The sequence below is a fragment of the Canis aureus genome, chromosome X (genome assembly GCF_053574225.1).
Source record: "Canis aureus isolate CA01 chromosome X, VMU_Caureus_v.1.0, whole genome shotgun sequence".
Classification (NCBI taxonomy): Eukaryota; Metazoa; Chordata; class Mammalia; order Carnivora; family Canidae; genus Canis; species Canis aureus.
In genome coordinates this window covers 40000001-40247739 of record NC_135649.1, presented here as the reverse complement: position 1 = coordinate 40247739, position 247739 = coordinate 40000001, and the positions used below count along the sequence as shown (strand labels likewise).

At 41.8% G+C, this 247739-nt stretch overlaps 1 protein-coding gene, 1 long non-coding RNA gene, 1 other non-coding gene and 2 pseudogenes across 3 annotated transcripts; 3 read left to right on the top strand and 2 right to left on the bottom strand.

The window, feature by feature from the left end:
- The first annotated feature begins 5266 nt into the window (after window positions 1–5266).
- Window positions 5267–5369, top strand: LOC144309247 (U6 spliceosomal RNA). Its single transcript, XR_013375307.1, has one exon. It is a non-coding gene; the product is annotated as a U6 spliceosomal RNA (small nuclear RNA).
- Window positions 5370–7282: 1913 nt separating this feature from the next.
- Window positions 7283–7748, top strand: LOC144307533 (large ribosomal subunit protein eL32 pseudogene; annotated as a pseudogene).
- A 25426-nt stretch (window positions 7749–33174) lies between these two features.
- LOC144308844 (NHP2-like protein 1 pseudogene) lies at window positions 33175–33560 on the bottom strand (annotated as a pseudogene).
- Window positions 33561–66528: 32968 nt separating this feature from the next.
- CHRDL1 (chordin like 1) lies at window positions 66529–194472 on the bottom strand. Its single transcript, XM_077889426.1, is given in 13 exon segments — window positions 66529–68941; window positions 71956–72045; window positions 74075–74242; window positions 86590–86784; window positions 90240–90408; window positions 97173–97240; window positions 111387–111480; window positions 113142–113284; window positions 155903–155996; window positions 158575–158687; window positions 190522–190670; window positions 194305–194420; window positions 194422–194472. Coding segments are annotated over 13 exon segments (1566 nt in total). The 5' UTR covers window positions 194458–194472; the 3' UTR covers window positions 66529–68810.
- Window positions 127566–133190, top strand: LOC144308638 (uncharacterized). Its single transcript, XR_013375037.1, has 3 exons — window positions 127566–128174; window positions 131388–131471; window positions 131918–133190. It is a non-coding gene; the product is annotated as an uncharacterized LOC144308638 (long non-coding RNA).
- Window positions 194473–247739: the final 53267 nt, after the last annotated feature.

Genomic DNA, 247739 nt, shown 5'->3' with positions numbered 1-247739 from the left:
ATGCCTTCTGTTTCTTTCTTTTTTCCCGTCTTCCTACCTTGGTAGAAGCGCGAACTCTTCTCATTGTAGCATTCCAGGTGTTCTCTCTTTAATTCTCAGGCTGAATTCATAGATTTTCAGGAAAATTTGAAGGTTTTCTAGGTAATTTGGTGGGGACAGGTGATTTGGAGACCCTACTCTTCAGCCATCTTGCCCCTCACCCCTCTTTTTTTAATCTTAAAGATTTTATTTATTCATGAGAGACACAGAGAGACAGATTGGCAGAGACATAGGCAGATGGAGAAGCAGGCTCCCTGCAGGGATCCTGATGAGGGTACTATCTCTGGACCCAAGGATCACACCCTGAGCCAAAGACAGATACTCTATAGCTTAGCCACCCAGGTGTCTCTAGAACTTCAAATCTTAAGGTTGATTTTTACTTTATCAAACTGACTAAGTCTGTGTGGTGGATAAGGACCTTGCTGCTTACTAGCTTCAATCAAGCTACTTAATTTTTCTCTATCTCAGTTCCCCTCTCTGTAAATGGGCATCATAATACCTATTACATGGACTTGTACAGAGGATTGAAATGGATGAATATGTATAAAATGCTTAGAACACTTTCTGGCATATAGTAGATCTAAATAAGTGTTTGCTGCTTATATAATAGTAGTTGTAGTAATAATAATTATTGTCATACAAAAATACTGAATGTCGCCAGGGAAGAGACAGGAGCATAAATTTTAAAATGTACCTACCCTGAAATCCCACTTTTAGATAATTTTCTTAAATAATTACATGCTCAATTACAAGTATGTTCATTGCAACTATGTTTATGTAACAAAAAACTGGAGGTCCTAAATAATGTAGACCTGCATGTCTTGACAAGGAATAATCTTTACAATGTATGGCTCAGGGAAAAAATTCAGGCCATAAAATAGTACATTATGATCCCTTGTTTTGAAAAATATGTGTATTTTTGGGGATCCCTGGGTGGCGCAGCGGTTTGGCGCCTGCCTTTGGCCCAGGGCGCGATCCTGGAGACCCGGGATCGAATCCCACATCGGGCTCCCGGTGCATGGAGCCTGCTTCTCCCTCTGCCTGTGTCTGCCTCTCTCTCTCTCACTGTGTGCCTATCATAAAATAAAAATAATAAAAAAATAATTTTTGAAAAATATGTGTATTTTCATGCTTGAAGAAAGGTCTGGAATATCAATATATGAACATTAGCTTTCCCTGGGCTGTTGATCATTTTGATGCCCTCCCAGTTATTTATATTCTACTCATTTTGTTCTCAATGAGCAGGTATTATTTGTGTAATTTTAAACAGTCATTTCAAAACGTTGAAGCCTGCCAGTGTCTGATTGGCCTCACCTGGCAGCGAGTTTGGTCACTAATGGATGTTGCCCAGATTGTATATGAGGCACTTTACATTCTCTACAGCCATCCAGGGACAGAATCTCAATTAGAGCATCAAGGTCTGCCTTCTGTGGCCCCTTGAGGTGTGGAGTCCACCTATGATCTGCTGTGGATTTGCATAAATTAAATGTCCACTGGATAGCTGCCTTTGTCTTGAAAAATAGAATGTGATCAGCATGGGGGAGGAAAGGAAAGGGAAAATTTGCTTTTGTTTCATGGCACCCTCTTCCTGTTAATGCTGATTCAAGACTGCTTTGACCACAGCTCTGTTGTGGTTTGGTAATTTCCATGGCTGCTGCTTCTTCTTTTTTATGATGGGGAAAACAATTTGAGCAGGAGTTTCTTCCATGAGTGGCACTCCTTAGTAAAAGAGATGTCCTACAGCTGGTCATGTGCTGTCGGAGGTGCACAGGCTCAGAATCACAGAATTTTCAAGAGAGGGGGGCTTTAGGGACTCAGCCCCATGCTGCTGCGACCATTATAAATCCATGCCAACCTTTCCAGTGTCAGGGAGACCTTCCTTTGCCCTTCCAGGTCCTTATAGATGGACTAAGAATCAAATTGATAGGAGACAGATTAACAAGAGGAAATCAGATTTAATGGCGTACTTACAGGGAATCCAGACAGACAAGGAAAGTCTGAAGGCAATGAGGCAAGGAAGCTTTATATGAGCTAAGGGGAGGAGTAAGGCAAAAGGTGATATTTTGAAAAACAAAGGTTGCCCTATTATGCAGATAATTTTCTTAGGTCAAAGGGAGAGCATAGGCTTTCCTTTCTGAGGTGAATTTGGGCTGTTGAGGACCTGGAAGAGAGCTTTTCTAGCATATGCTGGGTTTTGATTACTTTTAACTCAAAATAGTGTTCCTGCCAAAGTGGCCCATCCTGGGGCAACCTGCCTTCAGCTCCTCCTACATAAGAAACAAAAAGTTTGGGGCACTTGAGTGGCTCAGTGGTTGAGTGTCTGCTTTTGGATCAGGTCCTGATGCTGGGGGTAGTGGAGGGGGTTGTTCCTGGGATCAAGCCTCTCGCATGGGGCTCCCTGCAGGGAGACTTCTTGTACCTCTGCCTATGTCTCTGCCTCTCTTTCTGTGTCTCCCATGAATAAATAAATAAAAATCTTTTTTAAAAAATAGTGAGCTGGAGCTTACATTCTAGCGGAGAGAAAGGCAATATATAAGTAATATAAAGCCAGGCACTAGTAAGTGCTATGAAGAAAACAGAGCAGGGTATGGGATGCTTCTTTAGATGGGATAGTCAAGGAAGGCTTTTCTCCTTGTTGCTGGGTGCACTGGGGAGACCCCAGGTCCTGGAGCCTGTCCTAAAGATGTTACTGAAGGTTTTTGTTCTCCTCAGGAGAAAGAATTCAAGGACAGACGCAACAACAAGTGGGGAAATTTGTTAAAATGAAAGTATACTCTAGAGATAGAGAGAGAACGAGAGCTGCTTGCCCTGAGGTTGGGTTTCTTCCTTTTCCATCATGGCACCTGCCATCTTGATTTGCTCTGGGTTCTTGTGAAGTGTGCCCAAAAGAGGCCTCTGACTTCTGATACCTGGCCATGACTTCCTCTTTGCTGATCTCCAGGTATTCTGTTAGAACCTAACTAACTATCTAACATCAGTTGACACTTGAGCAGGTAGCTGAATGGAAGAGACTAGAGCATGATCAGAGGCAATCCTGGGGCTGAAATGTATTTTAAATAGTTACCTCATATCAATTTCCAGAATTTGTTGCCACTCATGGCAGAAAGGTTCCCCTGATTCCAGAAGGAGAGATGACCAGGTTCAGGCAAGTAGCAGGAAGCATTTCACAGCCCATATCAGAAAGTAAGAGTCAGAGCATCACTCAGGCCACAGCAGACAAAGACTTAGAATGCCCATACCAGGATGGCCTGGGTCAGGAACAAAACTCAGCATTGAGACTCAATTCCTCAGCCTCTCAGGCTTTCTGCTGGAGAAGTTATTTGCCCCTGCTAATCTCCTCTACTCTTCCTTTGTACCCTTACCCTACTCACCCAATACAGTGACAGAAAGATCTGGATGAGCTCCACATTACACAGAGCAACATTTTAAAACCATGGAACTAGATACTTTAAAGCCTGCCCCAGGAAGGCACAAGCCCTGGTTGTCAGGGAATTGAGGGAGCATCTAACTGAAAGGATGAGAGGAGCAAACCAGAAGGCCACTTCTACTCATTAGAGCCAGAGCACAAGCCAGTGGTGGGGAGATAGGGAGAGAAACCAGGTAAACCCAAAGAGGCCTCAGGGAAGATAGTACCTAAATAGAACTAACTCTGAGCAAACATGGAGGTCAACAGTGGCTGTGTTTGTCCCCCTTTTAGGACCCCTAAATGAGAGGTGTTTCTAGCACCCCTCATTTAGCTTCCATCCCGATGCTGAGTTTGTTCTCAATCAATGGTCTCCTAATCTCACCAAAAAGAGTAACCCATAACATCCCTAAGCACTGGGTTGTAAACTGAGTTCCCCAGGGTCCCAGGGTTCTGAGATGATGCTTTAGGAGCTGCTGTGGCAGACAAGTAGGGAAGGCTGAGCAGGTGGGCTCTGGGATCCCCAGTTTTGCTAAACAGATAAATTATATTTGTGTCTGTTATACATACAGGTTGCTAGGCAAAGGTCCAGCTTCTTTATTTTTTTTTAAAGATTTACTTATTTATTTTAGAGAGGGACAGAGAGAGCGCACGAGAGTGAGGGCAGGAAGGGGCAGAGGGAGATGGAGAGAGAAACTTTAGCAGACTCCTGGCTGAGCAACCAGCACCACATGGGGCTCTATCTCAAGACCCTGATATCAAGATCTGAGCTGAAACTGAGAGTCAGATGCTTCACCACCTGAGCCATCCAGGGCCCCCCGTCCAGCTTCTTTAAACACACACACACACACACACACACACACACACACACACACATACACACAAAACTAAAATTGTTATCTTAAGGTGTTACTCCTTCTGGGAGGGAATGGAGTCTGGGAGCTACAAGTTAGGGTCCAGGATGAGGCAGCCTGCATATGATTCCGGTTTCATCATGGCAGTGGCCTTGGGAAAATGACTGAGAATTCTCTGAAATTGAGATTTTGGTCATTTTCAAATTACAAAAAATTCTTGGTTCCCTTATATGTTGCCATGAGTATCAGATGCACTGATAGTATATGAAGGGCTTTTATAATGCCTGCCATATCAAAAGGACAAAGTAAATGTTAGCTATTATCAGCTACATTTCTCTTTTTTTAATAGAGATGTAGTGAAATGATGGGACACCTGCACCCCAACGTTCATAGCAGCAATGTCCACAATAGCCAAACCGTGGAAGGAACCACGATTCATCCATTCATCCTTTAACAGATTAATGAGTAAAGAAGATGTGGTATATGTATACAATGGAATATTCTTGAGCTATCAGAAAGGATGAATACCTACCATTTGCTTCAACATGGATGGAACTAGAGGGCACTATGCTGAGTGATACTTCAGTGATAAGTCAATGGAGAAAGACAATTATTATATTGTTTCAGTCATATGTGGAATATAATAAATAGTGAAAGGGACTATAACGGAAAGGAAGGAAACCGAGTGGGGAAAAATTAGAGAGGAAGACAAACCATGAGAGACTCCTAACTCTGGGAAACAAACAAAGGGTGGCAGAAGGGGAGGTGGGTGGGGGCATGGGGTAACTGTGTGATGGGTACTTAAGAGGGCACTGGATGGGATGAGCACTGGATGTTATACTATATGTGGCAAATTAAATTTAAATAAAATATTAAAAAATAAAAAATAAAAATAAATTGAATTTAAATTTTAAAAATTAGCTACATTTCTTAAAGTATTCTAGAACCTTACTATTCAAAGCATGGTCCAGTGCTCACCTTGGCAGCACATATACTAAAATTGGAACAAGACAGGATTAGCATGGCCCCTGCTTAAGGATGATATGCAAACTTGTGAAGCATTCCATATTTAAAAACAAAACAAAACACAAAGTGTGGTCCATAGACCAACATCACCAGCATCCCCTAGGAGCATGTTAGAAATGCAGAGTCTCAGGCTGAAATACAGACCTACAGCATCAGACTCTGTACCTTAACAATATCCACAGGTGATTCATATGCACATGACAGTTCGAGAAACACTAGTTTAGAAGACATTCAAGACCAAAAGAATAGATATTTAATAGTGGTATTCTAGAGGCTATTTGCGGGGCATTACATGTGTTTCCTGGTACCCCTGGTGTGGAAAATTTGCTCATCTTTCAAGGCACAGTTCAAGCATTCCTTCCTCAGTGCAACCTTTCCTGACCCACCTATCCCACCACCCCACCCTCCTGGAACTGAACACTTCTCCCTTTGTCCTCTTCTTGACTTTGAACTGACTTCTATATCATAGTGCCAAAACACATACAGCAGAGTTGGAAAGTATACCCAGCAACTCAGATGTGCAAAAATGTTCTCTAGAGCTGAGCTAAACTACCCCCAGGAGCTTCCCATCCTGCTGGGCAGAGAGGAGAGGAAATGCACACACACAATTCATTGTGTCAGTTGAGAGAATCTGCTAGAAAGAATCTGGATAAATGCTGAGTCTTGCATATTTTAACTTCATTTTTCCTCCCTTACAAAACACTGGGTGTGGAAGCAGTGGGTTGAAGACAAGAGGGCCTTGGATCCACGCTCCTTCTTCTGGGTACTCACTATTTTTGGCTATGGAATTTCTGGTCTGGAACAGCCACTACACCCCTGTGCTAATATGTCTACTGAAGTGCAGTGGATCCCTTCTGGCCTTTTAGGGACTTCATTGGTTGTACCTGTTGTTAAATCCATAGCCCTAGCTATTGGTTTCTGTTTGCAAAGCCCCCTGATTTTGTAACCTCTTCATCCCAAACATAGGCCTCTGGTGGCCCACTAGGGGCTCCCTACTCCTTCGAACCTTGGATGTTCTACATGCCACAAGGCCAGCTATGAAGAAACAAGTGTTACATCAGGCCCATGAACTTAGAGACTTGCCACACCTGTTGCTGTCCTACCATCTGGATGCCAGATTGCTCCAGCACCAAGGTAAATGCAGGTTGTCTCCAAGGGGGATTCACATCTTCCCAGTTTGTTCTGGCTGAGGAACTCCCCTCACTGCTTTGGGGGTTTCTACCCGGTCCCTCTGGCATCTGTCCACTTGCTACTCTCCTTCTCTACTGTCTTTTACAGCTCCACATCTCTTCACTTCCTAAGCAGGCGGAACCTTCCTTTGCATCACAGACTGAGTTAATCACGTCTTACATAATCACATCTTATATATAGTAAAACCCCATGCTTTGCTTTGAATATGTAAAGGGAGCTGTTGGTGTTTGCAAATTCTTTTTTTCCCTGATGAAACCTCACTCCTAAAATTATTATCCAACTGAGGTTCTTCGCCAGAACACAGTGACCTCCTTCATCACTCTGATGACCCCTTATGGGTCCCTTCTCTCAATAATATGCTTAAATAGGTAAAATAAAGTGCATAGGATTACAAAGAAAGCCAATGATACTAAAACACAATTATCAAAATATATTTTTAAAAATCGTGATAGAATAGAACCTGTGCCTCTTTGTGAATGGCTTAAATGATAAGATCTAGTGTCAGATCGAGTAACCACCACAATTTCAAACTAATAATGAGGGTCATTAATATTTTGAAAGAACTATTACATTATTAATATGACAGGAAAGTGTCTGTGATAGCTACTGATGGCCAAGTCACAGGTATGGCTAATATAACTGTGGTCTGTTGCCTACATCTATAATGAAAGTCAAAGCTAATTTTTGGCAAGAGATTAATAAACATTAAGATGAACTTTGTCCTTTGTCTACTTTATTTAGCTGGGGATCTCAAGTTTAAAAACAATGTGGTTCTCTTCCTTGGCGCTGCCTGCGGAGGTGGCAGCCATTGATTGCTGGGCATCATGGCTGCCCTCAGACCTCTGGTGAAGCCCAAGATCGTTAAAAAGAGGACCAAGAAGTTCATCCGGCACCAGTCAGACCGATATGTCAAAATTAAGCGCAACTGGCGGAAACCCAGAGGCATTGACAATAGGATACTCAGAAGATTCAAGGGCCAGATCTTGATGCCCAACATTGGTTACAGGAGCAACAAGAAAACAAAGCACATGCTGCCCAGTGGCTTCTGGAAGTTCCTAGTCCACAATGTCAAGGAGCTTGAAGTGCTGCTGATGTGCAACAAATCTTATTGTGCAGAGATTGCTCACAATGTACCCTTTAAGAACCGCTGTGGAAAGAGCAGCCCAGCTGGCCATCAGAGTCACCAATCCCAATGCCAGGCTGTGTACCGAAGAAAATGAATAGACAGCTTATGTGCATGTCATATTTGCGTTAATAAAACCATAAAAGTACAAAAAATAAAAATAATAAAAATAAAAACAATGTGGCTATAGGCTAAAAACCCAAAGCCTAAGTCAGAGCTAAGTAATGACTTCTTGTTCTAGCTGAAATCCACTCTCACTCACAGATTTGGTGACTCTTGGGGCATCAAGATTTGCAGAGAATGAAAGATATATCAGTGTAACACTTTTCAAATGGCTATAGTCATTACACTATTTTGTCAGCACTGATTTGTTTCCATATATCCTTCACCAGGACTGTAAGCCCTGGGAGGGGAGGGACTGTGTTTTAGTCAGTGTTGTCTCTGAGGAACTAACCCAACACATGGCAGGAGATCACTAACACATGAAGGAGCAAACCGACAAGCATTGCTGGCAAATATGCAGGACATAGTAGCCTGCTTAGCCATTCATCACTCACTATGCAGCTCCTCTTCACACTGCAACTGTTGCAAGCTCATCATCAAAGACTTGGTCATTCATTTCAATTCCAGTGCATTCCAACACTCAGCTCTTCTGTCTTCCCTTCATTGTACAGGCACAGGCACACACACACATCATAGGAGGCGGAGTCACTTGCTAACTGACAATGATCCCCACAAGACACAAGTACCTCCTGTTCATATTCCATATCTGATTATGATGCTATTACTATGCTCCAGGTATGGATCACATAGCTGGGGATAGAGAGGCTAGTAAGCCAGATGTGGTCCACACTCCTCTGCCATGGAGCTTACAGTTAAGGGCAGTAACCTTTGAATTGTGTTCTACACCCTCTTGGTTTCATGGGTAGTCCTCAGAGCCTGATGCAGGGGGAGACAAAGCTGTCAGAGGTCTAAGGCCCCTTCCCTATGTTGTCCAGAGTAACTACACTTTGGGTCTATTTCATACATTGAGGTTCACTTTTAGAAGCCATTTCATAGCCAAGAAATATTTGAAAACCACTGCCCCAGTCAATCGAAATGCCTCTCACCCTTAAAGTCTTCAGGAAAGGAGATTCTAGATCTCTGTCCCCTTGACTATCTGGGCCTCGGCACCTTTCTGCCTTTGATAAGGGTAGGGAAAGGGGATAAAAGTAGAGCAGCTGTGTGGCCTCTGTCCCAAGTTGTGGGCCCTAGCCACAAGATGAACAGGAAGGAGATGTGGATTTTGCAGAGAATGGAATTTCTGGAGTGTTCATGCCACAGACACCAGGCTGATGCCTTCTGCCTGGCATCCCACTTCCCTTCTCTGCCTTTATAAGTGAGATGGCAGAGAGTATCAGAAATGAAACTTTTTCAAGTTCAAAATGTGGTTCATTCCACTGATGGCTGAAAATCAAGACCAAAAATTTTAATACATAATGGTGCCCTTTTTAGACTGCCTTGTTTGGATGGGAAGTGCAAATTGCATTAGAAAAAATGTATGGGGCCTGTGGAGACTGTGTTTGGAAATATTTGAGGCAAAACACTTTCCCAAGAGCTACCTCCTTCAGGATTGCATTAGCTTGTTTGGTCTTCAAGGCAAATGTGGGAACAAAGAATTTGAATGTGATTGGCTAAGCAACCTCTTCCTTCCACTGCCATCCCACCTCTAGCCTTGGAAAAGGTCAGACAGTGATGGTGGCCCCATCTAAGTGGTGAAGGATGAGAAAGGTGACTATGCGACCGGGGTGAATCACAATGGCTTACATGTACAAAGAGGCTATTGCTCGCTCCGTTTTTCATTCATTCAACTACTTTCTCAGCACCCACTGCACATCAGGTACTGTGTAAGGTGCTGGAAATGCAGAGACACAGACAAATTCTGCCTTATTGGAGCACGAACAAGTTACCATAGCTTAGCAAGTATTGGTTCACTCATTTATAAAGTCCAGTTCATTGGAGTAGCTGCCTCATGGGGATGTTACAAGGACAAAATGAATTAAAGCTCAGACATGCTCCACTGAAATACTTTGCAGATTTAAATTAAGACCAGATATTTCTCTGTTCGCTTACCTGCTTAAAAGTTTATAAATGTTCTAGGAAAACACATGAATATGGAATCCATCCATAGGAATTTACCTGTGAATTTGGTGAGACTGTGACCAGTAATTTATTGCCCTGGTTGGTTAGGGAATTTCACAGTTTCACAACTCCAGCTACCTTTTCCCTCTTAGTTGTTTGTTTCCTGATCGACTAGGGTCTTTGGGGGCATCCTATCTAATAAAAACTCAGGTCCTGGCCCTCTCCAGAAGCTGCAATATTAGTGGTATTGTTCCAAAAAGTATGGATCTTTTGATCCTAAGACCCATGGAGCCTTCTTTCATTAGAGTTTAGTTCTAGGGTCTTCCTGGTGAGCATCCTTGATTTTGGGGTCCCCTTTCTTTTGAGTTTAAATAGAACACACCCTGAAGGCAGGCTTAGGTGACCCCAGGTAATTGGTGGCTCATTTCTATCCTAGGAAAGGGGAAAAGTAGATTAAGCACATGCTTAATTCCAAGACTGGCAGTGATCTTTATAAATACACAGAGGTATGTATATGTATGTATATATATATATTTGGTTACAAAACCTGAGTGGCAATGAACTATCATTATTTTGAATGTGTTTGACTTTTATGTTGAAATATGACCGGAACTGTTGTTTTTGTGGAATTCATACATTAGTGCATTGGAATTGGTTTTTTTTTTTAAGATTTTATTTATTTATTCATGAGAGACACACAGAGACAGGCAGAGACATAGGCAGAGGGAGAAGCAGGCTCCTTGCAGGGAGCGTGATGTGGGACACAATCCCAGGACCCCAGGATCATGACATGAGCTGAAGGCAGATGCTCAACCACTGAGCCACCCAGGTGTCCCAATACATTGGAATTATACTGAAGTCTCCTCTGGAGTCATAGCATTTGGCATAACCAATTTTTTCATGACTTATTTAAAATACCCATTTGGGGCTAGGGTTAAAGTGTAGTACCTAGGGTTTGATGAGAAGCCCAACGTAAATGGCAATAGTATGGTGTTTAAGAGCACAAGCTCTGGAGTCACACTGGTTGGGTTCTAAATCGCAGCTTGGCTACTTTTCAACTGTGACTTTCAAGAAAGTCATGAATCTCTGAGTCTCCATTTCTTCATCTCTAAAATGGGGTAATTACAGCACCAGTCCTATAAGATTGTTGTAAATATAGATGAAGAGAGCCTTGTGTATAATACGAATGGTAGATTATAGTACTGTTTGTCTATATTTCTTAATCCTTTTTGAAGGGCCTCTCTTTGTTGAATGATTTATATGTATATCTCTGTCCTGTTGAATTCAGGCTTCGCTTGAATTAATTATTTGCTTTGGTCAATAAAATATGAGCAAAAATGGCATGAGTAACATACAGGCAGAGGTTTTAAGAGCCAGGGTATGCTTTATCATATTTCCTTTCCCCTATGCTATGTTAACTGCAATGCTCCAGGTAGAGGCTAATCTATTTGACTGGGTCCTAGAGTGAAAATAATATGGAACAGAGGCTCAACCAAGCCATGATGGACACATAGTATGAATGAGAAATAACCCTTTGTGGTTCACAACTAAGATTTTGGAATTATTTGTTACTGTAGCAAATCTCCTCTATTCTGGATGATATAAAAGGTGCTAAATAAATATTAACTCATTATTAAGCAGAATCTTCCTCTCTCTCATTTTATTTTATTTTTATTTTATTTTATTGTTTTTATTTTTTTCCTCTCTCTCATTTTATATAAAATCTTAGTACATTGTGATATTGACAAATTTAGTAATTCAACTGACTGCTTCATCTTCAATAGTTTTCAAGCCTGTTTATTAATGAAGCTGCCCTTCTGAAACTAATAATACAATATATGTTAATTAAATTAATTTAAATAACAAATTTTTAAAAAATAAAGCAGCCTTTACAAATAAAGTTCTATACAGTCTATAATACATTAAAACAGCTAAAAGCAGTATTTTATTCATATAAAGGTATTTGATAACCCGAACACATAATTACTTATTAAAAGGAACAACTAATCAAACTAAAACTGTTCTGATAAACACAAACACTTGAAATTGGGAGTTATAATGCAGTGGTATCAATCCATATCTGTAATTGATTTTGGTTGCACAGTAGTAAGAATATTCTGACCCACAAAGATAAGTATTTGCAAAAAGTGATAGTATTTTTTAAAGATTTTATTTTTAGGTAATCTCTACACCTAACGTGAGGCTCAAACTCAACGACCCAGAGATCAAGAGTTTGATACTCCATGGATTGAGCCAGCCGGGTGCCCACAAATGGTAATTGCTTTTATTCTCTTAACCAACTGCATGTTGTTGAGTTACATTATATTCTTCGATTAAACTGAATGGCAAATGAAGTTTATCTTGACTTCTGCATGATAAATGAATCTACAGAGCAGCTTAAGCTTAATGCATTGTTTGCCTTCAATATGTAAAAATTTGGCATATATAACATTCTTTAGTGTATGCACTGCTTTTAGTTACTTTTTCTAGTTATAAACTTTGAGCTATTTCCAAATATCTTTAAATAATACTCTAATTAGCTTTAGAACTCCTGGGTCATTTATCAAGAAATGACCTTGGAAGGAAACAAAAACATCTGCTTGCATCAGTATTGTTCAAGTAGTGCTCATTTACATATGACTTCACTATTTTTGCTGTAGCTACACACTACCTGCCCTATTCACTTCGTGTTTTTCACTTAATATTTTTCATCAAATTGACTCACTTAAAAAAAAGTGTCCTCATCCTAAGCAATAATATTTCTGAAATCATGAATCTGATGTAATAGTTATGTTTTTCTAACATGTGTTAAAATAAATACATTTTTAAAATAAAAAACCCAAAGTGAGTCTGTTTACCGGCTTTCATTTTGCATTTGCTATTGGTAATAAATATCACACTTACCAAAATTGTTGACCACAATCCAAAGAAATCCTTTGAACCATGAGTTTTCTTTTGTTTTGGTTTGGTTTTGTATGATTACATGACAGTTTTTACAAGCAATACTGAGCTACTCTGATTTACATCTTGATTTTGTATCACGTAGAAACATCTTAACTTTTTTGGAGAAAGAATTGGAATGTGGAGTGGGAAAAAGATTTTGCATGTGGAATGGGGCACATAAGTCCTTAGGATCACTGAAGTTGCCGACTTGGCTTCAGGCTACGTAGCTAGAAAGAATTCACAGAGAAAGTAGGTGGTAGCAGTGAAAGACTTAATCTAAGAAAGTAAACATGTCTGTAAGTGTTTAAACTACTTTTCCCAGGAACATCTGGGTGGCTCAGTGGCTGAGCATTTGCCTTTGGCTCAGGTCGTGATCCTGGGGTCCTGGGTTCGAGTTCCCCGTTGGGCTCCCTGTGGGGAGCCTGCTTCTTCCTCTGCCTATGTCTCTGCCTCTTTCTGTGTGTCTCTCATGAATAAATAAATAAAATCTTTTTTTTAAACTAGTTTTTCCAGACCAACCTCAATGCAGGGATGCTATGTAGATAAAAGAATTGCGGTGATTCTTTGGGTCTTTAAGGACAGTGGCATCAGATACTTATAAAATAATGGATGTAATGAACAGAGACAAAAAGGTAGAAAGTATTTCTATTATAACCTGATAATATAATGATAATATCCGTTGATTCTAAGTGATATGCTAAATGATGTCAAATGATATCTCCATTGATGCTTCAAAATTTTTTTTCCTGTTTCTGTCAGATCCTGACAATTGACAATCTCTACGGGCAGCTCTATAAAGGGGGTAAATGTGAACACAGTGAGGAACAAAAAATCTTCAGGAACTCTTCTATGGAAAAAAAAAAACAACAACAGTTCACATTAATGTCCAAACTGTTGAGTCTCTCACTGACTTATAATGTGAGTCTTCTTGGTAGAAATCCATAAACTTCAGATACTTTTTGTCCAGCTCTACAGAGCAATAGCAGGAAACACCTGGAGAACAATTTGGAAATTCTGGGGGTGGCTGGCTATTTGGTTACCTTTTGCCTTTGTGCCATAAGACATTCTGGGTTTGACTCCACAATCTGGAAGCCTTCCACTACATGTGATACTTGACAGAATGACTTTGCAACCTGATTCTTACTGACCACTAAAATCTCCCTCCATGGGGCACCTGGGTGGCTCAGTGGTTGAATGTCTGCTTTCATCTCAGGGTGTGATCCTGGATCAAGTCTTGCACTGGGCTCCCCATGGAGAGCCTGCTTCTCCCTCTGCCGGTGTCTCTGCCTCTCTCTGTGTGTCTCTCATGAATAAATAAATAAAATCTTAAAAAAAATTTCCCTCCATCATGGATACATGTGAATCCAGGCCAGAAGAGTCTTTGGCCAAACAAAAATATTTTGCTTTGATTCTCAGGAACCAAGATACCGAATTGAGAATCAAGGGAGAAGGTGACCGTGACCTTGTCACTTTAGCTTCTCCTGGCTTGGTCATTTTGGTTTAGATTGAAACTCTTTACCCAACTACAGTGAGTTAAGAGGTTCTGAAGGCCTTTTAGTGTTTTGGTTCAAGAGGGGACTTTATCTTTCTACATAGGCTGCTGTTATATAGAGTAAGTCTCCAAGGACATTGGGAGGAGAGCTCAGAAAAATAGCAGCACTTCATTCCTCAAATATGGTACCAGGAGATTAAACCAAAATGTTTACTGCGGCATTTTTTGAAATAGTATAAAATTGTAATCAGCCTAAGATATCATTGATGGGGGACGCCTGGGTGGCTCAGTGGTTGAGCATCTGCCTTTGACTCAGGGTGTGAACCTGGGGTCCTGGGATCGGGTCCCACACGGGTTCCCCGCAGGGAGTCTGTTTCTCCCTCTGCCTATGTCTCTGCCTCTCTGTGTCTCTCATGAATAAATAAATAAAATCTTTTAAAAAAAGAAATCATTGATTGGTGAATGGTATATTCTTACAATAGAAGTAGTGCAAATGAATGAACTAGAAGTGTATTATCAATTATGGATCCAACTTGAAAACACCTTTATGGTATTATATCACTAATACAAAGGTTACTAGCATTCAAAGCAATACTATATATTGTTTAGGGATGTTTTCACATGTATCCCTTCATATGTAGTAAAAGTACAAAGAAAGGACACAACCGTCTTCAAGATAGAGGTTACTTTGGGAAAAAAAGGGAAGAAAATGACACCAAGGAGGTGTATACAAAGGGTTTTGACTAGATCTATAATATTTTATTTATTAAGCTGGGTGTTGAGTATATACATGTATTCATTACATTTTTTCTTTACTTCTTTTAAATATATCCAAAATTTTTTCATAAATAAAAAGCTTCTTCCAAATATGCTCATTGCTATAGCCCATCTGACAGAGGTCCACTAAATTCCAAAGATCATGCATATGTGAGCTGAACTGTTCTATAGACTGAAAATTGTACCAGGACCCTTGTACAGACCTCAGAAAAAGCAGGCCATTTGGTGCCCCATCCTCAAAAGTAAGCTTTGGATTAAATTGTCTGGGAGGTGGAAGCCATTAATAATTTATAACTGGATTAGATTGTCACCCGGCAAGACCCTGAGAAGGATAGGGCCTGGGATATGTTGGCTGGCTTGGGGAGAACAGAGACAGTTTTAGAGCAGTGGCCAGCAACTTTGCTTTTTAAATGTAATAAGGGTAAATTCAGGAAAAATTAAAATGCTTACCAGCCACCTTTGTTTCTCCTTATTCCAAATGAAGGGAGTTTTGAGTTCCAACTTGGATTAGTCACTTTATAGAGTAAAAGAATGTCAGTGAGGGGCACCTGGGTGGCTCAGTGGTTGAGCATCTGCCTTTGGCTCAGGTTGTGATTCTGGGGTCCTGGGATTGAGTCCCACATTGGGCTCCCTTCAGGAAGCCTGCTTCTCCCTCTGCCTATGTCTCTGCCTTTCTCTGTGTGTCTCTCATGAATAAATAAATAAAATTTAAAATAAATTTTATTCTTTTAAAAGAATAAAGAATAAATTCTTTTAAAAAAAGAATGCCAATGAGACCACTTGTTCAGCCACTAAAATATTAATATATAGCTGTATTTGAGAGATAGCTACCCAGAGATACCTCTCTAACATTTCATATTGGAGTTTGATTATAAGTGTGTTACAAGGTCCATTGGCCATGTGAGACTTGCCTTTCTGTGGATAGCTCTTCACACATCTAGAGCAGGAAATGACAAACTACAACCCATGCACGGGCCAAATCAGGTCATGGTCTGCTTTTAAAAATAGGATTTTTATTGGACCACAGCCATACTCATTTTACCTATTGTCAATGACTGCTTTTGCACTACATGGCAGAGTTGAGTAACTACAACAGTGCCCAACTGGCCCACAAAGCTTAAAATCTTTAAGCTTTGGATCTAAAATCTTTAAGCTTTAATTTGGATCTTTAGAAAACTTATCATCCCCAAAACAGGACATGAGGGATTGACCAAGCAGGATGGAGTTCAGCAAGGCTGTAGAGGCACTGGATTCCAGGCAGGAGAAAGGAGAGGCAGAGGAAGAGCAGCTCGTGTCCAACTGGGTCCAGTTCCCCAAACCACCACCAACTAGCTTCATCTGCAGTTATACCGAGGTTTGTTTCAATCCATTTTCCATCATGACCCATCCAGTGTGGCCACCAGCTACTATCTTTTTTTCTAGTGCCTCCAGATTTGGGCAAACCCAAGTCCATTAATTATCAAACTCTGATGCTCTTTCACCTCTCACAGCTATTCCTCTACTTGTCCTTCCCAACTTGCTGCCGGCAATCTGATCCTTCCAATTGCTGAGGCCAAAGCCTTGCAGTCATTCTTGACCTCATCTTTCTGTCTTTACATCACCCATATCCAATCCATCAGCAAATTCAATCAGTTCTACTTTTCAAGTATACCAGAGCTTAACCACTTCTTATCTTTCTATAACTGCCTCACTGGCCCAAATACTCTTTTGCCCAGATTACTACAGCTCCTTCCTAAAGGTCTTCCCACTTCCACCCATTCTTCCTTATAGTCTATCCTCCAAACAGCAGCCAAAATGATTTTTAACCATAAATAAGATTATGTTACTCCTCCTTTCCTGAAAACCTGCCAGAGGCCTCCCATTTTATAATAAAATTAAAATCCATAATATATAAGGCACTCCACTATTTGGCTTTGTTATCTCTTCAACCTCAGCTCTTATCATTTCACACCACTCTTCTATCAGTTCAGCCACACTAGCTTCCTTGTTCTCTTCAATTATGCCAGACCCCTTAGCCCATGATCTTCCCTCTGCCTGGGACAATCTTCCCACAGATATTCACATGAGTGTCTTCTTCACTTCCTTTTTTTAAAAAAATTTTTTATTTAAATTCAATTAACTGAATTGAACATTTAGTGTATTAGTTTTAGCCTTTGAATTTAGTGATTCATCAGTTACATATAAGACTCAGTGCTCATTACATCAAGGTCCCTCCTTAATGTCCATCACCCAGTTTCACCATCCCCCACACCTCCCCTCCAGCAACCCTGTTTGTTTCCTAGAGTTAAGAGTCTGTTATGGTTTGCCTCTCTCTCTGTTTTTATCTTATTTTATTTTTCCTTCCCTTTCCCTATGTTCATTTGTTTTGTTCCTTAAAGTCATATTTGAGACATTTAAAGACATATATTTGTCTTTCTCTGACTGATTTATTTTTGCTTAGCATAATACCCTCTAGTTCTATCCATGTCGTTACTATTGACAAGATTCCATTTTTTAATGGCTGAGTGATATTCTATTGTATATACATATAACCACTTCTTCTTTATCCATTCATCTGTTGATGGACATCTGAGTTCTTTCCATAGTTTGGCTATTGTGGACATTGCTGCTATAAACATTGGGGTACATGTGCCTCTTCAAATTACTGTGTTTGTATCTTTTGCATAAATACCTAGTAGTGCAATTGCGGGGTTGTAGGGTAGCTCTATTTTTAACTTTTTGAGGAACCTCCATATTGTTTTCTAGAGCAGGTGAATCAGTTTGCAAACAGTGTAAGAGGATTCCGTTTCTTTTTTTTTAATAATAAATTTATTTTTTATTGGTGTTCAATTTGCCAACATACAGAATAACACCCAGTGCTCATCCCGTCAAGTGCCCCCCTCAGTGCCTGTCACCCATTCACCCCCACCCCCGCCCTCCTCCCCTTCCACCACCCTTAGTTCGTTTCCCAGAGTTAGGAGTCTTTATGTTCTGTCTCCCTTTCTGATATTTCCTACCCATTTCTTCTCCCTTCCCTTCTATTCCCTTTCGCTATTATTTATATTCCCCAAATGAATGAGGACATATAAAGTTTGTCCTTCTCCGATTGACTTATTTCACTCAGCGTAATACCCTCCAGTTCCATCCACGTTGAAGCAAATGGTGGGTATTTGTCATTTCTAATGGCTGAGTAATATTCCATTGTATACATAGACGACATCTTCTTTATCCATTCATCTTTCGATGGACACCGAGGCTCCTTCCACAGTTTGGCTATTGTGGACATTGCTGCTATAAACATCGGGGTGCAGGTGTCCCGGCGTTTCATTGCATCTGTATCTTTGGGGTAAATCCCCAACAGTGCAATTGCTGGGTCGTAGGGCAGGTCTATTTTTAACTCTTTGAGGAACCTCCACACAGTTTTCCAGAGTGGCTGCACCAGTTCACATTCCCACCAACAGTGTAAGAGGGTTCCCTTTTCTCCGCATCTTCCTTTCTCTGCAATCTCACCAACATCTGTTGTTTCCCAAGTTGTTAATTTTTAACCATCTGGCTGGTGTGAAGTAGTATCTCATTGTGGTTTTGATTTGTATTTCCCTGATGCTGAGTGATGAGCATTTTTTCATGTGTCTGTTGGCCATTTGTATGTCTTCTTTGGAGAAATGTCTGTTCATGTCTTCTGCCCTCTTCTTGACTGGATTTTTTGTTTTTTGGGTGTTGAGTTTTATAAGTCCCTTATAGATTTTGGATATTAGCCCTTTATCTGAAATGTCATTTGTGAATATCTTCTCCTATCCCATAGGTTCCCTTTTAGTTTTGTTCATTGTTTCCTTTGCCATGCAGAAGCTTTTTATCCTGATCCTTCGTTTCCATTAAATCTCTGTTCAAATATCCCCATCTCTATGAGATCATCCCTGACCTATCTAAAGTTGTGAACCCTCACTGCCAGCCTGTACTTCCCATCCTTTCCAACTCTGGTTTTCTTTTCTTCATAACATTCATCATCATTTGACACCACATTTATTTAATTATCTTGCTTATGGCCTGTCACCCTCTATTAGGAGATAAGCTCTGTGAGAGTAAAGATGTTTGTCTGCTTTGTTCACCATTATATTCAATTGATCTAGGACAGTTCCTGGCATATAGTATGAATTTAAAAATTTTTTTGTTGAGTGACTTATTGGAAGCTAGGTTTTAGTGGGGATTCATGGATCTTGAAAATCTCTGGGAAATCTCACTAACGTAATTACCATGGTTTTTTTCCCCCAAGATAGCTACTTGTTCTACACACCTTGAAAAGGGAGCATCCAAACAAAAAAGCCTAGAACTTGAGGTCTCTGAGCATAAGGCACAATGGTCTCCTATTAGATACCTCAGGTCAAATGTGACACTTTGCTTCTGGAATGACCAATTAGCCCCTGGAGAGGCCTTATCTTTCTCATTCTCCACTCATCTTCCCTCCAAACAAGGAGGTTAGGACATAGATTTTTTATTTTGCCTTCCTCAGAGTAGTGAGGGCTCTTGTTGTCTTTGATTCTATGTGAGCACGCCCTATCCAGTCAGCTGCTTGAGAACGGGAACAGCATAGGAGCAGCTGTGGTAGCCGCAGCAGGGACAGCAGCACCACAGGCAGCTCATTAGGCCCAACAAGCCCATCTCTTGGCCCCATGCCCTCCTCCCTCCAAAGGAGCAGCCTCTCTTTTGTTTAGCCCCAGCCACAGTTCCTGGGGGATAAAAGAGTCTGTAGCAGCTTGAATTCGAGGCCAGCATCAAGCAATGGAACAGGCTTAAAATAGCTCCATGAAGCCATAAACTCTTAATGATCCCATCTCTCAGCAGCCCTGGGACGCTGGAGGAAATCCAACTCCAAGTCCCTGCTTGATGGTTGCCAACCCCACTGACAGTAGTCTCTTTGTTCCTTATCAGCCTGGATAATTATGCTGTGGCGAGTGGGCCCTTTCACCATTTCCTCCCTTTACAAGGCCCCTCAGAGAATGAGTAGGCCATATGGACACAAAGGGTGCACTTGCCTTTTTCCACCTCAGAGCTGGCCTTGCCCTTTGGGAATGATCGATTTCAACATTTAGAGGCTCTGCTGAGGAGATGCTCCAGAGGAACTGGTTTCTGTCCACTGAGCTCTTCTCACCCCAACTTCATTGCTGCTACTTGTCCTAGAGATAGGTTAGGAAGACTGATATTTTAGAAACCTGGGAACCAAAAGAGACACCAAGATGCCATGCTGACCATTCTCTCACTCTAGCCTAGGCAAGCCAGAGGGGTTAGAATGTCTGCTATTTAGTATCATTAAAGAGAAAATGGTTTGAGAGTAGTGATTGTACAACCTACACCTGTGTTCAGCATCAGAGTGACACTTCTCTCCAAGAACAAGAATTTCAAGTTCATTCCATAAGGTTGCCAATTCCACTGTCCATGCTTCACAGAGTCAGATGTGAGGTCACTTTTCGGGCATGAGAACATATTTTTTCAATATAATTATTTCTTTATTTCTCCCCAGTTTAATTGACATAGAATTGACATGTAACATTGTACAAATTGAAGGTATACACCATAATTATTTGATATACATATATATTACAAAATGATCACCACCATAAGTTTATTTAATATCCATCACCTCACACGGCTATACACTTTTTTCCTGTGATGAAAACTTTTAAAGATCTACTCTCTCAGCAACTTTACAGTATTTGTTTACCATAATCACCATGTTGCACATTATATCCCAAGAACTTATTTATCTTCTAACTGGAAGTTTTTACCCTTTGACCAACTTCGCCTATTTTCCCCATCCTCCTTCTGCCACCTCTGCCAACCACTAATCTCTTCTCTGTTTCTATGAGTCTGTTTTTTAAGATTCTACATGTAAGTGATATAATACACTGTCTTTTTCTGACTTGTTTTATTTAGCACGATGCTCTTAGAGTTCATCCATGTTATTACAAATGGCAAGATTCCTTTCTTTTTATGACTGAATAATATTCATATTTATATAATGTATACATCCCATTTTGTTTATCCATTCATCTGTTGATGGACATTTAGGTTGTTTCCATGTCTTGGCTATCATACATAATGCCTCTATGAACACAAAGGTGCAGATATCTTTAAGGCAGTGATTTAGTTTCCTTTGGATGTATACCCAGAAATGGAATTGCCAGATCACACGGTAGTTCTCTTTTTTTTTTTCTTTATTGTTTTTTTTTTATTTTTTATTTTTTATTGGTGTTCAATTTACTAACATACATAATAACACCCAGTGCCCGTCACCCATTCACTCCCACCCCCCGCCCTCCTCCCCTTCTACCACCCCTAGTTCGTTTCCCAGAGTTAGCAGTCTTTACGTTCTGTCTCCCTTTCTGATATTTCCCACACATTTCTTCTCCCTTCCCTTATTTTCCCTTTCACTATTATTTATATTCCCCAAATGAATGAGAACATATAATGTTTGTCCTTCTCCGACTGACTTACTTCACTCAGCATAATACCCTCCAGTTCCATCCACGTTGAAGCAAATGGTGGGTATTTGTCATTTCTAATAGCTGAGTAATATTCCATTGTATACATAAACCACATCTTCTTTATCCATTCATCTTTCGTTGGACACCGAGGCTCCTTCCACAGTTTGGCTATCGTGGCCATTGCTGCTAGAAACATCGGGGTGCAGGTGTCCCGGCGTATCATTGCATTTGTATCTTTGGGGTAAATCCCCAACAGTGCAATTGCTGGGTCGTAGGGCAGGTATATTTTTAACTGTTTGAGGAACCTCCACACAGTTTTCCAGAGTGGCTGCACCAGTTCACATCCCCACCAACAGTGTAAGAGGGTTCCCTTTTCTCCGCATCCTCTCCAACATTTGTTGTTTCCTGCCTTGTTAATTTTCCCCATTCTCACTGGTGTGAGGTGGTATCTCATTGTAGTTTTGATTTGTATTTCCCTGATGGCAAGTGATGCAGAGCATTTTATCATATGCATGTTGGCCATGTCTATGTCTTCCTCTGTGAGATTTCTGTTCATGTCTTTTGCCCATTTCATGACTGGATTGTTTGTTTCTTTGGTGTTGAGTTTAAGAAGTTCTTTATAGATCTTGGAAACTAGCCCTTTATCTGATATGTCATTTGCAAATATCTTCTCCCATTCTGTAGGTTGTCTTTGAGTTTTGTTGACTGTATCCTTTGCTGTGCAAAAGCTTCTTATCTTGATGAAGTCCCAATAGTTCATTTTTGCTTTTGTTTCTTTTGCCTTCGTGGATGTATCTTGCAAGAAGTTACTGTGGCCGAGTTCAAAAAGGGTGTTGCCTGTGTTCTTCTCTAGGATTTTGATGGAATCTTGTCTCACATTTAGATCTTTCATCCATTTTGAGTTTATCTTTGTGTATGGTGAAAGAGAGTGGTCTAGTTTCATTCTTCTGCATGTGGATGTCCAATTTTCCCAGCACCATTTATTGAAGAGACTGTCTTTCTTCCAAAGGGTAGTCTTTCCTCCTTTATCGAATATTAGTTGCCCATAAAGTTCAGGGTCCACTTCTGGATTCTCTATTCTGTTCCACTGATCTATGTGTCTGTTTTTGTGCCAGTACCACACTGTCTTGATGACCACAGCTTTGTAGTACAACCTGAAATCTGGCATTGTGATGCCCCCAGATATGGTTTTCTTTTTTAAAATTCCCCTGGCTATTCGGGGTCTTTTCTGATTCCACACAAATCTTAAAATAATTTGTTCTAACTCTCTGAAGAAAGTCCATGGCATTTTGATAGGGATTGCATTAAACGTGTATATTGCCCTGGGTAACATTGACATTTTCACAATATTAATTCTGCCAATCCATGAGCATGGAATATTTTTCCATCTCTTTGTGTCTTCCTCAATTTCTTTCAGAAGTGTTCTATAGTTTTGAGGGTATAGATCCTTTACATCTTTGGTGAGGTTTATTCCTAGGTATCTTATGCTTTTGGGTGCAATTGTAAATGGGATTGACTCCTTAATTTCTCTTTCTTCAGTCTCATTGTTAGTGTATAGAAATGCCACTGACTTCTGGGCATTGATTTTGTATCCTGCCACGCTACCAAATTGCTGTATGAGTTCTAGCAATCTTGGGGTGGAGACTTTTGGGTTTTCTATGTAGAGTATCATGTCATCGGCGAAGAGGGAGAGTTTGACTTCTTCTTTGCCAATTTGAATGCCTTTAATGTCTTTTTGTTGTCTGATTGCTGAGGCTAGGACTTCCAGTACTATGTTGAATAGTAGTGGTGAGAGTGGACATCCCTGTCTTGTTCCTGATCTTAGGGGAAAGGCTCCCAGTGCTTCCCCATTGAGAATGATATTTGCTGTGGGCTTTTCATAGATGGCTTTTACGATGTTGAGGAATGTTCCCTCTATCCCTACACTCTGAAGAGTTTTGATCAGGAATGGATGCTGTATTTTGTCAAATGCTTTCTCTGCATCCAATGAGAGGATCATATGGTTCTTGGTTTTTCTCTTGCTGATATGATGAATCACATTGATTGTTTTACGGGTGTTGAACCAGCCTTGTGTCCCAGGGATAAATCCTACTTGGTCATGGTGAATAATTTTCTTAATGTATTGTTGGATCCTATTGGCCAGTATCTTGTTGAGAATTTTTGCATCCATGTTCATCAGGGATATTGGTCTGTAACTCTCCTTTTTGGCGGGGTCTTTGTCTGGCTTTGGAATTAAGGTGATGCTGGCTTCATAGGACGAATTTGGAAGTACTGCATCTCTTTCTATCTTTCCAAACAGCTTTAGGAGAATAGGTATGATTTCTTCTTTAAACGTTTGATAAAATTCTCCTGGGAAGCCATCTGGCCCTGGACTCTTGTGTCTTGGGAGGTTTTTGATGACTGCTTCAATTTCCTCCCTGGTTATTGGCCTGTTCAGGTTTTCTATTTCTTCCTGTTCCAGTTTTGGTAGTTTGTGGCTTTCCAGGAATGCGTCCATTTCTTCTAGATTGCCTAATTTATTGGCGTATAGCTGTTCATAATATGTTTTTAAAATCGTTTGTATTTCCTTGGTGTTGGTAGTGATCTCTCCTTTCTCATTTATGATTTTATTAATTTGAGTCTTCTCTCTCTTCTTTTTAATAAGGCTGGCTAATGGTTTATCTATCTTATTAATTCTTTCAAAGAACCAACTCCTGGTTCTGTTGATCTGTTCCACAGTTCTTCTGGTCTCGATTTCGTTGAGTTCTGCTCGAATCTTTATTAACTCCCTTCTTCTCTTGGGTGTAGGATCTATTTGCTGTTTTTTCTCTAGCTCCTTTAGGTGTAAGGTTAGCTTTTGTATTTGAGTTCTTTCCAGTTTTTGAATGGATGCTTGTATTGCGATGTATTTCCCCCTTAGGACTGCTTTTGCTGCATCCCAAAGATTTTGAACGGTTGTATCTTCATTCTCATTAGTTTCCATGAATCTTTTTAATTCTTCCTTAATTTCCTGGTTGACGCTTTTATCTTTTAGCAGGATGGTCCTTAACCTCCATGTGTTTGAGGTCCTTCCAAACTTCTTGTTGTGATTTAGTTCTAATTTCAAGGCATTATGGTCCGAGAATATGCAGGGGACAATCCCAATCTTTTGGTATCGGTTCAGACCCGATTTGTGACCCAATATGTGGTCTATTCTGGAGAATGTTCCATGTGCGCTTGAGAAGAATGTGTATTCAGTTGAGTTTGGATGTAAAGTTCTGTAGATATCTGTGAAATCCATCTGGTCCAGTGTATCATTTAAAGCTCTCGTTTCTTTGGAGATGTTTTGCTTAGAAGACCTATCGAGTATAGAAAGAGCTAGATTGAAGTCACCAAGTATAAGTGTATTATTATCTAAGTATTTCTTCACTTTGGTTAATAATTGATTTATATATTTGGCAGCTCCCACATTCGGAGCATATATATTGAGGATTGTTAAGTCCTCTTGTTGAATAGATCCTTTAAGTATGATATAGTGTCCCTCTTCATCTCTCACTACAGTCTTTGGGGTAAATTTTAGTTTATCTGATATAAGGATGGCTACCCCTGCTTTCTTTTGAGGACCATTCGAATGGTAAATGGTTCTCCAACCTTTTATTTTCAGGCTGTAGGTGTCCTTCTGTCTAAAATGAGTCTCTTGTAGACAGCAAATAGATGGGTCCTGCTTTTTTATCCAGTCTGAAACCCTGCGCCTTTGGATGGGGTCATTAAGCCCGTTCACATTCAGAGTTACTATTGAGAGATATGAGTTTAGTGTCATCATGATATCTATTCAGTCTTTGTTTTTGTGGACTGTTCCACTGAACTTCTTCTTAAAGGGGAATTTTAAGAGGCCCCCTTAAAATTTCTTGCAGAGCTGGTTTGGAGGTCACATATTCTTTTAGTTGCTGCCTGTCTTGGAAGCTCTTTATCTCTCCTTCCATTTTGAATGAGAGCCTTGCTGGATAAAGGATTCTTGGTTGCATGTTCTTCTCATTTAGGACCCTGAATATATCCTGCCAGCCCTTTCTGGCCTGCCAGGTCTCTGTGGAGAGGTCTGCTGTTACCCTAATACTCCTCCCCATAAAAGTCAGGGATTTCTTGTCTCTTGCTGCTTTAAGGATCTTCTCTTTATCTTTGGAATTTGCAAGCTTCACAATTAAATGTCGAGGTGTTGAACGGTTTTTATTGATTTTAGGGGGGGATCTCTCTATTTCCTGGATCTGAATGCCTGTTTCCCTTCCCAGATTAGGAAAGTTTTCAGCTAGAATTTGTTCAAATACATATTCTGGCCCTCTGTCCCTTTCGGCGCCCTCGGGAACCCCAATTAAACGTAGGTTTTTCTTCCTCAGGCTGTCGTTTATTTCCCTTAATCTATCTTCATGGTCTTTTAATTGTTTGTCTCTTTTTTCCTCAGTTTCCCTCTTTGCTATCAACTTGTCTTCTAGGTCACTCACTCGTTCTTCCACCTCGTTAACCCTCGTCGTTAGGACTTCTAGTTTGGATTGCATCTCATTCAATTGATTTTTAATTTCTGCCTGATTAACTCTAAATTCTGCAGTCATGAAGTCTCTTGAGTCCTTTATACTTTTTTCTAGAGCCACCAGTAGCTGTATAATAGTGCTTCTGAATTGGCTTTCTGACATTGAATTGTAATCCAGATTTTGTAACTCTGTGGGAGAGAAGACTGTTTCTGATTCTTTCTTTTGAGGTGAGGTTTTCCTTCTAGTCATTTTGCTCAGTGCAGAGTGGCCAAAAGCAAGTTGTATTGGGAAAAGGAGAAAAAGAGAGGAGAGAAAGAAGGAAAGAAAAGAGAAAGAGAAAAAAAAGGGAAGAAAAAGAAAAAAAAAACGAAAAAAAAAAAGAAGAAAAAGAGAAAGAAAAAGAAAGGAGAAAAAAAGGGGGTGGGGGAAGGAAACAAATCAAAAAGCAAAACAAAACAAAAACAAAAACAAACAAACAAAAAAAGAACCACCGGGGAGTATCTTCTGATTCTGTGTTCTTTAAGTCCCTTGGCTTCTCCTGGAAGTTGTCAGTCTAGCTGGTCTTCTGGGGGAGGGGCCTGTTGTGCTGATTTTCAGGTGTTAGCAGTTGGGGGAGCTGCTGTGCCCCTGCCTGGTGCAGGACTCAGTGGGGGTTGTTTACCCCGTGAGGCCGCAGGAGGAACAGCCCCAGTGGCGGGGCAGCTCTGGAAACCTGGATTCAGCTCCGGCAGGAACTCCGTCTGCAGGGCCTGGAGGCTCCGGGGCGGGGCCGCTGATGTGCTCAGCTGGGGCAGGAGCGTCCTCGCTGTCCTGGGCCCTCCCGGCCTCTGCCTGTCCCGGGGGAGGCCGGATCCTGGGCTGTGTCCCGGCGCCCTGTGCTCCGGAGCCTGCGCTGGTGGATTCGCGCTCCCGGGCCGCGCAACCCCCTCCGCGGAGCCGCCGCCCGAGCCCCCCGAGCTGCTCCGGGTCCCGCCGTGCGCGCTGCAGCCCTTAGGGAGCTCGGCGCACTCTCCTGGGCGCGCAGTTGCTGTTACTGTCCCGGGGAACCCGAGGGCATCCCCGCCCTCCTGGGTCCTGCTCCAACTCCCTGCGAGCCCCTTTGCGCCCGGGAAGGTCGGTGCAGCTCCTGCTTCTCTGGGACGGGGCTCTCCTGTCCTGGGGACGCTCGCCCCGGCCTCAGCCCGGCTCCTCGCGGGGCCCCTCCCCCTTGGAGGCCTTTGTTCCTTTATTTCTTTTTCCCCGTCTTCCTACCTTGATAGAAGCGCGAACTCTTCTCACTGTAGCATTCCAGCTGGTCTCTCTTTAATTCTCAGGCCGAATTCATAGATTTTCAGGATGATTGGAAGGTTTTCTAGGTACTTTGGTGGAGACAGGTGATTTGGAGACCCTACTCTTCCGCCATCTTGCTCGCTAATCCGTAGTTCTCTTTTTAATATTTTTTGAGGATCCTCTATACTGTTGTCCAGAAAGGCTGCACTTATTTACATTCCCATCAATACTGTATAAGGGTTCCCTTTTCTCCACATCCTTTCCAACACTTACCTCTTATCTTTTGATGACAACCATTCAAACAGGGGTGAGGTGATACCTCATTGTTTTGAGGTGCATTTTCCTGATGACGAGTGATGTGAAGCACATTTTCATGTGCCTGTTGGCCATCTGGATATTGTCTTTGGAAAAATGTCTATTCAGATCATTTGCCCATTTTAAAATTGGATTATTTGTTTTTCACTTCTGAGTTGTATGACTTCCTTATATATTTTGGCTATAAATCCCTTGTCAGATATATGACTTGCAAATATTTTCTCCCATTCTGATTGTCGCCTCATAAAGGATCCTGAACCAGAATCACCCAGATAAGCTTCTCCTAGATTCCTGGCCTTGAGAAACTGTAATGTAATAAATGTTTGTTTGTAGCCACAAAGTTTTGTAATAACTTGTTACATAGCAATAGATAACTAATACAGGAATTGGACAGGCAAGGACTCATATAGCTAATAATAATAAGTTATCTACAGATAAGGGTTTTGGCCTTTCCTCTGCCCATAAGTAGGGAATGTCCATATTTGAGTGGTAGTAAGGTGGAGGTATCGTCTGCCTTCTGGCTCCACTTGACTTTAGATTGGTGTTATAAATGTTTGTAGTGTCAATAGCAAGTAATATGGTCAAGAGGAAATAGCTTGTCTAGGCACAGGAAGCTTGGAATAGGTGAGTTAGGTTTTGGGGGGCAACATATTTGTTCCAAACTTCTTCTCAGCCTTTTAAGCTATTCCTTCTGGATAATCCTGAAGGTCTTGTAGATACCTTCATCATCCAAGACAGATATATAATTTCAATAAACATATGATTACTTGATTTCCTTTGATTTCAACTAGAGTAATTAATTTAACAATAACTATATCATTAGTAAAGCTTTTCTATGAAATCTGTGTATACCCTATAGCTGTACATCTGATATCAAGATTCTTGATTTAGGCGATTTGGAGATAATTTTAATGTCCTTTGGGTCTGAGATCAGATGGAAACCAAGGCACAGAACGCAAATGGCTTGCAAAAGGATACAGGCTGCATCCACACCATATTGCAGAACTGAAATGCTCTCTCTTCCCTGAACTCCGTTCTTCATATTTTTATCATTATTATTTTATTTGCTTCTTCGAAATTCTTTACTGAAGAGTATACTTTAAGACACGTAGATGGCCAACAGACATGAAAAGATGCTCAACATCACTCATCGTCAGGGAAATCAAGATAAAAACCACAATGAGGTGTCACCTCACACCTGTCAGAATGGCTAGTATCAAAAATACAGGAAACTACAAGTGTTGGTGAGGATGTGGAGAAAAGAGAATCCTTGTGTACCACTGGTAGGAATGTAAATTTTTGCAGCCACTCTGGGAAACAATATGGAAGTTCCTTACAAAATTAAAAAAAGAAATACCATATGATCTAGTAGTTCCACTTTTGAGTATTTACCCAAAGAAAACAAAAACACTAATTCAAAAAGATATGTGCATCCCTATGTTTATTGCAGCATTATCTACAATATCCAAGATATGGAAGCAACCTCAGTGTCTATTAATAAATGAACGGATAAAGAAAATGATAAGTATGTACTATATATTATTTTATAAATATATATTTATAAATATATATTATATATACTATATATATTACTCGGCCATAAAAAAGGAAACCTTGCCATTTGTGACAACATGGATAGACCGGGAGGGTATTATGCTGAGTGAAATAAGCCAGATAGAAAAAGACAAATACCATATGATTTCATTTATATGTGAAATCTAAAAAATAAAACAATAAGCAAACAAAAAAGAAAAGACTCATAAATACAAGGAACAAACTGGTGGTTGCCAGAAAGTAGGGTGTTGGAGGGATGGGTGGAATAGGTAAAGTGGATTAAGAGATACAAACTTCCAGTTATAAAATAAGTCACAGTGATGGCAAGTACAGCATAGGGAATATATTCAATAATTCTAATAATTTTGTATGGTGACAGATGGTAACTACATTCATTGCAAGCACTACATAATGTATGTAAATGTCAAATCACTACGTTGTACATCTGAAACTAATATAATATTGTATGTCAGCTATATTTCAATTAAAATAAATGAAAAAAATTAAAATGTGCTTTAAATAAGCAGCAAATAAAACACAAATTTGGTTTAACAATACAAAATCACTGTGAAAATCTTTTTTTAAAGATCTTATTTATCTTATTTGACACAGAGAGAGAGAGAGAGAGAGAACACAAGCAGGGGGAGCGGCAGGCAGAGGGAGAGAGAAACAGGCTCCCTGCTGAACAAAGAGCCCAATGTGAGACTTGATCCCAGGTCCCTGGGATCATGACCTGAGCCAAAAGCATACACTTAACCGATGAGCCACCCAGTGCCCTGTGAAAATAAGTTTAAAAAATACTTTCTTCCAAAGCAATCTACAGATTCAATACAATCCCAATTATGTTGTGTGTGTGTGTGTGTGTATAAATAGGAAATCTCATCCTAAAATTCATATAGAATCTCAAGAGATCCCAAACAGACAAAATAATTTTGAAAAAGACAAAGCTGGATGTCTCATATTTGATTTCAGAACTTATTACAAAGTGATGGTAATTAAACTGTGGTACTAGCACAAGGGCAGGCATATAGACCAATGGCATATAACAGAGAGCCCAGAAATAAACTCTAATATATGTGATCAAATGATTTTTGACAAACATACCAAGACCATTTAATGGGGAAAGGACAGTCTCTTCAACTAATGGTGCTGGGAAAACTGGACATCTGCATGCAAAACAAAATGAAGATGGAGTTTTATCTTATACCATACATAAAAATGAAATGTATCAAAAGACCTAAACATATGAGTTAAAACTATAAAACTCTTAGAAGAATACATAGGGAAAAAGCTTAATGACACTGGATATGGCAATGATTTCTTGTATATAACACCAAAAGCATAGGCAACAAAAGAAAAAAATGGACTTCACCAAAATTAAAAAATTTGTGCTACAGAGGATACTAACGAGTAAGAAAACAATCTATGAATAGAGAGAAAATATTTGAGAATTCTATATCTGAAAATGGATTATTTTTTTCTGAAAATGGATTATTATCCAGAATATATAAAGAAGTCCTCCAACTCAACAATAAAAAATAAACAACCCAATTAAAAAATAGGCAGGGTGTGGGGAGCACCTGGGTGGTGCAGTGGGTTAAGCATCTGACTCTTGGTTTCAACTCAGGTCATGATCTCAGGATTGTGAATGTACCTCTGTCAGGCTCCACACTCAGTGAGGAATCTACTTGAGATTCTCCCTCCCTCTCCGTCTGCACCTCCCATTTGCGCTCTCTCTGTGTCTGTCTGTCAAATAAATAAAATAAGTCTTTAAAAGATAGACAAAAGACTTCAATGGACATTTCTCTAAAGAAGTTATACAGATGCCCAATAAGCACATAAAAAGATTCTCAACATCATCAATCATTAGGGAATTATGAACCAAATCATAATGAGATGCCACTTCGCATTCATTAGAATGATGATTTTAAAAAGAAAATAAACAGAAAATGACAAGTGTCAGCAAGGATGTGGTGAGAGTGGAACCATTGTGTATTGCTGGTGAAAATATAAAATGGAAAATAGTATAGTGGTTCCTCAAAAAAATAGAATTATCATATGATCCAGCAATTCCACTTCTAAGTATATACCCAAAAGAATTGAAAGCAAGAACCTGAACAGATATTTGTATGTCAGTGTTCATAGCAGCATTATTCTCAACAGCCAAAAGATGGAAACTGCTCAAGTGTCCATCAATGGATGAATGGATAAACAAAATGTGGTAGATACATACAATGGGATATTTTTCAGCCTTAAAAGGGAATAAGAGTTGGACACATGCTATGAAATTGATGAACCTTGAAGACATTATACTGAGTGAAATAAACAAGATACAGAAGGACAAACGTTATTTGATTCCACTTATATGAGGTTTCTGGAATCATGAAATTCAGAGACAGAAAGTAGGATAGTGGTTTCCAGGGGTGGGGGAGAGGAGGCAATGAAGAGTTAATTGCTTAATGAATGCAGAGTTTCAGTTTAGGATAATGAAAAAGTTCTGGAGATGGATATTGGTGATGGTTGTGCAGTAATGTGACTGTACTTAATGCCACTGAAATGTATACTTAAAAATGGTTAAAATGGTAAATTTTATGTTATGTATATTTCACCACAATAAAAAGTTGTTTAAATGCTTTCTGTCTGCAAAAATGTTTCCCAGGGATCCCTGGGTGGCGCAGCGGTTTGGCGCCTGCCTTTGGCCCAGGGCGCGATCCTGGAGACCCGGGATCGAATCCCGCGTCGGGTTCCCGGTGCATGGAGCCTGCCTCTCCCTCTGCCTGTGTCTCTGCCTCTCTCTCTCTCACTGCGTGCCTATCATAAATAAATAAAAAAAAAAATTAAAAAAAAAGAAACTTAAAAAAAAAAAAATGTTTCCCAGCCTGCCACATTTACATTGGCTCCATCCCAGTTTCCCACTGCCCGCGATTAGGCAGACTTCCTCCAAATCCCCTACTTCTGGCTCAAGTCAGCTAAATCGCCACAACACCAAGCCACTGGAAATAATTTCTTTGTAGGGATAAGCTTCCCAGAAATTGGAAAGTCCCTGGTGATGCCACCATGAATCAGACAAAACTCTGTAGTTTCTCTTCAGGCCAAAGAATTCCTGAATGCCCCCTGAAAACTCTCCCCTCCTCTTTACATTTATTTTGTTCCCCATGAAAATACTTATTACCATTTGGGAGGGATATGAATATATTTATTTATTAGGATGCTCACAAGAATAACATGCTAACACTGTCCTTATGATGTTATAAAAATATATACCCACATCGTGGCAGGAAACAGGGGTAAGGGCTCTCAGAGCTGGTACCAAGTGTCCACTGAAGACATCTCCATTCACCAGGGAGGATGTTTCCTAGATTCCAACATCTCTAAAATGTAGCTTCCAGTCAGGTCTCCATGACTTGCCCAGACTTCTTCATTCCAGCATCAGCTGGCACCCTTTCTTGCCACTCTGGACTCCTTCATAACCTAGATCAGCTACCCCATGTCTAACTCACCCAGGCAGCCTCTAGAATTCTGCAGCACATCTCTGGAATGCTGCTGCCCTGCCACCCTCAGGGGCATGACTGGGAGTTAGGGAACAGAGGGAATAAGATCACATTATCAAAGCAAGTAGCAAGGGTATATTAGCAAATGACACTTGGACATATACCCGACGACCTCACAGAATATGTGCTTTCTCCCCAAATGATACATAATCCCTTAGAGAGAAAACACGCACAGAGCGATTATGTCTGCCAGGCACAAGGGTGACAAAGAATGCTGTTTACTTCCATCATGTCCTTCACACAAACAGGAAGTTAGCAACTGAAAGCCAGAAGCAGATCTCTATCCTAGCTCTCCCCTGCCTTTGAATGGTGTCCCCACTCGGCTTCCATCTGTTTTGGCATTAGTTTATTTTCAAAAGAGAGGACAAGATGCCCCAGGGAGAGTAGAATAGGAGACTGGGGTGAGGTGCAGGAGTCATGTATGGATAACAACCTGTAAAACCAAATGAAAACAGTACAAAAATGCAGAAACCAGATCTAGTACTAGAACATACGTCGAGAAGGTAGCTGGAGACCCTACATGTGAACACAACCCCAGGGGGAGAACTCTGTGCCAAGTGGGCCAGAGGCCACTGGGTTAGCCTGAGAGCCTCTCAATGGATGGCTGAACTGACCTACGTCTGCTGTTGCAGCTGGGAGCCTTCTTTGGTGGTGACAGAACAGGAGATGACAGGCCCGGCAACCCCACAGGCCCACCCCAGGGCCTGCTTGGAGCTCACAAACATGTAGGACACATTCTTCTCTTCACACAGCAGTGGGAGGTGCAGAGTGATCTCTAGGGGCTCAGGGTCTGCAGCCATTTTCCTGAACTCAGAGATGCCCTGTTGGGGGTTTTGGTGCCTCATTGACCCCTTGCCGAAGCTGCTTATAGTTTCATGACTGCTGAACAAGGGCCAGTAGTTTCTTGGTGAGGAGGGCATTTGTGAGGGGGTAGATCCTTGGGTTTACTTCAGGCTCAGTCATATCTGCAATTAGGTGATCTCACCACCCCTAAGGGAGTGCAGCCAATGTCAGAGCCAGAGCTCACACCTTTGCCAGAAAGAAGGCACACCACACTGGAGGCATGGATATGGCCAAGCACCACTTATTACCATCTACCTGCATTTTAGAATTTCCATAGTGCCTTCTTGCACAAACTCTTACATTTAATAAAACTAACAACATGATGAAGCTGGATATTTTCAGCACATTTTACAGATGAGAAAACAGGCTCAGAGGGTTGGAACTGCCCAAGTTCTTATAGCTACTAAGTAGTGGAACTGGAACTTCTTTTTTTAATTAATTAATTAATTAATTAATTTTTAAGATTTTATTTCTTTATTCATGAGAGACACAGAAAGTGAGAGGCAGAGACATAGGCAGAGGGAGAAGCAGGTTCCACGCATGGAGCCCGATGTGGGACTCAATCCTGGGACTCCAGGATCACACCTTGAGCCGAAGACAGATGCTTAACCACTGAGCCACCCAGACGTCCCAGACTTCTTTTTTTTAAAATAAAATAATTAACTTATAGTGTATTATTAGTTTCAGAGACAGAGTTTAGTGATTCATCAGTTGCATAGAACACCCAGTGCTCATTACATCAAGTGTCCTCCTTAATGCCCATCACCCAGTTACCCATCCTCCCACCCTACCTCCCCTCCAGCAACCCTCAGTTTGTTCCCTAGAGTTCAGAGTCTCTTATGGTTTGCCTCTCTCTCTGATTTTATCTTATTTCAGTTTTCCCTCCCTTGACCTATGTTCATCTGTTTGGTTTCTTAAATTACACACGTGAGTGAAATCATATTTGTCTTTCTCTGACTTACTTTGCTTAGCATAAAACCCTCTAGTTCCATCCAGGTCTTTGCAGATGGTCAGATTTCATTTCTTTCTTTCCTTTTTTAAAAGATTTATTTATTTATTCATTCCTAGAGACACAGAGAGCAGCAGAGATGTAAGCAGAGGGAGAAGCAGGAGAGTGCAATGCGGACTCTATCCCAGGACTCCAAGATCACGATAATCAGAAAGCAGACGTTCAACCACTGAGCCACTCAGGCGTCCCAGATTTCTTTTTTTTTTTTCTGTTGACTGTAGAACTGGAACTTTTTGAACGAAGACCTCTCTCCTGAGAGTACTCCCAACCTGACTGTTTTCGAGGCATGTAGCCATCAACATATTCAGGAGCGGGCTCATCAGCTTCTCCCCTAACCTGCTTCTCCTCCTGTGATTCCCGTCTCAGGGAATGGCACTGACATTCAGTCCATGGCAGAAATCCTAGAGTCATCCTTGACGCCTTTCTTTCTCTCTCTCACTCACCCTCAGAGTCCATCTGCCACCAAGTCTATAGATTCTATTTCCTAAATATTTTCTTAAATATATTCACTTCTTTCCACCCCCACTGCCACCTCCGTAGTTCAGTTGGCCATCATCTCTTATCTGGATTCTTGTAGCAACCTCCAAAGTGATCTCTTTCCCTCCAGTCTTGCCTATTAGCAATCCTATCTCCAGATCTACAACAATCTTTCTAAAATCTAGTCTGATCATGATTCACTTGGGCTTTTAGCTCATTTTTTTGTTGTTGTTAGTGAAACCTTGTTTTAAAAATGGAATTTTAAATAAGTCCTAATAGATAATGGATAAAAGCAGAAGTGTCTTATGGAAGTGAGGGTCAGAGGCCTAGATCACTGAATACTCCCTGAGGCACTAAGGGTTCTGCAGACCAGGAAATAGCAACCACTAATCCCACAAGGTAAAGCTTCTTTATTAAAGATGTTATTTATTCATGAGAGGAACAGAGAGAGAGGCAAAGACACAGGCAGAGGGAGAAGCAGGCCTCCTGTGGGAAGCCTGATGAGGTACTTGATCCTAAGACCTGGAGATCATGCCCTGAGCTGAAGGCAGCCGCTCAACCACTGAGCCACCCAGGGATCCCTAGGTAAAGCTTCTTAACATGGCTTAAGAAGTGAAATCATGATGAGGTCTGTGTTTACCTCTGTGGCTCCATTCCTCACTCCTGCTTCCCTTGCCTTCCATATTAATCAGGATAGGCTAGGTTACGTTGCAATAACAACCAAACACCAAATCTTAGTGAAAGAAAGTGACAGTCATTTATTTCTCAGCTACTTGCCAATTGCAAGTCAACAGGGACTCTGGGCCACCTCCTCTCCATTCTGGGACAAAGGCTCATGGAGTTTCCAGCACCTGGCCCATTGCCTATCGCCGAGGCAAAAGAAAGATAACCTGGTGGCTCTCACTCTGGTAGTGAAATGATCAACCTAGAAATGACAGTCATCACTTCTGTTCTAATTCATCGACCTTCCCTGGGCACAAGGAGGGGGCAGGAATTGCTATCTATAATATACTCAGAAAGATGGGGTGGCAGAGAACTGGAATATTTGACAAAAATTGGTAACATCTACCACACTTATCTCCCCTCATTTTAAGCCACAGTGAGCTGTCTGTAGATTTTTGGAATGTGCACATGCTTTTCTTTTTGCCCCCTGCTCTAATCCTTCTGGTAAGCTTCTACTTGATCTTCTAGTTTCAGTTCAAGCAATATGCCTCTGAGGAACCTTCCTTCTGTTTCATCCCTTTGTTTCTCCTTTCCCTGGCCAGGTCAAATGACCTTCTGTTGTGCACACCAACATTCTGCTCTTCCTTCCAGCATAAACCTTATCATAGTCCCTGAATATAATTGCTTATACAGTGTGACTCTTTGCCCACAAGATTGCAATTGCCTAAGGTCAGGGACTGTATCCCCAGGGCCTAGAATGCTTTCTGGCACATCATAGAGTCTTAATAAAGATGGAATGAGTGAATGCTTAGAACTTTGTCTCCTTGACCCTAAGTCTTTGCCCATTTGGCACACCAAGCTGCTTAGATCAGAGCAGAAGATGAAGCTAAAACCTGCTCTCTCCTGTGGATTGAGACAACCTAGAAAAGGTCTATAAGTGGGGGGTGAGTGGCATTTCCCTTAATGAAGGAAAAAAAATGGCTATTCCAATAATTTTATGTCCATTAAGTGAAGCATGCCATGGAATTCTACTTCTTCCACAGGTTCTATTGATGTGCTTGTAGCAGCCAAAAGATTCATGATTTAGGAGGTAGAGTTGAAATTGATGTTCTGAATACTTGTTTTGGGTTTTAGAGTGCTTTTTGTAAATTGGATGTTAGACATTCTGACTACGCTTGTTTTTAGCTAGGGATGTGGATGTATAGCCCATGGCATTTCTCTGGGAATCTACTAGTACTTGATTTGCCATTTTGGTAACAAAGAGCTTACTACCAAAGGCAGCACTTAGATAGAATGACATCCATGAGAAAGTGCTAAAGCTCATTAGTAATTACAGAAACACAAGTTTAACTAAGCAGCTCTCAGGCTGGCAAAAATTTAAAAAGTGGATAATGTGTTGATAAGGACATGGGGATATAAGAAGTCTTACATTCTGCGTGATGTAGACTGGATCAGCTATTCTGGAGAACAATTTGGCACTACTCCATTCACTCAATGAATGTTTATAAAGCACCATTCATGTGTCAAGAACTTTTCTAAGTGCTTGGGATATAAGCAGTGAATGAAACAGACACAAATCTGTTGGAATCTTATTATGATAATTGTTATAAGATAATAAAGATAACATACAAATATTTCATTTATTCAATAATGGTAAGTGCAAGCAGAGAAACTAAAGCAGGAAAGGGAACTATGAAACTGACAGGTTGAAATTGAAGAAAGAGTGGCCAAGGAAAGCCCCACTGGCCTGAGGGTTACATAGTTAATGTAGTCACATTAAATATATACATGTCCTCTCACCTAACAATTCTGCTACTGAATATTTGAGAATATTCCCAAAATAAGCTCATAAGGAGACATGTATAAAGATGTTCATGGAGCTGTTACTTGTGCTGGTGGCAGTTTAGCGGAATTCCAGTGGGAATTCTTGACTTGAGAGAGTGGATAGATAAAACGTAGATGTGTGCCATAAAGTATTACACAACTACTGGAAGTAACAGATTAAAAATACACATGGCAACATAGAATGATCTAAGAACAGTGTGGCATGAAAAAAATAAGAAACATTGAAATAGGTAGCATGGAACTACTTATATAGATCAAGGATACATGCACACAAAACAACCATACAGAGTTTGAAAACATAGTCTAAAAAAAAAAAAAAAGGATCCCTGGGTGGCGCAGCGGTTTGGCGCCTGCCTTTGGCCCAGGGCGCGATCCTGGAGACCCGGGGTCGAGTCCCACGTCGGGCTCCCGGTGCATGGAGCCTGCTTCTCCCTCTGCCTGTGTCTCTGCACCTCTCTCTCTCTCTCTCTGTGACTATCATAAATAAATAAAAAATTAAAAAAAAACCCTACATGTTAAACATACTAAAATGGCACTGGGGATGTGGAGTAAGAGGGGCATAAGAATGGGTTATGGAGTTAAAAAATAAGATGAAATACAAACAACCCAACATATGGATTTGATGTTCCTAAAATCCAGATTTCTACAGGCTGAGAGTCAAGTGTCTCTAACACTCTGCAATTGTGCAGACTTATCCAATTCACTTGACATATCTGACATATCAGTTTCCTACTATATCCAGCGTTAGCTCCCTTCAAGGATTGTTGTAAGGCTCCCGTATGCTAATGAACAGAAAAGGACTTCCAGAAGTTTAAAGTGAAAACACTTATCTAATATAAGCAACAATTATTGTTGCACAGAGTGGCAGTTTCTCGTTTGCCTTCCCACCACGCATTTCCATTTTGTCCATTCCCACCAATTCTGATTCCCATTTAGGGATACAGGCAATTTTGAGGCAGCCAACTCTATCCCAGGTGGAACACATGACCTAGGATAAGCCATTCATTTGATCCCCAGTCTCAATAGTGATTGTTTTGGGATGGGCATATCATCCAAGCTATTCAGATGAGACCTAATCTTAAGACTTTGGCTGGGAATACTGAGGAAAGTAAGCTCCTTCCTTGTTTGACATAAATGGGGTAAGTAGTATGCAGCCCTGTAAATAGCAGCTAAGTCCATCTTCAGACCACGAAGGGAGAGTCTACCTGAGAATAGAGATCTAACCAAGGAAGTGGAGCTAAGAGATGGAAAGAGAGAAAGCAACTGAGCAGAATAAAAACTCACCTAAAACTGAATTTATCCATGAACTATACAGTGACATTGGCCAATAATTTCCCTTTTGGGGTGATTAAGACCATTCAGATTGGGTCTTCAGTGGCTTGCAAACAGAGTCCAATCCTAACTGATGTATTGTTGTTGTTTATTGTTATCTGTTTTTTATTTTTACAAGTAGACACAAAACCTCTTAAAATACTGCAAAGCTGTAAGCAAAATGGGTGGATCCTGAAGTTAAATTGGTACAATCTTTACACTGGATGGAAATATTCTCCTCAAAGTGCCCTGAAATGGATTGTTCAAGGTTTTCAGCAGTTCCAGACTGCAAATTATGTCATCTGCTCCAATTTTGGATGAGGAAAAAAGATATCTGCTTTCATACATTTGTTTCCTGGTCTATAGTTGACAAGAGAAAGAATCCTGGAAATAAAATTGTTGCAGGTGCCTGATGATTCTGATTCTTTGGCCACATGTGATAGAATGGAGACTTTAGCTTGTAAAGAATGCCCCCCCCCCAGAGGATCATGGGTTCAGAAGTGAATGCCATAGGGAGGCAAGAGGAAACTCAGCCTACAGTGTCCTTTGATTAGCACTTCTTAGATTCCCAGGGCTGAGTCTATGGAGCAAATGCTCCATAATAATACAGCAGCCAAAATACTAAGGGAGTTAACATTCAGCATCCAAACTGCTCCTTCCCCTCACCGGCCTTGACTTTTTCTAGAAAGAATGCTTTAACACTCCCAAACATTCTTTGCACAGTTGGTTTGTGAAGATTTTTCCAGATTGAGGGCTGCCAGGTAAGAGGGAAGAATCAGCCTCCAGAATGGTGGTTCTTACTTGTCATAAACATCATCAGACTTGTCTGGGATGCCAATCATGCTTACCGGGCATGATGGAGTCTACAGAGGTTTGAGACTCGGGTTGTGCTTTCATCTAACAGAGTACTTAGTAAGACAGGAAACAGAATCACTCATCTTGCTTGTCCAAAAATATGGTTTTTGCCTAATTTACTCCTACTTATCCTCAGTTCAAATACCACTTCCTCAGAAATGCCTTCTCTGGTCAAATCGCCATAAAGCAAGTGTAAGTCTTCTTTGTAGCACTGACCACACTCGAATTTAACATTTACTGGTGTGGTTTTTAAATTCAAGTCAGTTCTCCCACTAGACTCCAGGTTCTTTAGGAGCAGAGATCATCAAAGTCTTTGTCATTTAACAAACACTCACTATGTGTTAGGCAATTTTCTTAGTAGTTTATAAATATTAATTCACCTAATTCTCATAGCTACTCCATGAGGCATTATCATTATCATCCACATAGAGGAAAGTGAGACCCAAAGAGGCAGAATAGCTTGCTGAAGTTCAGAAAACTAAATAAATTACTTAGCCAGGATTCAAACCCATGGAAGCTTGTTCCTGTCCATGCTCTCAAATATTATTCCATGATGTTTTGCTCACCATTGCATCCCCAGTACCTACCACAATGCCTGACACATAATAAATTTATGCTCAGTAAAGTTTTTTGGATGAATCAATGGATCTTGTCCTTTCTAATGCTAAGTCAGACAACCAAAAAATTTAATTAGCATTGACTTGTAAATCCAATTCATTAAATTTACAGATCATTTATAGTAAGATTGTTATAATCCTTCTTGTAATTTTTTGACATTTTTGTATTTTTTCATATTCTTCTATTTTAACTGTTTAAACTGAGATGTAATTGACTTATAACATTATATTCGTTTCAGGTGTACAACAAAATGATTTGATATATATATATATCAATGTATCTATATCTATATATATTGCAGAATATTCACTACAGTAAGTTTAGTTAATGTCCATCACCAAAACTATTTACAATTTTTTCTCTGTAACAAAAAGTTTTAACATCTACTATTTTAGCAACTTTCAGATATATGATACGATATTATTAACTGTGGTTAATAGTTATTATCTGTATATTCCTTCCTCATGACTTATTTATTTTATAGCTGGATGTTTATACCTTTTGACTATTTGAACCATGTCACTCACACTCACCCCCCACTTTAAATTTTATTAATTTGAATTTCCTTCTATTTAGTCAATTAACATGGAAGTATCCTAAAGTGAATTAGCTAAAACAGAAAATATTATATAGATAAGTTTCAGCTACTGCTGTAGTCAAGTAAGTTCCTATTAGATTTGACCCTCTTGTAAATTGGAGCCTAGGGTTTGGCAAACTATGGGCCATAGGTCAAATCTAGCCAGCCACCTGTCTTTGTAGATAAAGTTTTATTGGAGCACAGCCACAGCAATTGGTTTATATAGTTTCTATTGCTGTTTTCATGCTATAATGGCAGAATTGGTTAATTGTGTCACACTATATGACCCACAAAGCTTAACATAGTTATTATTTGGCCCTTTATAGAAAAAGCTTGCCATCATCTGCTCTAGGCAAAACAGAACAAATGATGACACGAAGGCATTGATGAGTGAACAAAGGATGTTGACACATGAACAAAAGGAAAGTAAAGAATATATTTCCTATTTTTTATTCCTTTTAACTTGAGGGTAGATGAAAGATGGGATTATGTGAGGCAGTTAATGTTTTTTTTCTAATTTTTATTTTATTTAGAAAAATTTTAATTCCAACACAGCATACAGTGTTAAGTTAGTTTCAGGTGTACAATATAGTGACTCAACTATTATATACATTACTCAGTGCTAATAATGATAAGTGTTCTTTTAATTCATATAATCTACTTCACCCATCACCCATCCCTATCCCCTCTGGTACCATCAGTTTGTTCTCTATAGTTAAGAGGCTGTTTCTTGCTTTGTCTCTTTTTTCCTTTGTTCATTTGTTTTGTTTCTTGAATTCCACATATGAGTGAAATTATATGCTATTTCTCTTTCTCTGACTTATTTCCCTTACCCTCCAGATCTACCCATGTTGCTGCAAATGGCAAGAGTTCACTCTCTTTATGGCTGAGTAATATTCCATTACAAATGTAACATTTATATATATATATAATATTATATATATAATATAATATATATTCCATTATATTTATATCATCTTCTTTGTGCATTCACCTGTTGAAGGAGATTGGGGCTGCTTCCATAATTTGGCTATTGTAAATAATGTTGCAATAAACATAGGGGTGCATGTATCCCTTTGAATTAGTGTTTTTGTATTTGTGTGTGTGTGTGTTTGTATTTTTTGGGGTAAATACCCAGCAGTAGAATTATTGGATCATATGGTAATTCTATTTTTAATGTTTTGAGGAGCCTCCATACTGTTTTCCACAGTGGCTGTCCCAGTTTACATTCCCACCAACAGTGCACAAGTGTTCCTTTTTCTCCACATTCTCGCCAACACCTATTGTTTCTTGTGTTGTTGATTTTAGCCATTCTGACAGGTGTAAGTTGATATTTTATTGTGGTTTGATCTGCATTGCCCTGATGATAAGTGATGTTGAGGATTTTTCATGTGTATATTGGCCATCTGGTTGTCTTCCTTGGAGAAATGTCTGTTCATGTCTTCAGCCCATATTTTGATTGGATTATTTGGGTGTTTTTTTTTGTGTGTTGAGCTGCATAAGTGTTTTCTTTTTTTCTTTTACTGATGGAGAGAGAGAATCTTAAACAGGCTCATGGAGCTTGATGCAGGACTTGATCTCTCAACCCTGAGATCGTGACCCAAGCTGAAATCAAAAGTCATACATTTAATGGACTGAGCCACCCAGGCACACAACATAAGTCTTTCTATATTTTGGATACTAACCCTTTATCGGATATGTCATTTGCAAATATCTTCTCCCATTCAATAGGTTATCTTTTAGTTTCATTGAGTATCTCCTTTGTTGTAGAGAAGCTTTTATTTTGATGTAGTCCCAATAGTTTATTTTTGCTTTTGTTCCCTTCCCTTAGGAGACACAGAAAAAAAAGGTTTCTATGGCTGATGTCAGAGAAATGACTGTCTGTACTTTCTTCTAAGCTTTTTATGGTTTCGTATTTCACATTTAAGTCCTTAACCCATCTGGGATTTATTTTTAAATATGGTGTCAATCATAGATCAATGGAACAGAATAGAGAATCCAGAAGTGGACCCTCAACTTTATGGTCAACTAATATTTGACAAAGCAGGAAAGACTATCCACTGCAAAAAAAGACAGTCTCTTCAATAAATGGTGCTGGGAAAATTGGACATCCACATGCAGAAGAATGAAACTAGACCATTTCCTTACACCATACACAAAGATAAACTCAAAATGGAGGAAAGATATAAATGTGAGACAAGATTCCATCAAAATACTAGAGGAGAACACAGGCAACACTCTTTTTGAACTCAGCCACAGTAACTTCTTGCAAGATACATCCACGAAGGCAAAAGAAACAAAAGCAAAAATGAACTATTGGGACTTCATCAAGATAAGAAGCTTTTGCACAGCAAAGGATACAGTCACAAAACTAAAAGACAACCTACAGAATGGGAGAAGATATTTGCAAATGACGTATCAGATAAAGGGCTAGTTTCCAAGATTTATAAAGAACTTATTAAACTCAACAGCAAAGAAACAAAAAATCCAATCATGAAATGGGCCAAAGACATGAACAGGCATTTCACAGAGGAAGACATACACCTGGCCAACACGCATATGAGAAAATGCTCCGCATCACTTGCCTTCAGGGAAATACAAATCAAAACCTCAATGAGATACCACCTCACACCAGTGAGAATGGTGAAAATTAACAAGAGAGAAAACAACAAATGTTGGAGAGGATGTGGAGAAAGGGAGACCCTCTTGCACTGTTGGTGGGAATGTGAACTGGTGCAACCACTCTGGAAAACTGTGTGGAGGTTCCTCAAAGAGTTAAAAATAGATCTGCCCTATGAGCCAGCAATTGCACTGCTGGGGATTTACCCCAAAGATACAGATGCAGTGAAATGCGGGGACACCTGCACCCCGATGTTTCTAGCAGCAATGTCTACTATAGCTAAACTGTGGAAGGAGCTTCGGTGTCCATCGAAAGATGAATGGATAAAGAAGATGTGGTTTATGTATACCATGGAATATTACTCAGCTATTAGAAACAAAAATACCCACCATTTGCTTCGACGTGGATGGACCTGGAGGGTATTATGCTCAGTGAAATAAGTCATTCAGAGAAGGACAAACATATGGTCTCATTCATTTGGGGAATATAAATATTAGTGAAAGGGAATAAAGGGAAAGGAGAGAAAATGAGTGAAAATGTCAGTGAGGGTGACAAAACATGAGAGACATTTAACTCTGGGAAATGAACAAGGGGTAGTGGAAGGAGAGGTGGGTGGGGGTTGGGGTGACTGGGTGATGGGCACCGAGGGGGGCGCTTGGCGGGATGAGCACTGGGTGTTATGCTATATGTTGGCAAATTGAACTCCAATAAAAAATTTTTAAAAATAAATATGGTGTCAGAAAGTGGTTCACTTTCATTCTTTTGCATGTTGCTGTTCAGTTTTCCCAACGCCATTTGTTGAAGTGACTTTTTCCCATTGCATATTCTTGCATCCTTTGTGGAAGAATAATTGACCCTATAATCATGGGTTTATTTCTGAGTTCTCCATTCTGTTCTATTGATCTCTGTGTCTATTTTTGTGCCAGTACCATATTGGTTTGATTACTACAGCTCTGTAGTATATCTTGAAATCTGGAATTGTGATACCTCCAGTTTTGTTCTTCTTTTTCAAGATTGTTTTGGATCTTCAGGGTCTTTTTTGGTTCTGTACAAATTTTAGGATTATTCGTTCTAATTCTGTGAAAAGTGCTATTTGTATTTTGATAGAGCTTGCATTAAATCTGTGGAGTGCTTTGGGTAGTATGAATATTTTAACTATATTTGTTCCTCCAATCCAGGAGCATGGAATATATTTCCATATGTTATTGTTGTCTTCAATATCTTTCATCAGTGTTTTATACTTTTAAGAGTATAGTTCTTCCACCTTCTTGGTTAAATTTATTCCTAGGTATTTTATTATTTTTGGTGCAATTGTAGGGAGGATTGTTTTCTCTTTACTGCTTCATTATTGATGTATAGAAATGCAACGGATTTCTGCATATTGATTTTGTATTCTGCAACCTTACTGAATTCATTTATCAGTTCTAGTAGTTTTTTTTTTTTTTTTTTGGTGGAGTCTTTCAGGTTTTCTATATGTAGTGTTGTGTCACCTGCAAATAGTGAAAGTTTTACTTTTCCTTACCAATTGAATGCTTTCTATTCCTTTTTGTTGTCTGATTGCTGTGGCTAGGGCTTTTAGTACTATGTTGAATAAAAGTGATGAGAGTGGATATCCCTGTCTTGTTGCTGATCTTAGAGAAAAAGCTCTCCGTTTGTCACCATTGAATATGATGTTAGCTGTGGAATTTTCATAGATGGCCTTTGTAATGTTGAGGTATGTTCTGTCTAAACCTATTTTGAAAAAAAAAAAGAAAAAAAAATAAACCTATTTTGCTGAGGGTTTTTATCATGAACAGATGTTATACTTTGTCAAGGTCTTTTTCTGCATCTATTAAAAGGATCATATGTTTCTTATCCTTTCTTTTATTGATGTTATGTATCACACTGATTGCTTTGTGACTATTAAACCACCTTTGCAAACCAGGAGTAATTCCCACTTGATCATGGTTAATGATTTTTTAAAATGTAATGTTGGATTCAGTTTGCAAATGTTTTGCTGAGTATTTTTGCATCTTTGTTCATCAGATAGATTGTCCTATAGTTCTCTTTTTGTAGTGTCTTTATCTGGTTTTGGTATAAAGGTAATGTTGGACTCATAGAATGAATTTTGAAATTTTACTTCCTTTTCTATTTTTTGTAATAATTTGAGAAGAACAGATATTTATTCTTCTTTAAAACTTTGGTAGAATTCAACTGTGAAACTGTCTGGTCCCGGACTTTTGTTTGTTGTGAGTTTTTTGATTATGGATTCAATTTCATTGGTGGTACTTGGTCTATTCAAATTTTCTATTTCTCTCTGATTGAGTTTTAGATGGTTATAAGTTTCTAGGAATTTACTCATTTCTTCTAGTTTGTCCAATTTGTTCACATACAATTTTTCATAATAGTCTCTTTTAATCCTTTGTATTTCTGTGATGTTGGTTGTTATCTCTTTTCATTGACTTGATTTCATTTATTTGGGTCCTCTCTCTCTTTTGCTTAATGTGTCTGGCTAGATTTCTATCAATTTTGTTGATCTCTTCAATGAACCAGCTCCTGGTTTCATTGATCTGTTCTATTGTTTTTTTTTAAGATTCTTTTTTGTTTACTTCTGCTCTAATCTTTATTATATCCTTCCTCCTACTGGTTTTTTGTGTTTGTTGTTCCTTTTATAGCTGCTTTAGGTATAAGATTAGGTTGTTTATTTGAGTTTTTTGTTGTTTCTTGAAGTAGGCCTGTATTACTATAAACCTCCCTCTTAGAACAGCTTTTGCTATATCCCAAAGATTTTGGAGAATTTTGTTTTCATATTCCTTTGTCTCCAAGCATTTTTTAAATTTCTTCTTTGATTTCTTGATTGACCAATTTATTGTTTAGTAGCATGTTATTTTACCTCAATGTTTTTGTGTTTTTTCCAGATTTCTTCTTGTGGCTAGTTTCTAGTTTCATAGCATTGTGATCAGAAAAGATGCAAGGTATCACTTCAGTCTTTTTGAGTTTGTTGAGACTTGTTTTATGGGCTAATCTGTGATCTATTCTGGAGAATAGTCCATGTGCACTTGAAAAGAATGTGTATTCTGCTGTTTTAGGATAGAATATTCTGAATATATCTGCTAAGTCCATTTGGTCCAGTGTGTCATTCAGAACCTTCGTTTTCTTGTTGATTTTCCGTTTGAATGATCTGTTCACTGATGTAAATGGGGTGCTAAAGTCCTACTATTATTGTATTACCATCTATTACTTCTTTATGTTTATTATTAGCTGCTTTGTGTATATGGATGCTTCCATGTTGGGTGCATAAATATTTATAATTGTTATATCTTGTTCTTTGTTCCCTTTATGATAATATGGTGTCTTTCTATATCTGTTGCTACAGTCTTTGTTTTAAAGTCTATTTTATATAATATAAGAATTGCTACCCTGATTTTCTTTTTCCTTCCATTTGCATGATAAATGCTTTTCCATCACTTCGCTTTCAACATGCGTGTGCTTTTAGGTCTGAAATGAGTCTCTTATAGACAGAATATAGATGGATCTTGCCCCTTTTTAATCCATTTCATCATCCTATGTCTTTTGATTTGAGCATTTAATCCATTTATATTCAAAGTAATTTTTCAAGTTTTTATTTAAATTCTAGTTAGTTAACATACAATGTGATATTAATTTTAGGTGTACTATATAGTAATTCAACACTTCCATACGAGAACGTGGGGGAGGACTGTTTTTGGCAAGTTAGGTGGAGAGTGTTGGCACTGTGCTTGTCCCCACAGGTGTCCATGTATCTAGACTGGATGGTGGGGGAAGAAAATGGCACCTTTCAGTTCTTTTGTTCATGGAGAAGTCTCCCAAAGATCCCTGCCCCTCCAATACATGCTCTGAGACTAGTAAACAAATCTGTCTCCCGTATACCCCGAGTGTTTTTCAAACTGCTGTTTCTATGCTCTATCTCCATGGGGCTGTTTGTTGTGATGTCTTTTTAAAGGTAGGGTTCAGTTTCTCACAGTCCTCATGGCTCTCGCAGGGCCAAGGCTGATGATTTTTAAAGTTCCAGGTGTTAAGCCATGCTCATTGTAAGAACTTGTGAAATTAGGCCCTGGTTTTCAAAGTCAAATGTTATAGGGATTTGTCTTCCCCATGTGAGTTCTCTGTGCCTTGGGTACCTGGCTGTTTCTCGCCTCTCTCCGTGTTCATGGGGTCTCTTCCTCCTGAGGATAGTCTCACTGGTCTGCTTAACTCCAAGTGTGTCTCTGCCTTTCCTACCCTCTTTGATGTGGATTATTCTCTATATTTAGCTGTGGAGAGTCTGTTCGGACAATCTTGGTTCCTTTTCTGGGTTATTTACACTGATGTGAGTGTTATCTATCTATATTTATGGGAAGAGGTAAGATTATGATTTTCCTACTTCACTATCTTCCCCAAGAATGTGAAGTAGTTAATATTCTGATAGAAAGTTAGCAGTCCTTCTGGCCTGAAGAATTGGAGGACAGTTTTTGGCAACCACAGCCACTGGGAATTGAGGGAGAAATTCCAGAAAGTATAGAGCTGGAGAAGAAGAGCATTACATTTTGCCTAAGTTTCTAACTTACTGCTAAACCATGCATATATGAGACAGATGCAAACCAGCACAGCTAAATAATAAGAGTTGGCAGTTTAAGTTTATTTGGTACCAATGCAAAAATATCAATACTCTTCAGGGTATTCAGAATCTTATCAGAATCTTAGAACCTACACAACCAAGCATTCTGAATATCCAGGTGATAATACAAAACTGCTTAACACATGAAGAAACAAGAAAGTATCACCTAATTACAAGAAAAAAAGACATAGAAAAATGGCCAAGAGATTACCATAATGTCAGAAAGAGTAGACAAGGATTATAAAACAGCTATTATAGCTATGTTTAATGAAACGAAGAAAACTATGCTTGTGATCAATGATATGATGGAAAATGTGAGTAGAAAAAATACATTGTTATCTTTTAAAAAAACATAATGGAAATACCAGAATAAAAAAATACAACATATGAAATAAAAATTCACTGAATAGGCTTAATAGCAGAATGGAAATGAGAGGAGAAAGAATCTGTAAACTTGAAGATAAAATAATTATATCTATCTAATCTGAAACAAAGAGAGAAATAATATTGGGAAAAAACTGTAAAGTTTTAGACACTTATAGAATGACACCTAAAGTTCTAGCTTAAATGTCATTGGAATCCTAGAAAGAGAGAAGAGAGGGGCAAAAAAATTAAAGATGGGGCACCTGGGTGGCTCAGTTGGTTAAGCAGCTGCCGTTGGCTCAGGTCATGATCCCAGGGTCCTGGAATCGAGTCCTACATCAGGCTCCCTGCTGGATGGGCAGCCTGCTTCTCCCTCTCCAATGCTTGTGCTCTCCTACTTTCTCTCTTTCTCTCAAATAAATAAATAAAATCTGAAAAAATTAATATAATGGCTAAACATGTCCGAAATTTGTTGAAAATTTTGAGCAGTTTAGTGAACTTTAACTAGGATAAATACGAATAAAACCGTGCACAGGCACATCATAGTAATATTTCTAAAAACCAAGTGTAAAATCTTGAGGCAAATAGGAAATGATACCAGATGGAAACTGGGATCTTCAAGAATGAAAGAAGATCAAGAGAAATGGTAAATATCTATATGTAAATATAATGGACTATTCCCTTTTAAAGTAAAAAAATCTGTTATGATGAATGAAAGTAAAAACTATAACATTATTTGATGGAGACTCCACTATATGTAAATGTAATATATATAATAATGACTACAACATAATAGCAGAGAGTGCATAGGGACTCAATTCACTTGGCTGTAAGGTTTCTACATTCTAGTAAAAGTGATAAAAGATTAATTATAACCCTAGAGCTGTTGAAAATCAAGGGTGTATATTTTAATCCCTAGAGCAACCACTAAAATTATTTAGAGATCTACTTAAAATTCAATAGGTAAGTTAAAATGTAACACTAAAAATACTCAAATGACACAAAAGAAAGCAGGACAGGATTTAAAAAGGGAAACAAACATAAAAATAAGATTGTAGACTTAAATCCATGCATACCAATAATTAAATTAAATTCAAATGGTCCAAAAGACAGAGATTAACAGATTACATAGAAACACAAAACTCAACCGTGATGATTAATCTTATTAACCTTAGGGTGCCCAGATTAAACATTCGTTCTGGATATGTCTGTGAGAGTGTTTCCACTTGAGATTAGTGTTTCAATCCGTGGACTCAGTAAGGTAAATTGCCCTCCCCAACGTGGGTAGGCATCATCCAATCTAAGGACCTGAATAGAACAAAACGTAGAGGAAGGAGTAGTTTTCTTTTTTTCTTTCTTTTTTCTTGCCTTACTGCTTGAGCTGGGACATTTTATTTTACTTATTTATTTTTCTACTGAAGTACAGTTGACACACAAGGATACGTTAATTTCTGGTATACAACAAGGTGACTCAACAACTCTGTATATTATATTATGCTCACCACAAGTGTAGATAAACTCTTTCACCATAAAACACTATTACGATACCATTGACTATATTCATTATGCTGTATCTTTTATCCCTGTGACTTATCCATTCCATAACTGGAAGCCTGCATCTCCCATTTCCCTTCACTCATTTTATCTGTCTCCCACTTCCCTCCCCTTTGGCAGTCATCAGTTTGTTCTCTGTATTTTTGGGTATGTTTCTGCTTTTTGTTTATTTATTCATTTGTTTTGTTTAGATTCCACATATAAGTGAAATCATATGGTATTTGTCTTTCTCTGACTTATTTCACTTAGTGTAATGCCCTCTAGGTCCATCCATGTTGTTGTAAATGACAAGATCTCATCCCTTTAAATGGCTGAGTCATATCCCAGTGTGTGTGTGTGTGTGTGTGTGTGTGTGTGTGTAGCACAACTTCTTTATCCATTCATCTATTGATGTACACTTGGGTTGCTGCCATATCTTGGCTATTGTAAATAGCTGCAATAAATACAAGTGCATATATCTTTTGGAATTAGTGTATTTGTTTTCTTTTGGTAAATCCTTAATAGTGGAATTACTGGATCATATGGTGTTTCTATTTTCAATTTTTTGAGGAACCTCTATACAGTTTTAAACAGTGACTGCACCAAATTTACATTCCCACTGATATTGCATAAGGGTTCCTTTTTCTCCACATCCTTTCCAACACCTGTTATCTCTTGTCTCTGATTTTAGCCATTCTGACAGGTGTAAGATGATATCTCATTGTGGTTTTCATTTGCATTTCCCTGATGATTAGTAATGTTAGGCATATTTTCATGTGTCTGTTGGCCATCTGTATGTCTATTTTGAAAAAATATCTATTCAGGTCCTCTGCATGTTTTTTAATTGGATTTTTTTTTGTTTTCTTGGTGTTGAATTATATAAGTTCTTTATTTTGGATATTAACCCCTTATCATTCCAAATATCTTCTCCCATTCAGCAGATTACCTTTTTGTTTTGCTGATATTTTCCCTCACTGTGCAAAAGCTTTTTATTTTGATGTAGTCCCAATAGTTTATTTTTGCTTTTGTTTCCCTTGCCTCAGGAGACATATCTAGAAAAAATGTTTCTATGGCTGATGTCAAATAAATTATTGCCTATATTTTCTTCTAGGAGTTTTAAGGTTTCAGATCTCACATTTGGGTCATTAATCCAGTTTGAGTTTATTTTTGTGTATGATGTAAGAAAGTGATCCAATTAATTTTTTTACATGTAGCTGTCCATTTTCCCAGAATCATTTATTGAAGAGATTATCTTTTTCTTTTTTATATTCTTGCCTCCTTTGTTGCAGATTAATTGACCAAATAAGTGTAGGCTTATTTCTGGGCTCTCTATTCTGTTTCATTGATGTTTGTGTCTATTTTTGTGCCAGTACCACACTACTTGAATTACTACAGATTTATAGATATGTTGTAATCTGTGATTGTGATACCTCCGGCATCGGTCTTCTGTCTCAAGATTACTTTGGCTACTACGGGTCTTTTGTGTTTCTAGACAAATTTTATGATGATTTGTTCTAGTTCTGTGAAAAGTTCTATTGGTATTTTGATAGGGATTGCACTGAATCTGTAGGTTGACTTGGGTAGTATGAACATTTTAGCAATATTAATTCTTCCAATCCATGAGCATGGAATGTCTTTCCATTTGTTTGTGTTGTCTTCAGTTTCTTTCTTCAGTGTTTTATAGTTTTAAGAACATAGGTCTTTTGCCTGCTTGGTTAAATTAATTCCTGCATATTTTATTCATCTTGGTGCAATTATAAATGAAATTGTTTCCTTAATTTCTCTTTCTCCTACTTCAGTATTAGTGTATAGAAATGCAACTGATTTCTAAGTATTAATTTTCTGCCCTGCAACTTTATCACTTCTTTAATTATTACATATATATATATATGTATATATATATATATATATTTATGTGTGTGTGTGTGTAGCCTTTATGATTTTCTACATATAGTATCATGTTATCTGCATCAGCTTCTGTGTCAACTTCTTCCTGGCCAATTTGGATGCCTATTTCTTTTTATTGTTGGATTGCTATGGCTAGGCCATCCAATACCATGTTGAATAAAAGTGGTGAGAGTGGACATCCTTGTCTTGTTCCTGAGCTGGGACGTTTTATCTCATCTCCTCTGTCTGATCCTAAAACCAGGTTTTATACCATTGGCTGCTTTGGTGCTCAGGACTTTTTTTTTTTTTTAATGTTTATTTATTTATGATAGTCACACAGAGAGAGAGAGGCAGAGACATAGACAGAGGGAGAAGCAGGCTCCATGCACCGGGAGCCCGACATGGGATTCGATCCCGGGTCTCCAGGATCGCGCCCTGGGCCAAAGTCAGGCACCAAACCGCTGCGCCACCCAGGGATCCCAAGGTGCTCAGGACTTTGGACTCAGACTGAATTACACCTTTAGCTTTAATAGGTGTCCAGCTTGCAAATGACAGATTGTGGGACTTTTCAATCTCTATAATTACATAAGCCAATTCCTCATAATAAATATATATTTATTATATACTATAAATTATTGTGTGTATAGCACACACAGAGAGACATATCTCTATATCCTATCGGATTTGTTTCTCTGGAGAAGCCTGACTTATACATCAACTCTATATTATCTATATGAAACCACTTTAAGTATAAAGAGACACATATGTTAAAAGGAAAACCATGGAATATGATATACCTTGAAAACACTAAAAAGAAAGCTGGAATAGTGATATTAATATCAGATAAAGTATATTATCAGGTACTAAAAGACATTCCATAATTATGCAGGCAACAATTCTCCCTGAAGATATGATATTTTAAAATGTGTAATTTATCTAGCAAAGAGCTTCAAATATTTGAGCAAAAATTGATAAAAATTAGAAGAAATAGACAAATCCACAATTACTGTTGAACACTTCAACACTCCTCTCTCAGCAATCGATAGAGCAATTATACAGAGAATCAGTAAGGACAGAGAAGACCAGAATACACTTTCAACAATTTTATCTAATTTCCATTTATAGACTACTTCATCCAACAACAGGGGAATACATCCTTTTCAAGTGCATATGGAACAATGCCAAGAGAAAGCATATTATGTAGCACAAAACAAACCTTAAGAAATTTAACAGAATAGAAATAATACAACAATCCCAACAGAATCAAACTAAAATTCAATAACAAAGATACCTAGAAAACCTCCAAATACTCAGAAATGACAGAAAATACTTCTAAATCATTGAGGAGTGAAAAAGGAACTCTCAAGGTAAATTTTAAAAAATATTCTGAACTGAATGAATGAAAATAAAAATACAACATGTCATAGCTGTATGATGCATTTGAAGCATCCCTCAGTGGGAAATTCATAGCAGTTAATGCCTATACTAGAATTAGGGATGGTCTAAAATCAGTAATCTCAACTTCTAATTCATGAAACTAGGAAGATCAAAATTAAACCCAAAGGAAGCATAATAAATTATTGAAAAGATAAGACCTGAAATCAATTAAATTAACAGAAAAGCATGAGAAAATCAATTAAACCAAAGTAGTTTATTGACAAGATCAATAAAATTAACAAATCTCTGGCCAGATTGACCAACACAGAAAGAGGAAAGACACAAATTATCAATATCAGTCATGAACAATGGACTCTTACCACAGGACCTATAAGCGTGAAAAAGAAAATAAAAGAAAACTATAAAGGACTCTATGCCTTTAATTCTGCAATTTAGATAAAATGGATCTCAAATAGTCCTATATTCATTAAAGAATTGAGCATACAATTAGTGCATAATCCAGGGTGGTCAGAGAGAATTTATTAAAAAGGATTATACAAAAAAAAAAAAGGATTATACTACAGAAATGGCTACTACAAGTCCTTTTGCCATCCCTTTCAAGAACTGATATTTCGCTAACTGGCAGGTTGTACATCAAACCTTTTTTATTGGTGAAACTAATGCCATACTGTTGTTATGAATACTAGAAATGGGATCTTATTTGTAAAATTAAAAGTATTCAATATAAGGGCACCTGGATGGCTCAGTAGTTAATTATCAGACTCTTGATCTCGGTTCAGGTTGTGATCTCATGAGATTGAGACCCATGTTGGGCTCTGTGCTGGGTGTGAAGCCTGCTTAGGATTCTTTCTCTCCCTCTCCCTCTGCTCCTCCCCACCACCACTGCTTGCATGCTCTCTCTGAAAAAAAAAAGTATTCAATATATGTATATTAGTTAAATATAAGACACTGAATAGCTTCACATGAACAGGGTGTAAGAATACCCCAACATTTTACTCTATACTCTATAGAATAACACTAGTGATTTGATCCCCAACTGTTCCTGTGTTCTGCCATTAGTTTTGGAGGATTTCTGATGCTATGAAGCTAACGAGAAAACTATGTACTGTATCTTTCATGGAGGCATGTGCTCAGAGCACTTAAAAGGATAGAGATCTAGAACTTCAACAAGCATATAGAAGAGGTTTTATGATGAGCTGTACTTACTTTGCTAATGAATAATGTCTGTATGAGGCAGAATTTTATAGAACCCCTTGTTTTTATTGTAACCTCGTAGGGAGAACACAGAGGTGTAGCTAGATCTCTCACCACCTCAAACTTCTTTGCCCGCTATCACTATGTATCAAATCATAATTGTACATGATCAAGTGACTTAGGTCAGTTTGCATTAGCTAGGTATTATGCTAAGAATTTTGTGTTCATTAACTCATTTATTTTTCAAAGCAGTATTAGGGGACAGAAACAAAGTCATATGATAAAACAATAAGGTGAGTAAGGTGGGGCTCAGAGAGATGAAATTACTTATCCAGAGTTACACAGCAAGGTCAAGTTACCAGGACTGCCTGGTTTCCGTGCTGGTGTTTTAACCACTCCACTCCATTCCACTACCTGCTGGGGTTTTTTTTAAAGATTTTATTTATTTATTTGAGAGAGAGAGCAGAGGGAGGGGCAGAATGAGAGGGAGACAAGCAGAGGCTGTGCTGAGCATGGAGCCCAAAGTGGGGCTAAATCTCCCGACCCTGAGGTCATGATCTGAGCTGAAACCAAGAGTTGAATGTTCAACCAACTGAGCCACCCAGGTGCCCCCCACTGCCTGATGTTTTTAATAATCTCCTTGGAATATACAAAGTCAGATAGATAATATCAATAGGAATCAACCTTCTGCAGAGCTGAGGACAGGCTAAATTTACAGTCCCTGGATAGTAGGGATACCAGGGGGCTCAGTTATGGAGAGCTTAATATGGTAACTATGTTGACCTCAATATTCCTGACACCACCTGTGGTTGAGGTTTTTTGTCATAACCCCTTTATTGAGATATAATTTGCATACCATAAAACTCAATCCTTTAAATGTACAATTAGGTGGTTTTTAGTATATTCAGAGTTGTGCAACGCTTCTCTGTTAGCCCTGGTTGGGGAAATTGATTCTTTTGTATTTGTGACATTGGTCAAATTTTGATTAATAGCCTATTGTTGGCTATCTCCGCTCCAACAAGTCAAACCCTGAGTGTTCCACCAGCTTCCTCCAGCATTGGTCTTTGTGGAAATCATTCAAAGGAGCAGTTAGGGTGGCTCCCTGAAACATGAGCATTTTTTCATTTTTCTTTTGTCAGCTATTAATTAACCCTGCCCAGATTTCCTACAGAAAATACCTCTGGGAGGTACATGGGAGAGGCTCCACCCTACCCTGCAGGCACAAAAGTATCTTCATTATGAACCTTTCAAAGAGATTAAACTTTCTGTTTCAATCATTTCTTCTGGTTAAAAGAGTGGTTCTTAATCTGAGGTCACAACCAGGTTAACCAGTTACTTATTATGAATGAGGCATTTTGTCTTACACATATATTCATTACTACTTCTAAAACACACATGGCTGATGTGATTAAAAGCACAATGCCTTCTAAATGTGGCTGAATTCCTAGTAACTTTTTCTCTTATATTTTCTCAATCAGCAGATACAAAAAATCCAACTACTATTATGGGATAATCAGAGAACATTTTGATTGACAAAAGAGGTCATGTGCACTCAAAAAAGTGGAGCGACCACTGAGTTAAGTACAAGACTTCTTCACAGGGTATAAAATTTTCACTTGGGAGGGTGTCAACTTATCAGCAGTCATTAACACAATGGTCTTGTTTAATTGGATTGCTTCTGTGTAGGCCATTAAATAATTCCATCCTAAAACCAGAGTGGGGATCAGAAATGGCCCCGAGCAGGTCTAGTGGGCTAAGGAGCTCCAGTATTTGGAGTGCCACGTGGGCTTGGGGAAATCGATGGTTTTTGTACTGATGTCAGTAGTCAGTGTCTGATGGATTATTGTTTGGCTGGTACCACTCCACGGAGCCAAACCCTGAATGTTCTTGAGTGTTGGAAGATACTCGAGGGGGAAAAAGAGGGTGCCGAGCATCAGGGATGGAGTCTGAAAGGAAGGAGGGGGCTGCCAAATTTGCGATCAAGACCAAATCTGCCCACTTCTTCATTTGTTGGGAGGGCAAAGAGACAGTAACATCTATCCCCCAAACGTTAGATGACTTCAGGCTTCCTTTTCTTTGGAGCTTCTCTCTTCCTGTTGTTTCTTCCCAGAAACTCCCCCACCCCATACTTGCTTGCAAACCCTCCCGATCCCATCCAACCCGGAGTCTCACTTTCTATCCAAAGCCATTCAATCAGCTTGAATTGTCTTGTGTTTTTCTGGAGGGGTTCCCTCTCCAAAGTTGCCAGAATGTCTCAATATTCTTGGAGCTTGTCCTCAGTTTCCAAAACTTTAGGGCCTCCCATCAACCACAGTTCTGACTTCAAATGCACATTGACCTTTTCATTTCAACCAAACACCCTCCTCTGTCCCCATTGCATTGCATCAGAGCCTTCTCAAGCCTGTTGTCTTGCTCCAGGCATCCCCCTGCCTGTGGCTTGGGGTTAATATCTGGTCCTTTCCAATCCCACCCCATGTGATTGTGTCTTTGTTTCAGATCCAGGAGAGTAATCACACTCAGACTGGGTCTCCACTAGCCAAAGCAAAAGAGACATTTGAAGAAACAATTGGCCAGTCCCCACAGAAGGGGATTCGGGGCTGCCTGAAAACCACCCAATTGCCTCAATCCTCCTCTCTACCTGACATGACCTCAGAGCCATAAGTAAACTACTTTCTTTGGCACTAATAAGGCCAGTGCATGATGACTTCAGTTGCTTGAGAGGAGGCCATATCCCAAGAGACAGCTTATTTTCTTAGAGTGATTTTTCTTAGAATTGCAGGGGAAAAGGTTCTTGAAAACTGGGCTGAAAATTTCCCATCTGCCACTCTCCAACCTCTTTCTGACTGCCACCTAATGGCAGATGTGGGGGGTGAGGGTGAGAAGAGCAGGGGTGGAAGGATGGGGCTGGGGTGGAGGGCCAGAGTGGTCCACAGGCTGTGGTCAGTTAAGCAGGTATGGTGTTCATAGGGAATGTAAAACCACAGTAGGACTAACTATAAAAACTAGTCAGACCTGGATAATCACCATGTTCCAGTAATTCTAAACAGTGGCAGTGTTGAACACTACTCGCTTGGGTGCCTCACTGCCTCTGCAGCAGCACCTCTGTGGGTCCCTCATCCCCTTGGGAGGGTCACCCTTCAGGCTGAGCTTTCAGGCAAGACTTCAGATTCATAGCCCTTTCCTCCATTGACATTTCCATCTTGTGTTCCATCCCCTTAGGACTCTGCTGTCTACTTTCGTTGGTGTGATTTCTTTATAGGAGAGCTCGTACAGGGGATGCCCAGCTCTCTCTCTCTCCCAGGTGCACCTGCGTGGTCATGGGAGTCACTCGTAAAATCCGGGTTTCAGTCTCATGCTTGTTTGAACTCTTTCAAAACAAGGACACCCTGTTTGCAAGCAAAATATGGTGTGGAACCCCAACCCCTAAGCCTTCTGCAAGCCTCCCCTTCAATGTCATTTCCTCAGGGACATCTTCCTTGTCCTTGAATGCTAAGGACAAGAGCTTCTGACCTACACTGTCATCGCCCCTTGTCATCTTGCACTTTCCTGCCGCTCTTAGGATTATTCTCTGGTAGACAATGACCTCCATGCAGGCAAATGCCATCTCTATCTTGTCCGCCACTGGAACCCCAGAACCAAGTCTAGTATGTGGCCCTCTCTGGGCATTCCACATGTGAATGAATAAATGGAAGTGTTTCTATTCTTACAGCCTGTAAGTAAAAGAACATTGGAAATAGCCATGTCACATGTCACACTAGGGGGCTTTTATTGAAATTATGGTCAACAACCACCTCCAGGTCATTTTTTTTTTTTCAGAAGAGAAGTGGTCAGTCAGAGTTTCCTACCTTGTAGTCATGTGGTTACATTTCAAAACAGACGGCAGTTGCCACAATTCCCAGATTCTGGTGGGGAGATTTATTCCTCCTCTCCTTGGCACTGAAATCAGATTCTTGCTCTTACAAAAGCCTGGCTGAAGTTCTATGGGGACATACCCTCTCCTTTTCTATATCAGGACCCCCAGTAGCCTTCTCCTTTTTAGTTGTCCCAGATTGGTACTTCCCTTAAAACCAGGCTCAGTTTCTACTGTTTTGCTTAGAAGAAGCCAAGACTTGGCTGCTTTCCCCTTTCTTTGAACTACGGGAGCTCGAGGACAAATGGCTCATCAAATTTTTAAAAATGGAATTTATTGTGTATTTGCTAATGTACCTGTCAATATCATGAACACAGTGTTATCTCACTTAAGTCCCACATCAACCCTTTAAGCAGGGACTATTCTTTTTTTAAAAAAAGATTTTAGGGATCCCTGGGTGGCGCAGCGGTTTCGCACCTGCCTTTGGCCCAGGGCGTGATCCTGGAGACCCGGGATCGAATCCCACGTCAGGCTCCCGGTGCATGGAGCCTGCTTCTCCCTCTGCCTGTGTCTCTGCCTCTCTCTCTCTCTCTCTGTGTGACTATCATAAATGAAAAATAAAAAATTTAAAAAATAAATAAAAAAATAAAAAAAGATTTTATTTATTTATTTATTTATTTATTTATTTATTTATTTATTTATGAGAGACACACAGAGAGAGGCAGAGACATAGGCAGAGGGAGAAGCAGGCTCCCTGGGGGGAGTCTGATATGGGACTCGATCCCAGGATCCCGGAATCATGCCCTGAGCCAAATGCAGATGCTCAAACACTGAGCCACCCAGGCACCAGAAGCAGAGACTATTTTTATAGAATTTTACAGACAGGGAATCAGAGATTAAGAGATGGGGTGAGGGGGGCATTTGGGTGGCTCAGTTGGTAAGTGGTTAAGTGTCCAACTCTTGATTTTGGCTCAGGTCATGATCTAATTAATGGGTTGCCAGATCAAGCCCTGTCTCGGGCTCCACACTTAGTGAGGAGTCTGCTTCTCTCCCTCTGCCCACCCTCTCTCTCTCTAACATAAATCTTTTAAAAAGAGAGAGAAAGATATGTAGGGAAGAGAGAGAAAGGGAGAGAAATGTGAATTGTTTGCATGTGTTAATTCCTTGCCTTTTCTGGGTTTCCTTATAGGACCGGACTCCTTGCTAGGTTTGGCTCCAAACTACTACTACTACTACTACTACTACTACTACTACTACTACTACTTCTTCTTCTTCTTCTTCTTCTTCTTCTTCTTCTTCTTCTTCGATTTTATTTATCATTCACAAGAGAGACACAGAAGAGGCAGAGGCATAGGCAGAGGGAGAAGCAGGTTCCCTGCGGGAAGCACGATACAGGACTCAATCCAGGACACCAGGATCATGACCTGAGCCAAAGGCAGAGGCTCAACCACTGAGCCACCCAGGTGCCCTGACTCCAAACTTCTTATGTGATTTTATTATAAATTGCAGTAATACTTTGAACAAAGGTGAATATCTTGACAACCAGATTGAAAATGGTTAGAGCCCTTGTGCAGTGTTTTCTTTTTCTGAGACTCCCTCCTGATGAAGCCATCTCTCTCCATGGATACATTCCTGAATTTCAGGATTCACTTCTAAGCGCCCCCTCCTAGGGCTAGCACATGGCCACAGCCTTCTGAGTGCTGCTAGACAGCCCACACAGCGCAGACAGTTGTCAACAAAGCTAGTAGAGGAGCAGCCCCTCCCTCCTCATCAGGCCTCCACACACTGCACCCTCTCAAGTTGCTATTTCCCACCATAAACAAACCCAAATCTGGGCATTTTAAAGAAGTAGCAGGTTCAGAAATAAAGGGAGATGAAAGTAGAGAGGGAGACAAACCATAAGAGCCTCTTAATTCTCGGAAACAAATTGAGAGTAGTTGGAGGGGAGGGGGGGTTGGGTAACTGGGTGATGGGCATTAAGGAGGGCATTTGATGGGATGAGCACTGGGTGTTATATGCAACTGATGAATCACTAAATCCTACCGCTGAAACTACTACTACTACTGCTACTACTACTACTACTAAAAGAAGTAAAAGGAGAAGGCTGGAAAAGAGGAATAGTGTAAAGGATCTTTCCAAAGGGTAGAGGTGGATCAGCAGAGACTCAGATGGAAAGGTGAGCATGGCTTCCTTACTTGATGCTGCCTACTTCCCCTGCCCCCCCCATATTAAACTTTACCCCCAGCCCCCCACCCCAACATACACACACACACACACACACACACACACACACACACACACACCTCCCTCCTATTGTCTCCATTCCCAGAAGGTTTTCACTCCCTCCAGCCCTCTGCCTGTAATTTTGTAATTGGGGAATTCATTGTGAGAGTAATCAAGAGTAATGAAGTCTTTCAAGGTGAAAAAGGATCTGAGGGTTATCTCTCACTCACTTCACTAAATGCGTTTCCTCTCTAAGGCCCAGACAGCAGCCCCGAGTGGGGGGGGCGGGACTCAGGCTCTGAGTGTCCCGTGAGGTCCCTAACCGTGGAGCCTGCCACCTGTGGTCATCCGTCATCCAGGCCAGGCAGGACTAGGTCTGGGACAACCGAGTGCGAAGGGTGGAGTGGCAGCAGTGGACAGCAGCGTGCGTGATCAAACAGGAGGCTGTCAAGTACAAACGCTGCCTTTGCCATTTTGCCTACAGCCTGCTCTTCACCCACCTCTCAGCCGCCCCGCCCAGAAAGGTGAAACTTTCTGCTCACTCTTCTCTCCTCACCACCCACCCTTGCCCCTGGGACTGAGCTTAAGCAGGGACTATATATATATACATATATATATATATATATATATATATATATATATATATATATATTATTACTTGGTTATGTTCAGGATTCAAGAGGCTTGTGGGAACTGGCCCAGGAATTCAAGCACCAAATAAAATGATATTTTTTAAAGATTTTATTTATTCATAAGCGACAGAGAGAGAGAGGCAGAGACATAGGCAGAGACATAGGCAGAGGGAGAAGCAGTCTCCTCACAGGGAGCCTGATGCAGGACTCAATCACAGGACCCCGAGATCATGACCCGAGCCAAAGGCAGACACTCAACCACTGAGCCACCCAGGTGTCCCTAAAATGATGTTTCTATAAGAAAATGCATGCTGGATTCTAATTTGCAGGCCAACACTTCACTCCCAGATTGAAGACTGCTTGTACTTGGAGGCAGCTCAGAACTCCTGTCTATGTTAACTTGAAACCAGGCTTTGGGTATCTTGTATTTTGTCCATTTTGTGAAAGCTCCATACACTGTGGAGGCCGAGAAAAACCAAAGCCATTCACCTCAAGTTTAGCATTAGCACAAGCACAGCCATCTTAGGCCCCTGTGAATAAGAGCTGAACTTTATGGGAAAAACTGCAGAATGTCCTCAATGTCCTCGGTAGGTAATCCCATATCAGAAAGACAACAGAACTCAGAATTGCCCTCGGCAGAGAATCCCATATCAGAAAGACAACAGAGCCCACGCCCGTGGTAGAAAGTCCCATATTAGAATGAGAACAGAGTGCAATGCCCTTGAAAGCCCCACATCAGAATGTAAACAGAACTTGAGAAATTCCTCCACCCCTTCTGAAAATCCCCTAGACCAGCCTATAAAAAAAAAAAAAAAAAAAAAAAAAAAAAAAAAAAAAAAAAAAAACAGCTGTAACCCACTTCGGGGTCCAAGTCCCTGCTCCGCTGTATGGAGTATACTTGAGCCCAAGCTCGAGCTTGCTAGTAAATCCTCGTGTGCTTGCATTGGTGTCGGCTCCTTGGTGGTTTCTGGGATTCGCAATCTTGGGCACAACAACACACCATGTCAGAGTCTAATTATTCACACACACACATGCTCACACATGCACACGGATAGAGATGTAAGTATTGTAATATGCACTACAGCTATTCCAAATACTACAACACAGATAGTCTATACAGAAATATAGCTACTACTTGTCATACACGATATTGAAGTCTTACCAAGAATCCTTCACAGCTGTGAGGCCTATGCCACAAATGTGGACATCTTGCTTTAAGCATTGCAAAAGAAAGTCGCTACGTAAATCTGGTATCTGTGAGTTATTTTAGAAGACGCCTTATGGTAAATCATTTTGTGAGACAAACAAGCACTTTTTCATTTCTATTTGTTAACCAGGATTTTATTAGTTTTTCCTAAGAGAGGTTGACAGAAAAGCTGTTCTAAGGGCTGCATAGCCCCTGGATATAGTAATCTCTAGACTGCTTTCTTTCTCAAGCAGAGAAAGAATCTTATTAGATTGACCATGCACTTGGCAAATATTTATTGAATGCCTAAAGGGCTGGCCAGTAGGTCTCTGCCCTATCAGAACCCTCCAGTCTAATCATGGAGACTGGGGCTGGGCAAATATGTCATTTTTATGCACATGATTGACCCTCAAAGAATACAGGTTTGAATTGAACTTAAACATGAAAATTTTGCACAGTACAGTACTGTAAATGTATTTTCTCTTCCTTGTGCATTTCTTAATAATATTTCCTTTTCTTTAACTTTATTGTAAGAATCCAGTATCTGCTACATATAACATACAAAATATTAGTTAATCAACTCTATGTTATCGGCAAGGCTTCTGGTCAATAGTAGTCTGTTAGTAGTTAAGTTTGCGGGGAGTCAAAAATTATATGCAAATTTTTTACCATGGTGGGGGGCTGAAACCTGTAACCCCCAACATATTCAAGGGTCCACTGTAATGGCATATAATGTGAATACTTTCAATGTCCTCATCTCTAAAATAGGGCTAGTAATGGGACCTACCACACAGGGCTGTGGTTGAGGATTAGCCAAGAAAACATGCATGTCATTAGATTGTACTACAGAGACTGGCATGAGCTAAGTGCTTTGGTTGTTTAGGAGCACGGGGGATGGAACTAATAATCATGCCTGAAAGAGGTGGACAAGGTCGGAGATGAGCAACATGAGTTTTAAAAGATGAGTAGGTGTTAAGTAGAGACACCAGGGGATGAATATTTCAGGCAAAGGGAGCTGTGTGCAAAGGCACATAAGTATTAAGGACTTCTAAGTATTAAGTTGTTCTTAGTACTTCCTAGTACTAAGGACTTTGTACTACACAATAAGTTCCAAGAGAATGGAGTTGGCATGGTGGGAGGATATAGTACATAAGGAGAAAGGTCAATTAGTCAATTAGGAAGGGAGCAGGTAAGGTTCCACAGAGGAGGTGACATTTCCACTGGGCCTTGAAGGATAAATAGGAGTTTGCTGGGTGAAGGAAAGGGAAGAAACATTCTATCCCATGGGAAGAGCATATACAAAGGCACAACTTTGTAAATGTGTATGAAATATTTGGGAGACCATGTACTGGAGCTGGAGCTCTGCATTTAGGGACTCATGTCTCCCACATAGTTATTTCAGAGGAATCTGAGCTTGTTTGGCTGACTGGTGGTGTGGGCCTCCTAAAGTCAATCTGCATGACTGATCCCCTGAGGGAGTCAGTGGGGGAAAGAGGCTGAACATGTGAATCATAAGGAAGAGGGATTAGGAGGACAGACCGGAATGTCTGTCTGTCTTGGAGGCTTATACTCAGCACAGTCTCTGCACTCTGGTCAAAAGGGCTGGAAGTGAAGCATGAAGGATTTGTTTCCATACAGAAGTCCAGGAGACTCTGAGACACAAGAAGACCCCTGCCTTGGTCCACGTAATACACCACCAATAGCTATATGTTAAATTGGTTTCACGTAAGGTGGCAAAGTATTAACAACACAGGTAGGGGGGATCCCTGGGTGGCTCAGCAGTTTAGCACCTGCCTTCGACCCAGGGCATGATCCTGGAGTCCCGGGATCGAGTCTCACATCAGGTTCCCTGCATAGAACTGCTTCTCCCTCTGCCTGTGTCTTTGCCTCTGTGAGTGTGTGAGTGTGTGTGTGTGTGTGTGTGTGTGTTTCATGAATAAATAAATAAAATCTTAAAACAAAACAAAACACAGGTAGGGAAGGAGGCATTCTCTCCACTGGCACACAGGATAAGGTGCCACCAGGGAAGATGACTGAGGATCCCAGAGCGCCACCACCATGCTGGCAAATCTGGGCCTGCAGAAGGAGCCCCTGCCTGCCATGTCACAGCGGGCAATGGTGGTGAGTGTCAGAAGATGGGTGGTGATGGAAGCATTTGGTGGCCATGTACTTCAGCAGTGCCCATCACAGAGGGAGGCCAGAGGAAGAAGGGAATGGAAAGGGTGGGTACCACGTGGTCGTAGGCAGGACTGGTCCTTGAGCCTACATGAGATGACCTTTGGGACTTCCTGGGAATCACCTGGAAGTGGAGACTACAAAGAAAAAGATCCTACAGAAGGAGAGATGTGCAAACAGCAGCAAACATGGGCCACATCTAGGAGACCAAATTGCTAGGGCTCAGTGAAATTTGGAATGTGGGTGATAATGGATAGAGAGCAGCGTGCCAGAGGGAGCCAGAGTGTCTGGTCTGAGTTCCATGTGGTTATCCCACTGGAGGTCAGGTAATGGTGGAATCTAGAGCCTTTCATTCTAGAAGAAACTCTGCTGGGTATAAGGGTGGGGCAGGACAAGCTAACAGAGATGAAGGATAACAGCTAATGCACAGTAAGGGGTTGGCAACCAGCGGCCAAAATTCAGTCCAGGTTGTAGGTCAAGAATTGGGGGCTTCGAGGCTCAGCACGGGGAAATGGCTTCTCATGTACCTCCCACACCAGGGTATACTCCTTTCCCTGTTACCTTTCATCTTTCTCTTTCTATAGGGTCCCACCCTTCAGTGCTCAGACATGGCCAAGTATCTCCCATATTTAAAACAAAAACTTTCTAGGGGTGCCTGGGTGGCTCAGTCGGTTAAGCATCTGACTCTTGGTTTCCACTCAGGTCCTGATCTCAGGGTTGTGGGATACAGCCCCGCCTTGGGGTCCCTGCTCAGGGGCGAGTCTGCTTATCCCCTTTCTCTGCCCCTCCCCCTGCTTGCACACACGCACACTCCCTCCCTCTCTCTGAAATAAATACATAAGTCTTTAAAACAAAAACGAGAGAGGCCTGGGTGGCTCAGAGGTTGAGTGTCTGCCTTTGACTCAGGGAGTGATCCCAGGGTTTGGGATCGAGTCCCACATCGGGGACCTGCATGGAGCCTGCTTCTCCCTCTGCCTGTGTCTCTGCCTCTCTCTCTCTCTCTCTCTCTCTCTCTCTCTCTGTCTGTCTCTGTCTCTCATGAATAAATAAATACAATCTTTAAAATAAAATAAAAACTAAAAAGAAAACCCAAAAACTTTCCTTTGACCCCATAATCCTCCAGCTACTTCTTCCATGTAATCTCTCTACTCTCTGTAATGAAGCTTCTCCAAAGAGTGGCTCTAACTTCTGTCTCCAATTCCTCATCTCCCCACTCACTTCTGGCTTCTGCCCCCATCAGTCCCCCAACATGTCACCACCAGTGACTTCTGTGTTGGCTCACACCAGTGTACACTTTTCTGTCCCATTATCTGACATTTTAGTGCTCTTGGTTTCTGTGATAGCACACATATAACCGGTATTAGGGGTTTGAGGGAACTTATTTTGGATCAACATAGATGGCAAAACTCTTAACCTGCTCCCTATACAATTCTGCTACGGAGCAGCAGACTGAAACTGAGGCCCTCCTGAAACCCAAGTCAGTGGCTTACTGTCCCCAGTCCCTTAAATGTCTTTGCCTAAAGGGGATGCCAGAAATCAATGGCCATTTTCAATGCCATGCCCTTCTTGAACTCATCCACGGTCATAAATGAACATAGGCTACTCACTGGATGTGCACTGGCTAAACTAAGCCTCACCGTGCAATTGCAGGCGAAAGATAGTACCATAATTATCCCCATTTTATAGATGGGGAGACTGACATGGCTGGGAAGCACAAAGTTGAGATTTTTAATTTTTTAAAAAGATTTTATTTATCCATGAGAGACAAATAGAGAAAGGCAGAGACATAGGTACAGGGAGAAACGGGCTCCCCGGGGGGAGCCTGATTCGGGACTCGATCCCAGGATCTGAGCCACTAAGCCACCCAGGCGCCCCCAGAGCTGGGATTAAAACTGCTGGCGTGCTGACCCCAGAGTCCCCACTCTTACCAGAGGATGCTACAGTGGGAGAGAGAGGGTGTCGAGCTGCATGCAAAACAGGCCCACCCATCACTCGCTACCCAGTCCAAGGTCAATACCAAGCCAGAGAGACAATCACTCACATGGCATTCCTGCAGATGATTTTTCAAAATTAACTTTTTTATTAATTTAAAAATCCAGAAATACAGCGACTACATAAATAAGTACCCTATTTAGGTACCTGTCCTGTGAGAAGAGCGAAAGGCTAATACTGTTACGTTACTCTGGTTTACACGAGTTAACTAGAAAATGGCTACGACTGCTAAATGGTGCTTATGGTCTTTGTTGTTCCAAGTGTTTATGATACAAATAAATACAAGAAGAACCACATCCATTCCTTTCCTAGCTACAGGTGGCTCGGCCTCTTCTCTCTACTGTCCTACTGCCTACACCAAACGCTGAAAGGTTTCTCCATTGGCCTAGCACAGCTCCCCAGCTCCTGCTTCCCACAGTACTTTGTAAAGGTGTGTCCCAGCCCCTGGGGGCAGAAGTCTATCTAGGGAAGCTCTCTGGGTGTTCCCTTATGGTTGAGATTTCAGAGAACACCTGGGTGGGAAGGCTTTGGGGTGAGTCATCCAGAAGGGGAAATCACCACTTTGCTTCAGGATCCAGTCACTTGTTTCCACACTATGGAAATACTGCCACCTCTGGGAGGGAGGCAGCAGCTACTAAGCAGCCTCTGCAATAAAGCTCTGTGGCCTCTCAGCCCTGGGTGTCCTCCCTCCCTTTCCCACAGAGACTATGTAGGAAGGGTTGGTAAGAGACTTGTATCTTGAAGGCCTGGCCATGAGGCACCCCCGTCTCTTATGAGAACAGATTCCTTTATGCCAGGTTGCCATAAAGACCTCTGCATTTTTCCCTCTTGGTGTCAGCTACTGTAAGGAAAACACTGTTCCTCTTTCCTGCAGTCATGGAGTGGGAATATGGGATGTCTGCCTCCTTAATACTTCTGAGTACTCATTAGAGTTCATTCATGCCTCTCAGAAGGGATGAATCTAGAAGGCCCACTTGAGAGCCAGGTGGAGAATTTAGAGTTTTGCCACAAAAATGATTTCTAAAAGCCAGGCCTCAGAATGGATAAGTTCCACTCTGGTATCCAGCTGCAAATTGACATTTTTGGAGCAGCCTTCTCTAGGATTCATGATTCAAACCCCTGCTTGGTGGATGAGATGAGAATGGCAGCAAAGCTTAGAACAAAGATCCTAACCAGAATGTCCACCTCCCCTAATGAGCAATAACTCTTCTAACTGAAGAGCCAATAATCAGAAGCTTGTGGGGGACTGAGCCCTTTTGCAAAGTCAAAATGAACTCCTGTAACTGGAGAAGAAGGAACCCTGCCCTTTTAAGGAGCTTCTAGAATGTAATCGTTTAACCTAAAGTTTTGGACTACAGATTCTGGCATCAAGAAAATGAATGAATATTGAGCTATTCGTCGGTGATTTCTATGGACTTGAAAACACAGAATGTTGCCTTGTGGACCCTGAGCCACCATTTTCTTCAACATTTATTTTGTCTTGTGTGGACTCAGTTTCAGAAGATTCTTTCCCAGTTCTAACTTCTTTATGGGGGCCTCACGGGCTCAGGGAAAAAAGAGAAGTGTAGCACTAGGGAAAAGTTATTTAGAGCTTCAAAGTGAATGTGGCCACGAGACGGTGTTCTTATTCTTCACCTTGCCACCATAGTTGGTGACGGTGGCAACCACACCACTGACCCAAGGGCAGAGCCTTTTGCTCACAATTCCTTCTTTCTCCTCCTGGGTACCCACAACTTCCAAGCTACCTGGGAGCCAGGCAAGGAGGGGAGAGCCTGTGCTGGCTTTGCCTCAGAAGGAAGGTTGCAGTTTAGTGTCTGGTGTATGTGTGTGTGTGTGCACGCATGTGTGCGTGAGTGTGTGCATATGCATGCGTCTCTGGGTGGATGTGGAGGGGGAATTAATTTTTTCTTAAAAACACAAGACATCCTAAAAGTCGAAGAGTATAATTTCATACACATATTTTCTCTGTACTACACAAATCCTGCTAAGCAAATTCTTGTCTTTTTCTTTCACTGGAGTGACTTTCTAGATAGAAACCCTAGGGTTTTGTTTACTCTTTAACCTGTAAAGAAATGTGATTCTCCCAGAAACTAGAGTAGTGCTGTGGTGTTCTATCCTGCTTCCTCCCACAAATAATTCAAGACTCTTCTAGTCTCTTTGGAGGAGATGTTTAAGGACTGACACACCACTCCACATAAAGGAGCAAGTTATACTGTGCATGGCGTGGATAATGAACTGCATTTGAATTTGGGGTTTTAGGGCACTGGTGACTTAAGCAAAATAAGCCCGCAGTCCAGCTGCAGCTTCAGTTTTCTTGCTTCACCCTCTCCAACACCATCTGTCTCGTTTAACAGTGGCCCTTTTCAGACCTCTCCAGGTACAAAACCTTGACCAAATCTTCAAGCTCTGTTCTGCACACACGACTTGAACACATCTGGCTGATCTGAGCTTCTCCTTCGGTGAATATCTTCCACTGGCCTACAAAGCAAACACAAAGCAGCCCAGAGATGAAAGAGGAGAGAGCAGAGCCAATGAGGAGTGTAACCAATCTACCCCATCCTTACAAATGCCATGTGTTTTCAAGCAGAACAGCCCCCAAAACACTTTTTGGGGAACAGATACGGACAACGGGCCGAGGAGTGTTCAACACTCAGTATTTTTAAGAACGCCACGAATAATACATAACTGCCTCACAAGTTGAACCGAAGTAGTATTCTTGGAATTTTTCCAGTATGTTTAGCATTTGCAAAATGCTCCTCTATCAGGTCATTAGCTACTTAGGTGGCTGATTTGGCCTCAGGTCAAATAAAGCAGTACCTGCGTGTTACTGAGGCTCTGCTTACTTTTTCGGGGCCAGATACTAGTTTAGGGGACCTGATTATTTACCACTCTTTTCTCTATTTGTGCCACCCCTGGCTAAAAACTGTCCACCTGTTTTCTTCCATGCTCAGATGCTGTCTTTACCAACCCCTTTTGCACCTCTCACTTCACTCTTCCCCCCAGTGGCTCTCTCTTCCATTCCCTGTTTTCTCCTCTTCCTCCATGGACATGTCTATGCATCCAGCATGTCCTTACCAACTTGCCTCTTCCCCATTCCGTCATGCTAGTTGAGCAAACATTTTGGAGTACACACCCTGTGCTGAGCATTGGAAACTACTCTAGATCCTCTCTCTTCTGGACCATCCCTTTTCTGACTTTCCTGATCCTTGGGTGGCAAGGTCTTCCTTTGTCCTGCTGTCATCTTGCCACGGCAAATAATCTTTGTAACAAACTGCCCACCCTGGATATCCTCTGTGGTCTTTTTATTCCTGCTCTCATGGTGTTACAAGCTGGGGAGCTCCTGGTCCAAGGTCAGCGAGCTCCTCTTAATCCAGAACCTATTTCGAACCTCTTTTCTTTCCCAGGCCACAGGAGATCATGACCCTCTTCCCTTACAGACTCAATTCCTCTGCTCCTTCCCTTCTTCCTGGGATCCTTCACTTTTCTCTGTTCTCTCCAACTCAACAGGAAAGAAGAGTTGAGCAAGGCACTGGCTTCCACGGAAGCCCTGCTGTGTGTCAGGATCTGATAGCTACATGGGAGGAAGGATCAGGCTTATTTTGCTTTGTCCCTAGGTGACCCCACAGGATCATCTCATTCCCCACTTCCTTCAGCTGCACACAGGTGGAGGTACATGCCATCTACATTTGTTATATACCCCAAATTCTATTATGGACAAAGAATTTATTTCAATCATCTTTTGAGCCGCCTGCCCTCCTGGTGCCCAGCACAGTGCCTTGCTCATGGGACAAACAAAAACGTGTTCTGTGAAATTACTTGGTAATTTCAAAAGTCACATCATTGGTACCAAATCCTAGATTCTGCCCCTTTATTCCTTACTCACATGTAAGGACTCCCAACCCCCACCCCCACCTCATTTGAATTCTCCTCCCATTCAGTTTATGGTCTCCTGTCCCCTACAGAATAAACAAGTGACCTCATCAACCCTATTTTCAGCTGCCCATAGGATAAATTCTGCTCAGATGGCCTTTAAGTATCTTCATCTAAACATGTTCTGAGTGAAATGCATTTCCGCCCCCCCCCACCAGTACCTGCTTATTCTCCAGTTTCCCATTAGCTAATTACCACTATTCACCAGGTCTATAAAGTTGTTACTCCTGGAGTCATTCCAAACTCCTTTCTCTCTTTGTAATGATCCTGATGATTTAACCCCAGAGTTGTCCCTCATAGTGACCTCTGTTCCCTGTCTCACTGACCTAATACAGTGTTAAGAGCTTTTTTTTTTCCTTTTTAATGGTATAAGAGCTTCCTAATTCAGAGTACCACCAGCTACTCACCATGGGAGTTCACTTTTCACTCTGCACAGCGGGACTCCTTTCTAAAAAAAACAGATCTGCATGCATCGTGCACTTGCTTAAAACACTCCCTTGGGGTTCTCTGGTCTGGAAAGCAAGCTGAACTTCTCAGCATGGCATACTGGGCTCTTTGGAATATGGCTTCACCAAAGTAAATTTGTATTAAATCTATCTGATAGCCAAGAGACATCTTTCCAAAGCACCATTTTCGTATTATGAGGCCATTTGTAAGTCTGTAGCAACTATCAATGCCACCTGCCTTCTACATGAACGTCTCTCCAGTTTCTTCCAGGGCCACCCACTCACACATTTGTTTGCTCCTGAGTTAAGTTGCTCCCTCTTCCTGAATGGATGCCCTGACCTGTTGCCCCATCACACCCTTGTCTTTCAAAATATACCTCCTCCAGGAAGCCTTCCTTGCCTAAGCCCACCTGGCTCTCATCTCATTGTTCCTTGCAGATTTCCTCTGAGTGCTTAGGTATTTAACTCTTCAGACCTAGATTGATTCATAGAGAAGGCATCTTCGTGTTCTTTCTTGCCCACTGGCAATCCCTGTGGATAGAAATTCTGGGCCTTGTATTCCTTCACAAGTGCTCCCCACCCCCCAGGGCCTAGAAGTATCTAGTCCTTAGGCTGCATCCTGTGTAGAAAGAGGGAGCCCTGCATGTATGCTTGAGTGGCCAGATGCTTTTAGAGAAACATGACCGCTCAGGAGGCAGTTCCAAAGAGTCGACCAGAGCTTTGACAAATTGGGATGCGTTCAATTTCTCTCTGTCTCTTATCCCCACCACAGAAGGATGTAGCCTTCTGGATGTGAAGTCTCTACAAATGTTACCAACCCAGGAATCCTGTGAACTTTCTCTGATCTTTTTGAGACTCTAGGGTTAGCAGTTTTCATTAAAGATAATCAGGGGAACCTTGACTCAAGGTAGCTTATGCTCAGACTGCATCTGGATTTGTATTCCCCAGGTCTAAGCTTTTCAGTTCACGTTCAGACACCCCCTCTGCTGCTAGGGTCCTCCAGAGAAGAGAGAGAAAATTAATGGACAAGGCAAAGGGACTTTCTTTAGGGCTACGCTACATCGAAGGCTGGAGGCGTTTTCTGGGGAGGAGTAAAGAAAGGCAGGTACCACTTACTCAGGGTTGTTCTGGTCACCAGCTTGAAGTGATGGAGTTCCTCAAACATCCTTTTGGAGATCTTCTCAATATGGAAGTGCTGGAGGATGCCTGGGGCCAAGTGAAAAGTGCGGCAGGTGGTCAGGCCCTCTCTAACTGGAACCACCACCACCCCTTTTTCTGCTTGGGTTGAGCATATCATCTCATTACAGGGGCTTAGGAGCATCGAGCTAGGCTGTGTAATGTGCTTAACCAGGAACTTGGATGACTTCAGGGTTATAATTGACTCCATCTGTTTCCTTGGCTCATTGGCCTCCCCCTCTGGTTCTCCGGAGGATAGAGATATGGAAGATAGTGTTGCTGACCATGGGATCCCCCTCCTGGGGAGAGCCACACAGAATCGAGCATGGGTGCTGGTGGGAGCTTCTAGAGCCAAAGGCAGGACTGGAAATTCTGCCCTCACCCCAAGTCTAGGTAGATGATGTTCTTGCCAACCACTGGGCTGCCCTTCTGGCCAGCAGTGAGAGCCAGCAGTGGAACTGCAGACAGGTTGTTTGTGTAAATGGAGAAGCCATCCCTGTTCCCAAATTCACTGAAAAGCGTATTTCCCTTTGGGAAATATTCACAGCTCCTTCAGTGTTCCCTTACAGAAAATGGGGAAAGTTAAAATAAGGGGGGGGGAGGGCACCCGGTCTCAACTTTGCCTGAAAAGCTTTTATCGGCGTAACACACAAGCTGGAAAAATGGCCTTGCAGTTAAGGAGAAACAAGCTACCAGCCTACTTCATCCTCATGTCTAGAGAGGGCAACATAACTGAAGCCTGGATTTTTCTCTGCTAGCCAAGCACTGAACAAGAGGTCATATAGATGCTATGCTAGCAAGCTGAAAGACACCCGCATGCTTCAAGGGGGTGAGCGATGTGGAGCAAAAAATACCAGGTCCATTGCTAGGGAAGCCAAAAGAAGAGGGCTTAGTCCTAGGTGACCAGTTACAGAGGAGCTAGGGAATCAGAGACAGAAAACCAACATTCCTAGGTATAGAGCAAAAATAAACACGGATGAGAAACATAGGTGCATTAAAGCATATTTTTAAGGGGTGTGGAGGAACTCGCTCTTTTGGGTAAGAAAAGTTGGGGAAAGGGAGCCAAAGAAGCCCTACTAACACTCGAGCAGTTGTTGTTCAAAGTATGGTCCAGGTGCCACCTGAATTAGAATCACTGGCTGTTTGTGACATGTTGGGGCACTACCCAAGGCCTACTGAATTCACAGCTCTTGGATGGGGCCAGGTGAACATGTTGTAAACCAGCTCCCTTGTATGATGTCGAAGCACAGTAAAGTTTGAGCACTCTCAAGCCTTATGCAGGAGCCAGGAGAAAAAGGATGTGCTTTATTTCCCAACTGAAATCTTACCTCTTAGATTTCTAGAAAACTTGACCAGACTAGATCAACACTAGCCTCATATCTGTGGGATGGTTTGAAGAGCTTGCTATGGCAGTCAGCTGAGTAAGCAGAAAAGGAATTGGAGAGACATAAAGACTGGGATTGTCCCTTTGGTGAGACTCTAAATCTTTTTGAGGGTGGGGATGATGTTTTCAATGTGTCTTACTCCAGAGAACACAGCATGCTTTGAGAGATTAGCCTCGCACCACATGAATGAATTTTCGTGTTGGTTGAGCTTCGTGTCGGAAAGAATGGTAGGCTATAGTCTGGTAGGTTGTGATCTTAGCTACACATTAGAATCACCTGTGGAGCCTTATGAACAAATGCTTATGCCAAGGCCCCTTCCTGGCCGATCAATTGGCATCTCTGGGGATAGGGCTCAGGCATTTGGTATTTACAAAAACCTCTCCCAGAAGATTCTGATGTGCACTCCGAGAGGAGGAAGACTTCTCCAGCCTTTGTTGGTATGAGAAAGACAATAAACCCCAAGGGTCGATACTTTAATTTTTGGACAGGTCCTAGTTGAAACGAAAGGTCATAATCACAAACGTGTTAGTCATGTGTTAGTCTCTGAGCAATCAGGAGAACTGAGTCAAACAGAAGAATAGTTTGAAGCAAAAATCAAGGTAAGTCTTCCCCTCTTTTCCTGTTCCTCCAACCCCTTACAAAAAATGACAAGAAATTAATATTGTCTTGCTCACCTTTTCGAATGGTCCACACGTGGACCTCTACCTGAGGTGGTCTCTCTGTCTCCAGGGCTATTTTTCTGGTGGTCTCCCCATCCTCCATGAACACAGACTCATACACAGGCATCGTTTCTTCTCCACAAAAGTAGCCCTTGCTGTCAAAGTTTTGGCCTGGAAGTTCTTCTGAAATCAGGAAGCAAGCAGAGGTTCACAATGGCTTTCCAAAACTAGAAACAAACATCTGCATTCAGGTATCTCGTTGTTCGGAACACCTGGCACTTGTCAAACGTGGACAGTCAACAAGAGCATTCTCATGGGGATAGAAATCTCACCTATATTTCCTTGGCTCAGTTTAGGCCACCCTGTAACAGCCACCAAATCACAAAGGAACACATGACCTTCCATTTAAGGCCATATGGTGACAGAATCCAGAGCTCTGCAGAACACTGACCCACAAAGTATACTGGATCCATCCCCTGCCACTGCTCCCCTGCCCGCCACAGAGGAGTAGGCCTTCATGAGGAGGAAGAATGTGGCCAGGTACAAATCTCTTAGGCATTTCAGGGTATATAGGATTTTCCATGCTGGGTCCAGGTCATGGTCTGTTTAGCTCGGTGTTACCAACAGAGACCCAGGGAATGGGCTGACAGAGCGCTTTGGTTAACTTCCCTGACATCACTTAGGTATACTTAGAAAACATTTATGACACTCATTTATGTGCATATACTTGCCCAAAGGATCTATTCAAATTGGCTTGACATTTGTGAATGCTCTTTGATTTGTTTGTAAGGGGAAAGATAATACCAGATCAACACCAGTGCCAAAACCTAGATGTCAGATTAGTCATATGTATGCTATGCCAAATGAATGGTTGGGACACGCACACACACACACAGACACACACGCACAAAGACTGGTCAAATCCCTCAACTATGGATCATTTAAATTATAAACTAAACTGCTGTATTTCAGCTTCCAGGCATAAAGATACCAGCCCCCTCATCCTTCCCATTCTGCTCCACCCTCCTCTTTCCTCAGCCCCCAACCAAAAATAAAAAGTTTCTCTCCTAGTTGGATTATCCATGAGTTCAATTTCCTTGCTGGCTTCATGGTCAGCACCCTCTTCAGCTGTGTCTTTAAAGTATACTCAAGTCAGAACAACAAAGAGAAGCCATGGACAGCCTGAAAACTTTGAGTATGTACAGAAGTCACCTGTAAGATTATCTGAGGAAACCCCTGAGAGCTGGGCGCTTTGGATCTGTGACTTCAATTAGGGAGACTTGTTAATAGCCAATTGGATGCATTTGAACCAGACGCTGGAATCAAATTGCTATCGTGCATCTCTCACTGACCTGATTAGCTTTCCCACCCTCACCAGTATTCTGGCAGTGTTTAGGACAAAATCAGTCTTCTCTTGATGATTCCAAGTTGGACTACTCCATTTGCAGGTCATCCTAGAGCCAAGCTTCCTTTCTCCTTTTGTCCTTTTTAATTATTTAATTGCTCAATGGGCCAGCCTTTTTTGATGTGTTATGTAATTAAGGGATGTGTGCTGGCACTTCTCATAACGTGGGAGAAGTGGGTCTCTGGGTATACAGGGACCTCTATGTATGTATCACACTTAGAATGAGAGCTGAGGGGATCCCTGGGTGGCTCAGCGGTTTAGCGCCTGCCTTTGGCCCAGGGCGCGATCCTGGAGACCTGGGATTGAATCCCACGTCGGGCTCCCGGTGCATGGAGCCTGCTTCTCCCTCTGCCTGTGTCTCTGCCTCTCTCTCTGTGTGTGTGTGACTATCATAAAAAAGAATGAGAGCTGAGTTCAGTTTTCAATTTTTTTACACCAACGGGGTGCCTAGGTGGCTCAGTCGGTTGAGCATCTGACTCTTGATTTTGGCTCAGGTCTTGATCTCAGGGTCATGGGATAGAGCCCGGCGTCAGGCTCTGCGTTCAACATGGAGTCTGCTTGTCCCTCTCCCTCTGCTCCTTCCCCGCGCCCATGTGCTCTCTCTCAAATAAATAAATAAAACCTTAAAAAAAAGTTTTGCACCAGCTTAATATTGGCTACAGCTATAACTGCTAAGTGATATCCTTGATGGCACTGTAAATACCCATAATGTACTGAAAGTTCTCCCAGTGTCCTGAAGAGTCATCTTACACATCCCACCAAGAGCTTAGTTTGTTCAGGAGAAGGGCTCTACAAACAAGAAACCCCATCAGTGACTCAACCTCAGTTGGCATTTGAAAATATTGAGTAAACCAAGTGTGTCTTTCAAGCTACCCAGTGGGCAACATCCTCCTCATTCCACACCCTTCACTTCAATGTGTTTTCTAATTGCTTCATGTTCACTTCGTTTCATTTCCTTCCAAGGAAGCCTGCTATGTCTCAAGTCATTTCCATCCATTTCCGCTTCCCTGAAGAATGCTTGTATCCCGAGCACTCCAGAACTAAGAAACTGAGAAAGCATTTCCTTATGGAAGTGGAGAGGACTGGCGATGTATTATCCCCACCTAGGTAACTTTTAAGTCTCAAAGAGGTGTTTTCTGCTATAAACCAAAAGAAGTGTGTAATTTTGGGTATTCCAGACATCAGGGAGGTGTAGTGAGGGCGGGAGAGAAGTTGGAGAGCCTTCAAGGAGTAGAAGTCCTACACAACACTGTAGGTGACCACTGCTGTGCAACGCCAGGCTGGCCTCTACCAGAGCAAGGGCAAAAGAGAAAAAAACTCACATCCTTTATTTTGGCCTTTGCTTGTGACTGGAGGAGCCTGTGATCATTTGTTATAATGAAGCTTTTGGATGGGTCATCAGTGAATTCTATTTCTCTCTTTTCCCTTCTCAACACAAATAACTGACTTTACTGTTTTTTTTTCCATCTATCTTCCTCCCTCTTCACTCTTTGTCCCCTTTTCTCTGTCATGTGTTGTTTTCTAAGAGGCTGGTGATGTTGTGATCTTTCCCTTTCTCGTTCCTTATACTGCTCGGGACTTTAGTCAAGTATCCCTTCTTCAGAGAAGCCTCCCCTGACCATTCTTTTGAAAGTGCCATTCAGGGACATCTGGGTGGCTCAGTTGGTTGGGCGTGATCTCGGGGTCATGGGATCAAGCCCCATGTCGGGCTCCCTGTTCAGCAGGGAGTCTGCTTTTCCCTCTCCCTCTGCTTCTCCCCCACCTGTGCTGGCTCACTGTCTCTCTCAAATAAATAAATAAATTTTTTTTTAAAAAAAAGAAAGTGCCATTCATTGTCACCACCCCCATTTACTGTTACCTGATCCTGCTTGGTCTTTTTCACAGTACCCATCACAATGTAAAATCACCTTGTTTGTGTTCATTGTCTTTCTTTTCCCTATAGGATGTAAGGATCAGGCTGGCAAAGGGCCTTTGGCTTGTTCATCTCTCTCTCTACTTGCAGATAGTAGGCACATAATATGTATTTTCAGATTGAAGGCACAAGTGAGTGCACGTTCCCTAATGCTCTGAGGTTTCTGAGTAGCTGGAGCAGGTGCCCTGGCATCTGTGGATAATGACTCCATTAGGCAATGTGACTCAGGTGTCACTCAGTTTGCCGACACTCCTGCCTGGCTCACTGAGAGACAGGCACACAGAATGGGACAGAGATTCTCACTTTCAATGTTGCTCTCTAAGTCCTGTATCTATCTCTACCCCCTGAGCAGGGTGGGAAAGTAGCTCTTCTAGAGAGAAAGGTTGGATCAACCAGACTCTTTGACATATTGTGGATTGGGATTCTGAAGGGCAGTTTTTTAAATAATAACTTATTCTTCTCCCTACAAAGGTAATAGACATTGTCGAAAATTTTGGAAAATATGGATAAACCAAAAGAATAAAATGAGAACTACCTATAGTTCAATCATCCAAAGACAGCTACTGTTAACGGTCTGTGATATGCCTTTCCAGACTTTTTTTTTTGTCTAAGTGTATTATACAGGCTTGCTTTTTTAACGCAAGTGGAATCATAATATTGTTTTGTAGCATGCTCTTTGTACTTATCAGATGTCACAAACATCTTTCCATGCAATTAAATCTTGGCCTACAATGATTTTTGCTGGTCGTAGTATACAGCACAGTATTTATTTAACAATTCTTTTTCTATGTTCAGTTGATGTGTTCACTTCTTGTTTGAATCACCCGCATCCCGGGGGGGAGGAGCAAGATGGCGGAAGAGTAGGGTCCCCAAATCACCTGTCTCCACCAAACTACCTAGAAAACCTTCAAATTATCCTGAAAATCTATGAATTCGGCCCGAGATTTAAAGAGAGACCAGCTGGAATGCTACAGTGAGAAGAGTTTGTTCTGCTATCAAGGTAGGAAGACGGGAAAAAGAAATAAAGAAACAAAAGGCATCCAAGGGGGAGGGGCCCCGCGAGGAGCCGGGCTGAGGCCGGGGCGAGTGTCCCCAGGACAGGAGAGCCCCGTCCCGGAGACGCAGGAGCTGCACCGACCTTCCCGGGCGGAAAGGGGCTCCCAGGGAGTTGGAGCAGGACCCAGGAGGGCGAGGATGCCCTCGGGCTCCCGGGGACAGTAACAGAGCAACTGAGTGCCCAGGAGAGTGCGCCGAGCTCCCTAAGGGCTGCAGCGCGCACGGGACCCGGAGCAGCTCGGAGGGACTCGGGCAAGGAAGAGGCTCCCTGCGGAGGGGGCTGCGCGGCCCCGGGAGCAGCTCGGCCGGGCTCGGGCAGAGGAAGAGGCTCCGTGCAGAGGGGCCTGCGCGGTTCCAGGAGCAGCTCGGAGGGGCTCGGGCGGCGGCTCCGCGGAGGGGGTTGCGCCGCCCGGGAGCGCGAATCCACCAGCGCAGGCTCCGGAGCACAGGGCGCCGGGACACAGCCCAGGATCCCGCCTCCCCCGGGACAGGCAGAGGCCGGGAGGGCCCAGGACAGCCAGGACGCTCCTGCCCCAGCTGAGCAGATCAGCGGCCCCGCCCCGGAGCCTCCAGGCCCTGCAGACGGAGTTCCTGCCGGAACTGAATCCAGGTTTCCAGAGCTGCCCCGCCACTGGGGCTGTTCCTCCTGCGGCCTCACGGGGCAAACAACCCCCACTGAGCCCTGCACCAGGCAGGGGCACAGCAGCTCCCCCAACTGCTAACACCTGAAAATCAGCACAACAGGCCCCTCCCCCAGAAGACCAGCTAGACTGACTGACAACTTCCAGGAGAAGCCAAGGGACTTAAAGAACACAGAATCAGAAGATACTCCCCCGTGGTTCTTTTTTTTTTTTTTTTTTTGGTTTTTTTTTTGTTTTGTTTTGTTGTTGTTGTGTTTTTGTTTTTTGTTTTGTTTTGTTTTGTTTTGCTTTTTGATTTGTTTCCTCCCCCACCCCCCCTTTTTTTTTCTCCTTTCTTTTTCTTTCTCTTTTTCTTCTTTTTTTTTCTTTCATTTTTTTTCTCTTCCCTTTTTTTTCTCTTTCTCTTTTCTTTCCTTCTTTCTCTCCTCTCTTTTTCTCTTTTTCCCAATACAACTTGCTTTTGGCCACTCTGCACTGAGCAAAATGACTAGAAGGAAAACCTCACCTCAAAAGAAAGAATCAGAAACAGTCCTCTCTCCCACAGAGTTACAAAATCTGGATTACAATTCAATGTCAGAAAGCCAATTCAGAAGCACTATTATACAGCTACTGGTGGCTCTAGAAAAAAGTATAAAGGACTCAAGAGACTTCATGACTGCAGAATTTAGAGCTAATCAGGCAGAAATTAAAAATCAATTGAATGAGATGCAATCCAAACTAGAAGTCCTAACGACGAGGGTTAACGAGGTGGAAGAACGAGTGAGTGACCTAGAAGACAAGTTGATAGCAAAGAGGGAAACTGAGGAAAAAAGAGACAAACAATTAAAAGACCATGAAGATAGATTAAGGGAAATAAACGACAGCCTGAGGAAGAAAAACCTACGTTTAATTGGGGTTCCCGAGGGCGCCGAAAGGGACAGAGGGCCAGAATATGTATTTGAACAAATTCTAGCTGAAAACTTTCCTAATCTGGGAAGGGAAACAGGCATTCAGATCCAGGAAATAGAGAGATCCCCCCCCTAAAATCAATAAAAACCGTTCAACACCTCGACATTTAATTGTGAAGCTTGCAAATTCCAAAGATAAGGAGAAGATCCTTAAAGCAGCAAGAGACAAGAAATCCCTGACTTTTATGGGGAGGAGCATTAGGGTAACAGCAGACCTCTCCACAGAGACCTGGCAGGCCAGAAAGGGCTGGCAGGATATATTCAGGGTCCTAAAGGAGAAGAACATGCAACCAAGAATACTTTATCCAGCAAGGCTCTCATTCAAAATGGAAGGAGAGATAAAGAGCTTCCAAGACAGGCAGCAACTAAAAGAATATGTGACCTCCAAACCAGCTCTGCAAGAAATTTTAAGGGGGCCTCTTAAAATTCCCCTTTAAGAAGAAGTTCAGTGGAACAGTCCACAAAAACAAAGACTGAATAGATATCATGATGACACTAAACTCATATCTCTCAATAGTAACTCTGAATGTGAACGGGCTTAATGACCCCATCCAAAGGCGCAGGGTTTCAGACTGGATAAAAAAGCAGGACCCATCTATTTGCTGTCTACAAGAGACTCATTTTAGACAGAAGGACACCTACAGCCTGAAAATAAAAGGTTGGAGAACCATTTACCATTCGAATGGTCCTCAAAAGAAAGCAGGGGTAGCCATCCTTATATCAGATAAACTAAAATTTACCCCAAAGACTGTAGTGAGAGATGAAGAGGGACACTATATCATACTTAAAGGATCTATTCAACAAGAGGACTTAACAATCCTCAATATATATGCTCCGAATGTGGGAGCTGCCAAATATATAAATCAATTATTAACCAAAGTGAAGAAATACTTAGATAATAATACACTTATACTTGGTGACTTCAATCTAGCTCTTTCTATACTCGATAGATCTTCTAAGCAAAACATCTCCAAAGAAACGAGAGCTTTAAATGATACACTGGACCAGATGGATTTCACAGATATCTACAGAACTTTACATCCAAACTCAACTGAATACACATTCTTCTCAAGCGCACATGGAACTTTCTCCAGAATAGACCACATATTGGGTCACAAATCGGGTCTGAACCGATACCAAAAGATTGGGATTGTCCCCTGCATATTCTCAGACCATAATGCCTTGAAATTAGAACTAAATCACAACAAGAAGTTTGGAAGGACCTCAAACACGTGGAGGTTAAGGACCATCCTGCTAAAAGATGAAAGGGTCAACCAGGAAATTAAGGAAGAATTAAAAAGATTCATGGAAACTAATGAGAATGAAGATACAACCATTCAAAATCTTTGGGATGCAGCAAAAGCAGTCCTAAGGGGGAAATACATCGCAATACAAGCATCCATTCAAAAACTGGAAAGAACTCAAATACAAAAGCTAACCTTACACATAAAGGAGCTAGAGAAAAAACAGCAAATAGATCCTACACCCAAGAGAAGAAGGGAGTTAATAAAGATTCGAGCAGAACTCAACGAAATCGAGACCAGAAGAACTGTGGAACAGATCAACAGAACCAGGAGTTGGTTCTTTGAAAGAATTAATAAGATAGATAAACCATTAGCCAGCCTTATTAAAAAGAAGAGAGAGAAGACTCAAATTAATAAAATCATGAATGAGAAAGGAGAGATCACTACCAACACCAAGGAAATACAGACGATTTTAAAAACATATTATGAACAGCTATACGCCAATAAATTAGGCAATCTAGAAGAAATGGACGCATTCCTGGAAAGCCACAAACTACCAAAACTGGAACAGGAAGAAATAGAAAACCTGAACAGGCCAATAACCAGGGAGGAAATTGAAGCAGTCATCAAAAACCTCCCAAGACACAAGAGTCCAGGGCCAGATGGCTTCCCAGGGGAATTTTATCAAACGTTTAAAGAAGAAATCATACCTATTCTCCTAAAGCTGTTTGGAAAGATAGAAAGAGATGGAGTACTTCCAAATTCGTTCTATGAAGCCAGCATCACCTTAATTCCAAAGCCAGACAAAGACCCCACCAAAAAGGAGAATTACAGACCAATATCCCTGATGAACATGGATGCAAAAATTCTCAACAAGATACTGGCCAATAGGATCCAACAGTACATTAAGAAAATTATTCACCATGACCAAGTAGGATTTATCCCTGGGACACAAGGCTGGTTCAACACCCGTAAAACAATCAATGTGATTCATCGTATCAGCAAAAGAAAAACCAAGAACCATACGATCCTCTCATTGGATGCAGAGAAAGCATTTGACAAAATACAGCATCCATTCCTGATCAAAACTCTTCAAAGTGTAGGGATAGAGGGAACATTCCTCGACATCTTAAAAGCCATCTATGAAAAGCCCACAGCAAATATCATTCTCAATGGGGAAGCACTAGGAGCCTTTCCCCTAAGATCAGGAACAAGACAGGGATGTCCACTCTCACCACTGCTGTTCAACATAGTACTGGAAGTCCTAGCCTCAGCAATCAGACAACAAAAAGACATTAAAGGCATTCAAATTGACAAAGAAGAAGTCAAACTCTCCCTCTTCGCCGATGACATGATACTCTACATCGAAAACCCAAAAGTCTCCACCCCAAGATTGCTAGAACTCATACAGCAATTCGGTAGCGTGGCAGGATACAAAATCAATGCCCAGAAGTCAGTGGCATTTCTATACACTAACAATGAGGCTGAAGAAAGAGAAATTAAGGAGTCAATCCCATTTACAATTCTACCCAAAAGCATAAGATACCTAGGAATAAACCTAACCAAAGATGTAAAGGATCTATACCCTCAAAACTATAGAACACTTCTGAAAGAAATTGAGGAAGACACAAAGAGATGGAAAAATATTCCATGCTCATGGATTGGCAGAATTAATATTGTGATAATGTCAATGTTACCCAGGGCAATATACACGTTTAATGCAATCCCTATCAAAATACCATGCACTTTCTTCAGAGAGTTAGAACAAATTATTTTAAGATTTGTGTGGAATCAGAAAAGACCCCGAATAGCCAGGGGAATTTTAAAAAAGAAAACCATAGCTGGGGGCATCACAATGCCAGATTTCAGGTTGTACTACAAAGCTGTGGTCATCAAGACAGTGTGGTACTGGCACAAAAACAGACACATAGATCAGTGGAACAGAATAGAGAATCCAGAAGTGGACCCTGAACTTTATGGGCAACTAATATTCGATAAAGGAGGAAAGACTATCCATTGGAAGAAAGACAGTCTCTTCAATAAATGGTGCTGGGAAAATTGGACATCCACATGCAGAAGAATGAAACTAGACCACTCTCTTTCACCATACACCAAGATAAACTCAAAATGGATGAAAGATCTAAATGTGAGACAAGATTCCATCAAAATCCTAGAGAAGAACACAGGCAACACCCTTTTTGAACTCGGCCATAGTAACTTCTTGCAAGATACATCCATGAAGGCAAAAGAAACAAAAGCAAAAATGAACTATTGGGACTTCATCAAGATAAGAAGCTTTTGCACAGCCAAGGATACAGTCAACAAAACTCAAAGACAACCTACAGAATGGGAGAAGATATTTGCAAATGACATATCAGATAAAGGGCTAGTTTCCAAGATCTATAAAGAACTTATTAAACTCAACACCAAAGAAACAAACAATCCAATCATGAAATGGGCAAAAGACATGAACAGAAATCTCACAGAGGAAGACATAGACATGGCCAACATGCATAAGAGAAAATGTTCTGCATCACTTGCCATCAGGGAAATACAAATCAAAACTACAATGAGATACCACCTCACACCAGTGAGAATGGGGAAAATTAACAAGGCAGGAAACAACAAATGTTGGAGAGGATGCGGAGAAAAGGGAACCCTCTTACACTGTTGGTGGGAATGTGAACTGGTGCAGCCACTCTGGAAAACTGTGTGGAGGTTCCTCAAAGAGTTAAAAATAGACCTGCCCTACGACCCAGCAATTGCACTGTTGGGGATTTACCCCAAAGATACAAATGCAATGAAACGCCGGGACACCTGCACCCCGATGTTTATAGCAGCAATGGCCACGATAGCCAAACTGTGGAAGGAGCCTCGGTGTCCAACGAAAGATGAATGGATAAAGAAGATGTGGTTTATGTATACAATGGAATATTACTCAGCTATTAGAAATGACAAATACCCACCATTTGCTTCAACGTGGATGGAACTGGAGGGTATTATGCTGAGTGAAGTAAGTCAGTCGGAGAAGGACAAACATTATATGTTCTCATTCATTTGGGGAATATAAATAATAGTGAAAGGAGGGAATATAAGGGAAGGGAGAAGAAATGTGTGGGAAATATCAGAAAGGGAGACAGAACGTAAAGACTGCTAACTCTGGGAAACGAACTAGGGGTGGTAGAAGGGGAGGAGGGCGGGGGGTGGGAGTGAATGGGTGACGGGCACTGGGTGTTATTCTGTATGTTAGTAAATTGAACACCAATAAAAAATAAATTTAAAAAATAAATATATAAAAAAATAAAAAAAAAAATCACCCGCATCCCTAAAGGCCTAAGCATACAATGAAATGGGATTTGGTCTGAAGGTCTGAGGTTGAAATTGCAGTACTGTATAGTGGGAAGGATTTACCTTCCCTGTGGTAGTTTAGATAATGATTAGCTTTTGTCTGAAATTATCATGCTGTATTACTTATATGACTGTAGATGTTCCACTCTTGACCAAAGAGAAAACTGTGTTGGTGGAATTACTCCTAAGGGGCACTAAAAGGTTTGAGGATCCAGTAAGTTTGCACACTTGGAGGTTGTGATAGGTTACTGTGGCTTGGTAGCCCTCATGTCTGTATCATGCTCAGACTGTACTCTCTCCCTACCCCTAATGAGTATAGTTCCTCATCAGATCTAATGCCCCAATTCTCTACTCCAGATCAGATAGGTCCTGTCTTCCCTATCTACATCTTACCCACTGTTTACTGTGGAAGATGAGGGCCATTCCACTAAGAAAGATTTTGTTTTTGCCACAAATAGATCTCATACTTTAACGTGCATGGGGATCAACTGGGGGATCTTGTTAAAATGTTGATTTCTGGTGCAGTCGGTTTGGGGTGGGACCTGAGTCTGCATTTCTCACTAGCTTCCAAGTTCTTCTGGTCCACAAACCAAATCTTGAGCAAGGCCATAAACTACCTATGTCAGAACTTCCCAAACCTGTCTGCACATTAGGATCACCTGGGGATGTTTTCAAAGGGCTCCCTCCCAGCCCACACCTGAAATCAATGAAATCATAATCTCTGGGAATGGGACACAGGTATTTTTAGAAGCTTTCCTGGGGGTTCCAATGTGCATACGAGTTTGGGAATGACTGGCCTACATGAAGATGCTCAAAAAAATATGCATTGACTAAGTTCATGTTGGCCTGCTGATCATAAGGAATTGCCTAAGTTGAAGGAATATACGATTTAGCTCTCTGCCTACCTTGAAAAAGTTTTTGGTTTTTCACCTGTGTTTACAAAAATGCAGGTAGGCATAATAAATGATAGATTAATTCATGTACATGGAATTCATTCACTCCTAGAATGCTGGGAGCTGGAAAGACCCTAAGAAATCATCCACTCTAACCCTCTCATTTTGCAGATAAGGAAATTGAAGCTCAGAGAGGTGCAGTGACTTTTTCTACGTCACACAGGAAACCAGTGGCAGAGCCAGGATTAGAATGCTGGATCACCAATTCCCTATGCTGTCAACTCCAACACTACAGACTATGTTTTTATCTATTTCGTATGCGTTAAAACCACTATTTAATCCACTTGCTTTTTTTGTTATCAGTTCATATCTTCTACTGCCCTGGAAAAGACAATGGGCTGTAGGTGACCTGACATCCAAACCTTGATTTTATTATCGATTTGTGGACTCAGGGCAGGTCACTCAATATGCTTCAGTTTTAAATTTTATAGAGCAATAATAGTATCATTATAAAACTGTAGTGTTAGGACAGGTGCTTGGAGATTAATTGTTCTAAGCATACCATTTTAAGGAAAAGCTGATGGAGGCCAGAGCAGATCTGTCACATTTCCAAGGTCACACAACAACTTCACTCAGGCCCAGAACCCACTCTCCTTCCACTCTACCTCACCTGCCTCCCATCCTGTCTCAAAAGGGTCATGGATGTGATTGTGCTTGATCAGTTAGATAGTGACATCAATGACAGGTGCTACTGCTCTTCTGTATAATCCTCATAACTCAATTTCTCTGCAATTTAGAAAAGCCAGGCTTAAGTCTGGCGCTTAGGGCTACATGGGGCCAAAAGTTTAGCAGACATAGGCACCCCTCCCAGTCTATTTCTGAGTAGTAAATTTCTTCTAATCAACCATCTTATCAGCCCTTCAAAAGAGGGGGGAATTAAGTTCATTGTTAGAACTAGTAATATTGAGATGATGTGTCAGGTTGATTAGGTTTCTGATGCTCAATGAATACTGAGAAGGACTCTGTGGGGATCTCAGTCAACCAAAGGCAGGGCTTCCAACCAACGCACCTTTTGCCTTTTTACCTGGACACACCTTGCAGCATTTTCCATCTATTTTTTGAGGATACTTGCAGGGGTATCGATTGGGGCAGTGGATTTTCTTACACTCTTGCTTGGTGACATTACAAGTGCACAGCACACACTCCACAATGCCAAATGCCCGGAGGTTTGGGTGCCAGGACTCGCCGTGGGAGTAGGTCTTTCCATTGGAAACACACACTGAAAGAGAACATAGGACTGGAAATTAAAGGCTAGGGAGCTGAAACGGGCCCCTGTGCTCAGAATGTAAGCCCTGAACCCCTCAAGACATCAAGCATCCTTTGTCCTTTTCATGCTGTGGATATATGTTTACAGAGCAGCCTCTGTAACCAAAAACAAACACAAAAACAACCTCCCCACAAAACAAAAAAACCCAGCTCAGTTCCTGTTTTATCATTAGCAACCATTCAGGTCCTTCAGGAGCAGCCTCTGGGTGCTCACAAGAGCCCAGCACATGGTGAGCAGTCACTAAATGCTCTGAAAGTGGAGGAATGAAACAATGCATGAAAACAGAGTTCCATCTGCCCTGGTTATCTGCAAAGGAACCTCTAGTAGAATTTAGTGTCAATACCTGCAATTTCAAAAAAAAAAAATACCTGCAATTTCATAAAAGATCTGTATGGCCCAAGTGGATATGCTTCTTGGTATAAAAATTTCCCAGAGATATTGGCTGCCAGGGAGGCCAGTTGCAGAAACTATTGCTCTTCACAAAGGGCCAGTATTTGCATATCCTGAAGCAAATCCTTTCAAAATATCAAATGTTATGAGAATCTGATCCACCAACACAGATGGATATGGAGTTAATGGCGATGGCCTTCTGTCTGGCATGGGAAGGAAGGCACTAAAATGGGATCAAGAGGGAAAGGATCATGAAGGAGCCTTTCATGCCTCTAATCTCTAGGCAATATCTGTTGCCCACCTCAGTGGCTATAGATTCCACTACAGTGAATCACTACCTGTCCTACAGGTAGACTTTGGTGGTCTCACATTCGTTGGGTAGGAGGTGAAGTCACTGGTGCCATGTTTTCTAAGGGGCCTTGCAAGAGCAAGTATCCTAAAAGCTGCAGGCAAAGAGGCCTATGAAGGGAAGGGGCCATAGGAACATCTGCCAATGCAAACCAACCAAAACATATCCAGCTCCCACTGTAAGGCATGGGGCTAGGCTCCAGGATAAGAACTATATTGGGCTGCAAATGGGGAGGGCTGAGAATAAGTTCTCTCCCTTTTTGAAAGTGCTGAGACATTCTGGAGATTTTAATCCATGGCTGGGACTGGGTGTGTTTCTCATTATTCCCATCACCTCATCATACCCAGGGATACCTGTCGGCATCCTGATCAACAACGTCTCTAGGGTGGGTTGTATCACTTAAGGCAGGGCTGGTGTGGGAGAAACAGCCCCACTTGGGGCCTTTCTAGGAACTGATCTGGCTGTGAGACAATGGCCTCAGAATGATGAATCATTGGGCTAGTTCTTTCTCATCAAGTCCACTGGGTCCCTTTTGGAAATATGGATGATGTCGGCTGCCTTTTCCTGTCCTTTGCAAGTACTGCTAGAGTACTAGGTGCTCTCACAGGTCAATCCATGCAAAGATTTCCAAGAACCAAGAACCTAAACCAGTGAAGCTCCCAACCATACAGGGAGCTAGAACAGGGACTTGACACGTGGACTTTGAGGCTCAGAGCCATGGATGGAATCACGTGACAAGACAGGCCAGATGTGTTCTCTCTCCTGCCCCTACTCCTTCTCTCTCCTCCAAAGATAGTGACACTCCCTTCTAGACCATGTGACCAAGTGGGTACCTAGTCTGCTTCAAGCAAATTTAGGCAGGGGTCAAGTTCAAAATGGCAGAGTCCTATCACTCCTCTTTGACTCAAGCAAGGGACCAAGCAGATGTGTCTCAGTGGAGCATGTCTGTTAACACGAAAGCTACGGAGAAGGGCAGGTAGGACCTCCAGTGTTATATTGCCAGGATCACTCTCCTCTAAACATTTGGGCTAAGGGAACAATCTAGACTGGGTGAGAGCCTACACTCTGAGATTTAAGAGTGGGAGGTCAATGCTCTAGTGGGAAAAGATGGCTTCTCCCCACCAATAAACTCTCGAGATGGTTTTGAATCATCCAGCTGGGGCACTGAGGGTTGAGAGTGGGGGCAAGTGATTCTCCAGTAACCTATAATAGGTCAGGAAAGAACCACTGCATCCAAATCAATGGGAGCAATAAAAAAATGTAAACCAGCTGGGCCTTTTGTAGGACACACAGAAAATCAAGGGATGAGCCTTTGCCCTGAAATGAAGAGGCCTCTGGAAATTATGGGATTTAGGATTTTCAAAGTCCATTTGCCCACAGGTTTTTTGTTTTTTTTTTTTTAAGGCTTTGAAATACTTTCAGGGCAAATGGAATCTACCGGAGGCAATTTAGGATTGAAAATCAAACTGCATCTTTACCTCCTACTCCTCCGCATTTCATAAATTTGTATCAGAATGCCTCAGAATTTAAAAATAATACACTTCAAATCAAACCCAGATCGATAATAAATACTTCCAATTCTTCTAATACATCACCATTTTTTATTAAGAGTTTTATTTTGCATGTTCTTCTTTTAAGCCTGTTAGTTTCCAAAGCGATTCAATGTTTTTTATCTGTAATCTGAAATTTACATCTAACTCGTAACAGATGTGATCAACTAGCTTTGGTTTGACCAGCTTTGTTGAGATTTATAGTAGGGGTTCTTTGTAACGGATTGGTTTTCACCCATGTTATTCAATCATTTGGTTTAATAATTTATTACTTTTAACCCGTTCAGAGAACCAGCTTTGATTTGTTTCTCCTTTAAAGGAAACAAAACATGTTTGTGGTTTCATAAAAAGGAACCAGCTGAGCTCTTGCTCTAAAGAGCCTAAAAAAGTAAGAAGCAGTCAATTGTTTGATTGAATTTCTCCTCCCCCTACCCCCACTACTGGGGTGGAATTGGGGACTGGGGAACTAGGCTCAGGAAGGTCTGGGCCACGGACGTGTGTGGGTGCCTGCTGCAGCCAGCTGGTTGGCTGAGTGGGCTGCATGTCCCTGTTAACCTAATGTCAGTTCTCCTGGTGCTTGGCCAGGATGTTTCTGGATTTCTTACTGGATTACTCATTTCTAATGACAATCTCCTCATATGAATTAGAATCTCTGAGCCTGGGGCCCAGAATATGTCTCTTTAGCAAGAGGCCGGGGGAGAATCCTGGGCACAGAGAGGTATGAGAATTACTGCTTCTAAGGCACAGGGTTAAGAGCTTCAGAAGTGTCTGGCACTGAGTATCTGTGAATATCAAGTGCCCAACTGGAAAAACAACCAACCTCTCATTCTATTAACCAGCCAATCCAATCCAACACACTTTCCCCCAGTGCCCTGCGACCCCCTAGGGCAACTGAGAAAACGCTGGGCACTGCATTAGTTCCCTGCTTTTTTGCCTTTTGTCCTAAATAAAGACAGACTCGCTTTGAGGCTTGATGGTAAGTGATGCTTGTGTAACTTTCTGATATGCATGGGAGACAAGGCCCTTTCCAGGTCCAGCCCTCCAAATACGGGGCAGAGGAGGGGGTGCGCTGTGGTAGAACTGCTGTGGATGTGGTACAAAAGGAGCATGCTCCTTACCTTGGCCATGCTTGTGTTTGTTGTTGATGACAATCTGCACAATGGTGCCCGACGCTTGCTGGGAATCCATAAGAGCTCCTCGGTGACTTCTGGCCCCAGGAAAGCGGGGCAGACCTCCAGCCTGTCGGCTTGGTGGAGGGTCATAGTGCGAACGGTGGTAAGAATGTCTCTGTAAAATGACAGGGCACATTCAGCTCCCCAAATCTGCCAGAGGGAAGGCAGGAGTGGACTTTTACACAGCTAGAGTCCATCTGATGACTTCTAGCAATGAGCTTAGCTCTGATCTTAAATGAACTACACATCCACCCACACTGGTAGCAACACAGGGATGTGAAATAAGAGCAGCCTTGAGAATGGACTGAGATTTCCCTCTCTTCTTGCAGAAGACTGGGCTAGCTTCATAGACAAACCTCAGAGGGAGCAAAGGGCCAAAGAACGGTCAATAAAATGTCCTTCCCGCTCCTGAGAATCTCATACGTAAGAATTAAGGTAGCAGCCTGCAACACAAGGGCAGAATGGGACACAGGCCACAGAAGTAGGAATTGCTGTGCAAAGTAGGAAGAGAAAGAGAACTGGTTGGGGATGGTTTGTGACCTGGACCAAGAAGGCTGGACAGACTTTTTGCAGGCAGAGCTGGTGAGGAATATTCCAGGCAGTGATTCCAAGTTGAGAAGGTGTAGCAGAGAACATAGAGTCCATAAAAGGGAACAGTTGAAGGATAACATTCCAAAACGTGGGCTGCAGCCAGATCAGGGAGGACTTTACATGACAGGCGAAGGGGTGAAGACTTTATGTGGTAGGCAACAGAGGTGATGGTGTGGGAGCCTTTATGGGATTTTTTTTAAGGTAGGGAAATCCTCAGAATTGTGTTTCCAAGCATTGATTCCGGATCATGTATAGGGTAAACTGAGCAGGAGGAAGAGATGGGACCCTAGGATAGTCCAGATTAGATGCACTGACACTAAATGCAGCCAATGGCATGAGATTACACGGCAGAGTAGAGATACCCTAGACATGTTGTAGAATTGACAGTATATGACAGTACCAGGATGTGAGCCAGAGGTGAGAACTTTGTTTTGCTCACTGCTATATCTCCAGGGCCCCAAACAGTGTCCAGCATTTAGACGGGGCTCATTAAACACTTGCTGAATGAATGAATGAATGAATGCCATGGTCCCTAATGAAAGCTGAAAATCTTATAGTCCAAATGATGCAACCATTGCTCTCTTAGTGAGGGTTCAACACATGATGAGCCCACTATTCTGCTACCCACCCCTTTCCCAGGAGCTAAGGGAGCATGAAGGCAGAGGAGGATGGAATGGATGAAGACTGGACCCTCAAGCGAAAAACCATATAACATTTTGTTTTAGGGGCAAGTGTTAGGGGTAACACTAGTGGGACAGGAGACCCACTAAAAATCTTCCACAGGCAATTAGAAAGATGCTTATATTCAGTGTTAGAAATGGCAAGGGGTCTTGGGAAGGTAGTTATAAGATCCTCTGACCCCACCATCCCAGAAAACATGTATTACAGTTATGTCCCATAGACACACATGTTGCAAATGTAGCTTTCGGAATTATTATTACTCTCTTGTGGAGGGAGGCACTGGTGGGAGAAGGGGGGAGAGAACAGGAGCTGGCGTAAGAGAAAGAGAACATAATTCTGTCAATCTAGGAAGAGTCCATGCTGGTGCATTGCTATGAAATCTCACACAAATAAGAATTTGCATCAATTGATTATCATGTACACAGATGGGATTCTTAGTACAAATATTTTTCATTCCCACAATGGCTCATGTGTCTTTTTCACTCACATTCCACCAAGACCGTTACAGATTGTTCTGTCCTTTCTGGAGTTTAGCAAAGTTTTGCCAAAGGAACACAGAGAGGACAGTTTGGCTGGTGGGTGTCCTACCAATGATGCCGAAGGAAGGGAGTTCACCGGGGCTAGAACTTGAGAGAGAAAAGGTCGCTGACCCAAAATGAGCTGCAAGTACAAGAAGTTCTCTGATTCATGAGGGTGAAAACAAAGTGAAAAGCTGTTCTTCGGTACCAGGCACTCAGACCCTGGACATTGGGTAAGGGCAGAAAAAAAAAAGAGAGAGATTCAAAACCAAAAAACAAAACAAAACAAATTTTTAAAAAATCACAAAAAACACAACACAAAAAAACCTTAAGGATTTTGATTAGCTCTCCAGAACATCCCCCTATTCAAGTCTTTCATTTTACAGATGGAGAAACCGAGGCCAGAGAGGAGTGGGGTTTTTTATTCAGGGTGACAGTGAAGATTGAGTTTTTGGAGATGGCAGGAGAGTGAGGATTGGGGGAGAAGACAGGAAGAAAGGAAAGAGAAAGTGAGAGAGGGAATGTGTGGTCAAGCTCAGTGGCCTGCAGATGGTTGGCTAAAAGCTGCTCCAAAGAAAATATCAAAGTCTGCTAAGAGAGAGGCGCCTGGGGGGTGTAGTCGGGTAAAGTATCCAACTCTTGGTTTCAGCTCTGATCATGAACTCGGGATTGTGAGATTGAGCCCCATGTCGGTCTCTGTGCTCAGTGGGGAGTCTGCTTGAGATTCTCTCCGGCTGTCCCTGCCCTCTCCCACCCAAATAAATCAATAAATCTTAAAAAGAAAAAGTCTGCTAAAATACAGTGTTCACAACCTGGGGGTGGGGGTTTTTTGATTTAAGGGTAATGGCTCTTTTAGAGTTGCTCCCCTAAACAAAGGAATGAAGGAGGCTTACCAGGGACCATTCTGACCTTGTAACTTAATGCAAGGGAGAAAAAAGACATTAAGGCCTTGGAGTTCTAAGTGAAACTGGACCTTATCTTCAAACCCAGCTGTGAAGATCTGGCTTTGAGAGAGCAGGTTAAGGTAGAAATGGCCATATGCCTATGCTTTGTTTTATTCTGTTCAATATTTTGGTATTATTTGATTTCCTGACTTCAGTGCTGGTAACTCTCTCAGGCATTTTTTTTTAAAGATTGATTGACTGACTGATTGATTGATTGAAGTAATTTCTATACCCAACACGAGGCTCAAACTCACAACCCAGAGATCAAGAGTCACATGCTCCACTGACTGAGCTCTACCAACCAGCCAGGTACCTCTATCTCAGGCTTTTGAAGTAGTTCTCACACACTTCTTTTCTGGTGGTGGAAAATCCCATTATAGAAAGTTCCCCAGGAACTTTTTCCTTACTTGTCCTAGGTCTAAGATGGGAGGGTTTTATTGGCAGAGATAGGAAAATAGGACAGTTCAGGAAAAGCCTTCAAAGGGCCTTCAGGGCTATGAATCTAAAGTTACCATAAAATAAAAAGTTTAATTTTAAAAAAAGGTCTTCAGGGGCATCCAGGTGGCTCAGTAGATTATGAGTCTGCCTTCATCTCAGGCTCAAGTCATGATCCCAGGGTCCTGTGATCGAGCCCTGCTTTGGGCTTCCTGCTCAGCAGAGAGTCTGCTTCTCCCTCTCCCTCTGCCCCTGCCACCCCCACCCTGTGCTGTCTGTCATAAATAAGTAACTCTTTAAAAATGTCTTCAGAATGTGTCATGATTCACACAGCCATGAGCACATTATATCTTCATCACTGGCACTCTAGGACCATCCCCACCTGAGAGACCCTTGGGCCAGTTTCCTTCCCAAACCATTGTTCTGACAATGTGAGTGAGACATGGATTTCTATCTGTTTCATATTGTTTCTATCGCTAAATCTTTCCCTTTTCTAATGGTAAATCTCTGAGTAATCTATTGGGGGCAAAGTCAGAGTTTGGCCGTTGTCCAAAACAAAATTCGGCTTGCTTTCATGTTTTGGCTTTATGACCTGTGTCTACTTCTCCCTCCCTGTAACACACACAGAAACACATGCACACACACACACCCATGGTATTAGGACCAGTGCATATGAAATTATGATCCGGAAACCAAACAGAAACCACTTCAGGTTTTTATAAAGGAGTTGTAATTGAGCCACTGGTGACGGGTTCTCCTTCCTGTGGACTTCATAAAACTTGGTAAACTGATGGTTTTCAGCCCACTTGGCAAAATAAAGCAATCCTCTGTGTTTCTGTCAAACTAAGGTTTTTGATGGTTTCCTGTAAATATGAATGGTCTATTAAAGTGACAGTTTACTGAATTGGCAATGTGCTGTTAGTGCTGCATTAAATTTTTTTAATTTTTAAGATTTTATTTATGAGAGACACAGAGAGAGGCAGAGTCATAGGCAGAGGGAGAAGCAGGCTCCCCGTGGGGAGCCTAATGCAGGACCCGTTTCCAGAACCCCGGGATCATGTCCTGAGCCAAAAGCAGCTGCTCAACCACTGAGTCACCCAGGTGTCCCAGTGCTGCATTTCTTGATCCCATAGAGAGCATTAGGCCTGCAAAGGATATTCAGAATGGGTTCTCCTACCTTCTAATTTTCGGCTGGTCAAGAGCCAGCAACAAGTTAGAAGCATCTCTCTCTGATTTGGGACAAATTTCTGTGCATTCACATTCATGAAAAGCCCCTCACATACATTTCACCCTGCCTTCCATACCCATTCATTCAAAATGAATTTCTTGGGGGCCTACTGTGTGCCAGGTACGTATTTTTCTAGTACTACAGATGCTCTTTATTATTCAAATCATATCCCACAGTATCTACCCACTTTTAGAACAAAGGAAAATATTTATTTATAATAAAGTGGAACCATCTGGACATTTTGTTCTACCGGGCCCCAATGTTTGTTTCTAAAGATAGGTCTCAAACTCCTTTGAAAATCAATAACTATTTCAAGGCCCTGCATTCTATACCTGACCTCTTTCTGCTACAGGAAGTATGGGATTAAGCTCAGTCCCATCACTGGCAGTTTCGGAAGAAGGACAGATGAGACTGCAAGACAAGGGTGCAGCTGGAGGCAGCATAAAATGAAGTCAGGAAGAAAGGCGAATTAATGGCCTTACCAGCAGGACCACCAACCTGGCCTCAACGCTTAGCAGATAGAGCTAGGTGGAGAAAATCTTTTTAAGTTTTTTAAACTTTTTTTTAAGTTCCAGTTAGTGAACTTTCAGCCCAATATGAGTTTCAGGTGTACAATATAGTGATTCAACACTTCCCTACAATGCCCAGAGATCATCACAAGTGCCCTCCTTCATCTCCATCTCCTGTTTCACCCATCCTGGGGATCCAGAATCACTGGAAAACTGGGAAGCCCATTCTCTCTTGCAGGAATGCTGCTTTTTTTTTTTTGAGATATCCAGAGTATTGTTCTTCACATTCCCCCAACCCACAATCCTTCCACACTCATTCAGAAACAGCAAGGTCTAGAAAATAGTAGGAGCAGAGAATAAAGCAGACATCATTTCAACTCCCTACTGAGGGTGTGCTGGTGAGCCGGGTATATGCAGGTCAGAAGTGGCACATGAGACAACCAGGACACATGGACTAAGCAACGCCGGGATGTTTAGACTGGCTATTTTATTACATTCCTATCAACACTTTCCTCACACCTGCCTCCCTCCCCATCCTCAGGCTTGCCAAAAATTCCCTAGACTCTGGCCTTCTATACAATGCTTGTTGAGAACTAATTCCACAGGTTTTAAACAATCATTTAAACGTTATATACTGCACAACAAATTGACGCTCATTGAAAAACATCCAATGATACAGAAGAGATAAGGAAAAAAATCAGGCTCTCCCTTTCCCCCTGCTGCTTCTACCCCTCTGAGATTATCACTCGTAACCTATTGGTATCTGACCTTCCAGATCTTTTCATATGCATTCAATTTGTGCAGGCACACAGGAAATGACAGTATGAGTTGCACCCTGCACCTTGGTTTGTTTACATAATATATCTTGGGGATCAGGGCACCTGGGTGGCTCAGTGGTTGAGTATCTGCCTTCAGCTCAGGGCATGATCCCAGGGTCCTGGGATCGAGTCCTGCATCAGGTTCCCTCTGAGGAGCCTGCTTCTCCCTCTGTCTATGTCTCTGCCTCTCTCTGTCTTTTAAATAAATAAATAAAATCTTTATCTTGAGGATCCCTCCACTTGAGTACACTTTTGATGTCTTGCATTCTACTTAACAACAGTACCATGTCCCACAGATTGGGTGTGTTCAACCAAGCCCCTATTACTTACGTTTGGGTTCCTTCCACTGGCTTTGCTCTTATAAAAATAATGTTGCACTGAATGCCCCGTATACTTTTTTGTATAGGGGTTCAATCAGTACCCATTTATGTACCATGAATGCCTTCATACATTTTGTATATTTTTATAATCCATCAGTATGATGAGATTCTTTGAATTGGAACATCTCCTTTTCAGATTTTAAGAAGTTCAAGGTATTGCTGTACTTAGACATATGTTTTGGAGAGAGGGATTGCATTTTGCCAATTACTTTGAAATACACAGGAACAAGAGATGCTGTTGCTATACACTGAACATACAAATGGGATATTGCAGGGTGGGGAAGGAGTGTGTAGCTGCTACCTTTTTTTCTCTTGCTGCTGTATGACTGAGAGCCTAAGGCTTAGGAGAGGCTTTATGGAGACATGTCCACAGTACCTCTGCCTAAAGAATGGACAGATCCACCTTATAATCCCACAGAAGCTCCTCTGTTAAGGACTATTGAGGACAGAGGCAGTGACCTGCCTTCCATCCAGAAGGCAAAGATTTGGCAAGCTAGCCTGAAAGGCTACCAACTTCCAATCTAGATAAGGGATACTTAGGTGCTGGGGCTGTGATTTTTTTTGTGCCCCTGTCCTGGCTCTAGTTACCAAATATACAGTGGACTTACATGTTTTGAGATTGGTGATAATATCGTTTAGTTTTCTAAGGCAAGGGAAAGAGAAATGGTGTTATAAATGGGCCCTTTTATGGAGTTCCTAGGATAACAGCCATGGAAGGAGAAAAGTTTGGCCTGGTGCTGCGGGGTGTTGAATTATTTGAGCTATTCACACTTACTGCTTCTCTGTTGGCAGGTTGCCGGAAGATATCACCATCAGAATGTTCCCACGACAATTCTCCATCCCCTGTTTATTGCAAAATAAAGAAAGAGTCATACAAACATAGAAGGGAAAACCGTCACCCTTGTGACCTAGCAACATTTTTGATTCTATGATCCCAAATTTCTCCAGACATTTTAACTGTTGTTAAGATGGCTATCCTTCTGTGTGCTGGGGGGCTCGGCTGGTTGGGCGTTGGACTCGATTTCGGCTCAGGTCATGATCTCAGGGTCATGAGATCGAGCCCTGTATTGGGCTCTGTGATGGGTGCAGAGCCTGCTTAAGATTATCTCTGCTCCCCCTCCCTTCTCTCTCTCTCTCTCAAAAAAATGGCTCTCCTTCATAAAGTGACCCTGAAAGATTCCTCTCTGGGCCTGCCTCATTTTTCAAAACAACTCTGAAGAAAGCTGCCACTTTTCAAAAGAGCCGATCGATTCACATTGCACAAAATTTGGGAAACAAAAGACAAAATAATCACTTTCCACTGTAATAGAGCTGTCAGCCTCATTTTTGCTTATCTTATCCAGTGACAGTTAAGTATTTTGCAGGTCATATTTAACCTGTGTTTAAACTACCCTTACAAAATAAGAGATTCGAGGATTTGGGCTGTCATAATTTGTTAAAATCACCATTATGTCTCTGGAAAGTTAGGCCCTGGTCTGAAAGTTAAGGTAAGACTTGTGGTGGCTGGAATATTTACATAACAGATATCCAAGATTTACTCCTCTTTTTTTTGCCTGAGATCACTTCCCCTGGTTTGTATGTCCATTCTTTGAACAGTAAACTACTTATCATTGCCTCACTGCCAGAGTAACTGGTTTGAGGAGGAAGATCCGACTTTTAGTCTTGAGAACAACACACTACAGACAGTGATATTCCTCTACTGATTAAAGATCACCAACCACAGGACAATTTCCAAGGATTTTACCTCGTGTTATCTATGACCAACCAAGTCACTGGGAAGAGCTTGGTCTTACTCTCAGTATCAATTCAACCATGTATTTGGCAGGGTAACAGGAAATACCAAAAAGTATCAGCATTTATGGATTTTCTGTTTGAATTTATCCCTCGAGCTTTCAAAGCCCACATGGAGATAGTAACATGTTACTGGTTCAAGGATGTGGTAGTCCTGTGAGGGAAAATTAGATAATATCATTGGCTTTTAGGATGTTCCAAAGACCTCGAAATTCCTTTGAAAGCAATATTATCTGGCAGTGACATATAACAAAGTTATGACTTTAGCCCTTCATGATTTAAAGATCATTTCATGGGGGAAAAAATTAGGATTCGTCAAGAGGTGCTTGGGAGAGATTGAAGGAGTAAGTGATCAGTAAGACAGAATCATGGAAAGCTTCCCAAAATAATCAGTCATGTTTTTAGAAGTAGGCATCACGGTGATATGATTTAACATAAGTAACTGCAAAGGAGCAGAGCTTTGAAACAGTAAGGAACATATGGAAACAGCCAACAGGATGTGGCTGTGGCTGTAGTAGAAAGTTCAGATGTGAAACAAGAGAGATGGTGGAGAGGAAGAAAGGAAGAGGGAAAGGGGAATAAGAGAAAGAGGGGAGGGAGACTTAAGTAAGGGTAGTAAATAATTGCTGTGTAGACTTCAGAAAGAGGCTAAAGAATTCACATTTTATCCTGTTACTGATTTTTATGTAGAGTTCCTACAGTAAAAGAAAGAGGTGACTTGTGGCAGCTTTGCCTGGCAATTGAGTGTCACCTAGCTGGGGAGCAAGTGGAATCTTGAGAGGCCAACCAAGAGGTTGTTGTAGTAACATGTGACAGGTCCCGAGAATCTCTAAAACAATGAAACAATGAAGGAGGGACAAACCAGACTACTCCAGATAAAAAGGAAATGATAAGATCCCTTGGGGATATTTGCTAACAGAGAATGGTGGTAAGGGAAAAAACAGTATAAAAGGATGTTAGGATTGGAGGGCACCTGGGGGGCTCCATCAGTTAAGTAGCCCACTCTTGATTTCAGTTCAGGTCGTGATCTTGGGGTCCTGGGATCGGGCCCCATGTCCGTCGGGGAGTCTGCTTGAGGATTCTCCCTTTCCTTCTCCCTCAGCCCCTCCCTGCTGCTCTCATGATCTCACTCTCAAATAAATAATTAAATCTTAAAAAAAAATTTTTTTACATAAAAAGATGCTAAGGGTTGCAAGTATGACCAGCTGGGAAATGGCACTGCCCTTGACAGTAAGGTGGGATGAACTTAAATGTACTCATTCTGTTTTCACTGGCAGTGGCAGGTCTAAGCTTTGTCGTGAGCCAGATGAAAATGTGGGACCGGAGAGAAGACTGGAAACCAGAAGAGATTCACCAGCAAATGGCAGAACAGAATGTCAAAGCTATAGGATATGTTTTCTAATCTAAGTAGCCCAAAAAGAACAAATTTTAAAAGAAAAATGAGGGGATCCCTGGGTGGCTCAGTGGTTTAGCGCCTGCCTTCAGCCCAGGGCATGATCCTGGAGACCCGGGATCGAGTCCCACATCGGGCTCCCTGCATGGAGCCTGCTTCTCCCTCTGCCTGTGTCTCTGCCTCTCTCTCTGTCTTTCATGAATAAATAAAATCTTTAAAAAATAAAAAAAAAAGAAAAATGAGAGAAGAGCTCTCTTCCCCAAACGCCCTTTGCAAATGTAGACTTAACGGTTGGTACTGGCATGCAATGTTTACTTAGCATGACCTTCTGAGAAGGTCAATTTATTGCATTTAGACTCTAGAGTCTTCAAAGGGCTTTTAGATAGTGTCTTGAAATACTTAGCGTCTAAGCAGAATCTCGAAGCAAGTAGTCCCTGTTAAGTGAGCCGATAGGTAAGATAGCAAGACAATGAGGAGGCAAGTCGGGATCAAGCATGGGAGTGGACTATTAATGTCTTGTAACAACAACGTGTCGCAACACCTAAGCATTTGCAGACAGGCATGTGTGCCTCAATCGGAATCATTTCACCTCATTAAAAACTACTGGAGTCATTACTTCTGTATAGATCTCAAGTAGGAATGACTACTATTTTGGTTGCTTTTGAGCTTTTGACATCATCAAAATGGCATTCTCTAAGTTGGAATGTTCTGTAAGCAAGGAGTCATTCGATATAATTTGAACCATAGTTAAATTGGAAGAATCTTCTCAGACGTCCACATTTTGTTCAACTGTGAGTGATTCTCTTAGACTTGGGCCAAATCTGTCTGGAGAGGTGATAATAGTTATCCATTTACTATTTTAGATACTACACTTTAGATATATCTAAGAGACAAAATGCATAAAAGAAAAAAGCAAGCACCAATACTCTAAAACCTGTTCCTTTCCCTCCTCCCTCCCCCATCCGATTCACTGGTAAATTATCTTGAGTGAGAGGGAGCTTCTTTTTTCAGCCAAGGCCTTACTTAAAACAAAACAAAACAAAACAAACAAAAAACCCCCCAGTGATTCTAATGGAGACAGATGGATTCTAGTTAATTCTGAGAAGCAACAAGATGTAATTTTAACCAATTTTTAAAACCAAAATGAAAAACAACTCTAGTGTACTGTATGTCAAACAATATTCGTTTAACCTTAAAAGCCACATGTGTTGTTTATTCAAACCTCAATTATAATCTGAGTGGTACCCTATAGAGCTAAAATGGCTTGGCTTTCTGGTAATGGGAGAAATGGAGAACAAGCATTTGAAATACAGTCAAGAGCTGGGCTACAATTCGGACTGTTTATAACTCCCGTGGCTTCCATTAATCTCTGGTTAGCTTGAGTAGGTCACAGAAGTAAACCCTGTCCTCTCAAAAGGACTAAGTGTACAATGAGATTATTAGATACCCATGAAGATAAGCCTCAGAAAGCAAAACTACGCCAGCATGTGGCCACTTCTGAACCACACACAACATCATAAAGAGCGTGCCTATAGGTCCTGATGGATCTGAGACAACCCAGTTTCATGCCTCTTTTTCTACAGGCATAATTACTGAGCCCTCTCCCTTTCAAAAGTGTCTTGGTTTGGATGATAAGATATGTAGTCGCTCTAATCATAAGGCACATGGAAATGAAATGAATCCCCGAGACTGGGTGGGGGCTGGATGGTGATCTCTGTGACAAGGGAAAGGGATCTCTGTACTTTCAGAGCAACATGTCAAAATCAGCAGAACCAGGGCAAATTATTAAAGGGCTTTTGTGAGGGGAAACCGGAAGAAGGCGGAGAGGAAGAAAGTGATCGATCGTGACATCTCCACCTACTACGTGCCAGGTTCTGGGGTGAGCCACTTGATGGCCAGCAGATAATACCCAAGCTGGAGATGAGAGAGTGGAAGCAGATGACTCAGGGGCCTCTGCCAAACATCTAATTCTACAAATTCTGTTGAGAGGGAGCAAGCATGCTGAAATTTAAGTGAAGCTTTAAAGAACCTGGGTCACAAGGATTCTCCACTGTTAGACCTTGGAGCTAACAACGATATACAGTACCACAGGAAGTCCTCCAGTATTTTGTAGACAGTCATGTTTTCTAGAAAATACTTCACTGTCAAAGCACTTTATTGTTTGGGCTGTCAATACAAGCTCTTAGCATTTTAAACACAGTATCTGCTTGAGACACACAAAGGCACAGACAAGGGGGAATCCTGCCAAGAGGAGCAAGCCAAATCTGAAGAAGAATACAAAAGCATTTATCCAGAAAAATCAGAAATACATACTTTTTAAAAAGGGCATTGTGAAAGTTGCATGTGCTTGTGAGAGGGAATTATGGGAGAGGGCACAGAGAAGTTATTAGCTAGATGGTACCCACAACCCAGTCTGCTCTTCCAATGGCATTGTGGTTATGCATATCCAAGATGATACTTAGAAATGGGGCCTTTGAGTCTCATCCCAATAACTCGGCTGGAAGAATTACCATGTCCAGCCCCGGGGAGCAGAGTTGTCACAAAGTCTGTTCCTCCCAGTAGCCTCAGAGTTCAGAGTCCTCAAAGTTGCTCCACATCCCCAAGTTGAGAGGCAACATAGCAGTCACAGCTAAGAGAACCACCCACGTCAGCCAGACTACCTGGGTCCAAGTCCTGGCTCTGCCCCTTTGCACCCGTGTGACTCTGGGCAAGTGATGAACCTCTCTGAGTCTCAGCTTCCTTATGGCTAAAATGGAGACAATCAAATCCAGCCCAGAGAGTAGTGGGGGATGAAATGGATTAGTGTAAGCAAAGAGCTCAGAGCAGTGCCTGGCACAGCAAGTGTTATTCCTCCTATTCCTCCCATCTTTTCCCTCCTCTTCTTCCCTCATTCCCCTCAAGAGTAGCTTACCCATGGGGAAAACCCAACTTAAGGACTCCCGTGAGCATTTGAAGTATCTAACAAGGAAAGGCTCTGGATTAAACAAAAAATGAAGCCCAACAATAAGAAAAACATTTATGCCTGCTCATAGAAATGGAATTATCTCATTTTAAAATCATTCCATTTTGATTTTTTTTGTATAGATATTTTTCCCTTTCTTTTTTATTTTATTTATTTTATTTTTATTTTATTTTTTATTGGAGTTCAATTTGCCAACACATATCATAACACCCAGCGCTCATCCCGCCTAGTGCCCCCCTCAGTGCCTGTCACCCAGTCACCCCATCCTCCGCCCACCTCCCCTTCCACTACCCCTTGTTCATTCCATTTTGAAAGCCAGGATCCTGGATGCAGGAAAAGAAAAAAAGAAAGAAAAAAGGCCACAGAGATTCTTTTAGCCCCATTCCTTCTGAACTGGCTTAGATTCTCTCATAATTATGCTAGTCCTCTCCTAATTGTCATCTTTGTCAAAGAGGCATTTGAGTTTTAATGCCATCCCTTATTCTCTCTTGACTTAAGATGAGGCTGAAGAGGGCAGATACCTGCTTCATTGGGAGACAGTGCAATCTTGTAGTCATAAAGCAGAGTGATAACAGTCCAAGGACCCAAATAAAGAGAGTCCTATGATACCACATCCATACAGGGAAAATAACAAGCAGATAGATGGAGAAGGGAAGCTCAGAGATCTATCAATGTTTACTGCTGGTCAACCTGGGAATTAATGGAAAGCAGTCCATTTAAAGTCCTTCAATTCACAAATACTGCATTAGCTCCCCGGCCTTATCCAAAGAGGACTGGGATGTCTGGTGGGAGTAGGGGACATGGGGTTGGTTTTCATGGCTAAATCCAAGGGGTAAGTGGATGTAGTCATTCTAGTGATTTGCTTGAATAAGTGGTATTCACTGTCCACTTTGCCTCGGCTACAAGAGACTTGGACTTTGTTGTAACATAGATAATATTCAAATATGACTCCCCCTGCCTGACACTGCTTGTCTTGCTCACATTTCTTTTTCTTGTTCATGCTGTCAGTCAACAAATCAGACCAATTTCTAGAAATACTGGGGTCTAGGCTCACGAAGATTATTCCAATGAGAATAATGCACATATGTGGTGGTGTGTTTCTGGGCAGTCATGGCATTCCTTGAAGCAGTCAGAAGGACAGGGCTGAAGGAAGAGTAGCTTTAACCTGTGAAGAAGTACTTGCTCTGAAATACTTCACTGGAAATTCCTTATTTTTATTATAGAACCAGATCCCTATACATATGAGAAACCCTTCAATCCCAGAGCAGGATGGGGGTGTTTATTCGACATGGCCAATTAGGAATCGGTGTTATTCATTTGTTAAGCTCAGAATGAAAGTCAATGTCAATGCTGTCTCATCCACCGTCTGAAGGGCTTTCTGTCTAAGAAGAAACATTCTAAGTGGCACCTGGGTGGCTCAGTCGGTGAAGTGTCTGCCTTTGGCTCAGGCCATGATCCTGGGATCCTGGGATTGATCCCTGCACTGGGATCCCTGTTCGGTGGGGAGTCTGCTTCTCTCTCTCTCCCCTGCTTGTTCTCTCTCTCTCTCTCTCTCTCATTCTAATAAAATAAAAATAAAATCTTTAAAATAAAAAAGAAACATTCTAGACATAAGAGATATCCCAAGTAGGAACACGATGACCAGAGAGGAGTGAGAGTCCTGGGAGTGTCAGTAAGTACCTGAACATGAAATCTGAGCACAAGGGCTGGAGAGAGAACAAAAGCAAGCTGGAAAGTTTCCATGGAAAAAGGAAGCTTCCAGTGGAGATTTAGATTTAGATTTAGAAGAGGAAGGCCAAGGGTGGGCTGTCAGATGGTCCCCATCTTCATGAACATGAATGGTTCACCTGAGAACAGGGCTTATTAATGGTTGTCAGACTCTTCTGTCACTGAAGAGGTCAGAGTGTTTCAGCACATTTTGAAGTTTCAGTTAGAGCACAGCAACTCAAAAACCATAAATGACTGAATTCATTTTTATCTTTTTTGAGCAGTGTGTCTCATTAACGATGTCTTCTTCCTCATCATGACCTGGTGATGGTGGTGTTTCTGCAGAAAATGTGGACAAAACCCAAAACAATGCTAGGCCAATACACGAGGATCTATATTTGGAGGTGCTGTTGTTTTCCCCAGTTCTGTTTGATTTTGAGAAGTTTGAAAACTTGGGGAGATTTTTTTGACATTATTACAAAATGAACTACCTTGCTCACCACTTCCCTCAAGACCTCTGGGTTCCAGCCAAGAAGGCACCTCACGTGTAATTTTGCTGCTTGTTTTTGTTTTTGTTTTTGAAAGAGAAATAAAAAGCCTTAGGTAAAATGATAGCTGTCTTGAATACTGACAAATTGCTTTTAGACAGTTGCTTCTGGTTTTCAGTCACTTGTGGAAGTTTGTAGAAATAGCTCCAATTTCATAAAGCAAGATTCAATTTTCTCCTTTGGCTCTTTGGAAATGTATTGGATAAATGAGCTTGGATTGATTAAGTTGTAAGTTCAGTCATCTCTCTGGCCTCCCTACCTAGGACTCACTTAGAATGCTGTCAAGAGATTTTCATAGCTGTAGCTCTTTCTTTTTAATATATCCACCACAAGAAATGCGTAATTTTATGCTAGGGTAAACAGAGGAAAAGGGTGGCCCTTCCCCAGGTAAGGAGCTGAGACCAATGAAATGATGAACAATACAAGAAAATGTTTTAAATACTGGACTCTACAAGCCAGACTAAGCCCCAAGTGTGGTCCAAGGAGCTCAAGGAGGACTAGAGTTATCAGGTGGGGCTCTTTAGAAAGGGTGGGACATGAGCTGGGCTCTTGAAAGATGGATTAGGATCGTAATCTGTAGGAGAGAGGAGGAAAGCTATTCTAAGCTTGTGGGGAGTGAGAGCTAAGAGAGGCACATAGCAGGAGACAAAAGTGGGAAGGAACAGAGCATATTTTAGGACAAAGGGAACAGCCAGCCCAGAGTATAAGGTGTGCGTGTTGGCGTCAGAGGAATGAGGATGAGTAGTAGGTTAAGGAAGGGGAAGATTGCTTTATAAATCACCTTTTAAAACCATCTGAAGAACTGACACTGTATAATGTGGTAAGATATGGTAGGCACTGACCAACAGGATCAAGTATTTCTGTAAGAAGAAAAGCCTGGACTAGGGTATTATGCACACGTAAAACAGAGGAAGTACAGTTATAGACGCTCCTACAGCATCAGGTGGCCAGTTCCACTCCCTGGTGAGATCCTGGGAGTGTAAGACTGCCATTGCTATGCCCTAACTTTTTAAAAAAGATTTTATTTATTTATTCATGAGAGACACACAAAGTAAGATTTTATTTATGTATTCATGAGAGACACACAGAGAGAGGCAGAGACATAGGCAGAGAGAGAAGCAGGGTCCCTGCAGGGAGCCTGATGTGAGACTCGATCCCAGGACCCTGGGATCACACCCTGAGCCAAAGACAGATGCTCAACCACTGAGCCACCCAGGCATCCCTGTCATGAGGATTAAATGAGGTATTACACACATATGTGCTTACACCACTGCCTGGCACGTAGTAAGTGCCACATATGTACTCTGTCTATGCAAGCTTGCCTCTCAATACAGTCAACAACACCAAACCTCTCTCGTCTAGAGTTCAAGTACAGAGCCTTCCCCTTTGCTTTGGCAAGATACGCAGGAGACAGGAAGCAGAAATGATAAGTGGGAGAGGGAAGCTGGGAATGGGTATAAGTTTGAGGCCTGCCTGCCCAGAATGTGGTAGTCGTATGAGATTTTTGTTCTGATCAAGTTTCTCTAAAGGTTCCAGTGGCTGTTTGCACTCCATTTCCAGTCCAGATGAGGTTTGCTGAAGTGCCAGCAATGACATGCCAATGCTCTCCTGACTCCTAGCCTCAGGGACAGTCGAAAGCCCTGGAGCTGGGGTTGAGATCCAGTCTGTGGCTAATACTGCCATGTGACCCAGGAAGAGAGCACACACCTGTGTTGGGTGACAGCGCAGAGAAAGAACCCGTTCAAATAGGGCCCTTTATATTAACGTTTGTGAGTTCAGCACTTAAAAGGGTATTTCTCTTGCAGTATTTTGTCTGCAATTAGGGTGGTCAGCATAGGGGAGAAGTGTGTCTGCATTCCCAGCTGTATGAGTAATACACTTATGCAAGATATACCTTTGTAAAAACACCATCTCAGCAGGAAAAAAAAATAACAAGGTGCTTCCAACATTAGCACTTCAAAGGAGATTCAATCACATTATATGCAATTGAAAGATGGAAAGAAATTCGAGGCAGAGAGAAAAGCATCAATTTTATGAAAGTGTGGGATTTAGTCTTCATAGGGAAAGATGAAAGAGAAGGGTTTATTTAGGCTGGAGGAGAGATGGTAGAGAAAGAACTTTGGGAATTGTCAAGTGTATGAAGGGACAACACAGGATCCGTCACAGCTCGCTTTTATGCATTGCTTTTGAGGACATGATAAAAGAAAGGAAATTTATTTATTTTTTTTTAAGAAAGGAAATTTAAATTGTGACAAGAGAATCACTGAGACGATGGTGCACCCCAGGATCTGTTACCACAAGAGGGATGAGAAATTAAGTTCTGTGTGTGGAGATTAAGTAAAGAAAAAGGCAAGACTATCAGACATAGAGGAGAGGGTGCAATCATACTTAACTCCAGCCAATAAATATAATAATATTGTGTGAAATATAATAATTATTTCATATGAAGCAATAACTCTGTATCAGAATTTCTCCTAGGGAAGCTGAGGTGGCTTAGTGTTTGAGTATCTGCCTTCGGCTCAGGTTATGATCCCAGGACCCCTGGGATCGAGTCCCGTATCGGGCTCCCCACAGGGAGCTTGCTTCTCCCTCTGCCCATGTCTCTGCCTCTCTCTGTGTCTCTCATGAATAAATAAAATCTTAAATTAAAAAGGAAAAGAAAAAGACTTTCCTAGCTCTCTTCATCACCTTGGTTAATTTTTACCTTTCCATAGGTGTTAGGTATTATAAGCTCCGTTTTCAGAGCTGAAAAAAAATGAGGTTCCATGTAGGTAAGCAGCTTGCCAGAGGTATCACTAGTAGGTGGAAGCTCAGTTACATCAAATCTGCGTCCTTCTGGCTTCAAAGCCTATGTCCGTGGCACCACGCCTTTTCTCAGGAGCAATAGTATGTCTTTTGGCATCTGCCTTTCTTTTTTTTTTTTCTTTTATTCATTGTTCTTCAGTTTAGATTTCTTATGGTTTCCTTTGCTTCAAACAATATAATCTCAATCTGACAAGTGGATTATAGCAACTAGCTGGTGATGTGAGCAAACACGTGTACTCTGTGCGGATTCTCTTCCCTTTGGAGCAGACTCAAATTAAGGTGGGGGCAAAGATAGGTAGGGAGATGAGGAACAAAATGCTCATCTTTTCTGGCTTAAATGTCATAGCTGTATGGATGTACGGACACCCTCACTGTGAGAAAGCGTCATAGAAAGATACAAGGCAAACCAAATGAGGCTGTCATGAAATCCACGCTGACTTGTGAGGACCACTAGAAAGGGCATAAGAAAAGGGATGAGCATAAACTGGTACTCAGAACGAGGTCATTTCCTGAAGTGTGATGGGGTTGGAAAAGTACCTGGTCATCAGAAATGACACCAAATGATTTCTTACCTACCATGAATCAATGTACAGCCAGCACCACCCCTACCACAGCCTGTCAGTAATTCAGAGGCAGAAAACACAGCAATAATATCATATGTCAGGTGCATCTAATTCAAACTATCATTTTCTTTTTATTTTATTTTATTTTATTTATTTATGATAGTCACAGAGAGAGAGAGAGAGAGAGAGAGAGAGGCAGAGACACAGGCAGAGGGAGAAGCAGGCTCCATGCACCGGGAGCCCGATGTGGGATTCGATCCTGGGTCTCCAGGGTCGCGCCCTAGGCCAAAGGCAGGCGCCAAACCGCTGCGCCACCTAGGGATCCCTCAAACTATCACTTTCTGGCAGTACTTCCAAGCTAGTGTGCATTCATTCAAAGAGCGCCTACTTTGTACCTAGAGCAGTGCAGGGGGAAGAAGATGAACCAGAAATAGCTTTTGCCCTAAGAAGCTCATAATTGGGGACACCTGGGTGGCTCAGTGGTTGAGCATCTGCCTTTGGCTCAGGTCATGATCCCGGGGTCCTGGTATCAAGTCCCACGTCGGGCTCCCCTCAGGGTGCCTGCTTCTCTCTCTGCCTAGGTCTCTGCCTCTCTTTCTCTGTCTGTCATAAATAAATAAATAAAATCTTTAAAAAGAAGCTCATAATTGATAGGGAGGATAGGACATGGGCACACATAATAAAAAACAAAAGGTAATGAAGTGATAAATGCTACTAGAGAAGCACCCAGGAAGTGCTGTGGAGTCTCAGAAAGGAAGGTGGTTTACTCCTCACTTATAGATTTAAAAAAAATGCTTCATAGAGGAAGTGGCAGTTGGGCTGGCCTTTGGATAAGCGGGAATTCAGGATGGAGAAATTAAGGATGGCAGGGGGAAGGCAGAGGAGAGAGAAAGGCCTTCTGTCTAGTATTTATCGAGATGTGGCCAGAGGATTGCCTGCATCAGAATCTGAGGAGGTTGTACCTGAGCTACGTCTTGGGAAACTTGTAGGATTTCCATAGGCAGAGATGAAAGGAAAAGGATTTTCCAGAAAAAAGGCAAGTTTCCCTCCTCCAAGATCTTGCTGTCCATGTCAGTTTGTACCTAGGCATCCATTTTGTTCCCTTGACCTCCTAGTTCTCTATCATGAAATGGCTGTGACTCATTCATCCCAAAGTCAGTTGCCATATAGTTGGAATTAGATCCTCCGGCCAGTCAGAATGACATTTGTTACTTTTCTACTGCTTCCAGGTTTCAGATTTTTAATGTGCTCAGTTTAAGTGCACTAAACCCAAATATGAACCATTGTTAGGGCTGCCTCCAGTCATCTACATGGTTTTAGGAATAGGTTCTTAAAGCAGAGTCTACGGGCCATCTGCCTCCAAGTGGACAATGGGGCCTGCCCACATGTACATGCCGGGACCCCACCCCAAAGCCATTGAATCACAATCTTGCAATTGTTGTCTGAGGATCTGAAAGTTCTCCAGGTGATTCTGAAGCACACTAATGTTGGAAAAATCTTGCTGGCAGGGGGGCGGGTAGTGAAAGCACAAAGGTAAGACAGCACAGGAACACTGAGAGAAGAACCTGAGGTGCGGGAATGGAAGAATATGGGCTAGAAAGGTAAGTTGAAGCTACAGTGTGAGAGGCCTTCACTGTCTGAGGCAGGGGATTGATGTATATTCTAAATGGTCCTTTTCCTGCAAGATCTCATTTAAACCTCACAGGCATTTGGAAGTAAGTACTAACATTATCCTCCCTTTAGAGATTGTTAGAAAGGCTGAACGCACTGCTCATGATCCAGCTAGAAAGTAGCAAGACTGGGCTCAGAGCCGAGGCAGCTGGTTCCAGAGGCTCCAGTGTGAACCACTAGTTTGTACTGTGTCCCCAAACCAGACACCTGCCCTTTCACACGAGACAGGCTACTACACTCGCCTTCTTCCTGGGCTCTCCCCTTGCTTTGCGGCCTCCCTCCAATCTAGTATGGATACAACAGCCAATGAGATCTTTTAAGGCATCAACTGGTTCATGTCATGCCCTGCTCACAACCTTCCAGTGGCTTCCCAAGGTATTTAGAAACTGAAATGCAAACTCCATCCCATGGCCTTGAAGGTCCTGCATGGTCTGACCCCCGCTCACTTCTTCAGCCTCATCTCCAGCCAGTGTGGACTACAATTACTACAGTCGAGAGAAGAAAAATGTAAGTACACTGTTTCAATCTTTATTTATTTGTTTATCATTTGTCTTCTCTGGTAGAATGTGAGTTCCACAAGAGTGAAGAATGGGTTTTTGCTGCTATGTATGCCACATCTGGTTGTAGAGGGTATGTACTGCATAAATGTGCTGCACAGAAGGGGTGCATTAACAAGGACTTTCTGGAAAATGGCAGTAAAGTCTCTTAAGTAAAAAATAATTCTCTTTGTAATTTGCATAAAGATGCCTTAGAGTCTAGCAGTGCCCTGTAGGTTACTCTACTTACCGATACGTATCTAGCTTCTAGCACTGGGCTGAGCTTACAGTAGATGCTCAATAAATATGTCGACTGGATGGAAGGAAAGAAGACAAAATCAGAATGCTGCTAGAGGGAAAGCCAGAAAGGAAAGGGATAGTGAAGACAGCTGATAGATTTAATAATTTGCGAAGAGGCAATAAAGGATAAATTAAAGGTGATTATGCTCGATCTGAGAGGATAGAAATGGCGTCATTATCAAAGAAATGGAAACCAAACAAAAAAACACTGGCTTGAGAACAATGATGCCATTTTGGCTATAATCTGAGAAGATGACACCTTCTGCCTTCCATTTTGCTTTTACTGAGTTTGTCACCATTTAACTGTGGGGCTTTAAAGAATATACCTAGATTTTCCCTGCAGAGTCTTCAAAATGGTCACATCAGGGCTCTGCAAGGCCCATTCTTCCTGTTAAGGCTATTCATGGAAATGGCCTATGTTTCACAATTCAATAACACAGAGGCCCAGCTAAAAGTGATCAAGGGAGAAAAGATACAGGCACTCACTTTCTCAGTAGATGACACTCACTCTTATTCTTCTGCCACATGTAGGGCAGTTTCTTTCAGGTGGTGGCCCTTAAAATCAGTGTTTCTTTCCTCCCTTTTTTGAATGGATTGCCCCCCTCTCCACCCCAGCTAAAACCTAACGTTTCCACAAAAAATCCCTTTCTTACGACATTGGACAGCTATCCAGGATGGCAGCACCCCTATGTCTTGTGATATGGGACACATACCTCTGCATACCCGGCAGCAGGAATCCGGAACAGAGACTGGGAATGCACAGGTTAACTTGGGACAAGTCTTGAGACCACAGTACACATTTCCCTCCTGCCAAGGAGAAACAGAATTTAAGGTCAGAAGGATCTGGGTAGAAGCATAAAGTCTTCTTAGCTCAGGATCTGGGATGAGTAGGAATCCAAAACATGCCACCCATTCCCAGAGCTCTCCCATAGTTAGTTCTAGAGCTTCCTAAATGTTATGATGCTTTATTTTTTTTTCTGTTTACTATTTCTCCACATCAGAGACTATGTTACCGAAGAATTGGCAATCCTTGTTGGACATCCTGGTCTAAGATGGTACAAAGCAGTCAGTGTTAGGGCTGCCACTGGCCTGCCAAACCCCGAAATATGGTCTTGCTCCTGTCTTCTCTGTTCACTGTATTCCCTGGTCCACATCACACCCCAGATGGATATTAGGATTCCAGGGAACGCAGATTTGTATGACAGCCATCTTTTATAACACTCCAAACCAGGGAGACTGGCTGTCTGGGGTAATACAAAACTACACAAGACGATCTGAATGGATTCCCCAGTTCAGCACCAGGCAAGGGAGAGGATCAAATTTACCTGCTATTATGTCTGTCTTGACATAGTTTCCACTCCCTAAAGTTCTATGTTCCAAACATCCTTCCTTAAAACTTGTTCTTATAAGCATATTATTCTGGGGCTAGAAGGCTCCCTAAAAAGTCATTAGTAGGGGCAAGGCCACAACCAAATTCTCCCAAACCACCAAGATACCATATTTTTACTGTAAGTCCCCAAGGGAAGGGATTCTAGAACTTCCCTTGGCAATCCAGTGTTTAATGCCTTTACAGAAAAAAAAAAATCCTAATTCTAACTTCATTGCTTCACACTTCAGTTGAAACAACCATTTTATCCCATTTTCTGGTCCTACCTATTACATTCTTTGGACTGCACAATTCCATGAAGATATAATCAGTACACTTTATTCCTAAGGTATATACGGTTCTTCTGACAAGTGATATCACAGGAACAATCATGTTTTGCTGAGAGCGTTCTCACTGCAAGTTATCCAGAGCAAACTGGCTGGGAGAAGACATCGGAGATGGGAACCAAGAGATCCCCCATTTTCTTGTGAATTGGACTGAGTGGCCTTCAATGGTGCCAATGGCTTTTCTAGCCACAGCATCCCCAAAGCTTCGAATAGTTGAGTCCCTCTGATGAAGGCTTTGCTGGGGTGACTATTGTGAAAAGGATGGCAGATCAAGACCATCAGGTCATGTCTATCCATTTAAACAGTCCTAAAGCTTTAAGACCAGGATATGACAGGGTCTGATTTCTTTAACAGAGGTCAGGGTTGTTCAGGGTTTGTGAAATTCAGGGAGTCTAGATTAACAGGGAGGCTGAGGATTTCAATGCAATTCGTCTTGGGACACCTGGGTGGCTCAGTTGGTTGAGTGTCTAGCTCTTGGTTTCAGCGCAGGTCGTCATCTCAGGGCTTGTCAGATTGAGCCCCATGGGGGCTTCACGCTCAGCAGGGAGTCCGCTTGAGATTCTCTCTGCCCCTCCCCCTACTTGTGCACACACTCGCGCTCTCTCTCAAATAAATAAATCTTTTAAAAAAATAAATGCAATTTGTCTTCCTTTCAAATAACTCACTGTGTAGGCTCAAAGAAAAGGTAATAAGCACTGGAGAAGTTCTGGTATTGGGGTAGGGGCCAGCAGGAATGAGAAGACGCTGGGTCTTACCGAACAGCTGCACTGCGTACACTGATTGGGTTGCCGGTTCTGAAAGAGCCCTTCAGCCACGAACAGCTCACCATGTTGGTAAGTAGTCCCGTTGTATTCACAGGACTTGCTGGTCACCTTATTGTTCGCTGGGGGTAGGGAGTCTTCTGGGACAGAGCGGAGAAAAACCACACCGAGTATTGGCATTACTGCAGAGAATTTCATAAATCCCAACAGCAGAGGGGGCTGTACCACATAGAGGGAGTTCAAGATAACCCCCGATTCAGTGGCTGATGACTTTAGATAATATGAAAGCAACCAGACAAGAATGGGAAGGGACATGACCATCCATCTATTCTTTCATTTGTTGAGCGTTTATTGAATGCTTACTATGTGCCAGGTTCTGTGATGGGCGCTAGAGAGAAATCGGAGAAGGACAAGACCCCTGCCAGCACTGAGCTAAGAGACCAGGCGAATAACGTGTTAACTTGGCTGGAAGGAGGGAGTTCTTTCAGAAGAAGAATAATCTATTACAACTACCTTGGTAACCTTACCTCCTCCCATGTTTTGTATCACTTGGCATGTGTTTGTATGCTTATTCCGGCCTCTGGAGTCCTTGCTTTTTTTTTTTTTAATATATAGTTGACAGAGAGTCTTTGCTTATTTTAAATACCACCACAAAGATCACCCCCCTCCTCCCACTCTTTTCCACCTACTGCAGTCCTGATTTTAAAGGCTTGGGAAAAGTTCCTTTTCCTCTAGGAAGCATCCCCACATAGCTCCAGCCCATAATCTGGACCTTGAAAGACATGTCATTTCCAAAGTGCACAAACCGGCACCTGAATGTTACTATAACTCCCATTTGTGAATTATAGTCACCTAGCCAAAAATTTACAAAGAGATTTAATATAAATTATTACCAGGGAGCCTCATAACAACCCTATCAATCAAGTAAGGCTTAACTTCATTTTTCATTTGAGGTTGACTTCTCTGAAGTCCCAGATGTAGTATGTGATGACCCTAAACTCCATCTTTTTTCTGTCAACCTCTGTATACATGCAGATGTATTGCTTTTTAAGGACCAGGACTCTACCTTACAGGTCTCTTTTCTCTGTGGCATCTAGTGCAGGGTGGCCATGTAGCAAAAAGTCAATGTACCAATGCACCTGGGGACTTGGCTCTAAGTGAATGGTCTCAAGAACTCTTTTTACAGGGCTTCCTTAAAATGCATGGTGTATGTACTTGTGTGTACATACTCACGCACTCGTGCATACACACACCCAACAATGAACAAGCCCCCAGATTAAACTCATCACTGATGTACAAATTAACAAAAGATCTAAATAGGGCTTGGAAAGTGCCCTCTGTAGAACAGTGGAAGAAGAGAAATCAGGGGAGTTGTGTGTTTCACTAGGGGAAGGCTTAGACATTAGACCAGCATCCCTTCCTTCCTATGAGTCAAAAGTATAATGCAAATGAGTTCTTCTTATGGGTTAATTATACCTCAGTATAAATACAACTGTTTAAAAAAAAACAATGATACTCTGTTTTCCCTTCAGATCGTATAAATCTTTCACCCTTTGAAAAAACAGAATAAAATTCTTCTTAGAGGGACTCCTGGGTGGCTGAGTGGTTGAGCGTCTGCCTTTGACTCAGCGTAATCCAAGGATCCGGGGATCAAATCCCATATTGGGCTCACTGCAAGGAGCCTGCTTCTCCCTCGCCTATGTCTCTGCCTCTCTCTATGTGTCTCTCATGAATAAATAAATAAAATCTTTAAAAAAAAAGAAATCTTCCTTAGGATGTAGGTGAAAATGATAAAGGCTAATGGTAATAGTAATAATAATAATAAAATAATAGCTAACATTTACTGAGCCCTAATTAATATGCAAGGCACAGTGGTGAGTGCTTTTCCATACATGCTCACATTGGCTTTTACCAATAATATTCTAAAATGGACATGATTATGCCCATTTTGCTGACGGGGAAAGTAAGGCTTAAGAAATTAACTGACTTGCTCCAGGTCACACAATTTGCAAGTGGTAGCACCAAAATCTGAACTGACGTCGGACTGATTTTAGAATCTTCCAACCTTACCACTACACCAAGGGCGGTGTCAATCACATCAAACCTGTAACAAGGAAGGGACCATTTAATTTTAAAACCAAAACCAATGGAACAGGAAGGCTATGTTGTCTCTCTACAATGTTTTGGCCTACATTAACCAGAAAACTGCTATTACACTTACTTTGGCTTCAGCAATTTGCATAACTAACTCAACTCTACACTTTGCTTTATACATTGATCTGGCTGCAATTTCTGAGTAACTCACTACTTATTAATGACTCTGTACAGGATACAAAAGTAGTTCCTTAACAAGAAGAAGCCTTAGGGACACCTGGATGGCTCTGTTGCTTAAGCATCCAACTCTTCATTTTGGCTCAGGTTATGATCTCAAGATCCAGGGATTGAGCCCCAACTAAGGTTCCACACTCAGCAGGAGTCTGAGATTCTCTCTCCCTCCCCCCGCCCCTCCCCCTGCTTACATGCTCCCTGTAAAATAAATCTTTCAAAAAAGAAAAAAGAAAGAAGAAACCTTAGCTCCTAGAGAATGTTTAACTCATACTACTTGACCCTAAGCCCCTGCTCCTGCCCACAAATACATGCAACCAGATAGCTGCAGCTGGTAGACAGGAGTGAAACTCACTGGAGAAAGGACAGAGGCTAGCCCCTTCACTCCCCTGGGCTTTAATTATACCAAATCTCAGTATTTTGTGGTGAAGGAAAACTGGGATGACCTACAAAAGAATATCTACCATGACTCTTACAGGAGTTGACAGATCTTTGGAATGCCAAAAAAGGAAAAAGAAGGTTGGAATTATTTTGCTTCAAAATAATGTGGATTGATTTTCTTTCAAATTGAGTCTGCTGCTAAAAGGTCAATGGGGAAGCAACTGCAGGGTGAGGTTTTTTTTTTTTCCTTGAGAGTCTTTCTTGCAACGGTCTTCAGAGTTGCCTAGCATTGCATCTATTAATCAGCTCAACGGGAGATGGAGGAGGAAGCAAAAGAGAAAAAGACAAAAGAGAATCAAAGAAAAAAAAAAACGATTATAAGCATGCTTACTGCTAGTTTTACACGACAAACTTATCTAAATATCTTTCCACTTATTCTTATTTCATTCTTTTAATAGCCTTAATGGAGTGATGGGAGAATTACGGAAACGAGGCTACTGACATCCAAAAAGATTCCGCCCACAACACCTAGCTATTTAACAGGAAAGCCGACTCAAAAATAGAGTTTTCCCATCTCACAATTTGTGCTCTTTTTACAGAGTGGGTGTTAATACTGGCGTGTGGAAAGGAAATGAAATCTGTACCTGGAAGAGATCTGGGCTCCCATGTTACTTGCATCCCATGCTCTTTACAGCATTATTCACAATAGCCAAGGTATGGAAACATCCTGTCAGTCAACGAACGGATAAAGCAACTGTGGTACATGTACATATACAATTGAATAGTATTTGACCCTAAAAAAGACATTTCCCCAACTTGCAACAACATGGATGAACACGCTAAGTGAAATAAGCCAGATACAGAAAGAAAAAAAAAACTTGTATGGCCTCACTTTTTGTGAAATGTAAAAACCCGTCAAATCTATAGGAGCAGAGAGTAGAATGGTGGTTACCTGGGCTCAGGGGCGGGGGCAATGGGGTGATGTTGGTCAAAGGGCACAAAGTTGAGGTTCTGTAAGATGAATTATGTCTAGAGATCTAATGGATAGAGAGCATGATGACTGTAATTAATCATACTAGGTTGTATACCGGACATTTGCTCAGAGAGCAGATGTCAAGTGTTCTCACCACAGAGTAAATGGTTACTATGTGAAGAGATGATGCTAATTAACGTGGCTGTAGTAGTCATATATATATATCAAAGCAGGATGTTGCACACCAATTTCTACTAAAGAAAATAATTTTTTTTAAAACTGGGAGGTAGGATCACTGAGTCAGAAATGCCAGCTTGGGGTGCTCTCCATAACATTGCACAAGCCACTTCACCCCTCTTGGCCTCCATTTTTCTTTCTAAGAATGAGATGTATGGAGGTATTGAATCACCATATTGTACATCTGAACCTCACACAGCACTGTATGTTACTTATACTAGAATTAAAATATATATTTATTTATATATTATAAATACATTTATTTTAAATATATATATTTATCTTAATATGTAAATATATATATGGGGAAAAAGCCACCCCCAAACTTCATGGTTAAAAACCATAAAAATCAAAACTCATCATCATAATAAATTAGTTTATTTAGGGCATGGATGCAAATGCTAGCTTCATAGTACAGTGGAACAGCAGGGTCCTTACATTCCGAATTTATAACGTGAAGTAAAGGGTGCACAGTCTCAGAAATAAATAAGTGGGAGAAGTGACTTGTAATCTGCAGTTTTATCGAATGAAAATGGGTAGTTGTAGCATAAAAAAATGGGACATGGGATTCAAATCTCCTCTTGCATCTTTAGAAGGCCACCTGGTTCTCTGCCCTCTCCCTTCCTAGATTTTCCAAGGTGACTGGGCTTCTAAACCAACGGTCCTGGGAACACATTCGGTGTTCCTGGCCGGAAACTGGCAGAAAAAAATAGTCCAAAGCAGAGCTGGTCTCAGGGCCCCTCAGAGGAATGCTATTCTGAGGAGGATCATGGGGTAGCCGACAAGCACGAAGCTGTGTGACTATAGTTGTGCCTGGAAAAGAAGCTGTTCTTCCAGGCCTCCCCCCACATTAGGGATGGTCTTATATGCAACAGAACCATGACTTCTGGAGGGGGGCTCAGAAAAATGCTCCCCTAGTCTAAATATCTCTTTCTTTGATCTCACTGGTGCCTAAAATGCCATCCCTACAAGTCTACTCCTTTGGGGTAAAAGGTTGCCTTTCTGCCATCAGGTTTTATAATCCTAGTATTTCTGTGAGAGGTTATACATTGTCAAGAACATCTCAGTATGAGTAACTTTGCCACAAGTTTGTTTTCTTTTTTTCTCTTCAGAGAAACAGGAAAATCCTACCAAGAAGTCTGTGGTCCTATCCCACTTCCTTTGGTACACTATTCTCTCCCCTCCTGGCACTGGCCTCCTTCCCACCCTCCAGAACCCAACGTCCTCATGCTGGTTGCTGATTTCTATTTTGAGGGTAGGGTTGCTCCCCCTACCCTCCAATTTCTATTTTCTTGGTGGGCCACTTCTTGACAAGTCAGAAAGGCTGCTTGCATGTCAGGAGACCAATCAACTCCCAGTGTTTATGAGAGAAATGCAAACCTCTCCAGAGCTCCCAGGGATCAGTTGCCAATCTCCTGGACTCCAAGTCCCTCCCTTCTCTTGCCCATTGCTACTGTTACTTGGGTTCCTACTTTACTCTGATGGCTTAGCCTGGTGCTAATGTTTCCAGTCTGGTTCTCTGTCATTCTATTGGTGTGATCCCAGCACATCTGCAGACCATGCTGGAGGTGTGGCAGAGGGGAATTTAGAGATGAAGACAGAAGGCTTGGAGTAATTTAATTATGATGAGATATACAGACACACACACAGACACACACAGACACACACACACACACACAACTGTACAGTCCAAAGAGTTTGACCCTAGACCTCAGAAACCCGAGAAGGAAAAGGCAAAAGTGTCAAGGAACGAAGTCCTGAGATAGGGAGCTGCTTATAGGCAGTGTTTTCAGCCCTGTCTCACATCGATGCAAACAAACAGAATTGAGCCTGGTCTCTGAGGTCTGTGAACATTAGGTACAAATCCCAGTTTTGGCCTTTCTTTGAGCAGTGACCTTGGGAAGGCTACTTAATCTCTTTGCATCTTGGTTTCCTCATCTTCAAACTAACTATATCATCTACCTTCCATGGCTGTGAGGTTTAGAGATCATTTATTTGAAAAAGCCCCCAAGTATCTGGTATGTAACAACAGTGCACAGTAAATGGTATAGAAAGAAGGCCCACAGAGGAATGCTATTAAACCTGAAAAACATAGAGGGATTTCCTTGTTTCCATGGATAACTGGGCAATTAATTAAATGGCATTGGGGGCACCTGGGTGGCTCAGTGGTTGAGCATCTGCCTTTGGCTTGGGGTGTGATCCCGGGGTCCTGAGATCGAGTCCACATCAGGCTCCCTGCAGGGAGCCTGCTTCTCCCTCTGCCTCTGTCTCTGCCTCTCTGTGTTTCTCATGAATGAATAGATTTTTAAAAAATCTTTAAAAATTAAATGTCGTTTGCTTTGTGCTTATGTGTACCTTGGTACTCTGGGAATAAAGACTATTTTATGTGTGCTTTGTGCTTATGTGTACCTTGGTACTCTGGGAATAAAGACTATTTATAGACTATTAAGAGACTATTTTACTTTTTTTTTTCCTTCTTCATTCAACTTCTACTTATGGGGGTCTCTGACTATACCTAGAGCAAACAGGTCCTTGACTGTATCTTGATAATAGTTGGCACCATGCTAGGTTAGAGCTACAGAGATAAATAAGACATGTCCCTGATTTCAAGGAAAATCCTACTCTTGTTGGAGGGGCTGGCATTAAAAGATGTTAAAAAATAACATGTTTAGATAACTCGTATGGGTTAAGGTTGGAAGAGAGGTAAGATTACTGCAAACTGCCGAACTATGGCAAATGGGAAGAAATGTCACCTGCATCATGAACAATTTTAGGTTAGACACTAGAAGGCTGCATTTCTCATTCTAAAATTGTATGAAGAGTTTCGGTTGGAAAAAAAATTCTCAAAATTCAGTTTGAAGAGTTTCTGTTGGAGGAAAAAAAATTCTACTTGAAGGCCAAAGGCTAGACTAGGTGACTATTTCAGGTCCTTTCCAACAATAGAAAATCAATCCTACAAAGCTGGTCACAGCTCTACTCCTACTCATGGAACAGACCCTAGTTAGAACTCTGTATCCCCAGCCCAACCACAGTGAGATGGTTCTTTCTTCCTGACACCATTCAACACCTCCGCGGAAAGTGGGAGCTTTCTAAAGCTTTCTGCTTTCTAAAACTGTTTTAAAGTATGCAAATTCCGGCCACTTTTAGGTCTTGGCCGGACAGCAAGAAAGCAGACGCCTGAGGGTGCTCGTGGGAAACCACTTAGGCTTCTCCAAGGAGCGCAGCTGCAGTGGGACAGCTGGGTGCTGCATAAAGCAAGGATGCAAAAAATCCTGCAGAATGAATGTATCCTGAACAGTGGCCGCCTATAGCCCCCTTCCAAAAAGGAACAGTGCTCAGCCTCTGAGGCCATGTGGGCTCAGATGAGTTTTTCTTTGGGATGCTCACTAAGAGCAAAGGTACTGCTTCAGATGGGTGCAGCAGCCACATCAGGGATGCCTACCATTTAGATTTCTTCCTTTCAGTGCATAAGACTTCCAGATCTTTCCCAAACTGTCCTCCTCCATAAAAGCTGAACTCTCTGGCCCACCACACTGAGATCCTGGTAGGGAGGCTTGGGATTCATCTCCATTCATACCCAGGTGCCAATGGAAGACAATGTTTGCAAACAGGTTACTTTTCTAGATAATTAAATTGTTACAGGGGCCTTTGATGCTTTAACCATAATGAAGCTGTAGAGCAAGAGGCAAGGGGTGTGGAACTTTCCAGAATTTAGGGCTTATGTGGAGGAGATTACTGAAAATACAGCCTCTAAGATCTGTCCAACTGAGAAGAGAGAGAAGAGTTTCCCATTCGGGTCCAAATTCCAGCTTCGCTATTAATTAGTTACCATTATTAGCTGAGCAAATCACTTTACACTACTGAGCCTCAGTTCCCCCACCCAAAAAATGGAGCAGATAACAGGACCCACCTCATAGGCTGTTGTGAGGAACCAACAATTTGAGATGCGTAATAATGTGCTTGCCATACTACTGGGTACATATTAATGCTTAGTAACTGCTGTTACTAACATTGTGTTACTATTAGCTATAAATGACAGAACTTCTGGAAGGTAGAAAGTAGGCTGGTGAGGGAAGAGATGTGGGCCTGCCTAATCTTTATAGTGCCTGCAGTACACTTGAGTTTGTGTCCTCTCTCCCCCACGAATTCATATATTAAAAAACTAATCTCCAATGAGATGCTATTAGGAGGTGGGGCCTTTGTGGAAGACATGAAGAGACATTTTTCCAAAGAAGACTTACAGATGGTTGGGGTGCCTGCATGGCTCAGTCAGTTAAGCATGTGACTCTTGATTTCGACTCAGACCATGATGTTAGGGTCGTTAGATTGAGCCCCCAATTAGGCTCCATTCTCAGCATAGAGTCTGCTTGGGATTCTCTCTCCCTCTGCCCCTCTTCCTGCTTGCATTCTCCCCACCCCATCTCTCTCCTAAATAAATAAATAAATAAATAAATAAATAAATAAATAAATAAATAAATAAAATCTTTTTTAAAAAAGGAAGACAGAGTTGCCTGGGTGGCTCAGTTGGTTAAGTGTCTGCCTTCGGCTCAGGTCATGATCCAAAAGTCCCGGGATCAAGCCCCCACTGGGCTCCTTACTCATCGGAGAGCCTGCTTCTCCCTCTCCCTCTTCCCCTCCCCCTGCTCTTGTGCATTCTCTCTCATAAATAAATAAATAAATAAATAAATAAATAAATAAATTTTTAAAAAAGAAGACATATAGATGGATAACAGATGCATGAAAAGATGCTCAACATCATTTATCAGGGAAATACAAATCAAAACTATGAACAGATAATCACCTCACACCTGTCAGAATGGTTAAAATGAACAACACAGGAAACAACAGGTGTTGGCAAAGATGTGGAGAGAGGGGAATGTGCTGTTGGTGGGAATGCAAACTGGTACAGTCACTCTGGGAAACTGTATGGAAGTTCCTCAAAAAGTTAAAAATAGAACTACTCTACCAATTGTACTACTAGGTATTTACCCAAAGGCTACAAAAATATTGATTCAAAGGGACACATGCACCCTGATATTTCTAACAGCATTATCAACAATAGCCAAATTATGGAAAGAGCCCCAATGTCCATCAACTGATGAATGGATAAAGAAGAAGTGGGGGCAGCCCAGGTGGCTCAGTGGTTTAGCGCTGCCTTCAGCCCAGGGCCTGATCCTGAAGACCCAGGATGGAGTCCCACGTTACGCTCCCTGCATGGAGCCTGCTTCTCCGAACTCTGCCTGTGTCTCTGACTCTCTCTGTCTCTCTCTCCCTGTGTCTCTCATGAATAAATAAATAAAATCATTTAAAAAAAAGAAGAAATGATACATGTGTACAACGGAATATAACTCAGCTATAAAAATGAACAAAAGCTTGCCATTTGCAACAACATGAAAATACAATGCTAAATGAAATAAGTTAGTCAGAGAAAGATCAATACTATATGATCTCACTCCTATGTGGAATTTAAGAAACAAAACAAACTAGCATAGGGGGAAAAAAGAGTGAGAGAAGCAAACCAAGAAACAGACTCAACTCTAGAGAACACACTGATGATCACCAGAGGGGAGGTGGGTGGGGGGATGGGGGGAATTTGTGATGGGGATTAAGAGGGGCCCTTGTGATGAGCAACCAGGTGTCAAGTGGAAGTGTTGAATCACTATATTGGTACACCTGAAGCTAATACTACACTGTATGTTAACTAGCTCGAATTTAAATAAAAATGTGAAAAAGAAAAAAAGGGAGATGGAACCTTTGGAAGGTGATTAGGTGAAGACAGCACAGCTCTCATGAATGGGATTAGGACCCTTATCAGAAGAGACGGGGGAAAATGATCTCTGTTCTCAGCATGTGAGGAAACACATGAAGGTGGTTGTCTGCAAGCCAAGAGGTGGAGTCTCACCAGACACAGTATTTGCTGGCACTTTGATCTTGGACTTCCCAGCCACCAGAACTGTGAGAAATAAATATTTGTTGTTGAAGCCACTCAATCTATGGTATTTTTGTTCTAGCAGACCACGCTGAAACAACTGTATTCCACTGCTCCGTAGAACTTAAAAATTGCCAGATTCTGAGTGGTGACTAGAAAGTCACATCTGAGCCATCACATTCACCAAGAATCCTTTTATGCCTTTGTTCTCAGCTGACTGGTAGGGCAGACTGTTCCTGCTACAGTAGAGCTTCCAAAGGTGGCAAGTCCACTCTGTCCCTAAACTCTCTTCTTCTGCTCTGCCAGAGTGCCTGACATAGCCCCAGGTTCCAACATTAGTTAGGGGCTTTACCTTTCCCAGAGGTTTAATAAATTCACACTAGTGAGTCCCAAAGACTGGAAAGGAGTCCTCCGATAAAGAGTAGGGCATTGGTGTAGGGGAGAAAAAACCACAGTGTGGGACCACTTTGTACCCACCTAGGATGGCTATAATAAAAAAGTCAGTAACACCAAGTGTTGGCGAGGATGTAGAGAAACTGGAACCCTCCTCCACTGCTGGTGGGAGTGTAAAAATGTAAAATGGTACAGCTGCTTTGGAAAACAGTCTGGCAGTTCATCCAAGGTAAATACAGAGTTACCACATGAACCAGTAATTCCACTGTGGGGCATGTACCCAGAGAAGTCAAAGCAGGGATTCAAACAGATGTGGTACACGCATCTTCAGAGCGGCATGATTCATAATGGCCAAAAGGTGAGAACAGCCCAAGTGTCCATCAATGGATTAAAGGATAAACAAAAGGTGGTATATCCACATAGTAGCAATATTATTCAGTTAGCCTAGATCCACCTTGAAAACATTAGGCTAAAGAAGAAAGCCAGACACAAAAGTTCACATAATGTTATGATTCTATTTGTATGAAATGTCCAGAATCGACAAATCCACAGAGGCAGACAGTAGATCACCAGATGCCAGGACCTGTGGGGAGGAGGGCTGGAGTGACTGCCAGTGGCTATGAGGCTTCTTTTGAGGTTGAGGAAAATATTCTGGAAGTGGCCAGTGGTGATGGCGGTAGTATCTTGTGATGGCACTAAATCCAAATAAATGGCACACTTCAAAAGAGTAAATGATATGTGAATTATATCTCAATAAAACTGTTACCAATTAAACTAAACCACTTCAACATCCTAAAATGCAGACACAGGGGCTGAGTATCAGAGTGGGGCAGGCCTGGGAAAAATGAAGGTGCTGTGTAAAGTGATAGGGAGGCAGGCAAAGAAGGAAAGGTAGATGAAAAAGGAAAGGAGAACCCACAAAGGGGTGGGAGTAAGGTAGGGTGGGGTGGTCAATCCCAAGTCATAGTTTTATCTGGTGTTCCGTGGCCATGCCACGGGGTACCCCCACTTGGGAGATGGGATAGGTCTGCCAGACAGCTGAGCTGAAAGAGGGGGCTGATGGCAAGGGAGTATTTTCCTGCTCGGAATCTTCCAGACTGTGTTCAGGCCCACACCTTCCACAAGACTTGTGGCCTCCCAACTCGCACCCCAGCCTAACTCCCTGGTGGGGACCCGGGCCAGGAAATTCCTGCAGCAGGTTCAGATCACTCTGCAGTTCCACAGACAGACACAACACTCTGTCCCAAAGCAAGAAGGTGCTGAGTGAAAGAAAACAGTCATCTGCCCGTCCAGCTGGAGTGCAGAGTGCAAGAAAGTGCTGAAAGCTCACACCCTGGTATAATCCTGCTTCTTCCTTCCTCACCCAGAACCCATCTGTGGACTGTTTTTCATCCCACTTCCCTTAATGTTTCAGCTGTTGGCAGTCAGTAGCTGACCCTGCCTGGATATGCCCTCTTGTCAGACAGATGCTGGGAAGGATGGCTTGAGGAGAGAGTCTGAGCCAGAGAAAAGACCACGTCTCTCTGCAGACAAGCGCTGTTGGCAGCCCCAGCACTAGATCTGGGGATTGGGCTGGGGGGAAGCACATGCCTTCTTGGCTGGGTTGTGCCACTGATTTGCTCTGTCAGTCCGCATCTCTGTGCTTCGGTTTCTAAAGAATGTTCTGCGTTTGCAAGCAGGTAGTAAGTATCGGTCAGGCACCATCATTTCATTTGATTCTACTTCATGGGGATGTGGTGAGAATGCCCAAGATCCCAGTTTTGGAAAAGGCTCTGGGAACAAAGAAGCTATACCCAACAGAGCCCATTGATTATGATTATCTCTGGCTTACCAAGTGCACTTCGTCCGAAGGTAGAAGGAGAATGATCACTGAGTCTGCTCCAGTGGTACAGGATCCAGAGCTTACTACATCTCATGATGGTTCTGCCAACTCAAAATAGTCCCCTCAGTTTGTGACCCGCTGCCTTTCAGATGCCCATTCTAGCCTTGTGGTGTCAGTCACCTGCCTGTGGGCAAGCATCCAAGGCTTGAAGCTCTAGGTGGGGAGCACCTTCGTGGCATGGCCCAGCCAGGGTAATGAAGCACACCTCAAAGAGACATCCCTTGGCTAAAGAATGTTCCACTTCAGACCAGCGGGTCCTTGGCCTCACTGTGCTCCTTGGCAACTCTGCCTTGGCTCATGCTAGACCCAACCACTCCCACAGACTATCCTTTGCTTACTCATATTTTATCCAGCCCTCACTGTCCATCCCACATGCTCTGATTTCCTGTGGCAGCTCTAATAGTCTGTTTGTTTAGTCTAACACCTGATGACAAGTGTACTGTTTTCTAAGGAACCCATAAGTGTAAAGGAGGCAAGGCTTATGTCTTGACTTCTCCATCTTCTGCTGGCTCTAGCACTGGAGCAGAGGAAGAAACATTCACATAGTAATACAAGCTCAAACGTTGAGAGTTTATTATTAATTCCATGAAGAGTTATGTGCACAACCAGGGGCAAGGTTGCTCTTCACTGAAGTTCCAGAGAGCTGGGGTGCTAGAAGCATGACTCTTGAAAGGGATTCTGAAGTGAGTTACAGAATTTTGAGTGCATGAGGGTAGGTGCATTCTTCTGAGAAGAGGGTCCAGCTTCTCAAAATGTTCCATGAACCCAAAGAGGTGCCTCCACTCGTTTAATATAAAGCGAAGAGCTTGTGGGTTTCACCTTAGCACCATGGGGATTTTGCTGGCAATTCAGTCCATGTTCTAGGGTTCCAGGATCCCTCATGCTCATTTTCAGCTTTCTGTGCACTGGCGAAAACTTCCCATAATCCAGTCTTTAGAGGGAACCTCTATGTTCCGTTCTGTCAAAATGCCTTCTTCCACTTTATCGAATAGCTTTATCATCAGCTCCATTATTCAGCTCATGGACCATTCCACTCTCGTCACATAAACCTTCTAGAGTTTCCTGTGTATATCTCCAAGAGGAAACTGGAAATGGCCTCCCTCTCTTGACAGGTGCAGGTGAGGCCAGAGTTGCCAAGAGGGCTCTGTTAATTTAGTGCCAAAGCAAGGACTCAAACTTAATTTTACCCGGAGCTACAAAACGTGAGGGCTAGGGAAGCCCACTAAAAATCCAGTCCAACAGCTGGGGAAAAGATAAAACAAATCCTTCTGTTTTCATGGGCCAAGTTCAGAATCCCAAGTCTCCATCCGAACTTGGATTATGCAGCCCAACAACAAGAATCCCCTTCTGCAGTGGCACCAATTCTCTCATTCCTAAACTACTACACAATGGGTTTTTAAAATTTTCTAATTTTCCAATGGTGTAATAACAAATGCATTTGTAGTTGAAATGGGAATGCGAAATCAAGTATTCTGCATAACACCTGATTGTTAATAGACAGGTTTTGTAGTAACAGGTGTCACTCACTGTCATTCCCCTTCTCCCCCTAAATAAAGAATGAGTTCTATTACTCAGTTAGTTCTAATCCTTTGGGAACTTGGCTTTTTTTTTGAAGGTCAACGACCCTTTGAAATGGACAAATTAGTCACTACCCTCAAGCAGCATTTACAGAAACAATGCAAGGCATCTGGCTGAGACAGTGGGGAGTGTAGTCAAGCATTCCTTTGTATTGCCTACACCAGCATTTCCCAAGTCCGCTAGGCAGAGCACTCCTAGTCCACAAGATGCCTTGTTCAAACAAAATGCTGTGCTTCAACTAAAGTTGGGAAAAGATCCATGTTCTATGCTCACAATATCCCTTTCGGTGGGTTAACGGATATCCAAAGTCCCATAGTAAATAGTCCTGTTTAACTAAAATCCTGCATTTCCCCTGACTAATTTTACTAAACCACTGCACTTTTTTTCCCATTGATATGATAGCTATGAAAATCCCTGGATATTAGGAATATGACTCCTAACTAGATACCTTGAGGATCTGGACATCTGCCATCTCGTGGACACTAGACACTACTGAATTCAGGACCCTGTTTCCACCCTCAATCACTCAAGCTTCTGCTAAGACCTAACGTGTTTCTATCCCTAGGTAGCTGTGGGCATTTCCTGAACCTTTTCTTTCTCCTTTCCCTTCTTTTCTTTTTCTCATTAGCCAGCCCTGTAAAACAAGAGAAAACATCCCCCATAAAACATTGTTAACTTGAACCATACAGTTTGGCACTCGCAACAACAGCGGCCCAGTGACATCAGGCTGTAGGGAGGAAAGAAGTCCAGCCCAGGAGTTTGGATTTTTCCTGCAGAGGAGGAGAAGCCAGTGAAATGATTTCAGCAATGAAGTTATTTAGTGAGATGAATATTTCGGAGAGGCTGGTCTAAGATGACTGGACAAGAAGCCGTGGGGTAGGAGGCAGGATCTGTCAGGAGGCTAGAGAAAGAACCCATTGTTACCACATTACATACTCAAGGAAGAAAAGAGGCATTCAGGACTTAAGGATTAATTGAGAAAACATATCCCCCAACACAGCGTTTTGTTGTGTTTGGAAAAGTGTTAGTGGCAGGCTTCAGAAAGTGGTCCCTGGAGGCCACTTGTAGAGGCTGATGGAAGGCGATGGCAGACAAAGGTTCCAGGCTGCTGCAGCAGTCCGAGTGCTGTTAGGAAAAGTCAGTCCACCTCTTCCTGGAGACCAAAAGAGGCAGTTCCTCTGCCTTCTCATGCACTTCGGATATCCTTTAACCCGCCAAAACGGATACTGTGAGCATAGAATATGGATACCAACAAATATCGTGTTTGCCCTGACAGGAGAACCTTTAAGTATGGAAGCCGAAGTCCCTGCTGGGCAAAGGGTAACACAGGTAAGAGCATACATTACAGAGAATGAAAAGCAAGTTGGGTTAGGGAATGTGGATTCAAAAGAATCCTACCACTGATTGCCATGGGACTGTGACTATCCCTCAGGAAATGGAGGCATGAATAGTCAAAAAAAATATTGATTTCCTGAAACTGGGACTCTTCTTTCAGCAGCCAGATGCTCACAGGATGGCCCTTCTCCCCACTTTCAAGTGAAATGATTATGGGCAGCAGTGGTTGCAGGGGCCAGAGATTAAGCAGGTAGATAAGGTGTGCTGCCATTTTTGGATTTACCAGGACTGGAAATCTAATACAAGATTCGATCATTGCTCTAGGCCAGTCATTCTCAAAAGCAGGGTGTGTGTGTGTGTGTGGGGTCTCTTCATTCTCAAAAGGACTGGGGTCTCTGGCAGGAGTGGTTTCAAAGTTCACACACTGGCCCAGTTCAAACTGGGAAACACTGAACATAATGCCAGATGTCACCTGTGGGAGCATGGTCTACACAGATACTCCAGAGGCAGAAAGAGATCTGACAGCCCTGGTTCTGATAATTACAAAGACAGCATCAGTATCATTAGCAACTGGGATTTACTGACTCATGCTTCTGCTGAGCAGGCTCTGTTCAGCACAGTATGTGTATGTCATAGGCTTTAGCTCTGTTCTCCCGAGCCACCCCAGGAGGTAGGGGTCATCATTATCTCCCTCCTCAGGGGAGGACACTAAAGCAAGGAAGTGAGCTGGAACCAGAACCACGGTGGTGTCTGGTCCTGGAAGTAGAGCTACACTCTATTGCTGTCAAGATCAACACTGCATTATTTGAAAGCACAGCTTGGTTAACATAGCCACTCACACAAAATCCTGTCTGAACTGCTTTTCCTAAGTTCCCCACTCTGAAAAGAACCTCCTGCCTCACTTGTGCTTTCTCTGTCTCTGTCTCTGTCTCTCTCTCACAGAGGTGGTCTAAAAAGATACAGGGATCGAAAGGAAGCACATGACCACCTCACTTCCTATGAGCCCCAAAAGGTTAGGGTGAGTGTGCGAAAGTGGGTAGGGGAGGCTATAACCTAGGGCTCTGCTTTCTTTTCTTTTTTTTTAAAGATTTTATTTATTTATTCATGAGCGACACAGAGAGAGAGGCAGAGACAGGCAGAGGGAGAAGCAGGCTTCCTGCAGGGAACCCCATTCAGGACTTGATCCCAGGACCCTGGGATCATGCCTGGAGCCAGAGGCAGACGCTCAACTGCTGAGCCACCCAGGCGTCCTAGGTCTGTGATTTTTTAAGAGGGGTAGAAAGAGGGAATGTGGGCAGCCTGGGTGGCTCAGCGGTTAAGTACCACCTTCAGCCCAGGGCGTGATCCTGGAGACCTGAGATCGAGTCCCACATCGGGCTCCCTGCATGGAGCCTGCTTCTCCTTCTGCCTGTGTCTCTGCCTCTCTCTCTCTCTCTCTCTCTCTCTGCCTCTGTGTGTGTGTGTCTCTCTCATGAATAAATGAATAAAGTATTTTTAAAAAAAGAAGGAAGGAATGTTTAAAAATTGCAGATTACCTTCTTAGTTACTGGGCCAATGACAATCTGGAACAGAACCATTCCCTCTACAAAGCCAAAAAACTGAATCGATCAGCCAGCTCCACTTCTCTGGGACCACATACCCTCTACTCAAAGTGTGGTAGGGGGACCAGCAGTGTTAGTGTCAACTTGAGAGCCAGTTAGAAATGCAGAATCTTGGACCCCCATCCAGACCTACCAACTCAGCATGTGGAGTTCAACAAGGGTCCTAGTGATTCATGGGCATATTAAAGTTTGAGAGGTACTGCTTTAGGGCTTCAGATTCTAGAGCTCATCTTCTTCCAAACTTTTGATAATATCCTAGAAATCGAGTCAGCTTTTTACAGGTTCATGAGTATTGAGAAGGCCTTTTTTTAATTCCCAGTTCTGGACATACACACGTGATGTTTCTTCCATACTGCCTCATCCTCTGCCCCATGGGAGTAGAAATGCAGGCAATCTTAGAACTTTGTTCCCTGCCACCCCTAACCTCTGTCTCCAACTGCCATCTGTATGGTAAATGGCAAAATACATTGAATTAAAGACTGGGATCCTGAGGGGATGTGAGGGTATCTATGCAAGACCATAAATATTTTCAGACTAAAGCAATGGTTCTCAACTGAGGGCAATGCTTCCCCCAGAGGACATTTGGCAATGTCCGGAGGCATATTTTTTTTTATCATCGCAAGTAGAGGAGGGTGCGGTGCTACTGGCATCTAGCAGGTAAAGGTCAGATATGCCACTAACCATCCTTCAGTGCACAGGACAGCAACTGACCAGAAAGAATTCCCTGGCTCCCAAAGAGGTTTAGAAACTCTGGAGTAGAGGAAATAATAAAAACAAATGATCTGACCCATAAATATTCAACATAAAGCTACAGAGAAAAGGAACTTGAAAGGGCTTTCTACATTCTGACCAACAGCTATGGGCTAGTCACAGAAGCTCTAGCTGCCCTCAGAGTAGCGATACACCCCTTTGGTTTAGAGAGTTGAGCCTTTCTTCAACATGAGGTTCTTCTCCAAAACTACACCATGTAAAATCAACTGCACAGAAGCCACAATACATACCAAATATCTCTTTCACAAATATTAATCTTCAAACTCAGCATTAAATAAAACAAGAAAAAAAGACCTTTTACCTCTTTCTTTTTTTTCCTCTTTATTTCTACAAGAAAAGGCAAATACCATGAAGTAATTACAAAGTAAATTGAAAAAACATGAAGGAAGAAGTAGTTGTAAGAAATACCAACCAGGGGCACCCGCGTGGCTCAGTAAGTGAAGTGTCTGCCTTCGGCTCAGGTTGTGATCTCAGACTCCTGGGATCTAGTCATGCATTAGGCTCCCTGCTCAGTGGGGAGTCTGCTTCTCTCTCTTTCTCTGCCCCTTCCCCTGTTCATGCTTTTCCTCTTGCTCACTCTCTTTCTCAAATAAATAAATATAAAACATATTTTTTAAAAAAAAATAAATACCAACCTATAGAGTTAATATAATTATTGAATGTGAGCATTAAAGACTGAGTACCCTGGTAGCCAGGGCAAAAAGTTCTCCTTTTAATGCCTGCCTTTTAGTTTCTTAGAATGATTTGTGAACAGTCTAGGATTCAGAAGGAGTTGCCCATGGTCACTGATCATCTTTTCACTGAATGTCATCTTTTTTTACTTTTCTGCCCCTAGGACACACATTCCAAGCCTCTGTACCAGCAAGAATATAACTGCTTTTACCTACGAGTTGAGGCCATGTGAAGTACAATGCAAAATGTGAGATTTGGCGGGGGTGGGTGCGGGGGTGGGGATTGCCTTTATATTTATTTATAATGCAAATTCTCTGAAGGCAAGACTAGACTCTTACTTCACCAAAGCCTACAATGCTCTGTGAGTGGCAAACATTTCAATATTGAAAGGATGTGAGTAAAAACTTCAGTTGGACACTCAGAAGCTGGAGCTCTTACTAGGAAAAGTCACACTTGCTAAAGGCAGCTATTCAGTAATATACACAATGGTGTGTGGTCCTTAAACCCACTTTCTTCCTCTCTACCTCACCCCCACCCCAACACCCAGCTACACTGCATTTCACAGTCTTGTGTGCAATTGGATGGGGCTATAGGAATGCAATCAGGTCAATGGAGTGTGGTGAGAAGTGATATACATGTATCAGAAGCCTGACTGGCAAAACCTAATTCACAACCCTCCTTTCTTTTCCCTAGACTGAGGGCCATGTGCATGGAGGACGCCAAGGCCCCAGAGGATGGTGAAGCCACCACCCTGGACAGGGCCTGGATCCCTGAGTGACTACAAGGAGCAGAGCCCCCCATCCATGGTGTTGAGTCACTGAGATATTAGGATTTGGAGCAATTAGCTTATTCCTTTGTCCCTACAAATATGTTCCCTCCTCCAAAATCATGGGCCCTAAATTTCTCTGTAGCCTATAACATTGCATTAACATCACTTTCCACCATTCATTTTGACCTCTTGCTTCCATTTGGACAACTGCCCTCCATAGCTCTAAGGGCAGGAACTGCCTAGAGTCAATATGCTTAGAACTTCCCCTATGATTCAAATTCCCATTAAAAGCAAACCAAAGTGAAATCAAACCCAGAGGCATGAGATGTCCAACTGTTCTCAGGCTTGCTGCCCAGCAATAATCAATCCTTGGATCCAATGGCATGGAGGACCCAGCTCGAAGGCCTGACTTTATTTTCATGGCTGGTCAATATAGCATTTTAAGGAATAAGTACTGTCCCAATGCCTTTTAGTTCCTAAGCTATTCTCTCATGTGTCAATATCAAAGACTAGCAGGACTAAGAAAGCCAGGCAGAGTTGGGCAAGAGATAAACAGATAATCTATCAGCTGGGCAAGAAAGGATATGAAGAAGAAACCTGGAAAAAAAAAAGGTTTTTGGAATGTGTGATAGTCATCAGGGCTATTCATCAATGTTCTTGTTCTCCTTTCAGACAGACCCAATGATAGCATTGCGATTCCCTGTCCCTTCAAAGTCAAAACATGGCCATGTGACCTGCAGTGGCCAACGACACATGAGCAAAAGTAATCTGTGTCACTTATGGGCAGAAGTCTTTGAGAGCCATGGCCAAATGTGCTAGGTTCCCTTCCCATGCCCCTGGAACTAAATTCCAGATGGCAATGATCAGTCAGCCAGGGTCCCTGCATGAGAAAGACATGTGCCAGTCTGAGGAGTACAGGCAGCATGAGTAAGGAATAAATCTTTGTTTGAAGCCACTGAGATTTTTAAGTAGTGACTGAATCATAATTTAGCCTATTCGGATTATTATAGGGTATCCAACATTTAATGAAGAATGGGCTTTCACATTCAAAATGGGAAAGATGAAAAATACTCCCACAATTTTTACATCTCTTCCCCAAAGAGATACTCCTAAACACAGTAGCAGCCGAAAACAGGTCCTGCCAACTAATTTCAATCAGCACATTATGTCTAGAAGAGCAGTCATGGGCCAAATTTGACCTGCAGTTTGTTTTTGTAAATAAAGTTTTACTGGGACACAGACATGATCGTTTGTTTACATCTTGTCTATGGCTGCTTCAACACTACAGTGGAAGAGTCTTTGCAACAGAGACTGTATGGCCTGCAACACCTAGAATATTTACTTTCTGACCTTTACAGCAAAAAGAAAAGTACTGACTCCTGGTCTAGAAGAAGCCAAGTGAAAAGAGATCCATGGAGTGTCTGGAAAAGAAATCCAACACATGCTTCCACCAGAGTAAAGAGTACACACTCTTGGTAGCCATGTAGCCAAGAAAGGGCACACACCAATCAAGAGTCGGCACCAGCAGGATTTTAATTAGTGCTTCAGGCCTTTTCAGAGATAGGCAAAGGGAGCTCTGCTACAAGTGAGTTCCAATAAAGTACATCTTTAAAGCTCTGTTGTTTACCAACCCCTCTCTCCCATTATCAGGATGGGGACAGGATCTGAACAAAGGATATACACAGTATATGTCAGGATTAGTGAACCTGACAGTTCTCAGGATGACTCAGTGGAAAGTTGCTTAAGTGCTTGCTCGAAATGATTCACTGCCTAGAGATTCCATGGCAAATGAGATTCTTAGGCTAAACTGGGTGGTACAGTTTGTCCACCTCCCCGAACTCAGCATAAAGCAAGCAGGCAGACCCTAAGCAAGGGAGCAGACTCTCGGAGGGTCCCATGAGGGTCTCAGCCTGCTGGATGGACCTTAACCTCCACTGTGGCCACTGGCTGCCCTCTGGGGGTGGGGGTGTATATGGTGTGGCTGGAATGCTAGGAATCCTGGACTGGCTTAGCAGGCACTCCAATTGGCTTGGTGTACTACATGTTCCAAAGATTTTCTCCAGTGTCCTTGGCATCCAATGACTATACTTGGGCTTAAGATTTTTAGGACTGGGCGGGTCCCTGGAAGCCTTCTATCTCAGAACCAGATCGCTCCTTCATTAGGTGGTACCAACAAACGAGCTGGCCATTCCACTTCAGATGGGATGCAGGCCATTTGCTTCCTTGCTTCAGCCTGGCTTTTGGCAGGGCCGCCTGGAGGAGCCAGCTGCTTGGCTAAAACTCAGCCTTCAGTGGCTGTTAACAGGTTTTGCTTCAATTCAGCTATTTGTGAGTTACTGTTGCTTGGCTCTGGGGTGGGGACAAAGGCCTGGGGTAGGAAATGGAGAGAGGAAAAGAAAGATGAAAATGCATACTTTACTTGGACCTATGAGTTGATTTGGCTCTTGTAGCAGTTGGTTTTCAAGTGAGCACTGTGGATCAGGTGTTTCCTCTCAATTTCCAAGGTGACTAGTAAGCTCTGGCTCCTATGCCCTGCCTGTGGTACCTTTGTTCTAGGTGATTATGTTTTGCCAGAGAAAAGTGGAGAAGGGAGAGAGTTATGCTTGCTGTTCCTGGTTACCATCAATTCTAGAGAATTCGAAATGCAGATAGGTCCTTAGGGCACAAAGCGCTACAACATTTTCATCAGCCTGCCAGGCAGCTTCCAGAGGTTCTCTAGTTTATACGTGAGTACCTGCCTGGGCCACAGCCACGTCCACAGAGCAGAGCCCCTGCCTCTCCGGGCTAAGACAGCATGAGTGCCAGCCGACTCAAACACCCTGAATGAGACAGTCTGTGTTAACGCAGACTCGGAACCAGCCAGAGATTGCCATGAGGTCTCTGTATCAAGTCCCCATCTCCCTCCTGGCTGGCACATTCTTGCCTCCCTCGGACCCAACTGTGAGGCCCCACCCTCGAAAATAATAAAAGGAGGGATGCCTGGGTGGCTCAGTGGTGGAGCATCTGCCTTTGGCTCAGGGCGTGATCCCGGGGTCCTGGGATCAAGTCCCACATTGGGCTCCTCATTTTCTTGGAAAATATAGCCTAAAAAAGAAGAGACACCAGAAAGGACTTAGCGAATTAATCCGTTCCACGAACATTCGATTTGTCCAGAGCCTACATTGTGCCTTGGCTCATGAGGAGATAAAGACAGACTTGGGATCCAAATTATTTCCAAATATCAGGACATTAATCCCAGTCATAAACCGTGAAGAGAAGGAAGAGGGTATTTACTATTTTTGAAACTCATCCGCGAGAGAGATGTGGCAGAAGCACAGTCTAAGTGGCTGGGAGACCTGGGCTCCAGGCTTAGCTACTTGTAATGCGCACTGTGGTTTCAGGCTAATTGTAGAGTCTTCCTCCATCCCCCAAGTTCACAAAAATGTGAGGGAGAGAAATGGACAAAAAAAAATCCCTTCAAGACAGGATTTTCTGTGGTTGTAGGATATATCATTCCTGTCCTCAAGAAGTTTACAATCTAATTGTAAGACACTAAGGAGACGGGTTGGAAGAGACAAAATTAAATTCACTGCAACAGGAAAGTATCCAACGAATGATACCGAGCCATGCTATCCACAATGGTAGGTGCTAATTACGTGTATCTGTGTATGTTCAAAATAACTGACATTAAATAAATTTTAAATGCAGTTCCTTAATCACAGTAGTCACATTTCAAAAGCCCAAGAGCTATATGAGCTAGTGGCTTGCCATATTGGACAGTGTGATTATAGAAGAGTTCCATTGTCGCAAAAAGTTCCATTGGGCAGCATCTGTTGAGACAACCTGCACCAAAGCTAACCAGAGAACACACAACTTTCCCCCTCCATGCCCTCTAGGCCTGGGCTCATCATGGCTGTCCAGCTGTGACCAATGCTGATGTTCCCAGATGGCGGGGCTGTGCTCTGGTCCCCATTACCGCCTTGCTCAGAGAGTTCAGCCACTCCACACTTCTTCCACTGACTCTTCTCCTTTGATCTTTTCCCACGGCCTTCAGAAAAGCCAATAGAAGTCATCTCATGAAAAATTCCCTTTTAAATAGAACTGTGAATAATCTAGATAATCCAACAACACATGCATCTTTCAGAGCTCCCTCGGGTGATTTTTCCAAGAGGTATGGTGGGCAAAGTCTGATGAGGACCAGTTTGATCAGTCAGCGCCGTATTTATTATTTGGGAGAAGCAGGCATGGCCAGGACTGAGGATAAAGTCCTTACATGCTCCCTTCACAGCACTACTAATAACATGAAAAAAAAGATCATCCAATGTAATCCCAAAGACTGATTTCAAATCAAAACAAAGCAAATGAAGGAAAGCAAAACAAAAGAAGAGCAAGACAGGCACAAGGGCTCCCCAGGGTTCCTCTAGCTCATGGGATGGGTGTGGGTGTGAGTGCGAGGGTGGTGAGACTGTTTGTGAGGGTCACATGCATGTGAGCAGGGATGGTGGGGGCCGGGTGTGGGCTGACTTGGGAGGCTTGCAGAGCAAGGGCGCTCTGGCAAACCTCTGACTCAGAGGAGGAGTCTCTGCTTCCCTTGGTGGGGAGAGGAGAGTTTAATTTTTGTCATGCAACCTCATGCGCCCCATTCTTCCGAAGGGGGGCAGGGAGGACAGTGTCATTACACGGACCTATTTGCACAATCAAATTTGCTGCCCCCAGAGTGCCAGGAGAATCAGAATGGTCTTACTGCAAAGGGTGCAATTGTACGAAAATCAAATAAATAGCTGAAGGCACACTCCTATTGAGCCTGTGCCCAACGCAGTGTCAATCAACAAGTTTTCACTGATGCTGGACAAGCCAAGCTGCCTTCCAAAGAGAACACAGAAAACATTATAAGTTCAGTTGGGGGGCAGCTGGATGATCTTTATGTATCCTGTCCCAGTTTTTTTTTCTTCCCCCTTTTGCTGCTTCCCTTCTACTAGCTAACACTTTCATTCCTTCATCCAGCCCCTCTCACGTTAATATCTTTTAATGCGTCTCTCCCAGGCTCTGGCCTTAGGTGCTGTGGTTCTCCCATCTTGGTGTTCCCATGGTGGTGGGGCAGATGGCAGAGGCAAGTCTGCACTGTTTGGGAAACTGCAGCTTCCCACCTGCATGTGCTCTGCAAGGGGGCGGGGTGGGGAGTAAGAAGGCAAACCCCAACATACACTGAATAATGCTCTGACTCCACTGGAGATTTCCATTCTGATAAGCCGTGTCCTAAAGCACCATATTGTTTGGTGGGGAGGCAATGACGTGGCCCCGCTAACACACAGACTCGGAACCAGCCAGAGATTGCCATGAGGTCTCTGCATCAAGTCCTCATCTCCCTCCTGGCTGGCACATTCTTCTTCTCTCAGACCCAACTGTGAGGCCCCACCCTGGAAAATAATAAAAGGAGGGACGCCCGGGTGGCTCAGTGGTGGAGCATCTGCCTTTGGCTCAAGGCGTGATCCCGGGGTCCTGGGATCAAGTCCCGCATTGGGCTCCCCATGAGGAGCCTGCTTTTCCCTCTGCCTATGTCTCTGCCTCTCTCTCTGTGTGTTTATCATGAATAAATAAATAAAATATTTTTTTAAAAAAGAAAATAATAAAAGGAGCTTTTGCATTTGTTTGAGGGTGGGCTGCGGTCTGGCTTGGGGCTAAGCCCGTTCAGTGTATTAATTCAGTGAATCCTCACACTGGTCCTTTGAGTGGGGAACCATCACTGCCCGCCCCTCCCCTTCGCAGCTGCTCCCATGCACAGGAGCTCACCAGCTCTCACACACACCTTAAGTACGCTCACGCTCTCATGGAGTGTGTGTCCACTAAAGGGAAGCCCCCTCTGCACTATCTCCTCAGGGCTCAGCTTCCAAGTCTTCCCAGAAGTCGCTCCCCCTGGTGTCTAGAATTCTATCTGTGGTGGGTTCTTTTGGGGAAGGGTGGGCCTTTGTGCTGCTGCAGGCTGAACGCCCCTGGAAGGGGTCACCCAGCCTCCCTTTCCTCAGATGCTAAGTGATTGCATGACAGCTGAGGGGCGGGGATGGGTGTGAGGCTGTGGGGGAACCGAGACACAGGAAAGGGGGTGCAAAAAGATGTCTGGGGGCATGACAGACAAACTTCATCTATTTCCGATGTCTGCAGCAGGCTGGCTCTACAAAATAAAGTCTGACTGTAGGACACACGAGGCCCTTTGAGACTGGGTGCCCACCAACGAACCTTCCAAACTGCCTCCTTCATGGCCCACACCCACTCCAGGCCCCATCCTGCTTTTGCACGTGCCCTCCGCCTCCCTCCTCCTCCACCTGGAAAAGCTCCATAAACATAAAGTCTGTTAGAACTCAGCTTGAGTATTGATTTCTTGAAGAGCCTGGCTCCTGGTTCTTGGAGAGTGTTTCCCTTCCTCCCTTCTCTGCTTATCCCTGTCCACACCTCTACTGAAGAACTCATCACATTATGTCTAGTCATCTCATTAAGCCTGTCTCCCCAACTAGCCTGTGGGCTCTCTGAGGCACGGACTGAGCCCTCAGCACTATTTATGGGACCTGGCCCAAAGCCTGTACTCAGTAAACATTTGTGAGAAGAACGAACAAGTGAGCGAGTGAGTGAGTGAATGGACACGAACCACCAACTTCTGGTTGGGAGGAGACTCCCTTCCCTAGGCTTCTCTGAATAAGGCTGCTGTCCAGTGTTTCTCGATAGGGTCACTGCCAGAATTCAGATGGGACACTTCTTCACAGCACTGTGTTCCTGCCCCCTGTGGAACATTTAGCATCCCTGGTTCCTGCCCAGTAAAGGTCAAGGACATTCCCCAATCACTGTGATGACCAAAAGAGTTCCCCCAACATTTCCAAAGCCCTGGGAGAAAGGTAGGGAGGCCCTGATCTGCCCAGGTTTGGAGGCAGCACTATGGCAATAGCTCTTTTGCCTGATCCTGGTGGTCTGATAGGCCTCCTGCAACAGGGTCATGCTGTGTGGCTAGACAAGGTGCAGGATGACAGGCGCCAGCCAGAACATGAATTTGTAAGACATTAGGGACTGGAGCACTCCTGGCCTGTTAACAGGAATTATGGCAGCCTAATCAGCACTTGACAGTGCAGAGCGAAGAATCCTGCTCGACGTTCTTTATGACTGGAGGCAAGGGGCAGGAGCAGGCCTAGCCAAAAGGAAAACAAAAAACAAAAAACAAAAAAAATTAGTCAAGCTTTCAAGGCAACCCCAAAGATTGCTACCTTATCTCCCAATGCAATTCTGGGCATTACCCTATGTCTCTGCTAAGTGCTCACTCGGCCTTGGGAACATGAGCATTACTGAGCAGCGCGCTCACTTGGGGCACTTCTAAATATCTACTCAGAATGAAAAAGAAAGGAAGGGCAGAGCAGCATGTGGGTGGCTCAGTCAGTTGACTGATTTTGGATTTTGCCTCAGGTCATGGTCCTAGAGTCCTAGGATGGAGCCCCATGTTGGGGCTTGAGGACTCTCTCCTTCTCCCTCTGCTTTTCCCCCTGCTAATGCATGCCCACTCTCGCTCTCAAATAAATAAATAAATAAATAAATAAATAAATAAATAAATCTTTTGTAAAAAGGCAGAGATGATGCCATTTATTTTATGCCTTCCGCCTGACACTCATTAAACCTGTCACCTTTAAGCCTCCCACAACTTTTCCCTAAGGCTGGAGACATATGGCCAGTGCCTGTTTATGGGCCTGCTGTCACTGGGATCTATGAGAACATATACGAAAATGCCTGAGTTTCAGGCTTTGCCCACATTCCCTACTAATGATGTAATCCGGGGACTTGGGGTTCAAATTCCTTCTTTCCCTTGCCAGATACTGCCTTGCTTATATACACACCTCTTTATACTTTTCAAAGCAATTTCCCACATCAACTTTGTTTTCCCTGCCAATGCGAACCTTAGTGGAAGGGAGGAATTATCACTCTCATTTTACAAGTTGAGAAAACAGGCGCAAAGAGGTCAGCCAGCTCTATTCACGTTCCACAGTGAATTGGGGGGAAGAAGCAAGGTAAGACCCCATATCTTTTCTGGCCCTGTGCCTCCCCCCAACATATGATAGCACAATACAGCCTCAAGGGATGTGGGGAGGGAATGTGGAACCCATAGAACCAAAGCTTTCTCTTCTTCCCAAATTTTGCCTAGATTCTGAAAGCCCTCTGGTCAGTGATACAGACCTGAGCCAGATGGCTTCATCTAAAAAGCCCATATACTGCTGGGCTCTGCGGTTCAGAGGACAAAGGCCAAATGCCCCCAGATGCCTTCTTATTAATTCCAAAGGCATACCCGGAGGACGGAGGGCACAGCCTTTGTCCAGGCTTTGGTACTGATCAGCGCATGTGGGAGTGGGGAGCGGGGTGGGGGGTGCAGGAAGACCAGACCAGACCAAAGGAAACCAAACCAAACACCAAAAAGATCAAAATAACGTAAACAATTACACAAAAATAACATGTCCTAAACAGCCATATGTGTAAACACAATCCTATGCTTAACTCTAACATTTAAAGGTTTTCAGGTCAACATTTGCCTCCAATCATTACCATCCAAAAACAAATGAAAATGTGTCAGTATTGCCGACACCCTAGGGGGCCTGTTCTCTCCCCTTGGAAGGAGCCACAATCTTGCCTTTTGGGATAACCATTGCCTTGTTGTTTATTATAGTTTTATCACATTTATGTACCTCTGTAAACAATATAGTTTAATTTTGCCTGTTTTGAACTTCATATTACTCGAAATGCATTGTATGCACTTGTGCATATACATGTGTCTGGGTTTTACTCAGCATTAAGTTTGAGTTGTTGGGATCCCTGGGTGGCGCAGCGGTTTGGCTGCCTTTGGCCCAGGGCGCGATCCTGGAGACCCCGGATCGAATCCCACATCGGGCTCCCGGTGCATGGAGCCTGCTTCTCCCTCTGCCTATGTCTCTCTGCCTCTCTCTCTTTCTCTCTCTGTGACTATCATAAATAAATAAAAATTAAAAAAAAAAGTTTGAGTTGTTATATGCTGACTTTTAAAAGACTCCTGCTCCCCTTATCCATGCCTAGAAGTAGAGCTGACCTTTGAACAACCCCAGCTTTGAACTGTGAGGTCCACTTATAGGCTGATTATTTTTCCAATAAATACGGTGCAGTACCATACATGTATTTTCTCTTCCTTATGATTTTAAGTAGGCTCTACACCCAGAATGGAATACAACATGGGGTTTGAACTCATGACCCTGAGATCAAGGCCTGAGCTGAGACCAAGAGTTGGATGCTTAACTGACTGAGCCTACCAGGAGTCCCTCTTATAAGGATTTTCATAATAACATTTTTTCTCTAGTTTCCTTTATTGCAAGAATCCAGTATATAATACATGTAACACACAAATATGTATCCATTGACTATTCATGTTATCAGTAAGGCTTCTAGTCGATAGTAGGGTATTTGTCATTAAGTTTTTGGGGGAGTCGAAAAGTTATACACAGATTTTAAACTGTGGGGCATCAGCATCCTTAAGCCCTGCCCAAGTCCATTGTTCCATGTCAACTGTGCTAAAGTCCATTTCTTCCCATTCCCCATCTTTGGTGGTGGAAGGAGAAAGCTGATCAGCATCCTCGAGGGTCCATTTATTTTTCAGAAAATTGTTGAAATCTCTTCAATCTTTCTTTCACGGGGCTCATTAATTATCTTTTTCTTCCAACATTGCCTCTTAGGTTTGCTACTCTGATCCTTTAATAATCTTTCTCCTCGAACCATACTGAATGGCCCAGATGTTCTTCCCCTCAGAAAGAAATCTCAGAGGAGGCCCTTTTGGAAATATAACTTCTCCAGATAAAGAGAAACAAGGACACCATTCTATCTCTATGTATTTCTCCAAAAAATGACAAGACCTGCTGGTCATCAGCTGCTAATAGATGACACGGTCTGAAGTTCCCCAGGAAACGTTAATAATGAAAATGTCTTTCAAAAGCCAGGACTTCACACAGTCATTAGCACCAGTTACCACCAGTCATGGCTGTCACTGCCCAAGACAGAGTGGTTTTTGGTGTCTTCCTCAGCCTATGAAAAGTGTGCTCTGAAAATTGACATTTGCTAGATTCTTCTAGGAACCCTTGGTTGTCTCCAACTTCAGCTGTTCCTCTGTACCACCATCCCCTTCTGAAATTTCTCCTCTGCTCACTTCCCCAATGGGAAAGAAACAGACACACCACAATTAGGCTGCATCTTGATGATATTGCCCTAAGTGAAAGGTGGCAGTCCCAGGAGGAAATATACTGTTTGATTCCACTTACAGGAGGTACCTACAGCAGTCCATTTCATAGAGACATAAAGGAAAGAGATGGTCGCCAGGGGCTGAGGGAGGGGAAAATGCAGGTTTGTTTCATGGGAACAGGGTTTCAGTCTGGGAAGACGAAAAACATCCCTGAGATCGATAGTGGTGATGGTTGCATAACAATACAAATGTACATTATGCTACAAAACTGTATACTTAAAAGTGGTTAAAATGATAGGGACACCTGGGTGGCTCATTCAGTTAAGCATCCAACTCTGGATTTCAGCTCAGGTCATGATCTCAGGATCTGAGGGAGAGGGAGAGAGAGAATCCCAAGAGGACTCTGATCCAAGCGTAGAGCCCGACATGGGGCCCCTGAGATCATGACCTGAGTGGAAATCAGGAGTCGGTCGCTTAGCTGACTGAGCCACCCAGGCTACAGAAAAAAAAATTTAAATAAAAAGACATTTAGGACAGCCCGGTTGGCTCAGCGGTTTAGCGCCGCCTTCAGCCCAGGGCCTGATCCTGGAGAACTGGGATCAAGTCCCATGTCAGGCTCCCTCTGGAGCCTGCTTCTCCCTCTGCCTGTGTCTCTGTCTCTCTCTCTCTCTGTGTGTGTGTATCTCATGAATAAATAAATAAAATCTTTAAGAAAAATAAAAATAAAAAACTAAAAGACATTTAAAAAGAAGAATGGAAAGAAGGGAGGGAGAGAGGCAGGGAAGAGATAAAAAGGGAAACAAAGAAAAAGCAAGGAAAAAAGCAAGCCAAATTTCCTTGCCCCTCCTTCTCAACCCCCATTTCTGTCCGATCAGTCATAATAGAATACACCATACAGAGGATATGATGGTGACTGTGGACTCTGATTTGGCCTTAGATTCTTTGAGGGCATGATTTTGCAAATGTGGGAAAAAACAAATCAAAGCTGTAGGAATTTGCTAAAAGAAAGAAAAATTGAGCTTGCAAGGACACGTACCTTATCTTGATGTTTTAAAAGTAACCTCTACTCCCAAGTTTGAGGTCTTACCCATTCTCTCCAATTATTAAAAAAAAAAATCCAACCAACCTTCTTCTTCCCCGTCCTGCCCACAACTTTGATTTATTCCTTTCTTTAAAGATACAGTACATATCCTTCATAGCTTCTCTCCTATTCAGGGAGTATAGCCCTAGGAAAAAAAACTATTTCAGGAGCCACACACGCACTGCTGAACCACCTCCCACTCTCTGGGTCTTAGCATGTATGTGGCAAAGATAAGCGACAACACATCAAGACATTTATACAATAGCCTATTTTGATGGCCAAAAAAAGAGTCCTGTGAGGAGGTAGATTTTGGAACAGATTGCAACAACTGACACCCTATGTCTGCCAGTTTCTAAAATCACTTTTAGGGAACAGCTGACAGTGTAAAACTCCAAACGCAAAAATCAGATGAAAATCATTCTAATAAAGACTGTTATTTATCTTAGTGGCTGCAAATAATCTGGTAAACCTTTGGGTCATAGTGATTTTGCATCCAAAACCTGGAGTGAAACCTTTTGGCTCTAGGCAACAGATAGCAAGGATATTTGGTTCCTTCTAGAACATATTGGTTTTAAATTAACAATCCCAAAGTAAAAAACTTGAGAGTTGGCAACTCATCCTAGAAACTATTGTGTCCTCTGCCACAAATAAAGAATTTATCCTTGATATTACAGAGAGGTTTGGTGCCCCACAAGAGCATGGAAAACATAGAGCCTGACTCTCCAGCCTCCCCCTTAAGCCCCCATCCCCCAAAACTCCTCTGGGTACCCAGGCTAGTGGCCTCCCCCCCCCATCCATGATGTTCTACCATCAACTCCTGCTCTCTAGATCCTCTGAGCAGAGGAAACTGAGAAGGTTAATATGAGTTAAGTCACCACTTTCAAAGATAGACCAATGCCTGAATTAAGAAGATAAAACTGGGTGGCTCTGTCCATTAAGCGTCTTGGTTTTGGTGCAGGTCATGATCTCAGAGTCACGGATCGAGCCCCGCAATGGGGTGTGCAGTCTGCTTAAGATTCTTTCTCTACCTCTCCCTCTGCCTCTCCCCCTTCTCTTTCTCTCTCTCCCAAATAAATACATGTATCTTTTTAAAAATATTTAAAAAATAAAGACAATGAAGCTGTAATAATGATAGCATTTTAGGGGTCAGGCAGCTTGGCAGGGACACAGGGGAAGAGAATGGAGGCTGTCGCCCTGCTGGCCGGACAGGCACAGGTGATGGGAAATTGAGGCGATAATCACCTGCTCTGCTTCCTCTGAAAGCAGGTCCTGCTTTAAGAGGTCAGAGGCAGCCCCGCAACCAGGAAGAACGCTCACTAAAGGGCATTTTACTAAGCCTTTCCTTAAAACACCCTAGATGTGACTCTTAATTCAGAGGCAGTTGAAAACAGACTAAGCTGAAAACACTGATTTTATTTCAAACTATGTTGATTGCTTTTCCCTTTGAGAGTTTCATTTGTTTATCAGCAGAAATTCCTGGGCGAATTCCGAGAAATGCCATTCATTTCTTGCCAACAACAAGTCACGGACAATGGGTGGGGAGAAGCGGGGAGCTCCCCCACGGAGGGTCCTTCTTTCTGGACATGACAGCCAGAGGCTCTGAATGTGGAAAGTAGCAGAAGAGGAAGGCTTTAGGTGGGAACTCTGGGAAAGCAGGTTGCCTGGCCAGACGCAACACTATGCACATGTCACTTTAGGGCTGGTCCTGGGAAAGTGTCATGTAGTCATGCTGTATCTATGCTCCCCATTATCAGAGAAACAATGCTGTTTTGTTGCCCTTGGCGTGTGCACAGGGTCCTCTCCTCCAAGACCCTGCCCAGCACTGCTCTCTGTAGGCAGCGCTCTTGATCTCCTTTACCAAGATCTTCCCTGAGACCGAAGTGCCATCCCAGTCCAACTGCATCAGAATTAACTGAGGTGCTTGTTTCAAGTGCAGAATGCCCACTGCAGCTCAACTGAATCAGAATGTTTAGTGTAAGGCCTGAGAGTCTGCATTTTATCAAATCTCCCAAGGTAGTCCTTAAACACACAAAAGTTTGAGCCACATTAGTCTGGGGACTTGTTTTAAAAGGGCCTGACAGGGATCCCTGGGTGGCGCAGCGGTTTGGCGCCTGCCTTTGGCCCAGGGCGCGATCCTGGAGACCCGGGATCGAATCCCACATCGGGCTTCTGGTGCATGGAGCATGCTTCTCCCTCTGCCTGTGTCTCTGCCTCTCTCTCTCTCTGTATCATAAATAAATAAAAAATTAAAAAAAAAAAATAAAAGGGCCTGACACCCTAATGAACTTCTCCAAACTAAGATACTCTATATACTAATAACTTATTGCTATTATATAAATAACTTCTGGAAACTGAATGGCATAATCCAAGAGTTCTTAAAACACATACTAAAGCACACTAATTTTTCAAAGTGCCTTACAAAAAACCTCAGCTGAATAAGTTTGAAAAAGATTGCATCCCATACACCTGTCTCATAGATTCATAATGTATATTAATATATTAAAGGCTCTGAGAAGTCCTGCATTAAAAGCTACCTATTTAACTTTGTCTTATCCAGAAAGTTTATTTGCCCAGAAACTTTCAAGTTTACCTGCCTATATAAATGCTTCCTTAGTAGATTCTATTATCATCTCATAAAACTGTGCTCCTGGAGACAAACTTTAACCCAGAAGAGTGACTGTAATGGTGGAGGTTTCCTAAATACAGAAAACAAATGAAAGATTTCTTTGGGACAAATGGAGCTTCTCAGTATCCCTCAATGAAGTGTCACTTTCTTTACCTTTCTCTGGGGCAAGCTTTGCTTAATGTCCACTGAAATAGAGGGGTTCTACTCTACCATGAAGCAAAGGCATAGTTATCCTAAAAGTCTTGTTCTTATATGACATAGGGGCTTCTAACATGCTAGCAGGAAATCAAATCCTTTTTCTAGTTATTTACTTCTTAGAGAAGGAGAGAGAGAGAGAGAGAGAGAGAGAGAGAGAGAACAGGGAGGAGCAGCAGGAGAAAGAGAAGCAGACTGAAACGAGCACAGAGCCTGACATGGGACTCGAGCTCACGACCTTGAGATCATGACCTAAGCCAAAATCAAGAGCCAAGTGCTTAACTGACTGAGCCACCCAGGCATCCCCACATTCTTTTTCAAAAACCACTAAATCCCCAGGGTTTACCAGAGACAATGATAACCTCACTTGGCAGGAGGCAAGCTGGGTGCCACTTTTCTGAAGAAGGCTGTAATACTTTGTACTCTGCACAGTGTTCAAGGACTGAGTGCATGAGAAAGATAATAGAAATAAAGCATGGAAGACAGTGAAAGGGTCTAAGATGTAAGAGAGCAGACAGCATAGACATGGAGGGGCTAGTGATTAGCAGTGCATATCTCTGTGGATACCTCTCAACAATTGGTATAAGAAAACTAACAACAACAACAGTAATAATAATAAAGTAAAACTCTTGCTATCTGAAGACTAATATTTTAAAATCCTGAGGATTTTGGATAGCTCTGGAGTCAGAAAAGGGTTTTTTGAAAATACTTTTGCAAGTAAGGAAATGGCCCCCAACGATCATCTTGCATACTATAATTATTGTAGTTGCCTTAAAGGAAGAAGAGTATGATAGTTGGCTGTTATTTTACTGTTTAAAAGGAATTGACTCTTTTCAATAAAATCCAAGGGGGAGGTGAATAGAGAATTCAGAAAAGAACAAAAGAAGACAGGAGAGAGCAATGGAGATCAGACACAGAGGATGACAACAGCAGCACTTAGCAGCCATGAAGATGGCCATCAACAGATACTCAAAGAGATGAACCAAAAGAAGATGAGGTGGCTGAAAATCAGACAAGATTCTTCGGTAAGGTACAAAGATAATTACCATATGACACAGAAATCCGACTCCTAGGGAGATACCCCAAATAATTTAAAACATGCCACAGAAAAACCTGCACATAAATGTTAACAGAAGCAGCGCTAGTCACAATAGCCAAAAAGTGGAAACAACCCAAATGTCCATGAGCTACTGAATTAATGTGGCATGTCCATACAGTGGAATATTACGTAGCCCTAAAAAAGAATGAAATGCAGATACATGTGACAACACGAATAAATCTTGAAAATATTATGCTGAGTGAAAGAAGCCAAAGGCAAAAGGCTACATACATACTCCATGATTTGATTCACATAAAATGTCCAGAAAAGGACAAATCCATAGAAACAGAAAGCAGATTAGTGGTTACTCAGGGCTGGTGGAGGAAGGGAATATACTGTTTAATTGGCACGGGGTTTCCCTTTGGGGTGGTGAAAATTTTCAGGAACTACATCACTGGTGATAGTTGCACAACATTTTGATTGTTCTTAAGGCCACTGAGTCATATACTCTGAAATCATGTTAGGTCATGCGTACCTTACTACCTTACCACAACAGAAATTAAAGAAATCCCCCCTTGTTTTTTTTTTTTTTAACCACTGGAGAGAGCAAAACAGGCCTGTTTACTTAATTGTTGTAACAGTAAAAGTCACAGACATGGACACAGTCATAGAACAAGAAGGGGAACATACTGTGTAGTTAGGTCAGTGATTAAAGGCCAAAAACCAGAATCAGAGTGGTCGAGTGACCAGCAAGCCTCACTGGAAATTGTCGAAGGCTAAATGATGTATATCTACCTCATCTTATGGAGGCGATTTCCCCTATGGTATAGATTTGTGTCATCCTAAATTGTCCAAACTCAAGTGGTAAATAAGAGAACGCTATTGGTATAAAGTAGAAACTGCATTGGTTCATACATGATTTTTCCCAGCACATTATTATTTATCCCAGTACATTACTCTATTGAGGATAGCAGCTGAAGGCCACGTACATGAACTCAACTGAAACTGGCAAACCATGAAAAGATACAGTACTATCTCCAATTCCCATTCACACCCCACCCCCCATTCTTTGTCTTGGCTGAGTTTGGCTCTGTTCTATAAGTGCTGATAACATGATTCTTTCTGATCTCTGGGCATTTCTCTCCTATCTTTACAACTCAGCAGCTTCAACCCTTCCTGATTCCCTCTTCCCTCAAGCTAGTGTTGCTATCTTATTTTATTTTTTTTAAAAGATTTTATTGATTTACTCATGAGAGACACACAGAGAGAGGCAGAAACATAGGCAGAAGGAGAAGCAGGCTCCCTGCAGGGAGCCTGATGTGGGACTTGATCCCAGGATCCCGGGATCATGACCTGAGCCAAAGGCAGATGCTCAACCACTGACACCCAGGTGCCCCTAAAAAAGAAGATGAGGTGTATCACCATTTGAAAAGGTGAAGTCTGCACTTACTGTAATTTTCTTTTATTTACTAGATATCTAAGATACATTCTTAAATCATGCTAGCTTTTTATTAGTATAGTTCATTTTTTAAAGATTTTATTATTTATTTGAGAGAGAGAGAGTAGAGTGAGTGAATGAGTGAGAAAGAGCACAAATGGGGAGAGAGGCAGAGGGAGAGTGAGAAGTAGGCTCCCCACTTCTTTACAAAGTTGTATAACTTTCCAGTTATTTCTCCAATATTGTTTGTTCTTTAAGCCTTGTTACTTTTCAGTGTGTGATTTTGCAGAATGTGAGGATTTTCAGAAATGCATATATTGCAGGCACTCTGGAAAACAGTATGGAGGTTCCTCAAAAAATTAAAAATAGGGGTGCCTGGGTAGTTCAGTCGGTGAAGCATCTGCTTTTCAGCTCAGGTCATGATCACAGCATCCTGGGATCGAATCCCACATCGGATTGCCTGCACAGCAGGGAGTCTGCTTCTCCCTCCCCCTGCTCTTGTGTTCTCACTCACTCTCTTTCTCTCCCTCCCAAATACATAAATACAATATTTTTTAAAAGGTTAAAAATAAAAAAAAGGTTAAAAATAGAACTACCTTACCATCCAACAATTGTACTACTAGGTATTTACCCAAAAGGATACTATAAAATGCAATTCAAGGAGATACATGCACCCTGATGTTCATAGCAGCCTCATCAACAATAGCCAAATTATGGAAAGAGCCTAAATGGCCACTGACTTATGGATGAATAAAGAAGATTTGGGGGATACACACACACACATATATGTATATATATGTAATATATTATATGTTGCACAGAGCAATATTGTACATTGCAACAATGTGGATAGAGCTAGAGAGTATTATGCTAAGCAAAGTAAGTCAGAGAAAGACAAATATCATATGATTTCACTCGTGTGGAATTTAAGAAACAAAACAAACAAACATGGGAGGAGGGAAGAGAGGCAAACTAGAAAATAGACTCTTAACTATAGAGAACAAACTGATGGTCACCAGAGGAGAGGTGGGTGGGAAGACTGGTTAAATGGGTGATGGGGATTAAGGATGGCTTGTGACAAGCATGGGATGTTGCACATAAGTGTTAAATCACTAAATTGTACACCTGAAACTAATATTACACTCCGTGTTAACTAACTGGAATTTAAAACTTCTAAAGAACTTCTTTAAAATGAAGAAATGCAGGCAGCCTGGGTGGCTCAGTGGTTTAGTGCCTGCCTTCAGCCCAAGGCGTGATACTGGAGACCCAAGATCGAGTCCCGTGTCAGGCTCCCTGCATGGAGCCTGTGCCTGCTTCTCCCTCTGCCTGTGTCTCTGCCTCTCTCTTTCTGTGTCTCTCGTGAATAAATAAATAAAATCTTTTTTAAAAATTAAGAAATGAATGGATCATATTATAGCAGAAATGCCTGTATTTGCCAGCTAGCTCACAATCCAACTACTGTCAGGAGACAAGTGACATGGGGATTCCAGCTTCTCCTTACACAAACACACAGACTAGAAAGCATCACTGGAGAGGTCATTTCTTTAATCTCCCTTGAATTTAAAAGTCTGTGGTGAGGGTTGCCTCTCTTGGCAAAACCACACCATCACTGTCCTTAAAACCATTTCACAGAACTACATTTTTCACACCCAGCAAAAAGGGAATGCTGTGGATTAGGTTGCTGGTAAGAGATCAAAATGAGATATTTTGGCAATTTTAAAACAGCTCTTTAATGAGCCAAGAATGTCCGAATACCCCCAAAGGAACCCAAATTTATGAATTCTGAGTGGCAAATTCATTAAGAATGGCCATTTTTAAAAAAACCTTAGGTAGGGGTTTCTGGGTGGCTCTGTCAGCTGAGATTCTTACTCTTGATTTCAGCTCAGGTCTAGATCTCCGGGTTGTGAGTTTGAACCCCACATTGGGGTCCATGCTGGGAGTGGAGCCTACTTAAAAAAAATCTTATGTAATATCAGGACTTAGGCTCCCGGTCACTATGAGTCTTTTCATAAAATTGTATATAAAGAACAAAAGGAAAGAAGTCATAATCTTTCTCTTCTCCTTCCCCCTTTACCACTCCACTTCTCCAAAAGAGAAGATATAGAATTTCATTCCTATAAATCTCCCATTATCAGGGTCTATAGAGAGTCCTGCTTATAGACTGGGATAGATTTAGTGACCCTTCTGACTTCTGTGCAGTCTTGACTTTTCCATTAAGAATGTTCCAACCTCCATGCAGTATCAGCCTCCTTGGGCTCAGTAGAGCACCCTGTTGTATGTAACCAAGACATGACCTCTGCCATGGTGATGAAAAAATTTTCATTTTCTCTTAATGGGGATCAGTGTGGATTTCTCTCTGGGAATTCTGGAAAAGCAGTCTGCAAACTTTGATTCCCACGGTTCAGCAGGAGCTGCAGGAGACAACCTCGAATGCAAGTGGGAACCTTGGAAATGTCTAGGGTACAGAGTTTAGAGAGCAAGAACCAGGAGAAACATAGAAACAAATGGGGGGTGCTGGTTCCTCTGTCTCCTTCAGTGGAAGATGAGCTCTAGACATGACCAGCAGGATCCTCCTACAGAATCCATCTCTGTCCATATAAATGCTCCCTGAAGTCCACGCTGCTATCGGACAGTGTGTAGAGCCCAAACCTTGGGTATATGGCTTCCTTGCTTGTCTTCTCTTTTTAATACAGGACTCATTCTGGCTATAAAGCTCCTATTGTTAAATGAGGACATTTTCATCACGGTGCCTTCCCCTTTGGGTTAAGACAGAAAATTGGAGCCCCTTCCTTTGACCAAACATTCCTGTGGCCCTGAAGGCATGAGTTTCCTCATGCCTAATAACCACTGGGGTGGAAGGAGTACAGAGGAGTCATCACAGCCATTGCCCTGTCTCAAAGCAGAATTGTGACAACTCTATCTCAGATGGGTGGGCATCTTTTTCCTTACAGAAATATGCCTGTACAGAGACTAAAATTCTCTTTAGACATTTATACTAGGATTTAACAGCTACTGTGTCCCACAGTTCATCCTCTTACCAAACTCCACTCTTCTCTGCTATGGTTTAAGGTTTAAACCTGTTTACTCTTGTTTGATCTTCAACAGAAAGAATAGCCAGTTTGCATTCCAGGTCAATATGGCAGGCTGAACACAGGAGAGAATGCCCTGCTCTTTTCTCACCAAAGAGTGAGGGATAAAATGTAAAACTTACAGTTATATAAAAAAATAAGTAATTAAAAGGGTGAGTAAATTAAAAAAATGAATGAATAAAACTGCAAAATCATGCTCAGAAACAAAAGAAGATTCCTTGTGGAATAAAACACAGAAGGAAAAGCAGAGCAAAGAATGGAGGGCCAAAATCATATGGTCCACTGGCGCCTGGGACTGGATACAGACAGTTGGGCCAGAAGGCCAGGCAAGAACTATGGCCTCCAAGTGGCTTCTCATGTAAAGATGGGGATGAAGGACACACTCCTCACATGTAACCAGGGGCTGACATAGCTCTTCCCACCTGAGTAGCTCCTTCAAATGGACTACTTGCCCAAGGTACACAGCTGCAACTGAGGTCCCAGTCTAAGATCATCATCAGGGACTAGCACTGTATAAGAAAATAGAGATAGAGGGGCACCTGGGTGGCTCAGTGGTTGAGCGTCTGCCTTCAGCTCAGGTCATGATCCTGGGGTCCTGGGATCGAGTCCTGATCGGGCTCCCCAAAGGGAGCCTGCTTCTCCCTCTGACTATGTCTCTGCCTCACCGTGTCTCTCATTAATAAATAAATAAAATATTTAAATAAATAAATAAATAAATAAAATATTTAAAAAAAGAAAAGAAAAGAAAATAGAGGTAGAAATAGACCATCCAGGTATGAAGGAGCCCAAGCTAAGACACTAATATATGACCTGATTCAGAGCTAAGTGAACTACATGGCCTAGAATAACCTTCCCAAAAGAAAGGAAGGACATATGCAAGAGAAACCATCCCTCTACACACAGAAAATGAGCTTTTGAACAAAGATTTTAGAAAGCAAGGAGAAACTCAGAACTAAGAAAAGAAACCCAGGAAAGTCAAGAAACCCAGTTAGAGTGAGAATTTACACCTGAAAAAACACATTGAAACAATCTAAAATGGACTCTAATTAGATAGTTAAATACCTTTAAGAAATAAAGAAAATAAGATCCCAAGAAATACTAACATGGGTCTATTAGATAGCAATATGTAGATATTTTAAAATGTAATCCAAAAACGTGTGGGGGGGAATACAGTTATTGAAAATAAAAGAACAAACAGAACCAGACTGCCTAAAAAGTAGGCATGAAAAGGCTTGAGAAAGAATTCATGAATTGGAGGACAGAACTGAAGAATTATTTCATTATGGGGAGTGTACCAGGATGAAAAAAAAAATAAAGGACACATTAAGAGACACAGAGGATAGGGACATCTTGGTGGTATAGTTAGGTTTCCAATGCTTGGTTTCAGCTCAGGTCATGATCTCAGGGTCATAAGATTGAGCCCCATGCTCAGCTCAGAGTCTGCTTAAGTTTCCCTCTTCCTCTGCCCCTCCCTGCAATGGTCTCTCTCTTTCTAAAATAAATACATTTTTTAAAAAGAGAGAGAGACACACAGAGTATAAGTTAAATGAGCTGCAAAAATATATGCCAAAGGCAACTTTGAAAATGAGAAAAAAAAAAGGTAAGATGTAATTTTCAGAAAACCAGTGAGTAAAAATTGAAAAGAAATTTGTGTCCTTTAGCTGAAAAAATTATGTACTTAACAGGCATAAAAATAAATGACATGTCTGTACACCTCATCGTGTACACCAAAGAAAAAGAGGAAAACGTAAAAGCTAGAAGAAGGAGAAAATGAGTTACCTACAAAAGAACTACAATCAAACAGCAGACTTCTTATCCACAAATGGAGGAAGTCAACAGACCATTTGTTAGTATCTTCAAAATGCTAAGGGAAAACAAGCATGCACCTATAATTTTATACCCAGCCAAATTATCACTCAAGGATGAGGGCAAAATAAAGACATTTTTGCATATTAAGGATTAAGGAACCTTGGTACCACTGCTCAAAGAAAGAACTGGTAAAGGTTATAGAGTTAACAAGAAGGAAAGTGAATTCACAAGGACATGACCTGCAAGGACAAGAAGGAAAAGAAAATGAACACCTCCTTTCTATAGTTCACAAAATTGGCTTTATTTAAGTCTTAAAGGCAACTCTCTTTTTTCTGCTATTTATGACCTCAATTCCTTTAACGCTTTCTTCTTCACTCAGAAAACCTGCTGGCTTATACTTTTCCTTTTTCTTAAAATTTGCTTCCTATTCTGTAGCTTGGGTAGGTGATAGCCATAATGCACTGTACGCTCTTCTACCCTGTGATTCGCATCTGGGTCACTTCCTTCCCAGGAAATAACAATATCTTCATAGTTTAGATAAATTTCTATGGCATTAGAGCACTTTTGGCGACTTCTGGGGTAAAAAGGTAGAAAAAATCTCCAGATTGGCCTTTTTAATCAGAAATTTCGCTCCCATCTACCAAATCCTTCCTTCATAATCCCGTTTATTTTTTTTAAGATTTTATTTATTTATTCATGAGAGAGGCAGAGACAAAGGCAGAGGGAGAAGCAGGCTCCTCACAGGAGGCCCAATGTGGGACTCAATCCCCAGCCTGGGATCATGCCCTGAGCCAAAGGCAGATGCTCAACTGCTGAGCCACCCGGGCATCCCCATAATCCAGTTTAATTAGAAGAAACAAAGAAACACATATAAAAATAGTAAGCCTTATTTGGGGATTTATTCCAAAAGCCAACTTTCAGGTAGATCTTATGCCAAATCAGTCTCTTACATCTTAAAGCATATACTATCATCACCAATATTCAGAATGATAAATGTGACATGGCATGATCTTTTGCCAGCTGGGAAAAAGAACCCCCTGTGTTCAGCAGAGTGTATTTATTGATGCAGAAAAGTATAGTTCACAAAGGTAGTGACCAAAATGGTTTGGGGGCTTCTTCTCCATTAAACACCTCCATTCCCTGGGATGCCAGGGTGGCTCAAGTGGTTGAGCATCTGCCTTTGGCTCAGCTCATGATTCTGGGGTCCTGGGATCAAGTCCTGCATCCGGCTCCCCACAGGAAGCCTGCTTCTCCTTCTGCCTATATCTCTGCCTCTCTCTGTGTGTCTCTCATGAATAAATAAAATACCTAAAAAATAAAAAAATAAACACCTCCATTTCTGTAACTGAAATGTTAGCCAAATTTTCACTGAATTTTATTCCTGGCCCCATTCCTATCATTGCTACCTGGACACTTTTCGTTTCTCTAAGTTTTGGAGGTTCCTTACTACTTAAAAAAGCACCACCAATGCCCCAGACTAGTGGTTCTTCATGTTTTTAGGGTCATGTACACCCCCTTAACAAATACCGATAAAGCTATGGAATTTCTCTAAAGGAATTTACATGTATACATAGTTACACCAAAAACAAAACAATTTTAAAGGGTTCACTGACCCCATAAAACCCACCCACAGACTTCAGCTGAAGAATCTTCATCCTAGAGGGAAACAAGATCAACTTATAGGAGTATAAGGCTTCTACTACCCAGATCCTGAGGCTGTCACTTAGCTTTTCCTAGGACCACAGTCCAGCCCTCAGACATCATCTTAATCATTCCACGCTTGCATGCCTCTGGTGTGGGAGCCAGGCCCCAGTCAGACGTGAACAAAGTGTCATTGAGGGAGCCCCTGCCTCAGACACACACCCTAGCCGCAAACCATCAAAGTAGATGTCCTAACAGCCTTGTGAAAAAGTCTCTGCCCACCTTCCCCTGGGATTTGCTCTTAACAATGTGTACATAATAACTGCGAAGTCTGGAGGAGGTGACTATTCAGCGGGCAAGCAGCTTTATACTGTCATAAACCTTACTGGTTCAGCTCCTTTGATTTATGCAATCCCAGTACTAATTGCTTAAGACACGTGCCGCCATGCTACAACTCCCCTGGTGCCCGCTGCCTACGGCAGGAAGAGGCTGTTTATGGCACAGACTTTCTGGGCCACAATTCCCTTCCCCCAACTGACATCCACCTTCAAATGATTAAAAGCCCAATGAAAATCTGTTACTGGGTGACCAATAACTTATTAGAGCCTAAAATATGCCCCACTTGGGCTATAAACAGTATTTAGGGGCCAGCGCAGGCTGCCTAAAAGTGTCCTATTGTAATTTCTGTCTGGAAGTTTCCCTTCCGGGGAATTAGGCAGATGGAGTGGGTTGGGTGGAAGTGGGAGGAAGGAGAACCACAGCTGGGAAAGAAAGAGGAAATCCAGTTTACCTGGGCAGCGTGGGCAGCACAGATGAGGAATATGCACGGGGGACAGGCAATGAAGGCTTGGACATCTGACTCGGCTACAGAGTACATTCCCATTCTGGAAGAGAAGGGGCAAACCATGAAAAAAACGTTAAGGTCTTTCACAGGTCACCTGTGCTCATGCCTGTTTGGGAAATAGTCATGCAGGGACTCACCCAGACAATGAATGATGCACTCCCAAGAAGCTGAATGAAATCAGCATTTTCTTCCCTTTTCGCATCACTAGTCCCTCTGCTGGGTTGGTTGATAGTTTACTGGCATATTTTTCTAAAGCTGGGGTCACTCTTGCTCCAGTTATCAAAGCCTCTCACCAATTGTGGCAGGCACCTCCTGGCCTGCTTATGTAGTGTTTTCACCATTTCCTCGTCCAGCTGCACATTGACAGGAGCCTAGTCTAATTACACAATCACCTGCCTGATGCCATGGGAAGGAAGGGACAATGAGTGGTGGGTCCTCTGAGCTGCTAGCCAACCCTGGGCAAGGAGACATCACTGGCACATGAGTCCTGGATTCCATATAACTCTGCCTTGATCCAGCAGGCTGGGTTGCCTTCTCTCCTCATTTTCCATTTCAGTCATAAGCTTTCTGAGAACAGGTTAGGGTTTGGAATTGGGTTGATTACCTAGTATGCCTGGGCGGGGTGACTGACTGGGTCCCTGCCTGATTTACAAGATCCCCAGCTCTGACAGCTCTCAACTATTGCTAGATCAAAGGAAGCCTTTGGAAATAAATTTATAATTAGCATTTCCATCCATAATTCATTCCAAACAAGGGTGACTTGCATCTATCATGTGCTTGTGGGGGAAGAGGGTGACAAAGAGGATAGGGAAAGAGAAGATGCCTAGCACTTGAGCTGTCGGCCCTGGGATCATATTAACATTTTCACAGCCCTGCAGACAGCAAAGCTCAGCCCCCAAGGGTTAGCTGTCCATTTCCAACATGTTGGGTCAAGAATCTGACACAATCATGTCATACCAGGCAGCTAATCAGTCTCCAGATGCTCTATTTACTACCTACCCTAGCCATTTAAAGAGGCAGGCTTCTTTTATACAAATCTGAATTCCCATACCCTAAACCTCCTTCTTTTCTCATGGACTTCCTAGAACACGTTTTTTGGATTGTTGCATTTGGAAACACCACAGAGCCTCCTTATGTGCCACTCTCATCAGAGCCAAGTAGTATCATCTTCAAGTGAAATCAACAAAGCACATCAGAAACCACTCCTGGCTGGGGCCTACTCCAATGCCTCCTTAAGGCTTTAAACTGAATTCTGCTCTAGAGTTAACAGATTAATAAAAATAATAGCCATAATGATAGTGAGGATGATGACACTGACAGCAGTTAACATCTTTTAAATGGTGACTCTGACCAAGCCCATTTTCAAGTAGCTGAATTGTATTAGTGAATTTAATCCTTCCCACAGTCATATGAAATACACAGTATCATTATCCCATTTTGAAGAAAAAGAAGCTGAAGGGAGCTTAGAGAGTTTAGGTAACTTGTCCGAGGTAACAGGGCTCACAGGTGGCAGAGCCAGGGTTGGAAACATGGTCTGTCTTTACTCCAGAGCCCAATTTTCTGTGTAAATGGCAAAAGAAATCTGGCTTGCAAGTGACTGCTTCTGTTCTACCTGGGCACTAAGGAGGAGTTATAGTTTGGAATTCCAAAAGGTCTCAAGTGAGAGGCCAGTACTAAAAACTCTTTCCATATGCTCAGAGTTCTCCATTCTCAAGGCCTTACCTACTTGGTTTCCCCCAGGGGTCATTTTGATCCCCAAGCCACTTTGGCCCTGTCTCAGAACATTCTAGGTTGTCACAACCAGGATCAGTGCTATTGGCATCTAGTGGGTAGAGGCCAAGTGTGCTGCTAAACTTCCTACAATGTACAGGACAACCTCCCATCCCCACTACCAAAAAGGAATGATCTGTCCCTGAATGTCACTAGTCCAGAGGTTGAGAAACCCTGGCCTAGGGTAAGATGGTAGGGGGCTTCTTGAGAAAGATGGACCGTAGCTATGGTCCTGAGTCAAGGCCATGGAAAGAAGACGAGACTTCCTGCATTGCCTATTGCAAAGATGGCATTTAAGGTGTCCAAACGCCCCTCTGAATGACTGGCCAGGGGCCAAGGCCAAGCCAAGAGAACTCTAGTCATCAGCAGGTACAGGCCAAGGTTTCACAGCCTCGATCTTAATTACCCCTACTGGCTGAGACAACATAGAATACACTCTCTCCCAATGAACCAGTGTATGATCTGTCTTAATCTCTTCTCCAAAGGCCAGCCTTGAAAATGATCCTCAAAACGATTTTGTCTTATGATCCAGGCACTACAATGGTCTGTCTTTGTTTCCCCATTCCCACTATCAAACTATTCTACATTCTCCCACCACGTGCCACATCATCTGCCTAAGAGACCATAAATATATGTCCCTAGAAAATACTCAGAGATCCCCCCCCCCCACACACACACAAATCCAACCAAAAGGCACCAAGGGGAAAATTAGTCAGGAGACGTATATTTCTCCTTATAAACTGCTTCCTAACTCCTCTTAGGCTTTAACCATGCCTGCTTCCCAGCCAACCTGGGCATTGGAAGTACCCAATGCATGATGAGGAGCAAAATTGGGTATGGCACTGTACCTCTGAGCAGATGCAGTTCACACAGTAAACCAACCCATAAGGTTCCAGGTAAGGATGCCATCTCTCACCCACTCTGTACTTCTTGTCTTGAAACACACAATATGTCTCTGAATCTGCAAGGAAGGAGATGGAAAATATGACTGTTAGACACCATGGACAAAGTCGTTAAACCCAAAGGCAATCACACATTCTACCTGGTTTAGTATATATCAGGAGCAGAGGCATAGGGAATGTTGACAGAAGCTCTCCTATGGGCTCAGGCTTTTAAGTGCTGTGCTTATTTGATCCTACCATGATCCAGTAAGGTTGGAAGCACTGTTAGAATCATTTCATAGATGAGGGAAATCAAGAGTCATATAACCAGTAAGTAACTGACAGGAGATTCAGACCCAGCTTTGCCCGAGTGAAGCACAGATCTTGGTTACTGCTCTGTTACAACAGTAGGATAAGGGAGCCTGTCATGTGTCCTTCCTGAAAGAAGTTGTACTCCTTTGCTTTTGAAATGCAAGCGAACATCCGAAATGCTGATCAATCCTTCTCAGAGTTGCCCAGAGGTGGTGTAGGAGTAATGAACTAAACACAATATGTTAACTTCCTGTAAATGGCTTTGCCCATGCATGCTAATATCATTAAATCATTAAACAATATTTGGACACTTACTGATTATCAGGCACTCTGCTGACTGCTGAGGATAAAACGGTGAGCAAATATACCCATAGTCCTTGCTTTCCTCCAACTTACAGACTTTTTCTTATATAAGCAACTCCCAATTTACTCAAAAGCAATGCCTCCTTCTTCTTTGATGAACAGAGATTTTCATAGCCACAGCTTATCTTGTGCTACAGTTACTTGAGCACATACTATGTTACTTGCATTACTTTTCATGTCTTATTTCTCCATTAAAGTAAAAGTTCCTTAAAAGCAGGCAGCATTTATTCTTCACTCTCTGCTAGCAGGCCTAGCATACTGTGGCTGATAAATGTAATCAATTAGCAAATGACTGGTAAATGAATTTCCAAACCACATGATTCACCTTTGCATCCCATCCTCATCTACCTCCTGCATCCCATCATACAAGGTCAAAGCAAACCAAGACTGTTCTTGTAACAAACACATTAGTTTCCCCCATTCTCCAGTACACCATTTCTCTGATGATCCAAATCTTAAAATAAAGTAAAGGCAGATAAGCAAGAAATTGGGAGAAGATATTTCCAACAAATAAAATGTTAGTATCGGGAACCTTTTCTGATCATTTAAATTAATAAGTTAAAGACCAACCAATCCAGTAAAAAGATGATCTATTTATCCAGGACATGAGTAAAAATTTGGGGTAAGAAAAAAGGAAAATAGGCAATAAACATAAAAGATGTTCAACCTCACTAGTAAGGAGAGATGCAAACAACACTGAGATCCTTGTCTCAGGTCAATCACTGCTTCAAAGACGCTCAATGTTTTTTTTTTTTTCCAGCTACTCACAAGATAAATTCCAATTTACTTTTCAAATCTTGATTTTCAACTTCTTCAGAATGATGAACTGTTAGAAAATCTGGGTTTGCATTTTAGCTAGCTCTAGCTGTGTGTCATTGAGCAAATCATTGAAACTGTCAATCTCAAAAAAAGTTAAAAATAGGGGTGCATGGGTGTCTTGGTCAGTTAAGCATCCAACTCCTGATTTTGGCTCAGGTCATTATCTCAGGGTCATGAGATTGAGCCACGTGCCAGGGTCTGCACTCAGTGCAGAGTCTGCTTGATATTCTCTCTCTTTCTTCCTCTGCCACTCCCCCCTCTCCTCTCCTCTCCCTCCTCAGAAACAATAAAGTTTAAAAATATAAAATAAAAAAATAAACTGTCAATCTCAGTTTTCAACATCTGTGGAATATAGATTATTTGTTTCTCAAGCAGAGATTGCAGGATTAAATGAAACTCTCTGTAAATTATAAAGTACTACAAAATGCAGAGCATTATTTTATGTTAACTGATTATTTTATTTTTAGAAAAGTGATGCGTACTTAATGTAGAAAACTGGAATACATTCACAAAGTTCCAAAAAGAATAAAATAATAACGTCAATGTATATATATGAAAAACATGACACCAATTCCTGCAGGAGACAACCACTTGTAATATACCGGTATCTTACAGCCTGTGGGTCGAAGAAAAAATCAAAAGGGAAATTAGAAAACTGTTTGTACTAAGTGAAAATAAAAACACAGGATATCAAAATCAGTGGGGTTCAGCTAAAGAAGTACTTAAAGGGAAATTTATATCACTAAAATACCTATATTAGAAAAGGAGAAAAGTCTCAAACCAACACCTTAAGAAGCAAAAGACACAACATCCACGATGCAAAAGAAACTAGAAAAACTAGAGCAAAATAATCCAGTGAAATTGAAGACAGAAAATCAACAGAAAAAGAAAGCTGTGAGACCAAACCTGTTTTATAATAAAATTAATAAAATGGATAAGCTTCTTACAAAACAAGCAAAGAAAAAAGATAGAAGATGCAAATTCTCAATATTAGGGACAACAGAGGGCATTTTTTAAAAAGCATAAAAAAGGAGTATTACAAATAACTTTATGTTACTTAGTTTAGCAACTTAGATGAAACGGATGAATTCATTGAATGACACAAATTACCAAAGCTAAATCTAGAAAAACTATATAACAGGAATGTTCCATTTATTTATTTATTTATTTATTTATTTATTTATTTATTTATTTATTTATTTCTAAGAGAGAGCCAGCACATGAGCAGGGGCAGGGGCAGAGGGAGAAGGAGGGAAAGAATCTCAGACCCGCTGAGTGTAGAGCCTGAAACACGGGGTGGATCTCAGACCCTGAGATCACGATCTGAGCTGAAATCAAGAGTTAGAGGCTTACTGCTCTTCAACATAGTACTGGAAGTCCTAGCCTCAGCAATCAGACAACAAAAAGACATTAAAGGCATTCAAATTGGCAAAGAAGAAGTCAAACTCTCCCTCTTCGCCGATGACATGATACTCTACATAGAAAACCCAAAAGTCTCCACCCCAAGATTGCTAGAACTCATACAGCAATTTGGTAGCGTGGCAGGATACAAAATCAATGCCCAGAAATCAGTGGCATTTCTATACACTAACAATGAGAGTGAAGAAAGAGAAATTAAGGAGTCAATCCCATTTACAATTGCACCCAAAAGCATAAGATACCTAGGAATAAACCTCACCAAAGATGTAAAGGATCTATACCCTCAAAACTATAGAACACTTCTGAAAGAAATTGAGGAAGACACAAAGAGATGGAAAAATCTTCCATGCTCATGGATTGGCAGAATTAATATTGTGAAAATGTCAATGTTACCCAGGGCAATATACACGTTTAATGCAATCCCTATCAAAATACCATGCACTTTCTTCAGAGAGTTAGAACAAATTATTTTAAGATTTGTGTGGAATCAGAAAAGACCCCGAATAGCCAGGGGAATTTTAAAAAAGAAAACCATATCTGGGGGCATCACAATGCCAGATTTCAGGTTGTACTACAAAGCTGTGGTCATCAAGACAGTGTGGTACTGGCACAAAAACAGACGCATAGATCAGTGGAACAGAATAGAGAATCCAGAAGTGGACCCTGAACTTTATGGTCAACTAATATTCGATAAAGGAGGAAAGACTATCCATTGGAAGAAAGACAGTCTCTTCAATAAATGGTGCTGGGAAATTGGACATCCACATGCAGAAGAATGAAACTAGACCACTCTCTTTCACCATACACAAAGATAAACTCAAAATGGATGAAAGATCTAAATGTGAGACAAGATTCCATCAAAATCCTAGAGGAGAACACAGGCAACACCCTTTTTGAACTCGGCCATAGTAACTTCTTGCAAGATACATCCACGAAGCAAAAGAAACAAAAGCAAAAATGAACTATTGGGACTTCATCAAGATAAGAAGCTTTTGCACAGCAAAGGATACAGTCAACAAAACTCAAAGACAACCTACAGAATGGGAGAAGATATTTACAAATGACATAACAGATAAAGGGCTAGTTTCCAAGATCTATAAAGAACTTCTTAAACTCAACACCAAAGAAACAAACAATCCAATCATGAAATGGGCAAAAGACATGAACAGAAATCTCACAGAGGAAGACATAGACATGGCCAACATGCATATGATAAAATGCTCTGCATCACTTGCCATCAGGGAAATACAAATCAAAACCACAATGAGATACCACCTCACACCAGTGAGAATGGGGAAAATTAACAAGGCAGGAAACAACAAATGTTGGAGAGGATGCGGAGAAAAGGGAACCCTCTTACACTGTTGGTGGGAATGTGAACTGGTGCAGCCACTCTGGAAAACTGTGTGGAGGTTCCTCAAACAGTTAAAAATAGACCTGCCCTACGACTCAGCAATTGCACTGTTGGGGATTTACCCCAAAGATACAAATGCAATGAAACGCCGGGACACCTGCACCCCGATGTTTCTAGCAGCAATGGCCACGATAGCCCAACTGTGGAAGGAGCCTCGGTGTCCAACGAAAGATGAATGGATAAAGAAGATGTGGTTTATGTATACAATGGAATATTACTCAGCTATTAGAAATGACAAATACCCACCATTTGCTTCAACGTGGATGGAACTGGAGGGTATTATGCTGAGTGAAGTAAGTCAGTCGGAGAAGGACAAACATTATATGTTCTCATTCATTTGGGGAATATAAATAATAGTGAAAGGGAATATAAGGGAAGGGAGAAGAAATGTGTGGGAAATATCAGAAAGGGAGACAGAACGTAAAGACTGCTAACTCTGGGAAACGAACTAGGGGTGGTGGAAGGGGAGAAGGGCGGGGGGTGGGAGTGAATGGGTGACGGGCACTGGGGGTTATTCTGTATGTTAGTAAATTGAACACCAATAAAAAATAAATTAAAAAAAAAGAGTTAGAGGCTTAACTGACTAAGCCACCCAGGAGTGCCTCTTATATCTTTTAAAGAACATGAGTTAGTAGTAAAAAAAAAAAAAAAAAACTCTGTCACAAAGAAAACTCCAAGGCCAGATAGCTTCAGTGGTGATTTCTATCATTATATCAAATATTTCAGAAAAAATGAAGAGGAGAGATTGCTTCCTAACTAAATCACTGATGTAAGCATGACACTGACATGAAAAACAAGATTAAAGGTATTACAAGAATGAAAATAGAGGGGCACCTGGGTGGCTCAGTGGTTGAGTATCTACTTTCGACTCAGGTCGTGATCCTGGGGCCCTGGGATCAAGTCTCACATCAGGCTCCCTGAAGGCTGCCTGCTTCTGCCTCTGCCTGTGTCTCTGCCTCTCTCTCTCTGTGTCTCTCACGAATAAATAAATAAAATCTTTTTTTTAAAAAAAGAAGGAAAATAGAGACCAATATCCCTCCTGAACATAGATACAAACATTTTCAATAAAACTTCAGTAATTTAAACCTAACAATATATAAAAAGGATAATATTTTATGAGCAAGTGGTTTTTATCCTGAAAATTAAAGGATAATTCAACATTCACAATTCAGGCAACATAATTCATCCATAATTCATCACCAATATGGAGAAGAAAAATCATGTGATCAACACAATAGATGCTGAAAAAGCATTTAACAAAATTCTACATCAACCTGTGACAGAAACTCTCAGCGAAGTAGAAAAGGACCTTCGTCAACCTAATAAGAGCATCTTCCAAAAAACCTGCAGCTAATAACATATTTAATGGAAAAAGACAATGCTTTTTCCCTAAGATTGAGAGTTATGCAAGGATGCCTGCTCTACCACTTTGGAGAGCATAGCCAGTGAAATCAGATAAGAAAAAGAAGGAAAAGGCATACATATTAGAGAATAAAACACAAAACTGATCTAATATTAGATGGTATGGCTGTCTACAAAGAAAAATCCCAAAATAATCGATTTAGAGTTACTATAAATAGTAAGATTTAGAGTTGCTATACATTCCTCTCTAGTGCACATGGAACTTTCTCCAGAACAGACCACATACTGGGTCACAAATCAGGTCTCAACTGATACCAAAAGATTGGGATTGTCCCCTGAATATTTTCAGACCACAAGGCTTTCTTTTTTTTTTTTTTCATTTTTTTTTCACAAGGCTTTCAAACTAGAACTCAATCACAAGAAGAAATTTGGAACTCAAACACATGAAGGTTCAAGACGATCCTACTAACAGATCCAACCAGGAAATCAGAGAATTAAAAAGATTCATGGAAACTAATGAAAATGAAGATACAACCGTTCAAAACCTTTGGGATACAGCAAAGCAATCCTAAGAGGGAAATACATCACAATACAAGCCTTCCTCAAAAAACTGGAAAAAAAATACACAAGCTAACCTTGCACCTAAAGGAATTGGAGAAAGAACAGCAAGTAAAACCTACACCAGGCAGAATAAGGGAGATAATAAAGATTCAAGCAGAACTCAATGAAATAGAGACCAGAAGAACTGTAGAACAGATTGACAAAACCAGGAGTTGGTTCTTTGAAAGGATTAATAAGATATAATAAACCACTAGCAGCGTTACTAAAAAGAAAGAGAAAAGACTCAAATTAATAGAATCATAAATGAAAGAGATCACAACCAATACCAAGGAAATACAATTTGAAAAAATGTATTATAAGCAGCTATTTGCCAAGAAATTAAGCAATCTAGAAGAAATGGATGCATTTCTGAAAACCACAAATTACCAAAACTGGAACAGGAAGAAATAGAAAACCTGAATAGGCCAATAACCAGGGAGGAAATTGAAGCAGTCATCAAAAACCTCCCAAGACACAAGAGTCCAGGGCCAGATGGCTTTTCAGGAGAATTCTATCAAACGTTTAAAGAAGAAACCATACCTATTCTACTAAAGCTGTTTGGAAAGATAGAAAGAGATGGAATACTTCCAAATTCGTTCTATGAGTCCAGCATCACCTTAACTCCAAAACCAGACAAAGACCCCACCAAAAAGGAGAATGATAGACCAATATCCTTGATGAACATGGATGCAAAAATTGTTAACAAGATACTAGCCAATAGGATCTGACAGTACATTAAGAAGACTATTCACCATGACCAAGTGGGATTTATCCCTGGGATGCAAGGTTAGTTCAACACTCGTAAAACAATCAATGTGATAGATCACATCAACAAGAGAAAAACAAGAACCATATGATCATCTCAATAGATGCAGAGAAAGCATTTGACAAAATACAGCATCCAATCCTGATCAAAACTCTTCAGAGTGTAGGGATAGAGGGAACATTCCTCAGCATCCTAAAAGCTATTTATGAAAAGCCCACAACAAATATCATTCTCAATGGGGAAACACTGAGAGCCTTTCCCCTAAGGTCAGGAACACGACAGGGACGTCCACTCTCACCACTGGTATTCAACATAGTACTAGAAGTCCTAGCCTCAGCAAACAGGCAACAAAAAGAAAGAAAAGGCATTCAAATTGGCAAAGAAGAAGTCAAATTCTCCCTCTTTGCAGATGACATGATACTGTCCATAGAGAACTGAAAGACTCCACTCCAAGATTGCTAGAACTCCCACAGCAATTCGGCAGTGTGGCAGGATAAAAAATCAATGCACAGAAATCAGTGGCATGTCTATACACCAACAATTTGACTGAAGAAAGAGAAATTAAGGAATCATTCCCATTTATAATTGCACCCCAAGGCAGCCCTGGTGGCTTAGCGGTTTAGCACCACCTTCAGCCCAGGACCTGATCCTGGAGACCCGGGATCGAGTCCCATGTCGGGCTCCCTGCGTGGAGTCTGCTTGTGTCTCTGTCTCTCTGTCTCATGAATAAATAGATAAATTTTTTTTAAAAATTGCATCCCAAGCCATACAGCACCTAGTAATAAACCTAACCAAAGAGGTAAAGGATCCATACCCTACAAACTACAGAACACTTCTGAAAGAAATTAAGGAAGACACAAAGAGATGGAAAAATATTCCATGCCCATGGATTGGAAGAATACATATCATGAACATGTCTATACAACCTAGGGCAATTTACACATTCAATGCAATCCCTATCAAAATACCATGGACTTTCTTCAGAGAGTTGGAACAAATAATCTTAAGATTTGTGTGGAATCTAATAGTGAAAGGGAATAAAGGGGAAAGGAGAGAAAATGAGTGGGAAATATCAGTGAGGGTGGCAGAACATGAGAGACATCTAACTCTGGGGAACGAACAAGGGGTGGTGGAAAGGGAGGTGGGCGGGGGGTGGGGGTGACTAGGTGACGGGCACTGAGGGAGGCACTTGATGGGATGAGAACTGAGTGTTATGCTATATGTTGGCAAATAAAACTCCAATAAAAAATATACAAAAAAAGATTTGTGTGGAATCATAAAAGGCCCCGAACAGCCAGGGGAATATTCAATAAGTGGTGCTGGGAATATTGGACAGCCACGTGCAGAAGAATGAAACTGGACCACTCTCTTTCACCATACACAAAGATAAACTCAAAATGGATGAAAGATCTAAATGTGAGACAAGATTACATCAAAATCCCAGAGGAGAACACAGGCAACACCTCTTTTGAACTTGGCCATAGTAACTTCTTACAAGATACATCTATGAAGGCAAGGGAAACAAAAGGAAAAATGAACTACTGGGACTTAATCAAGATAAAAAGCTTCTGCACAGCAAAAGAAACAGTCAACAAAACTAAAAGACAACCTACAGAATGGGAAAGCATATTTGCAAATCGACATATCAGAAAAAGGGCTAGTATCCAAGATCTATAAAGAACTTATTAAATTCAATACCCAAGAAACAAACAATCCAATCATGAAACGGGCAAAAGACATGAACAGAAATTTCACCAAAGAAGATCTACACGTGGCCAATAAGTACATGAGAAAGTGCTTCACATCACTGGCCATCAGGGAAATACAAATCAAAACCACAATGAGATACCACCTCACACCAGTGAGAATGGGGAAAATTAACAAGACAGGAAACAAGAAATGTTGGAGAGGATGTGGAGAAAGGGGAACCCTCTTGCACTGTTGGTGGGAATGTGAAGTGGTACAGCCACTCTGGAAAACTATGTGGAGGTTTGTCAAGGAGTTAAAAAATAGAACTATCCTACGACCCAGCAATTACCCTGCTGGGGATTTACCCCAAGGATACAGATACAGTGAAAAACCGAGACACCTGCACCCCAATGTTTATAGCAGCAATGTCCACGATAGCCAAACTGTGGAAGGAGCCTGGGTGTCCTTCGACAGATGAATGGATAAAGATGTGGTCTATATATACAATGGAATATTACTCAACCATTAGAAAGGACAAAAAGCCATCATTTGTTTCAACATGGATGGAACTGGAGGGTATTATGCTGAGTGAAGTAAGTCAATTGGAGAAGGACGATCGTCATATGGTTTCACTCATACGGGGAATATAAGAAATATTAAAATGGATTATAAGGGCAAGGAGGGAAAATAAGTGGGAAAAGTTGGAAGGGGAGGCGGGCAGGGCAATGGGGTAACTGGGTGATGGGCACTGAGGAGGGCACTTGATGGGATGAGCACTGGGTGTCATATTGTATGTTGGCAAATCAAACTTCAATAAATAATAAATTAAAAAGTTGCTATAAATCATAAGAGAATTTAGCAAGATTACAGAACACAAGGCCAATAGAAAAAAATCCAATCACATTTATATATTCTATAAAGAACAAACAAATTGAAATTTTAAAAATTACCACTTGAAATAGCTCCCTCTAAACATGGAAACACTGAGGTATTTATTAATCCAACAAAATGTGTCCCAGATCTGTACTCAGAAATCTACAAGATGATGATAAAAGAAATCAAAGAAGGCTTAAAAATGGATAGGTATGTCTTGTTTGTGAATCAAGAGTCACAATATTGTGAAGATGTCAATTCCCCCCACAGTGATTTATAGATTCAAGGAAACCTAAGACCAAATATTAGCAGGATATTTTGTAAAAATTGGTACACTAATTCAAAAGTTCATGTCGAAAGGCAAAGAATTAGAATAGCCAAAACAATTCTGACCAAGAAAGATTTGGGAGGACATATATGATGTGATTTCAAGACTTAATGTAAAATCATAGTTTTCAAGGCAAAAGGTTAGACAAATATACCAACAGAACAGAATGATAAGTCAAAATATAGACCCACACTTATGTATTCAATTGATTTTCAACCAGCGTGCAAAGACCATTCAACGGAGAAACAGTCTTCTTGAACAAATGCTGCTGGAACATTTGGACAGTCATGTACAAAACATGAACTAAAATGAATCTGTAACTCAAACCATATACAAAAATTAATTCAAGATGGATCATAGATAGACTTTCATGTAAACTTTCATATTTCAAAACTTTTAGAAGAGGGATGCCTGGGTGGCTCACTGGTTGAGTGTCTGTCTTCGGCTCAGGGTGCGATCCCAAGGTCCGGGATCGAGTCCCACATTGGGCTCCTTTCGGGGACCCTGCTTCTCCTTCTGCCTGTGTCTCGGCCTCTCTCTATATGTATCTCTCATGAATAAATAAAATCTTTAAAGAAATAAAAAATAAAATTTCTAGAAGAAATTATTGAAGGCTATCTTTGTGATATTGGGTTAGGCAAAGATTTCTGAGATATGACACCAAAACCACAGTTCATAAAAGAAATAGAAAATAGGACCTTGTTAAAATTAAGAACTTTTGTTTTTGAAAGAGTGTTGAGAGGCACCGGGGTGGCTCAGCTGGTTAAGCCTCTGCCTTCCACTCAGGTCATGATCTTAGGGTCCTGGGATGGGGCCCTGAGTGGCTCCCCGCTCAGCAGGGAATCTGCTTCTCTCTCTCTCCCTCTGCCCCTACCCCTGTTTGTGCACACACACACTCTCTCTCTCAAATAAATAAAATCTTCTTTTTAGAAAACAAGCATAGAGAATAAAAAGTAAATCCATGGTTGAGAGAAATTATTTGCAAATCATATTTCTAATTAAAGGCTTTTATCTAGAATATGTAAAGAAATCTCAAAACTTAAGGATAAGGAAACAATCCAATTTTTAAAATGAGAATACAATTTGAAGGCATTTTACCATGGAGGATATACAGATATCAAACATATAGTTAATCAGCAGAGAAATGCAACTTGAAGCCACGATGTGATATCATCACCCACCTATCAGAATGGCTAAACTCAAAAAACCTAAACCATGCTAAGTACTGGTGAGGATGTGAAACAACTGGGACTCTCCTCATATTTGCTGGTGGAAATGCAAAACTGTAAAGCCACATGGAAACAAGCTGGCAGTTTCTTATGAAATTAAACATAACACTTACTTATTACACAACTCAACAATGTCACTCCTAGGTAAATAAAAACATATATGCAGTTCATGAAAACCCTGGCACTTTAGTCAGCTAATGCAGGTTTTAAAAACTGGTTAGTGAAATATTGTTGACACAGTGTCACTAAGCTGTATGCAAATTTCCCCCCAAAAAAACCCATATATTAACACAAAAACGTATACCTATGTGTTTAGAATGGCTCTTTTCATTATCCACAAAACCTAAAGCAACTAGAATGTCCTTCAACTCATGAATTTATAAACATCCACACAATGGAATATTAGCAATAAAAAGAAATGAAAGTCGGAAGCACACAAACATAGATGAATCTCAAAGGCATTATGCTAAATGAATAAAAGTCCGATTGAAAGTCCACATGTGGTATGATTCCACTTCTTTTGATTCTGGAAAAGGCAAAACTGCAGAGAGAGAAAACAGATCCATAGTTATCTAGGCCCAGGGAGGGGGGAAGAATCTTAACTACAAAGGGGCGCAGAGGAAATGTGGATGATGGAGCCATTTTTGTATCTTGATTATGGTGGTGCCTACCTGGCAGAATGCCTCTGTCAAAAGTCAGAAAACTTCACCCTACAAAAAGGGTGAATTTTGTTGCATGTAAGTCATACCTTAATAAAACAAAAGAAATATAGAGAGGAATGAGAAATCACATATTAATTCCACTATCAGAAGATCACCACTTTTAACATTTTCAGAAGATCACTCCTACTCTTTTTTCTTTTTTTTAGTTAATAGACTTTATTTCTTATACCAGTTTGAAGTCTACAAAAAAAATTGAGCAGAAAGTACAGAGGGTTCCCATATGGCCTCTCTTGACCCCACCCCCAACTCCCTTGTTATTAACATCTTACATTGACAGTGGTACCTTTGTTACAATTAATGAACCGCTAGTGATGCTAGTGATATATTAACTAAAGCACGTGGTTTATGTGAGCATGCACTTTGTTTTGCGTAGTTGTATGTGTTATGACAGATGCATGATGATATATAGCGACCTTTATGGTATCATACAGAATAGCTTCAGTGCCCTAAATATCCCCTGTATTCTGTCTGTTCATCTCCCCCATCCCCCCAACTCCTGAAAGTCAGTGATTTTTTTCTACTGTCTTTATAGTCTCACCTTTTCAAGATGTCATATGGTTGGAATCACCATATGACATATGGATGTGAAGTCTTTTTAACCTTGCTTCTTGCACTTAGAAATATGCATTTACAGTTCCTCCTTGTCTTTGCATTACTTAACAGCTCATTTATTTTGTCACTGAGTAATACTCTGTTGTATGGGCGTACAGCTTATTTACCAATTCACCTACTGAAGGGCATCCTGGTTGCTTCCAATTATTGGAAACTATGAATAAAGCTGCTATAAACATATGTGTACACGTTTCATGTGGACATGGTTCCAACTCATTTGGATAATGCCTAGGAGTATGGCTGCTAGATCACATAGTGAAGCAATGCTTTGCTTTGTAGGAAACTTTGAAACTGTCTTCCAAGGTGATTATACCATTTTACATTCCCACCAGCAATGAATGACAGGTCCTGCTGCTCCATATCCTTACAAGTATTTTTGGTGTTCTCTGTATTTCTGGTATCAGCCATTCTGATGGGTGTGCTGACTTAATTTGTAATTTCCTAATGACATATGATGGGGAGCATCTTTCCATATACTTATTTACCACCTGTATATCTTCTTTGGTGAGGTGTCTGTTTAGCTCTTCGTTTATTTATTAATTGGCTTGGTCATTTCCTTTTCTTTTTTGTGTGAGATTTAAGAGTTCTTTGCATATTTTAGACACAAGTCCTCTACCAGATACGTGTGTTGCTAGTATTTTCCCTCTGTCTGTGGCTTGTATTTCCATTTGCTCAACAGTGTCTTTTGCAGAGCAGAACTTATTACTTTTAATGAAGTCTGATTTATCAATTTTTTTCTGTCATGGAGTGTGCTTCCGGTGTTGCATTTAAAAGCTCACTACCAAACCCAAGGTCACCTAGATTTTCTCACATGTTATCTTTTAGAAGTTTTATATTTATGTATTTTATATTTAGACATTTGATCTATTTCAAGTTATTTTGGGGAAAGGTTTAAGGTTGGTGTCTACATTCATTTTTTTGCATGTGGGTATCTAGTTCTTCTGGTACCATTTGTTGAAAAGATTACCCTTTTTCCAATGAAATGTCACTGCTCCTTTTGTCAGAAATCAGTTGACTATATTTGTGTGGGTCTATTTCTGGCTATTACATACGAGTTGTGTAGTGTCAGTCCTCAAACTCATTGTTTTTCAATATTGTGTAGGAAACTCTGGGTCTTTTGCCTTCTCACTGAAACTTTACAATCACTTCATTTATTTCCACAAAGTAAATTGCTGGGATTGTGATTGGTATTATATAGAATCTACATATCAACTTGGGAAGAACTGGCATCTTGACCATATTGGGTCTTCCTATCCATGAATATGGCATATCTTTCCATTTATTTGATTTTTTTTCCTGATAATTTTATAGTTTTCCTTAGAGATCTTGTAAACATTTTACTAGATTTTACCTAAGTATTTTTTTGGTGCTAATGTAAATGGCATTGTGTTTTTAATTACAAATTCCAATAGTTCATTGCTGATATATAGGAAAGCAATTGACTTTTCCTTATTAACCTTGTATCCTTCAACTTTACTATGATTGCTTATTAATTTAAGGAGGGTTTTTTTTTGTTTTTTTATTTATTTATTTATGATAGTCACAGAGAGAGAAAGGGAGAGAGGCAGAGACATAGGCAGAGGGAGAGGCAGGCTCCATGCACCGGGAGGCTGATGTGGGATTTGATCCCGGGTCTCCAGGATCGCGCCCTGGGCCAAAGGCAGGCGCCAAACTGCTGCGCCACCCAGGGATCCCTAAGGAGGGTTTTTTATTGATTCCTTAGGACTTTTTACATAGATGATCATTTCATCTATAAACAAAGGTAGATTTATTTCTTCCTTCTAAACCTTTACACCCTTTGTTTCCATTTCCCATCTTATTGCATTAGCTAGGATTTCAAGTACAATGTTGAATTGGAGTGGTCAAAGGAGACATCATTGCCTTGTTCCTGATCTTAAGAGGAAAGCACCTAATTTTTCTCCATTGAGTGTGGTGTTAGTCATAGATTATTTTCATAGATGTGCTTTATGAAGTTGAAGAAATTTCCCTGTATTCCTGGTTTGCTGGATAGTGCTGGATTTCATCAAATGCCTTTTATTCATCTATTGATATAATCCTGTGATTTTTCTTCTTTAGCCTGTTAATGTGATAGGTTACATTAATTGAGTTTTGAATGCTGAAACAGCCTAGTATGCTTAAAAAAAACTCCATAACTTGTGGATTTTTCAAACATTGTTGGATTCAATTTGCTAATATTTTGCTGAGGATTTTTGCATAAGAGATATTGACCTGTAGTTTTCCTTTCTTGTGACATCTCTTCTTGATTTGAGTATTAGGTTAATGTTGGCCTCATAGAATGTGTTAAGTGGTATTCTTCCTGCTTCTATCTTTTATTTTTTATTTTTTTTTAAATAAATTTTTATTTATTTATGATAGTCACACAGAGAGAGAGAGGCAGAGACACAGGCAGAGGGAGAAGCAGGCCCCACGCACCGGGAGCCCGACATGGGACTCGATCCTGACCCAGGATCGTGCCCCGGGCCAAAGGCAGGCGCCAAACCGCTGCGCCACCCAGGGATCCCTGCTTCTATCTTTTAAACCAGACTGAAGAGTGTCAGTATTATTTCTTCCTTAGATATTTGGTCAATTTCATCAGCTCACCATCTGGGCCTGGTACTTTGTTTTGGAAGGTTACAAATTGTTGATTCAATTTATTTAATAGATATAAGCTATTCAGAGTATTTCTTCTTGTGTGAGTTTTGTTGAATTGTATCTTCCAAAGTATTGGTTCGTAGTTCCTAAGTCATCAAATTTGTGGACACAGAGTTGTTCATTATATTCCTTGATTATCCTTTTGATGTCAATGGGTCAACAGTGATGATGGCCTTTCTTTCATTTCTGATATTAGTAATTTCTGTCTTCTCCCTTTTTTCTTAATTAACCTGCTTAGAGATTTATTATATGGGTCTCTTCAAAAACCAGTTTTGGTTTCATTGATTTTTCTCTATTGTTTCCTCATTTCATTTTCACTGATTTCTGCTTTAATTTTTTTGACTTATTTTTCTCTGCTTACTTTGGATTTGATTTGCTCCTATTTTTCTAGGTAGGTGAAACTCAAATTGTTTACATTATATCTTTCTTTTTCTAATATATTAATTTTATGCTACAAATTTCCCCTAAGCACTGCTTTTGCTGCATCCTGTAAATTTTGATAAGCACAGAGCCTGACTTGGGGCTTAATTTCATAACCAGGAAATCATGGCCTGAGCAGAATGCAAGAGTTGGAAACTCAACTGACTGAGCCACCTAGGCACCCCAACCCATGTGCTCTTTTAAATTGTATTATTTAATCTCTAAATATTTGGGGATTTTATAGCTATCTTTCTGTTACTGAGTTCTAGTTTAGTTCCAGTGTGGTCTGAGAGGATACTTTGTATAATAATGTCTATTATATCTAATGTAGTAAGGTGTGTTTTATGACCCATGAATGTGGTCTATCTTGATGGATGATTCACATAAGCTTAAGGATAATGTGTATTCTACTGTTGTTGGATGAAATATTCTATAGAGGTCAATGATATCTGGTTGATTGATGGTGCTGTTCAGTTTAATTATATCCTTACTGATTTTCTGTCTTCTGGATCTGTTAATTATTAATAAAGAGATGTAAAAATCTCCAACTATAATAGTGGATTTGTGTTTCTCCTTGAAGCTCTGTTTTTTGCCACACATACTTTGATGCCCTGTTAAGTGCATACATGTAATTTTCCTTGCTCTGAAAGTCTACTTTATCTGTAATTAATATAGCTACTCCTACTTACTTTTGATTAGTGTCAGCATGCTATATCTTTCTCCATCTTTCTACTTTTAATCTACATAGACCTTTATATTTAAGGTGGGTTTCTTATAGACAACATTTAGTTGAGTCTTGATTTATTTTTTTTACCTACTACATTAGTCTCTTTTAATTGATATGTATAGACCATTCATATTTTTTTATTTTTTTAAATTTTTATTGATTTATTTGAGAGAAAGAGCATAAGCAGGGGGAGGGGCAGAGGGAGAGGGAGAAGCAGATTCCTCACTGAGAAGGGAGCCCAATATGGGGTTCCATCTCAGGACCCTAAGACCATGATATGATCTAAAGGCAGCTGCCCAACTGACTGAGCCACCCAGGCACCCCCACATTTCTTTTAAAGATGTATTTACCTGAGGAGGGGAGAGGCTGAGGCAGAGGGAGAGAGAGAATCTCAAGCAGACTCCCCACTGAGTATGGAGCCCGACACAAGGCTTGACCTAACAACTTTGAGATCATGACTTGAGCTGAACAAGAGTTGGACACTCAATCAACTGAGCCACCCAGGCACCCGCTGCTACAGCTTTTCGGATTTCTCACATTTCCTTTTAATTCATTTTTAAGTGTTTCCATCTCCCTGTTTCCATTCCCCATATATTTTTGCATATTATCCATTTTCACTATCAGAGTCCTAAGCATATTACTCAGTTATTACAAATTCCCAGTCTGATAGTTCCAAAGTAAATTCTATAATTGAGGCTGATTCTGATGCTTGACTTCTATCTTCACACTGTGTCTTTTGCCTTCTAACCTGCCTTTGCCTTTTTGTTGAAAGTCAGACATGATGTACCGAATAAAAGAAACTAAGTTAAATAAGCCTTTGGCATGAGGTTTTATGTTAACCTAGCTAGGAATTAGGGTACTTTTACTCTTTGTCATAGATGTGATATCAGAGCTAAAACTTGCTCTAATGTCCTTGTTTGTTTCCCTCTTATTGTTTTGGCTTCCCTAAATACTCTTTCTTAAATATTGTCTGAGGTGTGCAGTTCTTTAAGCTATAATCTCCTGTTACTATACAAGGGCCCTATTGATGTGGTGGCAAATTGTGGCAGGGGTTGGAGGGAGAAACATTCTACAATAATATGATCAGTTCTCAGTCTTTTACTGGGTCTGTGCTTCTGAGATGTGACCTCCAAAGTGCTGATTAGGTCTGCTCTCCTCCACTAGTGTAGATAAGACAGGAAGGCTAGTAGACTTGGGTATTTCCTTTCTCCCCAGCTGGTTAGACTGCAACAAAATGCAAATCAGTTAAACTCTAGTAAAATCATTTCCCTTGAGGGCAGGCGTCAATTAAGGAGAACTCAGAGCTTTGGGCTTATTTCAGAATGGTTACTTTTTCTCTCCTGCGTCTGGAGCAGCACTGAATTCTTCTCCAGTCTTCATCTTGAGAACCTGGATGAAACTCACAAAAAAGTTTTTCTCTCAAGGGAGTACATCAGCCTTCACCTTCCTCCTACTAGGATCCAACAGTGGTGATTGCATTCACCAGGCTTTTCAGATTTTAGAGTAAAAAACAGGGCAGTTTGCCCTATGATGTCAATGTTGTAATTGATTTATGAAAAGTTGTTCCTTCTGCTTTTTTTGTGTGGCAATGGGAATGATGACTTCTAAGCCCTTTACATTTCAGACCAGTAACCACAAGCTCATTTTCTGTGCATTTCGTGTAAAAAGGTTTTATCGCAAAATTAACAGCATATAGTAATGCATTTTTGTGAGCCATATTCTAAAATTAACATGAGTATTTTTGTGCCATTAAATATTCCCTTATACTTCCTGCTTAGTGTCATGACTCTACACCAACATAATTGAACCATGATTTATTTATTAACAAATCCCCTATTTGGGGATATTAGGTTGTCTCATTCTCTTTTTAAAAAACAAACTCCATGATAAATATCTTAGAATATAAAGTTCTATATGCAACACTGGTTATTTTCTTAATATAAATTCTTAGAAGTAGATTAGTCAAAGGTTTTGAGTGTATTCAAGTTCTTGACCTGTACTGTCAAACTGCCTTCCAGAAAAGCTATACTAATTTACCTTCCCACTTGCAGTACATGAGAATGCCCAACACTGGATGGTTTAATTGAATAAAACTCTGCCAATTTGGGTACTTGGGATGCCTCAATAATTTGGCTATTGTAAATAATTCTGAAATAACATGCAGTGCATGTATCCCTTTGAATTAGTGTTTTCATATTTTTTTTGGTAAATACTCAGTGTGATTACTGGATCATAGGGTAGTTCTATTTATAACTTTTTTGAGGAACCTCCATATTGTTTTCTACAAGTGGCTGCACCAGTTTGCATTTCCACTAACAACACGTGAGGGTTCCTTTTTCTTAACACTCTTGCCAATACTTGTTCCTTGTGTTCTTGATTTATGTCTTTCTCACAGGTATGAGGTACTATCGTAGTTTTGGTTTGCATTTCCCTGTTGACAAATGACGTTGAGCATCATTTCATGTATTTGCTGGCCATCTGGATGTCTTCTCTGGAGAAATATCTGTTCATGTCTTCTGCCCACTTTTAATTAGATTATTTGTTTTTTGGCTGTTGAGTTGTATCAGTTCTTTATATATTTTGAATACTAACCCTTTATCAGATATGTCATTTGCCAATGTCTTCCCCTATTCAGTAGGCTGCCTTTTAGTTTTGTTGATTGTTTCCTTCACCGTGTAGACAATTCTTACTTGGTTTAGTTCCAATAGTTTGTGGTATACATATACAATGAAATATTATTCAGAAGGAACAAAGAATGAAATTTTGCCATGTGTAACAACATGGATGGAGCTAGAAAGTATAATGCTAAGCAAAGTAAGAGAAAGACAAAGACCATGTGATTTCACTGGTATGCGAAATTTAAGAAACAAAACAAATGAACAAAGGGGAAAAAAGAGAGAGTCAAACAAAAAAACAGACCCTTACTATACAGAACAAACTGATGGTTGCCAGAGGGGAGGTGTGTTTGGGGATGGGTGAAATGGATGAAGGGGATTAAAGAGTATACTTATCATGATGAGCACTGAGTAATGTACAGAATTGTTGAATCACTATATTACACACCTGAAACTAATATAATATTGTATATGTTAACTATACTAGAATCATCATTAAAAATTTAATCAAAATTAAAGTGAAACTGCCAATTTGGTACTGGAAAACAGAACCAGTATTTTCCTTTATCAGGAAGTTGAATATATATTCATTTTTAATAAGTATTTTATTTCCCCTTTTGTAATATTACTATTATTATTGTTATATTAATCTACATTTCTGAGCTAAGGGTAGGTGTTCAAAACCATTTATATTTTGAGAATTTTTTAAAGATTTCATTTATTTATTCATGAGAGACACAGAGAGAAGGCAGAGACATAGCCAGACGGAGAAGCAGGTTCCTCGCAGGAAGCCCAATGTGGGACTCTATCCTGGATACCCTGAGCCAAAGGCAGACACTCAACCACTGAGCCACCCAGGTGTCCTACTCAAAACCATTTATTAACTGGAAGAACTCAGAAAATCAAAATTACTTTTTAGGCAGAACTTGCATGCTTTTTAGCCAAGTCTTAGAAATACAATTTTCTTGGTATAGACACAAATTAAGACTCTTGGTCCACAATATTCTAGAATGGAGTAGAAGTATTTTAAATATGTTAACAATTCCAGCATCTTCAACTGATGAGAAGTGATCATGAGTTTTCCAAAACAATATCTAAATGAGGCATCTTTTGCTACCTCCCACATGTGGGTGAGAGGCGAGTGACTTTGTCTACAGTAAATTTATAATCTCACTCTCAAACACCTAGGTGATTTGCATTTCACATATACAATTTATCTAGACACTTCAGAAAGAATATGGGTATACACTTAGAAGCAAATCCATGAAGGGGGTTATTCAAGGGACATTAGTACTTTAGCATAAATAGTTCTACTCGTATGGGCCTGCAGCCACTAAGACATAAATGGAGCTAAGCTACAAGTTAGTTTGTTGATTTAAATCCATATTGCAGCCAAGAGACAGAAGTAGAGATGGAAGGCACAGAGACACAGATGTCCGGGAAAAAAAATCCATATTGCAAAGTAAGATGAAACCTTGTGCATTATGCATTTAATTCCAGATTATTGTACTTGCTTGAATTAGCTCCCTCAGAGGTTGATGTTATTTTTTTTTAATTTATTTTTTTATTGGTGTTCAATTTACTAACATACAGAATAACACCCAGTGCCCGTCACCCATTCACTCCCACCCCCCGCCCTCCTCCCCTTCTACCACCCCTAGTTCGTTTCCCAGAGTTAGCAGTCTTTACGTTCTGTCTCCCTTTCTGATATTTCCCACACATTTCTTCTCCCTTCCCTTATTTTCCCTTTCACTATTATTTATATTCCCCAAATGAATGAGAACATATAATGTTTGTCCTTCTCCGACTGACTTACTTCACTCAGCATAATACCCTCCAGTTCCATCCACGTTGAAGCAAATGGTGGGTATTTGTCATTTCTAATAGCTGAGTAATATTCCATTGTATACATAAACCACATCTTCTTTATCCATTCATCTTTCGTTGGACACCGAGGCTCCTTCCACAGTTTGGCTATCGTGGCCATTGCTGCTAGAAACATCGGGGTGCAGGTGTCCTGAGTTTCATTGCATTTGTATCTTTGGGGTAAATCCCCAACAGTGCAATTGCTGGGTCGTAGGGCAGGTCTATTTTTAACTGTTTGAGGAACCTCCACACAGTTTTCCAGAGTGGCTGCACCAGTTCACATTCCCACCAACAGTGTAAGAGGGTTCCCTTTTCTCCGCATCCTCTCCAACATTTGTTGTTTCCTGCCTTGTTAATTTTCCCCATTCTCACTGGTGTGAGGTGGTATCTCATTGTAGTTTTGATTTGTATTTCCCTGATGGCAAGTGATGCAGAGCATTTTCTCATATGCATGTTGGCCATGTCTATGTCTTGATGTTAAATCTACCTATTTAAAATATGAAAGGGGATGAGCTTTCACTATCTGCTATGTGTCTGTATGGTTGGGTGATTTACCCCTTAATAGATGAAAGAAAAAAAAGGGATAAATAAAAGATCAAGGCCTATGACAGATTCAGGAAACACTAAAATAAGACAAGCCATCAGAGTGTGGGTTTCAAGTGTATTTACATATTTTTAAAACTCACATCCAAATTATTGAAAAGTTTTAGCTTGCAGGAAAGTCTGTTTCCAAAGGAACAGTATTCACTTGTGCTACAGGAGGGTATCCTTTATATAATAAGCAAGTTGCCATCTCATTTCCAAAATATCTTTAAAAAAAAATATCTTTAAGGTGGGTTATTTCACAGGCACTATTATTAAAATGGATCCTTTCAATATACCAGAGCTCGTATATTCATGAAATCCATAGATCTATCAAAAATAACTTATTTCAGTCAACAGATTCCACTTTCCCCAAAGTCAGTCGCTAAAGAGTGTTGCTGGGAGGCACCTGGGTGGCTCAGCGGTTAAGTGTCTGCCTTTGGCTCAGGTCATGATCCTGGAGTCCTGGGATTGAGTCCCACATCAGGATCCCTGCAGGGAGCTTGCTTCTTCTTCTTTTTTTTTTTTTTTTTTTTGGAGCTTGCTTCTTCTGCCTATGTCTCTGCCTCTCTCTCTGTTTCTCTCGCAAATAAATAAATAAAATCTTTAAGAAATTAAATAAAATGAATAGCATTGTTGGACAACATGTGAAAACTAATCAATCTGAATTTTCCTGCTCTAAATGTGGCTCAAAGTCTAAGAGGTAGCTGGTAAATATAAAAGCAGCCAGGGAACCCAGCCCTAAACAACAGAATCAGATGAGAAGGGTCATAACAGCAAGAGCAAAAACAGCAACTAGTATTTGCTGAACACCTGCCTATAAGCCAGGCTCAGTTCTAAGGGTTTCACATTGACAAATTCACTAAATTCCCACAATTCCATAAGGTAGGTTCCATTATTAGTCTCATTTTACAGACAAGGAATCTGAGGAAGAGAGAGATTTGGTAATGTACCCAAGTTAATGTGACTGGTCAGGGGATGGGGCTGGGATTCAAACCTAAGTAGTATGGCTTCAGACCCAAGGGCTGCAACCACTAGAAGATTCTGCCTTTCCAGCGACATACTTGTCAGGTACAGGTCACCCACTTTGAGAAATTGGAAAAGGCTTCTACACATTCTTGCCTGATGTTTTTTCAAATTAACCTTCCACCAGACCTTTGAAAAAGCTCTGATCACCTTTTAAAGAATCAGGTGTTGGCCACAGTAAAGTCAAGTCATAATCAGACTGTATAAAACAGTACAGCTGGCAGGCTTTATTATGCATTTTTTGTATCTAGCACTGGGATAAAGGCACAAACTATAAAATAGTACCCAAGCTTGTTTTGTTCTTTACAGTCCACATATGAGTAAAACCACATGGTATTTATCTTTCTCTGTCTGATTTATTTCACTTAGCATAATGCCCTCTAGGTCCAACTATGTTGTTGCAATTGGCAAGATTTCATTCTTTTTTTTTTTATGGATGAGTAATATTCCACTGTGTGTGTCTGTGTGTGTCCCACATTTCTTTATCCATTCATCTACACTTGGGTTGCTTCCATATCTTGGCTATTGTAAATAATGCTGTGATAAACATAGGGGTAGGTATATCTTTTTGAATTAGCGCTATCATTTTCATTGGTCCTATTATCTCAGCAATTTGTCCAGTTATGCCCCAGATAGAAACCCACAAACTATTGGAAGGAGCAAATTCAGGAATTGGAGGCAGACAGGAAGTGGAACAGTAATGCCACTGGAGTTACTAAACAAAGTTTCTACAATTACCAACACTGATTTTTTAAAAGCACATAATGAGAGTAAACATTATAATCTTTAAGACATGTTTTACCATGGGTGTCTAGGATTGAGCAGTTGGCACAATCCCAGCCGACTGCTCGATGAGTGCGCTGAACCATTATCAATTTTAAGAAACTATGGTCAAGTCCATTTCAACACATGCTTCTAAGTCTGAACTTTTACAAAATTTTGGCGTTAGCTCATGGGAGAATTTAATGACTTGCACACATAATCGACCACGCCTAAAATCCCAGTGTATCATTTTGGACAAGAAGCACATGTGAGCTGATTTTATTAAAACAACAATGACTCGCCAACTTCTACACGACACAGGCAAGAAAAAGTAAGCTTATCACTTGCCAGTAGCTGACAGATACCAGCTGGAGAATGCATGACTTACCACTAATTAATGATATCTGTGAGTAGAACTTGGTCCTAAAGGAACTGCAACTAACATTTGAGATGGACCTTCAACCTGCATCATCAGAGCTAATTTTCAAATGGTGTGGCTGGCCCTAATCAGCAGTGGCAATCCCTGCTACTTTAGGGGCCCCGGTTAACAGATATAATGATGATTAAAAGTGAACAACAGAGATGTGCCACTATGCCATCAATATTTTGCCCAATTGTTACTGTCTAGCACCCAGAGCTAGGTTGTAAGGTTGATAACTTCATCGCCAGGCTAAAAGCAAGAAAACATTCTTAGGAACTGTTTTTGATAAGAGCTATTACTGTAGACACATCATCATGCAAGTATTGCAATAATATTTATTTTATTATGACACATACAGCCAGTGAAATGAGCGATGAATCTTTGCTGTTCCTTACACAAGTGGACAAATCAAGTAACCCAATTCCTTTTTAATTATTTTTTAAGAGACTACTATAGACTATAATAAGGCAGAAAAAAATAAAAGCATAACTACTTCTGTTATTCATCAAACTTGAAGCAGAGTAGAGGAAGGGCAAGACACCATAGCATCGTTAAAGATGTAAAAGTCTCCTATTTCCCTGGCAACTGGGTTTTTGGGATTGAAATCTCTATCAGGTTTCCTCATGGCTTTAAGACTTCATTTCCAGGTTTATGGAAGCTAGTGAAAAAGAAAAGCCAGGAAAAAGCCAAAATCTCCATCCTGTACGTGCAGCTTATTCCTCTGTATTGGTCTTATTTACCTTACTCCTACTTATTAGATCATTTGGCCCCAATTAATTCAAATTAATATATATTGAGCAGCCTAAACCCATCATGGCCCTTCCACTATCTGCCTTGTGGCTAGTTCAATTTTCTACTAGCAGGTGGGCAAACTCAATGAGAAGAGGAGAGTCCATATTTCGAAGAGGTCTGACAGTGAGCAAGGCCACACCACTGGCTCAGATGAGAATTTGAGATTTTCCATGAAATCTCAACTTACTGGGCTCTTCTAGGACCTTCCCTGCCATTAGCATGGATAACTGGGAGTTGGTGGTATTCTCATCAGGCCTCATGATGAGGCCATGTGGAGATCTTTTACAGAAAGGCTGTTAGACTGGTAAAATGTGACCTGATTATTTTTCTGGCTAAAAATCATCTCTTACATGTCATCTGGCACAGAACTTTGGGTAAAAATCAAAGCTTTTGTTTGGACAAACAAGTTGTCCTTCCTATCAGCACCTTGGTGGCAGCGCAAGTCTCTGCTAAAGGAGGCTTGCCTTCTATCCATTATGGTCAAGAATTCAAGATGCGCTCTCGACCTTTTTTCACAACGGGATCAACTTTGCCTGCCCTGCAACAGATAATCGAGAAAATCCAGCTTTCACTTCAAACCACATAGGATCTATCACCATTGCAAGTGCATTTCAGAGAATAGATTGTGAATTGACTTAATAAACCAAGCTGATTCTGAAGCAGGGCTTCATTTCTGTAAAATGATGTATATGTATGATAATATGTATAAATGAGCATGAAGAAAAAAGACTAGAAGCATATATACTAATTAGCTATGGTCTTCCTTACACACTGAGATTACCAGTGATTTTTGTTTTCTTATATTTTTGTCTTTTGATTGTTTAACAGCGAGCATCTATTTCATTTTTTTTATTATCTTTTGGAGGCAACTTAGCTTTCTTTCTGGGCATGTTTTAAAATCATTAAAAAATAATTTTGATATAAAGCTTGCTTAGGGTGTCTGATAATTGACAACCTAGCCTACGTCGAGATCCTCTGAAGTTAAAAGGATCTGGACCACACTGCCTTAGCACTTACAGAAGGACTTTTATTGAGTTATGATTTACTACTTGCCCTCTTCCTTTACAGAGTCAATAAAGAAAGGCCATTCTTTCTTCTCTGAAACCAAGGTTACTGATGGTATCCTTGTACTATTCAAACGTGCCTTATGCAAACATCCCATGATTGATATTGCCTGAGTGGGTGGGAGGTAGGGACCAGTCCCTGTAGATGAAACTGTCATTTCCTCTTGCCAGCCAACCCAAACTGCCTCTTTTTATCTTTTCAGAAGCACAAGCCAAATTTAGAGTGTGAATACCATAGTGCACCAAACCAGGTGCTAAAAACATCTACACTTTCTACTTTCTTCAGATGTGCTCTATTTTATTTCATCTTTAAAACTGTTAGCTTGCAGCTATTCTTTCACATACAACCTGTATCTAAATCTTTTTTAGAAGCAGGCAGCCTATAAAGCTTACGGGAATAATACCCTTTGCAATAACCTCGTGACAATGATAAAAGTCCAGGTGTGCTCCAAGGACCTAAAGGCAGGGCTTCAACTTCCCTTACTCCACTTCCTCAGTGCCTACTCTGGTGTCTTTTACTCTGCTGTCCAGAAAGCAAGAACCCTCACTTATAAGTAGAAAATTCTTAGCTCAGAGAGCCTGAATGACTCAACCAATACCACATAGCAAGCAACAGAAATGACCAGGTCTCCTGACTTTAAAGTCAGGACAGCCTTCTTCCCATCGGACTATGAGGACATTCCAATCCTACTGAGAAGTCAGGGAAATCTAAGAAGCACGGACATAAAGGCACATATTTTTACCCTTCCTCACAAATTTGCTTTGGCTTAGCTTATTTAGTTTCCTGAATAACGTTTGTGTGAGTCCCTTTTAATTCCCACATAGTAAAATAAATAAAATAATAATAATAATAATAATAATAATAATAATAATAATAATTCCCACAGTATACTGCCTCTCAAGAATTCTGGTCACGAAGTTCTCTCTTCATACACTTGGATCATCCATTATGTGTTAAGGGGCTGCCATAAGCAAAGGAATGGGCTTCTATTCAAGAGAATGAACTGGCTGCCCCCAGAGACCTGCTAGAACCAAAGTGGGGTTGTGAACCCAACACTGATTTTGAAGACCTGGGTTTTAGTTCTAGTCCTGGCTCGGACTTGTTGTCTGTCTTTGTCAAGGCACTTGACCTCACTGGGTTTCAAATCTCTTACTGAAAAATTAAGAGCATAATATCATTTGGCTTGCAAGAGAGTTCCACTACTGGTTACTGCTCATTCAAGACTAACTACATGCCAGCCCCTGTGGCAAGGCACTTGGCACACACAATACCAATGATTTTGCTAGTGACCATGTTCATGGTTGTCAAGCTATAATTTCCCCTACTTGTGCTGATAAGGAAACTAAAGCTGGAGAACTTAGGTAACATTCTCAAAGCCCATAAGAAAGCCATGGAGAAAAAAGGAAAAGAAAGAAAAGAAAAGAAAGAAAAGAAAAGAAAAGAAAAGAAAAGAAAAGAAAAGAAAAGAGAAAGAAAAGAAAGAAAGAAAAGAAAGAGAAAGAAAGAAAGAAAGAAAGAAAGAAAGAAAGAAAGAAAGCCAGCCAGCCAGCCATGGAGCTGGGGGTTGGGATCTAAGCTGACTCCAGAGCCTCTACACCCCACCCCGGTGGCACTCCCAACATAAAGAATAATTAAGAATGTACTTTGCAAAGCGTTAAGGTATCCAAAGTTAAGGTGCTTTCCCTTTCATCTGCTCCCACCTACAAAAGCCTCCAAGAGGCAAAGATATCTAACTCTTTTGCTTGCTTCTTTCTACTGTCCGAAAATCACCTCAAATCTCCAAGTGAGAATCTGGAAAAGGAAAACTCAAGCCTCTCTGGTTGGTTTTCACAACAGAGAAGCTCTGGGTAGGTTCACATAAAAGGCCCATTTTCGGCCAAATGTGAATGTTGGATGCTTTTTTCCTGAAGAGAAAAAAATGAGTGAGATTCTAGTCCCTTGGAAGATCCAGCTAAGTCACCTTATACAGCAGGAACAGACTCCATGAAATAACACGGACAATCCCTCTCCCCAGAACCTTTGCCAGTCCTGGCACAGGCTGGTCCTTTGGAAATACATCACTGAACATTCCCAACAACTCACTTCTTCCACCTCACTTTGATTGATCGCTCATTACCCACGTTAGAACTGCCAAAAGAGGCAAACTCTTCAGCTCGTTTGTCCCATATTTGCATGAGTTATTATGCGCTGAATGTTCCGCTCCTTTGAACTTCAAAAGAGCTTCCTGGCCTCTTTGACTGCAACTTTAACAACAGAGCATAATGCAGTTACAGAAAGACTTTTTCCCCCTGGCTGCAGACCTCAAACCTTGCTGATTCTGGACACAGACTTTTCGATAAACCACACACGGCTCCGTCATCCATTGCAATAAACCATCAGGATTCTCTGGGTTCCTGAACCCATCTTGTCTCCTGAGAGAGCAACATAACTACAGCTAATTAGCCACTAGCAAGTGGCAGCATCCAGCCCTCCCTTTCCTGGTGAAATAGCTTTCTGCAAATATGGCCTTTTCTCCAGACCTCTTTAGACTCCTCTATACCAATGGAGTGAGCATCTTTTTTTTTTTTTTTTGAGTGAGCATCTTTAACCAAAGGCACGACTCCTCCTTCCACCCTGATGCCCTAGACAGGAGGGCGCAAGCAGGCTGCAGAGCATCTGAATTGATACAGAAGCTTATACTGAAACCAACCCATGAAGAGTCAAAAGCCTTGGCTTCCTTGTGTACAATGGCATCAGGCAGCAAGGAGAGATGTGAGGGTTTACAGCCCTTACACTTTATGTTTCCTGGAATTATTGCAGATTTTTATCCATGTTTTAAAAGTCATGCTTGCCAACTGTGGAAATTCCAGAATGAACAGAAGCACAAGGATGAGCAAAAAGAAGTCATGAACCTTCCACCCACAGATTTAAAAAAAGTCAGCTCCCCATAGCACACCATAGATGACTATACATTTCAGGTGGAATGGAGAACTATGGGTAAAACCCCACATTATGGAAGCAGTAGTAAAAAAATATAATAGAGTAAGTGGTAAAGACCTCCCTGGGAATAAGAAGAGATTCAGAAGCCATAATGGAAATACATAACCGTCCTGACTACACAAAAACTTAAAACCTCCATTTGGGAAAATCCAAATTAAAGTTTAAAGCAAACGGCAGAGGGGAAAAATAGTATTTTAAATACCAAAGGTTGGGATGCCTGGGTGGCTCGGTGGTTGAATGCCTGCCTTTAGCTCAGGGCATGATCCTGGAGTCCTGGGATCAAGTCCCACATTGGGCTTCTCACTGGGCCTAGGCCTCTGCCTCTCTCCATATCTCTCATTAATGGATAAATAAAAAATCTTTTTTTTAAAAAAAAGTAAATACCAAAAGTCACTAACAAGGTTCGAAATAACAACATGTTAATAAATAAGTTTTTCCCAACCACTAAAGTCAAGCAACCTAACTGCAAAATAGGTTGCTCACTGAAGAAATACGATTGGATGGAAAACTAAATGCAAAGATACTCTAGTAATAGGAAAAGTATCACAGCAAAACTGAAATCTAATTCCCCCTATTAAATGGGCCCCAAGATACAAAGATTAATTGTAATTTTTGGTGAAGGAATTAAAAAAGGACACTCATACACAGACAGTGGAAGTGTGACCTGACGTCAACTTTTTTTGAAGGACAATTTGATGGCACTTTACCAAGGTGAAAACCAAACAGCCACTCTGACAAAACAATTCCTCGCAAATACTGGCCTAAGTGCCCTAAGGTGTTCATCAATGCCTTAGTTGTGAGAGCAAAGCCTGGAAACAACCTCAATATATACAACTAGCGACTGGTTAATTAAACTGTGGCATGCTTATACAACCAGATAGCACGTATGCATGAGAAAGAATATGGCACCATTATGTGGCAAGGTTCTGACACGGAAGGATGTCGTAGACCGTACCTGAAGAAAAGGTTACAGAACACTACATATCATACCCCATCTTTGGAAAAGGAAAAACCCTACAAACATGTATGTGTATTTTTATGACACAGAGAGAAAGAAGAGTTTGGAAGAATACATAGCAAATTATTAGTCATGGCTACCCTTGGGAAGTGTGTTGATAGCTGAGGGACACGCATTCTTCATAAAGCCCAGATACTCTCAGATCATTTTGCATAAGTATTATTAATTTTAAAATTTAAGAAATACAAGACGCCTAGGTGGCTCAAAGGTTGGGTGTCTGCCTTCGGCTCAGGGCGTGATCCTGGAGTCCGGGGATCGAGTCCCGCATTGGGCTCCCTGTATGGAACCTGCTTTTCCCTCTCTCTGCCTGTGTCTCTGCCTCTCTCTCTCTCTGTGTCTCTCATGAATAAATAAATAAAATCTTTTAAAAAATAAAATTCAAGAAATTTAAAAAGGAGTTAATTTGGCACTTAGCAGGGCTCTCAAATTTGTAATATGTGATGTTTTTAATGGTAGCATGGTAGTACATTACATGGATCTTTTATGTAACCATTCCCCACTAGACTGACATTTCCATTGCTTCTAATGTCTCATTGTTAGAGCTGCAGTACAATCTCCGTGCATGCATTGTGTGTGTGTATGATTGTGTGTGTGTGTATCAAGGCAACATACAGACATCATATGCTTTGAGATTTCCCTTTTAGTGGAGATAACTTAGCACATGTCCTTGAGACAGCTTGGGCATGGCCACACAGAATGGCACTTTGTGGCCCTGAATGAGCTGTTCATTCAGGGAATAATTATGCCCTTAGCCTCATCATCTGACTGTGAACTTGAGCCACTAGAACAGAACTGGGGCCCTAGGCCACCTTCTATATAATTATTTTGACACCAACTGAGTAACAAAAGGGCTTGGGACAAATTCATAGGTAGCAGGACACTTTAGAAAGTGATAGCTTGGAGCCTGTAAATGCTTTTGAAGTCCTATTTTTCTTCGGTTTGTCGGTTAAGCTCAAAGTTGCATGGACTGCATTCCTCAGTTCTTCATACATATGGAAGACTTCCCAGAAGAGATGGCTTGTAAGAGTTGCAAGCTTCCCCGTGATGCCATCAGAAATAGGTCATAAGGAAAGTTTCTTCAGAAGAAAGCAAGGATCTTTGGCCCAGATGGCTTGTAAGCAGAGCTGAGAATGGATGGACAATGTTTCTATCACAGCCTCTCAAAGAAGAGCTTCCTGATAGAAGGAGGTCAATTTGAGGAAGAGAGGAGAGAGAAAGAGGAAGGGAGACTGATGCAGGTTTCCTTGCCAATAATTGTACCCTGCCAAATTTCCTTCCCATTGCTCTAGATACCACCATAGGTCATTCATTCATAGGAACCCCATCAAGAGCACCCCTTCTCCCAGGCAGAAGACAGAGATTACTATGAAAAGCACTGCGGGTCAGAAAGACACCTAATGGTGGTATGAATCCGGCACCAATTTTCCTGCCGCCAAGCCTCATGCCTGCAACATTCAACTTCTGCTGATAATGGAGAGAAATGTTTAAGTGATGGGCTTCAGATGCTGCTTTAGCTCCGACCAAGAAGATTTTCCCAGTTCCTCCTCATGAATAAGTTCAGTGGAGCAGAGAATGAATGCCCCTCTTGGACCAGCTCCATTTTGAGCTTCTTTTGATGCAGCCAAAGACGGGAACTGGAGCTGTCGCTTTTCCTTCCAGTTTAGAGCAAGTGTCCACCCCCAGAGAGGGCTGCAAGTGGCCCCAAGAAGGTGAGGCTCGTCCTTTAAGCAGAAAGCTCCTAACCAGAGCAGCAATGTCAACGATTACGCATAAATCTCCCAAATGTGGCGGCCAGGAGGCTTAATTATCCCCCCACCCCCCTGGCCTTGCTGCCACTCAGCTTTCTCCAATGTGTTAGCCCATCACACGGATCGCTGACTTTCTAGAAATATTCCCTGGCTTTGCGGGGACGTTCTTTCAATAAACGGCATCCAATTTGTTCACGGTCCCTGGAATCTCAATTTCCTCAAAGGATTTCTCATCTGAATCCAGTTCATGTGAAGATTTTTTTCCTTCTTTATTTTGTGGCATAAGGGAATAGGCAGAGCCTGCTTGACTTTTTCTTTTTCTTTTTTTTTTCTTTTCTGAGTCTTTTTTTTTTTTTCATAAACTAAAAACCTTTGCTGAAGAGTCTGAAATTTGGGAAAAAATCCAGCTCATCTGTCAGATATTTCTAGAGTTACGTAAAATGGAATGATATTTGTACAGTTTAGAACAGGAAAAGGAAAATAGGCTAATGTGTCATGTGTTCTAGGAGATGAAAACTATATGATAATCAGAAAAACAGCCCCAAATTGAGTTGGCCCGATTCAAAGCTCTTATTCTTTTATCAACTCGTGCATAAACCAGTAACATTGACTTTCTCCTCCTAGAATAATGGTATGGCCACATTTGAGCTAAATCACCATCCCTACAGATTATAACCACATTTTCATAGAAATTACAAGAAAGTATCCTGTTTTTCAAACTCAAGATACTTACGTTTCACTTGCTCTGTTTTGCTTCCTTCTAGGAAAAGAAAGAACAGCAACAAGGAGAAGATGTATTTCATGCCTTCCATTTTCCACTTTTTTCTCATCCTGTCCACTGTAAAAGGCCACTTAAAACTTTCAGGGCCCGGTGTATTCAAGCTGCTGGGAAAAAAGCAGAAAAAAAGAGACTTAGGTCCTCTGAAACTGACTGAAGATCACCAATGCTTATGCTTTTAACTTGTCAGGGGGAAAAATATGCTGGAGAATTTATGCACGTGTAAGCACTGTTTTCCTGTGTAAGAAAGAGAACTTGCCTCTCCTGTCTTGCAAAGTTTGGGGGGAAATTCAAGCAGATGAGCATGCATTCTTATCCACTGCTAAGGCTAAAATCCTTACAAGCAAGTCGTAGGAAAATAAAAATGAATATTGAAATCATCCTTTCTAACAGAATTAGAGTTGATTTCTCAAGAGATTTTCTTTGGGAGAAAAGGAAAATGGGTTTGCAAAATGGCTCCTTTGGTAACTAAGACAAAAATAATAGGCATGGGACCCAAATACTTCCTGAAATGAAAAGTTAACTCATCTCAGCTTCAAGACTACTGCTATGATTAATCCTTCAGGGGTGAGGCATAAATCGGTCAATGTTTCTCCTGTGTCTTCTATGAGATCTTTAAAGATCCGCAGTTTGGTTACTTTTGATGGAAAAGATGGATGTTATTAGCAAATGGATACAATTAAACACTTTGATGGTTCAGACATACCGCTCTCACATGAAATCTACTGAGAAATGGAAATTTCCAGTGGGCCATTTTTAAAAGACATTAGGCAAATTTAAATAGACAATGTGTTCACACTCCACCACCATGCCAAAGACCATCAAAACAGCGACCACTCTTAAAAGTTTGATATTTGCATTTCTAGTTGAAGGGGTGGAAATCTTCAACCTTTTGAGCCTTAGAACATAGAAAGATTGCTAGCTCAGGTCCCGCCACAGGTCATTTCCATAGACTTCAGAGTCTGCAACACCCTTCCAACAGATGATCTGAAAATATTTAAACGTTCAAGAAACACCACCTTTTAATTCGGGGTTAACCCCAGATGGGAAGAGAACACACTGATTGCCCTTTTTATGATTTTATTTATTTATTTGAGAGCAAAAGCAGGGGGAGAAGAAGCAGGCTCCCCGCTGAGCAGGGAGCCCAACTCACAGCTGCATCCCAGGATCCCTAACCTAAGCTGAAGGCAGACACTCAATCGCTCAATCGATTGAGCCACCCAGGTGCCTCGCATTGATATCTTCTGAGGAGCCAACCTAAATCTTAAGAATAAAGATCTGACAGAAATGCAAGATGATCATTCTGGAAAACTGAATTGTCTTTGGGCCGTGATGTGGATGCCATAGCTCCTACTTCGAACGTTACTAACTTGTCTGGATAACTGGAAAGCCATTGTTTGAAACTACGGCTACGCAGCCAAAGAAAAACTGATCATACAGAATCACGTGCCACGATTGATTTGTGGAACCCGCCTGTCTTCTCTACCTCCTTCCCAAGATTGTGATCCAGCTTCAATCACTCAGAATGTCTCTGTCCTCTGAGGGTGACCAGGTTCCCTTGAAGCAAATAATTTCCATGAACAGTTTAACACAGCTGCCCACCCCAGTGAGGCTCTTTCTGAGCCTCATTTAATAAGCTTATCTCCCAAGCCTTCGAACCAGAAAGATTTTTCTAACTGCTGAAATCCAATTTATCACAATCACATATGGATCTCAGGGAGTAGTTCTCAAACTGCAATTTGCGGGTCTCCCCAAGCAAGAACCAACAGGGTTGTTTTTCTTGTACAATGGCTGGGCAATTTGGCGAACAGTAGCATTGCTTCATAACTCAAGCTGGCAAGAAAACGGCTCTCAGGATTTTTTTGCTTTTCTTGGGTCCCAACTAATGTAATGAGCAAATAGAAAAGTTGGTGACGAGAGAGCAATTAATCTCTTTTGGCGTTCCTGTCATCTATGTGGCCTCCCAGGCTGTGACGGAGAACATCAGAAAATGAATCGCTTTATAAATATTCACTTTTGATTTACAAGATCTGAAGTCCTGTCTTTGTATTCCGTGCAGAAATATAAACTGAGGAGAATTCTCTCCCTAGGACCCCCCCCCCCGCCCCGCCCCATTCAATTTCTCTTGATCCCTTTAACTTTTTCTTTTGGGGGAGGGAGGTTCTTCAGACATTTGTTGGGCAGAAAGCAATAAACCTAAGCAAGCATTGCTCAGCAAACATGCCGACTCTTATACTTGCAAAGAGCCAAAGTGTCCTTAATTTTTCAAATTATACTTTGACCCAGTTAACTGGAGTTATTTCTGCATTAACTCTCTGCTTCACACAGGCTGTTGTGCCATTGAACTTGCACTGACTCTTCTACAGTTTACTTAGAAACATAGCCACCTACATGTTTTGGGGGATCCAGGCCCCCTCCCCCAGAAGAAAGCAAGTAAGAAAACAAAATCCTGCAACTAACACTGGGGAGGAGTGTGGGAAGGCAGAGGCTTTGCAAGAGAACAAGAAACATGTCAGAACCTAAAGAAGTGTAATCCATTAAGGTACCTCCATGAAACAAGCATTCACATAATTCATTTGCATCAAGCAAAGGGACCAAAGGCTCCTTGCGGGGCTGGGACTGCTAGGCCATCAGGGCCATCAAGTTGTCAGAAGTCCAGACCTTCTTAGAAGAGGTCTCCTGGATAGAAGAGAACCAAAGAGGCATTCCCAAAGGAAGGCTAAGGGATGGGCACATCAGCCAGTTCTTCTTGGTCCACAGTGTCTCTTTAATCCTCCTGAGAGGCCTGACTGACCTTGTAAATTCACATTCACTGTCTCCTGTGGTACAGCCCCCTGGTACAGAGCATTCTCTCTGGGACAAACAAGAAGACCCTGGGGTCTCGGGCCCCCGTCCATCTGCTGAAATCCTCTCCCCACTCCACCACCCAACAAGAAAAGCTCAGCTCACTGGTGGTGGTGGGTTTCCACCAAAAAATGCAACCCTATCTAGCCCAGGGTGTTTGTGTCTCAGAGTCAATGCCTTCACTGCTGCTTATGATTGACAAACAATGCCTTGCATTTGACTTGCAAAACACCTTGCTATATCCATCATTTCATTTTATGCCCCACAACAACTCCACCTTCAAAATGGGCACCCTGGAGCTCGGAGAACTCAACTGCCCACTCTCACAGAGTTAGTGGCAGGGCCAGCAGGGAGGGTCTGGAAGGCAGGCTTTCCAGGCCCTAATCTCTGGCAGTACTCCCTTGCTTCCTGAGCCTAGCGTCTCAAGTTCTGACCCCAGAGGTCTGGGCCGGAAAATGAGACATACCCAGAGGACAGAGAAGCCTCTCGCCCGACTGCCCTGTTTCATTAACTTTAGCACATATTAATCACCCGCTGGTCCAGGACACTTCAGCAAGCCAGAAAAAAAGGCTCCGGACACGGGCAGTAACTAAGAGGACTGCGGAACCCAATGGGTGGCTACCCAAATGGCCTCCCCTGGGCGCCAGAGCATGAAGATAAGTAAGCCCAGCGAGGAGCGGCAAGTGATGAGTTCGAATCCGGGGTCCCTAATCTGCGTGGGTCCGTAGCCGGCGAGCCCACCTCCAGCCCGGCGCCAGCAACTGGACCCCAGAGCGAGTTGGGGCACCCCGGGAGGACCGTCCAGGGGCGGCTTGGGCCAACAGAAGTCACCCCACCTGTGCAAAGCATGGAAAGGAAGGCAGGGAGAGCGGGCATCAGGCACTGCTCACTGACCTGGCCACTGGCCTGCTCCGTCTTCCACGCGTGCACACGCTCCGAGCTCCCCGGGGCGCTCCTCCGAAGTCTGGGGCTTGCAGGTTGTGGCGAGAGCTAGAGTGCGCACGAGGGGGGGAGGGGGGACTCAGAAGTGGGTGGGAGGAAAAACATCACCGCCCTCACACCACGAGGGAGCAGCGGCTCGCTCGGCTCCTGGAGGCAGAGCCAAGGCGCGGGCGCGGCGGCGGCCCGGGGCCACCTGCCCGCCCGCCGCCCGCCGCTCGCTCCCCACTTGGCCGGAAAGGCCGGCCGCCCTGGCGCAGGCGGGAAGTCCGCGGGCACGCAGCCGCCGCCAGCCCGCACCCCGTCCCCACCCCGGCACGGCCGCTTTATTCCTGCTCCCCAGGCCCAAAAGTTAAGAAGTCAGGAGAAAGTGTGAGGCTCAGCCGGCGACTTTCCCATCACGCAACGCCCCCACTGCACCCCCCTCCTCTGGCTAAGCCAGCGTTGGGGTCTTAAAGGGACCGCACCTCTCCTCCGGCCCCTCCTCCCCCTCTGCGCTGGAATGCACCCAGGAGCTCCCCACCACTCGCGCGGGCCCTGGAGACCCCGGCCACCCTCCGACCTCCGTGTCTGGAAGCCCGCAACCCCTCTCCTCCTGCACAGGGCCCCTCTGGTGCACGTGGTCCGGTCCTGAGCCGGTGCGCGGGACGAAGGATGAGCTGGCCTCGCAGATTATGCCCCAGCAAACTGCTTATCATTTTGGGGAGTTTCCCGAATCCACACTACGAGCTAGAAAAGTGGCAAAGTGTTGGTGTCCTTAAAAGCAGAGTGGAGATGGGTGTGTGTGTGTGTGTGTGTGTGTGGAGGGAGAGGGGACGATTTAGAAATCTGCTTTCTCCCACAAAGAGGGTCCCCGTGCTCCCTGAAAAGGGCCTTTACTGTCAAAGGTTTTGAAGAAAACTCTCGGAATAGCCCACCACAGCCACCACTGTTGTAGCAGTCCCTAGGATTCCAGTTGAGCCAAGGACCCAGCCTTGAAATCACAATAGCACTGCAGATGCCTTGGTGAGCCTGAGACAGACTACTGCAAAGTTGTGTTTATTTGATGAGTGGCAGTTACAAAGAATTCTCAGAATCCTCTAAGGGCCCTCAAAGCGCTGCATTGACAGTACCATTTATATTTTAAGCTCCTAAATTTGGAAGAGAACTACGGGGCTTTTTATTATTATTATTATTATTATTATTATTATTATTATTATTCATAGAACTGGATCATACTGATATTTCTAACATCTATGTATTTTTACAGCTTACAGAGTACTCTCATATACATCATCATTCCTTTTTAACCCCTCACGACCAACTGTGAACTGTCTGTGGCCTCCGGTGTCAGAATCCATGTGGGGATCTTCTGAACCATGAAGCTTAATATCTCCATGTCATAGATGAGGAAATTAGCCGGCTGGAGGGAGATGATGTATCCAAGGTCATGCAGCTGGTAAATGACATATTTGAGATTCCAAGTCAGGTTTCCTGACTTTCATCCCACACCCTCTGATTGTTACTCCAGCCTGGAGATGAGGAAATGGATGCTCAGGGAAATTGTAACTTGCCTCTGGGAAACGAACTAGGGGTGGTAGAAGGGGAGGAGGGCGGGGGGTGGGAGTGAATGGGTGACGGGCACTGGGTGTTATTCTGTATGTTAGTAAATTGAACACCAATAAAAAATAAATTAAAAAAAAATAAAGTAAGAGAAATCCAAAAAAAAAAAAAAAAAAGAAATTGTAACTTGCCCCCAAATCACACATCAGGGACACAGAACAAAGGAAAATTAAAACAAGAATAACTGTCTCTGGAAATTACCTCCTTTTTCTTTCTTTGGAAGTGTTAATATCATTCAGCTAGCCCCTGCATTGCTGGAGATGTTTATTTCACTGTTAACAAAGAAAAAGGGGCCCTTTCTAAAGTGTTGCCTTCAGGGTTGAAAATGTCTAGCTCCATCCCCCTGTTTGAGTAGCCATACATTGCCACATGCATTCAATTTTGGGCTGTAGTATATTAGTTTGAACTTGCTGATTTGTTGCCTTATAACTTCTCATGCCATTTAATGTGCTGATGTTTTGTCTCACAAGACTGTGAGTTCTTCAAGTCAAGGACTGGTTGTTCGATTTCCTTTGTATCTACGTTCCCCAACACCCATCATCACTGCCAACCTGATGAGAGACTGTGTATTCAGGAAAATGGGTCTCAGGAAAAACAGCCTGAGACAAACATAATCCCAGCATTGAAAATCGGCAGACTTACTGAAATTTAAAACATCTATTTGAGGGCACCTGGGTGGCTCAGTTGGTTAAGTGTCTGCCTTTGACTCAGGTTATGATCCCAAGGTCCTGAGATGGAGCTCCACTTGGGCTGCCTGCTCAGTGGGGAGCGTGCTTCTCCCTCTACCTCTGCCTCTCCCCCTGCTTGTGCTCTCTCATGTTCTCTCTCTCTGTCAAATAAATAAAATCTTTAATAAAATAAAATAGAACTCATCTATCTGGCTACAACCACTCACTCACTCCCCGTTGCTTGATGTAATATTCTGATTAATACATAATAAAACATCCCCAAAACCTAGTGGCTTAAAAGCTTAAAAATTTTTTTAAAAAGCTTAAAACAATATAGAGTGATCAAATGGTTCTTACCAACTGGGCAGTTTTTGCTTATCATCTCTTACATACTTGAAAACTATATAAGGCAGCTGCCAGAATTTTCTGAAAGGTTCTTGATTATTGGAAATGCTGGTGGTCCTTGTATTAGTTTGTCTGGATTTCTGAATTGGGAACTCCAATTTGGGTGAGTCCAAACCTATACTTCCTACCAGGTCTTATTTAAACTAAACTGAGGATTTTCTCCATACCTAATTTTTTCCTATCAAATGAGCACGGATCATGACTTACTCCTTAAAACTTTTTATTTGGAGATAATTGTAGATTTACAATTGTAAGAAATAATTCAGAGGGATCCCGAATACCCTTCATCCCCAATGGTAACATCATGCTTAGCTGTAGTACAATATCGGTACAATTCATCCACCTTCTTCCAACTTTACCAGTTTTGCATGCATCCATTTGCCTGTGTATATAGTTATATGAAATTTTATCACATGTATTGCTTCATGTGGCCACCACCACAGTCAGAATACTGAACAATGCCAGCACCACAAAGATTCCCAGTGTTACTCTTTCACAGTCCCACCTAGCTTCTCTCCCTGTCATCCAACTCCCTGCCAACCACTAAACTGTTCTCCAACTCTGTAATCTTGTCATTTAGGAATTTTACATGGAATCATGCACTACGTAACCTTTTGAGACTGGCTTTTTTTTTAACTCATCAAAATCCTCTGGCGACCCATCCAAGTGGTTGCATATATTAATAATTCATTCCCTTTTTATGGCTGATTAATATTCTGTGGTACGGATGTATCACAGTTTGTTCAACCATTCATCAATTGCGAGACACTGGGTTGATTCCAGATTTTGGCAGTTACAAATCAAGCTGCTACAAACATATGTCTACAGATTTTGAGTGAACATAACTTTTCATTTCCCAGGGATAAAGGCCCAATGGTTGCCATTATTTTTAATTTTATCCATTCAGATAGGTGTATAGGGATAGCTCATTGTGGTTATATTTTACATTGCCCTAATATCTAATGATATCTCCCATCTTTTCATGTATTTATTTGACATCTGTGTATCCTCTTCAGTGAACTGTTTCCTCATTGTATTTTGCACATTTTTTTCATTGGAATGTTTTCTCACAATTGAATTTTGAGAGTTTTTATATATTCTAGATATTAGTCCTTTGTCACATAGGTGATTTGCAAATATTTTCTCCCTGTCTGTAGTTTCTCTTCTCATCCTCTTCCCATGGGCTTTCATAGAACAGAAGGTTTTAATTTTGATGAGGGTCAATTTATTAATTTTTCTTTTTATTTTGTTTTGTTTTTTAATTTTTCTTTTTGTTAATCGTGCTTTGATGTTAAGAACTCTTTGCCCAGCCCTAGATCTCAAACATCTTCTCCTATATTTTTCTTCTAAAAGTGTTTTGGCTTTAAGTTTTACATTTAAAAAATATAACTTAGTTTATTCATTTAATCTCTACACTCAACGGGCTGGAACTCACAACCACAAGATCAAGAGTCACATACTTTTCTGACTGAGCCAGCCAGCCACTCTTTAAGTTTTACATTTAAATCTATGATCCATTTTGTGTTAATTTTTACACAAGGTTTGAGATTTAGATCAAGGTTCGCTTTTTTGCCTATGGATATCTAATTGCGCCAGCATAATTTGTTGGAAAATATCTTCCTGCCATTGAATTGCTTTCACACCTTAGTCAAATATCAGTTTGGCATATTTGTGCAGCTCTATTTCTACTTTCTCTACTCTGTTCCATTGATCTATGTGTCTGAGCTCCACGAACAACACATGGTCTTAATTATCGTAGTCACATAGAGGCTTTAATATCAGGTAGAGTGATTTGTCCCATTTTATTTTTTGTGAAGATTGTTTTAGCTATTCTGGGTCCCATACCTTGCTGTATAAATTTTAAAATAAGCTTATCTATGTCTATAAAAAACATGACTGTATTTGGATCAAAATTGCATTATACTTATAAATGAACTTGGGGAGAATTGACAACTTTTCATGTGTTCGATCTTTCCAGTTCCTGAACACAGTATGTCTCTCCATTTCTTAGGTCTTCCTTTATTTCATTCATCAGTGCTTGCAGTTTCCAGCATATAGATTCTGTACATGTTTTGTTAGGTTCCCACCTACATACTTTATTTTCTTTGGAGCAATTGAAAATGTTATTGTGGTTTTTAAAAAATTCATTGATTAAAAAAAAAATTCATTGATTGATGTATAGGGGGCACACAATGTCACGTTATTTTCAGTTGTACAACATAATATTATAGTGTTTTGGATTTTGGTTTCCAGTATTTGCTGCTAGTATATATTGATCCAATTGACTGTCATGTGTCACAATACAGTGTATTGCAGAACTCATACTCATCTTATTTTTTTCCAGCTTTATTGAGATATAATTGACATATAACACCATATAAGTTTAAGGCAGGCAACATGATAATTTGCTATACTTATATATTTTGAAATGATTATCATAATAAGGTTAGTTGACACATCCATCCCCTCATGTAATTACAATTTGGGTATGTGGTAAGAACATTTAAGAGCTGCTCTTGTAGCAATTTTCAAGTATACCGTACAATTTTGTTAACTAGTCACCATGCTGTACAATACACGCCCATAACTTGTTCATCTTATAACTGGAAGTTTGTACCCTTTAGCCAACATCTCCCCGTTTCTCCCACCCCTCCATCCCTGTCAACCACCATTCTACTCCCTGTTTCTGAGTTTGGATTTTTTTTTTTAAGATTCCACATAGAAGTAAGATCATAGAGTATTTGTCTTTCTCTATCTGACTTATTTCACTTATCTTAGTACACTCAAGGTCTTTCTGTGTTGTAACAAATGGCAGAAATGAATGTGAAAGTAGAGGTATTCAGAATGATGCCTACTGAACAATGTTCTGATAATATAAATTTCAGCCTTTCAAATGCTTCTGGTCTTATCTGAACTTGGAAAACTCGGGTTATTTGATTACTTTTCCAAAAAATGGCAGGACCCATAAAGACTGATGAGGAGTGTACTATGGTATAGGTTTGCTTCTTTATACAGGAAAACAGACTGACTTTGAGTATGTATTAATCGGATCTTCGATTCAATATTTAAAAGTTGACAATTCACTCTACAAGCCTTTTTAGGGCCTTTCAGTTATATTTTAATATGAGCCTCTTTATTACTTGCATGTATTCTTGTTTGTTACCAAATTTTTGTCTCTTTATTATATTTTCTTCCTGCATGTCATTCCTAAAAAGTGATAGAATACAGAATTCATGATCATTGGTGTGGTTCTTCTGAGAGTTCCAGCTTTTCTCCTTTCAGGTTCGTGGTCGAAATTTACCCCCCCTTCCCTATTTGGGGTTTAGAATGGCCATCTGATTTGCGTTGGCCATTGAAATCTTTTTTTTAATATTTTATTTATTTATTCATGAGAGATACAGAGAGAGAGGCAGAGACACAGGCAAAGGGCGAAGCAGACTCCCTGCAGGGAGCCCGATGTGGGACTCTGTCCCAGAACCCCAGGATCACGCCCTGGGCCAGAGGCAGGTGCTCAACCGCTGAGCCACCCGGCGTCCCTGGCTGTTGAAATCTTAACAAAAGTGATGTGTCACTTCTGGGTGGCAGCTTTAAGAACCACTGCATGATTTGCCCCATTCCCTTCCCACCACCATAGGAATCCTGAATACATGTGTTTAAAGCCTGGGTTTCTGAGTGACAAAGATGAATACAGCCTGCAGCAGACTCATTTTAGCTATCTGAAGTGAGTAATAAATGGAACTTTATGAATTAAGCTTCTGGGATTTGGAGGTTGCTTATTTTTGCAGCATAACTTGGCCAATCCTGACTGATAGCACCAGTAAAAACAATTCTGTTTCCTCGAACTCTATGAAAACTACGGAAGCAAACAGAGTAGCTTATAGAATCTCAGAAACTGAGTTAATAGAAGCAGTTATGTTTTTTTGATTTGGTATATTCTTTTTAGTCAAGCTGTCATTTTCCACTTGTGCTTGTATCCAACAAAAAGAACCCAAGGTATTTTTTTTGTGCTTTGTACTATGTCTGAAGGAGTTTTTATAGAAATTATTTTCATTTTAAGTGATTTAAAGATTTTTGTGGAAGAATTTGAAGTGAAACACTCTCAAGGAGCACACTTCCAGGTTTTTTTTTTAATTTTAAAGATTTTTATTTATTTATGATAGACATAGAGAGAGAGAGAGAGAGAGAGAGAGGCAGAGACACAGGAGGAGGGAGAAGCAGGCTCCACGCAGAGAGCCCGATGTGGGACTCGATCCCGGGACTCCAGGATCGCACACACTTCCAGGTTTAATCATAAAGGCCATCAAAAAGGCAAGATTTGGCTTATTGAAAATTTCATGGAATATATTTATTTTAAAACTCAAGGTTAAGTTCATCATAGTGTGCAGGATTGTAGTAAATATCCAAAAACTGAAAGGAGGTGCATCCCTTCATCCAAAATTGTAGGGTGCTCACAATTACCATGAATGAGTCAAATGGACAGAGCATAACATACACCCACTTCTGATCAGAGATTGGTTTCGCATAGTTTAACTGCATTTCTGAGTAGTCTTACAAAGGTGTGTAAAACTTGTTAACCAGGGATGGCATTAAAACAAACAAGATATAATGTGTCCAAGCATTATACTGTACATAGAAAAATGCCATATGGTGGAATAGAAACTGCCTTTCTAGAAGCTCTATCGCTATAGAGCATTTAATTGCTTTAGATCGCCTTGGTTGAGATATAGCTTATTATAGGACCCCCCAGGTTCCCACAATTTCCTAGAACCACCAGGGTGCATCCCAGGGTATCTGTCTTTACTCAAGCAAAGTAGCAGAGCTATCCACTAGTATTTTTCAGGGGAACTAACAGAAGTAACTATCTCATTGTCTTGAGCACAGCATCTAGCTCTCCTCAGAGAGGTGGCATGATATCCTCAAAAGAACTAAAGCTTTAGAATCAAGCATACCTGAATGTGAATCCCACCAAGCCATATACCTTTTCTGAGTCTGTTTCCTTATATGTAAAGGGGAGGACAACAATGTTTCTGTGGAGATTCAGTATCCTGATGCATGTGGAGTGCCTGGCATGATGCCTGACATACAGTAGGTGCTCATTAGTTGTTTCCATCCTTACTTTTCCCTCCCTACTCCCATCTACTTAGTCCAAATGTGAGAGTTACTCCACATTCAGGAACGTCCTTTATTAGCTACTCAAGCTTCAGTTTGCCTGTCTTTAGAAGAGAGTAGAGATAAAAAAACAGGAAGAGAAAACCAATAATTAGCCCAATTTCCCACCCTATTCTAGGCAGGGAGTGAGTTGGAGAGTAGAACGCCAATGTGCCTTCGAGTGCAACAGTAGAGAAGCTGATGCCAAGATGGAAGTCATGCTCTCCTCGCACACAAGCACCAGGTATTTTCCTGGTGCCGGGAAAATATCAAAATGTTAGGTGCAGATTTGGGCCTCACATCCTTTTCTCCAGCTTCATGGCACATAAACTAGAAAACAGGACATGGGCCTGAGTAGAATCATAAGAAACCACCTGGATATTCTTGGCTCCAAAATTCTCTTATTCTTTCAGTTCACGAAGAGCGGAAGAAAGTTTGTTTTCTATTACGCTGTGACACCAACCACTCAGCATCAGAGCTGTTACCCAGGGAATAAGAGCAAGAAACAGAGGGTCCCAAAAGCCAAAATGGCAAGCTGTTAACCCAAAGGTCGAGGAGAGCCAGCCCGCAGGTTTTGCCTGGATCAAACAGGGATTTTTTTTTTCTTCGAAATTTGAATTGGTTCCAAACTATCTTTAATTTTTGTCATTTAGAGATGTCACACAAAAAAACCCCTTGATTTCTGGTTCCTCTTATAAAAATTGGAATTGCTGACAAGGTGGGGCTGACATCTCTGCCCAGTAACATAGGCCAGAAGTTGGCTGCTGCTTTTACACAGCATGAGTGGTCACCAATTGTCATAGTCCCCATCACTCCTGACTGTGTTCCCCTCATTACCAGAAGGCCTGCTGTAGTCATTCAAGTGACCTTTCTGGTTCCTGGAAGCATTTGAGTTTGAACCATGCCATATAGTGATAACTGTCTAACAATTGACTCCTTGTGGGGGGAATCCAGATTTGTAGCAATTTCCAATTTCTGTTATGTAAATATTCCCAACATGGCCAATTTCAACCTCCTGATGGTTGTCACTTAATGTGGAATCAGTAAGAGATGTGCAAAATTGCCTCTCACAAGTTGGTGGGAGCTGGCACCAGAACACCATGGGCTTGAATCCACTCAGAAAACCTTCAGCAAGTAAATGGGGAGGGTCAGGGGCATAAGCCAGGAGATCTTGTTCATAGGCTGAGCATCAGAAATCAACCAGAAAGAGTCGGCTTCAGCACCTGACATGGAACCCATCACTAAGTCAACATTACTTCGTTGTTCCCCATCTCTTTTTAAAAATTCCACAGGCATTTGGTCCTGGGTGACCTGAGAAGGAAGTGTGGGCTGACAAAGGGCTGGCTCTAGTCTGATGAGTTCAGATGACAAAGTACACACCCTCTTGACAGTACTGCTGACTCCTTCCTGTCAACCGAATACTGGACCCCTTTCTCTTCAGAAGGACACTAAGGGAGAGGACCAGGGATAGCAGTGAGCTGCTTATTTAGAAACCATATTGGGAGTGAAATGGAAATAGGCTGTGAATTACATCCAGAAAACTCTGCTCATGCTGGAAACAGGGTTGCTGACCTCACACAGATGGCAAAGACCACAGGCAGGGACATCATCCTCTCCCATACCATACTGGAAAATAACCAAGTCTGTATACGATGGGACCCTTGAGGGATGACTGGGTGGCTCAGTGGTTCAGCATTTGCCTTTGGCTCAAGTCGTGATCCTGGGGTGCCGGGATCGAGTCCTGCATCAGGCTCCCTGCTGGGAACCTGCTTCTCTCTCTGCCTATGTCTCTGCCTCCCTCTCTGCATCTCTCATGAATAAATAAACAAAATATTTTTTAAAAGATAAAGGCCCCTCGAAGACAAAAATTCTAAGGCATCTTAGAGAGAACTTAGTCCAAATCCAATTAATTTACAAAGGGAGAAACTGAGGCCCGGGACTGGGGTGGGGGGCGGGCGGGTAGGCGAGTAAGTGGCTCTCTTGGGTCTGGAAGCCAGGTTTTCTGACAGCCAGTCAAGGGCTTTTTCTGCTACCCCATATTGCCTTTCAAGGAGTTAAAAAGTAAAAGATTCAGTCCACCCACTGATTGTATTTGCCAAACCAGTAACTTGAATAATATTTTTTAACTGAATCAACTGTCTGTTTAGGCATCATGTAGACAATGTCGAACACTCATCTCCAGTGTTCTCTGTGTTTAGATGATTTTAAAACCTAGCAAGGAATAGGCACGTCCAGAGAGCTTTGCCAAGACAATCTGAAAATCTAAACAGCCACTCTCATGTTGGCTTAATAACCAAGTGTCCATGTCTTTTCCCCCCTTTTCATAGGGGAGAAAATACAATGTTCTTGACACAAGAGAAACAGCAGCAGAACCTGGACTGATCCTTGAACTGAGAACTAGGACTCTTGGTTCTAGTCCTGTCTCTGCCTTGGATGGGTGGTATCCAAGCCTCCTGTGGGCCTCAGTCTTCCCATCTGTAAAATGGAAGAGTAGAACTGATCTCGGATTCCTTCAAGTTCAAGTAGTCCCGGTCAAATTATATTCCAGGTGCCTATCCACTCAGCCTATTGGCCCCTTCCAACCTGTGTTTTTTTCTCTGGCAGCAGGACATTCTAGAACCCAATGCCAGCAATGCCAGAGATATCGTTGAGCCTCTTGAAAGCCTGAAAGACTTGGTAGTTGGGGTTATGCTCCATAGCAGCTAATTCACACATGGGGCCCCAAATGTCTGTTCTCCTTTAGGGACCCCTGCTCTCGCTGCTTTTGAATTTTTCTGGTAACTTCTCAGTCATAAAAGCCGCCTGTAATCAGAAAAAAATCTCCAAGAATCATATCTTTAAAAATAAAAAGCCTAAACCCAAATGAACCTTTTGCTAGATTATGGGCTCCAGTGCTTATTCCTCAAGGGACTCTTGTGAAATCAGAGACAAAAACTTGAGAACAATCAGAAAAAGAGAAATGTCAAGCGAAGGTTTGGGTTTACTTAATTTTAATGTTTTCAAATCCTCCACGGGTTGGGGAGGATATAAAGAACACAGAGAAACCCACTCCCAGCTACAAAGTCCATGTGTTCAACCATGTTTTCTGTCACTTAGAGTGCAGCTTTCCCCAATATTAATGGAACTTAAGCCAAACAAGAGTTTCTTTTATGCTTTTTGCTCCGGCTTCCTGCTTGCTAAGTCCTGTGCAAACTTGCAACACGTTTCCAAGCATACGGCTGTGAAATTAGCAGGGCTGGACTAATGCCAGTACAAACCAATTTATTGGGGTCCTGAAATTAACTAAAACCTAGAAAGCTTGATTAATTGTGGCACAGCACAGCAAGGTGCTTTCAGCCGGGAGGCCATCAGGCCAGAGCACACTTGGGGCCTCTGTCCTAGCCCTCAATTTACACTACATGAAAAGAGGAGCTCCTTCTGTGGACAGGGTTGTGCCGCTCTCACTACTTCTTCGTACATAACAAAAATGCTGTGTTTTTTTTTTTTTTTTTTTTTTTTTTTTTTGTCCAGCAGGGAAAATGGTAGTTAGTGGGTCTTAGCTACCTATGTAATCAGCCAATCCTATAATAGTAGTTCTTGGGATTAATTTAATTTAATTTAATTATCATCTCCAGGCAGCCCATTTGACAAGTTCGACTTTTTCCAAAAAACATGGGCTCAATATGCCTTTGCAGAGTCACTTTGAGATCCAGTGCTCCTGCAGCTTCCTGGAACACCTCACCACAGGAGATAAGGAGAGTGACTACCTGGCAAATTCATCGGAGTATATATAACATATATATCATAACATATATATCATATATATCATATATATATGTTGTATATATATATATATATAGGTGTCTACAGAGCAAGCATCTTTTCCTTTAGCTCCTCTTCAGAACAATACTAGATCAATCCCTTGCAGATAGGTCATCTCAAAATTAGAGCACAGTGTCTAAAGGCTCCTGACTCTTTCGTCAGTTGAAGCCTTTGTTTTGTTTTTGGTTTAAGACTTTATTTTTTTTATTTATGAAAGAAACAGAGAGAGAGGCAGAGATACGCAGAGGGAGAAGCAGGTGCCCTGCAGGGAGCCTGATGTGGGACTCTAACCCAGGACCCCAGGATCGCAACCTGAGCCAAAGGCGGACGCTCAACATTGAGCCACCCAGGTGTCCCCAGTTTAAGCCTTTGAAGGCCAAGGTAGTGGCCGCAAGGAGCCTTCTCAGACTTGGGAACAATGAATGCATTGCTGTCAACTGCTCACTTGATCCCAGATTGGGGTTTCATGCTTCTGCCCAGCTGTCTTAGAACCCTGGCATGGGCACAACTTTCTAACACATGAGCTTCTAGAGGGCTGGGCCCAGCTCTGGCTGGTACCCTCTGTCAGCCACAGGCCTAAAAGCCCTCCCTGAGTACACTCAGGCTAACAGTTAGCAGTTGGCTCCAGTACAGTTGTACCACCATTAGATCATGGATCCCTCAAGGGTCGACTGCAACCTCTAGACCTCCTGCCCCTCCTCTGGGACCCTGGGGCTCTCCACACAATCCACGGCTAGAGGGTTAATGGCTGGGACAGCAAAAAGCTTTCGGTGCCCAGCACCTGTGGGCCTTCTGGCGTCTTCTCCACGTGGCAAGCTGCCCACGCTGGGCCAGAAACTAACTATTTTGGATATCACCCTCTGTACATCATGAAATGGTATCTCTCTTGCTTCTTCTGGTGGTGGTGAGAAGGAACTTATTGGTGGGGCAAAGCACCACGTACTTCTCAGGAGAAAAACCACAGGTTGTTTTCACTCCTCCAGGTATTGCTGAAGCCACAAGTGGCTCCATTGCTGCAGTACCCTCTGGGGAGAGAGTGAGGCGTCTAGTACTAGAGCCGACCCACGGGGGTCGAGCATCAGGGGGCACAGAAGCAGCTGCTCATGGCTGCTGAGGGAGCTGCTCTTGACCCATTTTTTGGCCTCAAGATTCCCTGGGGACCAGCTGGTTCCCATGGACTAGAATCTACCCAGGCCTTTGTCTTTGGACCAGAAGAGCGAAGTGAGCCTCATCGCAATCCTGGCAAGTTATATCAGTCCGTGCTGTGATTTGAAAGATCTCAGAAAGAGACTTTAGGAGGCCAGGCCATGGTCCCGGGTGCTGTCACTATCATTAGGCAGCTGTGTGCCCTCAGACAGGTTCCTTAACCTCTCTGGGTCTTGGCTTCTTCATCTATACAATCGAAGGGCTGAGGTAAGTGGTCTTGAGGATCCCTTCTCATTTTGTAATTCTGTGGACTTGCTGTTTGTTCCTAATAATCAGGCCACCAGGGGCACCTGGGTGGCTTAGTGGCTAAGCATTTGCGTATGGCTCAGGTCGTGAACCTGGAACCCTGGGATGGAGCCCTGCATTGGGTCCTTGCTCAGCTGTGAGTTGGCTTCTCCCTCTGCCTGCTGCTCCCCCACCCGCATTCATGTTCTCTCACTCTCTAATTCTCTCTCTCTCTCAAATAAGTAAGTAAGTAAATAAATTCTTTTTAAAAATAATCAAGCCACTATTATTTATTAGGTACTCATTACATGCATTCTTTTATGTTGGCCTCAGAACTACCGTCTGAGGCAGGCACTATTACTATCATCCTATCTTTTAGGAGTCAGGAAGCTGTGCATACCATGTCTCATTCTATCCACCTCCCCATCTTCGTGGTGTTTCACAGGCAAATAAATAAAATAGGCAGGGGGCCAAAATAATACACAGACTCCTAAAAAATAAGTAGACCCACCTTCCCTTTTTAGAGGTTGCTTTAGGAGAAGAAGGCTATCTGATTGTATTCATGACCCTAGAAACAGTTCTCAAGCAGAGACAGCCAAGCCAATAATATAGAAAAATTAAAATAATGGACTATATTTAGCTCTGTAGAGGAATCCTGCCGGTTATTCATGGTCTAATATTAACATCCCAACTGTTTCTGGCCACCTGAGTGGCAGGCTATAGATCTGGATAAATGACCCTCTATAAACCCAATTTGGCTCTAAACTTTTTAGAAGAAAGTAAGAATTACCTTCACATTAATAGTTTGTGAAAGCAGAGAATATTAGTTGCATCTAGTATATTCAAAGTCCAAAGAATACCACATGAAAGTTCAGTTATAGATGGTTGGAGCTAAAAAGGAAGGTGTAGACTTCATCTATTTCCCTTGTATTACGAATGAGGAACCAGAGATCCAGAGAAGGGAAAAGACATGACCAAGGTCACACAGTGAGTTACTGGCAATGTCAGAGCTTGACCTAGGTTCTACCCACCACCCTTATTTTATATAAATGAAGTGGGAACTCAGAGATTTGCCAAAGTTTGCACAGTCCGTTATGGCACAAAGGCCAGGGAAATCTGTATGCTTTGCCGCCATATCTCATATTCCCAGTTAGCCATTGGGATTGACTAGACAATGTATATACATGCAGGGGTTGCGTATGTGAGGCTACTGGCTCAGTTGTGTAAGAAATTTTCTTAAATCTTCCACAACAAAACTTAATTTCTATATCAAGTCTTCCTTCAAGCTCTTGGTAAACTTTCAATCCTCACCACTTCTGGTCCTCCATTTTGGGTACCTCCCCTTTCTCCTGAGTTGTATCTAAGTTCTAAGACACTTCCAGAGTTTGCTCCAAATGGAGTTGGGGAGATGTGAGTGGGGGTCTAGTAGGGGGAGATACCAGAGTCTGCTTGCATGTGATACCTTCTGCCTGGTCCTTGGCAGTGGATTCAAGCATATCCCTGTTGCATTGTCCCTTCTCTGCCATGAGGGTACTCCATGTACAGCTCTCTTTTGAGATCCAGGATCCTTCTGCTCATGGGTCACAGCATTTTCCTCTATGTCTGTCCCTTTGAAGCTGCAGGAAATTCAATGGGGCTGCCTCAGGCCCATCTGTAGACATTCCTTCTGATCTCACATACCTCTGGGTTGTGGGTACTTATTTCTGTGTCCTTCCTGAACCCACAAGATCAGTCTTCTCTTGGGTTCCCTAAACTAGTTGGGAAGGCAATGGTTCCTCCTGCTCTCAGGACTCCTCTTAAGTGAAGTTTCAGACACAGAACCTCCACTCAGGGCTCCTTTTGCTGACTCACTACCAGTTTCCTTGCTGATTCCCCCACTTGGAAGAAATGGATTCATTAAAATCCTTGTTTTGAGATACACCCTCATCATTGGTCCACATGTGACCCCCTTTGATTTAACTAGTTATTATCCCCAATAATTGTGATAGACACTCAAAACAACCCAAAGCACAAGCTAGAAAGTTAGAAGTTTTACAGTAACCTACCTCTAATCATGTGTTCCACCCCATCATACCCCTCCCTCCCCCTGCCTCCCTACCTGATGTAACTGTTATCCTGAGTCCCATGTTATCATTCTCTTGTTTTCTTTTTATACTGCTTTATTGAATCAGTATATCCTACAAAATTAATTGTTAAAATCATGATTGTTTTTAATTTTATTAAAGGGGTATCATGTCTTATGAAAGTCAGGACTTCATTTTTTCCCCAAGGATCATATTGCTGACCTTATCAACATTGTTGTGTATAATTCTAGATCATTCATTTTGATGGCTGTACAATATTCTACCCTGTGAAGATATCACAGCTTGTTCATCCAGGCTCACGCTGATAGGTATTTGAACTCTAAAAGCCAACAACTAACTCTTTTCTTTCTTTCTCCTGTTACTTATACTTGATGTCCCTACTCTGAGGCAATGGATGCTGATTCTGAATGAATCAGCTTAAATGGGGGAAAGGTAAAGGAATAAAAGGAAATGCTTAGAAGGACAACATACACTGGTTAATATATCAAGAACTTCAAAGGGGCACCTGGGTGTCTCAATTGGTTAAGTGTCTGACTCTTGATTTCAGCTCAGGTTGTGATCTCAGGGTTGTGAGATTGAGCTCACTTTGGCTCTGTGCTGGTAAGGAGCCTACTTGGGAGTCTCTCTCTCCTTCCTTCCCTCCCTCTGCTTAAACTCTCTGTCTGTCTGTCTCTCTCTCTCTAGAAAAGAATTACACAGATATAAACTCAAAGACTTTTAAGTAATCAGATCCTAAGCATGTCGCTCAAAGATCAAAAGAAGTCTAAGGGAGATGGGAGGATGGGGATGGCTCCCTGCAGCTGAGCCCAGGCACACACTCTGGAAAACAGTATGGAGTTTCCTCCAAAAGTTAAAAATAGAAAACTATCCTATGATCTAGTAAATGCACTACTTTTTACCCAAAGACTGCAAAAATACTAATTAAAAGGGATATACACACCCCAATATTTATAACAGCACTATCTACAATAGCCAAATTATGGAGACAGGCCAACTGCCCATTGACTGATGAAAGCAAAAAGATGTGGTATATCTATACAATGAATATTACTCAGCCATAAAAAGAATGAAATCTTGCCATTTGCAAAGACATGGATGGAGTTAGAGACTATATAATGCTAAGTGAAATAAGTTTTTCAGAGAAAGACAAATACCATATGATTTCACTCCTATGTGGCATTTAGGAAACAAAACATATGAGCAAAGGGGGGAAAGAGAGAGAGAGAAAGAGAGAGAGAGAGAGAGAAACCAAGAAACAGATTCTTAACTCTAAAGAATGAACTGATAGTCACTAGAGGGTTGGGAGGATGGGTTACATAGGTGATGGGGATGAAGGAGGGCACTTGGTGCGATGAACACCACATGTTGTATGCAGGTGTTGAATCACTAAATCATACACCTGAAACTAATATTACATTGTATGTTAACTAACTGGGATTTAAATAAAAACTTTAAAAAAAGAAAAGAAAAAATGTCCCCCAAAAGGGTGATAGAAATAAATCTAAGTATATCTGTAATCACAATAAACATATATGCCTATAATTTCACTTAAAAAAAAGAGAGACAGTAGGGTACCTGGGTGGCTCAGTCAGTTAAGTGGCCAACTCTTGATTTGGGCTCAGGTGACAATCTCAGGGTCCTGGGATAGAGCCCCGGTTTTGGCTTCGAGCTCAGTGGGGAGTCTGCTTGAGGATTCTTTCTCTCTGTCCTTCTGCCCCTCTCTCCTGCTCGCATGCTCTCTCTCTCTATCTAATAAATAAATCTTTTTAAAAAAGAGAATCTCAAAGGACTTGTTTTGTAGGGGCATTGTCTGTATGGTAAAAACATGGTATAGCACTTAGCCTCTTTTCTCTTCTTCTTTCTCCTGATAGTTTTGCTTGAAAGACAGGATAGGTGAGGTGGGGAAAATTTAAGAAAGAATGTGGTTCCTGGCTCAACATTACCATTGGTATTCCTCTACTCATGTTTTAGATTATCTCACCATTTACTAAAGAACATGGACTCTGCTAAAGTTACAGCACCATTAGTGCCAACGCAATTCCAATCTAGATTTCTTAACATATTTCCCTTTCTTTGTCACAACTCAGTACTTTATGATACTGACAAGTGCCACTTAGAGGCAACATGCTGGAAATAGAGAATTTTACTGGAGATTCTGGGTGTGAAGTGTGTTTGGAAGAAGAAGGAAGGTGGTTTATATGGTTTACAACATTATTTAAAGATGGGGTTTGCTTTGAGAATCGTCTCCCCTTTCAATCCATCGGTGTATGGCTTATGAACTTTGATTTAGGGAAAAGATCACGCAGTTTGTTGGCAGGTGGGAGGGTATGTGATACTCACTGTTTATCTTCATGAGTCAGTGGGCAGCTTTCTACTCCTTTAACTTCCAATGTCAATACAAAGCTTATTCTTCAGACGGATGCCATGTGCTTACAACTCCAAGAAGCATTTGCTGGAAGCTGGGTAGATGTTTCAAAGGAGAAATCAAGGTTGAAAATTATTTCTGGAGACTATATTTTTCTTGATTCACCTCCTCCACTGCCCACCAACATGGAAGTTAAATAGAGTAAAGGGGAAAGTAAAAATATGGTACTGATAATTATATATATATATATATATATATAAAATATATACTGATTATATATATATATATACATATATATCTTTCCAAGTGAGATATACTAAAGGTGAATTTCAAATTTACTGTACCTTGCAATTATATTTTAACATAGTTTTCATTTAGGAAAATTTCATATTTACAGAAAGGTTGCAAAAATAATACAGAGAGTTTCCGTATACCCTTCACCCAGTTACCTCTAATGTTACCATCTCACATAACTTTAGCACACTTTTCAAAGTGAAGAGATTAACACCTAGTACATTACTATTAACTAAATTATGCACTTTATTCAGATTTCGTGTTTTTCTCACATCCTTATTCTGTCCTAGGCTTCCATCCAGAAAATAACATTTTATTTAGGGAATTATCCTTTAAATGAGAAGAACCAATGAAATTAGAGACATTTGAGAAAAGGCCCGTAATGCCTAAAGCAAGTTCCTTATTAGATTTTGCAGTTGCATCATGAGTTTTGGAGGAAATGACAATATGGAAAAGAAGGTGATGCAAGGCTGGGAAGAATACATTTTAATTTAATGAGGTTTTTTAAAAAAGATTTTATTTATTTATTTGAGAGGGAGAGAGAGAGAGAGCATGAATGGAGAGCAGACAAAGAGGGAGAAGCAGACTCCCCGCTGAGCGGGGAGCCTGATGTGGGGCTCCATCCCAGGAACCCAAGATCATGACCTGAGCTAAAGGTTGACCTATGGAGCTACCCAGAAACCCCTTAGGAGGCTTTTAAAAGATTCAAATAATTTTGGACAGTTTTTTCAGAACTTTTTCTTTCCATGATGCTCACCTCATGAGTTCAGGAAAATGTGTAAAGCAGTGAGGGCAGAAGGAAGTGCTGTGGTATAATGAAAGTTTTTGACCCTCAGGGAGAAATTTGGGTTCCAGTCTATATACGATCATTCAACATCTATGTGACCTGGAATTCACCAACCAATTCTCTCCCTCTGTTTTCTTATCTCTAAAATGAATACGGAGTTTTACTTACTCCATTCATCTTGAGGAGTTATTTGGAGGAGCAAATGAGATAATGTCCTTTGAGGAAAAGTGGACAAAAAGTGACTCAGATACAAGGTACCCTTATTAATAAAAATAAGAATGTGATTGTGTGAAAACCAGAGTCAACTGATTTTCCATCAAGAACCATTCTCAGGGAATCCCTGGGTGGCTCAGAGGTTTGGCGCTTGCCTTCCGCCCAGGGCATGGTCCTGGAGGCCCAGGATGGAGTCCCGCATCGGGCTCCTTGCATGGAGCCTGCTTCCGTCTCTGCCTGTGTCTCTGCCTCTCTCTCTGTCTCTGTGTTTCTCATGAATAAATAAATAATTTTTTAAAAAAATAACCATTCTCAAAGCTGAAGCTTGCTTGGCATTCTTGGTTTCTTGCAAAATGTCTCTCGCTTTCTGTTTTTTGTGCTTCAATGACAAATTGATTGTGACCTATTAGGGCTCAGATATTTCCATTTTTAAACTCATGATATCAGACAAAAAATGAAAAAAAAAAAGCCCGTAAATTTGGGCTTTGTCTGCTTGCCCCCCAAAGAACCTGGTGAGAAGTGAAAAATTAAACCAACCACATGTTTCAACTGCGTAACCAAGCAGACTTCAAAGTGACATTTTCATTAGTTGTTTGACAATTATGAGGGCAGCCTCAGAAGCAATTTTACATCAATTTTTGCATTTGTGTACAGTTGGATATTAACACATCGAGGAGACACTAGGAATTCCAGCTGAAAATGGACTCCAGCGACCCCTCTTCCATTCTCAACATATATTTGATGTCACATAGATTTCGTTTTAATTAAAAATATTCTAATTACCCCAAAATACCCATTTGATCCTCTTTTGCACTTTCTCAGTCTTATCTTTTTTCCTGAAATGTTAAAGATTTCATTGATTTTCCAGCTGCTTCAGAAGCATAAGTATAAATGTTAACAATGTTAATTAAATGATCATCACCGCTTGCCTGATGCTCCTGAAAGGTGCATTTGGGGTCTTCATTGCAGTCCGTAATTATAAAAGAAAACAATCCGCTGATGGGCTGAGCGATAGGTATGGGTTACTAAGCAGATGAACATGGTTCAGATTCTAATTCATTCATATGTTAAATAAACATTTATGCAGCATCTAATATTTATTAGGCTTCAAAGTTTCTTAAAACCCCAAATAAAGGGGTTCCCTGAGTGGCTCTGCTGTTCAGTGCCTGCCTTTGGCCCAGGGTGTGATCTTGGAATCCCGTGTTCGAGTCTCACATGGGGCTCCCTGCATGGAGCCTGCTTCTCCCTCTGCCTGTGTCTCTGCCTCTGTGTGTGTCTCATGAATAAGTAAATAAAATCTTAACAAACAAATAAAAATAATAATAAATAATTTAGAAAGCCCAAATCAATGAATGATGGTGTTTGAAATAATGATAATTATAATAGTAATATGTGCCACATGCTGAGCTAAGTATGCTTTATCTCATGTACTCCTCACAACCTCATGAGCCAGTGCTGTGTTTATCTCCATCTGATGGAGGAGGGAATTAAGTCTTAAAGGAGCTAAGTTAGGGATCCCTGGGTGGCGCCGTGGTTTGGCGCCTGCCTTTGGCCCAGGGCGCGATCCTGGAGACCCGGGATCGAATCCCACGTCGGGCTCCCGGTGCACGGAGCCTGCTTCTCCCTCTGCCTCTGCCTGTATCTCTGCCTGTATCTCTCTCTCTCTCTCTCTCTCTCTCTGTGTCATGAATAAATAAATAAATAAAAATCTTAAAAAAAAAAAAGGAGCTAAGTTATCATTAAGTCAAGGTCATATAATGATGAAGCTAAGATTTGAATCCAGATCATGGGTAAACTTCCTGCATTATTCACTATTTCACATATTGGCTTCTGTCAGCATATCTACTTCGAGTTAGGACAGATGTTCATTCAACTTGGCATCGAAGTTAAGGCCCATGGTCCTAAATGGTTTTGAACCTCCTTGAGGATTTAGTTTCTTCATGCATGCAAAACCTGTGTTTTGTGTGTGATAATGGGAGTTTTAATTAAGAAATCAATTTATTTCACAGTTACGGGGCTCTTCAATTTTTTTTTAGTTTTGTCTTTGTTTTTTAATTTAAATTTTCTTCATTGGGCAAGAACCCTTAACATGAGATCTATCTTCTTTTTATTTTTATTTTTTTATTTAAATTCAATTTTCCAACATATAGTACATCAATTGTTTCAGATGTAGTTTTCAATAATTCATCAGTTGTGTATAACACCCAGTCTCATCACATTATGTGCCCTCCTTAGTGCCCGTCACCCAGTTACCCCATCCCCCTACCCATCTCTCCTTTGTCAACCCTCAGTTTATTTCCCAGAGTTAAGAGTCTCTCATGGTTTGTCTTCCTCTCTCGTTTTTCCCCATTCAATTCCCATTAACAGATTTTTTTAAGTGTATAGTAGCAATACTATTAACTATAGGCACGATGCTGTACAGCAGATTTCTAGAACTTAGTCATCTTGCACTACTGAAACATTACCCCCATTGATTCCTCCTCCTCTGCCCTTGTCAACCATTTTACTCTCTGCTTCTGTGAGTTTGACTATCTTAGATACTTCATATACATGGAATCAGGCAGAGCCTGTTTTGGCCCATTTTGCAGATAAGCTGATCACTTCAATGATGTGTCTCACTTGAGGGGCTTGTGTCTCTCTAGGAAGCTAAAGCTCAGGCAAGTTAAGTACTTGCTCAAAGTCATACAGCTTGTAAATGCAGACTATCACACTCCAGCACCTATGCCTTTAACCACTTTGATAACTGCCTTGATAGTTCATCCAGGAATGATACATGCTATTAATAAAGAACTTAGCTTCTACTCTCATTCATTCATCCTTTCCACAAGTATTTATTGGGCCCCAACTCTGTGCCAAACACTGTTGCAGGCTCTGGGGAACATCAGTTAACTAGAAAAGAAAGGACAAAAATCACTCTTACAAAGTATACATTTTAGTGGGGACTGGGAAGAAAGACAATAAACAAGACAAATAAGCAAAATATCTAATATGTTAACTTGTAATATATATTATGTTAGATCAAGTAGAGGGAAGTAGGGAGTGTATATGATGAAGGTGGGGGTGGACTTTGCAATTCTGGAATAGGATGACCTCACTGAGAAGGTGACATTTGAAGGGACCAAGGAAGTGAGTAATGTGGACGTCTGGAAGAGAAGTGTTCCAAGCAGAAGGAACAGCAAGTTCAAAGGCCATAAGGTGGGGACTGTGCCTGGTGTGGTCAGCAAATGGCAGAGACCCATGTGGCTGGAGGGGATGGGCTGAGGAGGGGAGTAATAAAGAGATGGGGTCAGAGAGGGAACAAGGCAAGGTCATATAGGACTTTGAAGGTCACAGTTGAGTTGTTGGTTTTAACACCTGAGTGAGATGGTGAACTGTTAAGGGATTTTGATCAGAGGAGTGTCATCTAATTTGCATTTTAATAGGATCACTCTAGTTGCTACCTTGAGAGTAGACTTAAGGTGGCCAGGGCAGAAGCAAGAATATCAGCTAGAAGCCCTACTGCAATCATCCATGAAAGATAACGCTGGTGACTTTGGCCACGGTGGCAGAGTGCTGAGAAGTGGCCAGATTGTCGGTAAACTTTGAAGGTAGAGTCGACATAATTTTCTGATAGATCAGATGTAAGGTAAAGATCCAAGGTTTCGGGTCTTAGCATAAGAGTAAAGGGTTGCCATTTACTGAAATGGGAAAGATGGCAGTAGAAGCAGGTTTGGGGCAGGAAGATCAGGAGCTGAGTTTTGGACGTGTCAATGTTTAAAATACCTAACAGACATCTAGGGGTGCCTGGGTGGCTCAGTCGGCTAAGTGTCTGACTCTTGACTTCAGCTCAGGTCACGATTTCTGGATGGAGCCCCATGTTGGGCTTTGTGGTGGGCATGAAGCCAGTTTAAAATTCTCTCTCTCTCTCTCTGCCCCTCCCGCACCCTGCTTGCATGTATGCAGGCTCTCTACCTCTCAAACACACACACACACACACACACACACGAACCCTCAAATGCCTCCTTAAATATAATATCATTAGTATTAAGACTGAATGAGATCTTTTAAGGACTGAGTGTGGATAGAAGAGGTACTAGGACTGAGCCCCGGACACTCCAACATTTAGAAGATAGGCAGACAAGTACAAATCAGCAAAGGAGACCGAGAACAAGTGGCCTTAGAGGTAAGAGGCTGAAGAAGTGAGTGTAGCATCCTAGAAGCCAAGTGAAGACACTATTTCAAGGGGAAATGAGTGATCAGCCGTGAAAATGTACGCTGATGGGTCAGGTGGGTTGAGGACTTAGAATTGATCCTTGGATTACTCATGTGGATGTCACTGGTGACCTTGATAAAAGCAATTTTGGAGAAGTGGTGGAAAGCCAACACTTGCTTAGAGTGGGTTCGAGAGGGAATAGGAAGAAGAAAGTGGGAAACTTAGAGTACAGAGAAGCCTTTCCAGGAGTTTTCTTATAAGGGGAAAAGGAAAAGACAGAGACATAGCTAGAGGGGGGAAGTGGAGTCGAGATGAGGCTTTCAGTTTAAAGATGGACTAATGACATGTTTTAATGCCATTAGGAAAGATCCAGTAAAGAGAAATTTCTTAGCATCCCCATCCATCAGGTGTTCACTAGTTTGTGACAATTGTATCAAGCCACGGGCAGTGGCTCTCAAGCTTTGTGACATGTTACAATTACCTGCGGGAGCTTTACTTTTTAAAATCTCAACGCCCAGATCAATTAAATCAGAATCTCTGTAGTTGGGGCTCAGAGATTTGTGTGTGTGTGTGTATGTGTGTGCAAAATTATTATTGTCGGCCAGGCCTGCTGCTAGATGACTCAATGAGCACTAGAGAAGTCATTTGTTGCCTGGGTGGCTCAACAGTTGAGCATCTGCCTTTGGCTCAGGGCATGATCCCAGATTCCCGGGTTCAAGTCCCACATCAGGCTCCTTGCATGGAACCTGCTTTTCCCTCTGCCTGTGTGTCTGCCTCTCTCTGTGTGAGTGTCTCATGAATAAATAAATAAAACCTTTAAAACAAACAAACAAAAAAAGAAGTCATTTGTCCCCACCTAGCTTCTTTCCCACCTTCTAGATCCTTAGGGTTAAAGTTCTGTCCTGTTCATTTGCAAAGAAGGTAAAATATATTTTTTAAGAATTTATTTATTTATTCATGAGACACACACACAGAGAAGGAGAGAGAGAGAGAGAGAGAGAGAGAGAGGCAGAGACACAGGCAGAGGGAGAAGTAGGCTCCACACAGGGATCCCGATGTGGGACCCGATCCCTGGTCCCCAGGACCACACCCTGGGCTGAAGGCAGGCACCAAACCGCTGAGCCACCCAGGGATCCCCCAAGAAGGTAAAATATTATGCCTGATTCAATAACATCTTAAAGGAAAATTTTCAGAATGTTACTAGTGTCATACAGGACCTGGAAGAGATGAGAAAGCACAAATAATTTTTGCTTGGGGATAAAAAGTCTCATGTCTCATTCCTTTGATTCTACATCATGATCATAGTTGTTCTTTTTGAGTCATAAGCGACCTTGGCTTTTCACTTGTCATTGTAAGGACATAACATGTGGGATAGAGCAGCAGGCCATGCTCCCCAGCCCCCGCCCTCCCCGCCCCCTCTTCCCCCACCAAGCTAGAGTGTCTTCTCACAGCTCAGAGTAGGAGGCTAAGGTTTGAGGTCTCTGCCCTCTTCCCTTGCTACTGGGAGGGTGGATGTACTAGTAGATACAAAGTCCCATCATATCCCCTGAAGAAGCCACATTTAAGGCAGATGCACTGAGTATCACCTGGAAGGTCTAAAGCAGGTGCTGGGGAAGCAAGGAGGGAGGAGACATTCGTTCCAACTGGAATACTTCATTTGTCTATTAACTCAAGAAGTGTTTAACTAAACACTTATTAGGTGTCAGGTACTGTGCTAGGTACTTGGAATATATCAATGAATAAAAACGTGCCTTTGTGGATCTTAGTCCAGTCAAGGAAGACAGAAGATAAACAATAAACACAATTCATGTGTTAGCTAAGTATTGTCTTCCAACTTGTACCATCTCTCTACCTGTCCTCTTTGCCAAGTGACTTTATAACTTCTCCTACAAGAGACAGAGTATATTATTAGTTTGTGTTAGCCCATTAATATTGATTTTGAGCATGAGACTTGCCTTGGTCAATGGAATGTTGGTGGAGGTGGTACGAGCAAAGGCTTGAAATGTGCCTCTACAGTGGGGCTAGCTTTCTTGTGCTTCTGCCACAGGCTTGAGAAGGATGTGTCCCTGGGAACCCACTGACGCAAAGAAGACAAGAGGCAGGTGGAGGAGAACCAGACCCAAATTGCCACTTAGAGCCAACCCACAGTCAACCCAGAGATACGTGATTGAGAATAAACAATCTTTTTAAGCCACTGAGGTTTGGGATAGTTTGTTAATGCAGAATTATTTTTTCAGTACTTGATTTATGCAGTAAGTTATATATTGTATCAGTATGCACATACACACACTATATATACATATATATGTAAAAAACTATATACATGGAAAAAATACAGTAAAAGTGTAAGGGAGATCAGGAGTGCCAATGTCTCCAGGAGTGACTTCCCATACGAAATGGAATGATCAGTGTGGCAAAAGCAGAGTGAGGGAGGGGGGAAGTATTATGGGAGTTCAGGACTATGTTGGGGCCAGATCATGCTGGGTCTTGCAGGCCACTGGAAGGATGTTGATAGCTGTTTCTCCCAGAAGTCCAGTTTTCACAGAAAAATGTTATTTTAAGACCAATCTCTGAGCATTGTTTTTTATTTAAGTAAAATACCCTATTGATTTGTTTATGCTAGCCATCCCAATTCATACTCAGGATGACATGAGATTTTTTTTTAAATCTCTTTTTACACTACATCTATTTCCCTCTTTTCCCACACTGGAAATACTTGTTTGCAAGTATGGTAGTGTTGAGAGAATTAAGAGTATTTCTCAATTACCCATCTGCTTTATTCCACATTATGTTCAAAATTGAACTGTACATATATTTTGGCCCAGCAATTTCACTTCTAGGTATTTATCCCTAGAAGAATGCTCCTCTGTGTGCATAAAGGGGCACATAACAGGATATTCATTGTGGTGTACTTCATGAAAGACAGAGAAGAGTGGAAAAATATCCATAAGTAGGGTAATGGGCAAAAAACATCTGGATGCAGCTGTAATATATAATATTATGCAGCAGGATAAAAATTATATAGATATGTTCAGACATTAATAAAGGCGGAAGTGATTTATAGCATAACAATGATGGCTAGCATTTATTGAGGGCTTCATAGGGGCTAAACATTGTTCCAAGTCTTTTACATATATTAATTGATTATTACCATCATTTTAACCCAACCTAGGAGGTAGGTAATACCATTATCCTTATTTACAGGTGATAAAACTGAGGCAAAGAATGTTTGAGAAAATTCTCTAAGGACATATAGATGGTAAATTTTAAAATGGATGTTTGAATTTAGGCAGTTTTACTCTAGAACCTATCATTTTAACCTCCATATTATACCACCTATCTCATTACATTAGTAAAGCACCCCCCTGGATTTTGTATTAGTATACATGTATATGTATTTTATTTTGTAAACAATGATCTGGAAGGATGTGTTTCGAACTGATAATGGTGATTTATACAGTAAGTTATACGTCATATACTTATCTTCGGGCAGAAAAGTGAGATGATGTCAGCCAAGAGACACTTTACTCATTTATACAATTTGAAATTTTAATACATAGAATAAAGACTATAGCCGTGAATTATTTCTGTAACTTAAAATATTTTCAAAATAAGCTACTGAGTTCTACTTCTGATAATGGCCAACATAGCATCTATTGGACCAATCCTCCTGAAGGTAAAAAATAGAAACTCTGGACAAAATTTGAAAAGCAACTCCTTCAAGAGACTGGAAAGCAACAGATAGCAGGCTGATTCTGGAGGGGAGTCAACACTTGGTAAAAGAGAATGGCAAAGGGTACGTTTACTTTTTTCACAGTATTTTGGCAGAAGGCAGACTCTTGTCCTTGCTACGTGGAGGAAGCTAATGCTCTGACAGAAAACTGACAATTTTTCTGGATCGAGTAACCACAAGTTAGGATTTGAGGCAACCACAACTGCTAGGAAGTGAAGAAAGACTCTCAGAAAGGAAAGCAGCAAAGAGGAGAAGGTATGAATTCTGCCTACAAATTCTTCCCCAACTTTTATTGACCTCTGAACTTTAGAGGTACAGAATGGACTCCAAGAATTTCAGCTAAGTATAAAACAATTGATCTGAGATCAAGTTGCCACCCAGGAATCAGAGATGGCAGTTTGGGTCCAACCAATTTAATTTCCTAAAACAAAAATATCAACCATCCCCAAGGAAATATCACATTACCCAGAGTTCCCACAATGTAATTTTCATGATGTCCAGGTGACAATCCAAAACTTATGTGATAAATGAAGTATCAGGAAACTATGTCCTATTCTGTAGAGATCAAACATCCAATGAAGAGCAAATCTGAAATGATTCATGTTGGAATCATCAGGCAAAGGCTTTTAAGCTGCGATTGTAACTATATTGCTTACTAATGTTATAAGTAAATGTGCTCAATGAGAGAAAATAGGCCTAAAATGAACATAAATATTGGGCACCTCTGAAGAGCAATAGAAACTATAAAAATGAAATAGATGATGGGCACCCAGGTGGCTCAGTCGGTTCAGCATCTGACTCGATTTCAGCTCAGGTCATGATCTCAGGGTTGTGAACTCAAGCCTCATGTCACGTTACACACTGGGTATGGAGGGTACTTGGGATTCTCTCTATCCTTTTCCCTCTACTCCCCCTCTATTGCCACTCAAATGAGCTCTCTCTCTCTCAAAAAAAAGAAAGAAAAGAAAAACAGATGAAAAATTTAAAACTGAAAAGTACAATATCTGAAATTAAAAATATATATACCCAATGGGCTTAACAGCCAAATGTTGATGACAAAAGGAATAAGTGAACTTAAAGATAGATCCATAGGATACTATATGAAGAAAAAAGAAAAAAAGTGGGGGAAAACCCCTAAGACTAATACATAGCCTCAGAGAACACTGGGGCAATATCAAAAGTCCTAGCTTATGTGCAAATGAAGTTCCAGAAGGGAAGAAGAAAGAGAGACACTGAAGTCAAAAAGCTTTCTGAAGAAATAATGGCTGAAAATATCCCAAATTTGGTGGAAGATACACATTTATGGGTTCAGGAATCTCAATGAATCCCAAATAGGATAAATACAAAGAATGCCACACTTAGGCAAATCACAGTCAAACAAGTCTAAAGTCTCAAGTCTCAAGTTCTCAAGTCTAAAGCCAGAGAAAACAAGAAAAGAGAAAATGAGACATTATCCAGGTGAACAATGATTCAAACAATCTAGAAATGATCCAAATGTTGGAACTAGTAGAAAAACATGGAGTGTAGAAACAGTGGAGTAATATCTTTAAAATGCTAAAAAGTAGATATGAGGTGCCTGGGTAGCTCACTTGTCTAAGAATCTGACTCTTGATTTTGGCTCAGGTTATGATCTCAGGGTCATGAGATCAGGCCCCATGTAGAGCTCCAAGCTTGGTGTGGAGCTTGCTTAGGATTTTCTGTCTCCCTGTCCCTCTGCCCGCACCACCCCCCAAACACACACTCACCCTCCTCTCTCTCTAAAAGAATTAAATAAATAAATAAATATTCAAAAAACAATATGTACATAGATATATTGCCTCTGATAGCAACAGCATATAGATAGGGAGGTAAATTGACTTAAACAACTGAGAGAGTTCTATATTATATGTGAAAAGGTAAGAGATTAAGTAGATAAAGAAAAGTGGGGAATGTATATTATAATCCCTAAAGCAACCACTAAAAGTATAACACAAGGAAACTATAACAACCAAAATGCCAATAAACATATTTTAATTTAGAATGGAATTCTAAAAAATATTCAGTCCCACATCTGGCATTTTGTAGAAATGCACAAGCTAATTCCAACATTTATTTCAAAATGCAAAGGACATAGATATCTAAAGCAAACTTCAAAAAAACAAAATCAGAAAACTGACTTTATGTGACTTCAGTGCTTATAGCAAAACTATCATAATCTATACCGTATGGTATCAACATAAGGATTGACACACAGAGCAATGGAAGAAAAATATAAAGCCAAGAAACCGACCCATACTTAATTTTTGACAAAAGAACCAACATGATCCACTGGGAAAGTAGTTTTTTAAATAAATGGTGATGTAAAACTGGATATCTAAATTGGAAAAAAAAATGACCTTCATCCCTATATCAAATCATATAAAATTAATTTGATTTTTTTTTAGCAGGATCACATACCTAATATAAAAGCTTAAGTGGCAAATCTTTAAGAAGAAAACACAAGAGCATATTTCTATGTTGGGGGGTAGATGAAAGTTTCTTAGGACACATATAATAGCCATATAATAAAAAAATTGATAAATGAGACTACCAAAATTAAAAAAATCTCTTTATCAAAAGACACCATTAAGAAAATGAGTAAATAAGCCACATAATAGGAGAAAATATTCACAAAGCTTGGATCTAATAAAGGACTGGTATCCAGGATATATAAAGACAAATAATCTAATTAAAATGGACAAAATAGGGATCCCTGGGTGGCGCAGCGGTTTGGCGCCTGCCTTTGGGCCAGGGCGCGATCCTGGAGACCCGGGATCGAATCCCACATCAGGCTCCTGGTGCATGGAGCCTGCTTCTCCCTCTGCCTGTGTCTCTGCCTCTCTCTCTCTCTCTGTGACTATCATAAATAAATAAAAAATTTAAAAAAAAAATAAATAAAATGGACAAAATATTTTAGCAGAATTTTCACAAAGTAAGATATATGAATGGCTAATAAACATATGAATATGTATTCAACATCATTAGTCATTAGGGAATTGCAAATTTAACTCATAATGAGATACCATCACACATTAGAAAGAATGAATAAGATTAAATAGAATGACAACACCAAATGTTAGCAAGCATTTGGAACAACTGGAACTTGCATAGATTTTTGCTGAGAGTGTAAAATGGTATAACCACTTTGGAAAAATATCTTGTAGCTATTTTAAAACGAAATTTACAGCAACCCTAATGCCTAAAAATTCTATTCCTCAGTATTCCTCAAGAGAAAAGAAATCATTTGTTCACATAAAAACTTGTATATGAATGTTTATAACACTTTATTTATAATACCTCCAGATTGAAAATAACTCATGTGTTCATTGATAGGTGAATGGTTTAAAAACAACAACAACAACAACAACCCTGTGGTATAGTCATACAATGGAATGTATCTAATTGGCAATAGAAAGGAATGAATTACTAATACAATGACATGAATGAATCTTAAATATTATGCTGAATGAATCTTTACACAAATATGAACTGTGTGGTTCCATTTATAGAAAGTTCTAAAACAGGCAAAATTAATCTATGGTAAGGAAAAAAACAGTGGTTGCTCGAGGCAGGGCTAAGAGTAGAGATTGACTGGAAAAGGACATGAGGAACTTTCTGAGGTGATGGTGGTGGTGTGTATCTGGAAAAGGGTTTGGGTTACACATATGTATTAATTTTGCATAACTCACTGGTGTTTCAGTGCAGGTTTGTGCATCTCATTTTATGTAACTTCTATCTCAAAAGAAAAATGTGCCATAAACAAATTCTGAACTCTGGTTCATGATTAGGTATGCTGAAGTATTTGGGAAGAAGTTTGTTGTCTGCAGTTTACTTCACCATGTATCAAAATAATAAGATGATGAACGTGGGTAGAAGGATGAGGAGATGAAGTTGAAATTCTTTCACCTTTTCTGCATGTTTTAAAATACTGATAATAAAATGTTGGAGAACAAAAGCAATGGTAGTTATGATCATCTAAAAGCATCCCTTTTCTCCCCGCATCTCTTCCTGTGTCTGACTTCCCCATGCTCACCCATATTTAGCATTTGACTCGCCTTCTCAAATTTTGTTCTCCAGGCTATCGTTTGTCTCCTCACACTTCTTATCCACTTCCACACCCTGGATCCTCTAACTCCACTACAATGCCACTTCAGACTGTCCTCTAATAAGGGACAAATATGATGACTTCAGTTTATTGCAAAAACAGTTTGTCCAGAAAGTGGAGCCCAGGCAGTGTCATCAAGGCCTTCCCTCACAAGATACTTTTGTTTGGAAAACAAGATTAAGTACAGAGGTCTTAGAAGAAGTCCAACAACCTTGATCACTGGTTCTCATTCTAGTTATCTTTCTGAATAATGGTTGTGAGCTAAGCTTAAAAGGAAATAGGTCTCCCAAACCTCCAGAACTAGATGCCAGAACATCTATTCCAATGGTTCTCACCCTTCACTGCACATGAAAATTTCCCGGGCACTGATATTTTTAAAGGATTCCTAAATGATTCTAATGTGCAGGCCCAGCAAGGTGAATAAATAAGTCAGTATTCACCGGTATAGCCATACCAGTTGGGAAGATAACAAGGATGCTTTCAATGAAGTTGGTAAATCCTCTGAGACCCAAGTGTCCTGGACACTTCCTCTTTTCCTACCCAGAACCCCCAGACTTCCCTACAATCAGTAACTAAAGGGTTAATGACTGGCCTAGCAGGAGTCCTCCAGAACCCTGCTTGAGCAGATAGCCAGATTCCACTGTAATTAGTCAGCGCCAAGCACTGTACCCATTATTAAATATTTTGAATACCACTTCTGCAGCCAGAGTTGAAAACCACTGATCTAGTCAATTCAGACAAGCATCCGAGTATTTCATCTGTACCACACCAAATAACTGGTTTGACTACAATTCTCCCTTTCTCTGCATAGAACTAGATTTGTGACCTTAAGCCAGTCATTTCCCGGCTCCAAATCCCATCTAAAAAATGACACAGCTGAATTAAGTCCTTTTAAATTATGCTTCCCACTCTGAATTGTGTGATACTGTGATTCTGTGAATCATGAATTCAGCTATACTCAAAATAAAAACAAAAACAAAAACAAAAAGGCTCCAAGAGAAGAGAGAGCCAAATGGATCCAGGATCCAGCTTCCTGTACCACTGATCCAAACCAGCCAAAGAAAATTCCTGGTGTGTGCTAATTGTATATTGCTTCTCTTAGGAAATATGAATCTGAAGCTATACCCCGACCCCACCAAGTTATGGGCTTAGAACGTGAGGCATCAAGATGAATTCTCCCTAACTGAGGCCAAAGATGCAAATGTTACTAGAGCCAATTATGGAATTAGCCCATCCACTTTGAAAGGATGGCCTTAGCATTTCCAGCTCCTTGCAGCAGTGACTTCCACAAACGGGTGACATACTGCAGGAGGACATTATCCACTTTACTTCTCCTGTGTTTATTTGCCATTGGCTTCATTGAGTAACCTTTGTTTGTGGATTAGAGGGAAGAAAGGAGTCAGTTAGTTTTATTGGTCTCTCCAGAAATTGAAACAGCTTCAAGCTGTCCTCCCCCAGTCTATGTCTCTTTTGGCCAAGTATTCCTTTGGTTTTTACAATCTCAAAGGAATCCTCAGCTCTATGGCTCTTCAAACACAGCTCTCTTAATCTGGATCTTTTCACTTTTCACTTGATCTTTCTCAAGGCAAGTTTCCCAAGTGGTAACTGGAACCATGTTTACAATAATCCAAAATGAGAGGGTGAGTTGGCAATTGTGTAGTTCATGTAGTCATTGCGGATGGCCTGAATTGTCCGGATCACTTGTCTATACTGACAAATAAACAGCATACTTACCAAATCATTTCATTCTGCATAGTGGAGGTATGCTTTATCTATACTCATAACTCTGAAATGTACCTTTATAGTACAGATCTTTTGCCCTATGTCCTGGGTCAATGTCTTTCAAAGTGGCAAGCTCAACTCATGTTGAACTGTGAAATCTCAGTGCAAAACCCAGAGCCTTCATCTCTGTGTGCATCTCAGTTGCCCTATCCCAAAGCACCGAACACTCCCCTGTACCCCACTACTGATTAGTCTCCATATCCCCATATCCCCGAAGCCAGATACCAACAACCAAAGCCAAGACCCTAATATAACAGTGCAAGGAAATACATGATCTATTACCCAGTCAGGGCAGGGAACACTGAACTGGAATGGAAGGAAGGATCTTGACCCACTTACCAACCAAAGGCCTGGTTGGGTTGGGCTGCTCCTGAGCAAACACTTGTGTGGAGCTGCCCAGATTGGTCTTTGACCTTGTCTTTGCATTATTTTGGGACTATCACCTCTTCCTAACACATGATGAACTCCCTCCATCGCAGCATGTATGGAAATTTCGAAAGTGTGCTCTGTACAAAGACCTCCTGTAAGAGAGCCACTTACAAGACTATTTAAGATGGGATTTCTGAACCCTAGTAAGGCCAAGTGATGCAGCCTAAAGTCCAATAACTGCTGCTCTTTATTTTGAGCAAACAGCTTCCTTTACTTGAACCTTTATTTCATCAACTAATGAATGGGCAACTACCTTCCTACTTTTTGTCTCTCAATTGCTTCCTTGATTCAATGTTTCTGTGAACATCAGGGGCACCACCATACTCCCAGGCTCCCAGAATCAGACCTAGAAGTCTACAGCATTAAATTAGGACAAATCCATGGTTTGTTTCTATTTTTGTTGTTCTTTGTAGATGATATATTTTTTAATTTTTAAAATTCTTTTTAAAAGATTTTATTCATTTATTTGAGAAAGAGAGCACACAAGTGGAGAGAGGGGTAGAGGGACAAGCAGACTCCCCAATGCACAGGGAGCCCAACACAGGATTCTATCTCAGGGCCCCGAGATCATGACCTGAGCCAAAATCAGACACTTAACCAGGGCCCTTTGATCTTTTTTTTCCAAGGGAGGGAAAGAGGGATGGGTTAAAATTGCTTTGTTATCATTGCATAGACGTTATCACAGCATCTTTTTTTAAAGATTTTATTTATTTATTTATTTATTTATTTATTTATTTATTTATTTATGAGAGACACAGAGAGAAAGAGGCAGAGACACAGGCAGAGAGAGAAGCAGGCTCCATGCAAAGAGCCCGATGTGGGACTTGATCCCGGATCCCAGGATCACACCCTGAGCCAAAGGCAGACACTCAACTGTTGAGCCACCCAGGCATCCCCAGTATCATCTTTTTATAGCAAAATCCCCAAGCTCTTATCAGAAAGGTACCCTTAGAAGTAAATTCAGAGGATTCTGCAGAAATTACTTTGCAAGAATAAATATGTTTATAAGGCACCAATTGGAATAAGGAAGGCCCCAAACTACTCCTACTTTAGGTCAATTTCACCCAGACCCATGAAATGCCTCCTCCCATTTGGAGTTTCAGCAACTACTCAGTATCTAGTTGAGGCCTCTCTTGGTTGAAGCCTAAGTTAGAAGGCTTCCACCTTCATTACCTAACAATTGCCCTTCACTATAACTAATTGAAAGCTTGTATTTAGGGGCACCTGGGTGGCTCAGTTGATTGGGCATAAACTCTTGATTTTGGCTCAGGTCATGGTTTCAGGGTCATGAGATCAAGTTCCACATCAGACTCCATGCTAGGCAGGACCCCAGGATCATGACCTGAGTCAAAGGCAGATGCTTAACTGACTGAGCCATCCAGGTGCCCCACAATAAGATTCTTTTTAAAGGCTCCTAGAAACTGCACTGTCTTGTACAGAGGGAAGAGCTTAATCTACGGTGTTGAACGTGGTGTACTAGGGCCTAAAGAATCTAGAAGTGGGGATGCATCATTCTTACTTTTGCCTCACAAGGAAGGATCTTTGGATTTGTAGCTTTTACTTCCTTTAACCCATCCTAAATCCTTTCAAGGTTGGGCCATGAGAAACAATTTAATATTATGTATGCAGTTGACCCTTGAAGTGAGTTTGAACTGTGAGGTCTACTTCTGCATGGATTTTTTTCAATAAATACACTAGAGTACTGGAGATATATTTTCTCTTCTTTGATTTTCTTAGTAACACTTTTCTTTTCTCTAGCTTACTTTCTTGTAAGAATATAGTATGTAATACATAAAACATACCAATTACGTGTTAATGGACTGTTTATGTTATTGGTAAGGCTTCTGGTCAACAGCAGGTCACTTGTAGTGAAATTTTGAGGGAATCAAAAGCCATACACAGATTTTTTTAAGTGCATAGAGGTGGGTGCCCTGAACCCTTGCATTGCCAAAGGGTTAACTGCACACATATTCCATAACCCTGGAACTTCATATTCCTTTTTTTCTAAAGATTTTTGTTTACTTATTTGAGAGGGAGATAGAGAGAGTGAGCATGAGCAGGAGGTGGGTAAGGGGTAGAGGGAGAGGGAGAGAGAAGCAGGCAGGCTCCTCACTGAGTAGGGAGCCCGACTCCGGGCTCGATCCTAGGACCCTGAGATCACGACCTGAGCCAAAGGCTGACACTTAACCGACTGAGCCACCCAGGTGCCCTTGGAACTTCATATTTTTAAATCTATGAGGAATTGGGGCATATATATATGGAGGGAGCAAGGTGGGGAACCAGGGGGAGGGTAAGAAAGAAAGCAAGCCTGGAGAGAGAGTCAATACTTAAATAAGCCCAAAGATCAAGAGAAGGAGAAGAGAGAGAAATAAGAGGAAATGAGAGCAAAAATAAGGAGAATAATAGAGTCTATACACATACATACACTAATGGATGTAGAAGCAAGAGAGAGAAAAAGAAGGAATGACATAAGGACAAAGAAAGGAGGCTGAAAAGCAATGAAAAATATGTAAATAAGAATGGAAAGAAAATTAATATCATTATTTGAGGGCCTACCCTGTGCAGGACACTTCTATGTACTTTATAAGCATTATTTAATTTGATCCCCACCCCGCCCTCCCCCCCCCGGTCAATAATCCTCAATAAACCCAAAAACAAGATCGGCATTGACAGGCCCATATTCTACAGATGAGAAAAATGAGCTTCAGAGAACTTGAGAGACTTACCTGAGGTCACACAGCTTGACACACTGAAATTTGACCACAGATCTGAACGACCCCAAAGGTTGGGAGCTTAACCAGTGGGATCGCCGCCTCCCATGAAAAGCCATGGAAAGAAAAAAGAAGAGATGCAGGGAGGGAGCTGAAATCCTCATACCTGCAAGGTCCAACCGGGTAGTGTATGTGCTGGAAGGAGGCTTCTGAGCTTGGTCAAAGGCAATGCCAACTCTGTTCCCACTGATTATCTTCTGGTAGAAATGTGGATCAGGTTTACCAGATAATGTTTTTCAAGTAAAGCTTGAGATTCAGATTTTTTTTTAAAGGAAATCTCATTATTGTTCAATGTTAGCAAAAGATATATATATATATATATTAGGGGAAAAAGTACCCTGTAGGCTAAACAAAACCCAATTATGGGCTGAATCAGACTCATCGGCCACTAGTTTTGCAACCTCTGGATATAAATGGCAGATAAAGCCTAGTTTACAGACCAAAAAGGAAGAAGAGAGAAAGAAAGAATCAGAGAACAAGAAAAAGAGGAAAAGAGAAAACAGGAGAAAAGGAGAGAGATTTCAAGAAAAAAAAAACAGAAGCAACTAGGGGTACCTGCGTGGCTCAGTCAGTTAAGCCCCAGACTTCTTGGTTTCTGCTCAGGTCATGATCAGAGGGTGGTGCAGTCTGTTTGAGTTTCTCTCTGTCTCTCTCTCTCTCTCTCTCTCTTTTTCTTCTTCTTCTTCTTCTTCTTCTTCTTCTTCTTCTTCTTCTTCTTCTTCTTCCTTCTCTTCAATAAATAAATAAATAAATAAATAAATAAATAAATAAATAAATCTTAGAAAAAAAGAAACTAAAGAGTGATCAAATGAAGGGCAATAAAAGAGGGCGTTATGGGAAGCCCAAGAAGTAAAGGGGAAGCAGAAAGTGGGCAGGGAAAAGATAAGAAAAAGGATCAGGAGAAACGTGGGAGGAGAGAAAAAAGAGGCAGGGAAGACAGGAGAGAAGTGAAAGCAAGCCCACAGAAGAGAAGGATACGTAGAAGAGGTTAGCCCCTACCTAGCAATCTTGGGGGACCCTGGGCCAGTTGGTGGCTAGGTAGAGGTGGGGCGGTGGGAGACAGTCAAGCCAGCCACTCTGTTTATTGGGAGAGGTTTCTCTCACTGAAAGGGGGAGCTACTCTCTCAAGAAAAAATTGTTCTTCCTCCCAGGGTACAAGGTGGCAGCAGCAACTGAGTGAAGCCCCTCAGGGCAGTCTGCAGGCCCTACAAGGGGTGGTGTAGCGCCCTCTGCTGGCCGGCCCTGCCTATTGGCTTAGGGAGTTGGGGAGGCCGGGTTAGAGTTGCGGGGAATGAATGGGCCACAGGCTGGCATGCACCCCTTTCCCGGTATCAGACCGTGTGGAGCCTACTTCTCCCTCTGCCTGTGTCTCTGCCTTTCTCTCTGCGTCTCTCATGAATAAATAAATAACATCTTTAAAAAATTAAATAAAATTATGACATGATAGAAAAATTGAGCTTATAGATACAGAGAACAAATGAGTTGTTGTGAGGGGCGGGGAGTGGGGGATGGGTAAAGTGCCTGAAGGGGGTCAAAAGGTACAAATTTCCAGTCGTAAAATACGTCATTCATGGGAATATAAAGTACAACATGGTGACTATAATTAAAGTGCTGTATTGCATATTTGCTGGGTTGCATGCTCTCAAGAGTAGATCTTAAAAGGTGTCATTATAAGAAAAAACTTTTCTAAGTATATATGCTGATGGACGTTAACTAGACTCATTGTGGTTATCATTTTGCAATATATACAAGTATTGAATCATTATGCTGTATACCTGAAACTAATATAATGCTACATGTCAATTATGTCTCAATTAAAAAAATAAATATAAACTGAAAAAAAGATGAAATATTTCAAACACACTATTGCAAATGACTGCCCAATCTAGCAGCTTAAAATAGCCCTGATGCTCATGGAATCACTGGGTCAGGAATTTTGGAAAGACACAATGGGGAGAGCTCTCTCTGCTCCACAGTGTTTGGTCGCTTTGCTGGGAAAACTTGAAGGATGGGCTTGACTTGATAGCCTGGGGCTGGACTCATCGAAGTCTTATTCACCCACCTCCCTGGTGCCTGGATGGACTCAAAGACTAGAAATCCTACTTTTGGCCTGTCCACATGACTGTTTTTCACTGTGTCCAGTGGCTTCAAGGTTTTCAAAACTCTTACATGGGGGCTCAGGGCTCCAAGAGTGAATGCCTGAGCAAGCACAGTGAAAATGGAAATCACTTTCTTCATCTGGCCTCAGAATTCACAGTGTTACTTCTACAACACCTTATGGGATACAAGTGAGCTTGCAAGATCCAACAAAAATCCTAAAACTCCTATGGAAGTGCAAAGAGACCTCAAACAGCCAAAGCTATCTGAAGAAAAGATAGAGTTGGAGGCATCACATGCCCTGACTTGAAAGCATATTACAAAGCTATGATAATCAAAACAGTATTGTATTGGCACTAAATAGACACACAGACCAATAGCACAGAATAGAGACTCCAGAAATAAACCTATACATATATGGTTAACTAATCTTTGACTGCAAGAATGGACAATAGAAAAAGGACAGTCTCTTCACTAAATTGTATCAGGGAAGCTGGACAGCCACATGCAAAAGAATGAAATGAGACCCTTATACTGCTCACAAAAAATCAACTCAAAATTAGTTAAAGGCTTCCATGGAAGACCGAAACCACAAAACTCCCAGAAGAAAACGTGGAGGAAAGCTCTTTGACATTGGTCTTAGCAATGATTTCTTGGATATGACAACAAAAATGCAATCCACAAGGCAAAATAGACAAATGGGACTACAACAAACTAAAAAGCTCTGTGAGGCAAAGGAAAGAATCGAGAGAGCAAAGAGGCAACATATGGAATAAGAGAAAATATTTGCAAACCCTATATCCAATAAGAGAGAAGTATCCAAAATACATAAGGAACTCATGCAACTCAATAGCCAAAATTAATCTGATTAAAAGTGGGGGATGGACGTGAATAATTATTTTTCCGAGAAGACACGCAAATAGCCAACAGGTACATGAAAAGATGCTCAATGTCACTCATCAGGGAAATGCAAATCAAAATGACAATGAGATATCATCTCAAACCTGCCAGAATGGCTATCAGCAAAAAGACAAGAAATAAGAAGAGTTGGTAAGAATGCGGACAAAAGGGAACCCTCATGCACGGTTGGTGGGAACAACAACTGGTGCAGCTCCTAAAGAAAACAGTACGGGGCTTCCTCAGAGACTTAAAAATAGACCTAACCTGTGAGACAGCAGTCTCACTTCTGAGTTTATATCCACAGGAAGCAAAATCAGTTTCTCAAAGAGATATCTGTACACTCATGTTTATTGCAGAGTTATTCACAATAGCCAAGGAATGGAAACAGCCTAAGTGTCTGTTGATAAATGAATGCATAAAGAAAACATCTCTCTCTCTCTCTCAATGAAATATTATTTAACCATAAAAAGGGAAATCCTGACATCCATGATAACATGGATGCAATTGGAGGACATTATGCTAAGGAAAATAAACAGAGACAAATAGATTTGTTGAGAGAGTCGATCTTAAGTGTTCTCACAACACACACACAAATGGCAACTATGTGAGGTAATGGATGTATTAATTAGATTGACTGTGGTCATCATGTCACCATGTATACATATATCAAATCATCACCAACTTTGTTTGAAATGTATATGTTACTAGTCAATTATACCTCAATGAAGCTGGGGGAAAACCAAATACCAACAACAGAAAATTCAACAACTGGGGAGAGACCCACCTATGTATAGGAAAGTGTCAAAGATTGTGGGGCCATATTTTAAAACCGTCACAGATATAAAAATTTAGGAATAATAAAAAGTACCACCCAATTATTCATGAATCAGATGTATGCATTAATATTCTTGCTAGGTTTATTTCAGATGATTTTTTTAAACCAACAAAATGTCACTTTTAAAAAAGGAGAATCTATTGAGTTGCTGATTTCAGTATCTGCATGCTGCTTATCCAGAAATTCTCCCGAAGGAGAAGGAGGGGGAGGAGAAGGAGAAGAAGATGGAGGAGGGGGGAGGAGAAAAAGGAGGAGGAGGATAATGATATGTATTATTTTTTGAGCTTTTACTAGGTACCAGGCACTGTACTTTTACGTAGATTCCTCTCAACAACCCTTTTAAGTGGATATTATAACTATCCTCAATTAACAAATAAGGGGTAAAAAAGCCTGAGGCTTAGAGAGGCAAGTTGCCCAAGAACACAAAGCTAAGGGTTCTAGTCATTTCTACAAGTATTTATTGAGAACCTCCTGTATGCCAAGCCATATATGGCTCCTTGCCTTATTTATAAAACTTATAATCTAGTGGGAGTCAGGGCATAACAATAAAGATTGTGAAAAGTACTATGAAGGAAAGAAATAGAATAATGTCTTAGGGAAGCTGGGACAACCAAGAACAGAGTCAATAATTCTAACCCAAGAAGCCTAATTCTAGAACTTGCATGCTCAACCCTTGTACTATACACAGTCACATTCTTTAGATTGGCTTATTCTTTGAGACCTAATAAAGTTAAGTCTGTGGCGTGTAGCATCCTTGCCTCTAACCACTAGATAGTGGTACCCGCTCCCTTTTGCCTTAATTTCAATTACTTTTGCCAGCATTCATTGTTTCATGCATATTTAGCTGGGTTTTTTTTTTTTTTTTTTTTTTTGGTCTTAAATTTTTTTTCCTGGTAGAACTCTCTTGGCAGCAAGCAAGCAGTCTTACAGGGAGACTCTCTAAGGCAGACATGTTTAGACTATCTTTAATAAAATAAAGTGGCCTCCCCCCACAATTAACAATGTTGAGCGTCTACTTAAACTCTACAATTCCTCAAGCCCTGATTCATCCATTCTGTATTACAAAGGTACAAGGCTGCTTTTATCACTCTGTAAAATAATCATTGAACAATTTTCTTGGAAACTCTAAAAGCAGAAAGGGAAAATTAAGTGGTTTGGGTCATTTGGGGATATAATTAGATCTTCCAGGACTATTTGAATAGGTTATGTTGCCTGAGGCCTCAGAGATTAAAAAAAAAAAAAGGTTGTTGTTTTCACCCAAGTTGAACTCATGCATATGACACATGTTTGCGAGATACCCCATTATGTGCCAGTCTGGGTTGTGCTGTCTCTTGCAATTTAATTTTATGCCATTGATAAGGTGGATCTTAATGAAAACGTCAGACTTTTAAAAAATATCTTTTGAAATAATGACACAGGAAATGAGTTAGGTGCCCCTATGTGGTAAGCAAATAAATTAGAATAAAATCCAGCCAAAGACTTTCTTTTCCTGCACCTGCTCTGTGCCTAGCTTCCTGAGGCTTAGTGGGAGAAAAAAAGGCAAAGGTCCCGACTTCTTTTCTCAGATTGACCAATCTGATTGACTCAGGTTGGGTTTTTCTTTTTAAGCCTTGGAAATTTGAGATATAATTCACATGTTGTAAAGTGTACCCATTTCAGTGGTTTTAAGTATATTCACAGAGCTGTGAAACCATCACCCTTCTTTAATTCCAGAACAATTTCATCACCCCCAAAAGAAATCCTCATACCCGCATTCCATTCCCACCCACCTCACCCCCTGGTAACCACTAATCTACTTTCTGTTTCTATAGATTTGCCTCTTCTGGACAATTCATATAATGAGACCAGGCCTATTTTGCCTCTTATCCTTTTCCCCCTTCTTCCTCTCTGACTCCCTGCAAAGTCAGGCTCCTGGAGTGCTAGGACAGACCTGTAGGATCACTGTAATTATATGATTATTATTTAATTATTGTATAATATTGGTATAACTATTATGCAATTATATGTATATATTATATATTATATAATCATTTAAAATATAATTTATGTAAAAGTAGAGCATCAGATGTTATACAATTTATAAAATAATATAAAAATACATGAAATAATATATGAAATAATATGCCTCAAGAAGAGCTGTGCTAAAAGAAAAAAGAACAGCTGTGCTCATAGTTTTAATTTGCATTAACTATTTTATTTATTTATTTATTTATTTATTTATTTATTTATTTATTTATTTATTTTAGAGAGAGAGAGTATGAATGGAGAGAGGGGCAGAGGGAGAAAATCTCAGACTCCACACTGAGCTTGGAGCCTGACTTGGGGCTCAATGTCACCACCCCCAGATCATAACCTGAGCCAAAATCACCAGTCATTGCTTAACCAACAACACCAGCCAGGTGCCCCTTGTATTAATTCTTGGTACAATAAGGAACGAAGTAGGTGTTATTACTATTCTTCCCATTTTACAGATGACCAAACTGAGGCCTAGAAAGAATGATGGACTTCTGCGCAGGTATCCAGTGCCAGAGCGGGGATCTGCATGGTGCTCTGTGCCAAGGGCAGGAGGGAGAGGTGGCAGGCACGGTGCTGAAAGAGAAAGTTTTCTTCTTGCCCTCAGGGAGCAAGGAAAAGAAAGAAATCACACACACACACACACACACACACACACACACAATATCGAAGCGACAGCTTCAGACAGTGGTTTTCAAGCATCAGCAGGCCTCAGATTCACCTGGACGTTTGTCAAAACACGGATCACCAGGCCCTTCCTCTAGAATTTCCAGTTCAAGTGGGTCCAGGATGGAGCTGGAGACAAGGCCTTTCTAACAAGTTTGCCATCCAGGTGCTGTAGCTACTGCCCACCAGGAACCTCATGGTGAGACTCTGGCTTCGAACACATCTGGAACTGCAGTGTACAAGCTTTGGGGGTGATGCCTGTGTTGCAGGGGGAATTTGTTACCTGATGGAGATCTCAAAAGGGAGCCGATTGTGGTACCACTAGCATTAGATCTGCCCCCTGCTCGCAACTTCGCAGTGTCTGCCTGCCATGTGCCCGCTGCCTCCAGGGCACCAGAGGCCTTTTACATGCCCCTGCAGGCCTCTCTAGTCTTAGAGTTCCGACCTCTCAGCTCCCCCACGTTACAGTCCAACAATCCCTCAGCGGCTCCCCCAGCCTTCCGTGCTGCATCATTCCTGTGGCTGTGTCCCCTGCCTGAGATGTCCCTGCTTGTTTCCTGCCCCCCCCACCGCTCCCCAGCTCATTCCCTCGTGGCTGCCAAGCCACACTACCTGGATTCAAATCCCAGCTCTGTCACTTATTGGCCAAGTGACCTTGGGCCAGCTGTTTAGCTTCTCTGTGCCTCAGTGTCCTCATCAGTGAAATGGGGATAATAACAGTCCCCTGTCAAGAGGATTAAGTGAGGTAATATTTTTTGGGTTCAGTTTCTATTTTAATTCCAGCATACTTAATATACAGTGTTCTATAAGTTTCACGTGTAAAATACAGTGGTTCAGAAGAAGAGAAGGCGCTGCATGCAGAAGCCCTTGGCACAGTGCTCAGTACTTAGCAGAGGCTCCATAATGGTTTGCAAAGGTCATTTTCACCTGCCACCACAGGACTGTGAAAAAAGAGAAGATGGTTCCTTCTCCAGGGAAGATCACGATGCTTTTCTCTCAGGAAGCAGTTGAGAGGAATAGATGGTTTACATAGTGGTTTCTGGTTGTGACATGATTCTTGCATCCCTTGACTTGACCTCTCCCTACCCCGTGCACCTCATACAGCTGTTCTCTTACCATGCCCAACATCTCCCATCTGGTTTCCCAGCCCATGCCACATAGTTGTGAGCTTTCTGCTTAGTTTCCTCTATTTGAAATCCTCTCCCCCATTCTTTCCTGGGTGATACCCGCCCATTTGTCAAGATTCAGCTTTTGGTGTCACCAGATCCAGGACTCCTCTGAGACGCTGGATTGAAGTGGGTGTCCTAGTCTGTGCTCACCCCATCACAGTGCTTAGGATATTGTCATATAGGATTTTGTTTTGCTTTGTTTAGACATCAGTCTCCCGAACTAGACTTCCCCTTTCTTAAGAGCCAAGCCTTTTTGGCTTCATTGCTATACCGCTCCTCCCCTGCATCTAGCACAGTGCTTGTGACGGACAATGGGCTCAAGGAGTATTTGAACCTGACTGAGGAGATCCAGCTGTACCAGAGCAGGCTTAAGATCATTGTTAAAATGTCAACAAGTTGCCAAAGACAAGTTACCTTTTCTGAAATTACAGCATGGAAAACATCTGGGCATTCTTCCGGCAGTAGAAACAATGGTGAACTTGACCTATGATTCATGAACAAGGGGGAAAAAAAACCGGCATTAAACCAAACTAGCCTCTCGGGCTACTCAAAACCTTGAGAAGGCTGACACCTAGTGATTGGAATTCAGAGAAAGAGACCTGTGGTCTCTTAGCAGAGGCACTGCTAAGCCAAACAAGATAAAAGAACAACTTCTGGGAAAAAGGCAGGTGTGGGATATGCATTTTCACCTGATCTATCTCGCTAATTGGGAACAGTAAAGATTTGAGTATCTCGCTTGATAGTCACACCAAGTCCTATGGATGTGGCCAGTTGCTGATGAAGCAGGAGTTTGCCGGGATAGTCCAGATGGAAACTTCAGGTCTCACTGCTACAATCACTGTCAGATAACGTACCTTACTTTTTCAAATGGAAAGGATGATTGCCAAAGAGCTGTTTTCAGGCCTTATACAATCTGATTGGCTGCAAGAAGCAATTAAGGAATGAGATACCATTAAATTTGACTCAAGGCATTTGAATGGGTGTCATGTATGTTAAAAAATATATATCCAAATGTGTACACGAGAGTTTGCAGTCATCCTGGAGCTGTGTAGACTTTTTCTATGAACCCTCAAACATTTTTAAAATATATGGCCCTTGTAATCATCCTGAGCCTGTTCTAACACCAGTAAGAAACATTATAGGTGATCTACCACGTATGCCAGCAGCTGAATATGTCCTCCATTTGGGGTCAAACAGATTTAGTTTGGTATTGCTGTTCAGTGACTTACTAGCTGTGTGGCCTGGGGAAAATTACTTAACTTCTGTGTGTCTCAGTTTCTTCATCTGCAAGATACACGTGAAAATGATCCATAGCTCATTCAGTTTTTGTGAGAATTAAATGATGTATACATATAGTGAACCCGAAACTGCGTGATTTATGGTTCGCAACTGCTTGCATTTTTGATGAATAACTTACTACCACAGCGTTACTATCCTGAAATGAAAAATGAAAAATGAAACTTTTAGGCAATATAATGTATCTACTGTACAGGTAAGTTCATGCATCTGTGTGTGTGTGTGTGTGTGTGTGTGTGTGTGTAGGAGACAGAGAGAAAAAGACCTACCTGTAATGCAAAGGAGAAATCAAAGTATTTGTGATTAATCATGAGTCCATCTGCAGATGTTCAGGCCACACCACGCTAGAATATCTAAGGGAACAGACAGAATTTTCCAGTATGTGTAGAAACACCGGGAAAGCAAATGCTACAAATGCACATCCACCCCGGGGCATTGATTTAATTACTACAAGCAGGATTACTGTCTGCCACGTGGCCTTCAAAAATATGAAACAACTCTTGGGAGAGTTCTGAGGAAAACAACGTACAGTTTTCCTTCAGTTTAGACGGTAGTCATATTCCTAGAGATTTCAGCATATACTAAAACCCTGCAAATAAACCCACTTTGTGTCGATGTGTGAAGCAGAGTGATGTTCTAGGCACAGATCATTACAAACATTTTTTTTTACCTACATGACTAACTGAGAAGGGTGGGCATTCAAAAGTTGGGCAGAATCTAGAGCTTTCTTCACTGTGTGGGACTGTTCAGGGTATGGGTGAGGTCTAGCCTTCTGCCCAATAAATACCAGTAGGGCGCCCTCAAGTGGAACCAATCCCTGCCTTATACACGCAGGCATGCACCCAAAACACACGTGCTTGGAGAGCCCCCAGATGCAGACACATAGTTTCAAGGGCGACACTGAGTCAGAGCTCTGATATTCATCACAGAGTTAGTCTGGAAGAGAGAAATGCAGGCATGGAAGCTCAGCTGTGGGTGGGACATGGAGAAGGGGCTTAAAACCTGCAAATTTGGGATCCCTGGGTGGCGCAGCAGTTTAGCGCCTGCCTTTGGCCCAGGGCGCGATCCTGGAGACCTGGGATCGAGTCCCACGTCAGGCTCCCGGTGCATGGAGCCTGCTTCTCCCTCTGCCTGTGTCTCTGCCTCTCTCTCTCACTGTGTGCCTATCATAAATAAATAAAATTAAAAAAAAATTTTAAAAACCTGCAGATTTGTAGTCATGAACCTGGAAGAGGAAGCAGTGGGGCTTGAGGGGGCTGGAGGGGGGAGCAGCACTGGTGAAGGGGGAGCAGCTATTTAGACACTGAAGACTGTAGAAAGTCTGGGAGTCATTGCCAGGTCGGCACCCAGAATGAAGCCAAAATGAAGATTCTAGAAAAGCAGCAAAATAGGAAGCACAAAGGTGGGACAACAACCAGGATTAAAATAACAAGCAGAACAAGGGAAGGTCTGAACACAGGCAGATTGTCTTCTGTCCAGCTGATGAAAAGCGCAGACTTGGAGTCAGACAGGTCTGGGTCCAAATCCCAGCTCTGCTACTTACTGTGTGACTTGAAGATAATTCCTTCAACTCTCAGAGGCTCACATTCCCTCATCTCTAAAGTGAGCATACTGATCAGCAACTGCTTTCTCACTTGAGTGGTGTGTGTGTGTCATAAACGCCAGCTGTTATTACTACCTTCCCTGCCAACCTGCTTTTTCTTCTGTGCCCATATCTCACTGAGTGGCATTGTCATCCACCTGCTCAGCCACGCAAGCCAGATGATTATCATTGAAGAAGCCTGGAAACGGGCTCCGACCTCCTCTTTCTCAAGCATCGAAATCCCGCTGATTATGCCTTCAAAATTTCTTTGGCATTGGCGGCGTCTCCTTCATCCTCACTGCTAGGCTTTCCCGTTCATCCCCTGACTACTGCCACCACCACCACCACCACCACCACCACCACCACCACCACCACTGCCATCTGTTTTTGGAGCCCACCCAAGGAGTTTCACTACACCATGAGGGGGTGGGGGGGAATAACTAATCCTCCTGGGATTCTGCTTGGGTGAAGTCTTGGTGGATGGGTGGCAACAGGCAGGACATTGATGCTGAATAGGGGGGAGCAAATGAAACACAGCACAGGGGTGCCTGGGTGGCTCCATTAGTTACACATCCGACTCTCAGTTTCCACTGGGGTCATGAACTTGGCATTGTGGGATTGAGCCCTGCATCAGGCTCTGCACTCTGAGTGGAGTCTGCTTGGGATTCTCTCCCTCTTCCTGTGACCCTCCGTCCACTTGCTTTCTCTCTCTCTCTCTCAAATAAAGTAAAAAAATAAAAATAAAAAATAAACACAGTAGAGACTGTAGACTACAACTTAAAAGAGAAGCCAAGGGAGTTGTCAGAGGCATCACATGGCATAAGGGACTCAAGCACAGGGATTAAGCCCACAAACTGTGGGGTCAGGCTTCTCAGGTCTGAATTCTGACTGCTGCTTGCCAGCTGTTTGACCTTGAGCAAGTTACTTTATCTCTCTGTGCCTGGGTTCCCTCATCTCTAAACTGGAAAGAAAAATTGTGTCTATGTTAGAGAGTTGTTGCAAAGATTACATAATTTGTTTCATGCAAATAGTTTAGAATGGTACCTGGTGCATAGCAATCGTAAAATGTATTTGTTAAAGGAGTTTGAAAAGTTTCAGACAGGGTTAAGCTCAGAGCTGTGAGGAGGTAGATGGAACTCAACTATGAACACTTTGTAGGCCTGGGCTGGCCTTTCTGATGGTTGACGGTGGCCCACAGGGAACAGCAGCAGCCAGCTGGCTTGCAGGCACCAGGCAGGAATGGGCTAGATCTCGCTCTTGCCATTCCCCCCACCCCCACCAGCCCCAGCCCTCCTAAGGGCAGCCTTTTTCAGGTTTATGTGACATAAGGCTACAACCGTCGGCAGTGGACCTTTATTTCTACCCAATTGTTTGTTCTCTGGCACTTAGCAGCAGTAGGACAGCAAGTGCAGAAAACTAAAACAGTGCCCAGGGGAAAGCAGGAATTGCTGTTTATCCCAAAGGGTCCAGAAGGATCCTTCTCCTGATCAGTGGATTTCTTTCTTGCCTGACTCCATGAAGCTGACTCAGACAGGTAGAGAGAGGCCAAGGACCCCTCCACTTCTAAAATGTTCATTTTAGTGGTATAAGTACCGCTACAGCAGGTCCGGGACTGGCTGAACTTAATGGGAGTACAGGCGTGATCACAATGAAGTCCAGAGACAGAGGGTCCTGTGGGATCTGGTGCAGCCGCTGTTTAGAAAAGCTGAGATTATTTGCAAGCTGCAGGCCACCATCAAATGCAGGAACCTGGAACAGGTGTAAAATGGTGGGGTTGTTTTTGGTCACGCTCCTGAATTTGATTGGGGATGTACGTGATTTGGAATTCCAACTTTGAACTGGCCTGAGTTCCCCAGGAGTTCATCCAAGAGATTGGGAATTACTGGAATTGTGAAGGGTTCCATATGGTCACAGAAATGCACTGCAGAGTCCTGCCATACCTGAAGTTCTCAATTTTGCTTTTTACAGAGTACTGGGTCCCTTGGTGGTGGATGGGGGAGGGAGGGCAGGTAGCCTGTTTGATGAGGCTTGGTAGAACTTCATGCAGGAGTGATTGTAGAAGCAACTGCTAGCAAAATCCTGAGATGCCTAGGTTGCAAAGGGCAGGGTAACACTGACAGGTAAGATTTGTAGGCGACATTATATCTGGCCAGAACATTCACATGGTGGACTCTTATGTGTACTTAGGGGTTATTCATTTTCCAAATCACGTTTTGGGGCCCACCCATGTTGGGGCTGGCTTGAACCATGTGAATTGGCTGGGGCAGGGTCCCCAGAGTTCTCCAAAGTCCCTTAGCCCACCAAGAATCTTGAGGTTGTTACCAGGCATCCTGGGTTTTTGCCAGGGTCCAATACACTGACTGGGGGCAGGGTGGGGGAGATCAAGGCTCAGTTAGGGTCCAGAGCAGGATTTTATGTGGTTACCCTTTCACCAACAGGCAGTGTTGGGCTTCCTGATGGATAGGCAGACAAAATGCACATCAGGGGCACAGGAAACATTCAACTTCAAGGACCTTATCCAGAATTTTGCAATCGGGAAATTTAGAAATACATCCTTGGAAATTCAGCAAAATCATATGCACTTCGGTTTTGCTTTTATTTTTAGTTTCCCATGAGGGGGACACTGTAGTCTTTTCGGTGCTCTCAGGCCTCTGAGGGTCCTAGCCTGGCCTTGCCGACAGGCACCCCAACTTCAGAATAGTGACTGTCACAGGATTGGGCTCCTTTCAGAGTCCCCTCCTGACCACCAGCTCATACAATGGTGCCATCTGGTGGTATATGCCTGCAGTGTGTGTTTTCTACTGAAGCAGAGCTATTCTGGCCTGGGAGAGGGATGGGTGGGCTCCTGGGGCAAAGGTGAGAGGTGAGGGCTGGCATCATGGTATGACAGCTTCTACCTAAGTTTCTGTTGTATTCTGCTTGCAGTTTCAGCCTTCCAGAAACCCAAACTTCCCAGCGTGGCTCAAAATGCAGACCCAATCCCTCCAGTTTTATGGGCCAGAGCTAGACAGAATTCCTAGGAGCTAGGATGCTTGACCTTGGGGTGCATGGAGCCCTTTGGAAGGCCATTGAAACAGACAGCACCCCCTTTTTAGAATCACATTTTTAACTGCATAAAACAAGCTGGTAGGAATAAAAAAGGGGACGCATTATACTGAAACATGGTTCTCAAAATAATAAAAGTGAATTTGTGATAGTGTAATTTATGTGCTGCTTGATCACACATAAAATGACAAGATCCAGTGGCAAGTCTCATTACTGCCATCATTTCAAAGCAGCGATGAGCGGAAACGTTACTTGGAGATGGGTGCAGCTGTTTCAATGTGATATGCAACCATCTGTGACTTCCACTTGATGACAAAGTCACAGGTACTGTTAGGACCACTTCAGGCTGTTGCTTATACTTCTAACTGAAGGAAATGCTACGCTGAATTGAAGGAAACTGAAGTTAGAACTTAAGACAAGGATGTGTTTTTCGGTATCTGAGTTCCCACATCCTCTCTGTGGGTGAGCCGTTAGAGCATCTCCAGGCCAAGGGGCTGCAGATGGCAGCCTTGGCTCACCCCTCTCAGACAAGTTCCAGAGGACAGTGGTCAGGAAATCCCTAGAAGACCCAGCGAGGGAGCTGATTGGCTGCTAGAGCAGCGCCCCCTCTCTGCTTCCCACTCCCCTGTGTTCAGACTCCTGTAGGAAGAGAGATTTGGGGCAGGGAAGGGTAGGAAGGGAGCAGATATTGCTGTAGTTCCTAGGGTTTTTTTTTTTTCCCTGAGGTCGCTTCCTCTTTTCTCCAGATGGTGGCGTAGAGGCAGGGCTGGAGATCTTGTGGCGGCTGTACCCAGAGGCATCATCACCCACAGAGGAGCAGCTCTGGCCAATCTGTGGCTAACTTGGCTGCCAGAATGAGCACCTGCCAAGAGCAATCAGCCTTTTCCTGTCCCCAGACGGCAGGTGGCGGCTCTGCGGAGCAATCTTGAGTTGGAGGCAACCTGTTTGACTTCCCACAAACAGCGGGGGTCTGGAGGCGGAGGCTGGCCCAGCCAGAAGAAGGAAAAAGCAGCTGCTGTTGAGGTTTGGTCCTGCAGGATGAGAGCAAGAGCGGCCATTCCTGCTGAGATAAGCCAGGCCACAAAATCTGGAGTGCCATCCAAGGCAGGTGCCATCAGAGAAAAATAAAGGGGGGATGCTAAAAAGACTCAGTCCCAAACCCACATTCAAGGTCCAGGGATTGCCCAAAGTACCCAACCAAGGGATCTGAGAAGCCAGAGGGCCACAATCTGGCAGCACTAAAGCAGAGCAGTCTGCAGGGTAATCCTGATGCCATCTGGGTGATGCCACTGCAGACCAGCAGGCACATCTGCTGGCTTTGGAGGGTTAGCATGAGGGAGCCTGGGGGTGCAGGAAAGCATGAAGGGGACATCAAAGTTGCCACTACAGGGGGTGTTCTGACTTGGGGACACCAGGAGTAATTGTGTGTGAATTTAGCAGTATGAAATCTGAGGCTTTTATTTTATTTTTTAAAAATTTTATTTATTTATTCATGAGAGACACACAGAGAAAGGCAGATTTCCTGCTAAGCAGAGTGCCTGATGCGGGACTTGAGCCCAGGACCCTAAGATCAAGCCCTGAGCCGAAGGCAGACGCTCAACTGCTGAGCCACCAAGACATCCTGAAATCTGAGGATTTTAGACTCATATATGTGCTCCGTCTATCTGAGGAAACGACAGAGCTTCAAGTATGAACAGGCAGACACTGAAGCCACACTGCTCAGCTTGGATCCCAGCTCTGCTTGTTACCAGCTGTGTGGTCTTGGGTAAGTTATTTAACCTCTCTGCACTTCTCCTGCCTTATCTATAAAATGGAATGAAAATTATACCCAACACATTTGGTTATTGTGAAAGTTGAAATTAGGCAGGACAGGTGATGTGCTCAGAACAGTGCCTGGCACACAGTATGAATCCAGTACTTATCAGCTTTTATTCTAATATCCTGTTGGACATGTCGGCTTGGAGAAAGTTAGGTCCTAGTGCTCTGCCATGCATTTTCTGTGTGACTTTAGGAAAACAACTCATTCTCTCTGAGCCTCAGTTTCTTTATCTGTGAAATGGGAATAATACTACCTAACCTCCCAGGATCATTGCGAGGATTATGTAGGCTACCCTGTGCAAAGTGACTGGCACAAACTCGCTCAGCATTAACTCTAAGTATTGACCTGTGGATGGCAAACAGGTAGATTTGAAGAGTGGCCCTCAAAGTCAGTACTTGATTTAAAAAATGGGAAGAAAACACAAAATATTATTGATAGTGGTTTCCTTTAGAGGGAATGACTAGGGATAAAGGACGGCAGATGAGAAAGAAGTCCCTACGATGAATTTTGTGCTTTCTTGACCTTCTTGTATTTGTTTTACCCCGTGTGAATTACAAAATTCAAGAACTACTAAAGGGTAGTCAGTAATTAGGGACCACCTGTGGTCATTTGGATTATACATTTTGGATTAAGGGACGGGGTGGGGTGGGGAGGCCATGAATTGGGACCATTGGCCAGAACATTTGGTGCTGAAGATTGGGATGCAGCACTCTTCTGATGAACAGTGTGGTAGTGGCCAAGCCTGAACACATCTGGGCACAGAGTGCAAGGGAAGATGTGGGTCATCTTTGTGTGGGCGTGGACAATGACCACTGTTTTTGTGGCCGGGAAATGGTGTTGGTCTATTAGAATGTTCAAAGTAGTAAATCTCAAATTATGGGCTGTGGATCAGCTGCAGCAAAACCTCCTAGAGGTCCTGGTTGAACCCCTCAGAATCTTCTGCATCGGAATATCTGCGGGTTTGGCCCAGGGACCTGTATTTGTAATTAGCTCTCCAGATCTCACCAAGGCACACTAACCTGTGAGATCCACTGACATAAAAGTTATGAAAATGAAGCTTTTATTTCAGACAGACCTGAGCTCAACTCTCAGTCCAGGTACTCCCTAGCCATGTAGAAGCCCTTGCCCCTCACACATGTTACAGTCAACTCGCTGCTTGGGTCCCAGGATCCCTTTTGATGACCTTGTCCCAACTGCACATGCTCAGTTGTATAGCTGCCTTTTCCCTAACTCTGGGCAGAAGAAAGGCCATCTCCACGTGTGAATCTGCCCCCTCCTTCCTGCTTACTGCACATGCGCAGTTTTCAGGTGGGCAGCCACTTTGCCTCCTTTCCTCCCCAGGCCCCTGTCATGAAAGAGCTGCCAATCCTCCTCCCCAAGCATGGTTGCTAGGTGGTTGCAATTTGCCACCAGGGAGATGGTAATGTTTACTTGGCTATTGCTTTCTCCACCTCATGCCCTTGTAGCAACCTCTACTCTAGTGTACACATACACCCAGGGGCAGAAGTTTCTCTAGGTCTCAAGGCGTAGGGGATAGTATAAAGGGGAATAATAAGAGTGCTCAGTTAATGAGATTGTTGTGATTATCACAGGAGACAATGTATATAAAATGTCTAGCACTGCTCCTAGCTATTGTTACTAGATTTTGTGCAGGATCCCTTTTCCTCTCTCTGGGCCTGTCTCCACACCCTAATGCCACTGTCTGAGGAAACGACAGGGAAGTTAGGGGCAGGATCTCTGAGATTCCTCTCAACCCTGCCATCTTAGAATTCTCCATGAGTTTTCCAAAGGACAACTTTGAGTTGGCCCTCGGGAAGCTGCTGAGGCAGACGACAACATATGCTTCAGAGAGGGTCTTGAAGGGTGAGTAAGATTCTGCCCGCATCTACTGCTATCAGAGAAGTTCTTGCTCAATTGACCAAAAGTTGGCCCACCTGGAAACCTTGGTTGAGGTTTGCAGCTACTTAACTGCCTTCTCTTCCCCACTACTGTGACCTACACAATGGCTCTTACTCTCAAAAGCAGTTCTCTCAAACATCCTTTCCATCTCCTGGATGTGACTTACAAAGGACAGATGAGAGCTGTTTCATCAATCCATCCAACTGGATAAATCAATGACCTCTAAACTGTAATGTGCATT